Source organism: Agelaius tricolor, unplaced genomic scaffold (assembly GCF_023055355.1).
Source record: "Agelaius tricolor isolate 1412-34295 unplaced genomic scaffold, bAgeTri1.0.p SCAF_3, whole genome shotgun sequence".
In the NCBI taxonomy this organism is placed as follows: Eukaryota; Metazoa; Chordata; class Aves; order Passeriformes; family Icteridae; genus Agelaius; species Agelaius tricolor.
In genome coordinates, this window is record NW_027269263.1 from 22,676,916 (window position 1) to 22,948,209 (window position 271,294).

Genomic DNA, 271,294 nt, shown 5'->3' on the forward strand with positions numbered 1-271,294 from the left:
ACCAGTCCTAAATGGTGACCCACACTGGAAAAATAGGCTTTCTAATAGAAAAAAAAAAAAAAAAATCAACCTTGCAAAATGCAGACTTTAGCGCTCACTGTGCCATTTGCCTTAATTTCCCTGCTCCAGAACAACATACTGCACTCATGAAGTTGGTTCTCAAACCCTTCCAGCAGATTTTAGTGAGTGCAGATTGTGGTTTTAATAAATGGTTAGTTGATTCAACCAAGGGATGAACAAAGGGTGAAAATACCACTGACTCACTCCCAGCCCCACATATACTTCAATGGACCTGCTTCTAACTGAATTGGAGAAATATTTTTTCCAGCTTCTAACCTCACTGCGTAAAAGATGTGCAGCTCTTCAAAAGGCTGACTACAATAAAATGCAAATTATTCAAATATGCAGGAACTTTGGACTCCCATGGTGAACATGGAATAAGTGGATAACACATGAAGGAGTTTTCACAATCAAAGTACACAAAATTTTGAAGATTTCTGATCTCTTGCACAGATAGCTGGGTTATCTGGACAATTTTGAGTAATAAATGTCTGAAAATCTAGAGAGAAAATTTTAAAATTTTATCCACAGACATTTACTGTTGATTAGATCAGGTTATCTGCTCACAGACTGGTGCTGGCTATTGAGGCACGTGGAGAGCCCAGAGAACCAGCGTGAGTGACCTGATGACAGCATGGAGCACACCCATAGCTTTGGGTCCTGCAGTGCTGACTGCAAGAGCCACAGCCAGAGGAACAAATGGGATGGAAATAACCTTCCTGACTTGGAGAACTGGGCCACTTGCAACCATTTTTACTGCCTTCTCTTTTTTTCCAGGGTAGATGTCCTGCGTAGCATGATGAGGCATGAAGAGCATCTACCCCATCTCCTGGGTGCTCATCCAGCACCTCCAGCAGTGTCTAGGAATTCCAAGGGGCTCTGCAGTCCGTGCAAAGAAGCCTGTGCTGTGGTAGCTTATACAGCACACCCCAAATCACAGCTCTCACTTGAGAGAGCAGGAGTCTTCTCCCTCCAACTTGACCCGCCTTTTTCATTGATGTTTGTACATAAAATACACCCATTCGGCCACAAATTTCCAGTCGTGTCCCGGGAGCTCTGCCCAGCCCCAGCTGGCGGTGCCATCCTAGAGTCACGGCCGGGAGGCACTCTGAGGTCGCTGCGGCACCCCATGTCCCGCACAGCCATCCCAACCCAGCTGCAGCAGGCAGGCCCAGCCTGGATCCTGTAACACATCGCCTGAATTACCTTTCTGGGTCCTGCCTGGAGAAGGCAGCGGGGAGGCTCCGTCCAGGAGAGGCACTTTCCCAGCGCACCAGGAGCCGGACACCTCCGCTCCGCAGTCCCGGCCGAGCAGCAGCTCCGCGCCCGCCGCTGCGGGAGCTTTAACAGCTGGAGGGCTGGGGAGGTGGGGCTGAGCACGCCTATTCCAGTTCCACCGCCTCGCCTCTCCTCTCCCACAGGACACGGCGGGGAAAATTCGGTGCCAGGAAATGAAGGCCTCCTGACGTCAGCGGGGCACTCACCCCTGCGCCGGGTGGGGATGGAGCGCTGGGACAGCGCCGAGTGCCGCTCGGCCAGGCCCCTGATAAGGTGCTCCCCTGTCTGGCTCCTGGCACCCGTGGGTGGGGACCGCCACTATGAATAGCAGTGCGTCCCCTCCCTGCTCCCAGCCTTTCGTGTCTTTGCCTGCTTGCCCGCCCGATAAACTGCTGGCAAAGCAGGCCGTGAGGAGGCTTGGTGTGTGAGCAGTGCCCGGAGCCGGGTGGCAAGCGTGGATCCGGACACGGTTTGTTACTCCGGGCTCTCAACAGGTGCTGCAATGCGTGTGGGGACACGTCTGCTCTGCTTGTCCCTTCCACCCGTGCCGGAGAGAGCCACCGGCCCCTTCCCTGGAAGGGGCAGCTCGGCTTTCCCCGGCTCCTTCCCTGCAAGGGGCAGCTCGGCTTTCCCCGGCTCCTTCCCTGCAAGGGGCAGCTCGGCTTTCCCCGGCTCCTTCCCTGCAAGGGGCAGCTCGGCTTTCCTCGGCTCCTTCCCTGGAAGGGGCAGCTCGGCTCCCTTGTGTCTCGCTCAGAGCAGCCTTGCTCTCTGAAGGTTCGGTTCAGCTCACCAGCACTGAGTCACTTTGTCCAAATTGCTGGCCCAGGCAATGACAAATTCCCCCTTGCTCTACATTTTATGCCTCTAGCCTGACACACCTATCAGCACAACCCCATCTAAATCCTTGAGTATATCCAATGTGTTGGTGACTTCATTTGTTATTTTAAATGTTACTCACTGGGAGTATTTCATTATCCTGATTAAGGAATTGACATCAAGGCCTATCCGCATGAAGTGCTCAGTCCCTACGCACAGCCCCAAACCTAAAAATCGCTCTCACCTCACAAAGTTTGTGCTCCTTCCCAAAACAAGGGGTGGAGGTAGAGCAGCTGCACATGCGTGTGCTGAGGTCTAAATTCCCACAGGGGTCTCATCTGCTTGTTAATTTTGTTTGTTTTAGGGCATCTGGCTTATTTCTGGGCGCTGATCCTTTTTGAATCTCACATGTGGAGACTGCCAAAAAACTCATATGAGAGAGTCCTCTCTTCCACACCCCACAGAAATTCATGAGGACCTGCAGGGATGAGTGGCTCATCCAGTGAAAGGCAACACTCAGTGCAGTCACTGTGGGGTGGGCTATGCTGAGCCCTAAGACACTTCTTCATGTCCTTCCAATTTTTATTTCAGTGCAAAATCCCAAGGCTTCTTAGGAAAGGACATACCAGGTTTCTCTCCATGAAATTAATCTAAACTTTAAAGCAGGTCCTGGGCTTAGTGAGCCAGCCAAGAAGGAAGCAGTTATGAAAAATGAGAAGAGAAAATAAGTAGAGATGGAGAGGAGCTTAGCAGCATCTCAGTGGGATCCAACTTGTCTTAGGAAAGCATCCCAAGAAGATTTCAAAGGTCACTGGTCACTGCCAGCCTATTTGCATCTTGTCAGAGCACATTATGGACTGCCAGCTACTTCCCTACATTTGCACAGACACAAAAATCCTCATGGAATAGACCATGTCAAATTATATCAGGAGAAAAAAAAGGAGAAAAGATAAAAGTAACACAGACATTTTTTAGAATGCCTGAGAAATCCATGAGAGTCAGTCATCAAGCATGACCTGTACTTTCAGAAGGCTAATGGGGCTACATTTAAAAACAATCTCAAGGGATTTAGGAGCCTAAGGGCTGCTGACTCACTGCAGTGTGACACATGGTGTCCGTGGCTCTCATGCTGTGCCAAGGAGGGTGGAGAGGCACCACTGGTCTGCAGGTGTGAGTACAAATGGCACAGTGATCACACCAGAAAGGTGAGATGGCTGTCACCTCGCTTTAGGGACAGGATGTAAACTACAGATAGAGGCACCTAAATTTAGATGTCTGATGGTTGTTACCTAAATGTGAACTGAGTGTCTCAGCTCCCAAACAGCCATAAGGTCAGGAGGACTGTCCCAGCTGATTGGATGCAGGTGCCTATTTCTGTGTACATTGAAATGCTCCCAGGTGTGGTTGCCTGGATTGCCTGGGGCCTCACTTTAGCTGCTCGCACACCAGCATAGCATCATTTGAGATGCCCCAGTGTCTCCTGCTCAGCTTCCAGTGACCACTGCAGGAGCACATGAATTTCCCATACCTCCTCTATCAGATCTGGCAGCCCTGTGCAGATGTTTTGGATACCCTTAGGCATCTCAAGTCACCTTTGTATGAGCAAATGGGTTGAGTGCTCAATCTCCCTGGCTATTTCAGAGTTGAGATGGCCAGCTGATATGTAGGTACTTAGCCCACTGTAAGGACTTAATTCTGGTACACCAGCAGAGATAAATAGTTAATTGAAGGTGCTGTAGCTCTGTTACCTGTTACTCAGTGAACAGCATAGGGATGGCATATAAGATACAAGAGCTGTGGCAATCAATCCTTCTGGAGCATTAGCTCACTCTAATAACACAGAAAATCCCAAATGATGGCAGCAGAGCATGGACTATCAAATTGACTCCTAGGTGTCTACAGAGCAGACTTCTTCATTGGAGGCAGTCATGTGGATTCTCACTATAGTTGGTGGAGAGAAAGGGACACTTCCAGGATAGTTGCAGTTGATCTGCTTCAAGACAAACCAAATCACACCTGAGAACTACCCATTTCTTTCCAACAGAGATGGAGACAAGAGAACAATACAGATCTTTACACTTGACAGCTGAATTGCATAGCAAATCTCCAAAATAATTTAAACACAACCCAGTAGCAAAATGCTGGTAATGTTGGAAGTTCCTTTAGGTGGGAGGCTGTTGGTAGCCAAACTGCTTGCTTTGGCCATATTGCAGCCCTGGACAAGCAGGGTGGTTGCTGGTAGTGGGAAGGACAGTTGACAAGGAGAGTCAGGGACAGCAGCAGGCTCTGACCCCTTTGGGCAGCAGGCACCCACAACTCCCAGTTCTCAGGCAGCAGGATGAGAGCTGGGCTCTCCCTGAGTCAGCTCTGCTCCCTGCCCCTTCTTGCTGCTGGCATTGCTTGGCCCTGCTCCCTCCTGTGGGTGGGAGTGCCCAGTGGTGCCCAGTGCTGCCCTGGCTCCACTGGCTTCAGTGTCTCAGCAAATGGCAGAATGCTGCAGGCCCCTCAGCTCAGCCAGGCATGGGGGAGGAAGCGTGTCTGGAGGTGCAGGGACTGAGATAACATCTTTTATTAAGACAAGTAATAAGGCAAGCAGATGCCTGGGGAGAGATGGTGCATAGCGCTCTGGAATGTGTCTAAATAACATGTTTACGTTTGACCAGCGATACTGGCTGCACTGTGAATAGGTTTGTGCCATTCCTTCTGCTTAGCTACCTGTGCACAACAGATAGCTTAACAACAGAGGAACAGCCTTGCTCCCTGAAAAACATCCCCCTGCCAGTACTTAGCACAGTCATCCTGAGCTAACATTACAGCCAGCTCCATCTGTTTTCTTCATCTTTAAATCAGTTCAGGTACAAACACTATGACACCCTTGGAAAGAGCCTGGCACAGGGATGGTCTTCAGCCAGCCAGCTCAAGGCACCACTGCCTTAGACAGGAGAGAAGACAAGGGAGGGGGTGTCATTCCTGGAAAGGGACATGTGGGATCTTTGCATAATACTGGACTTTCTCCTGGGTGTCCTGTCCTTGAATCCCTCAAGTTCTGGCTTTGAAAGCATGTATCCAAGGATTACCAAAAACCCTAAGACTCTAAGAGTTTAATAGTTTTCCTTTGGAAATGAAGAGTGTTGCACCAAAAAGTAAATATTGTCTAAAATAATTGCAGAAGAAACACATTCTGGTGTCCTTTAGAGCCTTTACTTGTCTTTGCAGCTATCAGTTCTTCCCAACTGCATGCTGTGCTCTCTGCCATTTTCAGTCTCAGGAAAAATATAAACATTTCTGGTATGTAACAATGATTTGCTTTCTGTGCTGATTGCTGCCTCCTCTCAAAGACGTTCCCTTCTTTAAATAAGCAGGTTTTGGCCAGCTCCTTTCTCTTCCTGGCTCCTAAATGCCCTAACTCCTGGTACAGGACTTTCATTTACTGGGAAAGGGATAGATTTGATCAAGAAAAGGACAAGGAGATTTATTAAAATATTGAAATCAATGTTAGTGAGTATATCATATAAACAGAAACTTTCAAATCTGTGAATGAACTGTTATAGTGTTCCTAATTGGTGAGCAGACCTTGCTTACAGAAATGGACTGCCTGGTCCTTCACTAGGAACATGATGCTCTTGCAATGCTGCCAACAGGATCACTTCTGCACACAATGCCAGGTGTGAACAGCCTGGTACCTGGAAACCCAGGGGCAGGGGGTAGCTCCTGGAGTACCTGCTGAACCTGGGCTGAGCTCATGCCTTGAACATGCTCCTGTCCCATGGGGACAGGTATCACAGCCTTTCATACTCCAGAAGTGTAGAAGCTGGAGCAAGAATGGGCAGAAATAAGTTGACAACAGCTGAAAGTGACTGTGATCACTTTGGCCAGGAAGAGGTTTATCATACAACAAAACTGGTGCTTTTTAAGGCCATGAACAAGTTAAAAAAAATTAGATTTATCACCTCCTGTAGTACTTTCACCAGTATGCTGATAAATATTTCACTCATGACAACTGAGCCATTCCTCTAGATGTAGTTTCCTGGAGATTTCCTGTGCCCACTCTCTTACCAGTTCAGCAAAGAATGCTCCAGCCCTCCTTCATGACATTAACCTCATCTGCTTTTATGCTGATGCATTCCCAAAGCAGCAAGTTACCCTGGTATGCATGACTGGGTATTGTATATAAACAGACATTTTAGGAAAATAACTCTCAGTAAACAAGGGATCTGAAAACACACCCCTGGAAAGGAAGAGAGGCCAGGGAAGATCCAGGAGGACCTGCATTTGCTCTCTCCCAGAAAGACTGACTCCAAGCCTGGGGTAATGATTTAGGAGAAAGGAGATGTCTGGCTGCATCTTTAGCTAGTGGGACATGATGGAGAGACTGTCAGCAAAGCACTCCAGGAGGTGCCAGCCTCTGCTGCCCTTGTGTCCCAGTCCTGCTTTTGGTACCCTTGTCTGGCCATGAATGATGTTCCTTTTGGCATTCTTTGCCCACTGTGTCTGGAGTAGTTTCCCCTTTCCCCTCCTTGTCCTCTCCACATGGTGGGATGTGGGGTTGCAAAGACTGGCTGAGATTCTTGCTGGGAGAGGATCAGGCTCCCTCTTTCATGGGTGGCTGTTGGCAATAGAGATTCTGAGATAGCCAGCCTGACCTGGAATCTGATTTCTCCTGCCAGCAGTATCTTGGGTAAAAGGTTCTGTAGGAGAGTGCTTCCATGCAAGGAGCATTCCTGGGAATCAGGCTGCACACAAAAAAGACCCTGCTCAATGATAGGGAAAATTCTTCTTTACTGCTGCTGGATCAAACATCACCACCATAGCACAAAGAAAAGCTGAGATCCAACATAAATCACTCTTCCCTTTTAGACTTCATCAGAAAAGAAAAACAAAAACATTGATAGGTTTTGGATTATTTTTTATCAACAAGCCAGCATAAAACCTGGCATAAACTCAATATCTCTCCTGGATAAATTATCAAAAATACATGTTTAATCAGAAATATCTGGTTGGACTTGATTATCTTGAAGACTTTTTCCAACTTTATTGATTCTATAAAATGGCTACATACAAGTCTGCTACTGACTGCAGAACCACAGCTTGGTTAGTCTGTACACACTGACCACAGCAGTTTTGGTCAGTGTGTGCAGACTAACCTTTAATCAATGCTATGATTTTTCTTGACAGAAATGAGCATCAGGGGAGAAAAATATAAGGAACAATTATAAGATAAGGTCAAGTAATTGAATTCACAGCCTATTGATCCCAAATAGGTTCTTACAGTTTAGAGCAGGTCCCCAGGACAGGCAGTTCTTGTTCTCTGAGTGTCACAACTCCCAGTGTCACCTCCTGGAGCTGGAGAGTTGCTGAGGAGCCGTGCAGAGAACCACAGTGGGACTCTCAGTCAGGCTTCAGGAAAATGAAAGCAAAGAACATGATAACACACAGTGCTCCGGTGCCAGCCCTACTGAAGGATGTCTTGCTGCAGTCCTGAGAGAAAGAGCTTCTCTTCTGTGCAGTTTCTTCTGGGGTGCTGGGGGCTTGGCAGCAAAGCTCAGGCAGGTGGGGTTGGGGACTCTACCTGCCTGCTTTTCCTCTGTTGCACAGACACAGCCAACTCACAGGGGCCATGGGCATTACAATCTGTGGGTGCTTGTGATTTGAGGGGAGATGGTTTGTGTTCCTGTGGGTTAGAGCTGTCACTGTTAGAAGAGCCAGACCAGCGCTTATCTGGCAGAAATGCCAGTGAGTAATAGTTACCAGATTATATGTACATGACATAAAGCCAACGCCTCACTTCTGCTTGATGGTTCACTCAAGATAAAGTTTGTTGCTTGGCCCTGATTATAGATGACCATAAAACTTGTCATATATCTTGGAGGGCTGCTCAAGGACTCACTCAGATTCAGCATCCATTAGGGGAGTACTAGCTTGGTCCATGCTCAAGTCCTTCCCCAGCTTAATGTGCATGTGCCAAAAAGACCACTGTAGCCTTGCAAATGCTCAGAGATGAGACAGGAGAAAAGCAGGATGTGTGCTTTATCAGGCTAGGGCTAGGGCCATGTTTTCAGCATGCACAAAATGCCTTCTCACTCAAATCCTGAGGACTCCTCTCCCTCTAGCAATCCAGGAGCCTGGGGAAACACTTGGTTTCTGGCACAGATGGATAATATGTCCTGGAAGCCTGGACATCTCATGCACAGAGGGCACTGGGTCCCACCACTGCTGGGGGAGCCCAGATGATTGCTTAGGATGCTCATCCTGGGTGAAGGATGGAACTGGCTGGGCAACAGAGCTCAGTATGCCCCAATTAAAAGACCATTATATTGCTGGGCACCCTCTTTTCACTTGGCACAAGATTATGCATGCAGGTCTCCTTCCACTGCTTCCTCCATCATGGTGTGCATTGAGGTGAGTGGATTGCTCTTCCAGTTTCCAGGACAACACAGGCAGTATCCCTGGATTCTGCCTCACTGGAGGCCCAGGACTGCATTTCAGTTCTTTACTCCTCCCACGAAAACCCTTTTCTTAAATGATTCTCTTAATGCAGCATTTGCCAGAAGTGACCAGTAGTTGCATCAGTATTAAGGTCTCTCAAGTTTCTTTCCAGCCTGCTTGCTAATCACAACTGCTGCTTTCTGAAATCTCCAATCCCAAGTATCACCAGAGACACTGAGCTCCCAAAGGGACATACCAACCACATGGGTGTGTTTCAGAGGCCTGCTAGCATTCCTGCTGGCTTCTGTAAAATGAGGCCTCTTTCTGCAGTTTCTACCTAATTTTGGCAGGCACACACCCACACAAACACACACATACCTGTGTGCAAGCACACACACCCTGCTATCAGCCACACCCAGCCTCGCACTGCCGGCCACGCTCTCCCTCTGTGGCTGCAGTGTCTTCTACAACTAGATAAAAATGCAGGACCTGCAAGGTGGGAGGGTGCTGGTGGTGGAAATGGTAGCTGGGGAGGGAAGAGCAAGAGAAGGCAATGACAAGCCAGGAGTGGAAGTGGCAGTCAGGCAGGTTGAGAAAGAGAATGGGCAGTTGCAAGCCAGAAGCATCACTGAAAATGGTTTTCCATAGAAAATTCACTGCAGGATATGAAACATATCTACCTATTGTTCCTCTGCAATGGGTCTCCTTTGCTTTGGGACACAGATCCAAAAGATGTGCACTCTTTAAATGCTATCTTCTAGTTCAGTAGCTCCACTTTTTAAAGATGGAGCACTTGAGGCCATAGATTTGAATCCTAGCCAGAGAGATTAAGTACTTGAGAACTGAAGTGGGGGCCTAATGTAATCCATTTAATTATTCTCCCTTTAAATCTTTCACAATAAAGAGTGGAAATCTCAAAGGGAAAGTGAACTGAAAAATGCAGTCTGTGCATAAAATTCCTACTGTTATTAAGTTTTCTGATTCATGCAAAGGAATAAAAACCCCTCAAATATATAGTCTTAAACACTCACACATACACAGATACTCCTCCTCACTCATTTGACCGAAAGTCCATTATTCCATTGAAAGTTCAGGTGGAAATTTCCACTGACAATTCAGACCAGCTGTCAGAACTCAAAAGTGTCTCTTGATCTGCTGCTAGGATAGTTTCCTTGTCTCACCTCACAGCTTCATTTAACTCCTCTCCTGATTTCAGATAAGCCTGTGAAAATATTTGCTATCTCACATTTGCTATGGTCACTGAAGATATTGTAAACCTGACATGTTTACAATGACAAGCAGCAATATTGGATTAGAAAAGAGCATTAAACTGTTAAATGTGAACTTCCAGACTGGATGTTGTGCCCAGGGCTAGGAGAAGGCGAGGTCTGAACTAGACAAAAAATACAACTGATTGCCATGTCTCTGGCATTGATTCTTCTTCTTCCAAACTTCTTGACAACCCAGGAGCTCCCCTAAGCTAGAGGGAAAGAACATCAGTGTGCAGTCATCATTAATAACCAAATGGAGAGGACTTGGCTGAAATAGAGAAGGCTTACAAAGCTTCTGGCTCACAGTATGAAGAGAAAGAGGTCCTGTGCAACCATTTGGACCAGTAATTCCAACCTAAGGAGCCCCTTTCTGCTGGGTGTGATGGACAAGCCTCCTATGGGAGCCCCTGGACACCCCGTGTCTCTCCAGACTCAGCAGCCCTGGCTATTTTGTTTGGTAAACAAAAGCGACACTGTAAGTGACAGCCATATCCCGGGGAAGGGTTGAGTGCAGGTTTAATTGCCAATTAACCTCTTCAGAAATGCAAACACAGCTTCAGCTAATGGTATGAGCAATCCAGAAAAGCATCAGAGATGAGGGATGCCTCTTGGTGTGTGCATAATAAGACAAGGAGAAGCTTTGCCTCTCTGCAGCAGGTTCTTCTCCTCTTCCAAAGGTGTTGCATTGCCTGATAGTCCCTTTCTTGTTCATCATGAACAAGCTGCTATAACTTGTTTGCAGTCATGAAACACCAACTGGAACACAAGTAGCTCTCTCTAAAAGCTTATATATTGCTTTTTCCAGGAATCCCTGGCTGCAGACGAGACCTCACCCAGGATAAGATCCATCAGCTTTTGGGCACCAGGTAGTGCTGCTGCATTTCAACAAGCAAGCATTATTCCCTCTCTGGGACCAGTGGGGAGGTTTATTTGATCACACAAAAAATGCAGTGCCTTTGTACCTACATTTTAAAAAGCACAAAGAATCACTACAAATTTTAGCAAAGACTTTCTGCTTGGTACACAACACATCCCATTATGTGGCATGAACTGATTTGAAAAAAAAACCCAGCTTATGCTGTATGTGAATGAAGGGATCCCACCCACATATGCTATGGATTTGAGCGATATTATCGCTCCAAGGGCTTTATCGAATTACAGAGCTGTGATACACATGGGATTCAAGTTATCATGAGATTTTATAGTACATGGGGTTAGCTTTCCCTCAGTCAGAACTGAACACACATAGTAGATCTGAAGCTGCATTGAGCCAGAACTGAACCAAACCAACTTCAGTTCTTACTTAACAACCCAAATAAGAACTAAATCCAGCCTCTAATGATTCACCTGTCTGATCAGCAGTGTGCTGTCACTAGAGGTAAAGGCAAAGAAAAGTAGCAATCCACATGCATGATTCTTCCAAACAAAGCACACATTCTGGATGTATTACATGACAATCCGGTTTCTTTAGCAAATGCAGCATCTGTTAACAGTCCTGTTCCAATTTTTAAAAAAGTCTGCTATTGCGTAACAGTTGATAATCCCCAATCTCCGGAGTGGTTAATCTAGATGTGTGCATGGTTAAAACCTCTGCTGGCCAATTGAAATCTGACATTCTTAACTACTCATTTACAATCATTGAGCTGAACAATGACACTGTTGAAACTATTACTGGTTAGGATGTATCCTAACCTTGCAGGACAGCACAAAATTTTGATTATTTTGCCCTACATCTAACCATCCTTCTCATAATTTATCAAAAAGAATTGATTACTACCAGTAATGAGTTGAAACTAGTGGTTGAATATAAATAAACCATCTTTTCTTAACAAGCAGTGTTAATTAATTAACAAGATTATCATTAATTAACAAGAGACTTGCCCAGAGAGCTCAACAGGATCTGTTACTTTCTATCATACACCTACTTGTTTGGTATCTTCTAAAGCACCTGGAAACACAGATTCCAGCCAGTCCCTTAACAACTGAGGTGGGATATGCCTGCAGTGGAGGAACCTCTACCTGCACAGGGGTTGTAGTAGCTTCCTCTGGTGAGAGGCTTCAAGGCACACAAGTGTTTCCTAAACTACAGTGAAGATGGGGAGAGCCACGTGGGAACTACTGAGGCAGCTCACATCTTCCCTATACTCTGGAAAACAAAAGCAGAACAGAACGGGATGCAAACAGCTCGGGCAGACACCTGTTAGACAGACAGGAGAAGAGCCTGCAGGACCATATTGCAATGCAGTATGAACAGCAAAGCACAGAACCAGCCCTGAAGAGAGGGCCTGGCTGCAGGCTATTGGGGGGGCAAGGCTGGGGACAAGTAAGCAGGAGAGAGTGCAGAAGGTGCTTAGGAAAGGGGATGCATATATGAGACTTTCATGGTGAAGGAAGGGATTCAAACATGTAGGAGAGGCTAAAGGTGGTGTGAGAAGATTGGAGGTTCCAAAAAAACACCAAATAATGGAAGCTTACTAATGCAACACATTCTGGGACATGTTGAGCAAGAGGAAATCTTGCCTGGGAAGGATCTCAGAAGCAGAACTCAGCAGGTCTGTGCCAGCTGAAGAAACAAAGCACATCATTGTCAGTTAATTATGTGAAGGGAACCCTTGGCCAATGCTTCCAAAGAAACAAGTCAGTCCATGTGGAAAAGCCTGAAGGCAGGGAGGGTAGTGCACTCAGGCACTCGTGGGCAGAGGAGCTTCCCTACCCCAGCCTGTGCAGGGAGATTCCCTGTCCCTCAGTCACAGGAGAGGTGGTTCCCCAACTTCATGCACCTGCAAGCATCACTGTCCCGAGACAGCAGTCACGGAATGCTTCCACAGCTTAGTGCAATCCCTTGGGTAAGCCTTATCTGATCAAATGATGGGACTGGGTAATGATGCAGTTGGGAAAGACAATTCGGGAGAGCAGGAAGATGCCAAGTGTGCCTCTGGGATTCTGCCGACATGCAGAGCAGGCAGGCTCACCTGCTCTGCTGTACCAGCACCTGCTAGGTCAGGCAATTCTGGTTTCTGCCACAAGGCTCAGCCCATTGCCCACGGCAGTCACAGAGAAAAGCCTTCCAGCCAAAGCAGAGCCCAGGGCAGCACAGAAGCTCATAAGCTGTTTTCCTCTACAGAATTCATTTTAAGGCTCACAGCTTCTGGTTTTAAGGCTCATGGCTCAACTTTGGCAAAGCAAGCAGAAATTTCCTCATTTGTCCTGCCATCATGAAGGCAGAGGAAATGAGTATCCAGATCACAGAAGTCACTTCAAAGCAAGGTCACCCAACCATGGCTGGCTTCAGTTCTCTATTTGTCAAGTCTTTTCCCACCAAGAGAGATAACAGCTTCATGCAAATTCACTATCCTGCTGGAAAAGAGGGCCTCTCCACCCATCAGTCCTCCTCTTTATCCCTGTATTTTCATGTGTCAATAACTTACAGCACTGTCTTTTCCACAGACTTCGGCATCTATAGGAACAAGACAGAAAATGTGCAGGTGGGGATGCTTCTGTGCCTCAAATGGCTTGTGGGTTAAGCCATTTGAGGCACAGAAGCATCCCCACCTGCACATTTTCTGTCTTGTTCCTATAATACACAGCCCTGTAGATCTCAGGTGATCAGAGAAACAAAGGGCTAACAAAGCTGAACACTTCCAGCTGAGACTGCCCCGGCCCAAGTAGTGGAAACTAAAGAACATGACAAAGGAGGAGAGGTGTTTAATCTGCTTATTCTGACTGGCAGAGGACAGCCAGTTCAGGGGCTCCACCTTCCTTTTCAAGAAAGAACAGAATAATTAGCTTTCCAAAGGGCTGCTTGTGTTAAAAGGAAAATAGAAAAAAAGGAAGCCTCATTGGCTGTATGTGTAAGATACAGAGATAAAGACAATCACCAGAGATTTAATTGATACCATGCCCCCCAGCAAGCTCCCTTACCATTGCACAACAGGAAGCTAACAGGGCCCTTGCAGCAGTCAAGTCTTCCCCTACATTTGCTGCTTCTACTAAATCCGAGAGAGCCACAATTTTCTGCTCTAGGATTTTCCGAGGACACAGCAGTCACATATTCACAAGCAGTCCGTGCAAGTACAAGAGCAACACTAGTGACAGTGATTCCCCTTCATCAGCTTAATGCAACCCTGATGGAGAGGGAATTTCCACACTAATTCATCAGAGAGACCAGGTGGCAGCATTTGAAAGAGGAGGGAAGAGCCTGAGAATACAGCGAATAGATCTTCAAAAAGTCATCCTCTGAACTAGACAGAAGCAGTACAATTGGAGTATAGAAGTCATATCTGGGTGGCAGCTTTGGAAGAACCAAAGGGTCACAAAACACTGGCAGGTTTTTTGCAAGGAAGAGCTCTCTAACAAACTCACCCAAGATGAGAAGGCCTGGCTACAGCCAGCCAGATAACCTCACACCTGCCTGTGCTTATGTCTAAATTCCATCTTAGAGAGAACATAGTAAAAAATCTGTTTCTGACATTTCTTCCACAGATCATTTATAATCATTCCTCACTATGTTATCCATTTTGGAGAGAACAGCCTTTTTTATTTTTAAAAGTTTGCATTTTTATCTAAATTCTTTTTGAAATTGGGAAGCCAATTCCAAGATTCCTAGATAATACTGAAGAAATTCTCACCAATAGGTGGAGGAAGACTAGACTAAAATACATATACATCCCTTGAGTGTATCCAATGGAAAACAGCTCAAAGCTCTCAGGATTTCCAAGAAGCATCTTGAAACCTGCAACTGCAGGCATGGAAAGCTGCTTTGGAGTCAGGAGTCTGTTAGGCTGTCTGCTTCATGTTGTTGATTTTGTTTGGAGAAGACTAATCCTTAATGACCAAAGACAGCCTCTGGCAGGCACCAGGGTAAAGGCTTAACAAGCCTGTAAGCATGCACATGAGCAACAGTAATAGGAAATCACTCAGTTGTGGCAAATCTATCATTCTGAATACATATTGAAGGATAAGCAGTATTACTTCCCTGCTGATAATACACCAAGCACAGAAGCTGTCAAGGATAGATCAGGCTGGGAATTTCCTGTTATAAATTCCCTTAACTGAGTTAAGACAGAAGACCAAGTATATGCAATTACATGCATGACTCTGGGGTACCTTAATTTCTATTGCTTTAAATAAAACTGAATGATCCTCCACACTTTCTCTCCCAGGCTTGCTCCACGGATCCTTACATTGCTGCTGCAGGAAAGGATGTACTTTTGTGACTCCAACTCATATTGTGCAAAAGACTTTCTCCTACATCAAAACCAATAAATTTCATGCTTTAGCCTTATTCATGGGATGGAGCAAATGTTGAAAAGCACACAAAGGAGTCTTTTTTTTCTGGAAGCCTGCATAACCAAAGCAGTTCACCCTTATCAAGCAGTCCTCCATCTATATCACACAGATAACCTGCAGAGCAAGTTTTGCTATTTGCTTTCCTTTACACAGAGGCATGTTTGTGAGTGAAAAATTTGAGCAGGATTAAGGAGGGGGGACTTAAGTCCAAACGGGAATAAATGCCAAAATACCTACCTTCCTTGAAAAATATCAAAAAGGGAGGAGGAGGAAGTGATGGACAGAAGCAAAGGTCTCTGTGAGACACAAGAAAAAACTTTTCCCACTTTTTGCATAGGAAGCCCACATTACATTTCCCTTTCCTCAGGAGCATTTACAAGCATCAAGCCCAAAGGAAGGCAGAAGCCTCTTACAAGAGCTCTATCCCAACTTTATTGTAGAGAGAGGCAACAGACCAGCATGTACATTTCTGCAGTGATGAGTATCCTCCTGAAAAGCAGGCAAAGGTAAAGAGTTCTCTTCCCTTTGGGCATGTTAAATTACCCTGTGTTAACCTCTAGGAAACACAGCTTCAGGCTTGTAGGTGCTTCCCTGAAAAAGTGTTGAACAAGCTCCAAAAGCATCCACCCTTCCCTGAGGACCTACAATATCAACATCTAAAAACTGCACAGTGCCACTGTCTTCTACTGCACAACCAGGCACGACCTTGGCACAGTCCAACACATCCTACCAGGAGGCATGGCATGACAGATACTCGATTCCCATGCTCAGGAAGGCAAACACTGGTGCCCCAGGGGGGCTTTGGAAGCAGAGAGAAAGTGTTATTGTCATCACCCTAAGTTTCTGTATTTGAAAGGTCCTCAGGAAGAGATACAGCACTGCAGGCATGGCTGTATTCATCCTTGGGCCAGAGATCAAGTAACCATTTCCATTTCTTAGGTGCCAGAGGAACAAAACTTCCTTAGTTCTCCCTTTTAAATGTTGTTATTCAAAAGAAGCTTTCCTAGTCAGACCATGAGAAAAAGCCATCTGAAAACTAAGAAAGTGTCTTTCACACCTTTTTTTTAAAGTTCGGGAGTTAACTCCAAATCTTGGGATTCTGTCAGAAACTCACATTCCGATTCTCTGTGTTTACAATTGTTGGGGGTCCCTCTCCCCCCCACCCCCCAAAAAAAATCTACTAAGTACATAAGGACGAGGAGTAAGAATTCAGAATGACTACATGAACTACATCTGGCACCAAAGCTGGATTTTTACAGCATTTACTCTGCAACATTTACAGTAATTAATTGCTCACTTGAATGTTTATAGAAGCTCCTTAGATGTCATTGCAGGCAAACCACAACTTCACATTTATACATCATCAGAGTGGTTGGTACATGCCTGTGTCTTTCACAGGTCATGCAATGAATTCCATTCTTTCTTAGGTATGTTCAAGGGCTTTTAAGTATCTTTGTTATTTTCCTTCTTCTGTGCTTGGTTAAACTGTGAATTTTTACTAACTTCAGTCCTGATTTGTAAACTAAAGCCTTCCAGATTGCCAATTACTTCTGAGAATTCCTCCTAAACTGAAACTCTTCACAGCACAAGTTAGTGGTGTTGCTAGAAAAGTCATGGGCATTCAGGTCTCCCTCTTTAATTACCTCTACCTTTCTGGGGGCAGGGGGACAGGTGGGCTGTCAGGTCCTTGAATGAGTTCATGTGTGCCTCACTACTTTTAGAAGATTAGGCTCAGGCTGCTGCCACAGAAAAAGGCTCTGGATTGCCCACTTTGGTTGCCAGCTGTGCTTTCTGGCCCTTGCCTTCCCTTGCAGCCCCTGGGCATGAAGTGCATGGCACTGGGAACTGACATGGCCAAATCCTTTTCAGATGGGTCAGTTCAATGCAGCTCCTGTACTGGACCACTGGGTGGTTGCAGGGACTGCTACTATTTTGCAGCTATTGTCACTTATCTTGAAGTTAGTTATCCATGCTGATATCTATGTTTACTTTTATTTCTCCCCTCAAAAGGGTAGACCCACTTCTGTTAGCTCTACAACATTTAAATGAAAGACACTCTATCCCTATTTGTTGCTGCCCCAAGTACTCACCTACACGGTACTAAAAATCAAAACCATAAAACATAATTTAAAATATGTATTACAAATATATAAATAATTACCTTCTCATTATGTACCTTGGAAGTGCAGAACTGTTTCAAACTGCAAACATCCCCACTGAACATTTTTTGAGAACACAGCTTTCATTGAAACTTCACCTGAGTTTCAACCATAAAAATATGATAAATTGTGTTAGCCCAATCCTACCTTACGTCATGCTGAGGTTAATCCTCCACTCAGCTCCCTGCTGTGTGAAACTCCAGAGGGTGCAGGGGTGTGCTCCAGAACTGCCCCTCAAAAGCCCTCCTGACTGAACAAACACACTGGCAGCAGCTGTTGTATGAAAGTATGCAGCCATGCACATACCAATGCTGGTCTTTTCTGAACATTTATTCAGAGAGAGACAGGTCTCACTTCATTCTTTTCCCCTCATGCTTCATTAGATCATCTAGAGATTTTGTTTTAGGCTGGCTGCAATTTCTGTTTTGCCCAAATACATCTCCAGACACTCCCAATTCCACTTCAGTTATAAAAACACCCTCTGACCCAGCCCCCCTGGAGTAGCCACAATAAAGAAACCATTTCCTGCCCCTCCAACCTGTTGAGATATTTTTAGTTTAAATTGAATGCACATACCTGTGGCAGGCGAGGCACCAGTGAGAATGTGGGTGTGGTGAGACCTTTGCTTTTCTAATGTCAAGTGCTTCTACAGCTTGTCATTCCAAATCAAGGGAGGTGGCCAGCTGTCTAGTCACTCCCCTCAATGAGGCTCTGTACTCTTTCACAAGGAGCAGCTATATTTCTCTCCACCAATATTCTTGCTACTGCAAGAGGGATAACCTTTGACTCCACCAAGGGACAAGACATCCCCTCTGCTGTTGCAGGCTTCCACATAGGAAGAACACAGTGAGATGCTACAGACTCCATCAACCTGAAAGGAATTCTGAAAGGAATGACTCTGCCCTACCTCCTCCAGCAGTCGGAGTGCCCTGCCCTACCTCCTCCAGCAGTCAGAGTGCCCTTCACATCACTTTACAAGATTGCTTCAGGACTGACTCTGCATCTCATCCATTACATAACTGGCAATAACGCTCCAGAGGTTTTCCAGGGATCCAGGACCCTCAGAGAGATTGAAGCTTCCTTTGCTGATACTGGAACCAACCCTATCCTGCCTGCAAAGAATAAGACATTTTGTTCAAGCACCCAGCAGGACAGTTGGGAGTGTTCCCTTGCTCCATGGGGAACAAGCACTTGCATCTCCACCCATATTATCACTCGTTTTGTTCTCTCTCTGCTGCATTCTAGGGCTCTTAACTGTGTGGTTTGCTACCAAAGTGCCCTGTAAAATGTTCTCATTTATGGCCTTTCACCCCTGCCCCTCTGTGCTGGGACCCAGGGAAGATAAACACTCTTTCTCCTTTACACAAAGGCTCTTAGCAGTGAACATACCCAAGATTTATACACTTACAATCTGCCACTGACTCAAGAGCATTTTAGAGCTACCAGACTTGAAGATATTTGGGAGATTTAAGTAAACTGCTACATCATAAATAAAGAGTGAGAACACTGTCCCTCTTTTTGCTCCAAAGAGTAGCTCAGTACCTCATGAAAAAACAGACCTAGGTTTTCTGGCATTTCTTTGCAGAATGTGCTGCCCCTAACAAAAGTGTAAAAGCATTCTGAGTAGCATACATGTAGACACTAGATTTATGCCAACAGTGTGAAATAACCACTGTGCTTATCTTGACTACTGCAATAGTTTCTACTTTCCATTTAGATCTAAAAAGGACTATTTTGAACATTGTTTTTCATGTAGCACAAAATCCAGTTTATGAATCCTGGACATTATGTTTTCAGTAAATTTACATATGCAGGAGCTTCTCACTCTGCCTACCAGCAGTAACATCCTGTATGAAAATTTTTATTGTCAATGAGAACTAGCAGTAACCTTCTGGCTTTGTATCAAGTACATTTATCTCATTCTTGCAAAAGTCTACTTATCTGGCATGGAACTCTGCCTAAGAGTAACAAAATTCCCTGCCCAGGGAAACAAAGAGCTTTCCAGGATACCTGTTTTTCTGCACCTCCCAGCTTGTGAGTTGCTTTCCCATGTAAATTCCTCCCTCTTGTGTTCACTTGTAAGTACTACGAGAATCGGCCACAAAAACCCCACCCAAAACCCAGACCTATCCTTGATGGTGTCAATCATTAGCTGGTATTGGATCGAATTCCAAGCAGTGAATGTTTCATCCTGCTGAAGCTTGTTCTCTCTGTGCTGGACTGCTCTTCAGCTGACAAATCTAAGGTATTGATGTCACATCTGAATTGCTAGGATTGGCCCAAGAAGAAAACCTTCTGGCAGAGCTGATACACATAGTGAACAGAACGGGTCAGTGACAAGACAAGGAAAACCAGGTAGCTTTAAAATTTAGCAAAATATATTTTTGAACACATCCCTTCTCCAAAGCAAGGGCATCACAGCTATGCTGTGAAAACTCAGTCACTTCTTTTTAACTTTTTCCTCTTTCTTCTGACAGATCTGATTCCAGATGCATTCAGTGAGATTGGACAGTGGGACAGGCTGCAGCAGTGCAAAAGCTGCACTCACACTGCACTTCGTAGTGAATGAGCAGGGCCAGACCACAGCTGCTTCCACATCCAGAGGTGATGGTCTCTGACAGTGTCCCTGAAAGGAAAACTGGTGCCATGGTACCAACATGGGCCAAGCTGTCTGTAGCTGTTTTCTTTTTCCTCAGGGACTGCCAAATTTCATATGTAGTTCTGAAAAAAAATCCACTGGAGATGGCTTGGTAGACTGTTTTTGATAGCTAAGATGGCCATAAAGAGAAAAATAAAAAAAAGTCTGTTCAAATACCAAACTAGAAGGCTTTCCTTTTCTTCTTTTTCCCTCCTGCCACCTTATTCCTGACACCAATAGCCTCTTCTGTGTCATCATCATCGTTCCGAGATCGCTTCTTCTCTCCCTGCTCCCGCAGCTCCTGCAATGCAATCAACAGATTGACCCAGAGTTTGGTCTGAAGAAATTCAGAATACAACAGAGGAGACAGGGTCAAAAAGCCAGCACCCACCATTCGAGCAAACCTCTGGGCCTCAGCCACACGCTCAGTCAGCATCATAACTTCTTCCTCTTGCATGGGGAATGCTGGCAGCTTCTTGCCAATCAGGTGTTCAATGCGCTGGAACAGCTCTACATCATACCTGAGGGAAGACAGGGCACCAGCCTCAATCAGCCCTGCTGAGAGGGCCTCAGTTGTCACCACTCACAGCCTTCAGCTCTTGTCTCCAGCCCACAGATACTGTTAGTTTGTGCTGATGGTCTCACCAGCAGCTCAGCTGCATCCAAATGATGCTGTTTGGCATCCAGCTCATCTCATCTTTGTTCAGAAGTATTTGGTATAGATTTTCTTTTTAGACAAATAGTTCAGTGTTTATAAAACACCCTCAAAGTTACTTAACCTGCATTATATATTTAAAGAATATATATATTGTATAGTCCAGTTATAAACTGTTCTGCTCAATGAATGCCTGCTTCTAGAATTTTTCTAGACTTTCCTCCCTCCCCACCCTAGGCTTTGAATTCTCTCCCCTTTAAATAAAACCAATTGGCACTTCAAAATGAAAAGCAGTATTGTATTCTCACTCAGGATAAGGTCAGATATTTTCTGCTCTGAAACACAGCTGGAAAGAATAAGTCTGTTAAATTTTATCACTTACTGTGTGACAAAGGTGATAGATTTGCCAGATCTCCCAGCTCGAGCTGTTCTCCCAACACGATGAATGTAATCCTGGAAAGAATTTTCTTGATAAGCAATAATATATGTTCACCAAACACAGAACAGATCTTATGGCAGATCAGCCTATATATTTTCTCTTTAGGAAAGAACAAGAGAATGTCAAGAACATACTGCCAGCATTAAATGCTCAGGAGGGACTGCAGCATCAGATTTTGAGAATAGGCCTAAGTGGAGGCACAACTTCAGTTTTAGCACTTGAATTCATCTCTTTCTAAATGAGAAGACCAAATTCAATTATTCCAGACTGCAGGATAAAAGTTGCAATACATGACCTTTGCCAAGACTTCCCTCTCACTTCCTTGGAAAGCTAAAACTCACTATCACTTCCTTGGAAAGCTAATATTCACAGTGAACCCATGCCTGCATTTTCAATGTTGGAATCTAGTGCTCTCCATAGTGCATCTTCCAGAGAAACTCTCTGACAAGTAGACTTAAACTTGTTAGGCATGGTGAAAGAGAGGATGATTGAGAATAATTTAGAAGAGTCTATTGAGCATCTTTGGTCAATATGGTTCAAGGCTGTTTTCCAGGTTTTATACTACATTATGGAAATTAAAATACTCTGTTCTCCATAGAGGATTTGCAGAGAGAAGATTGTAAGAAAGGATCTGTTCTATGTGTTAGATGAGAGAGAAGAGCACAAAGACCATAATAACACTATTCAAGCTGCCACCCCCACAGGTTTCTTCTTACTTTTTTGCTTTTACAAAAGGAGTGTCTTCAAAAGACCTACCATGCTTTCTTCTGTCTGCAAGGCACAGTATCTTTAATCATTGTAAGCAATAACAGCAATTCCTGAAGTACAGGTTAATGGTATGCTTTCTGGAACTAAGCTGGGAAACAGTCACATCCCTGAGATAACCCCATACTTTCCATACAGAGAGCTGATAACTTACTTTCTTCTCCTTTTGCTGTACTTTAGCGATATGAAGGTGAGACATATTAAGGACACCTTTCTTAACCAATCCTAATCAGAGAACTTAATTTTTTTTCTTTTTTTTAAACACAGTTTAAAATATGAAGGCAGACCTCGATCACAGACACAGAGATGACTACATGAAACTAGTAATATGTTAAAATTGTTTTCAAAGCCCTTGAATGTAAAAAGACAAAACATACAGTCTGAGCAGAAATGCAAAGACACAAGAGCATTCCTTGCTTCCCCTCGTCACTTACAGGATCACCTCTACAACCCAGGCCATGAGATCATGCAAACACAGATACCAACTCAATAGCAGAGGCTGAACTACCCCTTTCAATGAATAGAATCATGAATTAAGCTTCCAGTCAACAGACCAGAGAAAATATGTCTCTCTTCCTTTGCCCACCTTCTTTGTCTATCTGTTCCCAGTGACCAGAAGCTCTCAGCTGGCACACAAACAGGCTTACCTTAGAGTGGGTAGGAATATCAAAGTTTATCACCACATCCACGTGTGGGATGTCCAGACCTCTGCTTGCAACATCTGTAGCCAGGAGGATAGAACGTGCCTTTGCCTTGAACTTGTTTAGAGAGCCCAAACGTTTATTCTGGAAAAAGGACAAAAAGGGAATGAGAGAATAACACTCATTCTAGTTTCTAGTTAATAAGCTCTTGATAAGATACTGGCACAAAAGAACTGGGGGGGAAACTACTCAAAAATTTCACTTCTCTAATTTCTTTTTTAAATATTACAGAACCAGTGTCAGCATTCACATTAGTTAAATTTCTATGGATCACTCCAGTCCTCTAGCTGTGAAATACTCCTCCTGCAAGGCAGGTGTCACTCAGTGTGGTGCAGCCATTTCCCAAGCCCCAGGCCCCCTGCCTACTCTGTTGTGAGGGTTCATGCCCATACCTGACTCATCTGCCCGTGGAGGGGAATGGCAGTGAAGCCCAGGTTGCGGAGCAGCAGAGCAGTCCTCTGAGTATTGTTACATGTACTGCAGAATATCATGAAAGAGTTACCAGCCAGTTCATTCAAGATATAAACCAGGTAGCTGTCCTGTAAAGAAACAGAGGGAATTCAAAAAACCCCAGAGATAATCACATGTGCAACATTTGCAACATTAAGTCTAGGACTCAGAAAATGAAAAGATATTGGACAGTTGTGGGAGCAAGAAAAGACAGTAAGAGAGAAGAAACAGAAGTGCCATTACCTTGAATTTGGAGGGGATGAAAATATAGTATTGCTGTAGTTTTTCAACTGTCTGATACTTGGAAGAAACAGCACATTTAACAGGATTCTTCAGAGCAGCACGCTGGAGTTTTTGAACCTGGTAAGATCAATAAAATTTACTTGGACAGAGATCTTGTCAGAAAATTGTATTAATAAAGTCTAGTCAAGAGGACAGCCTGATGGAAGGAGAATTAAAACAGATTAGTGTGCTCCCACCTTCTTGGTCATGGTGGCAGAAAATAGAAATGTCTTCCTGTCTCGAGGAATCACTTTTAATATCTTATCCACCTGTAAAAAAATAAGGAAATGGAAATACTAAATACTACAAGCAAGCAAGACACAAACTTTCCACAAATATAAAGATCATCCACATGAAGAGTAATGCATGCATAAACATACAGTAGGAACAATTTTTTTTTCTTCTAGAGGGAAGGTGTAGGCTGATATCTTGTGGACAGTTAGGCAGTGTGAACTCCAAAAGTCCAACAACAGTGCAAATATCAGGCAATGTTTCTGCAGGAATGTGTTTGTGATTGTTTTCTACCCTAACTACATTCTATGTCAGGCACTCCAGAGACACTAGTGGATTTCAGAGTGCCTCCTACTGTCTTGGCAGTGCTCTGCAGAACTCTGCTATGTTCTAATCCCACCACAGATTTGTGTGTAATTATTAGAATTTAGTTACAATTCACTACTAATTTCTACAGAACAGCTCAGTGTTTCCCATGTATGAAGCGATTTCAAAGGGACTCATCCAACGTTCCAAACTCATCTTTCAGCAGATCCCCACCTCGGTCTCGAAATCCATGTTAAGGATCCGGTCAGCCTCATCCATCACCAGGAACTTCAGAGCTCGTAAGTTGAAGCCCTTTGTGTTCTCCAGATGATCAACTAGACGGCCAGGGGTTGCTACCAACAGCACAACAAGAGCAAATTTAGAAGGAAAGCAGAGGAAAAGATCCAAACAGGCAAGACAGCTGTCCATTACAGAAATGGGATTCTTTGCCCAGGAAAAGTAAAGATTGCTTTGTGGGAAGAACTCTTTCATAGGGTATCTTCAGAGAGTGTTTTGAATTAAGACTAATGGAGTCAGACTCTCTGAAGAATGTGCTAAAAGAAGTGAGACAAAAAAAACAGTAGACAAGCTGTACTGCAAAAGATGAGAGCAGCATTTCAAATACTTGAGGAGAATGAAAAAACAAGCCAAAAGCACTCTAGGTCAAGCAGGGGTGCTTTGGAATGAGCTTGTAGCAACAAAGTTACTGGTGGATACTTTAGAAACATTAACAAGCCAGTACTCAGAGCTGGGACAAAACAAAAATGAAGGATGTACTCTCCTTCCTTTGGTTAGCTGCAGTTTTATAATACTCACACTCCACATCCCCAGCACATCAACTTACCAATTATAACATGTGGTTTCTTGGCTAAGGCCAGAGACTGAGACATCGTGTCAATTCCACCCACAATAACCGCTGCAGGACAAAGAGAGGGGAGTGAATCCCTCAGTGTAGCACCAGCCCTCCCCTGGCACCGCAGTGTTTGCTCTGACTGCCCACCACCCACAGCACTTCTGTACAAATGAAAAGCTACTTATTTTTATGAGAATTTACTTTATTTTAGCATATCTAACCTTCCTAGGTTTCTTAAGCCATGCAATTAATTCCTTATTGGCCACAAGTATTTTATTTTCACAGCTGCAGAGCTACAGGCAGAATCTATTCCTTTCAGTTTAACTCAACTGCAAAAATCTAGGAATTCTAAAAATATCCACAAAGCTTTTATTGAGAGATTATCAAAAGAATCAATACAGACAGTCTGAAAGGAAGATTAAACTACATCACACCATAGGAGGGAGCTCTATGCAATTTCACTGGACACAAACCCACTCTTGAGAAAACTCTCCTCTACTTCCACCTTTAACTATTTAGACACAGAATGCAGAAGAGCTGTAGACCACTCCATGAGGAAAGACTATACAGTCTTTTTTGATCAAACCTGATACCAGATCTTTGTCTTCCAGCAGCATAAGCTTTTCTCACATTTTGTTCAACCCCTCATACAAATCCTCTCTTTTTATCTTTGCAATCTCGAGCTGACAAACTTGCCTTCAGAAAAACTGGTGCAATACCATAAAAAAGCCACTTACTGCTTTGAACACCAATGGAGGACCCAAGAGCTTCAAACTGCTCTGAGATTTGGAAGGCCAGCTCCCTTGTTGGTGTGAGCACAAGAGCAAATAATCGCTGAGGTGTTTCCAGCAGTGCTTGGAGAATTGGCAAAGCAAAGGCTCCTGTTTTCCCAGAGCCAGTTTCTGCCAGTCCAATGACATCTCTGCCTGAGAGAAGAAGCAAGGGGGCAAAAAAACTGTTATACATCCACAACAGAGAAAGAAGACTTTAAAGCACTGTGCTACAAAACACAAGAATTCCTTAAGGACAGAAAAAAAGGCAGACACAGAGAAGGAAAAAAAAAAAAAAAACACCACAAAGGTCAAACCAAAGAATCTCAGAATCTCTCTGAAGCATTTTTAGGCTGTGATTTATCTGTACAACAATTACAGTCTCAATAGTCAATTTTCTAGTTAATTTCTGTTAATATACAGGGTTTCATACAAACCTTAGGTTCAAAATAAGTTGCACTTTATAATGTCTCAAATCTGACATCAGTTTACAGCTTAATGACTCCACCTCACTATTCTAGTCTAAATGTTGTCTGTTTAGTGGCTTACAAGGAAACAGACTGTGGTGTTTGAGACTTCAATCACACAAACTACAGGACAACAGCACTACCAGGCTCACATTTCACAAGGCACAATTGTGCCATTGATTAACAGGGTAATCTAAACCAGTTCCTTCAGTAGGAAGAGTAGGACAGAAAGTCTTTTACCCCAAAACAATGCAGGCAACAGGGTGGAATTCATCAACAGAATCCATTATGACCTCCAAAGCTCATGCAACTGAGAAGAACATGCTGTCAACACACCTTACACTGGAAACAATTTCTCAGGCATGCAGTCTTTCCTTTGTGTTGTTTTTTTTTTGTTTTGTTTTGGGTTTTTTTTTTTTTTTTTCCCAAGAGAATCTTATATGTGTAAAAGAGTCTGACAAAAGTTAAATGCTAGGACAGAGAAGACACTGAAAGTTTGTTCCCATTTTGTCACTATGTTATTCCTTTCCTCCTTGAGAGCATTTTGGGGGGTTTTGTTAAAAAAAAAATCTAGAGGCAGAGATGTCTGCTGAATTCAGTATTTTTTTTTTGTAATTCCAGAATGCTTACAGAAAGTCACTGTGGTTTGGTTATTATTCACTTCAGAAATCTAATTTCAAAGGGTTGCCTGCTCACAGCAAAGCAAATTATATGTATTAAGGAATCAGTCAAGGCATCTTCACTTTCAGTCACACACACACACTCTGTAGGTCTCTATCAGAAGCAGCAGAGTCCAAAACCGACTGGAAGCTTCCTGTGTATCTCTGAGTATTTCCGGAACAAAATGATCAATGTGGACTAGCAGTTCAAATTATTAATAAAAATTCTATTTAACATGGAGTGTCAGAACTACACAACAGGAGTGAACACTCAAGGAACAATGTTTGTACTCATTTGAAAGTTTGTGGCTGCAGGCAGGGTCATAGGATAAACTAGTATTCCAAGCTCCACCTGGGAAGGACATCAAATGAATATGAAAACTGCTTCTAGGCACAGATCTTCAGCAATGAAGAAGTTGGGACACACTCATTCCTGATCTTTCTCACTCAGCAAAATTCATTCACACAGAGCTCCTGGAGCAGTCCCCAGTTCAGGATCAAAGAAGTACACTGCTCACCTTGGAGAGCCACTGGAATAGCCTCAATTTGGATCTTTGTTGGCACCTTCCATCCCAACTGGTCACAAGCTTCACACAGGACATCTGTCACTCCCTGGATATCAGTGACAAGAGAAAAGGGAAACAAACATCACCAAAAAGACCTAAATTAAATCACAGAGTTAAATTAAATATATGCTGCAATGGAGCCAACTTGTCTCTAGCATAGACAAACCCCACCAAGCCCCCAAGTGCAACTCTCTGAAAGGGCAGGCTGCTCCCAGTGATGCCCACTTCCATCAGTAATTTAATCGGATTCGTACAAAATCTGTTAGAGATGATTGTCATAGGAAGAATATGGTCGGTTTTACCGTAGTTTACACAAGGAACTTCCCTCCCCACACATACCTATCTCTTCACCTCAGGGGTGACCCATGACCATAGAAAATAAAAAACACCATGTCAAGTTTAGACAACTTGATGGGAGCAGCAGTGCCCAGCCCAGCGGGGCAGCGGCCGAGTGCCCGCAGCCCCTGCCCGGCCCCGCTGCCCGCACGTGTCTGCGCCGCGGGCGGGCCGGCAGCTCCCCCGGCCTCCTCCGCGCGGGGGAACAGGACGCTGCTCCCCGGGACAGCGCAGCGAGCACCGGCGGCAGAAGTGGCTCCGGCTCAGCCTCACCAAGTCCTTGAAGCTCCGTGGCTCCTCCGCCGCCGGCTCCTGCTCCTGCTCCGGCTCCGCCGCCGACCCTTCCTCCTCTCCTGCCGCCATCTTGGCCCGTCCCCTCCGGCCGCAGCGCAGAGCACTCTGGGAGCTGTAGTTCTCCCCGGGGCACGACGGGATGTGTAGTTCCGCAGGAGGAGCGGAGCGGAGCGGAGCGGGAGGGCTCTCCCTCAGCTCCGAGAGGTGCCCAGGGAAAGGGGGGCTGCGGATCTCCAGCCGCCTCTCCCGGGACAGGGACACCCTGAAGGGGCTGTGGGAAAGCCTGCCCGCCTGCTCGCCCGGCGTATATCGCAATACTCATCCTAATCATCTCCACCCCCATCCTATTTCCACTTCTAACAACCTCAAGCACGCCCCCAACACAATCACAAACACAATCAAAGTCTCCTTCTTAACCAGCTTAATCCCCATAACATCTACACCTACTCCGGAACAGAAAGCCTCACCTCCTTCTGAGAATGAAAATTCATTATAAACTTCAAAATCCCCATCAGCCTAAAAATAGACTTCTACTCCCTTACCTTCTTCCCCATTGCACTGTTCGTATCATGATCTACCCTACAATTTGCAACATGATATATAGCTTCAGACTCCTATATCACAAAATTTTTCACCTACCTACTATTCTTCCTAATCGCAGTACCCATCCTAATCATCGCCAACAACTTATTTGGCCTATTCATTGGCTGAGAAGGAGTTGGAATCATGTCCTTCCTACTAATCAGCTGATGACATGGACGAGCAGAAGCCAACACCGCTGCCCTTCAAGCCATGCTTTACAACCAAATCGGAGACATCGGACTTATCCTCTGCATAGCATGACTGGCTTCTGCCATAGATACTTGAGAAATCCAACAACTTCCACCCCATCCCAAACTCCCACACTACCCCGAGCGGCCCAGCCTCAGGCCTGCACTCAGCACAGCACGGTTTAGGCAGTGCTTGATGCTGTTCCCAGCTCATGCCTTCTACAGCAGGCAAAACGAGCTGGCCAGGCACAAAAAGGCAAGAATATGTTAAACTTACATCCATAATGCATATAGAGAATGTGAAAAATGTGTATTTTAGGATTGGCTTTTTGCAAATATGAAAATGAATATTATATGTGTTATGTTAGAAAGTTATGCTGTGTTAATTTTCTTAAGTAGTGTGTTAAATATAGTTTTAGGTTATAACATAATGTTAAAATAGAAACTATGCTATGTAAGATACTTTTTTTAAGAGAGGACTTGCACCAAGGTAGCAGCCACAGGACACCTTAATCTTTCAGAGAAAAAGAATTTATTGCTCTCTTATTGAGTTCTTCCTGCCTCACTCTGCACTGAGACGCCATCAGGATTAAGAAGAAAAAGCTGACACTGACCAGACAGAATCCTTTGTTTGAACAGAATTTATGCATCATGTATGAGATGTATGAATATGCAACGAGCTATTGCTTTTAAGGGTTAATCCTCTGTTAACATGGGTCCTTTTTCGGGCTTATTTTGCCCAGAAAGAGGCACCCGAACTGTCTGTAACTCTTTGTTTTTATTGTCTCACATTGCCCTAAACCCAATTGTTCAAATTTTTATTACTTTAATTATATTACTATTTTTATAACCATTTTATTACTATTAAACTTTTAAAATTTTAAGAACAAGTGATTGGCATTTTTCACAGAGAACTAATTAAGTGCTTCAGATGTGTTGGTATGAAACATTTTGAAGCACTAGTGATGGAAAGAGAGAAAAGAGCTGTCATTGTCCCGCATTGTTTTCTGCTTATGATAATTGCTAGTGTGAATTTTTGAAGTATGAATTATGAAATTTTTTTCCCTCTGTCTCTGGGAAGTCTGTCTGGGTGTGCTCCCAGTGGAAATGCTGATACACTTCAGCATCTGTCCCTGGATTCCGAGCGTGGCATTTCCTCTGCGCCCAGAACAATGAGGAAAGTGAGAGGAAATACGAACGAACTCTCTGCGTGACAGGGAAAGAAGAGGAAACATGAAACAATTCATGGGCAGGAGTCAAAATGAAACTGCTGCATCCCACTGTGCTCAGGAGCAGTGATAAATTAAAACAAAAAAAAAAAAAAAAAAAAACCCAAACCCAGCCTGTGTAGATGCTCCTTGTTACCATATGTTTCAAAAATTACAGCAGCCTGACCAGCAGCTTGCTGCTTATCGTTGGTGCTAAAGGTTAAGCCTGGCCAGCACGTAGACATGGACCCCTGTAAGGGTCACTGGGATGCCTCAGGAAATGGAGTCAGGGATGTGACAGGATGTCACTGCTTGTGATTCTTTACTGAACTCCTTGCCCACATAATATGGTGCTGTTTTAGTGGGGAGCAGGGTGGAGCAATTCTGTTCTGGTGAAATTCCAGTCTGTGTAATTCCCTATTGTCAACAGATGTATTTGAATGAAAGTTTCCTCCTGTCCTAAACTGCTGTTGGGAGCATTCATGCATGATAAAATAAATATACAGCTTCTAAGTAGTAATTCTTTTTTTGTGCTTTTCAGCACAGGACACTTCAGATTATACTGGATTTAGAAATTGTCACTCCAGGGCTTTTAAACTTGGCTTTAAACAAATATGCTCCTAGCTCTACTGCATGTTACAGTCCTTAGCAGGAGCAGGGTGAGAGTATCCCCAGCAGATGGATTTTAGTGCAGATATAATGTCAGTTATTTCATAAGGGGTGCAAAATGAGATGAGATGGACAACGTGTACAAGCACATCACCTCCAGGGGAGCAGAGAGACACTGACACAAAAGTGCTTCATGTTCATTTATTCGAATCAGCAGGGTACTTGTTCATTTCTGGCAAACAGGCATGGGTATCAAAAGCATCTGAGTCCCACTCTGGGGAACCAGAACTTTTATTCTTCCTAAAACATATTAAAACAAATGTTGATATCATAAAAAGAGACAAGAAGGACAGGGATTCAAGTTTTGTGACCTGGAGTGCTGCCCTCCCTAAGGATTTGGTCAGTGTTACAGAATTACAGAGTAGGTTTTTCTGATCATTTGGATTTGTGTCTGTGCAGGGAAGTTTCCCTTATCCACTGGGGCATGCTTGTGGAGGGAGTTACCTCTGCATTAACTCTTTGAGTCGCCTCAAGCTAGTTTCAGGGTCTCTTCCTTGTAACTCTTTCAGGTACAGACATGATCCCCATCATCACCATACTTGGGCACTTCTCAGTGGGGCGATCCCAGACACATCCTAGTGAGGTAGGGAAGTGCTACTATCCCTGTTTTGAGACAGGGAACTGAGGTACTGATGGCTCAAAATCACAAAGGGCATATTTAGCAGAACAGTCACTTGAAACAGGGTCCCAGCCCCTGCTCCTGCTGTGCAGGGGCTCTGCCACTGAATCATCCTACTCCTCTCTACCCCTCCTGTATATTAGTACCTGCATGTATTTCACTGATATGAAGCCTTCCGTGGGAAGCATTGCTAGGAGCACATGTAGCTCTCCATGAGGGCTGCCTCCCCCATCACAGATGATCCACTGTGGGTCTCACAGGCTGCTCGACTGCATGGAGAGTGGCACTTCCACCTCTCAGGTGTGCTCCCATCACGTAGCACCAACCTTCTGTTTTTGTTCTACTCTGTCTTACTACCCTTCCCTTCCTGCTGCAGGAGATATAACTGTGTCCTTCCACCAATGCCCTGAGGCAGACTCTGGTCCCAGGGCCACTCGTCTCTCTGTTTTGGCTCCTAAAATCTATTGTCACTGTTTGAACTGTGTTTCACCTATTTTATTACTATCAGCATTCAGGTCATGCTTTCCTTTTCCTTCAGGGACTTGCCCTCCCTCACAGCAAAATAACAGGTAACTTGCTCTCACATGCTACAGACTTGCTTTTACTCTAAAAAACAACAGCTTTCCTTTGGAACAGAGGTCTCCTTAAAAAAAAAAAAAATATATATATATATATATACACACACTCTTAAATACAATATCATAAGCTTAAAATCATTCTATGCAAATAAATAGTTTACAAACATCACAGTTCTCAGTCTGGAGAGGTTTCTCCAAAACAGATATATTCTGGCCCTGCTATTTTGCCCTGGGATGGTGAACTATCCATACAGTATGACATATCTGGAGCTGCTTCTTTCTACAGCCTTTCCAGATGTACCTTGGTAATGGGATTGTACTCTACTGGAAATCGGCATCTGCTGGCTTTTTTAGGGTACTCCAGCCCTTGTACCACACACAGATTCATAAGTTGTTTACAAACCAGGTTCAGTCAGCATCAGGTATTTCATCTGCCTCCTGACCTACTTCTTTTTGCTGCCTTGGGGAAGCAGAGCAGTGGAGATGGCTGGGGAAAAAGGGGTTTGCAGAATGTCCACCTCACAGCACCAGCACTGTGAACTGTAAAACAACAGGTAGCAGTGAAAATGGTCACAGAAAATAATGTAATTCCTCCAAATTCAGTTTTTATATGAGCCAAACACTGCTTCAGCTGGAGGGTCTCAGGATCTCGACAGTGGTTTTAGCACCCAAGCTGAATCTCCTTGTGCGTGGGGAAAGCTCTGTTCTGGACTCCAGAAGATCACAGACTTCATCCATTGCCCTGGTGCACGTCTCGAGGTTGTCAGCCAGTTTCTGGATTTTGGCCTTCAGCACAGCCTGGCTTACTTTAGTGGCCTCCTTTGTGTACTCTGGCACGAGGAAGCTGTGGGAGCCGCAGAGGACCATGAAGCAGACGGAGTTGTAGAGCGACATGGACGCCCTCTTCTCTGACTGCCGCAGCGCAGGGTCGCCCGGGCCCTGCCCCCGGCGGAGGAACTCCAGGCAGCCCAGTATTTCCCTCATCTGTTTCCGACAAGTCACCGCAATTTCCTGCACCTTCCTCACCTCCCGGGAATTGCAGAGCACCAAGGAGAGGTCGGAAGTGATGCTGACGGCCCCGCCGGCCGTGGCCAGGCCCAGGCCCACGGCCGAGGCCAGCAGAGAGGCTCCGAGCGTGGCGGGGCTGAGGGACAGCCCCAGGATGGCTGTGAGGGCCCCGGCGGCCGTCAGGGTGCTCCCGCTGACGTTGGCGATCAGGGAGCTGCGGCGGAGCCGGCTGAGTTTCCGAGCTGCCCGGTGCAGGTGCGCGATTTGGCCGCGCAGCCTCCGCCTCTGCTCCAGCAGGGCCGCGTGGAAGTGCTGCGTGGGGTCTGCTGTCGGCACGGAGGCAGCACCGTCCCTCTCCATGGCTTCTGTCCAGGGAAAGAAAAGTCTGGGGTGGGATTTGTGTCAAAAAAGCCCCATGAGATATGCTCATCCTGGACCACCATTTCAGGGATGGCATCCAGCCAAATTTTTGTTGCTTCAGCTCAGCTACAAAAAAGGTTTTTCCATCTGCACACACGTGCACACTCACGTACACACACATACCCATATGCATTTAATTACTATTCCTTGTAACTTTCAGACAGCAAAACTTTAAAATGTTTTCCTTAATCCCTGCAAACACTGAAATATCCTAAGGACTGGGGTCAGAGGTGCTGTTACCATTATCTCTGTGAAGACACGAACCCAACGGTCTTTTGAAACCCTGGGGACAGAAATTCCCCTGAGATTAGGTGACTCAGTGCCCAGAGGAGTAATGCTGCTAGAACTAATCTGTTGCCCCTCTGATAGGATTCAGAGGATCTGCAATAGAGAAGGACATCTTTCACAAGAAAGGTCAGACTGCAAGGAGGTGAAAGCCACCATCCCAGGTTTTTGTTTAGGGGTGATTTCCTATTAAAGGAGGACAGAGAGAAGCTGCTGAGCGGAATCTATGCCTGGATTTTCCATATAGGAGGTGAGGAACTTATTAATGCCTTGGATGGGTATTGTGAACATCCTTCTTTTCTTTAAGCTTCAGCAACTCAAGGCCCTCTGCAGCATGTTTGGTTTTTTTTTCCTATTGTAACCTGGTGTCAGTGTATGAACAAAGATGGGAACTATTGTTCTGTGGTGCTTAGTCCAACCTGTGGCCATAAATACCCAGTTACAGTGGCAGGGAGGCCTCTGAACCTAGTTAATAAGTCATGAAGAGCACATCAGAAAAGCAGGCCCATTTTTACTGTGCACTCCCTGGCAGATGGGGAAACAGGGGAAATACAGAGTGAATAAAAAAAGCTTGAAAACTGCTGGGTCTGGAAAATCTCCCCTGGCAAGATAGCAGGAGAGGCTTCACTTCTAGGAGATGAATCTACAGTGTTTCTTTGCTAGACAATCTCTGTTTGCTGTCTCTGTTCATTGCCACAAGTGCAGAAAGAAATGTTCCAATAAACATTTTCAGGTTGCTCTAGGGCTGCAAAATGCTCTACAAAGGAAGCCAGCAGCTTCAATCCTGCTTAGAGGGAACCTGAAGCAACAGAGCCAACAGGAGTGGTACAGCTGATTGTCTGGTGGAAGCAGAGTTTCTGTGCTTCACCACACTGCATTGTGCACACAGCTGTGCTGCCTCTGCACCTAGCAAGGTCCAACCATAGAGCTGAGAAGCTTTTTGGAGCCCATAATGCCCTCACAGCCAAAAGGCGTCTCTGTAGCAGAAAAACCCTGTCACTAACCCAAATGAGCAAAACTACTCATTGCTGCAGGCACCTTTTTACTTCTAAATCTTCTGTACTGTGGGAACTGAAGGTGCCTGGTCCCTCATAAAGTCACACTATATAGCTAGGATCCTTGGGGCTTCATTCTGCAGAATCCTCATGTTTCAGAAGGAGAAAACTTTGTACCATAGTCTCTCCATCCGGAAGAGTATTCCTAAATAATTCTCACTGCAATCTTTCCTCCTTCTGCTGGCTTGTCCTAATCCATCTCACACAGATCCTTTAAGATGCCCCCCCATACTCTTTAGAAAATGCTCCCAGTCTCTCTTGGTGTCATTGGGTCATTTGAATCACTTAGTACATTGTGCTTCTCTCAACTGGAAGCTGTATCCTATTATTTTTACACTATAATTAGAAATAAAGCTGGAAACACAAGGACTAACACTAATCTAAATGGATACCAGCATTGAAATGAACAATAAGCATATCACCAATAACTTAACAACAGATCAATATGATGATCATTAAATATGTCAATTCCTGTAGCCTCTTTAACAATTTGTTCCGAAGATTTAGTTGCTGAGAACTGTCTCAGGTAATAACAGCTACTATGACACTGAATTATTAGAACAATCATTCCAAATACAGCATAGGCCATGTAGAGATGCAAATCTTTTGACATTGATTAATGCTAGCAGAAAGGAAAAAAAACCTCCTGCTCTTAGAGAAAAATCTCCCCAGCACTAAAGGTATACATTAGTCCAAAGCCTGCAAACACTTTCCTAATAGAGACACCCAAAAAAATTACTGGCCCAAACTTACCTTCAGTTTCCAGCCACCCTCCCAGAAGACAAATTTTGATCTGTTTCTGGAGGAGACCAATTTATAGCTCCTGCAGACCAATTGCTGCGATGGGAATGCTTTGCCTCATACTGGGAGTTTGCCATTTCCTGTTCTCCCTTGTGCAGAAGGATGTGACACACTGGAAAGTGACCTGTGGGACAGTGAGCACACACCATGCTCAGGAAACGATCCCTGCGAATGAACATTGTGTGTTCACTTTTCCTGAAGTGTAGGGTGGAAAAAAAGTTTAAAAATCGCAGCCTATTCCTGGCTCTGAGCTAGTGCAGACATTCCCTGCAGGGAACAGTTGCCTTTCCTTTCCCTGAAATAGCAACTGACTTTACTCTGTGCTGGAGCTGCCAATTGTTTGATGACTGAAGTTTCCCTCCACTACACATCTAGAGCCAGGGGAGCTATCAGCCAGCCAACTACTCCATTCAAGGCCAGTGTATTTTTAAAATCCCAGCTCTTTGGGAAAATCCATAAAAGGGAAGCAGCCCCACAGCAAGATCATTGCCCTGAATTCCTATCTCTTCTCTGTCCCAGTACATAAAAACATGCTGCAAAAGGAGTGATCACCCTGTGGTTTTACTCAGTTTATTAACCATAGGCACCACAATGGTTGAGAAGCAGCCCTCCTGTTTTCCTGAAGTGCCTGCCCAGCAATCAGTAATGAGAAAGAAAGGATCATTTGGAGCCCCTGTTCTGCTGCCTGCTGTTGCCTGGCAGTTGTGCCAGACAGATGTGGCCAGAGGGAAGAAGTGATGAAGGTGCTGGGGAGGAACAGCCTAAGTGCCACTCCTGGCACTGCCTTCCATGCTGAACCAGGGCCAGTTTCAATCAAAGATTCTTTTGATGGGGTCAGGAAAAATAACTTTTTTGACAGCACCCAGTGGTAGTCCAAAGTGATGTGTGTCTTAATTGACACAGGGCCTGTGGTCCTGGGGACACTTCTTTTGAGCAGCTGTCCTTGAAGATGGGGCATCTGCTTTCTTGTTTGGTGGATTCTTGCTCTTCAGAACTATTTGTTCACAGGGAAGCTCTGATTTTGCCCCTGACCTATCTAATCTGAAAGCTATCTAGCTGCCACTGAATGATGAGGCTTTCCTGTTGAATTTGTGGGATGTGTAGCCACACAATCACTGGAGCTAACCTTAAAAAGGGCTGAGACTGAGAAGCAGCAGGCAGGGAGAGGAGAAGGCTAGGACTATTCATTTCAACAGCAACTTAGTTTTCAATTATGTTAAAATGGGTGTGAAATAGTATGTCAAATGTAGGGTGGACCTGCAGGAGAGGAAACATGAATGAAAAAATAAATAGCATGGAAGAGTTATTTCAACCTGTCACAGACATGAAAAGAGAAAACACCATTTTAAAGATGCCTGAATGTGCAGTTCTGGTCTGTTACAGTCTGTACGTACTGCACGTTAACAGGAAGGTGAGCTTTGACACTGAAGGAAACTGTGCTGCAGCCCTTCCCTTTGTTTTAGCAAGCATGTGCTTGAATTGAAGCCCATCTGCCTTGGCAAGGGTTTGCAGTTGATGGAGAGTTCTTTTCTCACATTCCCAAATAGAATAGGGCACTTTTTTTTTTTTGTGTGACTGCATCTGTGTTAGAATTTGTGCCTGCAGATATGTCCTTGTTAGGACAGTGAGTTTTGGTAAAAGTGAAATAACAAAGAAAAGGAAAAAAAGGGGTCTAGAATGAGCCTAAGATGATGAAAAAAGTTTTGGATGCTCTCCTTCCTTTCCCAGTTCTCTTCTTTCACTATACTCAGCTGCAAAACATTGTCAGAAATTCCTGCAATGCTCTCTCTCTGATGAAGTTGCAGGAGAAGAAACAACTCGTTTTTCTTAGACTATTCCCTCCCAGACTTTCATGCCCACTGACAGATCTGCACTTCACCAAGATCAGATGTTGGTCTTGGCCAAGTATGGTTTCTCACAGGAATCATCCCTGGGCTCCTCCACCATTTAAAGAGAGTGTTTCCCCATAATCCACCCCTATAATAAGGTGCATACCCAGAAAGTATACACTTCACATGAGGAGCTACAGATGTCAATATGATTTTAGAGAAGAGACATATATTATAAAAAGAAACATTATTTCCTAGGAAGTGGCCATACCACGGCATTTTGCTATTTGCTATCTGCTGACACTCACAAACATCCCTCTGGTGAGACTGCTGGTCTTCTCTCCCACTGATAATTAGAAAGACCAGCTCCAGCAAAGGTGAGCAGCTGGGAATGAGAGCTGGATGGGAGAAAAGTGTCTTCTCTCAGCACCTGCCAAGGACTGAAAGGCTTCTAGTGCCATTAGTGCACTTGCCCAGATGTAAATACATCTGCTGGTCACTAAGTAGGTTCCAGGAGCCTGCTTGGAGTGAATCTTAGCTTATCAGGGGTCTCCAAATGTGTGGAGTAGGTCAGACCTTCACTGGGTGGTTCTGCAAGCTGGGGAGGCCTGGCCACGCTGCCTGCTGGGCACTGCTGCCTCTCTGCTGGTGACCTGCAAAGTGCTTGGGCTTGATGGTGGAAGGGGCACAGCAGGTGTTTCACAATGACCCTGGCCAAAAGTGGTACCTCTGCTCCACCCTTTCCCATCCAGCCACATCCTCTTGAAATGCCTGAGGGCACTCTGTGGGAGCAGGTGACCAGAAAAGGGAAGGAAGGATGTTTTATTGCCTCAGCTCTCTTCCTTTCAGGGGAGTTTGGCAGAAAGGACTGGTTTTTCACTCCTGGTCTCTCCAGCAGATGGGATATATGTCTGATCTGAAGCTGTTTGCAGCTACTGTGATGTAACATTTGAACACAAATGTGTAAAATTTGAAGCTGGAGTTTCAAATAAACACTGTCTTTACTAACATTGTTTTGATCAAATAACTGAGAAAACTTGAGTAAATTTACACTTATATACCATCTTTCTAACAGATTTCTGCCATGCTTGGTACTTCCAACCTTAACTAGTGGACCCTGGAGCTACAAGCTGTCTTTTTTTCTTTTATTTTCTTTTTCAATTGTATCAAAGACAAATCTTAACTTTTCACAGCCAGACATTAATTCAGAATCAGCGGAAACTAGAATAGGCCAAAACTAAAACAAAGAAAGCAAATTGGAACAAAAGGGCTGTGTCAGCTTTTAGTAACCTTACCAGTAGATCCAAATTGATTTTTTGAAAGCATTCCAGAATGTGACAGGCTGCTCTGGGCTCTGGTCACCAGTGTGTGTGGGTCCTCAGCTGGGTTTGAGGAAAGCTGCACAGAGCAGAGCAGGGTGGGGGGAGCCTGTGGGGTGAGAACACCTCTTGTTAGTTCCATTTAAGCAGAAAATTAGCCAAGCACACTGACTGTGCCTGCTTTGAGAGCAAGCATTCATGTAACAAAAACACCATCCTAAATTGCCTTGTCAAAACACTGTCAGCAGCGTTTGCAGAGATCGAGTATTTATTTGGACGTGGAGAATGAATTCCTGCAATGCATTTAAAGAGAACAGCTTATTGTCCATTTTCCAGCTTTAGTTCCATGTCCAGTGCAGGCTGTGTGGCACAAGGCTCTGGTGCACAGAGGAGCAGCTCCTCACCCTGCCCCTGAGCCTGGCACTGGCCATGGCACAGCTGGGGCTATAATTTAGTGCAGCATCAGCGCTGCTGGGGGCCTTCCTCTGTTCACCCTCCCAGCAGGGGCAGCAGCACTCCAGAGCAAGTGTGGCTACCCATCCTCTCCAGGAGTACAGAAAATAGAAAATTGTTAGCATATTTCCAGAGCTGCAAAGAAACCTATTATGTTGGTATAAGGTAGAAACCAGGTAACCTGGTTTCTTGTGTCTCTTTTCCGATGGACTTCTTGATGGCTGAGTTCACAAGGCAACATTTCTCTTGAAAGAAGGAAGTCTGGATTCTTCTCACCTACAAAATTTATTTATTTTTGTAAAACTTTGAAGAAGTCAGTGGCTTTGAAATCTTGACTGCTTTGTCAAATTCTGGCTGAGATTGCCTAGGAGCCTCAAAAGCTGCTGTGTTACATTGACTAACCTTCCCATCTGGCACTATAGAAACATGATGGAGACACAGAGGCCTAAGGAAGTCCAGGAAAAGTTAAAAACTTACCTTGAACTTCAGCTAGAGATGCATGTCACCTCATTTCAGCCCTCTTTAGAGGTTCACACACAGTTTATTCACACGCCGAAGCTCCCTCTAGAGCCAGGAGAAGGAAGAGTCATCCCCAAAAGTTCCTCCAGTCCATCTCTTCCAGGCACCTACTCTATAATATGTGACAAATTATAGACAGCAATTCTCTATCCCTTTATCCCTTTCCTGCCTCATTCGTTGTCCCACAGGTTGGCTAGGTTTATGTTCCAGTTTCAAATATCCTGTCCCACAGACACTGCTCTGGACCAGAGAGGGTCCCTTAACCAGCCCTTGCTGTCCTGCAGTGAGCAGGAGATGCTGTTGTGGAAGGAAGACTGTGTGTGGCAGTGGTGCATCTCCCTTATGGATTTTTCAGGTACCTTTCGACCCTGCTGACACCAGCAAGACTTGGGAACACTTCTGAACCACAGAACACTTGCACAAGAGGGATGGATCTCTCTAGATCCAAAGAGGAATGGGCATCTGGCTATGAGCATGCAGTGTGGCCTTCTGTACCTCCCAAATGTTTATCATACAGGTACCACTGCTTGCATCCATACTTAACTCAGTATTCAGCAGGAGATATATGGCTGCTGGGATGGCCTTCATGTCCATCATTAATCAAGTCTCTGTATTTGACAAACCTGCTTTGAAAAGTGTTTGTGGACTCTAAGGACAAATTCCATTCTTGATACCAAAATCAGATTTTGACAAATATCTCTTGTAGTATCCTAGGGCTCCCCTCTAGGCTGCGTATTATTTTATATTTGCAGCACATCAGACATCTAGTGATTGTTTTCAGAGCAGATGACATTTTGTAGTGAGCTGGTATAGCTCTAGAAAAAAATGTTTTCACACTTGAAGCAGCTCTGCAGACTTGTAGACCTGGAACTGGCCAGAAAGGGTGAATATGTTCTCTTCCTGTCAGCCCTGCCTTGAACCTGGTTCAGTCAGGGAGCTGTGTTGGATCTCTAAAAGCAAAAATGTTGCTGTACTTTGTGCCTCTTTATAGTGATATCTGAAGATGAGCATCATCTCCCTTTAGCTTCAGCACACAGCAATCATTGCACCTGGAACTCTTCCTTCTTCAGCCATTCTGTAGGCAGGTCTTCCCACAGCCAGTGGTCATGAGGGAGCCTAGGAAGCAGCAGCCTCCTTCCCTAAAATCTGCTCCTCAGGAGGGATCTTTTCCTCCATAGCATGGTGGATTGCAAGTAGGCATTGATAATCAGGCCGCCTACTTCTCACCACTTTTTATATTTGGGGAAGCATATGGTGGCTGACGCATTTCCTGATGTAAACTCAAAAATCACATCAGTTTGGAAGCTCTGATTATCAACATGGAGCTGAAGACAATTCATTTCCTTGCTGTTCTGCAGCATTTTCAGTGAACTTTGGAGGTTCCTGTTCTCACTTGATATGTAGGGAAACAGAGGCAGGGAGGAAGCCAATGGTTTGCTCATTACCACCAGAGCAGAACAAATGGTGAATGGAGGTGGCCTTAGTTTCAGATGAATGCTTGCTCCCTGAAGCTACCTTCTGACCTGGCACAGCTTTTATAATACTGATCAGGTCATGATTTCAAATTCCCTTGTTCTGGGCCTTTGATGGTTGAGACTTCCCATGTTTAAGGATATATTATACTGCATTCTTCTCTTTATATTTCTTGGAAAAGAAAAGGTTTCTGTAAAGCCAACAAGAATATTTCCCTTGTAAGGCTTCTGGAACAAAATGTCTTTTTTTTTTAGATTATTAATATGGAAGTGATTGGACAGCTGTCATAGGAGTCCTTGTTTGAATAGATGTAAGCAAGAAGGAAAGAATATTGCTTCATGCTGGTAATTTTAAAAAAAGTCTTAGACTCTGTCCATCAGTTCATCAAAACTGCCAGAAGAGTTAGTGGAAAAGGAACAAGAGACACAAGGATGTATTCAGGATCCCACAACTAAGCACTTTATATAACAGACCTTACATATGCTGAAAAATAAGGCGGCGAAACAGCCCACCAGAAGCATTCCTCCTCCTCTAGCTCTTCTCTGAATTTGCCTGCTTGCCCAAATTCATGCATTTCCCCTGTCTTCACAGGTGCAGTGATACCAGCAGCTATTTTTGCTCTTGGCTCAGGGCAGCATTTCAGCTGCTGGACATCTGTGCCAAACTGCTCCTTTCTTTTGCTGGCTCTGCATCCCAGTGTCCTCTAGAGAAGTGCTGGGAACATCATCTTCGATCCTCCAGCAACACAGAGGTAGGAGAGGGACAACCTCTTCTCCCTCTAGGGTTCTTGTCCACCTCTTCTGAGCCATTATGAGCTTGTTTTTAAGAGGTGGTAGCTCATCCTCACGGCTTCTCTGCAGGAAGTGGAGTTGAAGGTGGTTGTTCTCTACCTGACCAGGGCGGGCACCAAAGGGGAGCCAAGAGCTGCAGTCAGCCAGCAGTTTAAGACCAGCTCCCTCAGAGGAAATAAAAGTGCCTAAGTGATGTGAATGTCGTGGTTCAGAGTGGGATGGGAAAAGATGCAAGTCCCCACCAGGAGCTGGTGGGGAGAACGTGTGCATTGTCACCCAAACCAAAACCGTGGGTCAGGATTTTCTCCAGACAGCAGCTGAAAGGTGGAACAAGCTGCTCTCCCTGCTGTCCCCTTTGGGTTTTGTGACTGCTGCATGGGATGGAAATACTATTATTTTAGAAAGAAATTTTGGAAACTGAAGCTGGCTGCTCTTGAGACGTTTCCTTGTGAGGGTGCTGAAATAAAAGTGAAAGGCTGTTTCAGATGCAACTGGCTGCTCTGGGCCCTACAAAAGGTGAGCCAAGCCTTCCCACATTTTTATGTGCTTGATGGCAGAAGAGTTGGGAATTAACAAACTGAGGTGCAGGAACTGTTGTTCCTGGCCATCCTGAACCTAAACCTGGTGAGTACATCCAGTGTCAATAAGTGCAAGTGGCAGTAGAGTTTTGTTATAACTGAAATCTGCTTCTGTCTACACTAGGCTGAAATCAAACACCATTCAACTTGGCCAAAAGTGCTCCCTGTTGTCTGGATCTAGAGAGCTGCTGAACCAGTACCTTTGAGAGCCTTTTACAGTCCCTGCTGCCCCAAGGAGGGGACTGTCAGGGCACCACCAGCCCTGCCATCCCTGCCCAGCATTTCCTGAGGCTCCCCCAACCCTGTTCTGGTCCCAGGAGGCCATTCCAGCCCCGCTGAAGCCATCAGCCCCTATCCCAGCAACACAGAAATAGGGCTGGTCTCAAGTTCCCTGGAGCCCTGCCTGGCCATGGTCCCACTGCCCCAGGGAGCATGCAATGCACGGAGCTGGGGCTGAGCCCAGAGCCCCTCTCCAGGCCTCATCCTGATCCCACCTGCAGCTGACTTCTTGGCCTTGCCTCTGTGTGTGCATGGCAGCGAGCTCAGGTTTGTGGCAAATTAAAAGTTAAAATGAGCAGACAAATTCATTGCATTTTGAACAGGTTTTGATTTTTTGGTTTTGTTTTGGTTTTTTGTTTTGTTGGGTTTTTTTTCCTTTATGAAATTAGATTTATCATCTCTGAACCTTTTTTTTTTTTGCTGACAGGAAATGTTGAGAATTAACATCTATAGCTGGGCCTCAGCCAGAGAAGGGTAGAAAATGTGAATCAGACCAAAATGGGAGGATCTGAGCAACTGTATTTTTGAGAATTGTGAATGACTCTCAGTTCTTCTATCTCCAAAACAGAGATGGGCTTTACATGTTTGGGAAAGCCACAGCAATGTGAAATGCAGTGCAGTTAGGTGTTTGTGTGGAAAAGTCATAAGGAACGGGAGGAATAGGAGAAAGAGTTGAAGAAGAATTATCCTCAGAGTACAAACAGCTGAACACTGGACCTTTGTAAAGTCCTTTTCCTAGGAATTTTAATGTCATCTATGGTGGCCGCTTGGCTTTGTGTCCCAGAGCCAAATATCACAAAAGGGGCATGCAATGATTGATAAGAACATGCAGTAGTTGGAAAGCTACCCTGATTTTGCAATTTTTTTAGTTGGCTAGCAGGCACTAAGTTTGGTTTGGATTACTATATATTTTTGCAAGTTAATAGGCATTTGTTACTAGTTACAATAATCTATACTTTCCATGCTGTCTGGGAAGGGGTCTAAGGGGCTTTCAGATCTGATCTCTTGCAGTCCAAGCTGGCTCACATTGATAGCACCTACAAAAAAAAAAATCGTTCTGTAGGATTTTCTGGCAGATTCTTGCTGCTCTAGCAGAGATCTCTGTCCATACAGACAGTGCATGCAGAGACCGACAGCCTGGAATGCCACTGAGATCCTGCTGTTCTTGATTTCACCTCTTCTAGGGTGAGGTAGCAAGGCTGGCTGTAATTGTGATGCTAAATGCACAAGAGGGAGGGAGACTCTCTCCCAGTAAGGATCCTTCCTAGCTGTTATTCTTCATGTCTGCATTGCAGGGCAATATGTGCTGCTACACCTATCCTAATTAAGTTTGACCACGACTGGAGTAATGATCTCTGGTGCACAACTTCAGGTTTTTGTGCTGCTAATCACACAAGAAACAGCAGGTTTTGGGGGAGGAGGGTGAGCCATGAGCCACAGTCTTTGTGTATTTACTACTCTATGATGTGATGCTGTATTCCTATCTCCTTGTAGGGCTTGATTATTCTCTTGTACTTCTGCATCCTTCTCCTAATAAAAATGACTTGAGTGCTTGTATATAAAATGGTCATGAGATTATATAATCTTTGTACAAATAAGGAAAGGGAATATTGGAATAAAAACAGAAGAGGAAAATCAAATAAGTAGGAGCCCCTAAAATAATTACAAAATTTAGCCTCAAGTTGCTCAATTTAACATTTGATAGAGAATGGTGGAGACAAAAGTGGAGTCAGATGAGGACTACCACAATGTGTGGCAGTGTTGCAGTGGCACATACTGAGAAGCTTTTCCTCTGGAGATGGTTGGTGCTGTGGCTGGCACCACTATACAGGATTTAGGCATACAGCTGTGTGCCAGCTGTGTGTGTAAAGGAAAACAGTCTTGGGAATATTACATTACAGGCTGGAGGGAAGTGTGCTATTGTGATGCATTATTACTCTTGTAAAATAAGATTTGCAGAGAATGGGGGAGGTAGAAAGGCTTCTGTCCCAACACAGGTATTGGCATTGGTGATTGCAGGGTTGGTGAGTACACAAACCTGCTTAGACACTGTAACACATTTAGTTTTTAAAGGACATCAGGGATTCTACCAGACCTGGATGGGACAGAGCAGACACACAGTCCTCCACCTGATTGCAGGAAACTTTAGGGGATGCCAACAATTTCACTATTCAATTCCTTATGCCCCCTACTATGACATGGAGTAAATGCCATACATGAAGTTCTCTTGGCTTTGTAAAATTTCCAGTGAACCTTACTCTATAGGCCATCCCACTTCCAACATGGTTTAAAAACCCAGATCCAGATTTGCTGAATTTTCCATCTTACTGCACTCTCTGCCTCATCATAACATCATAATTCCTCACCTAGGGGACCTCGATGGCAAGGAGGAGTTAGAAAGAAAACATAAATGCAAAAAATGTGTTTATTTTCTTAAAGTCCTTTTTACCAAAATTATATAAGTAAATGTCAAAGTGCCTATTTTAGGGTTTTTTGAATCAGACTTTGTGAATTAATTGAAAATCAAGAGTCTTCCAAAGTCTTCAAGAGGTTCATTTTACTGTTCTTTAGTGGAATGAAATAGAGAAGTGAGGTGGTATTTTTCCACTCGCAGATTTTTCATCTTGTTCAAAAAGAAAAAGGGAAGTTGATCATAACTTGTCAGCATCATACCTAAACCATTCAAGTGCATTTTGTTTATGTGAGGTATAAATAAATGCAGCAATCTGGCCCTGCTAAATTATTGATGGCCATTAAATTTCAAGGTAAAGGAACTGGGAACTCCTGACAGAGACACAAAACTATACCCAAAGCTGTAGCTGGTAAGAATGTATGCATGCTAATGGGGGAGCCACCACAACCTGCATAAAGAGCTTTGCCTCACTTTGTGCTGCAGCCAAAGCTCTTATGCACAGAAACAGCTGTGACATGATCTGTAACACAGAAAAAGGGCAGTGAGCAAAAACTGTGGTTTTTCTTTCCAGCTTCAGATCAAAATATGAATAGAATGGTGCTCTGACATCTTTTGTAAACTCAAGATCTGTCCATTTCTTTTTCCATGTTAATGAATCACGGGAACAAATTTTACAGACTTAGCACTGTGTGCTCCATTTAGAGTGTGATCTGTTTCTGTGCACCAGAGACTTACATGAAGCTCTGTGGTCTAACACAAACTTTTTAATCTTTGGTGTTCAGTTCCCAAATTATTCCACTGTTATTGCAGAGCCTTTTGCTACGTTAAAAAGGAAAGTGTTTCAAAGAGGGGGATAAAGACGCTGTCTCATACTTCATCCATAGAAGTGTGGAACGTCTGGAAACTTTGGAAGTAAAGGAAAAAAAATTATACCTGAGTGTTTCACAATAGCCAGAGGTATAAACCTCAGTAGGAGAAGCGGCAGCACAGCTTTGTGCTACCTCACTCTCTTTGAAAACCTTTTATTTTGAAGAATGAGACTCTAACTGTTTGCTTTCTTATCTAAGGTAAAAAGGACACTCTGAAGATTAATACTGAGTTTTCTGACTCACGTTAACTTTAAAGAAGAATTTCTAATTTACAAAGAAAAACAAAACTTTCGCGTTCTCGAGATCCGTTTCCTGGACTCGGGATTTCTTGTCCCCTAGCTACTCAAATCCAACTCTTTTCGCGACAAGACATCAACAGGCAAAAACCAGCCGCTCCCACGGCCTCACAGATGTAGAAAAAGGACGATTTCGTGACAGATAAAATAGAAAAAAGCCATTCTATTTCACCCGAGGAAGCACTAGGCGGAGCGCGGAGCATCAGGCGGCGGCCGGACACCGGGCGGGGCCAACCAGCGCCCGCCGCGCTGCAATAACCGGGGGGGCCGGGACCGGCCCTGCCCGGTGCTCCCGGTTACACCGCAGTGTCCCCCGCCGCCAAGGCCGCCGCCAAGAAGCCGAAGAAGGCGGCGAGCGGCTCCAAAGCCCGCAAGCCCGCGGGGCCCAGCGTCACCGAGCTGATCACCAAGGCCGTGTCCGCCTCCAAGGAGCGCAAGGGGCTCTCGCTCGCCGCGCTCAAGAAGGCGCTGGCCGCCGGCGGCTACGATGTGGAGAAGAACAACAGCCGCATCAAGCTGGGGCTCAAGAGCCTCGTCAGCAAGGGCACCCTGGTGCAGACCAAGGGCACCGGCGCCTCCGGCTCCTTCCGCCCCAACAAGAAGCCGGGCGAAGTGAAGGAAAAAGCTCCTAAGAAAAAAAAAATACAGTAATCAAGCCCAAGAAGACGGTGGCTAAGAAGCCCGCCAGCGCCGCCAAGAAGGCGGTGACAGCAAAGAACAGCCCCAAGAAAGTTAAGCCTGCAGCCAAGAAAGCAGCCAAGAGTCCCAAAGCGACAAAGGCTGTCAGGCCCAAGAAGGCGGTGGCAGCAGAGAAGAGCCCGGCTAAGGCGAAAGTGGTGAAGCCCAAAGCGGCCAGGGCAAAAAAGCAACACACAAGAAGAAGTAAGCCCCACGTGGAAATACGCTTGCTTCGTATTTAAACCCACCAGCGCCAACAGTTGGGCTGGAATGCTGTGGCTGCCGCCGTTTTGGGGAGGGGTGTGGGGGAACAGCAATCTTCTGGTGAATGTGCTGAGCGCGGAACAGCTCGAGGGGCACTTGAATTGGTACGGGGAGGGTATGAGCGCCTTGGTAGCTTTCAAAATGCCCATAAGGCACAGGGATTGGCTGCGGAAGGGCTGAGCTGCTTCCTGGAACTGGTGTCAGCCCCGCCCCAGAGCGCGGCTGGTGCTGTGTGCGCGGAGCCGCGTCCAGCACCGATAGTTAAAATATCAGAGATAACTGGATAACCGCCCCCGCCCGCCCTGCGCGGATTATTCAAAACTCCCGCGGGCTTATACCACCCCAATGAAATTCAAGCTCTTTCTCTGAATTTGTGGGTGGCTCTTAAAAGAGCCTTTGGGTTTCTCTTAATTCAAGTCCACAGCCTTTCAGTTCACTTGGCTTTCGCCTTGTGGCTGTCAGTCTTCTTGGGCAGCAGCACGGCCTGGATGTTGGGCAGCACGCCGCCCTGCGCGATCGTCACCTTGCCCAGCAGCTTGTTGAGCTCCTCGTCGTTGCGGATGGCGAGCTGCAGGTGGCGGGGGATGATGCGCGTCTTCTTGTTGTCGCGGGCCGCGTTGCCCGCCAGCTCCAGGATCTCGGCCGTCAGGTACTCCAGCACGGCCGCCAGGTACACCGGCGCGCCGGCGCCCACGCGCTCCGCGTAGTTGCCCTTGCGCAGCAGCCGGTGCACGCGGCCCACGGGGAACTGCAGCCCGGCCCGCGACGAGCGCGACTTGGCCTTGGCCCGCGCCTTGCCGCCCTGCTTCCCGCGCCCGGACATGACTGCAGCTACACACAGGAACTCGGTGCCAGACTGCGATAATTACAAGTTCGGAGCTCGGCCTTATATACCTCTTTAGCGGACGGCGCGACTTCCAATTGGCTAAGACAGGGATGTGCCTAAAACAGCCAATAGGAACGCGGATCCAGATTTGACCAATGGCGATGAAGGGCGGAGCGCTGTCTCTGCAAAAACTTGCCTCAGCCAATAACAGTTTAGTCTACGGGAATCCCTAATTTGCATAACCGCTCTATAAAAGCGGCGCTCTCGGAGGTGCGCGTCGTTCTCTGTCCGAGAAATCGTCGGTGCTGCTGTACCGAGAGGAATCGCTACCATGCCCGAGCCGGCCAAGTCCGCCCCGGCGCCCAAGAAGGGCTCCAAGAAAGCCGTCACCAAGACGCAGAAAAAAGGTGACAAGAAACGGCGTAAGAGCCGCAAGGAGAGCTACTCCATCTACGTGTACAAGGTGCTGAAGCAGGTGCACCCCGACACGGGCATCTCGTCCAAGGCCATGGGCATCATGAACTCCTTCGTCAACGACATCTTCGAGCGCATCGCGGGCGAGGCCTCGCGCCTGGCGCACTACAACAAGCGCTCCACCATCACCTCGCGCGAGATCCAGACGGCCGTGCGCCTGCTGCTGCCCGGCGAGCTGGCCAAGCACGCCGTGTCCGAGGGCACCAAGGCTGTCACCAAGTACACCAGCTCCAAGTAGACGGCTTCTGCCTTCTTTCGTCGGTATTTTCAACCCAAAGGCTCTTTTAAGAGCCACCCACCTTCTCAGTAAAAGAGCTGATCCTGTGGCGAGTTCCTACCCATCCAGTTTTTTTTTTTGTTTTGTTTTTTGCGGCGGTGGGGTGGGGGGAATGTGCATTTACGGTGTAAAAGCATCTAATAAAGACGGCAGGATTTACAGAGTTTGTGGTAAACTTAGGGTATGTCCTACTTCTGATTCAACGGATCCAAAGACGTTCATAATTCTTATTAAAAGCCCTGGGATTCCGTTTTGGTGTATGTACACTGTAGGGGAGGCGAGTTAGAAAAAAGAACAAATACTGTCGGTGGTCTCTCAATTAAAACAGCCGAAGCATGTTCCTGACAGCTGGTACATGGTAATTTCTCGGCTGACCTACGTTAACGTAACATGGTGTGAACCGGGAGCATTGACTGCAGAGGTGCTTTCAGACCATCCGGTGCTCTTGTGCCTTGTTGTTTTGATTTAGAAAACGGACTCTGAGGTGGATGCCCCCTCCCCTGCTCCGCAATGTGTATTGTCACGGGTGACGAGGGGAAGCAAAGCTGAGCGCGTTCTCGCCCCGACCTACGCAGTCCCGGCGCAGGTAGCGCCGAGCACAAGCTCCCCAGTGCGGCTCTTTCCCGGCTTTCGTGCGCCCCCTTCTCTCTCCCCGCCGTGTCCCCGCGCCCCGCACTCTCCGCCGCCCAGCGCGGACGGGGCTGCAGCGCGCGGGCAGAGCCGGGGCCGCGCCGCTGCCGCGTTCCGTCCGACCTGAGTGAGGACTGCGCGGAGCCTCCCTGCGGGCGGGCCCGGCCGCCTCCTGCCCCTCCCGCCCGGCGCTGATTGGTGCCGCTCGCGGCCCGAGCGCGCGCTGCCCGCAAGGGACGCGGCGCTTCCAGCGGGCCGGGGCAGAGGCCCGGAGAGCTCGGCGGGGCCGGGCAAGGCGGCTGCCGCCTGCGCCTTCGGCCTTGCTGCCGCGGCCCTGAACCGAAGGCGGATACTGAGCGGCAAGATAGCGCGAGCTCTCGGGGAAGGAGGCGGCTGCCGGCGATAGCTTTAGCCAGCGGTCCCGAGGCCGGGAATGGACGCGAGCGAAGCGGCTTTAGGTAAAAACAGGGCGAGCCCGAGGCCCGGGCGGCGAGCCCGCCCTGGCCCGCTCTCCGGCGGGGCCGCCGCCGCTGTGCCCCGCAAGCCGTTGCTGGAAGGGGGCGGGGGCGGGGCGAGGCCAGGGCGCGTTTCCCGCCCCGAAGGCGGGGGCTTTTCCCGGCTCGCGACATGCGCCCAATGGCAGCCGGCCGCTGCCGCGCGGGCGGCCAATGGGCGCGGGCAGCGGGGTTATAAATAGCGGCGGCTGTGAGCCGGGGGCGCAGTGAGCGCGGAGCGCTGTGAGCGTTTAGGCCATGGCGCGCACGAAGCAGACGGCGCGGAAGTCGACGGGCGGCAAGGCGCCCCGCAAGCAGCTGGCCACCAAGGCTGCCCGCAAGAGCGCGCCGGCCACGGGCGGCGTCAAGAAGCCGCACCGCTACCGGCCCGGCACGGTGGCGCTGCGCGAGATCCGGCGCTACCAGAAGTCCACGGAGCTGCTGATCCGCAAGCTGCCCTTCCAGCGGCTGGTGCGCGAGATCGCGCAGGACTTCAAGACCGACCTGCGCTTCCAGAGCTCGGCCGTCATGGCGCTGCAGGAGGCCAGCGAGGCCTACCTGGTGGGGCTCTTCGAGGACACCAACCTGTGCGCCATCCACGCCAAGCGCGTCACCATCATGCCCAAGGACATCCAGCTGGCCCGCCGCATCCGCGGAGAGCGAGCCTGAGCTGCCGGCAGCAGCCCTTCCTGCCCGGGCAGTGAGGCAACCCACGCAGACCCAAAGGCTCTTTTAAGAGCCACTACATGCACAATAAAAGAGTTGTTGCACTAGTTGTTTGGTTCAGGGGGCGTGGGGCGCGTCCATAGCTTTATAATACTGAGCCTAATGCGTCAGTCAGTTACTAGAGCATTAGATGTACACTTAATATATAAACCTGGTCCTGGTCTTAACTTCGGTCAAATAAGGGAATTACGTTTCTAACCACCTTTACAGCCTACTTTAGTGCACATGTCGTGCCTTCCAGACAGCCATTCTGACTACTATTCTATTACCAGAAATGTGCTTCAATGAGGAACATTACCCATGCATCTGTATCTTTACAGTGTTTTCTATCTTAATAAACTGTTTACGCTCTGAAATAGTGTCACGGCTCTTTTATTGTGCATGTAGTGGCTCTTAAAAGAGCCTTTGGGTCTGCGTGGGTTGCCTCACTGCCCGGGCAGGAAGGGCTGCTGCCGGCAGCTCAGGCGCGCTCTCCGCGGATGCGGCGGGCCAGCTGGATGTCCTTGGGCATGATGGTGACGCGCTTGGCGTGGATGGCGCACAGGTTGGTGTCCTCGAAGAGCCCCACCAGGTAGGCCTCGCTGGCCTCCTGCAGCGCCATGACGGCCGAGCTCTGGAAGCGCAGGTCGGTCTTGAAGTCCTGCGCGATCTCGCGCACCAGCCGCTGGAAGGGCAGCTTGCGGATCAGCAGCTCCGTGGACTTCTGGTAGCGCCGGATCTCGCGCAGCGCCACCGTGCCGGGCCGGTAGCGGTGCGGCTTCTTGACGCCGCCCGTGGCCGGCGCGCTCTTGCGGGCAGCCTTGGTGGCCAGCTGCTTGCGGGGCGCCTTACCGCCCGTCGACTTCCGCGCCGTCTGCTTCGTGCGCGCCATAGCCCCGCCGCTCACAGCGCTCCGCGCTCACTGCGCCCCCGGCTCACAGCCGCCGCTATTTATAACCCCGCTGCCCGCGCCCATTGGCCGCCCGCGCGGCAGCGGCCGGCTGCCATTGGGCGCATGTCGCGAGCCGGGAAAAGCCCCCGCCTTCGGGGCGGGAAACGCGCCCTGGCCTCGCCCCGCCCCCGCCCCCTTCCAGCAACGGCTTGCGGGGCACAGCGGCGGCGGCACCGCCGGAGAGCGGGCCAGGGCGGGCTCGCCGCCCGGGCCTCGGGCTCGCCCTGTTTTTACCTAAAGCCGCTTCGCTCGCGTCCATTCCCGGCCTCGGGACCGCTGGCTAAAGCTATCGCCGGCAGCCGCCTCCTTCCCCGAGAGCTCGCGCTATCTTGCCGCTCAGTATCCGCCTTCGGTTCAGGGCCGCGGCAGCAAGGCCGAAGGCGCAGGCGGCAGCCGCCTTGCCCGGCCCCGCCGAGCTCTCCGGGCCTCTGCCCCGGCCCGCTGGAAGCGCCGCGTCCCTTGCGGGCAGCGCGCGCTCGGGCCGCGAGCGGCACCAATCAGCGCCGGGCGGGAGGGGCAGGAGGCGGCCGGGCCCGCCCGCAGGGAGGCTCCGCGCAGTCCTCACTCAGGTCGGACGGAACGCGGCAGCGGCGCGGCCCCGGCTCTGCCCGCGCGCTGCAGCCCCGTCCGCGCTGGGCGGCGGAGAGTGCGGGGCGCGGGGACACGGCGGGGAGAGAGAAGGGGGCGCACGAAAGCCGGGAAAGAGCCGCACTGGGGAACCTTTGCTCGGGGCTACTGCCTGTGCCGGACTGTGCAGTTCGGGGGCGAGAACGCTTACTGATGGGAGGGAAGGAGGGAGGGCATTCATCTCGGCGCCTTTTGCTCAAAAACAAACTAACTGAAAAACAACGGCACAGGGCCGTCATCTGCAACCGCCTGTGCTTTAAATGCTCCCCATTCACACCGTCAACCATCCGTGTAGCTCAAGAGGGAAGCACCTCGTACTAGCAGTCAGGAACAGATGTGTTTCGGCAGTTTGGGACCACAGACTGCACTTTTTTTTTCTAACCCGCCACCCCCTATCCGTGCATGTACCAAAAGCGAGATCACAGGGTTTTTCAAGCGAATTATGAACGTTCCCTTCTCCGAAGCAGATGCAGAGCCCATCCTTTTACCTCAAACAATACACGTCCCACTTTCCTTACAATTTACAATGATTCCACACCGTTACCTCTGTTTTCCAAAAAAAACCAAAAACCGAACGGGACAGCAAAGTGCAGATCGCCATAGCATCAGCTCTCTTATTAAAAAGATAGTCCAGGAGGTCTGGCACAGAAGCAGCTTACTTGAATCTGTTGTATTTGGTGAGAGCCTCCGTGTCCTTGGGGACGGCTGCTGTTTTCCCCTGCCAGCTGCACGCTCCCTTGGTGTGCGGGGCGGTTTCCGAGACGGGGTTGCCGAGCACTGTGACTTCTCGCGGACTGTAGAAAGATGTCGTCGCCGTCGCCCCAGATCCATGTACGTGGATATTCCCGTTCCCTGGCTATCAAAATGCAGCGTTATTCGCGCGGCACAGCGGGGCGGGGACACCGCGGGCGCAGTGAGGCGATGTGCGCGCTCTCCGCGGGCGCCGAGGGACGCGCGTGTGCCTGGGAAGAGCAAAGCGGAGTGTTCGCCGTTTGGAGCGCACAGCGATCCCTGTGCCACCGGCAGAGGAGGCATCCGCGCCCCGCCGGGCACTGAGGGGTGCGTCGGGGGGCGCGCAGCAATGGCTGTAGAGGGAAGCAGCAGAGGCCGTGTCCGCCCGTCGGGGATCAGAATGATTCTTCCGTCGGGGAGGATCGAAAGGATGCCCTAGCAGGCGCTGAACAATATTTGTCAGCTGGTGCAGAAGGATCTGTGTGTTTGCTGGGCTCAGGAGGTGCCGTATGTCGTAGGGAGCAGAGCGATGTGTGTGTCAGGGTGCGGAGGGCTCTGAGTGTCGGGATGTAAGGCTCACGTGGATTGAGGGCGCGGAGCGATGTGTTTTCGGCAGAGGGTGGGGAGTGTGCGGGAACGGCGGCGCAGGGCGACTCAGAGACACGGGGCTGCCGTGCGCTGCGTGCATCGTCGGGCGCAGTGATTTGTCTGCAAAACAGCACAGAGCGATGTGTTTTCCTTCAGGAACGAGGCGATAAGTGTGTAAATCGGCGGACAGCGTTGTGAGTGTGCGGGAGGAGCGGGACGATGCCCGTGTCATAGGGAGGAGAGCGGGGCGTGCCTCGGGAGGCGCAGAGCGATGGCAGCACCGTACGCGGGGCAATCAATGTGTGATTGAAAAAAAGCGTAAATCCAATTTGTGTGTGTCCGGAGGTGCACATTTGTGATGCTGGCGCCAGGGAACGTAAATCTAATTTGTTTTTAGGGGTGCGCTGTATTTTTCGGGATCATAGAGCTAGATACACACTGTGTGTATGTTTGCACATCGTTTGATGGTAAACTTATTATGGAACGTTTAGAAAGTGAAGGATGTGTACGCTGAACAAAGCAGAGTACTGAAATGGGCTGTGGAGAGAAGAGGTCATAATTTACCAGTTTAACTCCGCGTTTCTTCGGTCGAACTTGCACAAGCTGCGACAGCACAACGAGAGGTGAAAACTTTCCGCTTTTCCGTGTTCGCGTTTGCCGAGCACGGTGCTGCCCTCCTTGCCCGAAGCCCTGGTGGGACCCTCCCCGGCTCAGCCAAGGGAAGAGGAGCTGCTCACGGAGGTGCCCAGGATCAGGAGCTCTTTGGCAGCGCTGTGCCCAAAGCCGCGGCTCGTTCCGCTCCGCCCCGGCGCCGCGTCCCGGCTCCTCTCCGCGCCCGTCTTTGCCACTGACGTGTTAATTACACACACGTTCCCTTGACGAATTTGTGTGTGACTCATGTGGCTATTGCTTTCTAGAAACATTGGTTTTTAATTATTTTCTGTTTCTTGAATCTCTGCAGGCAGCCCTTGAACTGGCACATTTATTGACCCCAAATTAACACTCAAAGGGCTTCCGAGGTCTGTGTGGAAACAGAGGAGCTGTACACCGTCCCACAGCTGTACTCGCATCCCGGAGCAGCTCCTTTCCCCAGCCGCTGCCCCCCTGGTAGCCCGTCCTGTCCGGCTGGGACCGCCGCGGCGCTGACAGCAAACCTGACCTTGCTTTTCCTCTTGGTATGAAGTCTGTCTTATCTGGATGTTGAGTGAAAAGTGATTGTACGTGGAACTTTTCTAAGTGTGGGAAATGCTGAAATAGATGCCGTGTATGGAAGTATTGGACTCCTCCTCAGATCCTCCCTGTCTCTCCCTTTGTGGCTGCCGAAATCTGTGGAGTACAATATAAACGGGAAATAGCCACAAATACAGAAATCGTTTAGGGGAACCTGGACGGTCAGGCTCAGGGCTGAATCGCAGCAGGACCCTGGCTGTCAGTCTGCTTGCTCACCACCTGCCTTCCCCGTGTACATTTCCCCACGCTGGTCCGGCACACTCCATCTCCTCTCCGCCGCTCCGGGCCCCGAGCACCCGCACGGCCCTGGGAGGGAGGGAGGGAGGGAACCTCGGGCACTGCCCGGAGGGAAGGGACGGTGCGCAGTTGCTCGTGTCCCTCCTTGAGGCACGGAGGGGCCTGCGCAGGCATCCAGGCACTGTTCTTTCAGCATTCCAAAGCCTCCTGCCAGCCCTCACAAGGGGCAGAGTGTCGCCCAGGAGCACACTCCATCCCTTCTGTCAGCGCCGCACCTGCGCACGGACTTGGCCGTGAAGCCACACTTCGCCTCGTCAACACATCGCTATTTGATCTTCTGTGTCATCCCTGAGCTTTCCAAGCTTTCATACAGTTTCTTAAGGTGAAAATATCTTGGCACGGGCTGGGGAGGAAATTCCTCTTCTCAGTGATGGTACAAAGTGCTTTCTCTTCTCAAAACTATGGCAACCATCACCGACATAAACAAATATTTTACCAAACAATTTCACACTTTGCTTGCATATGATCTCAAAAAGTCTCATGGTCCCAGGATTTTTTTTGTTTTTGTTTTTATGAGATGAAGAGAATTCTTGAAGGATTTTTGCAGATGGGTCATCTTTCTGCCACTGATTGCCTGTTACAGTTTTCTCCCTAATAGGCACTGATGGATATGATATTTTGCATGGAGAATAAAGCTATGTGCCATTGAAAAAGATAGTTTTACAGCTGGGATCACCACCAGAAGGCACAGTTAAAAACAAAAGTAAAAAACAAAAAAACACCACTAACAAAGAAACCCTCAACATACAAATACCCACAAACAACAAAAAAACCCTACAAACAAACAACCCCCCCAAAAGAACCCCTACAAACAAAGAACCCCCCCCAAAAAACCAACAAACAAACAATCCCCCCCCCCAAAAAAAAAAAAACAGAAACAAACAAAACCTCACCACCACAACAATAAAAAAATCACACCCTAAAAAAACCAATTCAAAATTGACCCAGGCAGCATAAATCAATTTTTCTTTGGGAGTTGCTTATCAAACTGTGTCTGTAATGAACAAAACCATAAAAGTCCCCACAGTTAGTTTGATGTCTTTCTAGAAAAATTTCTATGAAGAGCTGTGAATGAGTAAGCTGAACTCATTGCTCAGGGTGGATGTGCCCACATGATATCAAGGAAATAAGAAACAAAGAGAAACATTTGCACACTTCAGACAGGGATTTTAACACCCTTTTGTTCTTGTAAAATACTTTTTTTCCTGCAGAAGCTGCCGACAGAGATATTTGACCAGTCTGTTCCTCTCCCAGCTTTTTCTGTGCTTTCAGATTTATGGAACTACTGATTCCTTGAACACAGAGTGACATTTGGAAGGAAAGTTGGTCCCCATTGTCAGTTCCACATGATGGAAAATCCGACCCTGGGCCAGAAGTGCAGAGCAAAAATGATTTATTCATCACAGTAACAGTGTATAGGCAGATTCCATTGCAGTTCTGCTTGTACTTCTGCATCCAAGAGGACTCTGTTCCCACAAGGAAAACATACTTCTTGTTGGCTGGACATTCTTTCTCCCTTTTCCTTTGCCAGACTTGAAGGTGATTTGTTTTTCAAGTCTTTTCAAACTTGAAACTCTGCACTCCACCTGCTGGTTTTAACCCTTTGACTTTGGGGCTGCATTCAGTCTCAGATTTTACCTTCCACGGGGTGCCTGTGGGTCTCTGACTCCACTGGCTCCACTTCCCTGGCTCCACCTCACACCAACCCCACCCCAGCAGACTTGCTCAGTGACTCAGGATGGTGTGGCTGTGCCCAGTCACTGTCACAGTCCCTGCTCCACTCACCATGTGCACTAAAACTGAAAAAGAATCACAGCAATTCAACTGATTGATTGATTGATCTGAACTGATTCTTGAAATTCTCCTTTAACTGAGCTCAGAAGTTATCAAAAACTTTGTGGTGTGGAATGATCAAGGAACTATTTTTCTCTTGCTTTGAACAAAAATAAAACCATTGAAAAAATCTGAGTATTTTTGCAAGAAGGTAATTATAAAAAAAAAAAAAAAAGGCAAGCTGTATCTGTGTAGTACCTAAATTTCCTGCCTAATGCCAACCAAAACTCTGCCCATGGATTTCTTATTTTAAGAGATTGGTGTTCTATCTGGGGCCTTTAAATCTCTATGAATACAAAAAACTTTTGTCATGGGCAGGAGTCCTTTGTTGTAAACTGAACAGTATGTAATGATAAGTTCTTTCCTATTGAGACATGAAGTTTTCTTACTCATGTAACAATGTATTATGATTTAGAATATCATGATAAATCAGTTTTTAAATAAAACCATCATGCATGGACAAAAGATGTCTTTCAAATCACACAAAGTCTGCAGTCACATCAAGGGCAGGTTTGAGTTGCCATGAGTAACTCTGTGATTTTAGTTATGGGGGGTATTCTTGTACCAGAAGCACCCAAAAGTCAGAATGAATTTATCTGCACAACATATGTGAAGTAGCACCAGCACCAGGAAGGGTTTGAGAAAACACTGAAGTTATGTGCAGACTTAGGCAGCCCCAGGTGGAAAACATGGCAATGTTGGGCTTTGCAGCCACAGGCTTTGTGCATGCCCTGGTCACCCTGTTTGAGGTATGCACAGATAGGCTGCACTCCTGCCTCCAGCTGCACCTGTGAGATGGATGCCTCCACATTTCCCCCTGGGCAAACACTGAGAGTCAGTCACAGCCACAGTCCACTCGGTGAGATCAATTGCAGGACTGAAGTGCTGAAATGGATGGCTACAAACTGTTCAGAGCGGTCAGGAAAGAAGGGCGGGGCAGGTTGTCTTCTATGTGGAAACAAAAAAGTGGATTAATTGCAAAGAACTGTGTTAGAAAACCAGGACAAACACCTGAGAGCTTCTGGGTACAAACTAGAGGCCAAGCCAAAAAAGGAAAGCTCACTGTCAGTATTTATCACCCAAACAAAGGAAGGAGGATGCTGATGAAGCTTCTTTCTTCAACTGCAGGTGCCATCATATCCACAGGCTCCTGTTGGGGCACATCAGCCAACCTGACATCTGCTGGAAACGTGGCACAGAAAGCCTGGGTAACTATCCAGGAGACTCCTAGAGCATATTGAAGATAAATTTTTATCAGGTGAAAGAAAGTCCAACCAGAGGAGAAGCAGTACTCGACCTGCTCTTGCCAGCAAACATTAACTAATTGAAGAGGTCAGGAACAGCTGCAGCCTGGGCTGCTGCCTGAGCCCAGACCTGTCACAAATTTGAGGGCTATGAGCCAGGCAGAGCACAGAGACAAGACATTTAATTTATCAAACTAAATTCAGTTTCTTAAGAAAATAGGATATGGAAACCCCTTGAAAACTGCCCTCAGGGATCAAGGAGAAGGTTAATCAAGCCTGAAAGTTATTTAAGGACATTTGTCCCATGGAGCAGGTGCATTGATTCCCACATGCAAGAAAGCAGGCTAGGAAGGTAAAAGACCAATATGGCTGAGTAAAAACCTTCTGGTCAAAGTGAAGTGCAAGAATAAATGCACAGGTGGTGGAAGCAGGGACATATCTTGGGAAGGATATAGAGTGCCTGGGGCCTGTCCAGATGTGTAGGAATGGAATCAGAAAAACTAAAGTACATCTGTAACTAAATGTGACAAGGGACATGAAGAATAATGAGGGCTTCTGTAGATACACTGGCCAGAAAAGGAGGACTAAATAAAATGGGCCCCCCAATAAAAAAGAAAGGAGATTTAGTGACTGCTGGCATAGAGAATACTGAGGTACCCCACAATTTTTTTGCCTCAGTTTTCACTGGCAGTCTCTCTTTCCAATCTCCGAAGTCTGTGAAACTCAAGGCATAGACCAGGGGAACAAAGTCCCTCCCCTACTGTAAGAAAATATCAGGTTCAAGACAGTCTGAGGAACGTGAATAAGCAGAAATCCATGGCCCCTAAGGAGATTCATCCCAGGGTCCTCAGGGAATTAGCAGATACAGTTGCAATTCAGATACTGTGTAATATTTTCATCAACAACAGAGTGGGATGGAGTGCACCCTCAGCAAGTTTGTGGGTGCCACCCTGCTCAGTGGGGCCACTGATTCACTGGAGGGAAAGGGACACCATGCACAGGGACCTTGGCAGGCTCGAGGAGTGCACCCACGTGAACCTCATGAAGCTCAACAATGTCAAATGCATGGCCCTGCACCCAGGCCAGGGCCATTCCAAACATCAGTACAGACTGCAGGGTGAACTGATCCCAAGCACCCTGCGCAGAAAGACTCAGAGATATGGCTGGGTGAAAATTTGGACATGAGGTGGCAATGTGCATTTGCTGCTCAGAAAGCCAGTGGTACCCTGGGCTGCATAAAAAAGAAAGCTCAACTAGGAGGTTGAGGGAGGTGATGCTCTTCATTCACTCCACTCTAATGAGACCTCACCTGGAGCACTGCATCTGCCTCTGGGGTCCCCAGAACAAGAAGGACTTGGAGGAGTTCCACAGGAGGACGATGATAATGATTAGGGAGCTAAAACACCTCTCCCATGAAGAAAGGCTGGGAGAGCAGTGGTTTTTAGGCCCGGAGAAGACAAGGCTCTGGGCAGATCTTTATCAGAAAACAGGGCAACCCTGACAATGAGGAGAAATGATGCATCTGACTCCATTGATATCAGAAGGCTAATTCATTCATTTATTATACTATATTATTCTATATTATATTACACTATATTACATTACATCTAAACTGAACCTGCACAAGCACTCAACTGCCCTCCACTGCCCAGAATCTTGTGACTGACTGCTGACCAACAGTCTGCACACATGTTTGGCCCTGACAGGCCAAGGAAACAAAACCCCATCACTTTGGGTAAACAATCTCCATATTGCATTCTACTTTGGTACAACACAGGTGCAGCAAATGAGGTAAGAATTGTTTCAATTGTTCTTTTCTCTGCTTCTCTCAGGCTCAGAGAATGTGAACCCCACAGACCTCAATGTGGCCTTTTGACATATGAAGAGCATTTATAAGAAAGACAGAGTAAGACTTTTCACCAGGGCCTGTAGTGGCAGGGCAAGGGGCAAGGATTTAAAAGTGAAAGGAGTTAGATTTAAGCAGGTTCCAAGGAAGAAATTTTTCATTATGAAGGTGGTGGGACAAGAGAAGTTGTTGATGCCTGCATTGGAATATTTCCAAGCCATGTAGGATAAATCTTTGAGCAACGTGGTCTAGTGAGAGATGTCCTTGCCTATGACAACGATGTTGGTCTAGAAAATCTTGGAAGGACCCTTCCAACACAAATCATGCTATGATTCTGTAGTGCACCAAATCACATGGGCTCATATGAAGGACCTTCCTGAAAGCACTTATCCATACCAGAATAGGAGAAAAGGGAGTTCTTGAATTTCTAACTGAACTTTGGAAAAAAATCATAGAATCATGGGATCACAAAACAAACTGAGTTGGATGGGATCCATCAGCACCATCGAGCCCAACTGCTGGCCATGTGCAGGACACCCCAAGAGTCACACCTTGTGCCTGAGAGTGTTGTCCAAAAGCTTCCTGAGCTCTGTCAGGCTGGTGCTGTGGCCACTTCCCTGGGGAGCCTGTTCCAGTGCCCAAACACCCTCTGGGTAAAAAACTTTTTCCTGACATCCAACCTAAACCTCCCCTGACTCAGCTCCATGCCATTTCCTTGAGTCCTTTCACTGGTCACAGGAGAGAAAAAATCAGTGCTTGCCCCTCCTCTTCCCCTCATGTGGAAGTTGCAGACTGCAGTGAGGTCGCCCCTCAGCCTCCCCCACAGGCTGAACAGGCCAAGTGGCCTCAGCTGCTCCTCATATGATTCCCCTCCAGACCCTTCACCATCCCTGTGGCCCTTCTGCAGATGCTCTCTAATCACTTCATGTCTTTTTTGTTGTAGTACCCAGACTGCACACAGCACTAGAGGTGAGTCTGCCCCAGTGCACAGCAGAGGGGACAATCCCCTCCCTTGCCCAGCTGGTGATGCTGTCCCTGATGCCCCCCAGGACAGAGTTGGCCCTCCTGGCTGCCAGGGCACTGCTGGTTCATGTTCAGCTTGCCATCAACCAGGAGCCTCAGGTCCATTTCCTTGGCACTGCTTTCCAGTGCCTTGTTCCCCAGTCTGTACACACAACCAGGATTTCCCTGTCTCAGGTGCAGGTTCCAGTACTTGCCCTTGTTAAACTCCATATTGCTCATGATTGCCCTTCTCTGATTTGTCAAGGTCTCTCTGCAGGGCCTCTCTGCACTGGAGGGAGTTGACAGCTCCTCCCAGTTTAGTGTCAATGCCAAACCTAGAATTCCTTGAGCCCTGCACCCAAGCTGCTAAGGAAGATGTTGAAGAGAACTGGATGAGGATGGAGCCCTGCAGAACCCCAGTAGTGACAGCCTGATGTTCCCCAGTCACTGTAACCCTTTGTGCCTGAGGTGTGAGTGCCAGCCTGGCCAACACATCAGGCCCTGACTCCCTGCAGAAGGGAGTGTCTAATTAAAATTACCTTTCCTTTCCTCAGAACAGGAGGAGGCCTTGATGTGGGGTACAGATGGTGCTGTTTTAGGGGCCCCTCTGCCCCAGAAGGGCTCACCTCATCATTTGTCCGACCCTCTACCTCCAGGGCCTCACACCTGGTGTAGAAGGTGCCAGTCCTACTTGTTTTGTGTTCAAAAGGAGGAGGAAGCTTCCCCCTGGTCCACCACTTCCAAATATCTTTATCCACTGTATTTAAAAAGTGTTCTGTAACCAGAAGGATCAAGGAAATCACTGCCTGTGCTCCTGATCTTTCAACCAACCAGCCCAAGGCCAACTGGCATTTAATAAATGGTCTGTTAGCTTAACAGTTTATTTTAAGGGGAAAACAGAAGACAGATGTCATTTTGTTTTTACTGAGTACATCATAATATTTGAAGAAATTAGTTTTTTAAAGTAAGTACACCCATTAATTAAAGGAATTAAACTTATTTCTCCTTCCCTCCTCCAGCTGAAAACCTTTGCAAGATCTCTTTCCATTTCCTTCTTTGCTTAGCCTAAAACTGTCTATTATTGTGAAAAACAAAATTTTAAAAGTCCACATAGGTGGTCAAAATTTTGTAGGGCCAGAAGAAGTAACATTCAGGAGAGCACATAGAATGTTCCAGGAATGTGCTGCTACATCAGGTGTTTGGAAGTAGGATAGAGGCCTAGCCTACACCCAGGAAAATGGATTTGCAAAGGATCAAAATAATTTAAAGGAGCTAGTCACTCTGAGTTATTAGAATGGATTAAGACACAGAATTTGAAGGAAATTTGTATGCTACAGAATTATCACCCAGAAACTTCCCCCCAGTGGTGTGGATCCTTCCCAAGAGATTCACTTCCGTGCCAATGTAGTTCACAAGCCAAAATTCACAGTGGGTTCAACAGGTGAAACTACCATGAAAAATACATCAGGACAAAACCAAACGCACGTAATCTTGTTTTTATCCTCTCTCACACGATGTTTTTCTGCTGGCTGTTGGCCCTAGAAAAAAGCCTCTCTGAAATGTTGCCACGTCTCCTGACAGTCCTTAAGTGCACCCCAGCTAAGATAACCAAGCACCACTGACAAATTCATAAAACTGACCCCACCATCACCAGAACTTTAGAAGACACAGTGTGATATTTTATTATCAAAAGATAAAGTAAAAGAAGCCAAATAACTGCATGTACAATCATTTGAATCAACCACCTGGATTTCCAGTTTGTTCCCATAGTGCATTACAAATGTTCAAACATGGTTATCCAGTTGCTATCCAACTAATCTCAAGAAAAAAAAATCATTTTTATGTATATTCAATTTATCCCACATCACAATAGTCATGCATTGGAAAAAGCCACACCATTGCTTCTCTCAGCAGTTGTGAGGAGAAAATTGTTTGCTTAAGCCTCTTGAATTACATTATTTTGTTACAGAAATGCCTGCAGCTTTACGTCTGTTTTTCATTATGAAAACATGTATGTTGTATTTTGATTTAATTTTGTTTTTCTTTTTGTAAAACTGGTGATTGTGGCTGACAAAATTCCTGAATTATAATGTAAAAGTAAGCAGAAAAATAAACACCACTTAAAGTAAGAACATACAAATGAATAGATTTACCTACTGTGCATAATGAAAATGAGCATTTTGGATAAAAAAAATGGGAATATAGTTCATTAAAATAATAATGCAAAGGTGCAGAAAACCCAGGGGACAGAGAAGCTACTATATGTATGTATATACATGTATGTATAAGTATTCTAGGATTTTAAAGATAGATTGTTATTTATGAGAGCTGCTTTTCAGATTAATGCTTCTGGTGAAAATTGTCTTTCTTGTACATTCTACCAAGTCCTACTAGAGCTAAATAGGGCACTGTGTCCAAAGGTTTCATTATTTTGAAGAGATGCAGTCGTGTTATGGAAAACAACTCATAACCCAGATACAGAGCCGTGACCACCTTGTGTTACTTGCATCGTTTCAAAGCTAATTTACGCTAAGATAAAGGACCGACATTACTCCCTTTTTGCAGCACCTCGATGAACAACCCTCTCAGAAACAAGTATCCGAGGTCACTGAGGCAGTGGTGCCAGAAACAAAGTTTTAATTCAAAAGGAGAAATAAAAATCTTATGCTCCAGCCCTGAGTGCAATCCCCAAACTCGGGGATTACTGAGCTGCCTAAAAGTCGCCTCAAGTCCCGGTTGAAAGAAACTTCGCAAGACAAAAATACTCTCTCTCCTCAGCAAGAACGCCAAGAAACGGGGTGCCGCGGTCCGGTTTTTTTTAGGAAAAAGCATTTTTTTGGGAAGCGAGAAACACAGCGCGGGCGGCGGGAGCGCCTGGGGGCGGGGCGGGAGCGGGGCCGGCTCGGCAATCCACCAATCAGCGCCCGCCGCGCCGCTATAAAAGGAGGCGCCGCTGGAACAGCAGCGTCCGCAGCGCCGCCATGGCCGAGAGCGCGCCCGCCCCCGCCGCAGAGACAGCGCCCGCCGCCCCGGCCAAGGCCCCCGCCGCCAAGGCCGCCGCCAAGAAGCCGAAGAAGGCGGCGAGCGGCTCCAAAGCCCGCAAGCCCGCGGGGCCCAGCGTCACCGAGCTGATCACCAAGGCCGTGTCCGCCTCCAAGGAGCGCAAGGGGCTCTCGCTCGCCGCGCTCAAGAAGGCGCTGGCCGCCGGCGGCTACGATGTGGAGAAGAACAACAGCCGCATCAAGCTGGGGCTCAAGAGCCTCGTCAGCAAGGGCACCCTGGTGCAGACCAAGGGCACCGGCGCCTCCGGCTCCTTCCGCCTCAACAAGAAACCCGGGGAAGTGAAGGAGAAAGCTCCGAAAAAGAAAACTTCGGCAGCCAAGCCCAAGAAGCCGGCGGCGAAAAAGCCCGCCAGTGCCGCCAAGAAGCCCAAGAAAGTGGTGACAGCTAAGAGCCCCAAAAAGGCCAAGAAGCCGGCAGCAAAAAAAGTAGCTAAGAGCCCCAAGAAGGCGACAAAGGCTGCCAAGCCTAAAAAAGCGGCGGCAGCAGCCAAGAGCCCAGCTAAGGCAAAGGCGGTGAAGCCCAAAGCAGCCAAGCCAAAAGCTGCAAAGGCAAAAGTGGCCAAGGCAAAGAAGGCAGCGCCGAAGAAGAAGTAAGCCCTTCACTGAAGAAGTCTTGCTCCACATTTAAACCCAACGGCTCTTTTAAGAGCCACCCATATTTTCTTAAAAAGAGCTGAAATTACAAAATTATGTGTGTTATTGTAAAAATTTTTATAGAGTAACTTGGTAGCTTTAGAGAGAAAGCCCTTGTGATAGTTATGTAATTTTTTCTTAATATTGAGACAGTGGAGTTGATGAACCTGGCAGCTTAAAAAAGCCTTGCTGATACTCAGCAAAATCCCGGGAGTTAGAGAGCAATTTCAATGCCAAGTGGGGGTAGAGTTTCTGTTTAAACCCGTATACAACAGAGGGCTCCTGAAGGAAGGGGCGCTAATAAACTCAGTTACACTTGGTCAGTTTTTCAATGCTTAAAAGCAATAAAGCCCTTTTATGAAAAAGTGGGTGGCTCTTAAAAGAGCCTTTAGGTTTCTCTTGGTTAAACGTGGCAGTCTTTGATCAGCGCTCACTTGGCTTTCGCCTTGTGGCTGTCGGTCTTCTTGGGCAGCAGCACGGCCTGGATGTTGGGCAGCACGCCGCCCTGCGCGATCGTCACCTTGCCCAGCAGCTTGTTGAGCTCCTCGTCGTTGCGGATGGCGAGCTGCAGGTGGCGGGGGATGATGCGCGTCTTCTTGTTGTCGCGGGCCGCGTTGCCCGCCAGCTCCAGGATCTCGGCCGTCAGGTACTCCAGCACGGCCGCCAGGTACACCGGCGCGCCGGCGCCCACGCGCTCCGCGTAGTTGCCCTTGCGCAGCAGCCGGTGCACGCGGCCCACGGGGAACTGCAGCCCGGCCCGCGACGAGCGCGACTTGGCCTTGGCCCGCGCCTTGCCGCCCTGCTTCCCGCGCCCGGACATCGCAGCGACTCCGCAGCAGCGGCAGCGACACAACCGGGAGAGCCGGAGCAACTCCGAGCCCGCCTCGGCTCCTGCCTTATATACAACCCGGGCGGATCGGCAGCGCCTGCTGGGATTGGCTGCGAGACAGGACTTGCTTCCGCAGCCAATGGCAAGGCGAATCCAGACCTGGCCAATGGCGGCTCCCGGCGCCGGGCTCCGAGCTGACAGAGAGCCAATGGCGCGGCGGCGGTCTCGGCGGAGCTGCTATAAAGTCGGCTGCCGAGGCGGTGCCGCCGCTGAGCGCTGTCGTTGTGTGAGTTGTTCGCGTGAGGAGCTGCTGCCGCTGCCAAAATGCCCGAGCCGGCCAAGTCTGCCCCCGCGCCCAAGAAGGGCTCCAAGAAGGCGGTGACCAAGACGCAGAAGAAGGGCGACAAGAAGCGCAAGAAGAGCCGCAAGGAGAGCTACTCCATCTACGTCTACAAGGTGCTGAAGCAGGTGCACCCCGACACGGGCATCTCGTCCAAGGCCATGGGCATCATGAACTCCTTCGTCAACGACATCTTCGAGCGCATCGCGGGCGAGGCCTCGCGCCTGGCGCACTACAACAAGCGCTCCACCATCACCTCGCGCGAGATCCAGACGGCCGTGCGCCTGCTGCTGCCCGGCGAGCTGGCCAAGCACGCCGTGTCCGAGGGCACCAAGGCTGTCACCAAGTACACCAGCTCCAAGTAGACGCCTTCTGCCTTCTTTCTTCAGTATTTTCAACCCAAAGGCTCTTTTAAGAGCCACCCACCTTCTCAGTAAAAGAGCTGAACAGTCAAGTAAGAGGCACGTTGTTTCTTTGTGTGGAATCTGTGTTTAAAGGTTTGGGATTTTTTTATTTTTTGGTTTGGTTTTTTTTTTACGGTTTTTGGGTTTTGCATACTAAAGGGCTCCTCTGATAATATGCTCTCCCGTTTGTTGTTAATGAATTTCAGTAACTAGGAAATGTCTGTAAAGATGGTTTTAAATCGCTGGGGGTGTTGGTTTTTGTTGGTTTTTTTTGTTGTTGTTTTTTTGGTTTTTTTTTTTTTTTTTGTTCTGGTTTGTTTTGGTTTTTTTTAGGTGTTGTTTTCACAAATTTAAACATCACCTTACTGTTGCAAGTTTCCATGTTATGTCTGTTGTAAACTGAAGGGTAGGGATCTAACTGGGTTTTTCTAGGCAGCAGGGAATCGAAATTATTCATGGATACTCATCCCTGTACAGCATTGCTATTGCCGGATCGGCCACTTGATGGTGCTCAGCCTCTGCAGTTTTTGCCGGTTGCGGTTATTTTTGCCACAGCAGTGAGAGATGAGTGCAGCGCACTGTGCTCCAAAGGAATTTGTGCGGCGGCGGTAAGTGGCATTTACCTTCAACTCTTGCAAATAGCCATATAGCCCAGTGATCAATAAACTCAGAAGCACTTTCTAAACTCCTTTATCTTCACCATTTCTCTTTATAATCTTTCTGTTCATGGGGTTTTTTTTCTTTCTACAGTAACTTGCCTGGTTTCTTCCCACGTCTGCTTTGGGTTCTCCTTTCGAGGAAGAAAACACGGGAAGACTTGTGTTCTAACCTATCTGTCCTTTTCTGCATGAATCTGTCACTGATTGTTTTAAAAGTACGAAATACTAAGAAACTCGACACTCTAGGCTTTGTCAGCTCCCAGGTCTCATCACACAGCCACTAATGAGGCTCAAAGTGCTTTCTCAGTCACCCCCCCCTCCCATTTCTGGACAATTACATGCCACCGTGGATGCAGATCAAAGCCATTATCACTTCCCAACTGGATCTGAATAATCCTAAATTTCAACTATATATTGTGAACTTCTGAACATAATTCATGCAGGCACCACAGAAGGACAAAATGAACTTTCTAGTACTGACTTGCATATCCTTTGGTAGGACAGGTAATGAGACAGGCACCAGGTCTCTCATAAATCTGTCACCTATTACCTAATAAATGTTAATTTCATTTTGAAGGGTTATGGGGACTTCTCCGACTGGATTTCAGATAGCCAGTGGGAAGAGGCATTCTCCAAACTCTTCTTTATCAGCTTGAAATGGGGTTTTGCAATCTCTCCATGTGCTTTAGTGCAAACTCTCAAACACAGGTCGCTTATTCTGAGTCCCTGTATATGTCTAATACCTGAAAAGATTAATAAACCATTGTATATCCCACTCTAGGCTTTTCCAAGCTTTCCTGGATCACCAGAAAAGCACAAAGAAGTGCTCCTGTTTTCACAGTTGAAGATGGCCACCAGAAGAATTTGTCAGTGGCCATTCTGCACCTAATCAGCCATGTGAAAAACCCCAGTTCAAACCTCAGCTGCCATGGGACAGCCCTGCTGCCTGGTTCAAAGCAGGAGCTCAGGGATGCCTTTGGCTGCCCAGCTCAGAAGTGTTCCTTTTCCTTTTGCTGGGTTTGTGTCCTCCACGTTGCACACTTCATTAGGAGCCATCACAGACATTCAGGGGATTTTTAGTAGATTGTTTCAGTGTGTGAAATTATTTCTAGGTCTAGTAAAATCCTTGCTAAACAGAAAGTAAAATGTTGCTAATTTTTTCTTTTAGTTTCATTAAGAATGACAAGGCAATATTAGGGGGCTATCATTTGAACATAGCATTTAACATCAGATCTGATTGTAACATAACTCTAATTATTCTAACAGTGCTGAGAACAAAGTCTCTGAGCTCCCTCCATGGAACATTTATTTAACTTGTTCTTGCCACCCAAGGTAAAAGTAGTAGGCTTTAAGCTCAGCAAAAATAACAAATCTTAAAAAAATTCCTGTCACAAGAGGATGAACACTCAAAGGCACTAATGCAAATAGTGTGAGTATAAAATCACATGGCAGCTTGTTTTCCATAATTCACATTCTTTGCTGTCCTTTCCTGTTTCTTTCAGAGCAGTTCCCTTTGTCCTCCCAGGGACCGTACCCAGGTGAGGGCACCCAGCAGAGCCAGAGGGCCGTGCTCAAATGCATCCCCCTGGTGGAGCAGGTGCCGCTGCTGCTGCCACCAAACCATGAAGGAACAAAGCAGAAGCCCCCTCAAACAATTCTCCTGCCCTGGGTTCCTCTTTGAAGAGGAGTTTCCAGTTCACTGAGTGAAAAGTTTCTTTATGCAGTGTGCAGAGCAGATGGAGCCGGGTGTCTCCAAAGAGGAGCCCCTACAGCAGATTGCAACCCAAATTGTATCGGTGCCACCCACCATCCAATCCCCAAATACAAGAATTTAATTCCTGGTGCTGCTCCCTGGATGTCTCCTTGATATTTTTGGTCACTGGGCTGAACTCCTTTGGAAGTTATCTCATTCCTGGGATTGGTCCCTTGGCCCATCTTCATTCTGCTCCTGTCTTGCCAGTCTCAGCTTGGTCAGTGTTTGTGACACCATTTTTATAAAAAGTTTACGCTCATCAGCTCATGTGCCCTAGGGCTGCAGCTTGCTGATCTTCCAGTGCAAAGCAAAGTCATTACTCCCAACAATTCTCAATATTGGAAGTGTTTGAATGTGTCATCTATAAACAGGCCCTGCATGTTGTCTTTTAATCTACCCTCCATGTTTACCTTCAAAATGTATCCTGATTCACAGAATCTGAAATATGGGGAATATTTCCACTTTGTAACACAAACATTTTTGTCAAAATATTTTTTTATACCAGCAATTTTTTATATCTCAGATGATCAGAGTGACATTACATCTTAGTAAATAAGCAGCAAAAAAGAGCACTGAAGAACAATACAAGCAGTTAGAAAAATTTCCCCAATTTTAGTTTTATTAGAATAATAAAATTATTATCACTCCTGGAAGAACATATATCTTCTCCAGATGACCATTCCTGCAGTAAAATTTATGGGTTTTAATCATTATGTTTCAAAAAGAAAACACTCTCTCTCTTAATTTCTGCAAATTGAAATAGAGCAGCTGGGCAAACAAATACCTGCATTCTCTAGTGAACTGACTGAGCAGTGAATCAGAAATGAGAAATAGATGCCATACATATGGACCAAAACCTGAACAAATCACTGACAGTCTGTAGGAACTTTTTGCTACTTCCTGGGGTTTTGGGGTGGTTTTGGAGGGTTTTTGGTTTTGGTGGGTTTTGGGGGTTTTTTTGTGTGTTTCTTTGGGGTTTTTTAATATTTGTTTCATTTTTATTAATGTAGTAAACCAATAGCTGCTCTCAAACCTGAATTTCTTTTTTTTCTTTAATGGACACAGAATAGAATTACCTGATACCCAAGACAAATTATCCCAATGTTACTTTCCCAGAGGCTTGTCTTTCCATTCTAAACAGAAAATATTACATTTTAAAATAATTACACTTGCAGGAGAAAGTATTCACTGCAGCTAGGGAAAAATACTTGGTTTTGGACCCACCTTGCTGTAATGTTTTCTGGCAGTGATGAAAATCTGCCCAGGTCAGATGGTAAATGAAAATAAAAAAGAGACTTGAGGTTGCAAATACCTGGTCTAAGGGCTGTGCCATTCAGAGAACAGCACAGCCAAGACATGGCAGAAATCTCCCAGGAGGAGAGGCTGAAAGTAGGTGGGAATGCAGCTGGGAACTTCTCCCTTCCCAACCCACACAGCTGTGAGGAAGGATGGAGCACTCAAGGAGCAGAGGCAGCTCTTTCCCCAAGGGCTGGGGTCACAGAACCAGGGGCCTGTGTAGGTGGAAAGGGGGTTTCCAGGTTAGATTTCTTTCATGCCTACAAAGAACCAAATTATCTGACTGCAGACCTATCAAAATGCTTTTTTCAAAAGCATTCCTTGTCAAAAATGATTGAAGGTATTAATCAAAAAAGTTCATCCTTTATTTTTAGCACTGAAAATCTCAGGAGGCAATTATGAGCATAATTCATTGTACAACTGGAAAACAAGTAGATTGAAAAGAGTTACAGAACAGATGGGAATTTTAATCCCACATAAAATCCACAACCTTTTTGTACTTGCACTCCTGCTTATATTGCACGTAGATATTTTTACTTGCAAAGGTCGTAGGAAAATGGAAGAAATAATTCCTGAAATAAGAAGTGTGCACAGAGTGCTACATCTGAAATCTGAACTTGTAACAGATGAAAGGATATTGACCTCCTTTTGTGCAGTATCAGAGCTGTGAAGAAATGCACACGTCTCAGGTATGCATCCTCTTTTCCTTTTGTAGCACAGAGCAGCCACCTCAACAAGAAACAATCTGGACACTCCACATGACCAAGTTTTGGGGTCCTTTTTCCCCTTAAGCTCTTGGGACACAGCCAGGTCATTGCCTTCAGCCATTCCACTTAGAAAAGAAGACCCAAATCACCACAGCAATGGCATAGGCCCAATCTTTCAACATGGGGGCTTTGAAATCGCTGCTCCCAGCCCCATGGGAGAAGGGAAATGGTCACATTCCACAGGCAGCTGGAGCTCCTGGGGCTTCAGCCTGAACTGACGCTTACATGTCCTGCAGAACCTCACAGGATGTGTGTGTTCTACTTCAGAGTCACCACAGAAGCTCACATTTCTCAGCAGGAAATTGTTAGGAAAATTAATCCACAAACACCAGAGGTTTATGTCCAAAAAGGAGACAGAGGAGTCCTGTAACTTTTTTCAAATAAAGGGAGAGAGCATGGGGCATTCCCCTAAGATCTCTCAAATTTTTGGAGGACACAGCCTCTCTTTTATTCTAATTTCCTGACTGCATTTCCCTTCTCTCTTTCCCCATTGGCTGAGGTACTTGAGAGGTACAGACTTCCTAATACACCTGATACCAAAGATTTCCCTCTAATGTATAACCCTCCCTTTTAATTTTTAATTCTAACGGAATTCAAGGGTTTTTCTTCCCCATTATTTCTTTCACCCCTCAAAGTCTCATTTTATTTATCAGCAAACCTAAACTTTATTTGCAAAAGCAAATATCTTTTTCCATTCATCAATCAGTGGAATCCTTCCCATTGTTTCTTTTCTCTCCCAGTGCTGGTTTTATCTACCAGCAGATCCACAGCTCGTTTGTAAAGACAAATCCTCTATTCCTCTCAAAATGACATGGTACAAAGAACAGGGGGAAACACCAGGAAACTGCAAAAGAACTGGGACTATTTTACAGCATTTACCTGAAACTGAATAATGTCTCCTTTTCTTCTTCACCCTACAGGTTTGTGTCTTGACAATGGTAAAGCAAAAAATCCTTTAACTGTGGGGGGCCTGGAGTGAAACTGAAGAGGGAATTCCTTGTTTTTGGATATTAAACTCCAGGGCCCCGCTCTGCCCTTCCAGGAGATATCCCAGCCTTTCCTTTGCCTTCTCCCTTCTGTTCCCAGGGCCTCTTGCAGCACGAGGTGCTGGTGGCAGCCACAGAGCAGCATGAGCTGATGAGCTGATGATCCCAAAACACCCCATTCCCACTGTGAAGGGCTGCTCCATCCTGTGTCACCCTGCATTTCCCCGCTCCCAGAGGCGGATTAGTTCTTAAATCCCCGTCCCTGGCCCCAGTGCAGGGAGCAGGAAAATGCCTGCTTGTCACGGCCTGACCAACCAACCCAAAGGATTTTGTTGCCGCGGGAGAAACGAGGGTTCCCGGTGGGAACCATCCCCGCTGTCACTCCCTCCCCGCTGTGTTTATGCCGGAACGGGATCGCGCAGCTTCAGCCCAGCTCTCCTCCCCATGCCCCCAAATTCAACTCCTGGGATTGAATCACAAAGGGCACAACAAAGGAGGAAGCAAAGCAAGCACCAATTCAAATATGGTTCCGTGTTTTACCGCAGGGCAGCCGGTCAGTCCGGGAGCCGCAGGGAATCCCCCATTCCCAGCTGCGCACGGATCCTTCCCTGGAGCACGGCCGGGGCATGGACAGGGAGGGGATGCGGCACCAGCGGGGCGGGGGGGCTGCTGCTGCCCTGCCCGGAGATCTGTCCCGGCAGGGCTGATAATGCTCCCATCGCCACCTTCCGCTCCCATTCTGCTGCTCCAAAAACAACTTATCGTCAAAGTCCATCTGCGCCCATCCGAGGAGGCTGCCGGCGTTCACTGTTGGGAAATACATTTATTTTCAAAGCGGTTCTGCTCGCTTATCCCGCTTTTGGTAAACCACGTCTAGGAAGCATTTTCACAAGAGTGTCTGGCTGGACAATATACATTCCAGGTCCTGCAACCCTTCATAGTTTAGACCTCGTGTAGCCCTATCTTTAATTTATGGCTTGATTTCCCATGGATGTAACTCGAAACTACAACTACAAAGTAACCGAGCACGTTCTTTAGCAGAAAAAAAAAAAAAGAGAGGTACAATAATAGTTATTAATTACATATCTTCTTGACCACTACCACTGTACTCTTAATATCAGAGCATTCTTTTGAAAGGGAAAGAAATCCATAAAATTGTTCTGTTGGAAGTTTCTACAGTCTACTAACTAGAATTCTACTCTAGTGTTCACACAACGCCCAGATGATGCACACAGGGTTTTCGGAGCAGTCTTTCCCGTTGTTCCCTACAATTCAATATGCAGGGCAGTCTCATCATGTGGAACAAGGTGGCACAGAGGGGAGTGGCAAATTCCTTCCCCTGTGGAAGAGTGGATTCATCACCCGCTCACTTTGAGGAAAGTGAAATTCGGCCAGCACACACACACACACACCAGGTCACAGGTGTTCAGTCACTGCTCTTTTTTCCTGTACTGGAGGGGAAAGACGTGACCATGTTACAAACTGCTCCCGTCGCTGCGGTGGCACCAGCTGCAGGACAGACAGAGGCTCTTGAGGCCCAGAAGCCGCTGCTGCTGCTGCAGCCGAGAGCCTGCAGGAGAGGCACAGGGAAAAACGAGCCACGAGGAGCCGCACCAAAGCCAGGAGGAAATCGGAATCCAGCAGGGCAGCACCAGAGAATTTAACTTTGAAGCAACACTGTGACCTGCTGTAAGAGCAGCAGCTTTTCCAAGAACGAGTCGCTTTCTCCCAAAACCGAGTGCTGGCTCGAAACTCCCCCTACCACAGGGAGAAGAGGGCGTGGATCCAGCGATCAGTGCCAGAAAAACGAAATTAAAAGCGATCGTGCTCTTTCCAGTGAGCACTACATCACATCAGAGCTCCTTGGGAGCACCGGCAACTCCTCCCTGCCTGAAACCTTTCCCTGGTGTTCCACAATTCCGCCAAGGAAAGCCAGCGGGACTCACGCAGCAGTGTGCTAAGAGGCAGCAAAAGTGGATCAGTCGGGGCCCGAGGCGAGGAACGCCCCTCCTGTTGAGAAACATTTGTTCCACTCGCTGTCACGACTGCGTAACACTATTTAGGGCTTTCTTTATTTTTTTTTTTTCTGCGTGTTTTGCTTTCCTTCCCACTCCCCTTTATCTGAAACACGAAAGTGCAACAGAAGCCAGCTCCTATTTAGTACTCGCAAAGGAAACAATCCAGACTGCTAAGACTTTATTGTTGCCCTCTAATAGGTACGGAACAGAGCACTTAGAGCAAACGCGGAGCTGCGATGCCAGGACATGGGATATTTACGCCATTATAAAACCCCCACTTGCCCCACTATTAACACACCGAAACAGTCAATACGGTTATAAATTAAGACATTGTAAAGAAGCAAAAACAACGAAAAATCACCTCAGTAATTAAAGGAGAGGTCCTTTGAGAAAAAAAGAAACCTGCCTTAAGACAGCCTCCATACAGGAACAGGGAAACGGAAACGAAGACAAGCATAAACATAAAGCCTTGAAGAAAAGGCAACTTACGCATTTCTGCCTTCCCTTACTGGAATACCAAAACTGCAGTGAATCAGCCCTTTAAGAGGAATGTGGGCGGCTCTAAAAAGAGCCTTTGTTTGGTGATAAGCCTCACCAAGCTTTACTTGGCTTTCGCCTTGTGACTGTCAGTCTTCTTGGGCAGCAGCACGGCCTGGATGTTGGGCAGCACGCCGCCCTGCGCGATCGTCACCTTGCCCAGCAGCTTGTTGAGCTCCTCGTCGTTGCGGATGGCGAGCTGCAGGTGGCGGGGGATGATGCGCGTCTTCTTGTTGTCGCGGGCCGCGTTGCCCGCCAGCTCCAGGATCTCGGCCGTCAGGTACTCCAGCACGGCCGCCAGGTACACCGGCGCGCCGGCGCCCACACGCTCCGCGTAGTTGCCCTTGCGCAGCAGCCGGTGCACGCGGCCCACGGGGAACTGCAGCCCGGCCCGCGACGAGCGCGACTTGGCCTTGGCCCGCGCCTTGCCGCCCTGCTTCCCGCGCCCGGACATCGCAGCGACTCCGCAGCAGCGGCAGCGACACAACCGGGAGAGCCGGAGCAACTCCGAGCCCGCCTCACCGCCTGCCTTATATACAACCCGGGCGGATCGGCAGCGCCTCCTGGGATTGGCTGCGAGACAGGACTTGCTTCCGCAGCCAATGGCAAGGCGAATCCAGACCTGGCCAATGGCGGCTCCCGGCGCCGGGCTCCGAGCTGACAGAGAGCCAATGGCGCGGCGGCGGTCTCGGCGGAGCTGCTATAAAGCCGGCTGCCGAGGCGGTGCCGCCATTGAGCGCTGTCGCTGTCGGAGTTGTTCGCGTGAGGAGCTGCGGCTGCTGCTGCCGAAATGCCCGAGCCGGCCAAGTCTGCCCCCGCGCCCAAGAAGGGCTCCAAGAAGGCGGTGACCAAGACGCAGAAGAAGGGTGACAAGAAGCGCAAGAAGAGCCGCAAGGAGAGCTACTCCATCTACGTCTACAAGGTGCTGAAGCAGGTGCACCCCGACACAGGCATCTCGTCTAAGGCCATGGGCATCATGAACTCCTTCGTCAACGACATCTTCGAGCGCATCGCGGGCGAGGCCTCGCGCCTGGCGCACTACAACAAGCGCTCCACCATCACCTCGCGCGAGATCCAGACGGCCGTGCGCCTGCTGCTGCCCGGCGAGCTGGCCAAGCACGCCGTGTCCGAGGGCACCAAGGCTGTCACCAAGTACACCAGCTCCAAGTAGACGCCTTCTGCCTTCTTTCTTCAGTATTTTCAACCCAAAGGCTCTTTTAAGAGCCACCCACCTTCTCAGTAAAAGAGCTGATGCTGTCACGAGTTCCTGCCCCGTATGCTTATTCTAGTAAAGGGGGGGGGGGGGGGGTAAAAAGCATTTACTGTATAATAAAAAATAGTATTTTTAAGTATGCTGGATTTATACTGTATTAAACTGGCTATATTCAGTATGTCTTAGGAGGCCGCTTCTCATGCATGTTTAGTTCCCGAGTGGCGGCTATGAACTTTACCGTTGTCGGTCTCAAGACGGCCAAAACAAATCCTCTGTTTGCTGGTAGTGTTACGGTCTAGCCACGGTAACGGGAAAAAAAAACGCAGGCGTGTTCTTTTAGTGCCGGAATTGGACGCATTAAAACACAGGTGGTTCCAGACGACCTTGTGCTCATGTTTTTTAGTTGATTCTGAGCAAAAGGATTCGATATAATTGCCCACTCTTCTTCACTACCCCCAAAATGGGTTTTCGCGGGTGACCGGGGAAAGAGAAGTGGGACGATGCTCTGCCTTTTCGCCCTCAAACTGCACAGTCTACATAGGCACTACCACCTATCCTAAGGTTCCCCAGTGCGGCTCTTTCCCGGCTTTCGTGCGCCCCCTTCTCTCTCCCCGCCGTGTCCCCGCGCCCCGCACTCTCCACCGCCCAGCGCGGACGGGGCTGCAGCGCGCGGGCAGAGCCGGGGCCGCGCCGCTGCCGGGTTCGGTCCGACCTGAGTGAGGACTGCGCGGAGCCTCCCCGCGGGCGGGCCCGGCCGCCTCCTGCCCCTCCCGCCCGGCGCTGATTGGTGCCGCTCGCGGCCCGAGCGCGCGCTGCCCGCAAGGGACGCGGCGCTTCCAGCGGGCCGGGGCAGCGGCCCGGAGAGCTCGGCGGAGCCGGGCAAGGCAGAGGCCGCCTGCGCCTTCGGCCTTGCTACCGCGGCCCTGAACCGAGGGTGGATAATGAGCGGCAAGATACCGCGAGCTCTCGGGGAAGGAGGCGGCTGCCGGCGATAGCTTTAGCCAGCGGTCCCGAGGCCGGGAATGAACGCGAGCGGAGTGGATTTGGATAAAGGAGGGCGAGCCCGAGGCTCGGGCGGCGAGCCCGCCCTGGCCCGCTCTCCGGCGGTGCCGCCGCCGCTGTGCCCCGCAAGCCGTTGCTGGAAGGGGGCGGGGGCGGGGCGAGGCCAGGGCGCGTTTCCCGCCCCGAAGGCGGGGGCTTTTCCCGGGCTCGCGACATGCGCCCAATGGCAGCCGGCCGCTGCCGCGCGGGCGGCCAATGGGCGCGGGCAGCGGGGTTATAAATAGCGGCGGCTGTGAGCCGGGGGCGCAGTGAGCGCGGAGCGCTGTGAGCGTTTAGGCCATGGCGCGCACGAAGCAGACGGCGCGGAAGTCGACGGGCGGCAAGGCGCCCCGCAAGCAGCTGGCCACCAAGGCTGCCCGCAAGAGCGCGCCGGCCACGGGCGGCGTCAAGAAGCCGCACCGCTACCGGCCCGGCACGGTGGCGCTGCGCGAGATCCGGCGCTACCAGAAGTCCACGGAGCTGCTGATCCGCAAGCTGCCCTTCCAGCGGCTGGTGCGCGAGATCGCGCAGGACTTCAAGACCGACCTGCGCTTCCAGAGCTCGGCCGTCATGGCGCTGCAGGAGGCCAGCGAGGCCTACCTGGTGGGGCTCTTCGAGGACACCAACCTGTGCGCCATCCACGCCAAGCGCGTCACCATCATGCCCAAGGACATCCAGCTGGCCCGCCGCATCCGCGGAGAGCGCGCCTGAGCTGCCGGCAGCAGCCCTTCCTGCCCGGGCAGTGAGGCAACCCACGCAGACCCAAAGGCTCTTTTAAGAGCCACTACATGCACAATAAAAGAGCTGTTGCACTATTTTCACAGAAAATGTTTTTAGGAGGGGGGGGGGAGGAGAGAACCTTCATGGTTCGGTGGGTGTCTTTATACAAAGAGATTTGAGCTTTTCAAATAGCTGCTTCACGATACACAGATCAGGCTGTTCAAGTTTGCTTATTGCTTTAGAGTCTAATAGTGAAACTTCTACTGAGCCCCGGGAAATTTTAACCTCTTCTGGAGCCAGGATTTCTAATAGCATGGTTTTTAGCCCGGGGCAACTGCAGTCACAATCGTTTATATATTTGCCCTTCCTCCCTTAAAGTGTTATCAGGCACAGTCGCAGGGATGTAAACTACTTTAGACTCTGCTCACCCCCTTTAAACTAGCGTATTTTCACATTTCCTCCCTCTGTTTTTGTTGCCCTTAGCCGCTGTTCATAAAACACGCGTTACGCTGCAAAGACTCGGGTATGAATTGCAAAAGAACTTTAGAACGGTATGGAGTTTTATAAAGGAATTTTTTTAATATGCAGGAGCTCAGTAAAATAAGACTCAAAAAAAAAAAAAAAAAGAGAAGCTGGGACTATTAAAATGTAACGTAAAAATCTTAAAAATATTCAAAATTAGAAACTGCTCGTTTCAAAGCACTGCTGCAGCCCTTTTATTATGCATGTAGTGACTCCTAAACAAAGCCTTTGGGTCTATGGTGGCTGCCTCCCTTCTCTGTCGGGCAGACTGTGACTTTCAAGAGCTACCAATTCTTTCATTTGAAGAATTTGCTCCCCTTCATTTTGTACACATTATTTAACTTTTCCGTCCAGTAAGATTTGTTTTTTCAAGTCCCACTTGAATATCGTCCCCCGGGACCCGTTTTTCATCAGTATCTGCAGTTTTTCATACAAATCTAAATCTGAGGTCTTAAACCCATGTAGTAAAACAAAAAATGACAGAAAATTCAGAAACACCCATAAGGGGGCAGCAGGGACTAAAAACCACTTTAAATGAATGGTGTAAATGAATGCTACTTAGTTCTGAAGCCTTTATAAGCTATTATTTGGAATCTTACAATAATAAACCTAATTAATGAGTAAGTGCTTAATAACTTAAAGCATTTCTCTTAAACAAATTTTATTTTTCAGATCGGGAAGGCCAATGAAGTGTAGAAGGAGAAAATAGTACTTCCCTATAAATAAATTCTTGAAGACACCTCTCAAATATATGGCACTTCTCTGTGACATGGATATTATGGGGCAGACCACAGCTGAAACTGTGGGGGCGGGGGGAGGAAATAATTTTAACCTTTAGGATTCCAAAATCTCAGAAAGGAGTTTATGTAGAAGCACACAGAAAATGGACGGCAAAGGGAAGCTGCCCTTAAACCACCTGGCAATTGAAGAAAAATGTACATACCAGCTAAAATGAAGGCTTTTCAGTAAATACCTGGGCTCAGTAGGGAAAAAAAAATGAAAACTCAAAAAACGCAAATAGGGTAAAATAGGATTTCTGTTTGTATTACTAAACTATAAAAAGTTGGTTTTGATATTTGGGGTTAAACACTGATGAAGGAAGGTAGAGAACACGCTATGAAAACAGTGCAGAAGAAATCAAAGCTCTTTTACTGAGAAAGTGGGTGGCTCTTAAAAGAGCCTTTGGGTTAAAAACACTGAAGAAAGAAGGCAGAAGGCGTCTACTTGGAGCTGGTGTACTTGGTGACAGCCTTGGTGCCCTCGGACACGGCGTGCTTGGCCAGCTCGCCGGGCAGCAGCAGGCGCACGGCCGTCTGGATCTCGCGCGAGGTGATGGTGGAGCGCTTGTTGTAGTGCGCCAGGCGCGAGGCCTCGCCCGCGATGCGCTCGAAGATGTCGTTGACGAAGGAGTTCATGATGCCCATGGCCTTAGACGAGATGCCCGTGTCGGGGTGCACCTGCTTCAGCACCTTGTACACGTAGATGGAGTAGCTCTCCTTGCGGCTCTTCTTGCGCTTCTTGTCACCCTTCTTCTGCGTCTTGGTCACCGCCTTCTTGGAGCCCTTCTTGGGCGCGGGGGCAGACTTGGCCGGCTCGGGCATTTTGGCAGCAGCAGCCGCAGCTCCTCACGCGAACAACTCCGACAGCGACAGCGCTCAATGGCGGCACCGCCTCGGCAGCCGGCTTTATAGCAGCTCCGCCGAGACCGCCGCCGCGCCATTGGCTCTCTGTCAGCTCGGAGCCCGGCGCCGGGAGCCGCCATTGGCCAGGTCTGGATTCGCCTTGCCATTGGCTGCGGAAGCAAGTCCTGTCTCGCAGCCAATCCCAGCAGGCGCTGCCGATCCGCCCGGGTTGTATATAAGGCAGGAGCCGAGGCGGGCTCGGAGTTGCTCCGGCTCTCCCGGTTGTGTCGCTGCCGCTGCTGCGGAGTCGCTGCGATGTCCGGGCGCGGGAAGCAGGGCGGCAAGGCGCGGGCCAAGGCCAAGTCGCGCTCGTCGCGGGCTGGGCTGCAGTTCCCCGTGGGCCGCGTGCACCGGCTGCTGCGCAAGGGCAACTACGCGGAGCGCGTGGGCGCCGGCGCGCCGGTGTACCTGGCGGCCGTGCTGGAGTACCTGACGGCCGAGATCCTGGAGCTGGCGGGCAACGCGGCCCGCGACAACAAGAAGACGCGCATCATCCCCCGCCACCTGCAGCTCGCCATCCGCAACGACGAGGAGCTCAACAAGCTGCTGGGCAAGGTGACGATCGCGCAGGGCGGCGTGCTGCCCAACATCCAGGCCGTGCTGCTGCCCAAGAAGACCGACAGCCACAAGGTGAAAGCCAAGTAAAGCTCGGTGAGGCTCATCACCAAACAAAGGCTCTTTTTAGAGCCGCCCACATTCCTCTTAAAGGGCTGATTCACTGCAGTTTTGGTATTCCAGTAAGGGAAGGCAGAAATGCGTAAGTTGCCTTTTCTTCAAGGCTTTATGTTATTTATGCTTGTCTTCGTTTCAGTTTCCCTGTTCCTGTACGGAGGCTGTCTTAAGGTAGGTTTCTTTTTTTCTCAAAGGACCTCTCCTTTAATTACTGAGGTGATTTTTCGTTGTTTTTGCTTCTTTACAATGTCTTAATTTATAACCGTATTGACTGTTTCGGTGTGTTAATAGTGGGGCAAGTGGGGGTTTTATAATGGCGTAAATATCCCATGTCCTGGCATCGCAGCTCCGCGTTTGCTCTAAGTGCTCTGTTCCGTACCTATTAGAGGTTAACAATAAAGTCTTAGCAGTCTGGATTGTTTCCTTTGCGAGACTAAATAGGAGCTGGCTTCTGTTGCACTTTCGTGTTTCAGATAAAGGGGAGTGGGAAGGAAAGCAAAACACGCAGAAAAAAAAAAAAAATAAAGAAAGCCCTAAATAGTGTTACGCAGTCGTGACAGCGAGTGGAACAAATGCTTTCTCAACAGGAGGGGCGTTCCTCGCCTCGGGCCCCGACTGATCCACTTTTGCTGCCTCTTAGCACACTGCTGCGTGAGTCCCGCTGGCTTTCCTTGGCGGAATTGTGGAACACCAGGGAAAGGTTTCAGGCAGGGAGGAGTTGCCGGTGCTCCCAAGGAGCTCTGATGTGATGTAGTGCTCACTGCGTTACATTGGAAAGAGCACGATCGCTTTTAATTTCGTTTTTCTGGCACTGATCGCTGGATCCACGCCCTCTTCTCCCTGTGGTAGGGGGAGTTTCGAGCCAGCACTCGGTTTTGGGAGAAAGCGACTCGTTCTTGGAAAAGCTGCTGCTCTTACAGCAGGTCACAGTGTTGCTTCAAAGTTAAATTCTCTGGTGCTGCCCTGCTGGATTCCGATTTCCTCCTGGCTTTGGTGCGGCTCCTCGTGGCTCGTTTTTCCCTGTGCCTCTCCTGCAGGCTCTCGGCTGCAGCAGCAGCAGCGGCTTCTGGGCCTCAGGAGCCTCTGTCTGTCCTGCAGCTGGTGCCACCGCAGCGACGGGAGCAGTTTGTAACATGGTCACGTCTTTGCCCTCCAGTACAGGAAAAAAGAGCAGTGACTGAACACCTGTGACCTGGTGTGTGTGTGTGCGCTGGCCGAATTTCACTTTCCTCAAAGTGAGCGGGTGATGAATCCACTCTTCCACAGGGGAAGGAATTTGCCACTCCCCTCTGTGCCACCTTGTTCCACATGATGAGACTGCCCTGCATATTGAATTGTAGGGAACAACGGGAAAGACTGCTCCGAAAAACCCTGTGTGCATCATCTGGGCGTTGTGTGAACACTAGAGTAGAATTCTAGTTAGTAGACTGTAGAAACTTCCAACAGAACAATTTTATGGATTTCTTTCCCTTTCAAAAGAATGCTCTGATATTAAGAGTACAGTGGTAGTGGTCGAGAAGATATGTAATTAATAACTATTATTGTACCTCTCTTTTTTCTGCTAAAGAACGTGCTCGGTTACTTTGTAGTTGTAGTTTCGAGTTACATCCATGGGAAATCAAGCCATAAATTAAAGATAGGGCTACACGAGGTCTAAACTATGAAGGGTTGCAGGACCTGGAATGTATATTGTCCAGCCAGACACTCTTGTGAAAATGCTTCCTAGACGTGGTTTACCAAAAGCGGGATAAGCGAGCAGAACCGCTTTGAAAATAAATGTATTTCCCAACAGTGAACGCCGGCAGCCTCCTCGGATGGGCGCAGATGGACTTTGACGATAAGTTGTTTTTGGAGCAGCAGAATGGGAGCGGAAGGTGGCGATGGGAGCATTATCAGCCCTGCCGGGACAGATCTCCGGGCAGGGCAGCAGCAGCCCCCCCGCCCCGCTGGTGCCGCATCCCCTCCCTGTCCATGCCCCGGCCGTGCTCCAGGGAAGGATCCGTGCGCAGCTGGGAATGGGGGATTCCCTGCGGCTCCCGGACTGACCGGCTGCCCTGCGGTAAAACACGGAACCATATTTGAATTGGTGCTTGCTTTGCTTCCTCCTTTGTTGTGCGCTTTGTGATTCAATCCCAGGAGTTGAATTTGGGGGCATTGGGGTGGAGAGCTGGGCTGAAGCTGCGCGATCCCGTTCCGGCATAAACACAGCGGGGAGGGAGTGACAGCGGGGATGGTTCCCACCGGGAACCCTCGTTTCTCCCGCGGCAACAAAATCCTTTGGGTTGGTGGGTCAGGCCGTGACAAGCAGGCATTTTCCTGCTCCCTGCACTGGGGCCCGGGACGGGGATTTAAGAACTAATCCGCCTCTGGGAGCGGGGAAATGCAGGGTGACACAGGATGGAGCAGCCCTTCACAGTGGGAATGGGGTGTTTTGGGATCATCAGCTCATCAGCTCATGCTGCTCTGTGGCTGCCACCAGCACCTCGTGCTGCAAGAGGCCCCTGGGAAGAGAAGGGAGGAGGCAAAGGAAAGACTGGGATATCTCCTGGAAGGGCAGAGCGGGGCCCTGGAGTTTAACATCCAGAAATAAGGAATTTCCTCTTCAGTTTCACCCCAGCCCCCCCCCAGTTAAAGGATTTTTTTGCTTTACCATTGTCAAGAAATAAACCTGTAGGGTGAAGAAGAAAAGGAGACATTGTTCAGTTTCAGGTAAATGCTGTAAAATAGTCCCAGTTCTTTTGCAGTTTCCTGGTGTTTCCCCCTGTTCTTTGTACCATGTCATTTTGAGAGGAATAGAGGATTTGTCTTTACAAACGAGCTGTGGGTCTGCTGGTAGATAAAACCAGCACTGGGAGAGAAAAGAAACAATGGGAAGGATTCCACTGATTGATGAATGGAAAAAGATATTTGCTTTTGCAAATAAAGTTTAGGTTTGCTGATAAATAAAATGAGACTTTGAGGGGTGAAAGAAATAATGGGGAAGAAAAACCCTTGAATTCCATTAGAATTAAAAATTAAAAGGGAGGGTTATACATTAGAGGGAAATCTTTGGTATCAGGTGTATTAGGAAGTCTGTACCTCTCAAGTACCTCAGCCAATGGGGAAAGAGAGAAGGGAAATGCAGCCGGGAAATTAGGATAAAAAGGAGGCTGTGTCCTCCAAAAATTTGAGAGATTCCAGGGGAATGCCCCATGGTCTCTCCCTTTATTCGAAAAACGTTACAGGACTCCTCTGTCTCCTTTTTGGACATAAACCTCTGGTGTTTGTGGATTAATTTTCCTAACAATTTCCTGCTGAGAAATGTGAGCTTCTGTGGTAACTCTGAAGTAGAACACACACATCCTGTGAGGTTCTGCAGGACATGTAAGCGTCAGTTCAGGCTGAAGCCCCAGGAGCTCCAGCTGCCTGTGGAATGTGACCATTTCCCTTCTCCCATGGGGCTGGGAGCAGCGATTTCAAAGCCCCCATGTTGAAAGATTGGGCCTATGCCATTGCTGTGGTGATTTGGGTCTTCTTTTCTAAGTGGAATGGCTGAAGGCAATGACCTGGCTGTGTCCCAAGAGCTTAAGGGGAAAAAGGACCCCAAAACTTGGTCATGTGGAGTGTCCAGATTGTTTCTTGTTGAGGTGGCTGCTCTGTGCTACAAAAGGAAAAGAGGATGCATACCTGAGACGTGTGCATTTCTTCACAGCTCTGATACTGCACAAAAGGAGGTCAATATCCTTTCATCTGTTACAAGTTCAGATTTCAGATGTAGCACTCTGTGCACTCTTATTTTTCAGGAATTATTTCTTCCATTTTCCTACGACCTTTGCAAGTAAAAATATCTACGTGCAATATAAGCAGGAGTGCAAGTACAAAAAGGTTGTGGATTTTATGTGGGATTAAAATTCCCATCTGTTCTGTAACTCTTTTCAATCTACTTGTTTTCCAGTTGTAAAATGAATTATGCTCATAATTGCCTCCTGAGGTTTTCAGTGCTAAAAATAAAGGATGAACTTTTTTGATTAATACCTTCAATCATTTTTGACAAGGAATGCTTTTGAAAAAAACATTTTGATAGGTCTGCAGTCAGATAATTTGGTTCTTTGTAGGCATGAAAGAAATCTAACCTGGAAACCCCCTTTCCACCTACACAGGCCCCTGGTTCTGTGACCCCAGCCCTTGGGGAAAGAGCTGCCTCTGCTCCTTGAGTGCTCCATCCTTCCTCACAGCTGTGTGGGTTGGGAAGGGAGAAGTTCCCAGCTGCATTCCCACCTACTTTCAGCCTCTCCTCCTGGGAGATTTCTGCCATGTCTTGGCTGTGCTGTTCTCTGAATGGCACAGCCCTTAGACCAGGTATTTGCAACCTCAAGTCTCTTTTTTATTTTCATTTACCATCTGACCTGGGCAGATTTTCATCACTGCCAGAAAACATTACAGCAAGGTGGGTCCAAAACCAAATATTTTTCCCTAGCTGCAGTGAATACTTTCTCCTGCAAGTGTAATTATTTTAAAATGTAATATTTTCTGTTTAGAATGGAAAGACAAGCCTCTGGGAAAGTAACATTGGGATAGTTTGTCTTGGGTATCAGGTAATTCTATTCTGTGTCCGTTAAAGAAAAAAAAGAAATTCAGGTTTGAGAGCAGCTATTGGTTTACTACATTAATAAAAATGAAACAAATATTAAAAAACCCCAAAGAAACACACAAAAAGAAACCAAAACCCACCAAAACAAAAAACCTCCAAAACCACCCCAAAACCCCAGGAACTAACAAAAAGTTCCTACAGACTGTCAGTGATTTGTTCAGGTTTTGGTCCATGTGTATGGCATCTATTTCTCATTTCTGATTCACTGCTCAGTCAGTTCACTAGAGAATGCAGGTATTTGTTTGCCCAGCTGCTCTATTTCAATTTGCAGAAATTAAGAGAGAGAGTGTTTTCTTTTTGAAACATAATGATTAAAACCCATAAATTTTACTGCAGGAATGGTCATCTGGAGAAGATATATGTTCTTCCAGGAGTGATAATAATTTTATTATTCTAATAAAAATAAAATTGGGGAAATTTTTCTAACTGCTTGTATTGTTCTTCAGTGCTCTTTTTTGCTGCTTATTTACTAAGATGTAATGTCACTCTGATCATCTGAGATATAAAAAATTGCTGGTATAAAAAAATATTTTGACAAAAATGTTTGTGTTACAAAGTGGAAATATTCCCCATATTTCAGATTCTGTGAATCAGGACAAATTTTGAAGGTAAACATGGAGGGTAGATTAAAAGACAACATGCAGGGCCTGTTTATAGATGACACATTCAAACACTTCCAATATTGAGAATTGTTGGGAGTAATGACTTTGCTTTGCACTGGAAGATCAGCAAGCTGCAGCCCTAGGGCACATGAGCTGATGAGCGTAAACTTTTTATAAAAATGGTGTCACAAACACTGACCAAGCTGAGACTGGCAAGACAGGAGCAGAATGAAGATGGGCCAAGGGACCAATCCCAGGAATGAGATAACTTCCAAAGGAGTTCAGCCCAGTGACCAAAAATATCAAGGAGACATCCAGGGAGCAGCACCAGGAATTAAATTCTTGTATTTGGGGATTGGATGGTGGGTGGCACCGATACAATTTGGGTTGCAATCTGCTGTAGGGGCTCCTCTTTGGAGACACCCGGCTCCATCTGCTCTGCACACTGCATAAAGAAACTTCTCACTCAGTGAACTGGAAACTCCTCTTCAAAGAGGAACCCAGGGCAGGAGAATTGTTTGAGGGGGCTTCTGCTTTGTTCCTTCATGGTTTGGTGGCAGCAGCAGCGGCACCTGCTCCACCAGGGGGATGCATTTGAGCACGGCCCTCTGGCTCTGCTGGGTGCCCTCACCTGGGTACGGTCCCTGGGAGGACAAAGGGAACTGCTCTGAAAGAAACAGGAAAGGACAGCAAAGAATGTGAATTATGGAAGAACAAGCTGCCACGTGATTTTATACTCACACTATTTGCATTAGTGCCTTTGAGTGTTCATCCTCTTGTGACATGAATTTTTTCAAGATTTGTTATTTTTGCTGAGCTTAAAGCTTAGCAAAGCTACTTTTACCTTGGGTGGCAAGAACAAGTTAAATAAATTTTCCATGGAAGGAGCTCAGAGACTTTGTTCTCAGCACTGTTAGAATAATTGGAGTTATGTTACAATCAGATCTGATGTTAAATGCTATGTTCACATCATAGGCCCCTAATATTTCCTTGTCATTCTCAATGAAATTGAAAGAAGAAATCAGGAACATTTACTTTCTGTTTAGCGAGGATTTTACTAGACCTAGAAATAATTTCACACACTGAAAAAATCTACTAAAAATCCCCTGAATGTCTGTGATGGCTCCTAATGAAGTGTGCAACGTGGAGGACACAAACCCAGCAAAAGGAAAAGGAACACTTCTGAGCTGGGCAGCCAAAGGCATCCCTGAGCTCCTGCTTTGAACCAGGCAGCAGGGCTGTCCCATGGCAGCTGAGGTTTGAACTGGGGTTTTTCACATGGCTGATTAGGTGCAGAATGGCCACTGACCAATTCTTCTGGTGGCCATCTTCAACTGTGAAAACAGGAGCACTTCTTTGTGCTTTTCTGGTGATCCAGGAAAGCTTGGAAAAGCCTAGAGGGGGAAATACAATGGTTTATTAATCTTTTCAGGTATTAGACATATACAGGGACTCAGAATAAGCAACCTGTGTTTGAGAGTTTGCACTAAAGCACATGGAGAGATTGCAAAACCCCATTTCAAGCTGATAAAGAAGAGTTTGGAGAATGCCTCTTCCCACTGGCTATCTGAAATCCAGTCGGAGAAGTCCCCATAACCCTTCAAAATGAAATTAACATTTATTAGGTAATAGGTGACAGATTTATGAGAGACCTGGTGCCTGTCTCATTACCTGTCCTACCAAAGGATATGCAAGTCAGTACTAGAAAGTTCATTTTGTCCTTCTGTGGTGCCTGCATGAATTATGTTCAGAAGTTCACAATATATAGTTGAAATTTAGGATTATTCAGATCCAGTTGGGAAGTGATAATGGCTTTGATCTGCATCCACGGTGGCATGTAATTGTCCAGAAATGGGAGGGGGGGGTGACTGAGAAAGCACTTTGAGCCTCATTAGTGGCTGTGTGATGAGACCTGGGAGCTGACAAAGCCTAGAGTGTCGAGTTTCTTAGTATTTCGTACTTTTAAAACAATCAGTGACAGATTCATGCAGAAAAGGACAGATAGGTTAGAACACAAGTCTTCCCGTGTTTTCTTCCTCGAAAGGAGAACCCAAAGCAGACGTGGGAAGAAACCAGGCAAGTTACTGTAGAAAGAAAAAAAAAAAAAAAACAAAACAAAACATGAACAGAAAGATTATAAAGGGAAATGGTGAAGATAAAGGAGTTTAGAAAGTGCTTCTGAGTTTATTGATCACTGAGCTATATGGCTATTTGCAAGAGTTGAAGGTAAATGCCACTTACCTCCGCCGCACAAATTCCTTTGGAGCACAGTGCGCTGCACTCATCTCTCACTGCTGTGGCAAAAATAACCGCGACCGGCAAAAACTGCAGAGGCTGAGCACCATCAAGTGGCCGATCCGGCAATAGCAATGCTGTACAGGGATGAGTACCCATGAATAATTTCGATTCCCTGCTGCCTAGAAAAACCCAGTTAGATCCCTACCCTTCAGTTTACAACAGACATAACATGGAAACTTGCAACAGTAAGGTGATGTTTAAATTTGTGAAAACAACACCTAAAAAAACCCAAAACAAACCAGAACAAAAAAAAAAAAAAAAAAAAAACAAAAAAAAACAAAAACAAAACAAAAAAAAAAAAAAAAAAAAAAAAAAAACAACAAAAACCAACACCCCCAGCGATTTAAAACCATATTTACAGACATTTCCTAGTTACTGAAATTCATTAACAACAAACGGGAGAGCATATTATCAGAGGAGCCCTTTAGTATGCAAAACCCAAAAACCGTAATAAATATACTAAAATACAAAAAAAAAAAAAACCAAAAACAAAACAAACCCAAACCTTTGGACACAAAGATTCCACACTAAGAAACAAAGTGTTTCTTACTTGACTGTTCAGCTCTTTTATTGAAAAAGTGGGTGGCTCTTAAAAGAGCCTTTGGGTGAAGCAATATTTCAGCTGAGTATTTACTTGGAGCTGGTGTACTTGGTGACAGCCTTGGTGCCCTCGGACACGGCGTGCTTGGCCAGCTCGCCGGGCAGCAGCAGGCGCACGGCCGTCTGGATCTCGCGCGAGGTGATGGTGGAGCGCTTGTTGTAGTGCGCCAGGCGCGAGGCCTCGCCCGCGATGCGCTCGAAGATGTCGTTGACGAAGGAGTTCATGATGCCCATGGCCTTGGACGAGATGCCCGTGTCGGGGTGCACCTGCTTCAGCACCTTGTAGACGTAGATGGAGTAGCTCTCCTTGCGGCTCTTCTTGCGCTTCTTGTCGCCCTTCTTCTGCGTCTTGGTCACCGCCTTCTTGGAGCCCTTCTTGGGCGCGGGGGCGGACTTGGCCGGCTCGGGCATGGCGACAGCGATGTCTCTTCCTGCACTCACGGAACGGCTGCGGAATCAACCCCGGAGGGAAGTGAGAAGCACGGCTGCGTGCGACACATTTATAGCGCGCCTATGCAAATAAGCGGCTCCTGCTCTGCACACGTTCATTGGCCAGACCACGAAATGATGTCAGTACTCCTCTGTATTCGCGTCTGATTGGTCAGAATTGGATCCTGCTTCTCATTGGCTGTCTGCACAAGACCTACTTCTCAGCCTATCAGCGCAGGTTTGAGGCAGTAAAGCGAGCGCGGAGCGAGGCAGTGCTGAGTGTTGCGGTTCCTGTGCCGGGGGAGCGACTGAGCGAGCGAGCGCGAGAAGATGTCCGGGCGCGGGAAGCAGGGCGGCAAGGCGCGGGCCAAGGCCAAGTCGCGCTCGTCGCGGGCCGGGCTGCAGTTCCCCGTGGGCCGCGTGCACCGGCTGCTGCGCAAGGGCAACTACGCGGAGCGCGTGGGCGCCGGCGCGCCGGTGTACCTGGCGGCCGTGCTGGAGTACCTGACGGCCGAGATCCTGGAGCTGGCGGGCAACGCGGCCCGCGACAACAAGAAGACGCGCATCATCCCCCGCCACCTGCAGCTCGCCATCCGCAACGACGAGGAGCTCAACAAGCTGCTGGGCAAGGTGACGATCGCGCAGGGCGGCGTGCTGCCCAACATCCAGGCCGTGCTGCTGCCCAAGAAGACCGACAGCCACAAGGCGAAAGCCAAGTAAATCTCATCTGACTAACAACCCAAAGGCTCTTTTCAGAGCCACCCACAAGATCCTAAGAGAGCTGAGTTACCGCAACAACAATGAATGCCGTTTTGCATTAACTACTCAATTCTTGTTTAAACTTATTTTTTATTTTTGGTTGGATAAAGTAGCAACGTTTTCCATGTTTGTGATAACAAAGTCTTGCCAAAACGTTCTCCTCTCCGTGCAAGTTCTTCCTGGTTCGGGCTATTTTCCGTTTAGTTGTTACGTCTCAGAACATACGGACACTATTCGTTTAGAGTTCCCGTCCCACCTCCCTTTTCCGCCTCTTAAAGCGGCTGACGCAGTTCCAGAGATAGGAGGCGTAATCGTCTTCGGGGAAGGGAGGGGGAAGGGCAGCCGGCCGGGATTTCCGCTGGCCAATCCTTGGGCAGGGCGGGCTTTTTCAATACTTAAAGCTTTCTTTCTCATCAGGAACAAAAGGATTGGGAGAGATCAGGGCTATTCTTGTGTCCGTAAAGAAACCCTCCCCTCTTACCCCCCAAACAGACAAAGGTATTTGCGGAAATAGTTAAGAAGAAATAATTCACTAGATTAGACATGGCTCAGTAGTAGCGTGCCTGGCAATTGCATTATTTTGTTACAAAACATATCTTTAAAAAAACGTACATCCGATCTTTTATCAAATCATTATAAAACATTGCTTCTTGGTAGTCAAAGTAATCACTTGGGGAAAAAACAAAAGTCTACACTTCCCTAAAGTCGCCGCGCTCTACCGCGTTCTTAACTATTTCTTTCGGTAATCCCTAGGAAACAAAAAACACAAGACACAATTGACCTCTTGACGACTTACGAATTGCTGGACCCCTGCTGCAGGTTACGGACGACCTCGGTGCATCAGCTCCTTTAGGGAAAGTGTGGGTGGCTCTTAAAAGAGCCGTTGGATAACAAAATATGTAGAACAAAACTCTCCTGGTACAATTTACTTCTTTTTGGGCGCCGCCTTCTTCGCCTTGGCCGCTTTGGGTTTGGCTGCCTTGGGCTTGGCCGCTTTGGGCTTCACGGCCTTTGCCTTAGCCGGGCTCTTGGCCGCCTTCTTGGGGCGCCCGGCCTTGGCGGCTTTCTTGGGGCTCTTCGCTGCTTTCTTGGCTGCGGCGGCCGCCGGCTTCTTCGCCTTCTTGGGGCTTTTCTTCACCGCCGCCGCCTTCTTGGGCTTCTTGGCGGCGCTGGCGGGCTTCTTGGCCGCCGGCTTCTTGGGCTTGGCCGCAGCTGCTCTCTTCTTCGGGGCTTTCTCCTTCACTTCCCCGGGTTTCTTGTTGAGGCGGAAGGAGCCGGAGGCGCCGGTGCCCTTGGTCTGCACCAGGGTGCCCTTGCTGACGAGGCTCTTGAGCCCCAGCTTGATGCGGCTGTTGTTCTTCTCCACATCGTAGCCGCCGGCGGCCAGCGCCTTCTTGAGCGCGGCGAGCGAGAGCCCCTTGCGCTCCTTGGAGGCGGACACGGCCTTGGTGATCAGCTCGGTGACGCTGGGCCCCGCGGGCTTGCGGGCTTTGGAGCCGCTCGCCGCCTTCTTCGGCTTCTTGGCGGCGGCCTTGGCGCCGGGAGCGGGCGCATCGGGGGCGGCGCTGGGAGCGGTCTCGGACATCGCGGCGGCTGCCTCGGCGGAGCGGGCGAACACAATTGGGCTGGCCCGGGTCAGATGCTCGTATTTTTAGAGCGGAGCCGCGCCGTGATTGGTGCGCTGCAGAGCCCGCCCCGCCGCACGGCCGGGGAGCCCTTCGGTGTGCTCGATTTGTGTTTCTTTGGACTAACAAAAGTGTGTTTTCCTCGGAATTTCTGCCACCAAATCGGCCGGTTTCCCCGGTGAGGGGGGAGAAGAGCAGGTACTTGCGTTCGGGAGAGTTTCCTGCGGCAAACACGCGATTTGAGTTAAAGGAGAGGCGATAAATCCCGTGTGCTGCTGCTGGAGAGACCTCTGAAGGGAGAAACTTTTGTTTTTCCTTGCAAATTAAAAATTTCCTTTTGATATAAATGTTACGGCAACGACTCAGTCTTATTCTTTAGAGGGTTTTCTTGGGGTTAAAGTTGAAAGCTTACGATTTGAAGCTATTTTGACAGTTTAAATTGATTTTGAAGAGGAGGAAGTAACACAAACTCCTTTTTCAGCTCTGAATATGGATTAAGAACCGGTTCCTTTGACCATGTGTTTTACCTACTAAAACGCTAAAGTCTAGTGAAATAGTGTCTCGTACAGCCACCTATTCCACTTTTTATAGAAACATAAGCAATTTCTTGTTATCTGGAGACTGATGAACAGAGAGTTGGTTTATTTTGTCTTACTGGGATTTCAGTACAAGGGAGGCAAAGTTACTCTGCTGCTCTACGTGGGGTGTTTTTGTTTGTTTTTGCTACAAATTTTTCTACCAAATATTAATTAAATCAATCTATTTGCCTGTCGTGTTCCATATTATTTTGAAGTATATAGTAATTTAAAACCTTATGTTACAAAACTGCAGTTTTGTAAAAGAAAGCAATGTCCTGCACTTCTGTTGTTTATGGAAATTATCTTTGTCTCTAGGAATTTCAGATTTGCAAGGAGTATCATTGCAGTTTAGTAAGCATGCTCTTCATTCCCAAAGAATATTATCTTGTTTTATATTTTCTCTAAAAGTAGTAGAATTGTAAATCTTATTGCTGTTTGGATTTTTAATGTGTCTCTCAGAATATGGCTACACAAAGGTTTAGCTAAAGCCTCTGAATGCTGAATCCCCTTCTCACTCTAAATAAAACCCACCTAATTATTACTTGTTCATTTTACAGCAATCACTGAAATAAGGAAATACTTTTATGACAGAAACTAGAGCAATTTGTGATAACCTGAGTTTTAACAAGGGGAGAGGTAGGCCATAGGTCATTCCTAAAGAACCAGGAAGGAGTCAACCAACACTGGTATCTGGTGGAAGATGGTGAAATATGCTGAGCAGAACAGAGCTCTGGCTTAATGTTTCATTAATCTGTTACTGACTGTGAAAAAAGTGTATTATCCATTGTCTTTTGCAGTTGTTTAAGAATCACAAGAACTGCACTACAGCCAGCCCTTTGGTATTACTTGATATAACATAGAATGTGAATACAGTATTTAAGTACATATTAGCAACCAGAAATTCAGAGTGTATGAGTAGATAGTTTTGGGAAAATGCAATTCTATTTCTGTGTCATGGTTTTATTTACAATGGCTGTTTTATAAATACTAAAATGTGTATAAGATGAGAGATTTAGCTTGCTGTAAAATAGTGTTTCAGGGAATGTGAAATTATTAATAAATGCAACGAAGGGGAAAAATGTGACCTCCACCCCATAATGATAAAATACCATAAAAAAGGTTGCAGTAAAAATGCACCTGAGCTCTGTAATGCTTTAAGAGGAAATTAACTGAGAGAAGAGCTAATCAAATTGTGATTTTCAAGGTCTTGTTTGGCAATACTATGTAACATGAAGAAACCTTCAGAAATTGCAAATGAAGGTAAAACGTTTTGAAGCCTTTATCCTGTATATGTAAAATTATGAATTAACCTTTCCATTGATTTGGCTGCATAATGTAATAAGGTAGCAATTGCTGGGAAGATATGAAATTTAGCAGTTGCCTAGAGACTTCATTGCATATAGACAGAGGAAAAGCATAGGCCATGAGTGACATGTCAGCAAAATGAAAAATTCCTTTTTGCTTATTCTCGGTGCTTTGAACACATTTGTTTCAGTAATCTTCACTGAAGGAATTGTAAATATTCCAGCTCTCATTTATGTCTTCACAGAGTCTTCATTCACATTTGTTGGTGGCAAAATTGAGGTGCCTATATTGGTCACTATTCCAGTTTTCTGCCTGGCTTTTCTCCCAGCAGTTGCTACCCTTTCCTCATATCCCAAAAAGCCTACTAAGTATATATGTGTCAGCTTCTGGTCTTCAGCTACTTTTTAGTCATTTAAACTGAAGTAACTTCAGAAATTTCATTTAAAAAAAAAAAAACAAACAAAAAAAAAAGAAGCTATTTTTTAAATGGTGTCAAAGCAAAGAGAGAAACCTACTTTAGTGATGCAGAAATGCTGCTTGGAGCACATGTTCTTCTTTATGTGAAAGAAATACATACAAGAACAATATTTTGGAAAGTTAAGCTGTATTTGGCAATTTTAAAAAGAGCTGCTCCGGAGTCAGACTAGATAGTTAAAAAAGAATAAACAGATGTACTCAGGAAAAGAAAAAATGTGGTGAAAGATTACCTAAAAGGCAGAAGTGGTAGTGGTTTATCTCTAGCTGAGTGGTTTATCTCTAGCTGAGCAAATGAAGAAGGGAAATAATCCTGTTTTAGATATAGGATATTGTGGAAAAATATCATTGGGAAGACATTACATAGACTGCTACATGCAGTTTGGTTTTCCCAGTGAGACTGGAGTGAGGCAGAATTCATCATTCAGTAAGAGAAGGAAAGTAATATCAGGATCTCCAGAGATACTTCTGGAGAAGACACCACTGTAAGGTCTATTTCATATGGATGACTTCAATCCTTCTCACCTTATGGGCACCCCAGCAGGCCACACTGCATCACAAACCTGCAACCTGAGCCCTCCCTGCAAATTGCTTCCCTTCAGACACCCAAATCTGTCCAACTTTTGCAGTTATCATTAAGACCTCTTGGCATGAGCAAGGAGACACAGGAAGCACAGCCAAGGGCTGGCAGCACACCTGAGAGCTATCAAACGTTCCCATCTGCAGTTTAGGACCTGCCAATACTTGTTCCTACGAAAATAAGCTGTGGGTTATATTTAGGTATGTCTGCATTAAGGAGAGGTAGCACAGTAGTTGTTCCCAAGCAATTTTGTGAGGAGGCATTAGCATGAGAGCCAGCCACACAAATGTGGCTGCTGGGCTGCTCTGCCTGCTGCAGCTGAGGGCTCTGCTCAGTCATCCCCAGCAGCTGAAGGAAGCACAGCTGCTCTTACACACCAGAGCCCCTCTCTGGTGGCCATTTCCAGAGAGATTTAGGTGAGGGCCTTTACATGATGTGCTGCATTCCCACATACGTGTTCCACAGGAAAGAGGTGTAAATGCTGCCTGCAACCATGATTACACTCCCATTACAGTGTTACACCCATGCCTGACTTGCCCTCAGTGACATCATCTTTCATCTGAGTTTCAAATGTAATAACACTTGTGTGATCCAACCAGCCAGCACAGTTTAGCAACTTTTAACACTTAGCTAAGGAATTTTAAAGCAAGACCTACCAAACTACAAACTTGTTGCAGCTCAGCAGAACAAGTCTCTGCCTACATAATACTAATGTGTCTGCTCCTACTGCTGTTAAAGCTCCTAAAGTGTACTGAGGTCACATAAGGCCTTTTAAACTCAGGGTATGAGTGAGCACCTGTAGGGAGCAGAATAAATAGGGTAGGGCAAGGGATGACTGTCCCCACAGATTCATCTTCCTGGAATGTTGTACACTCCTCCCTGTACCCTTGGTGGTTAAGGGTTGGGGCACCTGTGGTGTCCTCCCTTCTTCATTGCATGGCATGTAATTTGGCAAGTTAAAATATATAGTCTGAAACCTGGATATGTCCATAGTTAGGAGGCACTGGGAAGGAAAACCTTCCTGGGAAAGCAAAACAAAAAAAAAGTCAGCAAAAAATGCAGGGGGTCAAAATCTATCTGAGAACAGATAATGATGAAAAAAATGGACTTTGTTCTTTACTCTTTGTTTATTAGTTTAAGGCATATTTACTTTTATTCACACACAATGAAAAAAAAAGGTCCTCAGTCAGATATCTAATAATAGAATTATTTCTATCTAAATAATTTGGTCTTCTAAAACTAATCCAAGCCACTTGAAAAATTGTGTTCTGGACCACCTTGGCATGGTTTGAATGTCATCATCAATGGGAGACTGAGGACACCTCAGGCCCTTAGACAAACTGTTCCTGAGAGGTGAACAGCATTAACAGCAGGTGCATCAGCTATGGCTCCCCAAGGAAATTGTCTCCACCTGAATGGAGAGTGCTTCACTTTGACTGCATTTAGTGGTGAAGTCCCCCAAGGAAGGGGGACACCATGCTGCCTTTCCACAGCAGGCTCTCCATAGCACGGAATCCTGGCTGCTCAGACTAGTCAGCAGCTCACACTGAGGGATGCTGGGCTGCACACTCTTCCTCCCTGCAGAACTGCAGCACTTCTGTGGATTTTCTGCCCTCCACACTTTCCTGCTTGTGTGACAATGCTGTCTGTGACTTCTGGTGCACGGGAGGGAGGAATGTGATTAATCTAAATGTCACTTCCCACTCCAGCCAGAAATGTGTTTGGAACCTATGGAGGGACCAAGTGTCCTGGACACATCATGCATGCACAGCTGTTCTGCAATCTGCCATCTTCCTGGCTGCTGACACCCCCGACACTGATGTGACACGCTTCCAGGTAAATTTGGATTGGCAGGCAACTCATTTTTTGTCTCACAGGCACTGACAGTGGCACCCAGGCACAATGAAGGCTAAGAGCCAGAGCCCTCTGTAACTCACCATGCAAAGGTGCTCTCCTTAAATGGTGCTGCCTTCCTGTTACTCTCCAGAGGTATGAAGGTGAAGCAGGTACTGGCTCTAGACAAGGCTCTTTGTGCCATCTCTCTAGAACAGGAGTATTGCAAGTTAGCATCAGGGAGCTCGCTGTTTTTTAGGCTGTTTTCCCACAGAACAAAAAGGGAACAAAAAGGTTTTGCAGGGTTGTTCACTGTGTAAGTGTTGTGCTGTAGTGCGTGTTTTTGCAGTACATGCTTTGCAGCCTGTGGTCTGGTGCCAGAGTAGCACCATCTCAGGTCAGTGTGTTGTGCAGATTGCCAGGGGCACTGGAAGGGCTGGCTGGGGCCTGAATTTCCCCCTGATATATCAATGATGTCAGCAACTTGTCACCTCTGCTGTCATACAGTTAGGAAGTTGGGAATCTGGCTTCAGAGGCTTGTGAGACTATATATGTATGGTTTGGGCACATTCAGGAAGAATATATTTCATCTGTTTTGCCTGCAAATTACCTTAGTCCCAGAAAAGATTGGCTTCCATAATGACTGTATTAAAACTAAATCTTGTTCTTTCTGTCGGTTTTTGGTTTTTGGTTTTTTTTTTTGCTTTGGAACTGAAAATGCCATCAAGATTTTGTTGACTTTTTTTTTTTGACTTGGTTTTGAAATAGGGAATAGAGTAACAACTTTAACTTTTGTGTTCTGTTTGAGGTTAGTAGTTTGTAACATCTCTCATTTAATTGTGTGGTTAGCAAGACTTGCACAGAAGGCCAGCACAGAGCAGCCAGGAGCAGGGAGCAGCAGACATGCAGCTGTATGGAAGTGGTGAGTAGAGAGAAACCTGCTGGGGCTTGGTTTTGCTCAGACTGCAGTGAGACATGTACAAGGAAACTTAATAGCTGAAATTACTCAAAGCTGTTGAGGAAGGGGCCTGGTATCAGTAAGGTAAACTTCTGAGTAATTCCAATGTTAATTGCCAAATCTAAGGCATGGTCTTTTTATTAAAAAATTTGCTAGGAAAAAAAAAAAAAGGAAGAAAGAAAATAAATATAACCAAAAACAAAGTGGAGGAAAAATTGCAATCTGTTCTGGTTTTATCAATTCTTTAGGCCTTGGCGTGCTTGAGTACATAGAAAGGCTTTCAAGGGTTATCACTGTCAGCCTCACCAGTGGAGGAAGACAGGAATTTTTGTTTGCATTTGACACTAATGAAAGTAAAGATGGGTTCTTAATCTTCAAGTCTGTTTGGGTTTAGAGTTTTATTATTTTCATTTTACCACATATGCTTACTGTCCCTACATGGTGAATAGTCGTAGCTTTAGTTTGTGGTTTTGTTTGGGTCTTTTGGATTGTTTTGGTTTTTTTTTACCTTCCCCTTGGGTAGCAGGATTATCTGGTTATGGTCCCTTCAAACTTGAGGGACACACAAGCTCTGTTAGGCTAGTATTGGGAACACAAAAGCTGTAAGTCTGGGAGAGGTCAGAAGAATACACAGTGCAGTAGTAGAACTTGTTTCTTAAGTTAGTAATATCAGCAGGGATCCAAGAGTGGGGAGAAATTAATGGGTGTTGTGAGCAGGACAGCCTTGAGATTCTGCTCTCTTTGAATTGCATGCTGGAGACATAATTATTATGCTTGAAGAAATGAGAAATTAACAGGAAACTTCTTTCTGGACCAATATCCCAACTGTGACAGAGGCTAGTAAATAAAGAGGGTAAGAGCAATAGCTGATAATCTCATCAAAGTGGTCCTTTAGATTTTAGTGCTTTGTAGGCTGGAGACTCATTGAGTCAGAGGGGATGTCTTAAGACAGAGGTGAATTAGGGAAAAGCAAATGGAGTTTTCTTCTTAGGGTATAGCACTTGCTTTATCTAGACAAAACATTTTTCATGTTTTGGGATTTGCTTTAGCATTACAAATCAAAAGGTTGAGGAACAGGTGAGTGGGAGTGGTTGATGGACAGATGAGTGATGGGCATGTGTATTACATGAACTGTATCCCTGTCATTGTGGAGAATTCCATTAATACATGGTTAGCTGTCCTCAGTGTCTGCCTGTGTTATCAAAGGCTGCTGGAAAACATGCATGAAATGAACAAAATGCCTACCAGCAAAGAGAGTGAAATGCATACCCTTCCCTGTAGCCCCAAGATGAAGATAATACATGTGAAACAGAGAAAATGGCAAGTCATATAAAAGAAGAGATTAAAAGGAATCATAGGTCTTCAGGGCCAGACTGAGACATTCTTATATAAAATAACTGAGCTGAAAGATGCTGTGAAAGAATTACTTCACCATTATATTTTTAGGCCCCATAATTTTTTACCCTGCTGGATTCACTGTGATTAAGGCAGAAAAAAAAAAAAAAAGCCAGAGTCAATGAGAAAAAGGGTTGCCAGAGTTCAGAGATCTTTCCAAGCCCTTCACTTTCAAGGACTTTCCTCTGTCTCTGTGTGAGTAATAATGTGTGTATTTGGCCATGATGAGCTCAGACAAATTCTCCATATTGGAATGACGTTAACTGCATAGAGCCAGTGGGTCCTGAACTGCAAATGGAGGACTGCAGGCATAGCTAACAGAAATGAGGCATGGATTGAAAAGTCATAATGACTGATTTTCAGAGTCATGCAGTTATACCAAAATAACAAAGAAAAATGTTGTAATTTGCAACATTCCCTTCTGAAAGGAAAACATATTACATGAAGGAATGAGTACCCACTCAGAATTGTGCCAGGCCTTTGAAAACATGGGGGTACACAGGAACACAGCTGGCACAGCAATTTTTGTTGTGCATTTGACGTATGTTAATAATTTGAATCCAGTTAATTACCTAATGGACATATATTGCATTTTGTATATCACCAATATGTTTGGAATGTAATGTGAAGAAAACAATAAAGAGAGAAAATAAAGGGTGAATGGGAAGGAATCACTGGAGACACTAGGATAGGAAATAAAGGGGGTTCAGTTCATTCCTGAAAAAGTCCTGTGCAGATTCGCCACTGATACAATACCCTGAGAGTCAGACATAGGCAACTTTGAGAAAAAAAAACGTTTACTTCTGGTCTAACGTGAAAACTTAGGCATGATTTCCCTCATGCTTCATGGTTTAGAGGACAAATACTAAACTAAGCTCCTGAAACTGACCGAAGAGTTCTTACGTTTATCAGTATATCAGTATATCGAATGCCTGAATGGAACCCCAGCAGTGAGAAGATGAGGTCACAGCAGGGCCAGAAAAACCGTGTGCGGCGGCCGAAAGACCGCCACGTCCCTGAGCCGGGGAAAAAACCGAGCTTCTGCGTTCTCGGCATGCCTGGAGGGGGGAAACCAGGGAAAAGGGGCCCGGAGGAACCGAGGGGCTGGGCAGGGCGAGCGGGGCGGGGCAGGCGGGCAGAGCGGGAGGCGGGGAAAGCGGCCGGGCCCGGGGCGGAGCCGAAGGGGCGGAGGCTCAGCCCGGGCCCCGCCCGCCGGGCCCGCCCCTGCTCCCAACCAGGTCGGACCGAACCCCATAAAGGCGCGGAGCGGGCGGCGCTGGCTCACACTGGCAGTGTCGGTAGCGGCAGCAGCGAGTGTGTGACCATGTCTGGCCGGGGCAAGGGCGGCAAGGGGCTCGGCAAGGGCGGCGCCAAGCGCCACCGCAAGGTGCTGCGCGACAACATCCAGGGCATCACCAAGCCGGCCATCCGCCGCCTGGCTCGGCGCGGCGGCGTCAAGCGCATCTCGGGGCTGATCTACGAGGAGACGCGCGGCGTGCTCAAGGTCTTCCTGGAGAACGTGATCCGCGACGCCGTCACCTACACGGAGCACGCCAAGAGGAAGACGGTCACGGCCATGGACGTGGTCTACGCCCTCAAGCGCCAGGGTCGCACTCTCTACGGCTTCGGCGGCTAAAGCCTCGCTCACTTGCCGGACCACCACCACAAAAACCCCAAAGGCTCTTTTAAGAGCCACCCACGTACTCCTTGAAAAGAGCTGTATCGCTGTATTTTGACAGTCGTTTAGCGCTCTATTTGTCTCTGATTCCTTCCCTTTCACACGGTACTCGTCTTCTCTCTTTCCATCCCAAACCGGGTAAGTCGGGCTGCTGTTCAAGGGCCTTTGATAAAGGAAAAAACCACAAAACCCACCGAGGACAAAAGAATTAAGTACCCTGAGTTCTGCACAACAAAGTGTCGCAGCATTCTTTTCCTTATTCCCCCTCGCCCGTAACCCAAAGGCAGCAGGAAAACAAACTACGGCGCCCACAGTACTGAGCCTCTGGAGGAGCTTCTCCGCTCTCCCGCCCGCCGCTGCCGCCCGCGGGAGCCCCGGGCCGTGGCCAGGGCGGGATTGGCGCCCGCGCCATTTCCTAAAGCCCGCGCGGGACGCGATTGGCTCCGGGACATCCCGCGCTCCCTCCGCCCGCGATCGGCCCGGGACAGCGGCTCCCTGCGCGCCGGGAACAGAGATCCCACCGCTCCCATCCGTAGCAACCCCGCCAGAACCGGCCCGGGTTAAGTACAGCGAACACACGCCAAACCACACACACACACAAACTGAGACAAACACAGCCGGCCCTTTCTTTCCCTTCCCCGCGGCACCCGGGCCGCAGCATTTCAAGCTCTTTCTCGACACTGTGGGTGGCTCTGAAAAGAGCCTTTGGGGTTTGCTTCTGGGCTCCGGACGCTTCCGCCGCCCACTTTACTTGCTCTTGGCTTTGTGACTGTCAGTCTTCTTGGGCAGCAGCACGGCCTGGATGTTGGGCAGCACGCCGCCCTGCGCGATCGTCACCTTGCCCAGCAGCTTGTTGAGCTCCTCGTCGTTGCGGATGGCGAGCTGCAGGTGGCGGGGGATGATGCGCGTCTTCTTGTTGTCGCGGGCCGCGTTGCCCGCCAGCTCCAGGATCTCGGCCGTCAGGTACTCCAGCACGGCCGCCAGGTACACCGGCGCGCCGGCGCCCACGCGCTCCGCGTAGTTGCCCTTGCGCAGCAGCCGGTGCACGCGGCCCACGGGGAACTGCAGCCCGGCCCGCGACGAGCGCGACTTGGCCTTGGCCCGCGCCTTGCCGCCCTGCTTCCCACGCCCAGACATCTTCCCGCACTCCTCGCTCGCTCCGCACACAGAGTCCCGCCGACACCGACACGCAGCGACACCGACACCGCCGCCCTCAGCCCTCCGCCTTTATATCCCCTCCCTGCGCGCGACCGCCGCCTCCTGATAGGCCGAGCCCTCCTCTCGGGGCACGCGCTGCCCAATGGCGCAGCGAATCTCACGTTGACCAATCGCGACGGCCGCAGTGCCCAGAGGCTACGCCCGCGCCCTCCGCCTGACCAATGACGAGCCGCGGAGGGCGGGCCTCGGCTCGCGGCCCCTCCCACGGGAACCGCCGCTCCCGCCCGGACCGGCGGGGCCGCTCTGCCCCGTCCCGCGCCGTGATCGTTCTCTGCCCTGTGCTAGGGTTCTTCTAAAGCCGCCGGGCTGCACTGGGCCGGTTGGAGGTGCCGGGTCGAGGACAGAAAGAGGAAAAGAGAGACAGTGGGGCGGTGTCTCTCGTGAGGGGGAAAGGGGGGACGCAGGGGACACGCACGCTCTGTGAGGGCAGTGAATTTCCCCTTGTTCTACGGTGGGTTTTTTCCCCGCGGTTTCGGACGATTTTAACACCGTTTCGATCCTTATTTCGAGCTTATAAAACCTCATACACTTCTCCGCATCTGAAAATAACTCTCCTCTGTATCCCGAAATTGAAATATATAAAGTGCAACACAACACTACCTCTGCTCTCTCCAGAATAATCAAGTTTTATACATAATTGTATAAGGGGGGTTTTGGTAAGTACCCGTATGAGCGTAATGCAATACTTTGTGTAACAGCTCCTTTTACTGTGTTTGTGGTGGCTCTTAAAAGAGCCTTTGTGTTGATTTAGATACTTTAAGTACAGATAGTAAAGTTCTGACAAGGCTTACGCGCGCTCTCCGCGGATGCGGCGGGCCAGCTGGATGTCCTTGGGCATGATGGTGACGCGCTTGGCGTGGATGGCGCACAGGTTGGTGTCCTCGAAGAGCCCCACCAGGTAGGCCTCGCTGGCCTCCTGCAGCGCCATGACGGCCGAGCTCTGGAAGCGCAGGTCGGTCTTGAAGTCCTGCGCAATCTCGCGCACCAGCCGCTGGAAGGGCAGCTTGCGGATCAGCAGCTCCGTGGACTTCTGGTAGCGCCGGATCTCGCGCAGCGCCACCGTGCCGGGCCGGTAGCGGTGCGGCTTCTTGACGCCGCCCGTGGCCGGCGCGCTCTTGCGGGCAGCCTTGGTGGCCAGCTGCTTGCGGGGCGCCTTGCCGCCCGTCGACTTCCGCGCCGTCTGCTTCGTGCGCGCCATAACTCCCACTACCAGCGACGAAGTGCCGACTAACAGCTGCAATGAACAGCTGCCTGTATTTGGGGAGTATTTATAGCACTGGTGCCTTCTCTGATAGGCAGGCGGGTGAATGCTACATTTGATTGGTTGATTCAAATTTTAAAATTCCCGCCCTTAGCCGATACCGCCTACCCTTTACAGACTCTAATCCTACTGAATACTCAGTGTTCTTGTAAAAAGCTATACTGTGTCCTATTTCTGTTTGCGGAATTTTTAAGACTTGGTATTTTTATTAACTGACGAAATTTAACTTGAATATTAAACCACGGAAGCCTTAAAGCTTCTATTTATATTATAGAATTTTATAATTGCATCTTGCTTACTACTTCACTTCATCATCCTTTAAGTGTGAAAGTTTCCCTTCTATTTTCGTGGGTATATTTGTGCAGAGCTGACAAGGACAAAAATTCACTTGAAAGTACTTGTAGTGTTATTTACATACCTTAAGCTGCTACATGACTATGCAAAATTAAGTGGGTGAAAGTAGTAGATGAAAATGTCTACTTGAAAATAAAAATTTAAAAGGATATTAAAGCAAGTCTTTTCAGCCCCAGAATAAAAAACAGTCAGAGATTTCAGTTCTTACTGGTATTAGACTGATACGTAAAATTTAACAAGCAGTTATGAACAAAAAGGCATAGCTAGGTGTCAAGGCTTGTAAAGGAAGGTTTACATTCATTTTAAGTTTTAAGATTAGAGCCCCTTTTTTAAATCGGTCCCGCTAAAAATGTAGGAGGGCATTGCTCCCTTGTCAGTACGTGCGTGTCCCCTGCGTCCCCCCTTTCCCCCTTACGGACACCGCCCCACTATCTCTCTTTTCCTCTTTCTGTCCTCGACCCGGCACCTCCAACCGGCCCAGTGCAGCCCGGCGGCTTTAGAAGAACCCTAGCACAGGGCAGAGAACGATCACGGCGCGGGACGGGGCAGCGCGGCCCCGCCGGTCCGGGCGGGAGCGGCGGTTCCCGTGGGAGGGGCCGCGAGCCGAGGCCCGCCCTCCGCGGCTCGTCATTGGTCGGGCGGAGGGCGCGGGCGTAGCCTCTGGGCACTGCGGCCGTCGCGATTGGTCAACGTGAGATTCGCTGCGCCATTGGGCAGCGCGTGCCCCGAGAGGAGGGCTCGGCCTATCAGGAGGCGGCGGTCGCGCGCAGGGAGGGGATATAAAGGCGGAGGGCTGAGGGCGGCGGTGTCGGTGTCGCTGCGTGTCGGTGTCGGCGGGACTCTGTGTGCGGAGCGAGCGAGGAGTGCGGGAAGATGTCCGGGCGTGGGAAGCAGGGCGGCAAGGCGCGGGCCAAGGCCAAGTCGCGCTCGTCGCGGGCCGGGCTGCAGTTCCCCGTGGGCCGCGTGCACCGGCTGCTGCGCAAGGGCAACTACGCGGAACGCGTGGGCGCCGGCGCGCCGGTGTACCTGGCGGCCGTGCTGGAGTACCTGACGGCCGAGATCCTGGAGCTGGCGGGCAACGCGGCCCGCGACAACAAGAAGACGCGCATCATCCCCCGCCACCTGCAGCTCGCCATCCGCAACGACGAGGAGCTCAACAAGCTGCTGGGCAAGGTGACGATCGCGCAGGGCGGCGTGCTGCCCAACATCCAGGCCGTGCTGCTGCCCAAGAAGACGGAGAGTCACAAAGCCAAGAGCAAGTAAAGTGGGCGGCGGAAGCGTCCGGAGCCCAGAAGCAAACCCCAAAGGCTCTTTTCAGAGCCACCCACAGTGTCGAGAAAGAGCTTGAAATGCTGCGGCCCGGGTGCCGCGGGGAAGGGAAAGAAAGGGCCGGCTGTGTTTGTCTCAGTTTGTGTGTGTGTGTGGTTTGGCGTGTGTTCGCTGTACTTAACCCGGGCCGGTTCTGGCGGGGTTGCTACGGATGGGAGCGGTGGGATCTCTGTTCCCGGCGCGCAGGGAGCCGCTGTCCCGGGCCGATCGCGGGCGGAGGGAGCGCGGGATGTCCCGGAGCCAATCGCGTCCCGCGCGGGCTTTAGGAAATGGCGCGGGCGCCAATCCCGCCCTGGCCACGGCCCGGGGCTCCCGCGGGCGGCAGCGGCGGGCGGGAGAGCGGAGAAGCTCCTCCAGAGGCTCAGTACTGTGGGCGCCGTAGTTTGTTTTCCTGCTGCCTTTGGGTTACGGGCGAGGGGGAATAAGGAAAAGAATGCAGCGGGGCACTTTGTTGTGCAGAACTCAGGGTACTTAATTCTTTTGGCCTCGGTGGGTTTGTGGTTTTTTCCTTTATCAAAGGCCCTTGAACAGCAGCCCGACTTACCCGGTTTGGGATGGAAAGAGAGAAGACGAGTACCGTGTGAAAGGGAAGGAATCAGAGACAAATAGAGCGCTAAACGACTGTCAAAATACAGCGATACAGCTCTTTTCAAGGAGTACGTGGGTGGCTCTTAAAAGAGCCTTTGGGGTTTTTGTGGCGGCTGTCCGGCAAGTGAGCGAGGCTTTAGCCGCCGAAGCCGTAGAGAGTGCGACCCTGGCGCTTGAGGGCGTAGACCACGTCCATGGCCGTGACCGTCTTCCTCTTGGCGTGCTCCGTGTAGGTGACGGCGTCGCGGATCACGTTCTCCAGGAAGACCTTGAGCACGCCGCGCGTCTCCTCGTAGATCAGCCCCGAGATGCGCTTGACGCCGCCGCGCCGAGCCAGGCGGCGGATGGCCGGCTTGGTGATGCCCTGGATGTTGTCGCGCAGCACCTTGCGGTGGCGCTTGGCGCCGCCCTTGCCGAGCCCCTTGCCGCCCTTGCCCCGGCCAGACATGGTCACACACTCGCTGCTGCCGCTACCGACACTGCCAGTGTGAGCCAGCGCCGCCCGCTCCGCGCCTTTATGGGGTTCGGTCCGACCTGGTTGGGAGCAGGGGCGGGCCCGGCGGGCGGGGCCCGGGCTGAGCCTCCGCCCCTTCGGCTCCGCCCCGGGCCCGGCTGCTTTCCCCGCCTCCCGCTCTGCCCGCCTGCCCCGCCCCGCTCGCCCTCCCCAGCCCCTCGGCTCCCCCAGGCCTCCTTTCCCTGGTTTCCCCCCTCCGGGCAGTGCCGGCCCCAGAGCTGTGTCTGTATTTCCAGCAGGTCCTCGAGGTGCTGTCGGTCCGGCCCCGCTGTGTCACGGCTCAGGTTCCTGGGATGGCTGCAGGCTCTGCACTCTTGCTCCGGGGCTCGGCTGCCCCCGCCGTCTCCGCGAACCCTCAGCGTGTGCGTGCGTTCCGCTCTCCCGGTGCCGGGCTCCCGAAAAGCAAAAAGCATTGGGAGCCTTTTTCCCGAACTTCGCTCTCTTCTCTCCTGCTGCACAGCATGTAATTTTTTTCTAACTTTGCCACATCAGTTTTTCTACCTGATGACATAACAGAAACATATTTTTTTCTTCCTATTCTTGTTGCTCTTTCAGATTTACAACACATATTTTCTACCTTACTGTGTTGTTTTACCTACAGCACAACATATTTTTTTTTTTACCTGTCAAATTTGAGTATAAATAACCCACCTTTTGGGCGTACTAATTTTTTCCAAGACTGGGTGCAGAACTTCTAGTTTAATTTTCTTTTATTTCCTTTAGTGAGTAGCACTAAATCCTCTTAATCTCTTGTTGTTCTTATGCTGTGTACTGTGTACTAGGAACTTATGTGACAGTACTTTATAAGGAAACTTAACCAAGTACAGCTTGCAGTGAAAATAATTGCCAGAAAAGTGTATGTCCACTTCATTAGTCTTTCTCCTTTTTTAGAGATGTATTTTGGGCCTACATGCACTATGGAACCCTTTTAAGCACCACTTCATGTGAATATATATATATATATATATATATATAAATACTAGAAAATAATGAATAGCCTAATAATGTATAAAAGCACTGGCTAACCATGGCAAGTATTGTGTTAATTAATCATAAAAATTCTGAAAGAATTTCCAACAGTTTTTCTTAATTTATTTCTCCCATTTAAGTTTTCCTAGATGGGTTTTTTGGGGGGGGGAATTGTTATGTTTTTTGAGGGATGTGGTGGTGTTTGGTTTTCTGCTTGATTTGTTTTTGGCTTGGTTTGTTTTTTTCTTTCACAAAATCAGTAGGGAACTATCATTTTTTGTGGAAGATATTTTGATTTCTATGTTACAAACACACAATTTGACTTCTTTATATTTCACTAGTGAGGACCAGCACTGAATGTGAGTATGTCGGCTGTGAACTGAATCTCAAAATGACTTCCAGCCACAGGAAACAGCAGAAATCGCTGTGAAATGGCTGCCCTGGGCTTTATATGCCTCTAGATGTTTACAGATATGCAGAGCCTTGGAAACCAAGGTTTCTCAATTACTGTATTTTTATTTAGCACTTTTTTGAATAATATTTTCACTCACTTATGAGCCATCTGGTTATATTCTCCTCTTTTATCTACCACAATGCATGCTGAAGAATCCACCAGATACTCTCCTTTTATATGCAACAGACAAAACCTTCACAAAACTGCAAACACCAGGGACACACTTTTCCTTGAATTTTGGTTGTTTACTCGAAATTCCAAGCGCCAAAGACTAGATTAAAGTTCTCTTGGAAGCTTTGCTTCATTCATCTGCAATTTACACCATTATGTTAAAAATAAATCTCTCTCTTTTGTGAATGCTCAGTAAAGAGATTTTAATGCAGCAGTATTAAGATAAAAGAAACATTAAAAAAGAAGGAGGAATTAAGTTTATTTTTTTAGAAGAAACAATTTCTATTTTAAGTTAGTTTAATAGAAACTGAAAGGGGAAAAAAACCCATGTTTTAATGTTACAATAAAAGATGTATTTTGTTAAAACTACAACATTGACTTAATAAGCTTTGAAGCAGGCATGCAGACATTCCATTCAATGCAGAAAGACCTGGAGTGGTCTAAAGTAACCCCCAGAGTCTGGTCTGCTACACAGTAACAGGAATTCAGTTACCTGGTATCAATGGAGGTGGGGAACTCCATGAACTGATTTTGCCCTATGAGGGAAAAGAAAAAAAATCCACACAGTTCAGAAATTTTGCAAACATCCTTGACTTCACTCACTACACTGTATAAAACCTTTATCTGCTTGTGCCATACCTGGAGTTTCCAAAGTGCAATTCCTGTTCATTGGTTGTAGACAAGAAGGCCTCACTCACCTCCTGCTACTACAATTCTGGAAAACTCTAACATCCTTCCCAGAAAACCACTCTAGGTCACAGCATTCTGCACTCAGCTTTGGGAATCTGACCTGAAAGTGGCTCTTTGTATTCCATGCTTATTACCAGATCTGTACTGTTGACTAAACATAAAATGTCCCTTCTCACAATCCACTTTTTTTTTGCCAGCTCCAGCAGCAGATTTAGGTCTTATGCTGTGTCAGAAACTCCTTATGTTCCACTTAAGAAGGAAAAAAAATTACAGTCCATTTGTGTTTCTGCATGCTGAGCAAGAGGATTTCTCTCCTCTCAATGGTATTAGTGGACAAAGATTGAAAGACAGCGGTACAGTTTCCATCTGTGTTTGAATAGTGTGAATTTTCATTTCTGTGTTTTAAGAACTGTTTCATTTCCTGAAAATGAGGCATGCTCTATTACATAAGGAAAAAAAAAAAAGAAATAAAAAAAAGAAATAAAATTTATATGTCTTTCAAATGTGGAATACAGACTTTTTTAACATTCTGAAGTGCATATCTCACCTTAAGCCTTGGCCTATACCCAGAAATTATTAGATATATAAAATAAGATTACTGTACAACCAAGCCAGGAGCCTCACCATTGTGGAAGCCACAACACTTGATGAAGAATTTGGGTGCTGTTCATTGAGGAAAGGGGCCATGAAAATACTAAATCTACTTTTGTTACAGGACATTTTCACTTTACTAGTCATTCAGAAAAATAAATGTCAGTGGGTGCAGAGGAAAATAATGGCAGCCTTTCACTTATTTAAGCAGGAGTAGCAAAGATTCATTGTTTATTTTACATTAGAACACCCATGCTAGGCATCAGCTTTGAATCTGGCATTAAAGCACAGAAAAACAATAATTTCTTAGTACCTACCCTATTTGTCTTTGGAACAGGAGCAGGGGTAGATGTCCAATTTTTGTAAGCAATATGCATAAAGTGTAATTAATTTACAGCATGTGTAGGATTTTGATGCAGGTGAACACACTTGGCAATGGCTCTTTTTTTTTTTCCCCTTTTCCCCTCTATTAACCTTCTAAAAAAATTCTGGGCAGAATCTCTGTACAGGCCTGTGCTAATTCATAAACATGTTTATTCCCTGGAAAGAAAGCAACAATATTTTACTAAAATATTTTGATATCTCTATTGATATTTGCTGATTTTAAAAATATGGGGATGGTGAATGGAGTGATGATACCCAAACACAACTTCAATGTGAAGAAAAGATGGAGCCTCAAAGCCTTGGGAAGCCTCCTTGGTATACACATGCAAGTGCACCAACCTGCTGTGTTGAGCACATGTTCCCTTTTTTGGGTTTTTCTATAGGGGCTGAAAAAATAAATTTTAGTCTACAGTGGCTGAGAAATTAAAACCCACTTACTGGATTACAGTACAAATACTTGGATGATTCTAAGGCATTATGCTTGAATATCCAAAAGCAAAACACAGCTGAAGAAAAAAGTCAGGCAAGTGATCTCTGACTTGCATCAACACTCAGGTCTGCCCTTCCTGCCTTATGCTCACCTTTGTTTTGGTCTGCACCGAGTAGGAGTTCAAAATGGTTCATTTCCCACGGGCATCCACCCCACCAATCTGTCATTTCTTGGTCTCTCACAGTGGGTAGGGGTTATCTCCAAGGCTCAGTGATGTCTCACATGAAGGAAAGATGAGCTTGAGAGAGTAGAATCACAAAACATTTTGCAGTTTCTAAGTAAATCAATATACAATCATGACAATGAAAATAATGAAAAATACTAATCGTTCTGTTTATATTTCCGGGAATTTCAGAATTCCTTTCTGCCACAATGAAGTAGGAAGAAATAAAAGGATTACCGAGTCTTTCAGGGGTAGATCAACATTACAACAGCTCCTATACAAGCCCAGAAAGTGGACAGAAAGCTGCCAATAAATGTGACTATTTTGACACAAATAACCATTTATATACAAGTATCAAGGGACTAAAGAACTCCAGATCTTAGCACTAGTGCCTCTGGGAGGTTTTGAACTGTTCTTGGCTATGGGGTTACTATTACTAGTTTATAAAAAAAATATTTTCAGCATTCTGGTAGTGTTCAGTAGTGTCACAGAAGGCCTTAATCCTCCCCCACTATAGGAAATAGTATCAGATTAAGTGGACATTAAATTTATTTTCCCATTTCTGTGATTAATCAAGAAAGAGTGCAACATTCTGCAGGGTCACACCGCCGTTTGTTATGCTTGTTATTATCATCCAAAACGTGCATTTACCTTTGTTTTATAGGTTTACTAAGGGACACCTCAGTAAGCTGTATTTTTTCAACATTTACCTTCAAGCAGGGAAAAAACGGTATTTCAAATTACTCGAATAAATCCAGTGTTTGCTCTGATTGTAACAGTTTAGATTTTTCAATTAAACGTGGGTAATAAGAGAAGAACGTGACGTTTCTCAAATTACTGAAGTCGCTGTTTCTTTATTTTCACACTCTCGAACAGCAGGGACTCCAGGTTTTACCGACATTTCATTCATCCTTTCTCACCTCCTTTCAGCACTGAATTTAGCTGCTCGCAGGGCTTTAGGAGCTGATGATAGCCCCGGATATGGAGGGTACAGAAGACAATACTGCTGCCCGCAGACTGTTAACTGGTCGGTGTTTGAAAGAAAGCAACATTGCACTGAAAACGAAGGGGGGAAAAAAAAGAGAATCCATCCATTGTTTGTAATATGGAGCTGCCACTTCCCAGGGCAGGAATCCTCTTGCTAAGGTGTGAGTTCTTTTCTTCTGAAAGTAAAGAAGTCCCGAATCACCAGTTGGTGTTATCAAAGATACAAGTTTACACAATCAACATTCTTTCATTAAAACCGAGAAACCAGTTTTGCTTTAAGTCTCCTGGCTACTCAACATACCCTCAAAAAATGAGTTTTCAAGTTTAACTCCCCCGTACAATTCAAAATTCAGTATACTCCAGATTCTGTTTCCCAATCAATTTTAATTAATTATGAGGCAGAGAAGAATAATTACTCTTCAAATCTACTCTTATTACTCTGTCTGTATTAACACTAAAAGCAGGTAAACTGTAGTTGCAGTAATCCTGATTTCTGAATTTAATAAAGGAAAGCTGCTTCGTTAAGGTTATACGGAAAATGCAGCGACAGGAGCATCAGTGTACAGAGGGTGCACACAGTCGGTGCTTTGTTCCACTGAAATGCCCAAGCACAAGGAAAGGAACATGGACTTTCACACACGCTGCTAAAGCACGAACATCTCCCCAAAAGGCACTGGCTGTGAGACCGTGATCTCTGAAGAGGCTGAGCGCGGTGATTTCGGAGGGAAGCGGCTCAGCCGAGGGAGCCAGCTCTGCATCAGCGCCTGGGACCATGGGGCAAACTGTGTTACTTCCTCGGATTAAATATCCATTTACTCTGACACCAACCGCTCAAACCACTCTGTTTTTTCTCTGCTCTGTAGAGAACCTTCTAAAGAACAACATTTTGTGTCAGTTGTGCCCATTTAGCTCACGGTAAATTTTAAATTTAAAATATAAACCGAAGGTTTCTCTCTGCCGAGGTCTCTGCGGCTGCCCGCCGCTGAGTTTCAGGGGTCGCGTTTCCCTCATTTCTTCTCCTTCTGGGGGGAAACTCCACTAGCCTGTAGGACGGACTCCCCCCTTCCCTCCCGGCGAAAAACGGGGCGCGCAGGCGGCAAATTTCGTGCAGAAAAAGTCATTTTTGGGCCTTGAAGAAACACAGCGGGCGCGGCGGCGGGCGGCGGGGCGCGGGCCCGCGCACCAATCAGCGCGCGCGGCGCTGCTATAAAAGGGGCGGCGGCGGCGGCGCCTCCATTGTTCGCCCGGATCGCCCCGAGCCGACATGGCCGAGACCGCTCCCGTCGCCGCGCCCGACGTCGCCGCCGCCGCCCCGGCACCGGCCAAAGCCCCCGCCGCCAAGAAGCCGAAGAAGGCGGCGAGCGGCTCCAAAGCCCGCAAGCCCGCGGGGCCCAGCGTCACCGAGCTGATCACCAAGGCCGTGTCCGCCTCCAAGGAGCGCAAGGGGCTCTCGCTCGCCGCGCTCAAGAAGGCGCTGGCCGCCGGCGGCTACGATGTGGAGAAAAGTAACAGCCGCATTAAACTAGGTATCAAGAGCCTCGTCAGCAAGGGTGTCCTGGTGCAGACCAAGGGCACCGGCGCCTCCGGCTCCTTCCGCCTCAACAAGAAACCTGGAGAAGGAAAGGAGAAAGCCCCGAAGAAGAAAACTGCCGCAGCCAAGCCCAAGAAGCCGGCGGCGAAAAAGCCCGCCAGCGCCGCCAAGAAGCCTAAGAAGCCGGTGACGGCCAAAAAGAGCCCCAAGAAAGCCAAGAAGCCGGCGGCCGCCGCAGCCAAGAAAGCAGCGAAGAGCCCCAAGAAGGTGACAAAGGCTGCCAAGCCCAAAAAAGCGGCGGTAGCAGCCAAGAGCCCGGCTAAGGCAAAGGCCGTGAAGCCCAAAGCAGCCAAGCCCAAGGCGGCCAAGCCGAAAGCGGCCAAGGCGAAGAAGGCGGCACCTAAGAAAAAATAAATGGTGCTGTAAAAACCCCATCTGCCTTGCAGATAAACCCAACGGCTCTTTTAAGAGCCACCCAAGTTTTCACAAAAAGAGCTGGGACTCTTAAATAATTCTTTAAAATCTATTTTCGTGTTATCCGTGCGCAATTAAAAGCTTTTTTGTTGTTTTCCCCGTTGCTGTCGCTTTTGGGTGGACCCGGTAACTTCCTTGTGCTCTTGTTCTTTGCCGGTGCAGAGCGGCACCGGAGCGGAGCTCACCGCGGCACATCTCATTTAAATAAATAATCCTTGAGCAAACACCTTCCCGTTCGGTGCAGGAAATCGGGTTAAGCAGAGTTCCTCGGGGTAGTAGCGAGAGCACCGCTCGGTGCGCTCCGGGGATGGGGATCGGGATGGGGATGCTGCGGCTCCCCATGGTTTATCTCTCCTCAGGCGGCAGGCGCCGAGCTGGGCAGGGAAGCGCCGCTCGCACCGCCCCCCGAGCCCGGCACTTTTCGAAAAGCCCGCGCTACGCAAACATTGGCCATCGCTCTTGAGCTTTTCTAGTGCCCGGCAATTTTCGGGTTAAAAAGGCGCTCCACCTTTCTCCCTACATTCACTTGGCGGAAGAGGCTTACGAATTCCCTGCTAGGTTGGTACCGCCTCTCCCACCTCCCTCATCCCCTCGGCCTTTTTCTTTCCCGTCCAGTCCCGTGCCTGCTTTGGGAGCCGTAGGGTTCCGGGGAGCTCCAAGTTTCGAGCTGCCTCAGCGCAGTCCTCCGCTTCGGAGCTCGAAATCCACTCATGGGTGCTGCCGCGCTCAGTTCTTTCCCGGGTGTTCATTTTTGCACAAATCGAACCATACAAACTAGATATTTTCTGCACACATGCCAGCCTATGGCTGTGGTCACTCGGGATTCTCCCGTCTCGGTTTAAAGACGCAGTGCACGCCTCCTTTCACTGCGACTGCTCTGCGAGGAAGCGGCTTGCAGGGAGTACGAGGTGATCATAGCCAATGGGTGGGGATTTACTTTGTTAATGAGCACAAAGATCGAGCAAAGCTGATCCTTCACTTGAGAGATGAATCAAATATTGTGAGAAATCGTTCCACACAACAAGAAGGGGTGTATGTGTGCAGGAATACGGAATGCACTGTTTATATAAGCTCCAGTGGTTATACTGTCAATTACAGGAGCAAAACTACCATCAAACCAAAAATTCCTGTTAAATTTGTGAAGCTGAGTTGGGCAGCACAGCACAGACACCTACTGGGAAAAGGGAGTGCAGTGGCAAAGAGCAAGAGTGGCCTGGGAAAACTCATCCTGCAGGGATAAGTGCAATGTCATTTTTATGTCAGTTGCACCACTGGCGTATCAGTCAGTAACCCAAATTAATCATTTCTTATCCACTTTCCCCTCAGCTTGGGCACTACAGGCCCTGCAGATGCCGTCTGAGCTCAGTTGGAGAGAGCTGTGCACAGCTCCAGACTGATTCTCCCTCAGAAATAGCTTTTTTTAAATCACCAAGTCACTAACACAGTGTCTTATCACTGTCTCTCCCTCAGGACCCCACACCACCCTCAGCAGGTTCCTCTAGCTAATAAGCAGATTCCTATTCTGGACATAAGAAAAGCTGATATCCTAAGAAAAACTCAGGGGTTACTGTTTTGCTGTCATGGCTCAAATTTCTTGCTAACCTACTGGACTGAGGTTAAGTTGTGTGATTCATGATTGCAGTGAAGAGGGGGAACACATCTCACTCTTCTGACACATTTTTTTGACATTTGGTCATTATTTTTTTCATTAAACATGTTAAGATTACTTTATTATACTGCCAAAAGAAAGAAAATATATGAGCTCTGCTCAGTATTTTCTAAGGTGTGCTACATGCTGGTGTCTAGTGTCTGGTCATAACTTCAACAAAAACCAAAAGGATATACTTTATGATTAAATATTAAACTGCCCCAAAATTAGAATAAAGGTAAAAAAAAAAAAAAAAGTCAAAACCCAAGGGTTCAGAATTGCAGTTTATTACAAGGAAGACCTGGTTTGATTTGTTTTCTTGTGGCAGTACCAGCTGTTGGTTTCTCTGGGTCTGCATTGAAGGCACTTGAGACAGTAGTTCATGTTTGGACTCAAGTGTTTATTATTTCTTATCAGTAAAACAGGCTCACCACTTTTCACCACTGTTTGCTGAAAAGCTGAGTTCAGCAGCTTTTCATTGGAAGGCACAAAATGGCTAACAACCTCTTGTTACAAGGTCTATTAAAACTAAACTATCCAATTAAGAACTGACACCTAGATTATTTTCCCTTTTAACCCAATAACTGATCCCAAAGAGCTGCAATGGGGACTTTTCTGCCCAATTACAAAATGCCACCCAAACCCATCAAGAAGGAGGAAGAAGAAGCATGAAGGAGAAACCCAGGACAACACCCTGTGCCCTCCATCTTGCTTCCATCCACAACACACTAAAAATCCCAAAACCTAAATTTCTCACCAAGTGATACACCTACACTGCTCTCCATAATCTATTTCACACTTTTGTGGATTCTAGTCTGTCTTGAAGTCTAGGAAGCTTTCTCCATGAATGAGGGTCAAGGTCAGTGCTCCCCTGGGGGTCAGAGCACCCCAGAGCAGACAGAGAAATATTCCCAGTGCCCTGGGTTTCCACATTTTCTCTCCATAGGGTCAGCTGTTTATTTCACAGATGTACTTAATAAATGTAATATCAAAAGTCTGTGATGTTCCAAAAGTGCCAAATGAACCACTGAGTTAGATAAAGGCCTACATGTAGCAAAACAGACATAGGATCCTGTCAAGAATTCTGTTTAAGGTACGCCCCCGCCTCCCCCAAGAATAACAAATAATTTTCTACTGATGCCCTTTTTTGTGATGTGGCTACAGAGTTTTTCATCAGCATTAATCACCACAAAGCCAAATGGCCTGTCAGATTACCACAAAAACAGGTAATTTTCAAACATATGTTTCTCTATGTCTTCATTCTCTCTTAGTGGGTTATGTTATTCCTGTACTTCTTGTGTATGTCTATATATTTAATGGCAGCTGTTGTCAGGTGAAAGAGTTTATTCTGCCTGGCCTCATCATGTCTTTGAAAAACAATAAAAAAGTCTCCTTTAAGGGCTTTATTCTGAAAAACATCAAAAGTGCAGTTTTATTGCTAGCGAAACTATTCTACTAATTTATTAAGAAATGTTTGGTAGAGAAAATTAGAAGCTAGACTTCCATAAAAAGCAAACTGTGTTAGTTCAGGCACAAAGTTGTTTAAAATTTGTCCTGGGAATAGTGTTGATAAGGCAGGGATGTTTTAGTTATTGCTGAGCAGTGCTTACACAGATCCAAGGCCTTTTCTGCTTCTCACCTCACCCATGAGGAGTCTGGGGGTGCACAGGGAGGTGGGGGGGACACGGCCAGGACAGCTGATCCCAGCTGACCAAAGGGATGTTCCAAATCATACAGGCTCACACACAGCAGGTAAACTTGTGGGGAAGAAGAAGGGAGGGGAGTATTCCAGAGATGGCTTTCCTCTTCCCAAATCACCATCAGGCCTGACAGAGCCCTGCTCTCCTGGAGGTGGCTGAACACCTGCCTGCCCATGGGAAGTGATGAATTAATTCCTTGTTTTCCTTTGTTTGCATGCATGGCTTTTGCTTCACCAATTAAAATGTCTTTATCTCAAGCCACAAAGTTTTTTCACTTTTCTGATTTTCTCCCCCATCTCTGGGAATGAGTGAGGGAGCAGCTGCACGGTGCTGAGTTGCTGGCTGGGGTTAAACCATGACAGCTGAATAAAGAAGGGAAAAAGTCCTTCCTATTAACCTGGGCTAAATAAGTTGTAAAATGTAAGTTATGTACATTTCAAGACTAAGTTTACAGGTTCTCAAAAGGAAGGAGCTGTTTTCAGTTGTGAAACACCTACAATGTATGTAGGTGTTTGTTTGTATGCAGGAAGGTGGGGACAGCCAGATGTGGAGTCTGGAAGAGGGCAACATAAATAGCATTAATAGCAGACCTGGTCTCTGCTGCTTGCATGTCAGTACAGATTTGAACCAGCTTGAATTTGGGCACGGAACCACTTTTCAACTTAGACACTTTTGACATAGTAAGATTACACAACAGAGTTTTCCTTCCACAAGTTTATTTTTTACCATCTAGATAACAATGCACCCAGTGTTCTGCTGGACACAGGGTCATCAAGTACTTTTTTCTGTGGGAATTTGAGATCTCTCCTCTACATAACACGTTGTCAAAGCATAACGAAGTCACCAGTGTGACTCCTCCTGGGATCCCCATTCACTCCCCATACTGAATTTTGGACAATTATTTCCAGATTTGGAGTTATGTTGCATTCTGACTTTGATTTTGCACACAGTGTTTTGTCGATCTCTTTGCACTTCCATTCCCACATGAGTTTTGTTCATCAGTCCTGCATGAACTGCTGAGACATCATGAAAAACTCAAGTGACTGCAGGATCCTTTTTTCAATGATTTAAGAATTGGGCTGCAAGCAGCTATGGAAGAATTGAAATGTAAAAAAAAAAAATAATAATAATAGGATTATGGCTTACATCAAACATTGAAATTTGGTCTAGTAAAAGAAGTCCTTGCCTACAGCACAGAGGTGTGGGATGACAACCAAGGGCCAAGGCAAGGGCTGTAGCTCACTGCCCATGCCTGCACTGCACCTCCTGTTATCTGTGCACATTGGGAGATGCATCCTTGATCCCAAGGGAGAATGATTGGGCTGGAGGTGAAGATAGGATGGTCACACTTTGGCTCTGAGGAACAGAAAAAATGGAGCAAAGTCATGATCTGAACTTTGAAGGACACATGGCCAAAAAAGTAACTTTTGCCTGATAAAGTCACTTATATGTTAAATTGCATGCTACTGCATATGCTAATAACTTGTACAAAGTATGTGCTACCACATATTTGACTGTATTACTCAGTTCTCCACCTAGATCATGCCACACGTAAGAGGGAGAGTGGGATAAGATTATGTTTTAGATAAGGAGAAATTTAACCTGTTTGGGGGGAAGACAAAAAGACCTTGGAGCCAGTACACAGGCTACTCTCCTCTCTCTACTCCCAGCTGGGCAGGCCTTCCTGGTAAGCTTCATCACATAATAATAGCAATAATAATAGCAATAGCAATAGTAATAGTAATAATAATAATAATAATAATAGTAGTAGTAATGTCTGGGTTAACACAACATTATTGTTCTTGTTGAAGCTCTATCATAGTGCATTTAAGCCTGGCAATTCTGAGTTTTTAGTTCTGTTTCTTCAGGAAACTACTCTGTTCTCCAGTCTGTGATTACAGCAGTTCTTATTGAATGCAACCACATCTATAGAGCTGAACTGTGAAACTGCACTTTTTGTGAATCTGTGCTCATGCTTCTTATTTGACATTACCAGGCTTACCGGGCTGAATTTTCAGGAATCAGAAATTAAGGCCAGCTGCACCCAGCGCCTCTGATGTGTGAGGACCAGCTGGAATGCAAGTGTTCATTTTCTGCCAAGTTTCTGTACTCTTAATGCCACACAGAGGTCAGTTTTATGATCTTTGAATGTCTCTTCCATAGGAAATGATTCAATGGATCCTAAGTTACTGTTTAATTTTATCAAAGATACCTCACAGAACAGATGATATTTGATATATAATTTAGAATCAGCTGTGAATGAAGAAGAGCAGGAACTCAGCTCAAAACTTGCTCCCTTTTATTAGTTGTGAATTTCTGTCATGAGTTAAAAGACTAATGCTATGAACAAGCATGTATCTCTTTTTTTAAAAAAAAAAAGTCCTTTTCCAAATGGTGTCTGACCTTTTGCAAAGCAAACAGACAGCAAGAGACAGAGGAAAATGTAATAGGTAGTCACAGATCCTTGGGCAGAAGCAGCTCATTATGGAGCAGGATTTATGTTATGAGGCTGTACATTCATTTTATTCCATTGGAAAAAAAGAAAAAGAAAAAGAAAAAGAAAAAGAAAAAGAAAAAGAAAGTGCCAAGAATTCCTAGCAAGGACCTGTGATAGAGTCAGAGTCCCTGAAGTCTGCTTGAACAGCCTGAAGTCTGGATTTTCAGAGCAGATTAGTTCAGGGAGTTCTGCAGCGGGTAGTGCTAAACTGCCCTGTTGGTGACACCCTGGGGACTCAGACAGTGGAAAACCTGCTGCAAGCATGACACCAAGTGTATCCTTACCAGGGCAGGACACACCTACCTTACTCCCACAATCTCCTGGAAGTGACAGAAGAGCTGACTGCAGAGTGCCCAGTTTCTCCTGATGTCCTGATCCCCCTCAGCAGTCCAGGCATGGTCCAGGCATGGTCCAGGCTGAAATTTCCTTCCTGAAAGGAGCAAACTGGAAAGACAACACCATGACCTGAGCTGTGGCATTCCCCCTGCATTCCAGAAGTATCTCCACAGCCCAGATGAGAATACTGTCAAGTTCCTTGTGGAACAGAGCCTTTGTCAGATGTTTGAAATTTCAGCATGTCTCTTTCAAAGTTTTGATATTTGCCTTGCCCCATTTGGGTTTCCTCTGGGCCCGTGCTGAAAAGATGGTGCATGAACGTGTGACAGATCCCATTATTTTAATTTCTCAACGCAGGAGGGGCCACTGAACTGTGATTTCTCTGCTAACGGGTGCAACTTCTCTGTCTGTGGTCTGTGGGAAGATGGATTGATGATTGTTCAACCTTTCTTTGGATCCTCGTGAAAGGACACATTACATAAAGCTACCCGGCCAGTAAGAAAAAAAACACTATCAAGCAATCAAAAAACATCCATGAGAGGGCAGCAAACACCCAATACAGGAAACTTCTTTTATCCTTCCAGAAAATTTTCAGGTCGAAAATGATTTACTGAATAACTTTTGCTAAATACAGCTTGATTTCAGCAGCAAAATCTCAGAACATTTTCCTCCACTAAAGAGACCAAACCCAGAATTAATAAATACCTGAAAAATGCAAAACTACCTTTCTTTTGAGTATTTGATTTTCAATTGCTCTAAAGATAGACATGTTCCTGTTTATGACACCACCACACTGGAAAATACTGTAAAAATAGTCATCCAAAAGAATACTTTTACCTTAAAATATTAAACTGAAACCTGTAAAATCTCGGTTAGCATACCAGTACTGGTAAATTCACCTTGAGATAACATTCAGAGATGGTGGGAAATGAAGATATGAAAAAAAATGAGGATGGGTAGAATTTCTTAGGAACACGATTGGACAAAATTTGCTGCAAGATTATCCATTAATAAAAAAGTGAAGTAACTGTATAAACCGAGAAGCCGCTCAGGAGAATCCATACAAGCAGGTGAAACCGAAATACATAAAATATGAATCTTTGAAAATAACTAATTGGAGCATAATTAAAGTGAATCAATAAGTGGGGTAACTTTCTATGAATGAGCTTTTTCTTCTAAGCTATCACGCATATCAAAGCTTTAAAAAATACATGAATCATCATAAAAAACCAGAGACGCTGTCCTTGCTACCTGAAACACAAGAAACGCACCGAAAAGCGACAGAAACACCAAACCCATTGTGCCTCGGGGAAGGGAAATTTACACAAATCCCGAAATTTTCCGCTCGCGGGCCGCGCCGCAGAGAAAGCGGGGAGGTGGCGGGAGCCAGACGCAAGCCCCGCCCCCTTCTGTGCAGTCCTCAACCAGGTCGGACCAAACCCCATAAAAGCCGCGGCGCGGGCGGTGCTTGCCCACACCGGCAGTGTCGGCAGCAGCAGCGGGACTCTCGTCATGTCTGGCCGGGGCAAGGGCGGCAAGGGGCTCGGCAAGGGTGGCGCCAAGCGCCACCGCAAGGTGCTGCGCGACAACATCCAGGGCATCACCAAGCCGGCCATCCGCCGCCTGGCTCGGCGCGGCGGCGTCAAGCGCATCTCGGGGCTGATCTACGAGGAGACGCGCGGCGTGCTCAAGGTCTTCCTGGAGAACGTGATCCGCGACGCCGTCACCTACACGGAGCACGCCAAGAGGAAGACGGTCACGGCCATGGACGTGGTCTACGCCCTCAAGCGCCAGGGTCGCACTCTCTACGGCTTCGGCGGCTAAAGCCTCGCTTACTTGCCGGACCTCCGCCACAAAAACCCCAAAGGCTCTTTTAAGAGCCACCCACCTATTCCTTGAAAAGAGCTGTATTACGATGTTGCAAGATCTAAACATAAAAATGATGCTACTGTTAAATCTTTCCAAAGCTGTTAATGAAGTGCTACTAATGTTTATGAGAGCTCTCAAATGTGTCAGTTCGCTGTTAACAGGGAATTTGTTAAATGCGGTGGTTCTTTTGAGTTCCAAATCCTCTTATAAAAATTGCTTCGAATGCTCTTTGAATAAATTTGAATGTGTATTTTCGCAATGTCCACCGATTTAAACAATTATGTAAAATGTTATTCCATGTCTTGTTTTTAAATTTTGTATTAAGCAATTTGAATGAATGTTTCGACTTCGGAAGAATCGGAAAGATGCCCTGAGGTGAATGTTTTCTTTCTAGTATTTCTATTCCCCTCCCCCCCTCCATTATTTCTTGTCTATGATACATTTACTTTTAAAATAAAAGAGTAGATCCAATACTGTTTTCTCGTGATCATTTGGGGCATGATTGGGAGGAGAGAGGGAAGGGATGGGAGGGGACTGGACAGTAAATGCAAATGATGAACCTAGAAATATTTTCTTTTTAATGTATCATAAGAAACATGGTGTTGATATTTTGTCAACACAAACAACATTTAAAAAACACAAAAAAGAATCCCAAAATCATTTTTAAAAAAAACAAAAAAAAACCAAAATCATTTTAACTTTATATGAAACCTTTGAAAATTATTTGGCACCTGCAAACAATGATATCAACATGGATTTGTGGATTTGTGGTCTATTCTGGTTTTCTCACACCTTCATGATTAGCAGAAAATTAAATGGGAGATCAATGCCATCTTTCTTTTCAATTAATGTCAGCAAAAAAAAAGTCAATGGCCTAAGTATTATCATCATCACGATGTTGTCTGATGATATGTAAAGCTTTTCCTCAGAATTGCCTAGTGAAATTAAAACATGAAAAACATGAAAATAGTAGCTTATAAATCATCTCCATCACTGCAGGTTGTTACATGTCATAGCTACAAACGTGTGTTACTGGATTTTTTTAGTGCCTCTGTTTCCAGGTACCAGCCTATCTGTGCTTTGTGTCTTAGGGAATAACGTGCCTATTCACGTAAGGAGCTCTGTACCACACTGAAAGAACATTTTCCTTCTTTTGTAACCAGCCCATCATTAAAAATAGCAAACCAAAACAAAGACACAAAGAAAGAAAAGATAAAGTGCCAGTAACGTGCAGAGTTTTGGCCTCTCCGCTGTTTCCCATCTGTCGGGAGGATCGGCAGAGATGCAGAGCGGGAGTAGCAGCAGGGATACGAGCACAGTCTCTGATATTCATGGCCCGCCCCTGGCCCGCACCGAGCGCTTTGCGGAGGGAGCGGGACCGGGAAGCTCCGGCCGAGCTTCAGCACCGGGCTGGGATCGCACGGCACCCAATGGGAGCGAGCCTCTTGCGACCAATCACAGACGGGGCCGCGCTATAAATTGCGGCGTTGGAAGCGCTGCTGTATACATTTCTCTCTCTGCCTCAGAGGGTTTGTTCCTGGAGCCATGGCGCGTACGAAGCAGACGGCGCGGAAGTCGACGGGCGGCAAGGCGCCCCGCAAGCAGCTGGCCACCAAGGCTGCCCGCAAGAGCGCGCCGGCCACGGGCGGCGTCAAGAAGCCGCACCGCTACCGGCCCGGCACGGTGGCGCTGCGCGAGATCCGGCGCTACCAGAAGTCCACGGAGCTGCTGATCCGCAAGCTGCCCTTCCAGCGGCTGGTGCGCGAGATCGCGCAGGACTTCAAGACCGACCTGCGCTTCCAGAGCTCGGCCGTCATGGCGCTGCAGGAGGCCAGCGAGGCCTACCTGGTGGGGCTCTTCGAGGACACCAACCTGTGCGCCATCCACGCCAAGCGCGTCACCATCATGCCCAAGGACATCCAGCTGGCCCGCCGCATCCGCGGAGAGCGCGCATAATTCGCTGCCATAACCCACGCAGACCCAAAGGCTCTTTTAAGAGCCACTACATGCACATTAAAAGAGCTGTAGCGCTGTCTAAAAATTCCCTTGAAAGTCACCCGGGATACTATGTAAAACATCAAAGTAACGAGTGCTTAAAGAATACTAGTTAGGGGAAGTGTGAGAAATGTCAGTTCACGGAGGGTGATTCGGGAGCCTCAGGATGGAGGGGTTTGCATTCATGTGAGTGAGTGAGTGATTTGACACAGCTTTAAAGAGAAAAGGGGGGATGGAGGGGCCTGACGGGGGCACCCCTGTGTCTGGAGTCGACCCGTGCTAAGGAAATTGCACCCTGAACTCTGCCTGGCTGGTTCAAGGCAAGGGCAGAAACATCCTGTGTTACTGTCCTGTGTCGCTGTCAAACTTACCAGATTGCCTTAAGGGGGCTGCTACCTTGCTCCAGCAATTCTTAATACCGGGAACAAGAATATCCATCACAATTAGTCAGTTTTGATTGTGTCACATTTGATAAATATCATTTTACCGGTGTTAAATAATTAACCACCATACTGATGGCACAGGATTCATGAGGCTTCTTGCAGCACAGAAAAGTAACTGAAAAGGCCAAGAAACTGATAAAAAAGTACTATAGACAGGAATAACTTACCAAACATTTCCAGATTTGCTACCATAATAATACAGAACTGGGGGGGGGGGAGAGGAAGGTTGTGGGTTTTCGTTTGTTTTGGTTGGGGTTTTTGTTTTGTTTAGCTTTCTTTGTTTGTTTGTTTGTGGAGGGTGTTTTTTTAAAAAGTTTTATAAAAATCATGGTGTGAAAATTTATTTTTGCCCTTATGAGAGTTAATGTATTTGTCTTTTAACTTGTATTTCTCCAGTAGTGATCACCATATATGATGTGTGCTGAGTTGTCATTTCTTCATGAGTTTCTGGAAGGACAGATATATACACCTGCACTTTTCAGCCTTCTAAGGACCCATCTCTGTTCAAATTCTTACTATGAGGCAAAGTCAGTCTAAGAAGAGTCTGAGAATCAAAAGGAGGAGTTTAAAATTAAACCTCAGATTCATTAATAGCTGATGCTTCTCCAGTTATTTTTGGAATAATCTCCCTTTCTTCTCTCCATCTGCAAAAAAATCACATCTGGTACTTGGGATGCCACAGTCCTGAGGACTGGGGAGCACTTGAAGGCAGCTGTTAGAAGCCAGAGTGGCCGCCTGCTCTTTTTAGAGGCTTCTGGGCCCTGTTTGCCTGCTCAGAGATGCTGAGCTACAGACCCTGTCTGCCACAGGCAGCACTTGGGTGGCTGGGAAAAGAAAGCAGAAAGACTTGCTGAGTTTGTCAGTCAGATAGGATAAAGATTTGTTTGGGGGGCTCTGCCTCTTATCCCTTTTTTAATTTTCTCCCTTCTTTTTTCTTCCTCCCACATAAACCCCCCTGAATGAATTTATTGATCGTCATGGCCTGGTTTTGGAACAAGGTTGGAATGGAAGGAGAGTTGTATGGTGAAGCATGATGAAGATTTCTCCTTATATTGATTAAACAACATGAAGTGATGAGAAAATTGTAACTAAAAACCTGGAGAGAGAAGGAAATGTCTCAGTAGGCCATAAAAGTTCCATGTTCTTTTAAAAGTCAGAGAAAAGAATATACAAAAGGATAACCTCAGCCTTTCTTTCTTCCTTCTGCTTCAGTTGAAAGAGAGCATGTTAACACTAACTAGGAAAAATAAATAAATCAATGAACTCTATTATTTCCAACAAGCATCACCATGTTAATGCTCTAAGATCCTACCCAGTCCCTTTTAGCAATTTTACTGGGGGTCACTGAGAGCATATTAACAACATCCCAGTCATAATGAATAATTTCCTCATTCACTTCTGGGAGCAGTTTCCATAGACTGGAATCAGGGAAGGCTCTTTATAGAGCCTGGGTGTGCACTATAAGCAGGCACCAGTGACCCCTGCCTCTCTATTTACAGTTGTAACACTTCTAAGGTTTTAGCCTTTTTAACCTGTGCTACCCTCGAACTTGGGCCAGGTCATGAAGTTTGAGTCAGTCATGAATTGCAAGTGTGTAGCAACAACTAGTATCAGGATGGAGGCTACTGAAGTCATAGAGAGTAGGCAGATAAATTGTTAATTTTAATATTATAAAAATAGAGTTCCTTTTAAGCTACACTTAGGGACAGTCTCTGTACTTTTCCAGTAGGAGCATTGCCATATGTAAATTCTCACCCCACTCTGCAAGTGGTGACACACACACAAAAGAATAAAAGATAATAAAACCATTTCAACTAAAGGAGACTCAGAGTAATCATTTAGTACCAGTTGTGAAACAGTTACTATTATTTAATACACCATATAATATTGGAACTGCAGGGAAACATTCCAGATGGTGCTGAGGCAGAGGGGGATGAGAAAGAGATGGATGGATCTGAAATTTATGAATGGAAAAAGAAAATATGAAGGTGTTCATACAGTTATATAACATTTACATAGATGCATTTACATGTACTTTCATACCTACATCACTATGCTATGAGTATTTCTTGTATATACCTTGGTTACCTCGTGGGTATTGTTTCAGAAAAATACCATATGAATCTTCTTACAGGGTTCCCACATGCCATACTCAAATACTTGAATTTTAATTTCAGAACAATTTGGCTGGTAACATTTACAGAAGGGTTTTGGACAGGCTGGAGTCCATTGTCAAGGACAGAGGAAAAGATGTGACAGCAAAGAAGCAAAATCAATAGAAATCTCAGTGCTTTATTTGTGAATTTGTAGAAAAGTTGACCTCTCTAAAATACTAAAAGAGTGACAGTCTGTAAGACTTGGCACAACCAGAAATTGAACTAAGGCCAACTGTAATTTCCTGGCTACAAAGTTTTATTGAATCAACTGAATTCTGCTAAGTGTTGGCCTTTGATGTCCCTGTGCACGTTCCTCTTCTGACTCAGTTTTCTTGTCATCAAATACAAACCCCTTGTCTTTAACCAGGCTCAGAGCTGCATGAGCCTATTTCCCACAGGCCTCCCCTTGGCTGAATCTGCCAAGCCTGACAGCTGCTTTCTTTTCCTCAGCTGATGGGGCCCCAAGCAGAAGCCACAAAACGTTCTCTGCACCACTGGTCTCCATGTGTTGGGAAAATAGGGGAGGAGACATCAGAAACAACCAGCCACCAGATTCTCTTTGCCTTTCCAGGTACTCATTGGCATCTTCTCCAGCCTATCCTCAGTCTTAACACAAATAAACCCACCCACGCCCCCCACCCAAAAGAAAAAAAGCAATTAGACTAAATTATTGAATTTCTCAATTTTTAATCCTATCATTGAGTTTATAATCTTAGCACTCCTCTTTTAGTCGCATGATAGAGGGAGAGTTGAGATATCCAGTTAAAATTTCAAGAGTACATCACAGTAAAAGCATATCTGTATATAATACTTAATAAAACTATATATAAACGTTATAAAACCATACATATTTATATATAAACTATGTAAAACTATATATATATACTTAATAAATACCATAATACTTAATAAAAACCTGTTTGAAACTTGATAAGGTCTTTCTTCCAATGCTAACACAGGTTATACCTTCCAGTATGGTTTAAAGTAAAGCTAAACTATTCCAAATAGTTTTTACAGAAAGTATCAAGTTGGGAGTGGGGGGAGAGGGAAAAGGGGCAGGGAAAAATAGGTGCCAGCTGTCTGACCTAGTATATTTTCCATTTGCTGAATTTGAACAGTCATTTGCTTTGTGCAATTTACTTATTCTGTGCAGTTGAATGGGCTTAGGAAGCACCTCACTAGAACAGCATGCAACCCTGCAAAAACAGGAAAGCAGCTTAAGTACTTAAAATTACTGGGATGCTTACATTGGAATTGCAATAACTTTTGAAAACTTCCGAAACGCTGTCTTTTAAGTATAAGGAAGGCAGTGCTTCAACTCTCTTGTGCAATGTAGTGGCTCTTAAAAGAGCCTTTAGGGTGTGGGAGGAATAACTCAGGACCACAGCGAGTGCAGCCGGGGCAGGGAGCTCAGGCTCGCTCTCCGCGGATGCGGCGGGCCAGCTGGATGTCCTTGGGCATGATGGTGACGCGCTTGGCGTGGATGGCGCACAGGTTGGTGTCCTCGAAGAGCCCCACCAGGTAGGCCTCGCTGGCCTCCTGCAGCGCCATGACGGCCGAGCTCTGGAAGCGCAGGTCGGTCTTGAAGTCCTGCGCGATCTCGCGCACCAGCCGCTGGAAAGGCAGCTTGCGGATCAGCAGCTCCGTGGACTTCTGGTAGCGCCGGATCTCGCGCAGCGCCACCGTGCCGGGCCGGTAGCGGTGCGGCTTCTTGACGCCGCCCGTGGCCGGCGCGCTCTTGCGGGCAGCCTTGGTGGCCAGCTGCTTGCGGGGCGCCTTGCCGCCCGTCGACTTCCGCGCCGTCTGCTTCGTGCGCGCCATCGCTGCCGGGACACAACGGGAGCTGTAGGAGCTGAAAGGAAGAAAGTGAATAGACTCAGGGCGCTGCCGCAGCCGCTTTTATAGGCTGCACCGCTCCCTGATTGGCTGGCAGGAATGCGGCGCTCCCATTGGGTGATTTCAATTTCGAAAATCCCGCCGCGAGCGCGCCTGCACCAACGGCCGCCCGCGCTCAAACCCCCCCAACCCCCCCCCCGGGTCTCGGCCCCGCCGCTCCTGTTCCAAGGGTGGGCGGTTCGACTCCCTCAAAAATGAGCCCTTTTCCGATAAATGTTCAAACGGGAAAGGAGAAATCGCAAATTATGCTGATCTTAATGCATAAAAAAATTCATGGGTTTTTTTTTTTTTCTCTAATTCTTTTTTTTTTTTTTTTTTTTTTTTCTTAAATAGGAATCCTACCAGTATTTTTGGGGCTTGGATTTTCGTTACTATGGGGTGCGTGGAGTTGTGTATTGTGAGGGAGTTTTGGTGGGAGAGGTTGGGTTCCACTTTGTGTAACTTTCATCTGGCAGGGTAAATGTTTTGGAGATCAACATGAATTGCAAATGTAAGTTTTCTAATCCAAAGGAGAGTGGTTTCAAATGACCGGATCTTTCAGCATGCAAAGCATCCTTAGGTTGCTGCTGAATCACAATGTGGTGTAAGGTGATTTTCCTTTCTCCTCACTGTATATATGTGCAATATTTCCCTACTCGGGTGCGCTGTCGTTGGAGCCCGATCGCAGAAGAGCTGCTAGGTGAAAGGCAGATACTGACACACCTCTGGCACCCTGAATTAAAAGTGTATTCCTAACCCTAAACACAGCGAAAGCACAAAAAATGAATGGTAATTTCCTACACACGACATTGAGAACAAAGGGGCCCTTTTTTGAACATTGAGAAGGGACTTAGGGAGGTGACACCTCTAATGTTGCATTACAATCGACGTTATTTAAATATAAATAGGTATCCACTTCTACTGTTTACACAATGAGGGGGAAAATCCTCTCAGATGAGATGCCCCCTTAGGTACCCTACAGCCGTCAGCACGAAACAGGGGGCTACGCGTTTAGGTTGCCTTGCTAATTTTTCAGCTTTCTTATCAAGTACATTGCCCTAAATATAGAGCATTTAAATAACTAAGACGGCTTTCTGTCTATTATAGCAGCGAGAATACTCTCTTGACAAGGGGTTAAAAGTAATACGATCTTATAATATACCAATGAGTTAATCTTAAAAATTTGGAAGACTTAAACACACCACTTATAGCAACACAGCTCTTTTTCTGTTAAAGTGTGCGGCTCTTAAAAGAGCCTTTTTGATTTTTTTGGTAGCGGTCGGACAAGAAGGCGAGGCTTTAGCCGCCAAAGCCGTAGAGAGTGCGACCCTGGCGCTTGAGGGCGTAGACCACGTCCATGGCCGTGACCGTCTTCCTCTTGGCGTGCTCCGTATAGGTGACGGCGTCGCGGATCACGTTCTCCAGGAAGACCTTGAGCACGCCGCGCGTCTCCTCGTAGATCAGCCCCGAGATGCGCTTGACGCCGCCGCGCCGAGCCAGGCGGCGGATGGCCGGCTTGGTGATGCCCTGGATGTTGTCGCGCAGCACCTTGCGGTGGCGCTTGGCGCCGCCCTTGCCGAGCCCCTTGCCGCCCTTGCCCCGGCCAGACATGATGAGAGTCCCGCTGCTGCTGACCGACACTGCTGGTGTGGGCCGGCACCGCCCGCGCTGCGGCTTTTATGGGGTTCGGTCCGACCTGGTTGAGGACTGCAGAGGGAGGGGTGGGGTTCCCGCCCCTTTTCCCCGCTGCGTCACCGATGCTGGAGCATCGCTCGCTGTTACCCGTTTAGGGCGCTGTAAAGTCCGGCAAGCAAAGCAAGGAATAAACCTCCTCCAGGAAAAAAATTCCATCGATGTACGTGTTCATACAGTCGGAAAGCTTCCCCCCCTCAGATTTGTATAAACCATTTGCATATGTGCGCGTGTTATATTTTGTAGCACTGGCAGGGGTTGGTGTGAATTACTTCAAATTCTAGTTATTTTCATTATGTCTTTTATTAATACTCTTGGTTAATTTGTATTCAAAGTGCTATAAACTTTGTTTCACGATTTTTAATGACTTCAGATCTCTTACCAACTTTAAATAATTTTTCATAATAATATTAATTTTATTGGTTTCTTTATTTTGATCTTCACTTCCCATTCCTTAAATATTCCAGTTTTACATCAGCAACCTTTTGCCTGTAATCACATATTAACCAGAAGGTGGAATAGAATTTTTAAAATATTATTAATGTTATATTAGTATGTGACTTCTGTTAATTTTGCTCATTTTGAGCTACTGCAGTGGGGTAATTTTTGGGTTTTAACTTTTTGCAAAATGACCTTTACTATAACTATAGACTGAAATTTCTGCCCCTTGATTAGCAAAAAAAAATCACTCTGCTTTTTACTATAGATTAGGCTTTCTGCTTTCTTCCTTCTTTTGTGTGTGTGTGTGTGTGTGTATGTATATCAATATTGGAAACAAAAGATATTCTGTATCATCTTCTGTGAATGTCAGGAGTGGTCTTAGGACATTCCAAATGTCATCATGTAAAAACATCCTGAGCTGGCACAGCTGAAATATTGATCTCAAAATAATGTTGTTCTTCTCTTGTCCTTTTATGTATTAAAGGCAAACATAATTTCTGTGTACTCCTTTGAAGTGTTAAAGTTTAAAAAAATCATTCATTATATGCTACTTTGAATTTAGGTCTATATTAGTCAAAAAATATATTGCCAGACATCATATTTTAAGGATATACATTAATAAAATTCTGGAAGTATGTTTGTACTTTCAAACTAATAGTTTTGAATTTAAGTATTGTTTCGTTTTCCTTATTTTCCACCCACTGGCAGCTGGTGCTTCTTCCCCCCTTCAAAATGTTCTGTGTCACTCTCCAGGGCAGAATGGAAATTCCCCAAGCCCTCTGCGGATGAGGCAGGGTGAACAAATCCTGCTTTGCTCTGTATTCATGCCCTGGTCATCTGCCATGCTGAAAACACTGATCTCATCTGGAGGAAAGAAATAAAATCTTCCCTTGCACCGAAAACCTGAGCACCTTTGATGGAGCAGCATATTCCCAATATTCCCACAGGAGAGGAGAGCTTGGAGGAGAAGGGCAGAACCATCAGGAGCTGGAGGAATAAGGCACTGAAAAGAAAACTGTGCTTATTTCAACATCAGGGAGATGGAGGCGTTACCATGGCTTCAGACAAGAGAGCTGCACCAGTGGGTCATCAGATTTCCTCAGAGGATCAGCAAAAACTGACTTCTTCCTGAGCAAGCCAGATGAAAATGAGGGGTGGGGAGGATGGGCCATGTACACGTGAACCAGCTCAATATAACTTGTGAAAACTGGAGAATAAATGGAAAAGTTTGGAGATAGTAACAGGCTAGAGATTATTTCAAGCAACCTATTCCCTCCCAGGGACTGGGCAGGGGCAGCAGCATTGATATTGAGCACATAAACACCAGTAATGAGAATTTTGTTTCTATAGTGATTCAACTGTCTGTTGCAAATGCTTTATTATGCTTGGCTGAAATTTCAGTACAGTATCCTTCTGCTAATTAAAACCACAATCTAACATCAAATATGCTCATTAGGAAAATTTGAAATTAAACATTAAACCCTCCTCATGTAATATCTGAAAGAACCTGGATGGAGAGTACTCAACTCCCACAGCACGGAAATGGGATCAGCTGGGACCTGCCTCCAGCTAGGACTGTAAACTGCACAAGATCTGATTTCTTTGGCAGGCCTTGAGCTGCTAAATCCATCCCAGTGGTCTTTGTTCCCTGTCCCCCCATGCCCACACACCACACCTTCAGTTCAGCACCTAGGCCATGCTAGGAAGCTGTGCTTACTGAAATAGAGCAGCACACCATTTTGGTAAGAAATGTTTTAAGCACAGAAAGCTCTGGTTTTGGAACTGAGGCACAAAAATCAATATTTGCATGTGTGGATTTACCATTTGGACGGAATCTTCTGGCAGTAGCATAAGTGCAGAAATGCTTTATGCTCTCCAAGGAAAATTAGTAAATACCACAAATTTTGTTTAATGACTGGTGCACTGATAACTAATTTAGTATTTTCCCTGCCTTTCCCTGCTAATTCAGAGAGTTAGAGGTGGAGAGACCCATTCTCATCTTTTGATTTAACCACTGCAGCTGGTCAGAGATAAGAGTTTGGGCTGTTGCCCTGGCTTGGGCTGTTTCCAGCTTCCTTCTTGCTGCCAAGTTTGGAAAATACACAGGGACTGATAAATCAAGAAAAGACCTCTGTCATGGTCCATCATCTTAGGCTGCCCTTTGAGGATGCAGTTTGCCACTCACACAGAGTGGCTTACACATCAGATGATCCATGGAGAGGCAAAATTTTCCAAAAATTGTCTTGTGGGCATGTTGTCCAAGTCACTGCTGGGAGGAAGGCTCGCCTGGCCTCATCCCCATCACTCCATGCACAAGCTGAAGTCTTGCAGGCTTGCTGCACAGCTGGGACAGCTGGTATAGCTGAATAGATCCAGGAAAAAAAGGCTGGAGGAACTCCTAGATCAGGTTTGGGGTGTTGGGAAGTTAATGAAATAACCAAGTTCTTCGCATGAAGCTTTTATAGGATATGGGAGAAAAGGGACAGGGTTAATAACCTGTAAGGGGGGCAAGGGCAACCATGTTGAGCAAATTCTGGCCATGGCTGCAGCATTTCTGGCTTCTCTGAGGAAAACACAAAAGAGTGCTCTAACAAACAAGTGTTCCAGGGTGGCCTGTGGAGCTCTGAGCTCAGCAGCACTCCATGCAAATCTGCTCCTGCATTCTGGTAGAGACACAGTAAACAGCAAACCAGCTACTCAGCACCCCCAGCCTGCATGGATGCTCAGGAGCTTTGCTTCTCTCAAATCCTTTCTCCTCTTTCTAAACTGGCATTTGATTGAAGCAGCACAGATCTCATGACACACTGTCCCTTGTTTAAGCTAGAAAGAGGAATCCAGGAAGAATTGTGAGCCCCACATTTTTTGCACAGCTGAGGCTGAGGAGCTCCTCTGGTTGCCTGGGCTCGTGCAGGGCTGGGCTGGGCACCAGGTTTTCAGCTGAACTCTGCCAACCCTTACAGGGCTGCAAGTACTTAAAAGCAGCCGAAGCGCTGCCTTGTCCAAATGGTCTCTCTGGGGCATAATTTTCCAAGTGCAAACCTAGTGTGAGCATCCTTGTAGGAATTTATTGAATATTGTCTTGGGCTATGTGTTTCTGGAGGAAGCCAGCTCTGAAAAATGGCTATCTGCCTTTTGTTAGGGACTCCAGACACTGCTGCTGTGCTCTGTCCTTGTTACAGCAATACTTGGTTGGAAAACAGAAAAATTCCAGTTGGAAACCCCACGCACTTACAGGGATTTATTCATGGTCATGCTCTGGACCATGGCAGTACCAGTTGTTGGTTTCTCTGGGGCTGGACTGAAGGCACTTGAGACAGCAGTTCATGTTTGGACTCGGGTTTTTATTATTTTTTTATCAGTAAAACAGTCTCACTACTGTGAGTTTGGCAGCTTTTCATTAAAAGGCACAAAATGGCTAACAATCTCTTGTTACAAGGTCTATTAAAACTAAACTATCCAACTGAGAACTGACACCTAGATTATTTTCCCTTTTAACCCAATAACTGATCCCAAAGAGCCCCCAGTGGGGGCTTTTCTGCCCAATCACAAAATGCCACCCAAACCCATCAAGAAGAAGGAAGAAGAAGCATGAAGGAGAAACCCAGGACAACACCCTGTGCCCTCCATCTTGCTTCCATCCACAACATACTAAAAATCCCAAAACCTAAATTTCTCACCAAGTGATACACCTACACTGCTCTCTATAATCTCTTTCACACTTCTGTGGATTCTAGGCTATCTTGAACTCTAGGAAACTTTCTCCATGAATGAGGGTCAAGGTCAGTGCTCCTCTGGGGGTCAGGGCACCCCAGAGGAGAAAGAGAAAAATTCCCAGTGCCCTGGGTTTCCACACAGGACAAAGCAGCTTGTCCTGGAGGATACAGCAGTTAAAGAATCCACCACATTGTCCAGGTCCTGCCCAGGTCAGACCAGCCATCACCTGGATATGCTGAGGCAATGGCCTCCAAGTGCCTTCATGTGCTCAACTTGGCCCTTCTCTTCAACAAACCGCACAAGATTTCTGTCAGCCCATACCTCAGGTTTATTAACATCTCTTTTGTCTGAAAATATTGCTTTTGGCCCTGTCTAGCCTTCTTCACTTTGTGCTATCCACACTAGCCCAGTGTACTTTCTGCTCAGCACCCAGGTTGCTCCAGAAAACACTAAATAATACCAACCCTGGAGCATTGTTTTCATTACCAGTTGTCTGCAGACACTAAGTTATTGACTACAGCCCCTTGGCCCTGTGCTACAGACAATTTTCAAATATCTAAGAGCCTGCTGATCCTGCCTGTAGTCCCTCTGAACCCAAACAAGAACACCTGGGAGATGGTTCCAAACATATCATGAAATGTCAAGTATATTGCATACAACATTCCTCCTTTGTCCACACAGATGCTCTTTAATCAACAGTTCTGTGATAATTACCCATACCTAGACACGAGCAGTTTTTGTTGCACTCTATCTACTATCAAGTCAACAGAACCCGTTTTATTTCTGAGACTTTGTCACTCTGCTTCTTGGAGACTGCTGGCATTCCCTGCTACATTCTCTACTCCATATTAGAAACCATACTGCTAACTTGTTGCAAAGAACATCAGTTCCTTTACTTTCAACAATGTATATTAAAGAAAAATCACTTCCTTTCTCATCATGTTTTAAGAAGAAACTTTAGTTTTTCGGCATTTTCCTTCAGTCAGGGTACGTCAATAACACTTGTCTTTTCATCAGGGGAGAATTTTTGGACATCTGACATTTGCTATTTCTCCCTTCTGTGTACTGACCTATTGTTCACTTCTCGTTGCCTGAAATTTGGAACTAAAAACTAGGCCTAAAACTCCAAATAGGAGTATACCATTCCTGTCTACAGATGAAGATCTTCTTCACCTGTCCCAGGGAAGCAGTCAATGTGATCCTTTTCTACCAACATACTGCTCTTGATTCATTATCAGCACAGAACTACAATCTGAAGATCCAGATTTACTGAGGTGTCTGTCAGCTCCTGCTGACAGGAGCAGTTCTGCAATATTTCCTGGTATTTGTAAAGCTGATACAGTTTATTCCAGATGAAGAATCTAACATATCTTTGAAGGCAGTGTCTCTTATCCAGCATTTTTCAATACATAAAATGTCCTCAACCATTTTAATTATTTTTCCTAGTTGATACTCACAGTATTTATATACAAGCTCTGCAGACTTTAATTCAAATCATAAATAAAATTATACTAGAACAAGGACTGATCCCTGCAGTCCTAGGCTGTTTGAGACTACAGTTTAATTTCATAGTTGACAAACATAAACATTTAAATATAAATTTCTGCCCTGGAACTGTTGCTGTTTCCTGGTTATTAATTTCATTTCTCATACTTTTCTAAAATGAAACAAAATGAAACAGAGAAAAAAATCTGTAGTGCATCAGCAAGTTCTAGAGAAACATTGCACCTTGTACTGATACTCTTCCTAAAGTAAATTTTGGAAAAAGCCTACTAAACATGGTTTTCATTTCTTCCTTTATATCTGTTTTGAGTACTGTAAATTCTAATTTTTATTCATATAAAATGAATAAAAATTAGAAACTGCTTGACCTTGTAATTGCTACAACTCAACACCAATGAGTTATCCCTTCCTTGGTGTGTGCGGAGTCTGTAACCTGAGAAATGCATTAATCTGTAACCCAAAATGACTGATTTGTGCTTAGGTTTTGGCCATACTCTTCAGATTCCTAAAGAGTAAGAGAGGCTGCACAGTCTGGGTGCATAGCTGGGCCAGCAGCATATTGTCCCAGGAAAACTTTCAGCATCCTCTTTCCCTCCCCTCAGAAATAATGGCTGGAATTACCTTTGATATTTTAGAAAATGGCATCTGACAACGAGCACGTCCTGGGCCTCACTGAAGGGCTAGGACAGAGCTATTCTATATGGATGGTGCACTTTCAATTTGCACTTCTGACTGAATCAGGATTCACAATATCCATCACAAAAAAGTTTAAAATTTACTCTGTTGTGGACCCCTGGGAGGATAGACAGCATGTCACACAGTTTCAAATACCACATTCCAGTTCTTTCCAGGCACTCTGTAAAAGTTACAGGTGGGGTTGCATTTCCATATTTTTGCATGTAGACCCCAATATTTCTTCATCTTTCTGCACTTACCTTCTTCTTCTTTTTCTTCAGCTGAAATCCATACAATATTAGTTGGTCTGTGGAGCAGGGTAACACAGAATCCTGCTCGTTACTGAGGTTCCTAAGCTTAACAACAATGTTACCACTAAGAGCAATAATTCTCAGTCCCATGGATGGATGAAGTAAAATTTGGTTAGAAGAGGATCTCTAAACCAAAGGCTTTCAGAAGCTTTCAGGAGGAATATTTTGCTGCTTTAAGCTCTCATTATATGGGGGAAAAGAGAAGATTCAGGAGGTCATTCATTAAAATGCACAGCCCTTTTTTGCTGACTGGCAAACATTTAGCAGAAGAGTCACTTCTTTGATCAGTCAGTCACCTTTTGATCACTCCAGACTGAAGGAATTTAAGTTTTGCTGGGACTCTAACTGGCCTTAACAAATCCTTCAGTCACATACAGTGTGAGCACCAAGTCAAATCAGAGTTGCCCAAACTCATCTTGACAAACCTTGAAACTAAGGACTGTGTGAGAGGTTGAAGTGGTTTTTGGAAAAAGCCTATTAAACATGGTTTTCATTTCTTCCTTTGTATCTGTTTTGAGTACTGTAAATTCTAATTTTTGAATTGAACTACCAAAATTTAAAATGCTGTGGGAGTGTCATTCAGGGTTAATCTATACTTGGCCTTCACAAATCAACATGGAGAAGGACAATGTGGAAAATGGTACTGAGGGAAATAATTGTTTCCCTCTGCTCAGCTGTGTCCAGCTCTGGCCTTCCCAGCTCAATAGAAACAAGAACAGAACTGGAGTGGGACCAGTGAAGGGCCACAAAGGGATCAAGGCACTGGAGCATCTCTCAGGTGAGGAGTGCCTTACCAATGTGTTCAGATATCCTGTGGGGGGAACAGAGGACAAAAGTCCAGTCTTCTTAGTGCTGCCCAGGAAAGGAGGCAATGGCCACAAACTGAAACACAGGAAATTCTATTTAAATGCAAGAAATAATTTTTTGGAGCATGCTCCCCATAGAGGATTTAGTGTCCCCCTGTTCTAGCTGATCCTTCTTTGAGTGTGGCCAGGCCCTACTGCATCAGGTGTTAGATTAAAAGATGAGATACTTTTTTTAGGAGATGTGATTGTCCTAACACTGAAATAGCCATCCATATATTTTTGTTAGTTTGGGTGAAATATAACTAAAAGGATGTAGGCTTCTTTACTATGGAAAACCTCTGACAACTTGAATCTTAATCTTCCCTACATATAAACTTGGCAGTTGCTGAATCAGTATTGTCAATATATTTTCAGCATGGCAGAAACCTGACTAATGTCTTTTGATCTTGTTATGGTGTTTTTATTAATAATATTGGGAGTGATTACTTGAGCAACTGCAAAATTACTATTTATAAAGAAGACATCATGCTTCAGTTAAAAGTTGTCAATTTCTCTGTATCTTCACTGTCCTAACTATAGTAATTGTAATTAAGTGAGTGTAGGCTTTCAGCTAAATTTGTCTAATCAGCTTATCTGGATTGCTCTCCTCCTGCAGTCTGAATGTCTTATTTGCCTTTATTTGTCTAATGTTTTTCTTCCCTGAGAAGCTTCTCTCTTGAAAAGAAGTTTTTTGTCTACTATACAGTCTCGGGAATTCTTACAATATATATGAATTATTTTTGTTTTGAAGATCCCTGCATTAGAAAATACTTTGTCATTTTGTAGGTTCCTCTGTAACCTGCACTAGCACCTACACAGCTGAGCAAGAAAATCCAGGTATGAGTGTGATGGTGCAAGGGAGTGAGGTCATGTTTTGGGTGCACGTTTAAAGAGGGAAAAAAATCTGTTTGATTTCCTCGGTAAGAGACAAACAGAGACAACAATTGTACAGGGTGCTTGGAAAGGAAACCAGGGAGAATACTGAAAAATGTTTGCTGTTTAATTAATTAAAATGTTGCTGTGACTTATTAATTATTAAATGAGTCACATTTAAATATCATGTCTTCACATGGAAGCTGCAAACAATTTTTATTACCAGCTCACTCTCAAAACTTTTTTTTATTTTCAAGTATTTTGTTCGACACAAAGAAAATTTCTCTGTCTGGTTAAAAAACTGTTCCCTAATCTACCACTGATTTGATAAATTATGTGCTGAGATGCTTGCTTTGCTTTGTGTTTTTTCTCTTATCAGAAAAACACCCCAGGCAATGTCAATGCTATTTGTAAAGATCAGTCTCAAAAATATGAGAATTTTCATTGTGGTTCAGTGTTGCATTTAACAGCTATTTCCAGCAGTGCAAACCTGAAAATTGCTCAAATCAATTGACAAGTTTTTTTAATCCAATTAAGTAGAAAATGTCGTTGCTTGGCCAGAGTGCAGGAATAACCCCTAAAAAAAAAGCTTCCCCTTCTCACACCACCTCTCATTTCTAAATCCCCTCTCTAAATCCCCTCTCTTTATTAACACACACACACACAAAAAAAAAAAAAAAAAAGAGAGAGAGAGAGAGAAAAAAGAGAAAACGAAATCGCCTTCCCCAGCAATGGATGGTGAGACCAGGAACATTTTGTCTTCTCAGAAGTAGGCCAGGGATAATTCTCTGCAGATAAGAGCCAGTGTGATGGTTAAGGAGAAGATACAATAAAGGATGCTGACACACAATGCCGGAGGCCAGCTGCCAAGACTTCCAATGTCTCAGGCTACTAGGAAAAAGCAAAGGACTTCAGAAGTGCAACTCCAAATAGGGAGCAGGGAACACGAGGGATTTACAGGGATGCACCCAGAACCAAAAGTGAGAGAAGTCCTACATTCTACCCTTGAAATACCTTACATGACAACCTTTACAATCCTTTTCATATGCTTTCCTTACAAAAACAAAACAGAAGGAACTGAACAAAGAAACCCCTAAACCACCCAGAAACGTTCCTGTGCCTTTAAAATTCATCACCGAGTAGATAAATTTTAAAGAGTAGATAAATTTATCAGAGCAATCCTTACCTGGTGCAGATGGAATTCTAATGCCTGCGCTGCTCAGCGAGGAAGATCTAAGATCTCCCACCACTTTCTATCTTGTCTTTATCTCTAACCTCCGGTCTGTTTATGGAGCAAGGGAAGGAAACTTCTCCTCTCCTGGTGGGCTGGGAACAGGTTTACCAAAAGCAAGCCTGAATCTCAAAGGTGAGAATGTGAGGGAGGTGCAAGGAGGATGCACCCCTGGGGCTGCAGCTGCATTCTTGTAGGAGCAGCTATTGTCAACTCCCTGTCCCTCCCAGGTTCCTGAGCAGTTTCAAGTGTAATAAAGCAGTCAGGGAGCTCTAACACCCAGCTGTCAAAGCTGCAGGGATTAAAGCACATTAATCGTCCTGCAGCCTTTATTCTCTGAAGAATGTACATCACGTTCAACAGGCCCGGAGAGATGACAACACTCCCCGCTCCCTTTGTATCACTTACAGTCAGATTCTGCTCTATCTTTGCTCATCTAGACTGGAAAATATGCACAATGCCCTCATCCTACCTAACCAAACGCTTTTTTACCTCTCAAACATGTTCATACTGCTCACACGACTTGCCACACTGGACTTTCAAAATCTATGGCTCCTGTGGACTCAGTCTGGTTGTTGATGTGGGACCAATGTCACGTTCACGAGAGGCATAGCAGATCTCAGAGCCCACCTCAAAATCCCTTTCAGTCTCTGCAAACTTGTACTGACAAGCTTAATTTTTGACAATGTCCACTTAGCATTCCCCTCCTTCAGAGTATTTATTACCTCACCTGCATGCAAGCACAACAAAATAAAAATAGAAATAAAAGAGAATATGGAAGTGCCACAGTTTATTGTTTTGACTTGTAATTTTTATGTATCTACTGTATCATTATCCTTTTAATCTGTCTCATTAAAACTTCTTGCTATCAAGTATTACTTTGTGTCTTCAGCATTCAATGTATCAAAATGCATGTCAGGCCCCTTTGTAACATACCTCATTTCATCTTTAATCTCAATTTATCCAGGCTAGAAAAGATGTTCCTTTATTGAAATAGCCCACTGACATTTTGCATGACAATTTTTTAGTAAGTACAATGTGGTAAAATATTAAGTTTGATCTTAACTTGTTCATTTAAACCAAGGGAAAAAAATCTGGCTGCTTTTTAATTAGAAACCAATTGAGGTTTTTGTCTTCTTACTTAATAAAAAAATTAGCCTAAACAATTCATTGCTATCCTTAAAAGTTTTAATTAATTTCTATGGTCATTCTATGAAACTCGATAATTAAGAAGGATTATGATAATTAAAACTGATTCTGATTTATTAGGAATGTCTGAAGGTTATTTCAGTATTCTTAGGCTTGGGATGGAAACCTCAATAGTGAGTTTTTTCCTTTTCCTTTAAAGAAAAGAATTGTAGGAATATGAAACCTATGGAGGAAAAAAAACAACAAAACAAACAAAAAAACCCTCACAAAACCACAACAGGCAGTGTCCAAATATTTGTAAGTTATACTGAAACTGAAGCATTTGATTCATGAAGGCCAGATTTCCACAGTATTTAATTTATTGGGTGATAACTGATGCTTCAGCTGGCTCCACAATAGTTTAAGTAGCATATAATACATATTAGTGTATCTATACCTGTTAGACATTTTTCCTCTGCAAGTCTGCCTCTGATGTTTGTAAGTCATAAAGAATAGCATCCACTATTGTAACAGAGAAAATGTTAAACTAGCCGTTTTTCTGGGATTTCTAGCCACCAACTAGGTATTAACAGCTTCATTTTACTAACAGACTATTTGTAAAAATATCAAAATCTTTCTATCCACTTATAAAGCACCAGACAAAAAACAAAACAAAACAACACAAAAAAACCCCCAACAACAAAAAGCATAGCCCTGGCAAGTTCCAAATACTTTTCAACAGTAAATATATTCCTCTGAAGGTCTCTTCCTTTCCCCAAACAAGAAAATATGTTGAAATACCGTATCCTTAATAGTTAAAGATATGGTTAAGAGAGCCGAATCTTTATCCATATTCAAAGCTTAGCCATGAAATTGTGTTACTTCCTTGTCTTTGAAATCAATTTACGACGAAAATACTCAAGCTGCTCGCTCGGTTTCTGCCCTAATCTGAAGAAAACCCCCCAAAGAGTAAGCCTGCATTACGGGGGAGACTTTTTATCTACGTGTTTTATTTTAATTTAGAAGGAAAAACAAAAGTTTGCCGTTCCCGGGGTCTTTCTGGCTTCACAACGCGGGGTTTAAAACAGCTTTTCTCTCCCATCTGCGGTCCAAACGGCAAGAAACTTGCCCGAATGAAAGTCCACCGTCTTCTCTTCACTCTCCGAAGAAACTGGGGTGATTTGGCAGCACTCGTTTTACGAAAAATATGAATTTATAACTCCGAAGAAACACAGACTCGGAGGAGGAAAAGCTCTTCCTGGCTAACAGTTAGGCGGGCTCTGCAAAGCACCAATCACAGATCACCGCTTCGCTATAAATTCAGGCATCGGGGTTACTGTAGCCCAATTACTTTCTTTTGATTAGGAAGAAGTCTCTGCTGCGATGTCGGAGACCGCTCCCGCCGCCGCTCCCGCCGTCGCGGCCCCCGCCGCCAAGGCCGCCGCCAAGAAGCCGAAGAAGGCGGCGAGCGGCTCCAAAGCCCGCAAGCCCGCGGGGCCCAGCGTCACCGAGCTGATCACCAAGGCCGTGTCCGCCTCCAAGGAGCGCAAGGGGCTCTCGCTCGCCGCGCTCAAGAAGGCGCTGGCCGCCGGCGGCTACGATGTGGAGAAGAACAACAGCCGCATCAAGCTGGGGCTCAAGAGCCTCGTCAGCAAGGGCACCCTGGTGCAGACCAAGGGCACCGGCGCCTCCGGCTCCTTCCGCCTCAGCAAGAAACCCGGGGAAGTGAAGGAGAAAGCCCCGAAGAAGAGAGCAGCTGCGGCCAAGCCCAAGAAGCCGGCGGCGAAAAAGCCCGCCAGCGCCGCCAAGAAGCCCAAGAAAGCGGCGGCGGTGAAAAAGAGCCCCAAGAAAGCCAAGAAGCCGGCGGCCGCCGCAGCCAAGAAAGCAGCGAAGAGCCCCAAGAAGGCGACAAAGGCTGCCAAGCCTAAAAAAGCGGCGGCAGCAGCCAAGAGCCCGGCTAAAGCGAAAGCGGTGAAGCCCAAAGCAGCCAAGCCCAAGGCGGCCAAGCCGAAAGCAGCCAAGGCGAAGAAGGCAGCGCCGAAGAAATGAAGTGTTGAAGTGGAAATACTTTTAAACCCAACGGCTCTTTTAAGAGCCACCCACTATTGTCCCCAAAAGGGCTGATACACTCCGTCACTGAGCTCCGTGCCTGCAGCAGAGCCAACTATTCGCCACTATCCGTGTGGGACGTTCATCTGTGGAGTGGATGGGACGCCAAACTTCCGGCCCTGGTTTTACACTAAGACTTGGAAAAATAAAAGTTTACATTCCCGGCGAAAACGCTTTCTAAAGGTTGCTTTTTCTTTTTTTTTTTTTCTTTTTTTTTTTTCTTTTTTTTTTTTTTTTGGAGCACCGCAAGTGGGTGTTTATGTTAAAGGGACTGCTAAGGGCGGGTACCTTTCTGGGGCGTGGAGGTTCCTTTCGTTGCTCTAAATCAGCGCGATTCCTAACAGCACGGATGCGACCGCCACACCTCTTAGTGACCGCAGCAGGGAACTGCTGTCAGCACGGTTCCTCCGCTTCCGTGGCAGTGACCTTTCCGCTTGCCAGCGCCGGCCTGGGGCAGGTCTCGATTTCTGCGTGATTTCACCGACCTACTTTCCCGAGGAGGCGCCTGTCGGGGCGGGAGGCGGGTTGGAGCCGGCAGCGTTCCTGTCCCGCTCCCTGCCGGGCCGGCGGCGGGACTCGGCTCCGCTCGGCTCGGCTGGGCCGGGCCGGGCAGCAGCGCCGCGGGCGGGGGCGGAGCGGCTGCGCGCGGCTCGGCGCAACACCGGGGCCGCCTGTGATTGGCTGCTGGGAGGAGCCGCAGCCGCTCATTGGCCCGCGGGGAAATTTGGAAAAGCCCGCGCTGCAGGAGAAGGGGGAGGGGATGGGGGGAAAAGGGAGAAAGCGCGGGCAGCGCTCCGTGCCCCCCTCCCTATCTAGAGCCCACCCGTCCTCCCGGGGCCCGCGTTCAAGGAGATCTCAGCCCTCTAAAGCGTATGCCCCGTTTCAGGGGTGCTCTCCCTTCCCCCAGTCCTGTAGTCCTTGTCGTCTCATACACAAGGCAAAATGTTTCAACGTAAGAAAATTATGAAACATCAATACTAAAGGTAAAGAGGACCGAGTATTTGTCCCTCCGCCTTTTCATAGAAGTTATTAAACATTGTTTCTATCTTCGTGAAGCATGTTTGCTAATTTAACTGTGAAACTTTAATTTGGATACAACAAATTATAAAGTATTGTCTCTTATTTTTATTGTAAAAAAAGTTTCCATTTATTGAAAAGCTGCTTAAAGGTTTACATTTAAGAAGAGTACATTTAAATTACTTCCAATTTGAAAAAATAATCAAGAACTTCGTAATTACTATTGCAAGATTAAGTAACTGACCAAACTTTTCCTTAAAATTGTATCTACTTTTTTTAGTTAGATTTCTATACCCACTAAGATCGAGGCATTAGTGTATTAAAGCTCTTTTATGGAGTATGTGGGTGGCTCTTAAAAGAGCCTTTGGGTTAAAATTGACGGTCCGAGGCGCCCTACTTGGAGCTGGTGTACTTGGTGACAGCCTTGGTGCCCTCGGACACGGCGTGCTTGGCCAGCTCGCCGGGCAGCAGCAGGCGCACGGCCGTCTGGATCTCGCGCGAGGTGATAGTGGAGCGCTTGTTGTAGTGCGCCAGGCGCGAGGCCTCGCCCGCGATGCGCTCGAAGATGTCGTTGACGAAGGAGTTCATGATGCCCATGGCCTTGGACGAGATGCCCGTGTCGGGGTGCACCTGCTTCAGCACCTTGTAGACGTAGATGGAGTAGCTCTCCTTGCGGCTCTTCTTGCGCTTCTTGTCGCCCTTCTTCTGCGTCTTGGTCACCGCCTTCTTGGAGCCCTTCTTGGGCGCGGGGGCGGACTTGGCCGGCTCGGGCATTTTGGCAGCGCTGCTCTACTCAGAGGAAGCTCAGCATACAAAATGGCCGCAGCGCCCGCTATTTATACAGACGTGTATGCAAATGTCCGGTATCAGCACTGCGCAATGCGATTGGCCCTTACCGTGCCGAGCGTGTCCCTGCCGGCGATTGGTCCCAACAGGATCCGTCTGCTGATTGGTTCTTTCGGCAGAGCCCGGTTCCAGCCAATGTCCGCGATCGCGTCCCGCCCAGGGAGAGGATAAAAGGGCCGCGCCGGTTGCGTCAGGAGGATTGTTCCGTTTTACTGCTTGCCCAGCCTCGCTTCGTCAGCGCTTCCAGCCACCATGTCCGGCCGCGGAAAACAGGGGGGCAAGGTCCGAGCCAAGGCCAAGTCGCGCTCGTCGCGGGCCGGGCTGCAGTTCCCCGTCGGCCGTGTCCATCGGCTTCTCCGGAAAGGTAACTACGCGGAGCGGGTGGGCGCTGGAGCTCCCGTCTACATGGCGGCCGTGCTGGAGTACCTGACGGCCGAGATCCTGGAGCTGGCGGGCAACGCGGCCCGCGACAACAAGAAGACGCGCATCATCCCCCGCCACCTGCAGCTCGCCATCCGCAACGACGAGGAGCTCAACAAGCTGCTGGGCAAGGTGACGATCGCGCAGGGCGGCGTGCTGCCCAACATCCAGGCCGTGCTGCTGCCCAAGAAGACGGAGAGTCACAAAGCCAAGAGCAAGTAAATTTGGCGAGCAAAGCCACTCAGACTTTGCACGACATAACATTTTAAACAAAAGGCTCTTTTCAGAGCCACCCACATAGTCAGAAAAGAGTTGTTTTGCTTTCTTTAAAAAGGTGCTCTGGCGCTGAGTCTTTAATAGTACTCAATTAACTCAAACTTGTGTTTCAGTCTTTTAAAACTTTGTTTCTACTGAAGAGGGCTGATACATTTGCTTTCTAACCCATGTTTCTAAATCAATGTTAAAATTTTGTAATTGTTTCATTTGTTCATTGTTACATTCAGTAAAGAACTTCAGGATTCTGCTCGCCTTTCACGGTTCCACAGCTTACTTAGGGTGTAGAACGCAGCATGGTGACTACAGCACGGGTGGGAGTGGCAAATGCTGTGCAGCATGAAGAGAAATAGGAGACTGTCGTAAAGCCCAGATGTAGCTACATCTAACCATGAAAAAAGGCTTTCTTCATTCCCTTTGAAGGCCTTTGTTCTTTAAAAGATGCTAAGTTCCCTATGTGTTAAATGTAATTCCTATATATAAATATATTACATATATGTTAAATATATGTATTATATTGTAACATATATGTTAAATATATATAATATAAAATGAGGAATGCCTTAGCAAAAATGGCATTTGATCTACACCTCTACCTAGTCAGACCTGCCCTCTAAAGAAACAGTGTAACACTTCCATTCAGGAGAACCTTATAGTGGTAGCATGCTTCCGTTTTAAGGGGCATTTTCAAACTTTCCACTCATAAATTCTTTCACTGTTTATTGCTGCTACTCTTGTTGCATCAATTAACAGTGGGCAATATTGAGTTTTCTATATTGTTGGCACAAATATCACCCCAGAGCGCAACCTTAAATCTCTTCATATTCATTATTATAAATTATGAGGAAAACTGTATGGCTGATTCTTCTTGCCAGGACCTTCCCAGAAGCCTCATCTGATGGTCTGTAGCACACTGCACTGAGGTGATTGCTCTCATCTTTGCTGCACCTCTGCTACTTCCATCCCCTGGAGAGGAGGAGGAGGGCACTGGGCTTGGGGGAAGGCGACTCTCCCACTGTGCCTCCTCGTTGTCCCCAAGCTGCAGCTGAGAGGTTTTTTAGGCAGCATTGTGCCATGGCCAAAGCAGGGCATCAGGGATCATTTGTGGAGAGAAACATAAAGAAGAGAGCTGCTGGAGCACCAGACTAATCTGGTATCCCCAGATGGTATCTGTGTCTAAAGATTTTGTTTTTAAGTGGACACGTTTAGGGTTGAAGTGGTTTTAGTATGCTGTTTTATTGATCATTTGCTACAGCTAAATATCTCCTGGCCCTTACATTTCTCTTCTTTAAAAACTGCAATGGTAATTAAAATTTCATTTTAACACGCATGAACCTTCTACACTTAGTTTCCAGAGGAGACTTCTGCACACATGTTTGTCAGAAAATTTCAATCCCAGAATGGTTTGGGTTGGAAGGGACCATTAAAGGTTATCTCATCCAAACCCCTGCTTGTGGGCAGGGTCACCTTTCATCGGCCCAGGCTATTCAAAGCCCCATCCTGCCTGACTCTGGGGATGGCATCCTCTAGAGACAGGGCATCCCCATTTTCCCTGGACAGCCTTGTTCAGCGTCCCACAAGCCTCCTTGCAAAAAAATCCTTACTTATGTGCACTCTAAATGTGGCCTCTTTCAGTTTAAAATCATTGTCATTCTTCCTGTCCCTACAGGCCTGAAAAGAAGCCTTTCTGTATTGAAAGACTGGTGTAGGGTTTCCTCAGAACCTGATTTTCCCCTGGCCAGACAACCACAGCTCTCAGCTTTTCTTCATGGGAGACATGACTTAGCCCTCTGATAATTTCTGTGGCCCTCTCTGGACATGCTCTGACAAATTCCTGTCTTTTCTTCTGCCAGAGGAACACATAGCTACGTGCAGCGCTCCAGGTGGGGGCTCAGGAGAGCTGAGTTGAACAGGAGAATCACCTGCCTCCACCTTCAGTTCGGGCTGCTTTTGTTGCAGCCCTCGTTAGGATGGGCTTTTAGGCCTCAAGTGTGTATCTCTAAGTCAAAGCACTGGGATTACAGGGAAAAAAAAGGCTGTAGGGTAGAGATATGAATTGGCTTTCTCTGTGGACAAACTCCTGTATGTGGAGGTCAGAGCTGGCAGCACAAGAGAGGGCCCCATCCTCTGAGTGTGGAGCTAAGCCCAGTGTATCCCTCCAAATTCTGCCTGTTGTCTGACCAGGAGTTTGTTATTTGCTTCAGAATTTCATTCCAAACACTTACTTACACTCATTTGTCTTCTCAGCTCAGTACCTGGAGTTTTATCCTCTGTGATGCTCAGATCCACCCCTGAACACTCCCTGGGTTTGTCTTTGCCAGCAGTGGCTCTACCAGTGATGAGGTCTCCAGTGTAAAAATCCAGTAAATCAGATGGGTTAAATGGTAGGAGAGCTGGAAAATCTCCTGGTGTTATAGACAGCTTTCAGGCAAATTCCAGTGGATGAAGGAATGCAACTAAGCAAGTTTAAATAAATGAATTTATCTCATTTGCACATGCAATAAGCAGTAGGAAAGAGGACATCCGTATCACATGGTACCTTAGCTGCATCATTGGGTTGCAAGGCACCTTCACATTCTAAAGAGTCTGGTAAAAAAATAAAAATCTGAAGCACAACCAAGGTTACTTAAATGCTATGGATCACAGTTATGTTTGGGGATAACTCAGTGATGTCAGTCTGGATCAAAAGACTTAAAACTGCATGGTGAAATATTCAAAGAGCTTTTCTAGCCCTTTTCATCTATATTGCTTGCAATGCTAGGAAAAATGTACCTATTAAGCAGCTCTTACATTATTTTAGTGTGCATATTATTGCACCTATTATGGCAGTTGCAGCAGATACAGATATGGATTTAAATTGCCACTAAAGCTCTCAAGAAAATTATTAGCAGCTTTGAAGTTGGTTATAATCCACTGATGCAATGACTTTTTTTAATAATTATGTACCCTCTTGTGCAGTCATGGTGAAATGTTGCCTTATTGTAATAAACAAATGCAATTTCCTCACTATATTTTAATGAGGAGCTACGGCAACTGTCCTAATTAATGCACACTTGAAAAGCTAAAGATTTTTAATTTTTTTTACCAAGCTGAGTTTTGCAAAGGTTTCCTTTCTCATTTAACCCCTGGTGCCATGTGCCCAAATTCACGAGGAAAATATTGATCTATAACATGCAGATTGGACACTAAATTTTGATTAAAAAAATTATCTCCAATAAACAGTAGAAATAACTTTATTAGGAATTTTATCGAGCAGCAAAAATGTCTTTTTTCTCTTTTAAAATTATTTTTGCCTAAGAAAATGCTCTGATCCATAAAAGAACTGAATATCTCCCTAACAGACACACCTGTGAAACGAGTCTGTGCACACTTGCAGCAACACATAGGCAAGGCAGCCTTCCAGAAGGCATGGTGTTAAATTGTATCTAATGTGCTACACTTACTGAGGAAAGGGGTTTGCAGCTGTTTTATTTACTTTAGACTGCTGGTCTCAGCCTCTCCACCACCCATCTCTGGCAGAAATGAAAGGGGATTTTCCAAGTCTTGCAAGGGTTATACTGCTGGAAGGAAAAGTTATGCTGGGATCCTCACTCTGCATTTAGGAAGCCTTAGGAATAAATTATTATTTTGACATACCAAAAGATTTTGCATAATTTCTTTCAGGTTTCTTAAGTAATCAGAAAGCTGTTTCTAATTGCCTCGGGAAACATAGCTAGGCACAGATTTTCAGATATAAAGAACAAAGCAGACTTTGTGGAGCCAAACAGGAATGTTGGGCACCAGCCTGGCAGGGCCACTACTGACAAATCTCCCAGTTAGTCTATAAATGGTCTAACTTCATTCTGTTGAGCCAAAAAAGCAAACCTAATCCCAATTAAAGATATATTTTCCTCCTTATACTGTATATATCAGTAGCAATTCTTTAAATTTGAAAGAAAAAGGAACTCATGGTGATGCTTATAAAAAGATTTGTACCTTTTTGTCACCTGTAACGGAATGCATGACTATCTCAATTGCATTTCCCCCTGAATTTAGGGAATATTTGATTCCCAGAAATATTTTGGAGACGTTGCTGAGGTTCTCTACATTATGTTAAGGAATAAACTTAAATAAATAACTGCACCATTTTTAAGGATATGAAAATTTTTATAGCAGTAGGCATGTTTAAAGGACATAAAATACTAAAGATGTAAGAATTGGCAAGCACCTTGGGCATATCAGTTCTGTGCGAGTAATATTTAAAATCTTTACAGACTTAATTTAGAAATACAGTCTCATGTCTGTAATATTTTAAGTCTTAAGATTTAATTTAGAATACAGTCTCATAACTCTCTCGGTATTTATTCATTCACTTCACAAACACAGTCCAACATACAGTAAGCAGCATGTATGACCTGTTTTCTGCAAAAGCCTGAGACACATGGGAAAAAAAATCCGGATTCCACATTGAAATTAAAATTGTTTGGCTAGTGTTCATCCTTCAGATGTCATACAGACAGTTGTTTGTGATGTCCGTAATGCTTTCTTTCGCTCGCGGGGTCTCGGTGTACGGCAGAGAATGCTCCTTCCCGAGCCGGCGGCTGCCGGGGCGAGCGCGGAGCCTGCGGCCAGCGCTGCGGGGGCTGGGCCGGGCAGAAAGGACGGTCCCTCCCTCAAGCAGCCCCTCCGAGCTGCCGCCGGGCAATCCCTGCTCTAAACGCTCCCGCTGCAGCCCCTCGCTGACCCTTCCTCCCGAGGCCGGCCAGGGGCTCGCTCCCGGCTCCCCTCGCACCTCCGCGCCCAGCCCCGCACGGAGCAGGGGGCGGCTGTGGGAGTGTCCGGAGAGACAAAACAACCGGGAAGCCGCCATGGCCGAGCCGAACAAAGACAGCGCGGCCCGGGAAGGCGGCTCCGTGGGGCTCCCCGCGAGCGGGAGGCGGAGGAGCGGCGGGGGGAGGCGGGAGCGCCGGGCGAGGCCCCGCATTGGTCGGATTTTGCCGCAGACCCGCGGGGAGGGACGGGGAAGGGGCGCCGCAGCCCGAAACGCGGGCCGGGGAGGGCAGGCCCCGCTCCTGCTGCTGAGGGAGAGGCAGAGCTGCCGTAGAACTGCCAGCAGCGCAGGGGGCAGCGCGGCGGGACGGGAGAGCAGCAGAGGGACGCGGGGGCTGCCGGCGGGCAGAGACAATGAAGTGCGGCCCGACATTGACTCGGCTCGTTAGAGCTCCGTGCTAAAAAGGGGAATATTGTACGTTCAATCCCTTCATGAGCCAGCCACTTAAGAGTCGGGCAGGATGATCTTTGTGGGTCCCTTCCCCTCTCAGAGTATTCCGTGATTCCCGGGCTGCCGAAAGCACGGGACGAGGCCAGGCCCGCTCAGGAGAGGCGGAGCCGCCCGCGGCCGAGGGACGCGGCCCCCAAAGCGCCGCGGCCGCGTCTCGCGGCGGGCACGAGCGGCACCGCGCGGGGACGGGGGGAGAAGAGGGGCGCGGGGCGGGGACTGGGCAGCAGACCACGCCTCCCTCTGCAGTCCTCAACCAGGTCGGACCGCCGCCCATATAGAGCCGCGCGGGGCCTTCCCCAGCTCATTGCTCTCGCTGCTGTGAGCGTGTGACTATGTCTGGCCGGGGCAAGGGCGGTAAGGGGCTCGGCAAGGGCGGCGCCAAGCGCCACCGCAAGGTGCTGCGCGACAACATCCAGGGCATCACCAAGCCGGCCATCCGCCGCCTGGCTCGGCGCGGCGGCGTCAAGCGTATCTCGGGGCTCATCTACGAGGAGACGCGCGGCGTGCTCAAGGTCTTCCTGGAGAACGTGATCCGCGACGCCGTCACCTACACGGAGCACGCCAAGAGGAAGACGGTCACGGCCATGGATGTGGTCTACGCCCTCAAGCGCCAGGGTCGCACTCTCTACGGCTTCGGCGGCTAAACTCGCTTCCTGCAATAGCCTAGCGCTTCTACAACACAAAGGCTCTTTTCAGAGCCACCCACAAATCTCAGAAAAAGAGCTTTAAATCGCTTCTTTAATAGTGTTGCGTTAGTGTTGGGTTGGAGGGAACGGGGGAATGGGGGTTTGTTGTTCTCGGCTTCTCCAATTCCCATAATTGCTTAGCCTACTTCTCTGCTGCCTTGGGGGCAAAGTCTACTATTCGAGTAGGCGGGAATATTCTGATCTTTGCTCGGGGAATGAAACGAGCGCCCAATGGGTCTAGTGCTTGACTGAGGGCGCTCACTGCTGTAGGAAACTACCTTCTGCAACTTACATCCCTTTATTTCCCCCATTCTCTTACACGCCGACCACCACCCGCTCAACACGCTCCCTCTTTCCAAAGGACAAGGGAAGCGACACACAGCCAAGAAAAAACGAAGTCGGGGCAAGGTCGGGGCCAGCCGCTGTTCCCATAGCCGCTGGCACGGCACCGTTTTTACCGCCACAGCCTGCAAGGGTAAGGCAGGGAGCTCCTGAAATGGCGGCGCTCGTCTCTCTGCCATTCGGTGGGCGGGACGGAGCGGGAAGAAGAAACAGCCAAGAGCACCCCTTAGCGCCCTCCGGACTGCGCACCAAAGACGGGGCTGCGAGCCCCGTGCTCTAAAGCCCCCCCGCCCCGCTCCTGAGGCTGCCCCTTCTCTGGGCACCGCTCTCGCCTACACCCAGCACAGCCCCTCACAACCCTCTCAGCCCCGCCGCCTTTAGACGGTCAACCTCACCATGACCGAAACACACGGGGCACAAGGGCAGGGCACGACACTACGGAATGCTCCCACTCCCCCATTTACCCCTGAATTGCCACTACACCCTGAGCAATAAAAAGCGCTTGGCACGGGCTGCCCCTGCCTGCACCGTTAACACAGCACAGAGACAACAGCTCTCTCCAGTGGCCTTGTGGTGGCTCTTAAAAGAGCCTTTCGGTTGGAGGGAGAAGGGCAGGGAGCTCAGGCTCGCTCTCCGCGGATGCGGCGGGCCAGCTGGATGTCCTTGGGCATGATGGTGACGCGCTTGGCGTGGATGGCGCACAGGTTGGTGTCCTCGAAGAGCCCCACCAGGTAGGCCTCGCTGGCCTCCTGCAGCGCCATGACGGCCGAGCTCTGGAAGCGCAGGTCGGTCTTGAAGTCCTGCGCGATCTCGCGCACCAGCCGCTGGAAGGGCAGCTTGCGGATCAGCAGCTCCGTGGACTTCTGGTAGCGCCGGATCTCGCGCAGCGCCACCGTGCCGGGCCGGTAGCGGTGCGGCTTCTTGACGCCGCCCGTGGCCGGCGCGCTCTTGCGGGCAGCCTTGGTGGCCAGCTGCTTGCGGGGCGCCTTGCCGCCCGTCGACTTCCGCGCCGTCTGCTTCGTACGCGCCATCACTGCAACGCTTAGAGATCAGTCTGTAACGATTACTAATCGCTTTCCTGCCTTTTTTATAGAGCACGGCGGCCCCGCCTCCCTGCCTTGATTGGTCAAACAGCGGGGAATTTAATTGGGTTACAACTGAAGCCGCTCCGAGCCTCAGAAGTTCCTAACAAATCTTGTATTGTTTCCTTTTTGCTGGAAAAGCATTGACATCTATCGCTGTTATACTTGCCTTATGTCTTTTTCTAATATTTTTTCCTGACTTTTTTTTCCCGAATAGTATTTACGGCTTTGCATTTTAAAAAATGTAGGGATTTTTAAAGCTTTACCTGAAGAGAACTACAATCCCCCCAAACCACACACCAAGCAAAACAAACTTATAAGCAAGTAAACGAAACAGAAAATCCTCCCCAAACAAAAATTAAAAAACCCAAGCAAACAAACATAAAAAATAATCAGAACGAAAAAAAATCCACCAGGAGAGTATTAGATTCAGAATGCGTGCAAAGCCCCTGATTCCTTTGTTACTACTTGCAAAGGAAGATGGGATGACAAAATGTAAGCAATCAGTTTAAATAGAGAATAAAATATGAGTAAGGAAACCTGATCACAAACAAGGTTTTGGCAATTGTTGGGAAAGAGGTATTTTATCTTTACCCACTTGTAGTGGCAGAATAATTTAATTAATTAAAGCAAGTGGTTAAAAAGCACCATGCCGGCTCGGAAGAAAGGGAAGACTATGGAAAAAGGCAGTTTTGGGTTTGGTATTTGAGAGCAAGGCTCAGCACAGGAAGGGGTTAACGCGGGATTTTCAAACCTTCCCCCTGAGCGCGGCTGTTTCCATCGCCCAATCAACAGGCAGCGCTCGGATATAAATACGAGCTGGGAGCGCTCCTCTCATGCATTGTCGGATTCTCTGCCGCTTCTGCTGCGCAGTGTCGAATCGGCAGTGATGGCGCGCACAAAGCAGACGGCGCGGAAGTCGACGGGCGGCAAGGCGCCCCGCAAGCAGCTGGCCACCAAGGCTGCCCGCAAGAGCGCGCCGGCCACGGGCGGCGTCAAGAAGCCGCACCGCTACCGGCCCGGCACGGTGGCGCTGCGCGAGATCCGGCGCTACCAGAAGTCCACGGAGCTGCTGATCCGCAAGCTGCCCTTCCAGCGGCTGGTGCGCGAGATCGCGCAGGACTTCAAGACCGACCTGCGCTTCCAGAGCTCGGCCGTCATGGCGCTGCAGGAGGCCAGCGAGGCCTACCTGGTGGGGCTCTTCGAGGACACCAACCTGTGCGCCATCCACGCCAAGCGCGTCACCATCATGCCCAAGGACATCCAGCTGGCCCGCCGCATCCGCGGAGAGCGCGCCTGAGCTCCCTGCCCTTCTCCCTCCAACCGAAAGGCTCTTTTAAGAGCCACCACAAGGCCACTGGAGAGAGCTGTTGTCTCTGTGTTACGGTGCAGGCAGGGGCAGTCCGTGCCAAGCGCTTTTTATTGCTCAGGGTGTAGTGGCAGTTCAGGGGTAAATGGGGGAGTGGGAGCATTCCGTAGTGTCGTGCCCTGCCCTGCCCTTGTGCCCCGTGTGTTTCGGTCATGGTGAGGTTGACCGTCTAAAGCCGGCGGGGCTGAGAGGGTTGTGAGGGGCTGTGCTGGGTGTAGGCGAGAGCGGTGCCCAGAGAAGGGGCAGGCTCAGGAGCGGGGCGGGGGGGCTTTAGAGCACGGGGCTCGCAGCCCCGTCTTTGGTGCGCAGTCCGGAGGGCGCTAAGGGGTGCTCTTGGCTGTTTCTTCTTCCCGCTCCGTCCCGCCCACCGAATGGCAGAGAGACGAGCGCCGCCATTTCAGGAGCTCCCTGCCTTGCCCTTGCAGGCTGTGGCGGTAAAAACGGCGCCGCGCCAGCGGCTATGGGAACAGCGGCTGGCCCCGACCTTGCCCCGACTTAGTTTTTTCTCGGCTGTGTGTCGCTTCCCTTGTCCTTTGGAAAAGGGGAGCGTGTTGAGCGGGTGGTGGTCGGCGTGTAAGAGAATGGGGAAAATAAAAGGATGTAAGTTGCAGAAGGTAGTTTCCTACCGCAGTGAGAGCCCTCAGTCAAGCACTAGACCCATTGGGCGCTCGTTTCGTTCCCTGAGTAACGATCAGGATATTCCCGCCTACTCGAAGAGGTGAGTTTGCTCCCAAGACAGCAGAGAAGTAGGCTAAGCAATTGTGGGAATTGGAGAAGCCGAGAAAAACAAAACCGCATTTCCCCGTTCCCTCTTACCCCAACACTAACCTAACACTATTGAACAAGTGATTTAAAGCTCTTTTTCTGAGATTTGTGGGTGGCTCTGAAAAGAGCCTTTGTGTTGTAGAAGCGCTAGGCTATTACAGAAAGCGAGTTTAGCCGCCGAAGCCGTAGAGAGTGCGACCCTGGCGCTTGAGGGCGTAGACCACGTCCATGGCTGTGACCGTCTTCCTCTTGGCGTGCTCCGTGTAGGTGACGGCGTCGCGGATCACGTTCTCCAGGAAGACCTTGAGCACGCCGCGCGTCTCCTCGTAGATGAGCCCCGAGATGCGCTTGACGCCGCCGCGCCGAGCCAGGCGGCGGATGGCCGGCTTGGTAATGCCCTGGATGTTGTCGCGCAGCACCTTGCGGTGGCGCTTGGCGCCACCCTTGCCGAGCCCCTTGCCGCCCTTGCCCCGGCCAGACATGATCACGCGCTCACAGCAGCGAAAGCAATGTGCTGTGGAAGGCCCCGCGCGGCTCTATATGGGCGGCGGTCCGACCTGGTTGAGGACCGCAGAGGGGCCGGGCCGGGCTCTGTGCGCGCCCCTCCCCCCGCGGGCCGGGCCTTTGCCGCCATCGCTCCCGGCTCGGGCCCGGCCCCGCCCCCGGAGCCCGAACCCGGCGGGGCCCGGAGCGGATCCCGGCCGGGCTCTCCCCGTGCCCGCCGCGCTCCGCCCGAGGGCTCTCGGTGCCGGTACGGAGCGGGGCCCCGCCGGCCGCGGGGCTGCAGCACAGCCCGGCCAATGGCGGCAGAGCCGCGTCCCGCCCGCGCTGCGCCGCCGCCAGCGAGCTGTGCCCGAAAAAGGGCCCGGCTGGGCAGGGGAGAGAGTGGGCGCTGCGGTACCGCTTCTACGGTAAATGAACCCTTTTCTGCCGAAGACTGGGTAATGTGCTGCAATTTTTCTTTTTTTTCCCCTTTGAGTGAGACTTTTTTTTTTTTGGTGCCCTGTAAGGAAGCCTTGCGTGTCCCACATCTCTGACTTAATAATCACGTGGCTTTGTTGTGTTTATGGGACCGACGAGCTAATGAAGGAACTGATTTGCCTCTTACTGAGGTACCCATGAAAAAAATCTGCTTCATGTCTGTGCTTTTAAAAATGTTTTAAGTGTTGGATAATTGTCATGGTCCTATTCTTTATTGAAACATAATAAAGCATTACTTTTTAAATTTCCTTCTTCACAATTTATTACTTTTTGAACACAAAAAGTGGTCTGGAGGTGTTATTTTTTGCTGGGTTGTCTGTTGGCTGCATGAGTCCATTCTGCTAAAATGACTCCTAAAAGGCTTCAAGCTTTGCATGTACACACCTACTTTTACTTTTTCTGAGTTATTATTTAAATTTACTATGAATATATATTTGAGGTATTTTTACTTTGTTCTGGGAGGATTGTCAAATAAATGCTATCCTATACAGTGGCTATATACCATCTTTCTTGGCAGGGGTTATCCTGTGGGAATTATACCTGTGTGCAGTGCACAGGTTTGTGGGTTTTTCACTGGTCAGCTATTTCTCAACTTGTTTGAGCGTCCCCCTCTTTTCCCTATTTCCAATGGGTGCCTATTACTAAACAATGCTTCTTGAATGTGAAAAGGTTTTGCTTGGTAATTTTGCACATTTTTGCATTTGAGCCATTACTATTTTGTTGGTTTTGTTTGTCCTTTTTCACCACCTTTTCTCAAAAGTTCTCTTTCTCAGGAGAGATGACAATTGGGACTTTTCTCTCTCTGTAGACCTTTTGTATGTATGTTATTTAATACAGGTTATGCTTGGCCACCACCCTGATATGTATTTTCATTTACAGATAGCCAGACAGTGTTTACATCTCTTTATACCGATTAATATAAAATTATTTGTTCTACAGATATAGGAAATACATATTTATCCTTGAATATCAACATTGATGATGCTTGTAGGACAGATGAAACTCTTCCAGTTGTCGTGGAAGCAAGCAAGAGCCATGCAGGCACTCGCTCATTCCTCCACCAGTGGGACTGGGGAGAGAATCAAAAGAGTAAAAGCAAGAAAACTCATAGGTTGACAGTTTTATAGGGAAAGCAAAAGCTGCACTCACACACAAGAGAACCAAACCAAACCAAAGAATTAATTGACACTTCCCATGGGCAGGCAGGTGTTCAGCCATCTCTGGGAGAGCACTGATCACTGAAATGCTTATTTGAGAAGATAAATGCCATCACTTCAAATGCCTCGCCCTTCCTTCTTCCTCCCCTCAGCTTTACATTCTGAGCATCAAATGATAAGGTCTGGAACATCCCTTTGGGCAGCTGGCATTGCCTGTCCTGGCTGTGTCTTGTTACAATCTCCCAGGCATCCCCAACTCCCTCACCCGTTGTGGCAGCACCAAAAGCACAAAAGGCCTTGGCTCTGTGTGAGCCCTGCTCAGCAACAACAGAATCATCACTGTATTATCAACCTGGTGCTCAGCACAAATGCTAAACATAGCCCCAAACAAACCACTGTGAAGAAAATTAACTCCAACCCAGCCAAAACCAACACATTTAGAATCATTGTCTTTGCACAGTATTTATCATAACTTACTCAAGGAAAAAAAACCCAAGTATTTATCCGCACTTTCCCCTGCTGTCACTGCATTTATGGGTTACAACATAGATAGAACTCAGTAAAACTTCTCCATAACTATAAAACATACTCTTCCCTGGCTATTCCTGCTCTCAGTATTTGATATCACATACCTTTTCCTTGGCAGTGGTGAGTGTGCCTTTCTCTCTATTTATCTATATTCAGATGACCTATTTTGGTCTCTTCAGGACTCCTGTAAGAATTACTTTTCCCTTTTCATGTGGCACATTTGGTTTTTAATCAGTTTTTTTTAGTACATCTTCTCTGTAGCTTTTCTTTAATTTCATTTCAAATGTATAGGTGCTGATATTCTTGCAAATTATTCAAATAAAAATTTAATTTTATTTATGTGGTTTAATGAGCATAGTTATTCTGCCTTGCAAAATGCCCAGTTCACCTCCCTTGCCCAGTGTTAATTGGCATTTTGTTTAAAGTTGCAATCTCTTTTAGAATCCATTTCTTGATGCTTTTTAGTTCACTACATCTCTTTATGTGGTGCTTATTGTGCAGTTAATATTTATATTAATAAGCCTTTGCTTACTTTGAAGTCATATTTTCTTGATCTTCTCTGTACTAGACCACCTTAAATAATCAACTTTTTATCATTTTCCAGGGACCATTACTTTCTAAGCATTCTTAAGAAAAACTCTGAAGAGCTACAACAGCTATCAGTGTAATTTGTTCCTAAGCAATACCTTAGTTTCAAATGAATAAACTCCACAGATTATTGAGTAATTTTTTATTATTGCAAATTTTACATAGAATCCTTGTGGATATGACAGCAATATAAAAGTACATAGAATAGATTCATGCATTACAGTGTGCTTGGGTTATTTGAGGAAATATTCTATATTTCAAGGTTGTCCATGCAATGCTTACCCAAATTTATCTTTTCCACACCATGTAGCTTAATTTTCTTGTTTTTATTTTAACATACTTTATTTGTGTGTTACTTTTCTAAACTTCTTGCCAGCATCTGTGGGTATAAAGTAAGTCTGTGAAGTATTGAAGTATTGAAGTATTAGGACACTTCTGAAGATAGACAAAATTAAACCAAAAGGAGGAGCAAATAACCTGCTTACAGGAACTCAAACATTTTAATGTTATGAAAAAGAAAAACGGAGTTCTAAGCAATGTGAATTCACTGAATTCTGAAATATCACTTCATTTCCTATATGACATCTTTTACTTTATGGCCAGTCTCATGTTTAATGGCCAGTGTTCATCCTTCACTCCTGGTGGTCCATCAACATGGATTATTTTTTTAGTCAAAACCAACAGGTGAGTATATGCACTACGAATTTCTATCTATCTATCTATCTATCTATCTATCTATCTATCATCTATCTATCTATCTATCTATCTATCTTTTCTTGTTAATCAGGACAATAGGAGACGAGCACAGGCAAAATCTTTTCCTGATCAGGCAGCGCGAGTTGGAGGAGCCTGAGTTGTGTCCCGTGCTGTGGGCAGGCAGGCAGGGCACGCTGCAGTGCAGGGCAGGTTGGGGATGGCAGAAATTGCTGAGAGAGTGACTCCACTCCTTTGCTCACTCTAGGAGTGTCAGCAATTCAGCACTTCTCTTCCCCTCTGCATCTGCTTTCAAACTCTCATCCTGACATTCCTCCCAACACTCCTGTCCATCCCAAAAGACAACCATCCCCTTGAGGAGGCTGTTGAAACAATGTGATTTTCAAATTTGTTTTCTCTTTAATGATCTGCTTTTCTTTTCAGGAAAGCTGTTAGCTGAGCTGAAGGAGTTACTGATCTCTCAGTGGATCAGCCAGCACATGTAGTTTCACCTCCTTAGGAGAATTAATATTAACTTAGAAAGTCTCTGTGGTATGTTTTTTAAATCAGCTAAAAGTATCCTGATGGAAATACTGAAAATCAGAGATACAGATTTGGTTCATCCCCTAAAGCAAAAGCTTATGATAGTGCTACTTTATTTAGATGAAACATTTCTGAGGGAAAGGAATAATCTTTTTTTGCATCATCTTCCTAGGGAGATGAGCATCCCAGAGCACTATCATATGAAATGTACAAGCCCAGCTAAAAATAGAGATGGATTTTTGCTGAGAGTGATGATCAACACGACTAGATATTACAGAACTTGTCTAATTCCACTGAGAAGAAAAGAAAATATTTTTGAAAGCTGCAGCACAAGCAAAATTAAGGCTTTGTGCACCCTACTGCCATGGAGACTCCAAGCTGGCAATCCCTGCACGGCCCCTGTGGTTAACCCCACACAATAAAGGAGAATCACACCTTTTACACCTCAGTGTGCCTGAATTACTGCCAGACTCTCTGAAGCTTGGTCAGCTCCATCCTAATTTTCCTTCTCATTCACCTGGGCTAATGTGATGAGCCTGGGTCAGGGACTGTGGGAGCTCAGCACATCCCTCCGGATGTCCAGAGTTGCCGAGAACCCTCTTGGGGGGCTCGGAAGTCCTGGAATGTTGCCAGGAGTACCTGATGGCTTGACTTTGATCTTTCTAGAGATTTGCCACCTGTGTATGAGGACATGAGAGCCACACGGGTTTGAATGGTGCAGGAATGATGTATTTACAGGGTGAAAATATAGATTTTGGGGTTTTTGGTATAGGGGCTATGGAGACAAGATGGAGGAATCAGGGCATGTCTTGTCCTTCTTTCTTCTTCTTGTCATCCATTTTCTGCTGTGATGTTGGCACTTGGGGATTGGTTTAGAGTAAAAGTGCAACTGTCTAACACAGGTGATGGGAATTGGGAATTAAAAGTAAATATGATATAGGTAGTTTGTAGTATATAAAGATGACACCACCTCAGGGGCAGTCACAGTGCCTTTGGCTGCCTTGCTGTTCAGATCTCAGCGGGGCAGAAAGAAAATTTTGTAGATAAGAAATAATAAACAACCTGAAGACTGAAAAGTGAAGAGCCCAGACTCATTCTTCGGAGCACGGGCTGCCTCAGAACCATCCCACGCATCTCGGGGCAGAGACAGAGAGCCGAGCCGAGAAGGGACTGAGTGCCCCGTGGGTCTGTCTGTCTGTCTGTCTGCCCGGGGCACAGAGGATTTCCTCCTGGCTGTGCCTCAGGCTACCCCGGTTACCTGCAGGTGTGTGCCCAAGGCCAGAGCTGATACACCCAGAGCTGCACTCCTCCAGCTGGAAGCTGGACACCAGCATGGATCATGGCAGCTCCTGTCCACCCACAGTGGAGTCCATCTCTGACAGAGCATTAAAATTTACATTTAAATAATACATGTGGGTTTTACCTATGGTGCTTACATATTACAAGGCAATAACATTTTTCACTCTTGTTCATTTTTCTATGTAGGTATAGTAATTAAATATTGATCTTATTAACACTATCCACTGCTTATTCTATTCTGTATGAACTCCTTGTGGCTACAAGGTCCTTTGGCAATCAGCAGTCTACACACACACTGGGGATTAGAAACTAATGGGAACTTCACTGCCTATAGACAGGGACTGGACTTCTGGATCATAATGGTTTGGGTGATCAAATGGCAAATCCAACCATCCTTTTGGTGAAGAACAAAATAAACCTTTGTTTTCCTGATGTGCAGCAGGGAACTTGCCATGACCTGTATAGCATTAATATCTTGGGCTCTCCAGGTGTTTTGGGTGTCATTAAATAACAATAGACTTCAGAATTTTCATTTATTTACTTTTTTCCAACTATAGTTTCCAATTTCACGGCCTGTCCTCCCCTTGTGCCTGATTCCTAACTTACTCTTCAGAGCTGTCTCACTACCATTTTCCACCTTTACTGCACCTTCCAGTTTGATCCTAATAAAAAAAATCCTCCCATATTTGAGAACCACAAATAAATTAAACAAATGTGTTCAATGCTCAAAAGCACTACAATGAAAGTTACTTGAATGTCTAGAATCAGCAGAAAAGGAAAAGAGAATAAAACAGAATTTTTTATCTTTGTACCATTGTAGCATTGTGTGAAATAGTTTCACCCAGCACAGTGTGCACATTTCTGGCCTCTAAATAAATAAACTATTGTAAGAGGTAAAGAAATTTCTGAGAAAAGTGATAAAGCTGATTCAATGCTTAAAATGGCTTTTCTACTAAGCATACTAGGACACCTTCAGAACAATCACCACTGACTGAAGATGTTCTTGCTTATGTTTACTACCTAGGAGGTCAATGGTTAAATCTATCAAACTTAGTGAAGTCTAATCTAATCATAAACTTAGTTACAACCAAAGGGTTACTGATATCAGAAATGCTGTCTAAATTTCATAGGAGGGTTTTTTTTAAAAAAAAAGTAAATAGATCCTTACTCTATAGGCTTTTTTCAAATCAGAGAGAAGTGAGAAAGACGATGTGTGGAAAGAAGAAATTGGTGCCATCTCTCTCCTCACAGAAGTCAATTCTGCATTACACAGCTGCTTGCACAAGCCTTAACACTGGTGGTAAATAGCCCATAAACTGATCCATTTAATTACATGCATGTTCTTAGGATCAAGTTTTATTTTTCCATAAGGTAAAAAACCAAAACCAAAACCAAATCTCCTCCTCAAAAAATACCAGTCCCAAACAAAAAACTGATTCTACCCTTTCCTGCCCCCCCCCCCTCCCCCCCCAGTCCTGGCCAAAACACAAAACCAAACCAACAAACAAAAAACTCACCCTCCAAAAAGCTCCTATTTGAGTGCTTAACTACTGCTTTTCCTTGGGCTTCCAGGCTGCTAGCACCCTGGTTTGTGCTGGTATTCCCATGATTCCCTCAGAAAATACTTGTGAAGGCAGTAGAGGAATCCCATGACAGGAAAAACCTGTAGCTTCTACAGGAAGAGGACTTGCTTTCTATTTGAAAAGAGAAAAGAGGGATCATTTGCATGCAGAGTGCAGAGGCCCGAAACAATCAACCTCTCCAAGATGTGATACACAGAGGTGCCTCCTGGAGAGGAAAAAAGGTTTGTTTGCATCAGCCCTGTTACCATGGCAGGGTTGTTTCTGTACCTGCAGCCATGCATTGAGTGTTCTAGGACAGAATGAGCAAGGGGAAGGATGCCATGATCAGGAGCTCCTGATAGAAGTATTTTATCATGTAGGATGGTCCATTGCTCTCTCAGCTTTGAAGCCTGCAGAACCAAAATAATATTTTCTAACAGAGCAAGCTGGAACATCCCAGCTGCTCCTTGGGTTGTTTTGGTTTTGTGGTGAGTTGTTTAGGGTTTTATTTGTTTGTTTCTGTTTGGTTGTTGGGTTTTTTTCCCCCTTAGGCCGGGCAGCAGCCACGGTATAAATAAACGGCAGCCAAAAACCGCAGAGTCCAGGTTGACAAAAGGAGCCCTAGAAGCATTCAAAACACGGGCTGGTTTTACCAGCTGGCAGGGCGAGATGCTCGTCACTCATCGCGGTGTCCTCTGGCGGATCCATCGTCACTGGCTGCGGATTAAGGAAAGGAAAAGGACTCGGGGGCGCGGCGGGGGCAGGGAAGGCAGCACAGGGAATGGAGGGGAGGGAGGGCGGAGGGAGGGGAGGAGGAGCGAGGGAGGGAGGGAGGGAAGCTTCTTCCCGGGCAGGATTGGCTGGAAATTGCTGCAGCCCAGGCGGGTGGTGCCTGCGGCCCCCGCTCCTGCCAGGCTGCCGAGCCGGGCCGAGCTCAGCTCAGCCCAGCCGGGCCGGGCCGGGCCGGGACACGGCCCCGGGGGAGCGCCCCAGAGCCATGGAGCCTCCCCTTCCCTGAGCCGTGCCACGGGAACGACGGGGATGCCACTGAGGCAAAGGGAAAGGCACACAAGGGTCAGCCTCACGGCAATCCGCTTTCCTGTTGGTATCAGATATATTGTATCTGATATCTATATTTTATATATATATAGATATATAATATATATACATATATAAAATGTACACTATATATATATTTATATATACACACAGACACACATATAGACTCAAAGCATTTCTGTGACCTGCAGACGCAGTTTGCTGCCACTGCGTGTCTACAGCAGTAGAAGCTGCAGTTGGATTCCACTTCCACACAAACGTCCTGAGAGTCAGCATCAATGACTTCCAAAATGTGTGGATGGAGAAAAGCGAATTTCTTACATGTTTTCCAAAGTCTAGCCTGATCTTGTACTATGCATTTTAGAGAAATAAACAGTAACTTATTCTTTAAAAAATACTTTTGGTGTCTAAGCAGGTCTGAGTTTAAGAAAAGTAAATTACTAATGGTATTATTCAAATTATTTATACAGAATACCACCAGATTTGTAAGATGTTCCAACTGTATTTTAATTTGGTTTGCTATATAAGATTGCAGAAAGATACTAAAGAAACTAAAAATTTGAGTGAAGGAATTTGAGAGCAATTTAATAAAAGAATTATAAAAGCTTAACCATTGCATAGACTATGTGATGCAAATGTTCATTTAAGTTTCACAAGGAAGAGCCTGGAGCATCGTGGGGATAGCCTTGGTATCAGGTAATTAATTCCAGTCCATTCACGTTTGGTCTAGGTAAACACTCTAGCTTGCCTACATTATCGATAAAATTTCTCACCTAAAGCAAATGCTCATGAAACAAACAAACAAAAACAAATTAAAATCAGATCATCCACTAAGACTTTGGAAGACTGCTTACTACCAAGGGAGTTGGAACACTATTCCTATCCTGTCCTCAATCAGGTCTCTAGACAAAAATCAAGCATTGACAGCCTTTTTATAAAACAAACTAAAAAACCCAAACAAAAACCCTCAAAACCAAACCAAAAAACAAGACCAAAACAATGTGAATAAGATTTTTGGAAGGAAATTAATATCCAAGGACTTTTTCTGGCACTCTATGGTTACTAAGACAAAGCCAAAAAGTAAATGTTCTTTTATAACATCACGTTTTTAAAATATGATTTTGAATGTTTCTGCAACTGAGCATAGTTTCATTTTGGGTTTGTTTTTTTTTTTTTTTTTTTAATATTGTCCTGCACATTATCTCTCAGTGCTTTATGGAAAAACAAGAAACTATTGGATAACTACAAGAATTAACATTTACTTGGGAGCAAGCAATCAGAGAGATTGCCCTACCTATGTTATGGCTAGTACTTTACAGCATAAGGATATATTTGGTGTGGTCCTAAAGTTCAAAAGTAAATTAGGGTCATATGATATTAAATGTTTATTTCATGATCAAAAGCATCTGTGATGCACTGTTCTTAAATCCAAAGCCTTCCTCCTTTTTGAGAATTTAGGTCGGCTGGATAGATGAAACTATATTTGGGAAGGGAAATTCCACATCTGCAATGAAATACAATATTGTGCTTTTAAAAAAACCACTACTTTTAACTCCCATTTGTCCCATACTCAAAGAGGTCATATAATACATTTCTCTCCTCTACTTCAATATATAAAAACCTTTTATATATTGAAATAGCCTTTCATTTAACTGTGGTATGCAGACAGAAACTGTGTGCATTTATAACAAGCAGTTACCCGAGGCAGAAGAACATATTGCCCTTCTACATTAGTTGTGAATGATTGATCAGGAGAAACTCAGATATGCAGCAATTGTATGAAAACATTCCAGGCATAATTTAGCTGAATAAAAAGATGAGTTAGCATACAGAACTCATCAAATCTCCTCTACTAACAAAAATATACTTAAACCCATCATGAAAATCCTGTTGGTGGCATAGAGAATGCCATGATATTTTAAAATCTCTGTACAAGGAAAGCCAGCTCATTACATGAGCTGTCTCAAGGAGGAAACATGGCTAGAAAATTGTGAACTTAATGGATTACAATACTGAGCTTAACGATTGTCTAGTGAGGAACATGATAGAAAAAACAAAACAAACACTTCACACTAGAATACAATCTACCCATATCTTATTTGAAAACTATTAAAATATATTTTTCTAATTATTTTTAAAATATCAGCAGGGGGGGAGGGAGAGAGGAAATAAGAAATAAACCCAACAAAAGCAAAACATGCAATTTCCAGGAGAAGCAGAACATAAATACTGAAGTGCCTGAGAAGGAAATATGAATATTGCTCTTGAAAAGAAATGCTCCCTCCTCACAGCCTGTGTTCAAGGGCAAAAATGAAACCCGGGAGGCCTCTGTTTCAGGGTTTTCAAATGGCCCAATCAGAACCTTGTACAAATCAATTCCCTTCTCTAGGCCCACGTAATCTCTTCCTTCTCTACTAAATATACACCAATGGAAGCTTATTTTGCCAAATATGCAAAACAGAGCAGAATTGCAATTATGAAACAAACAAAAAAAAAATCCTGAAGTGTTTTAAACTAAATTCTAGCCTAATTCTAGCCTCAAATTTCAGAATGGTTACCAATAAAGTCCTGCAATTCCTGCTGTGTCAAAGTCCAGCTCTGAATGGTAGATGATTAATATCTAATGCAATTTCTTCCAGCAGAACGGAGATGATTAAAAAATGAGGAGGGAAAAAAAAAGTCTTCTGTCTATTTTGGGAAAGAAAAAAATCCAAAATAACAAACATGGAAAAAACCACCAAAAAAATAATAAAAAAAAAAATAACAACAACAAAAAAACCCCACCAAACAAAGGAAAAGAACTCAACCTTTGAAAATTGTTTAAGAATCATATACCGCTTAGAAACAGACCCACGATTCTTATCTTGTTCCTAAGCAAGATTTCAGCCGGGCATTCCCACGTTATCTCCCTCTGCCTGAAAAACATTTTCCATTAACACAACGCCCCAGTGACTCACTCCTCCGCCTCCTGAGGCACAACACAGAGGGAAAAAAAAAAAAAAAAAAAAGCAGAGTTTTCCTCGCCTTACTTCTCAAGGGACGATTTAAAGAACAAAGAAAACCCCCTCCCCAGCCCCCGAGCAGCCTCATTCGGAGGCTCCCGGCGCGGCATTCCTGCCCTCCCTTCGGGCAGTTGGCCGCATAAAACATAACAAAAAACAAACTAAAACGTCATTTATCCACACCTTTTCTAAAAAAGGAGGGAACACCTTGTTCTTTACAGTGGGGACAAAGTTAAAAATAATTATAAAAAACCAAACAAAGGTAAAACCCCCGAAATTACCCTGCTCAGAGGAGAGAGGAGCTGCTGCCGACCCCAGCAGCGCGGCCACCCGGAGGCACCAATGGCGCGGAAGCTCCTCCCTGCGAATCCCGATCCCTCGCCCCTTCCCGGGATTTAGCAGCCCCTGGCAGCCCGAGAAGAGCGATGCAGAGGCTGGCAGCTCCAAAGAACACAGCTTCCACATCGCCAAGGCCGTGCCCTCTTCTCGGGCTGCCAGGGGCTCCCACAGCCAAGCAGGCCCAGGCAGCCGCAGCAGCCAAGGGCCCCAAAAAAGACAACGAAGGCCACTAAATCCCCAAAAGTGGTATTTAAGAGCTCAGAGAAGCCAAAGGCAGCAGGAGCCAGGAGAACATAATTTAGAAGTAAAGGAAACTTTTGCAGAAAAATGCCAAGGGCACTTTTAAACACCACTCATGCTGTCAGGATGAAGGAGAAAGAATTAAACCAGCAGTTAAGGGCCAGACTAGTGCATCGTGACTCCCTCCCTGGGCATATGTCGCTTTCCTACACGAAATGACACTCGAGCCTAATTTACAGCTGTCACCATCAATCATCAGAATAATGAATTCTTAATTCTAAATACCTGATACCACCTTTTGGAAACCCTCCTGGACTGCGCCCCAGGTAAGTACTTACGGTTATCTGAAAGCCTGAAAGGTTTAAGCTGCAAATAAGAGAAAAGAGAAGCACAGAAAGCAGCAAGGGGCAGGAACACCTACGTAGGAGGCGCTGGAGCCCCCCTTCCAGCCCGGCCCAGGGCAGGGGAGGGCCCCGCTCCCCGCGGTTTGAAAGCCCCGCGCTCCGCCCGCATTGGCCGCGGCAGCCCCGGACCCGCCCCGCCCTTCCTGCCCCGAGGGAGCGGCGCTGCACCCCCACGGAACCCACCGGCTGGGAGGCAGCGAGCGCAGCCTTGCAGAGTCCGTATCTCTCCTCAAACCGTACAGCGGTGACCGATTTCTTCCGTGGCAACCGCTACCTTTTATTGATTTTTTCAAAAAAGTTAACTGACTCACGCTTACATAAGTAACTTCTAGAAGGGAGGAAGCTACAAAACACGAAGGCAGAGCCCAGATATAAAACATTTAGACGCCACCCCTTAGAATTCCAAGTTTTCAGGTATATTAACACAGCACGTATTCCAGGGGTCAAGCGTTCCTGCTCTTTCTAGGAAGATGTGGGTGGCTCTGAAAAGAGCCTTTGGGTTGTTAGTCAGATGAGATTTACTTGGCTTTCGCCTTGTGGCTGTCGGTCTTCTTGGGCAGCAGCACGGCCTGGATGTTGGGCAGCACGCCGCCCTGCGCGATCGTCACCTTGCCCAGCAGCTTGTTGAGCTCCTCGTCGTTGCGGATGGCGAGCTGCAGGTGGCGGGGGATGATGCGCGTCTTCTTGTTGTCGCGGGCCGCGTTGCCCGCCAGCTCCAGGATCTCGGCCGTCAGGTACTCCAGCACGGCCGCCAGGTACACCGGCGCGCCGGCGCCCACGCGCTCCGCGTAGTTGCCCTTGCGCAGCAGCCGGTGCACGCGGCCCACGGGGAACTGCAGCCCGGCCCGCGACGAGCGCGACTTGGCCTTGGCCCGCGCCTTGCCGCCCTGCTTCCCGCGCCCGGACATGGCTCACGGAGCTGGATAAAAAAAAAAGAGCTGAGTACGCGGAAAAGCTGCGTGACAGAGAAAAAAAACGCGGCGAAAATGAGTAAATGCACAGAGAGCTTAAACGCTGCCTTTTTATACCTTCCTTCTGAGGGTCGCTTGGACTTCTGATTGGAGGAGACAGGGATTGTGAATTTAGCCAATGGGAATGCAGATGAGAAAGTCGACCAATGGAAGATGCAATGTATTTGACGTCACGGAGCTGAGCTGTCCAATAGCGAAGGACAGTGTTGAGTCATCTCATTTGCATACCGTCTCTATAAATACGGGGGGGGCTCCGCTTTTGTACCTACGTCGTTCCTGCGGTAGCCAGGTGTAGACAGACCAGTAAAATGCCGGAACCAGCTAAATCCGCTCCCGCTCCCAAGAAAGGCTCTAAGAAAGCTGTCACCAAGACTCAAAAGAAAGGTGACAAGAAGCGTAGAAAGACTAGGAAAGAGAGCTACTCCATCTATGTGTACAAGGTGCTGAAGCAGGTGCACCCCGACACGGGCATCTCGTCCAAGGCCATGGGCATCATGAACTCCTTCGTCAACGACATCTTCGAGCGCATCGCGGGCGAGGCCTCGCGCCTGGCGCACTACAACAAGCGCTCCACCATCACCTCGCGCGAGATCCAGACGGCCGTGCGCCTGCTGCTGCCCGGCGAGCTGGCCAAGCACGCCGTGTCCGAGGGCACCAAGGCTGTCACCAAGTACACCAGCTCCAAGTAGGGCGCCTCGGACCGTCACTCTCAACCCAAAGGCTCTTTTCAGAGCCACCCATATAATCAGTAAAAGAGTCGGTCACAGTTTTTTATCGGTGAGTGGTGCTTGTACTGTTTTAGTCACTGGGTTAGAACATGCTGTCGGAAGATGAGGGAAAAATGTTTATCCTGTTTAGGTATCTAAAAAGATTTGGGTCGTCTTGTCTGTTCTGTTCTGTCAGTTGGTCCCGCAGGTCTATAAAAAGCATGTTAAGCCCCTAAAGAGTTTTAAAGCCATTAAAGATTTCTTTCTTAATTTCAGAGTATTTATTCATACTTGTTATTCACAAAGACAGTTTGTTGTCCCCTTTAAATATGTCATTTTGGAGTGACTTGGCCATAAGCCAAAGTGGCTTGTTTACCGGGAAACTAGGGATTAGCCTGTAATGATTTAAAGACGATGTTTACTGAAAGCAATAGCGACAGGCACAGCAGGTGCATAATGGTATAGAGAACAGCATAATTTTACTAGTCCTAGAGATTTCACAAGGAAGTGGTGTACTTTATTAAAGTCTGAGACATTAGTAAAATACGCCACCGTGCAGTGGAAACGCGGCAGAATTAAGAAATCCGTAAGTGACAAGACAGTAGGAAATAAGAAGGAAATATAAGGGACTTGAGGGAAAGAAAAAAAAAACAAAAAGGAAAAAATTAGAAAAGCGAGGATGAGCGCTTTAACGAACCTTAGGTAGCCTGGGATGCGCAAGGAAGGCTGCATTTGGGTAAACGCCTTTTAGAAGGGGCTTAAATCTAGGAGGTCCCGGGCAGAGGCTGCGAGAAACCCACCGCAGAGACAGAGTAAAAACTCCACGTCTGCTGCGGGCTGCAGCTGCGCGAGCGCTCCGGGCCGCCGCCAGTCCCGCTCGGCAGGGCGGAGCTGAGGGATAAGAGAGAAGGGAGCGCGGCTGCTCCCGGGCAGGGAGGGGGGGACGGGGAGCGGCGGCGATGGCGGCTCCCGCCTGCCCCCCCCCCCCCCCCACCGCCCGCCCCGCGCGGGATTTTCAAACTCGGCCTTTGCCCAATGGCAGCCCGGCTCTGCGCGCTGGCCAATCACAGCGCGCTGCTGTCCATAAATACTGGCCCCAGTGGCCGCTGCCTCTTCAGTGTCCGCTCCCTGTGCGGTTCGGCATCCTCGGTGTGCAGCGATGGCGCGCACGAAGCAGACGGCGCGGAAGTCGACGGGCGGCAAGGCGCCCCGCAAGCAGCTGGCCACCAAGGCTGCCCGCAAGAGCGCGCCGGCCACGGGCGGCGTCAAGAAGCCGCACCGCTACCGGCCCGGCACGGTGGCGCTGCGCGAGATCCGGCGCTACCAGAAGTCCACGGAGCTGCTGATCCGCAAGCTGCCCTTCCAGCGGCTGGTGCGCGAGATCGCGCAGGACTTCAAGACCGACCTGCGCTTCCAGAGCTCGGCCGTCATGGCGCTGCAGGAGGCCAGCGAGGCCTACCTGGTGGGGCTCTTCGAGGACACCAACCTGTGCGCCATCCACGCCAAGCGCGTCACCATCATGCCCAAGGACATCCAGCTGGCCCGCCGCATCCGCGGAGAGCGAGCCTGAGCTGCCGGCAGACGAGATTCAGACCATCGAAAACCCAAAGGCTCTTTTAAGAGCCACCACAACGTCATTAAGGAGCTGTAAAATCCTAATTTTGTGTAACGAGTGATGTTTTTTGGGTGGGTTATAGTCGAGAGGATCTTGCAAGAGGATCTTGCTTGTCAAGTAAGTACAAAACAATGCATAAATCGTGTCTGGTAGGAGTCAGATCCTGAGTTCTGCAAAACTGTTATGCAGTTAGTTCGTCTAAAGAGATTCTGCTAAGCCAAATTTTTCCTTTGGGGTTAAAAACTGCTCTCTATGTGGTTTTTTGTACGCCATTTCAGCACGTAGAAAGCAGTCTTTATTGTTGGTAATGGGAAGATACCCGCATAGAAGATAAGTGGATTTTATCTTTTAGTATGTCTTGAAATCATTTCGAATTTGCAAAGAGGGGAACTTCTACAGAATCCTGCTTTCCCGACTGGAGAGGTTAAATGCACTCTATACGTGTCCTGTATATTGTAAATGTTCTGCCTTTATGTCCCCCATTTACCCTCACCGTCTTTCAACAGCAATATTGTATCTCGCCCCCCTCCCCACCCCCGCGCTTATTTTTGTTTTGTTGTTGGGAGGGCCTGTGGGACTCGCTTTGTTTCTGAAAGAGCAAAAACTCATTTCCCGCCTTCCTTAGAAAGACTCTCCATCAGTGCTTTCCTCAGTGCTCAATCACTCCTGGTCGTGAGCGACGTCCCGCGGGCATTTTCAGCCCAGTTCAAGCGCTACAGTTTATTCCCGAGATACAATATTTCCAAAAGTGGGGTGGCGAGTGGGATAGAGGGTGGAGGAAAGGATGTTTTCGGAGTCCTTTTCCCAAGTCGTGTGCGTGCTCCTTGCTAATGTCTTGTCTAGGACCACACGTGTAAGATCTTTAATGGTTGGAGATTTTTGGCTGCATCCATCTTTTCTGTCCTTATTGCGGCTCCCAAAAAGATTTCTTGAAGTTACCCCAGACCAAGTGTTTTCCAAGAAGCATCTGTGCTTGAAAACTTAGCAAGTCTAGAATAATTTCTAAATGGAGGCTCTTCCCTATTTGTCGTGTTCAGTGATATTTGTGAACCTACCTAGAACACGGATTTCTCCCTGACTGTAAATTCAGTCACACACACACCCCTGCTCTCCCAGTCAATAGATGTGTAGTTGCCTGAAAAATGTACATTTCTGAAATTATTTCAGACTTATGGCACCTTTATCTATATTAATGCTACAGGTAGATTTAGGTAATCTGGGGAGCCTGCTGTTCCATTGAATTATTGGAAATTATGTCCCTTCAGTGTTTCGATGTTACAAATGAGTTCCGGTGGCTTTACGAAGCTGCTGGATTGAGTTAGACACAGCCTTCATTTAAACCAGGAAATAAGGAGCCACTGAGAAATGCTTAGAGGAAACATTTCTCCCAGAAAGCCTAAGATTGCAAGGCTCAGTTTAGTTTTAACTGCTGAGAAAAACTTCATTTTAGGAATATTTCCTTCTCTGTGTGAGAAACTTGGACTCTGCAGCAAAATCTGACCAATCAAGAGCCTCGACACCATTTTCTTTCCTCTGTTTTTCTCACTTTCAGCCATTTTCTGTTTCTGAACCTCGGAGGGTTAAAAGGGAGGGGGGAAGGCATCGGGAGCAGTGCTTTGGGAATTCAGACGTCTCTGCTGTGATTTATTCATCCATCCCCCCAGATTTGTTCATTGATATATGACTTGTGTTTTTCCAAATAGATTTTTTTTATTCCAGTAGATTACCGCTGGGACTGCGGAAATGAGATGTAGTGTAAGTTAACTCATTTCATTTTCTGCTATGGCCAATGATATGTTTACCTGGACCTGTTTGCATATGCTTATAAGAAAAAAAAAAAATCAAGTAAAATTGCTTTTTCTAACAGTTTATTTAGAAGATATTTGATATCTTACACAAGCCATTGGTCAGAGCAATTGCATTTCAGCAAAATGTAGCATCAGAAATGATGGGGGTTTGGGGTTTTTGGTTTTGTTTTTTTTTTTTTCATGTTCAAGAAACAAATTATTTTTGAGCAGTGAGAACAGGTTTTATTTGCCTTCATCTCTTCTCTCTTTTCTCTTGTCTTTTGAAGACCTCAAACTGTTTTACTAAATTAAGTATTATTTGGATTCATTCAGAGAGAGTTGCATGCTCGAATGGTAAAAAAACCACTAAACACTTCATCAGCTGAGACAGAAAGATGTGCCGTGCTCTTTATTTTCTCAGGGCTCATATAAACTCTAAATTATAATGCCTGAGCCTGAAGTAGTTTTGGGGTGTAATACACAACAAATGGGTGGCATCTAGACAGGTGACGTAGTGCAAGATTCCCTAAGTCCAAGTGGGAATAAAAGTGGAAGTTCTTCTGGTGCCAGCAAGGTTCAGCTGCATTTCTTTGCTTTTTGCAGGGGAGCCTGAGATAAAAGAATGCTGCCCAGGCAAAGCTGGATGTGAGCAAGACAGGTCCTAAACATGCAATGCTTTCAAGCTGCAAGTCCCTCTTGTGGGCTTCTTCACAATCTGAATCACCTGTTGATTCCACCAAAGCCAAGTTTGAACTTGGCCAAACACAGCTCTACAGGCCTGGCCAGCACTGCCCTGCTGCATCACTGCCTCTCTCTCCTCTCCCACTTCCAGGTCACATTCTACCTTCAGCCTGGGCACCAGCACATGTCAGATTGTGGACGTGCAAGCAACATGGTCACAACACTATGGACATTTATAAAAAATTCATATTATATATTAGAAAGTACTTTGTCAGCTACTCCTATTATGGAATTAATTTCACTGGGGCTGACCCCAGGATCCTGCTGACTAATGCACTTGTTAGGGAAGGTTTCCAATTTGTCTTTCATTAGTTCTCAGGTTACAGCTTGAATTGGGTGGCTCTGAAGAGTGACCACTACACCAAAAATTTACCTTTAATCCCACACAGGGCACCCAGCACTCAATTCCCAAGCCCATCAGTTGCTTCTGGTCAGTTGTCTGTTCTCTTTCTTTGGTTTTTTGGGGTGTTTTTTTGGTTTGGTTTGGTTTTGGGTTTGGTTTTTTGTTGTTGTTGTTGTTGTTTGGTGGGGGTTTTTTTGTTTTGTTTTGTTTTTGGGGTGTTTTGTTTTTTTTTTTCTTCTGACATTACCTCAGTTCTTGGAGTTGTTTCCTTGGTCCTTCCTTACCTTTTTCATTCTGCTTTGGGTACTGTTGCAGCATGAGCTTTTAACAAAACCTTTTCTTTTGGTCAGCTCTTGTGGCCTAATGCTACAACCACTCCAGCCACTATTGCTGAACTACTTAATACATCATGAGAGGATGCAGAATGCAGTTAATGGAAGTTTCCTGTAAAAGACTATGAAGCAACACAAGATGAAAAGCTCTGTTCTCAGTGAAGCTGCTATGGCAATACCAAGGTTTAGTAATAAAAAGAAAACAAACTAAATGAACATTAATGTATCAAACCAATGCAAACTGAGTTTGAATTAAACCTGTTTGTACATAAGACAGGGTAAGCCCATCTGGCTGGGGGCCTCAGCCCCAGTCTGTAATGACTGATAGGGATCAGAGAAACAAATTCTGCAGCTCCAGGGATACTGGGGTGGCAAAGGACATGCCCCAACCTTGCTCACTCCATACTGCTGTCATCTGTGCCACCCATGGTGCCCTGCAGCTCAGTCTAAAGGTGCTTCTTGGTTTGGCTCCAGGTTCAAAGAGCCCCTAAGTCCAGAGCCCCAGGGGCACTGGTGCCACACAAACCATGCCAGGGTGAGCCTGGCACTGCCCCAGCCCTGCTTTCCCCACCCCTTTCTCTTCCAGGCCATCCATGGTGCTGGGCACTTCAGCCTCAGCCCGAGCCTGCTCTGAGGGTGACGTGTCAGTCACAAAACCCTCACCTGCAGGCACACTGGGGTGGCAAAGGACATGACAAGGGCAGCATGGCCCTGCTCCAACACTGCTCCCTTCTCACCTCTCTCATCTGGGTCACCTCTGGTGGGTGCTTTATCCAGTTTACATGTATGGACAATGTTCAATTCCCCCATCCTTAATGTTCTTTTACCCTTAAGCACTGCGAGGTTTTAGTCCATTAACATAAAGATGTTTTTTTAATGGGCTTCATCACTTTTGTCTTTACACATCAGCCAGGTCTGTGCCCTGCTGTGCTGTCATCTGTTCTCATGTGGAGGTTAATTGTAGTTAAGGTGTTAAAAAAAACTGATTATATATCCTCTGTGTCCTTATTGCTTCTCTCTCAACACTTTATTCTTGCTCATCACTCTCTATTTCTGAAGATCTAGTGCCAGGAGTATTTGATGTATTTATGGGTATCCCCTTTCTCTCTGCATATGGATTTCCATTTATTATGCTATTCCAAGCACAGCACTGATCCATCAGGATGGGTCTGTGAAGCTATACAAAATTCCGGCCTGTAAGAGCTTCCACTGGTGATGCCATCAATAGGAAAGTAATTGATCCAGAGGGCACATGATACACTTTTCTGTAAGTGTTCCATATGGTCCCATGGATTTTAGGACAGTGTGCCAATGCTGTAATGAACATAAGGCTCTAGAGCTGAAGGCATGATGTGAGAGGCATGACCAAAAAAAGCACGCACAAAAAACACATGAACAAAACAAAAAAGTGTTTCTGAGACACAGCTTTTCAGGAACAACCAAAAGTCAAATATAAATCTCTGTGTATTTTAGATGCCAATTCAGCGTGCTGAGGTCTGAACATTTCCTGAATTAATTCCAGCTACTGATAATATATGGAAAACAGTTAAGATCTCCACTGCACCAATGCAATGATAAGTAGCACTTCAGAATTTCTGAATGCTTTGCTGCAGTCAGCTATCTCTGTCAAAATCTTTGTCACACTGAGATTGAAATACTTCTAAGCAACAGACAGGGCCAGCTGCAATTCAAGTTAGTTATGTTGTGAAACAGAACATTAAGGAAGGTTATCTTCCCCTCCTTTTTTCTAAATGAATTACTCTGTTGGATGCTGAAATTGAACGTTATTCTCTTTATTTCAGCCAGTTTTGAACTTCCCATCAGTTCTCCCAGGCAGACTCATCTGACAGGTTGTTGTGGTTTTGTTTTTAGGGAAAAAGAACATGTTTGGAAAAAATTAAGATCACTACATGGATATGGACTAGTTCACTTCCAGAAGGAATGCATTTAAGAGTCTAAGAGTAGTAAATATACAGACACCAAAGGAAAATGGAGAGGTTGCCAACATCTGTCACTCTCAGGCTCCTTTGGTATTCTCAGTGTAGGCCAATATAACACAGAAATATTTCCAGAACAGAAGTATCACCTCAGCTCTGCATCCAGTGCTCGAAAGCTGTAACAGAGTCTGCAGCAATTCCAGGCCAGTCCTTGCTGTTTTTTGTGGTTGTTTAGGCAGGTGCATGCAGAGTTTGAGTTCACCTCACAGCAGCAGCAGCTGTGCACTCTACACAGAAATAAAATGAAAAGTGAATTCAATACTGATTCCATGATGTGAGGACTGAATTACAATTGTTATGTGTGTGTATGCGTGCGTGCATGCAGTCATTATATGTTTTCAAAGGTCTGTAACTGGGATTTTTAAATGGGAAGAATAGGAGTTTCTTACCATCCTTATAAAATTCATCTGGTTTAAAGGCCCTGAAATGCATGGCTGCAAGACTTTATCAGAGAGGTATTTCATAATACACAGTATTTTGCAAGCAGCTGTGTATGTTGTATTTTAAGAACAATTTCAAGTAATAAAACTTTATCCTCAGGAGTTTAGAGGGTGAGGTTTGTTGGTCTTTTAGTTTTGGTTTTGGGGGGTTTGTTGTTGTTTTGAGGGGTTTTTTTGGGCTTTTCGTGGGGTTTTTTTTAAGTGTAACAGGCTGATGTGACAAGGGGGTGTCACACAGGTGCTAATGGATGGATCACTGTCCAGTGGAAGACTCCAGCTGAAATGTAGGAATCAAATAGAAGGTTGGCTGGTGGTGCTTATCAGAAGGTGACCAAGCTTATCAGAAGGTGACCAAGGAAAGCCAAGAGGGCCTCATGTTAGGGAAGAATAAAAATCAAATGCACTACGATACATCCCTAAATGCTGGAGTCACAATTCCAAACCGGGCAGTTGCCTGAGTTATAGAATAGATTCTATCAGTAAGTTTATGGTTTCATAAAAGAAGGCTGAAGAGTTTTGAACAAAGTTGTCTGCTGCAGAGGGAAATAGAAAAGGCTAAAAGATAACCACAGATATTAAAACAAGCAAGCAAACAAATGAACTCCAGCAAAACCAACCAAACCCAGAATTGCTTCATCATGTTCCTGTGTTTGGAAAAAGTAGTTTGGATAAATCTATCATATAAAAAGACAGCAGATTCCTTTTTGAATGTGTGTCTACTACACTTTTGAGGGGATGAGAGCAGGTAAAGAAAGAAATTTCTTACCCTAAAATGTGTGAGTAATTAATTAGAAGGAATGATGCTAGGGAATGAGAATTATTGTTACAGCAGCACATTTTTTTCCTTCTCTATTTCAAAGTTACACAAAATCGTGCCAGTGAAAATGTTTTATAATGATAAGAATTCTCAGAATATGAAGACTAAATGCAAATTAAAACAGAAATCACACCATAACAAAATCCCTAAAAGGTTCTTTTGTAAATTCTTATTTTCATACTTTTTAAAGATTTATTTTTTTCTATGTCAATACTCCTCTAGTACCTGTAAAGATTATGTATTATTACCCAAAATCAATAGAAATTTCTGAAAATTTTTTGCTGTTAAAATTAGAAAAGGAAAATGCCAAGTAGCCCCAAATGTTTTTTAATTGTGAAAATGAGTTTAATCTCAATATAAATTAGTTTAATAGTATCTATGTCAGGAAGGAAAAATTTATTTGTTTATGCAATCCTGCCTTAATCCAGGAAACTTAGTAGTACTGGAACATTCATCTGTATTTTAGTGTTGACTGTAAAAATATGAGTAGCATTCCTATTTTAAATAGTGCATGTTTAGCAAGGGGATAACCCAAACATTAGTGAGAGAAACTTGAAATTGTCTTTCATTTCCATTATTGTGTGGTACAAGAACAGGTCTCCTACTTCCCTAGTAAGAAGCATTCCCAGGAAATGTTGTTGCAAGAAATGGCTTCTTCTTTATGGTCTCTTATTTTATAATTCTCTATGCTCTCAGCTTTCCTAGAAATGGTGAAAAATACACTGGATAGGTAAAGGTATGGCATACAAGATGTATGTGTTAGCGCATGTGTGCACTTGTTTTTCCAGGGAAACAAACAAACAAAGCCCGGTAAAACAAACACAGGCCACAGAACTGTTCACTCTTTTATCCTCGCTGAGGAAATTCGACATTACATTAAAAAAAAAAAAAAAAAGGAAAAAAGGAAAAATCTTCTAGCCATGACACGGCTTGAGCATTTCCTTCCCCTGCTGTTTTAAACAAAAAGAACGTAGAAAGAAGCTATAGGTCGCAGACGACAAGGTTGGCAGAGATTATATAAATTCTCCCGAGCAAGGTGTCTATGAGGCAAATGCTAACAACCAAAAAATCAAAAAGGAACACTTGAAGCAGAAGCCGGGATGAGCGGGCCGAGAGCAGCGGAGAGGCGGGGCGGGAGCGCAGGGCGAGGGCCCGCATTGGCAGGATTTTGCCGCAGACCCGCGGGCAGCGGGGAAGGGAGGCGAAGGGGGCGCCGGAAGAGGGTGCGGCAATCCCGGCTCCTGCTCCGGCGGAGACTCGGAGCTCTGGGGAGCTGCGACCGCGCAAGGGAGCACGGCCGGGCGGGACGGGAGAGCAGCCAAGGGAGGCGAGCGCAGGGAGCGGGAGCGGGAAAGCGCCGCGGTAGCGCCGCGCGGGGGAGGCGGGGCCACGGGAAAGACCCCGCCTCTTTCTGCAGTCCTCAACCAGGTCGGCTCTCGCGTAATAAAGGGACGCTAAGGGAGGATGGTAGAGTGTGGTGAGCTGCTACGCGGAGTGTGTGACCATGTCTGGCCGGGGTAAGGGCGGCAAGGGGCTCGGCAAGGGCGGCGCCAAGCGCCACCGCAAGGTGCTGCGCGACAACATCCAGGGCATCACCAAGCCGGCCATCCGCCGCCTGGCTCGGCGCGGCGGCGTCAAGCGCATCTCGGGGCTGATCTACGAGGAGACGCGCGGCGTGCTCAAGGTCTTCCTGGAGAACGTGATCCGCGACGCCGTCACCTACACGGAGCACGCCAAGAGGAAGACGGTCACGGCCATGGACGTGGTCTACGCCCTCAAACGCCAGGGTCGTACTCTCTACGGCTTCGGCGGCTAAACTTAACGTAGTTTTAACTCACTGTTCTAAAACACCTAAGGCTCTTTTCAGAGCCACACACACATTCACAAATAGAGCTTGTAATTACTTAAGTTACTAATATAGAAGAAAGGAGTCCTGCAAAGTTGCGTAATGTTTCGTATCTGTAGTGTTTGTTCTTAAATTCGTAGTACATAATCCACGTTAAAAAAAATGCATTTGCAATGCCAGCTCTTATTAGGAACGTGTGGTGGCTCTTAAAAGAGCCGTTTGGTTTATAATTTACTATCCTTTTACTTGGAGCTGGTGTACTTGGTGACAGCCTTGGTGCCCTCGGACACGGCGTGCTTGGCCAGCTCGCCGGGCAGCAGCAGGCGCACGGCCGTCTGGATCTCGCGCGAGGTGATGGTGGAGCGCTTGTTGTAGTGCGCCAGGCGCGAGGCCTCGCCCGCGATGCGCTCGAAGATGTCGTTGACGAAAGAATTCATGATACTCATGGCCTTGGACGAGATGCCCGTGTCGGGGTGCACCTGCTTCAGCACCTTGTACACGTAGATGGAGTAGCTCTCTTTCCTTGCCCTCTTGCGCTTCTTGTCGCCCTTCTTCTGCGTCTTGGTCACCGCCTTCTTGGAGCCCTTCTTCGGTGCTGGAGCAGATTTCGCCGGCTCAGGCATCCTTAATGTTTTCTTTCACGATCTTCCACGTAGCACAACAACATCGAAAATGGCGCCTACCCCCCCTATTTATAACGGCGTTATGCAAATTAGAGGATCGTAATTGTTCCATTCCTATTGGAGTAGAAAGCACCAACGTAATGTCAGGCACTTCCGTCCTGTAACCGCCAGAGCTCAGGCGCTGCGTTTATACAATCCTTCCGCAGTTAAGGTCCTGGGTCTAAAAACAAAAACTCAGCGCGTAATGCAACTGCACTGGGTGGACATTTACTAGCGTGCTCACCACCAATGACTTGAGCCCTGTGAGAATTGATCATCTTTTAGGCTCTTACCCTTTTTAGCCTTTTTAAACCCTGGAAAAATCTAATCAACACGAGTATACGAATTAGTAATCAACAGCTCTTATCGTGAATTTGTGTGTGGCTCTGAAAAGAGCCTTAGGTGTTTAAAACAGCGTGAGTTAGGACAACGTTAAGTTTAACCGCCGAAGCCGTAGAGAGTGCGACCCTGGCGCTTGAGGGCGTAGACCACGTCCATGGCCGTGACCGTCTTCCTCTTGGCGTGCTCCGTGTAGGTGACGGCGTCGCGGATCACGTTCTCCAGGAAGACCTTGAGCACGCCGCGCGTCTCCTCGTAGATCAGCCCCGAGATGCGCTTGACGCCGCCGCGCCGAGCCAGGCGGCGGATGGCCGGCTTGGTGATGCCCTGGATGTTGTCGCGCAGCACCTTGCGGTGGCGCTTGGCGCCGCCCTTGCCGAGCCCCTTGCCGCCCTTGCCCCGGCCAGACATGATCACGCGCTCACAGCAGCGAGAGCAATGAGTTGCGGAAGGCCCCGCGCGGCTCTATATGGGCGGCGGTCCGACCTGGTTGAGGACTGCAGAGGGGCCGAGCCGGGCTCTGTGCGCGCCCCTCCCCCCGCGGGCCGGGCCTTTGCCGCCATCGCTCCCGGCTCGGGCCCGGCCCCGCCCCCGGAGCCCGAACCCGGCGGGGCCCGGAGCGGATCCCGGCCGGGCTCTCCCCGTGCCCTCCGCGCTCCGCCCGAGGGCTCTCGGTGCCGGTACGGAGCGGGGCCCCGCCGGCCGCGGGGCTGCAGCACAGCCCGGCCAATGGCGGCAGAGCCGCGTCCCGCCCGCGCTGCGCCGCCGCCAGCGAGCCGTGCCCGAAAAAGGGCCCGGCCGGGCAGGGGAGAGAGTGGGCGCTGCGGTACCGCTTCTACGGTAAATGAACCCTTTTCTGCCGAGAGGTCAGAAACGGGAGTAATGTGCTACGCATTTGTTTGCTTGCTTTATTCCCTGTCAGGGCAACCCTTTAAAATTTCACCGTGGTTGGAATTATTTTTTGTGTCCCATATCCTAGACTTAATGATCACAAAGCTTTGTTTTGTTTGTGGGTCTGATGTGTTGATGAAGGAGCTGATTTATGCCTCTTTCTGCTATACCTATGACAAAAACCTATACCACTTAATGTGCTTTTAAAAAGTGGCATGTGGTGGTAATTTTCATGCTCTCACTCTTTACCGAAGCTATTGAACTATTCCTTTCACTGTATTTTTTTTTTTCTTCATTTAATATTACTTTTTGATCATAAACCGGTACTTTTTCCTTACTGCTTTCCTACAGCTGCATTCCTTTTAATGAATTCCACCATCTTAGTTACCTTTAGTAGTTTTAAGTGTTCATATATTTGGGTGTTCTTTTTTGAAAATGCATGGTTTACTTCCTTCCCCTCTTTGTTCTTTTTTTTTTTTTTTCACCTTGGTCTTTTTTAGTACACTTAAATATTGCTGTTGAAATGACATATATATTTAATGTTTCTCCAGGGAGTTACAGGGTCTTCAGATGATAACTGCACTCAACAATTTACAAAACTAGAATAAAAAACTTGCAGCTACAGGCGACAAAGTATGGAGCAAATAATACAATTATGCCTAAAATTTCAGTCTCAACAACTGAAAGATCTATAATAGCTGCCCACAGCCTTGCAACCCAGCTTCTCAAATGTGATTCTAAGGTTCCTCATGCACTTTAAAAATTTTCCCAAATAATCCCAACCACAAGACAGATGTGTCTCATCATCAGTAAATTTTCAATTTTCCTTATTGCTATGTGCTGTCTCCTCTTGATGGCCAAGTTGTTCTTTACCTTTTCCTGGGACTGCTTGGTTCCTTTCTCTGTGTTCCCCATAGAAAATTACACCACACTAAAATAAAGTTATGTTCAGAAATTAATCTAAATCTCCAACAAATATCCCTGTTGTGGATGAGAGGCAGCAGGGCTGTGGAGAGAGGGCAGGTGTTAAAGCAGAGCAGCAGGATAACCAAGGTAGCATTGAGCTGCACTTTTCAATACTGCTTTGCCTCCACAGTTTAGGAGAAATGTGCAGCAGAAGCACTTTCAAGCAAGCCTTTCTCATGGGAAGGAAAAATATCCCACCCTTTCTTTGTCTGCTTCCCTTCAGACTCCACTACTTTGCAAACAGACCAGAGATCTTTGTGGATCTATGCTTCTGCTCAGCACAGTAAAAAGGAAAAAAGAGCAGAACCAAGACCAGCTTGCTAAGATCTCTTTTTTCACTTGTTCCACATAGGTTGCATGAGCCTACAGAAGAAACCTTTCTCCTCTGATACCAGGTAAGTCCAGTCAGAACAGTCCTTAAAGTTTCCAAAAGGAAATAAAATCATGTTTTCCTTTTGCACAATGAATTCATATTAACAGAAACACAGCTTGATTTTCTGGTTCGTGATAATTTCAAACTGCAGAATAAAATCCACATCTAATTTTTAGGATTATCGTGGTTTTGGCTTAAACATATACTTCCAATATTTATTCCATCTGAGAAGAAATCCAATCACTTAATGTTACAAATTAAATCACAGGTTCCATCTCATTTAAATTGAAGAAAAAGAAACCACCCTCTATGGGCCAAAAGGATTAGTTCTAAATACGATTAACAGCGTTCGTATTCCAGACTCCATATCTTTCCTGGTTGCATCTTTTTCTCATTTACATTTATCTCATGGCTGTTACAAATGCAGATTGTTCTATGAAGGTATGCTCCTTCTTGTAGGAAAAAAAAAGAAAAAAAGAAAAAAAAAACAGTAGCAGAACCCCTCACAAATTGTTTGTTTCTGGGTTTGCTTTTTTCCTTCCTTACAAATGGCCTTAAGGAGGTTTTGCTGCTCCGAACCCGCTGGCTGCAGGGGGGGGCCCGGGCCGGGGAGAGCCCGCGCTGCAGCAGAGCTTCGGCACCAGGACTGGGATTTAAAGAGTTCATCCTGATTGGCTGATAGCATTCGAAACATCGACCAGTCCTAGCGTGGTGTTTAAAAAGGACCAATGGCAGAGCACTTCGTTCTGCGACTGACGTCACTATTCACTTGTCCAATGGAAGCGCTGCTTTCTGATACCAGCGATTTGCATAAGGGCCCTATAAATACGGCAGTAATCGCATTAACCAGCACTCCGCTGTGACCGCGCAGCCTGGGAGAGCAGCCATGCCCGAGCCGGCCAAGTCCGCCCCCGCGCCCAAGAAGGGCTCCAAGAAGGCGGTGACCAAGACGCAGAAGAAGGGCGACAAGAAGCGCAAGAAGAGCCGCAAGGAGAGCTACTCCATCTACGTGTACAAGGTGCTGAAGCAGGTGCACCCCGACACGGGCATCTCGTCCAAGGCCATGGGCATCATGAACTCCTTCGTCAACGACATCTTCGAGCGCATCGCGGGCGAGGCCTCGCGCCTGGCGCACTACAACAAGCGCTCCACCATCACCTCGCGCGAGATCCAGACGGCCGTGCGCCTGCTGCTGCCCGGCGAGCTGGCCAAGCACGCCGTGTCCGAGGGCACCAAGGCTGTCACCAAGTACACCAGCTCCAAGTAGGGCGCCTCGGACCGTCACTCTCAACCCAAAGGCTCTTTTAAGAGCCACCAATATTTTCAATAAAAGGGCTGAATCAGTGCTTTTAGTGGGGAGGTATGTAAATAGCTTAACATTTGCACGTTAATTTGTAGATCATGTGGTTCTCTAGCAAGTTTTAATATACCTACTAAATTTTTAAGAAGCTTACCTTGTCTCTGCGCGGTATTATAAACTCCCTTTTTCAAAACTCCTAATCCGGTTCCTTCTAAAAAGGGACTTCAAAGCAGCAACAACTTGTCCAATTCCAAGTCCCGTGGGGAAGGTGAAATTGTTTAAATTTTCTAAGCGTTAAATGCCTTTTACTCAAAACATGTAGCACATACTTTAAATGCACTAAAGCAGTAAAACAAAAAAAAAAAAAAAAAAAGGGTTTTTCTGTCTTGCCGGCTTAATTTAGAGGCGGGTCTGTCTACGTAGTAGGATTAGATTTTCTCAACCGCGGCGTTTCGGGCTTAAAACACCCATGTCCCAGAGTCACGCAGGAGATAACTACCGAGGAAAGGGCTCTCAGTGATTTACTGCAGGATTTAAAGAGAGCCGGGAGAACCAGAGCGTGGGGCGCAGCCCTTCCTGCCCCGCCGCGCCGCTGCGGCACCGGAGCTCCGCTGCAGCTGCCGCCGGACGGGGCCGTGGCACGGCCGGCACATTCCCCGTCCTTGCTCCGATCCCCTGCCCGCCTTTCCCAGCCCCCCCGGCTGGGAGGGAAGGAGGGAGGGAGCGAGGGCCGATGCGGCTCCGTGCGTCACCGTCCGGCCGGGCTGGGGCTCGGCCGCGGGGGGGTCAGGGCCCCGGAGGGCGGAGCGGCGGGAAGGCGGCGCGGGCCCAATCGCGGCCCAACGCGGCACTTTCAAACTGCCCCGGGCACCGGAGCAAAGGGCGCTCGCCGCTCCGCCGACACCGCCTCCCTTCGCTCCGGGCGGCGCTGGTCAGTGAGCAGGGGCGGGGCGGGCACAGCTGTTATCGCAGCGCTCCCAAACTGCACCCAGGGACACGCTTCCTTTTAAAGGGAGCCCTAATCGCCCACGCAGGCGCTACCGAGCGCCCTCGCACCCAAAATCTGAACTTTATTAACGCCCTGTAAACTCCCACCAAAATCTTTAAGTGATTTGGGGTTGCTGGTGTAAGACCGTAGTGTTTCAGTTCTTTTTAAGAGTAAGTGGGTGGCTCTTAAAAGAGCCTTTGGGTTTATTTAGATGAGTAGACTCTCAAATTTCTCTCAGGCACCTTACTTCTTTTTGGGCGCCGCCTTCTTCGCCTTGGCCGCTTTGGGTTTGGCTGCCTTGGGCTTGGCCGCTTTGGGCTTCACGGCCTTTGCCTTAGCCGGGCTCTTGGCCGCCTTCTTGGGGCGCCCGGCCTTGGCGGCTTTCTTGGGGCTCTTGGCCGCTTTCTTGGCCGCTGCAGCTGCCGGCTTCTTCGCCTTCTTGGGGCTTTTCTTCACCGCCGCCGCTTTCTTGGGCTTCTTGGCAGCGCTGGCGGGCTTCTTGGCCGCCGGCTTCTTGGGCTTGGCTGCGGGCTTCTTCTTAGTCGCCTTTTCTTTTGTCTCCCCTGGCTTCTTGTTCAGCTTGAAGGAGCCGGAGGCGCCGGTGCCCTTGGTCTGCACCAAGGTGCCCTTGCTGACGAGGCTCTTAAGCCCCAGCTTGATGCGGCTGTTGTTCTTCTCCACATCGTAGCCGCCGGCGGCCAGCGCCTTCTTGAGCGCGGCGAGCGAGAGCCCCTTGCGCTCCTTGGAGGCGGACACGGCCTTGGTGATCAGCTCGGTGACGCTGGGCCCCGCGGGCTTGCGGGCTTTGGAGCCGCTCGCCGCCTTCTTCGGCTTCTTGGCGGCGGCCTTGGCGCCGGGAGCGGAGACGGCGGGAGCGGCGACGGGCGCGGTCTCGGACATGGTGCCGGCCGGGTCCGGAGCCGGGCAGAGCACTGGGCCTGCAGCGAGTCGGCGGCCTGGCTTTTATAGAGCGAGCCGCGCGCTGATTGGCGCGCTGCAGGGCCCGCCCCGCCGCCCGGCTGGAAGGTGCCTTCGCCCCGCTCGGTTTGTGTTTCTTAGGAGCCAAAAAGGGCCCTTTTTAGCGGAATTTCCGCCACCGACCCCCCCCCAGTTCGCAGCGGCGTGGAGAAGAAAGACTCTTGTTCCCCTCGGCCGAGTTTCCTTTCGAAGAGGCAACGGGTGAGCTAAAAAAGAGGCGATAAACACTGAGTCCTGGACCTGAACAGACCTCCGGAGACAGAAACTTTTGTTTTTCCTTCTAAATAAAATCCGCGATGTGGGGAACTAGATTTCCAAAGTAATTAATTAATGTTCTTTAAAGGGTCTTCTCTTAATCTGAACTGAAAAGGAGGGATTTAGATCGATATTTTAGTCGCAATTTGATTTCAAAGAGGAGTAAGTAACACAGGCTCATCCTGAGCACTGAATATGGATTAGAAATTAGCTCCTTTGTCCAAAATCATTTACCTCTTTCAAAATAATTAAGAGAAATTAAATTAGTGCGTTATGCAGCAGGACCAGGAGCAGGTTAAAGTCCCGTGAAGGGCTCTTTGTCCCACCGAAGGAGGTGACTTTTTTCAGCACAGCAGTTTGTGCTGTGTTGCTCAGTGTACACAATGCAGACATGGTTCCCTCGTCCTCTGCTACAGAAATACTCACTTTCTTAATAAATTAGGTGACATAAAAACTTAACACGGCCAATTTTTGTTAATAATAACAACCAGTGCCCTATCATTTCATAGTATATCAGTTTTTTTTATTTTGATACAGCTGGATTGGCAAAAATCTGAGTCATCATTGTTTAAGGAGACACTGCTGCAGCTGATTTTCCCATTACTTGAACAAATTAAAACTTGTTCAAGTGATCAGTTAGGATTCCTCTTTCACAGCAATTTCCTAAATATTCCATTTTCTTACTGTTCAATGTCTGATCCCTACATTGGAATTAATACTAAAAATGCCATGTCTTGATGTATCTGCTACACTGGAACAGCTGGCTGCTAAGCAAGAAGGGGGACAGTCTTCAGAAGCACTTTTCCAAGACCAAGCTTCAATTAAAAATAAATACACATTGTTTTTCAGAGTACAAAGCATTAAAAGAAGTATTCTCTGACATGTTTATTAGTGCTTATAACCCATTGTTTTGACAAAGGCCTGTAAACTCCTTTTTCCCTCCTGATATTGTAACTGTTGGTGATACTAAAATTCTGGACAGTGTTACGATTTCAAGTAATTTATGCTTTCAAATGGATAATTATTAAAATATGTTTTTTGATTAATAATAGCAGATTTTTGGTTTCTATTTCAACATATTTATGGTTTATATTTAGCACTATGTAGAAGATAGACTCAAAACTGGCAACAGTCCTTTTCACCTCAGATTGCCTGGGTCTTGTGATGAACAATTATTCTCAAACTCCTTCAGATTTGAAGCAGAAAATGGGGTCAGCAGCTCAAAGATTTTTAATAAGAAGTAAGGATTAGTAACTCAGAATGCCTTTTAATACAAAACAACAACAGCAAAACCAAATTAAAAAAAAAAAAAAAAAACGAAACAAAAAAAACCAACTTCCAACAACAGATGTTGGAAGGTCTAAAAGTTGTTTGGAGGGGACAGGGCTGTTTTTAAAGACATCATTGAATTATCTGAACTTCACAGAGGGCCAAGCTGCAAAAGGAGAGACACGATGTGGGTGGGGGTTCTTTCCTACAGTCTTAACAAACTTTCTAACCCCCATCAGCAAAAAATTCTTTATTTTACTACACAGTAGATTTTTCAAAGTTTTGATATTAATTTAAGAGTTCAGATACAAAGTATTCGGGGCGGTTTGGTTGGGGACTTTTTTCCAAGAGCTGGAATTAAAAGGATTTGGAGCGTTTAAGGGGGCGGGGGGGGGGAGGGGGAATTGCTTTTTTCAGTTATATTTTAGGGTTTTTGAGATGGGGGGGAGGGGAAGTGTTTAGTTGGGGTTTTTTTTGCTAGGATATACAGCTCCTTTTATGAGGAAGTGGGTGGCTCTGAAAAGAGCCTTTGGGTTACTTTTGAGGTTGGGATCGCTCCTCGGACTTGTTTCACTTGCTTTTCGCCTTGTGGCTGTCGGTCTTCTTGGGCAGCAGCACGGCCTGGATGTTGGGCAGCACGCCGCCCTGCGCGATCGTCACCTTGCCCAGCAGCTTGTTGAGCTCCTCGTCGTTGCGGATGGCGAGCTGCAGGTGGCGGGGGATGATGCGCGTCTTCTTGTTGTCGCGGGCCGCGTTGCCCGCCAGCTCCAGGATCTCGGCCGTCAGGTACTCCAGCACGGCCGCCAGGTACACCGGCGCGCCGGCGCCCACGCGCTCCGCGTAGTTGCCCTTGCGCAGCAGCCGGTGCACGCGGCCCACGGGGAACTGCAGCCCGGCCCGCGACGAGCGCGACTTGGCCTTGGCCCGCGCCTTGCCGCCCTGCTTCCCGCGCCCGGACATGGCTCCCGCTGCCGCCGCTCCGACACCGCCACCGCCCGAGCCGAGTGACGCGGTCACGTGCCTCCGCGCCCCGTGCGCGGCCGCTTTTATAGCTCCTGCGCGCGCCCCGCCGGCTCGCTGATTGGCTGCGGCGCGCTCCGGCTCGCTCCGACCAATGGCGCCGCGGATCCAAATTCGGCCAATGGGAGCCGCCGGCGGCCGCGCCCGCGGAGCCGCCCCCGCTGCCGGCCCCGGCCCCGCTCCGGGAGCGAGGGCAGCGCCGGGGAAACGCCTCCCGGCCGCCCGGCCCAGGAGAGCACGGGAGCACAGCCGCCTCCCCGGAACCCCGCTCCGTGCCAGGGCTGTCGGTTCAGAAATAATCCTGTATTTTAAAGGGCTACTTTAAAAATGTGTTACTGTTATGATAAAAGAGAAGCTTTACTTTCAGTGGGAGCATTTACACCCCAGCACTACTGATAGGTGTATAAACTAGGCAGGAAGACATAACACAAGACGTTTCTCTGATTCTACAGATCAATTACTTCAGTCTTGCTGCAATCACTCACATTGGTGTTTTTAAGCTGAATTATCTGCCTCCAGGCTGAATCTTCTCAACTTTGGTAAACATAACTGATGTTGTCAGCTAACTTCCACAACAGAAGTTGTTTAATAAAGAAAGAATTTCGTGATTCAAGAACTGTGTAAAGTTACATCACACAATATGCATTAGGTGGGCGGGTTCATGTAAATTTTACATGTTCTCAGTACAGAGACCGCCGTGCAAACATTTTTGATTGTCTCCAGAGTTTGTGAAAACAGATTCAAAGTTTTCAAGTGTAAGTTTGATCAGCTAATAACTTTGTCTCCTTAAATCAGATTTCACCTCAAAACATGGTGCATTCAGCTAAGCCTGAAACTTACAGCCAGCTAAATGTATTGTTTGAGGTATCTGTTAGTCTGCTATCCTAATATCAACCACTACTAAAATTACATCAGTCAATCTTCTAACATTAAAATTGTTTACTAATTTTTACTTAAGGTAGCCTGTCCATGATGCACCCAGTAGTTATCTGAGGCTTGATATGAAGCAAGCCTCCCAGTCAAGAGTATATAAAATAATTTGTTTTGTAATTATTAGTAGTATATCAGGACTTAAGTTTATACTACCAATAAAGATTACAAGGGATGTTTAGGAACTTAAAAACAAGAAAATAGCAGAAGCTTAGTGGGGAAAAAGTAAGTATATGTTATTTATAATGTGATTATTACTTTTTGTTTTCTGAGGTTCTGAATGCCTCTATCATCTTCCAAGGCAAGCGAAGAACCCTCGCCCCTCTCCACCTGCCTGTTAGTTTCTCACAAATCACAGGGAAAGTGGTATTTTGATACACTGAACATTTATTGTCTTTCACAAGAAAAAATGAAGTTTCCCCAGCCAACAAAATCCCATCAAGATGACCATAAAGGGGATAGGATGCAAAACTCCAGTGTACAGTATACACAACAAATTACCTCCCTGACTACCCTGGAAGAAAGATGATTGATCAACCTCACTGCAACTAAAAACATGATTATAAAATATTTACAGAAAAAAAAAAAAAAAACCAGTACAGAAAATAAAAACTGGACAACCATTTGTGTATGAAACGCTGCTAACACTTTTCTGGCTCGTTAAAAACCTGTTCCACTACCCTCACCAGAGCACTCAGGGTGTGTAAGGATTTGGGGGATTTTGGCAGGGAATAGTCACCCCCGTCCCCAGAGTACCATTATCTCCCTCTAAGGAAGGGGGAGCACTTGAGGGGAGCAGCATCGCCTCCTTTACTGCAATCTCCTTTCCCCAGGTGGACGTGGTGGCTCAGAAAGGAGGTGCCCAGGCACACCTCAGCTGCAGCGGTCTCTGCTCACAGCACACTGGCAAGTTAACCTGTGGGTAGGGAACTATTTCCAGTCATGCCCTTTCGTTGCTTGCAGGAGGACTTTCCCTTCTTCTCCCTCCACAGTGTTCAGAGGGGCAGGTAAGCTGACCAGGACTACAACAGGTCACAGGAGACCTTCCATTTCTTTCATGAAGGCTTCATACACATCATCCTTTGTCTGTACAGAGATAGGGGCAGATGAGCCAGCCTTAGGGGCAGCTTTGGTTAAGGGCAGAGCAGGCTCATCCTCCTGCTTCCTCTGGGAGGCGGCGGCGGCCCCCTTGTTCTCGCGGCGCACGCGCAGCGCGGTGGGCACGAAGCGCGTGATCTCCGCCTTGGGGTTGGTGATCTGCGGCTTGGCGCTGATGGTGGCCGTGGCCTTCTTCTCGATGGTGGCCGCGCTGGTGTCATCCGCCTTGGGCCGCTGGATCAGGCTGGGCGGGGCGCTCAGCACCCCAGGATTTGGAATGGGAGCTGGTGGGAAGAGCCCAGGCGGGGCAGGTCCTAAGGGAGGCACCAGAGGCGGCCGTAACATGCCTGGGCGAGGAGGAGGGATACCTGGAAGAAGAAAAAAGAAAGCGTGAGCTGTCTCCACATCTGGAAATTTCAAAATATTTGAGGAAAAATGTGCACAGGCTCAGAATGCCAAGAACAAAAAGCAAAACGAAGCAACCCCCAACAAGATGCAGCAGCACCGGCTTTAAAAAAAAAAGAAAGGTTTTCAAATCTGCATTAAATGCTGGGTTGAAAATGCTGTTCTTCGGGCCCTGAAAGCCACAGGAGCTTTTTATCATTCCCTTTTAAATTTAAATTTTAAATTTAAAAAATTATTCTTTTTATCACTCCCTTTTAAATTTAAAGTTATAATCTGAGAATAAAGTTTCTTGACAATCCATCCCACTGGAATTTCAGAGTCATCAGAAATGTCTGACCCAGGCACAAAAAATAAATACTCAGATCTCCAACTCATTTAGTGGAGCACCATTACAGCACCCAAAGAATGCTTCAGAAAGAGTCCAGCAGAGTAAAAATTTAAACTCTGAAATTCCCTTTTTTTCAGGGCAGATTTCTTGCTACCAAACTATGCACAGAATTTCCTTGTTACTGCACAGAATAATGTAATAGCACACAGCACAATGCAGCCACCGCCAGGAACAAAGGCAAACTGGCAGCCAATTATGCCTCACTGGCTTTATCACCACAGCCAAGACTGCGAAAAGAAAAGCAAGAAGGGACTTGGCACTGAGACAAACAGAACCCCTTACCTGGGGGGGCAGGAGGGGGCAGACGAGGAGGAGGACCACGTGGAGGAGGACCCGGGGGCAGGCCTGGTGGGGGGCCTGGGGGAGGACCAGGCGGTCTCCCCGGGGGAGGACCAGGGGGCAGCAGTCGAGGCAAAGGCCCACGCAATCCTGGTAACCCTGGAGGTCTCAGGAACGGAGGAGCTCCTGAAAGCGTTCATGTAACAAACAAGAAATTTAATTCACAGGTAAAAACATGTCCCAGCAACTTTCTCATCAGCTAAGGATAAAGATCTTCAACATACCAATGAAAGCTGTATTACCCAGGTGCCAGATTAAATAGAATTTCTAAAAATCTCAAGCAGAGGCAGCAGTTAAACTGTTAAAGCATCTTTCTGAAGGTAAAGTGTATAATGGAAAAAGGGTTCCTCCCCATATAATTAAGTTGTAACTGGTAACAGCTTCTGAGCTCAGTTTGTCAGAATTTAAACAGCTAAAAACCTTTTTCTGTGGCATTTGATTTTTCTTTTGGACTAAAAATAAGAACTTTTGCTCTTTTACTCCACTTCATACACTGGCTCTGCTGCTGTCTGCCAGTGTTGGCTCTAACAAAGACAACCATCAGGAAGGCTACAGCTACAGGAAGCTGATGCCTCAAAAGCAAGGTACAGCAACAATGATGCAGACTGATGACAGCCAGGTCTCAGTAAGTGGGTACATATACTCCATCTACACACTGTGCAGCTTCCAGAGTCCCACACTGACACCGCTGCCTGAGAGCCTGCATCCCTCAGAGCAGGGTAAACCAAGCACTCACCGGGTGGAGGGCCAGGAGGAAGGCCAGTGGGTGGGCCTGGGGGCCTCAGTGGAGGGGCTGGAGGTGGTCCCAGAGGAGGAGGCCCAGGCATGGGAGGTGCCTGTATCTGAGCTGGAGGCACAGCCTGGGCACTCTGCTGCTGCTGCTGCGCCTGGGAAGTTGCAGTAGATGACCCGGTCTCTGCAAGCGCCTCCTCACTGAGTTGTTGCTGCTGCTGTTGCTGTGATGTCTCTTCAGATTCTGAGTCCTCTTCCTCCTCCTCCTCTTCTTCTGAATATTCCTCCACTTCTCTCCCTTCTTCTGGAATTTCCTGGCCTGGATATGGAGATGATACCCTTATAAAATCTGTCTATGCCTAACATCTTTGTGAACATCAGAGAAAACTGAGTACACAGAACTAAATAAAAAGAAGCAAGAGAAAGATAAACCTTACTTCAAAGGGAAGAAATCTGACCACTTTCTACTGGCAAACATAAAATGAAAACAAATAAAAATAATAACAGAAAAATCACTGCTGTTCGAGAGAGAGCTCTGACAACAAGAGTTATGTGTTCCTCTGGGATCTGAAACTTGTACTATCAGCCCAAACTTCTGCTTTTTAATCTCTGCCTTAAAGGAGTTTGTGGGGAGGCGAGGCAACAAGGGGTTGGGGACACAATAAACAAAATCCCCATGTCCAAGAAACTCCTGCACCTTTGAAAGATACTGGAGTTTCTTTCTAAAACAAAGTTTGTTTTATTGGTTAACTTATCTCAGCAGAAGGGTATTTTTAGGGGGTACAAATCTTTACAGGTTACATGCTGAGCCCACAGACAATGTTACCCTTTCTCTTTCACCAAGAGATTTGGACTTCATTTGAACAACTGTTTAAAAGTTAAGCAAGAAAAGGTTTAGAAGAAAAAAAAAGTAAATTGCTACTCTTAACTTCAACTCTGCTATGCAAAACACACACATTACTTAAAAATAAATGTAAAAAAAACATACAAAACAAAAAAAAACAAACAAACAAAAGAAAAAAAGAGCAAAAACCAAACTATAACTCAAATACTTAACGAGAGCTGCTACTCTCAGCAGAGCCTACATTATGACAGTAAAATATTTACTCTGTAAAATAAAACTTGTGCAAAGTAAGCTGCCCACAGAAAAACTGTGAAACCTTAACTGGAAGCCTAAAGGCATCTCACCACATTTCCACCTTACTCACCTGCCATTCGTAGCATCATGGCCTGGAGTGGAGTCAGTTCTTTCATGTTCTTTTTCTTCTTTCGTGACTTCCCAGGCATGTCTGCAAACCGGACACTGTGACCTGGGGAAAAGCAGGGTAAGGGTGACAGGAGGTGGGGAGAAAACAACAAAAATCAGATAGCTATGTTGATACCTGGTATGGATAGCCTATCAGTCTAACATAATGATGCTTCTTAGATAAGAGTTTGCACTGGTGTTTCTGATTGTTTCAAGTTTTGCTAACCTAGTATTCTCTACCAATTGGTCTCCCCCAAGCAAGTGAGCATATTTTACATTGAGGCTTAATTTTGCAATGATTCAGGTGAAAAATGGCTTGTGAGCTGTAAGCTAACTCAACTTTTAAAAAAACAGGTTTATCTGAAAGTTGCTTCACTTCTAGATAGCCTCCTTCTGACCCATTTATTAATAAAAATCCTTTAGCTGGAATTTAGGTGAGTTAGAACATTGTTAGTTGACTAAATAAATTGCACACACACCCTCAGCTCTATCAAGTAGCATTTTTCTTTTGAAATATCAACCCCCAGTCTCTCATTTCCCCTTCACACCTGATTTCTTTTCTTCACCACCTTCCCTCTCCTTGTCATTATCACGATGCAGGAAGTCCTCTCCTTCACTGTCTGCATCTGACCTATCGCTGTCACTGTCATCGCTGCTCTCATCATGCTTGTCTTGATCCATATCCTCAGGATAACCTTCATCTTCACTGGTGCTGGACATGTCATCATCATGGCCTCGCTGTCCTGCAGAAAGCAAAGTATTGGGAAATGCATCAACTCCAAATATAAAATATTCTTTCACACCAGTGTATGTTTACAGTCACAACATTCCCCTTAGCAAAAGCACTGACAAACTGTCATTCCATTACTTTTTAGCACATATTTTTAAAGGATATTTTGGAAAATCTGTAAGATTTCATATTAACCTGCTTATTAATTTACACAGCAAAAAAGTGAAGGCAACTGCTACTGCAACTGATTCATCAACTTCTATTCAGCAATTGCCTACCACTGACATATTTTGATGTCTTCTGGCATGAAATAAAGCTAATTCATCTAGCTACAAAAGTTTCTAAGGATGATACAGCAACTGTATGAAAAATAGGAGCTATGTTCTCCTAGCAAATGCACATCCAGGGCTCATTGTGGGTTTTGTTGTAGTTTTGGTTTGGGGGTGTTTATTTGATGGGTTTTTCAAAGAGACAATTTCTCTGAGAGTGATTAGGTTTTTTTAAGGGATAATATGAACAATGTTTCGGCACTGTTAAGGGTTCATCCAAAAAAATCCAATCTGTGAAACCGAACAACAAAAAGTATCTGAGACATGTAATTAAAAGTCTCAACATTTAAAAATACAGCTGGTAGCAAAATTGCAGATATTATGAATATATCTAAATTACATCAGAGAGCAATCACTTAGCACAAGTCCTTCAAATAGTGCTAACATTCATATTGCCAGAGAACATTTTGTCCGGGGCACACTGCATTCACAGCAGGACCATCCATAGTGGAACAGAGGTCAAGGAAAACCGCAGAGAGGAACAGGGAAGGCCTTACCTGCTTCAGAACTGTAAGAAATCTCCTCCTCTCGCCTTCGAGGAGCCACGTCCAAGTTGAAGCCCACCTTCCGGCCATACATCTGCAGGACCTGAGGAGGGGGTGGCCCTGGTGGAGGGCCTGGGGGCTTCCTGCCCGGAGGTAAACGCGGAACACCGAGCCCCGGAGGAGGGAGCACAGAAATGGATCGAACTGGTGGCCTGGAAATATGAAAGGAAATGAGAAATGTAGGAACACAATTAAAGCAAACATGCCTTTAGTAGAATTATTTAGCCTTCTCTCACCACTGCTTATGCAGACTTCTAAAAAGAAACATGAACATTTAAAAAGTACATATTTGACACAAGGAGTTTACAACATCAAACAAAGACGTGACTGAAGAAGATCAGACAAAAGCTGCTCAGAAACCAACTGAAGACAATACTGAAAAAAATCAGCTACTGAATCCTACCACAGAAGAAGAATGAAATAATCACAGAGTTGGTAAAAACAGAAGGCTATTCAGAAAGAAATAGAAAAAAATTAGCACTAGAATGAAAAAAAAAAAAAACAAACTACCAAAACAAAACCAAGAAAACTAGGAGTTTATATGAACTATCCATATACACTGAATATGGCAGCAGGACAACAGAACACACATAGGGCAATTTAAGGGGCATTTATGTTCATAACAGTAGGGCTCTAATATGAACTGATACTACTACTACTGATCTACATTCCTGATATGAAAAAGACAAAAACTAGAAGGAATAATGTATTACTCAAATAAATTTAAACAAAAAGCTCTAACTGTGGGGAAAGATTAAGAAGGGCTCTGGTTAAAAGAAAGAACAATTCACTTGCACAGAATTCCCAACTTCTACAAGTCAATATTTCCTCTACTTCTACCCCTAGCTCCTCCTCCATAATATGAATGCTTCCTTTTTACTTCACCTGTAAGTTTATTTTTCCACTTACCCATAGGCTGATGTCTTCTTGAGGATAGAAGGTGGTTGAGCCCCTGGAAGGGGAATGTCCTGTATGAGGATGTTGGAGGGAGCATGAGGCATATCTGGTAAGGGGATACTCTCCACTTCAACATGCTGAGCATTCTGGAAGGGAGGGAAAAAAAAAGAAAAAGAGAGTGAGTTACTTCCACAGAAGCTACTGCACAATCTCATTACTTTTTAAAGTACAGAACATATGGAACCTGGCGCCACTTGTCAAACGTGCCTGTTCCTAGGGTGTGTTATCTTGCAGCAGTCCATGAAAGAAATTTGGGAAAGCGTTAACAGCAAAAGCTTTCAATGCAAAGCACTTGCAACGCACCCATGAAAAGCTTTAGTATTTCAGTCAAAACTCAGTCAGGTTTTCACCTTCTTTTAGACCTTCAGTCTACAAAATGAAGAGACTGCAGACTGTGCTTTTGTGTTTTTTAAGTATTCAAGTCACAGACTGCTGCATGTTTCAAAGGAAAGGAAAAAAAAGAAATCTTACAGATCCTTGCACTTACAAAACACGATGTTTCCCAGCACAGCAGGGAGGAGTATTAGAGAAAGATCTTTAAAGGAATGCCAAAGGATTCTCATTATTTCCAGCAAGAGATTTAGCAGAAATTCACAGAAATACCAATTGCACACTCACAGGCTCGCTCTCTCTTTAATACAGAAAACAAAAGGCTGATATTGTTGATTTGCAACACAAATTTCCCTTTCCTCCTTTCATTTTGAATGAGATCAGCATATCAGAGACAAACAGTGACCTGACAACCACCACACTGTCCTCACTAAAATGCTCTAATTTGACCATGCAAATTAATATTTCATATGGGCCGCATGATGCTGAACTCATACAAATCTCCCTTCCTCTGTAACAGTCACCCCTAATGAGCAAACAGAATACACTACCACAGTTACAAGACTGAGATACAGAAAGCATTACCTTGACAGCATCAAAGTACTGGCTGAGTTGTGCTCTCTTCTGCTCATACTCCACTTCCAGCTTGCGCAGCTCTTTGTAGATGTCAGGATTCTCCTTCTCGTAGAGCCGCAAGATACGCTCAAAAGTCTCACGGAGCTTTTTGCGTTTGTCCTTCAGCACTTTTTCATTAAGTTGTGGCTGCTGTACCGGGTTAAACTCTGATCCCAGACAGCAAAAAAAAAATGACCAAAAAAAATTTGCAAATTACTCTACTGCACAGCTGTGATGAATGAAACTATTTCAAAGCAAGTTCCAATCCCTGTTTTCAGGAAGTTTGCAGCCCTATGACAATCACCTCCTTGAATTCTACATTAGCAGCACTCACACACACTACTTGATTTTCTTATCAATCATCTTCTGGGAAAAAAGTCCTCTTTGATGGCACCACAACATCTCAAATAATAATCAATCCCCAGATATTCACAGAATCCCCCCTTCTTACAGGAAAGGAAAAAAAACTACTCTATTTCAGTCTCCCCCACTGGCAGTCAAAACTACACTGTGCATCTACATAAAGCATGGCCTAAGTCCAGCACCTGGTACCTCTCACTCACCCATCTCATCCAACTTTTCCATGTCCCGGATAATCTGCTTTGGATCTTTCATCTTCAGTACAGCTGCTCGGACCATCATCCGTTGCTTTTTGTTCTAAGACAGAAAAGTTTCATAATAGAAAGACACAAAACATCTGTTACCCCTTTCTCAGTATTTCCACTCTGAAGAAAAAAAAATATCACACCTCAGAATGCCCTGAAAACATTCACCATGGCACAAATCAGCAGCAAATGTAGTTAAAACTTCCAGTAATTTTAATTCCACTGTCTTGGTAATTGCAAATGCTACTATCATTCCTTCACTCCAACTAAGACTCATGCAATCAACACAATAACCAACTGACAAAATACATTAGACACACTAAGAAGTGTGTGACTCTTGGATGCTTGGATTTTTTTTTTATTTGGTTTGTTGCTTGCTTCTTTGCTTTGCCATTTTGGGGGGTTTTAATTACTAAGTACTTCCAGCAACATTTCAAAAATAAATACAAGTTAAAGAATGTCTGGGGATGTTTACTCCAAACAAGACTTCTATGTTTTTTTGAACTACATGTTTGGATAGTATTTCCAAAGTCAGTCTTAGGATATCAATTAAAATATCCACAGTCCATTCATGGCCCTTTACAATCACATACACGATACATAGTATAGGAAATGACAACTACATATTCCCTAATCTCTTTATTTACCTTCTTTAGTTCCCTTTTCCGAGCTTCCTTCCCTACAGGGGAAAAGAAAAAGAAAGTAACAACTTGAAAGACAAAATCAAATTAATGAATAATCTTCCCTTCATCAAGACTAGGGCTGTTTCTCAACAGCTCACTCATTTTACAAGGACTTACTGCAACTCAGCTTCCCAGAGAAAGAGAAATATAGCATGAGATTGATTTATATTTCCTGTCTTTTATTAAAAAAAAAAAAAAAAAAAAGATGCTGCAGTCTTCATGTCTCCAGAAGCAAGGCTTTTTCCATACAAAAAAGAACAATAGGCAACCGAAGTCATAGTGATAGGTGCAGTCATGGAAAAGATTGCTGCACAGAAGCTGAAATAGAGTCATCAGACAACACACTTTAAAAATATGTAGGCTTTGAGAATGCCTCTGAAATAAAGCATATCCACTGTGGGAGTCCAGATTTTCTTTATTCAGGGAGCATTGATAGCACCTGGCATGTTACCAAAAATAGAAAAAAACAGTAAGACAACTCCCCCATCTAACCAGAGCATCTGCAAAATTTGACATGCTCCTCAGATTCCTGCCTGGGACAGATTAACTCTGTCCCAGGAAGCAGCCTGCAGTTTATCCAACAGCTAAGTACAAAGGCCTTCCAACACTGATAACCAGTGGAAAACCAAGAGGTAAATACTTAAGAGAAGCAAGAGCATGAAAGCAAGCAGCCTTCCCAGACAAAACCGAGATAATACTTTTCAAATTAGAGAAACTCACTTCTATCCTGAGGATTCTATTCTCAGAGAAAGCTTTTTACCTTCTCCTCTGGGCACTCCCCATTCCCCCCTGCTCAGCTTTCATGGATACTTACGGGCCTGATCTGTGGGATTCATAAACTTCCCACTCTTGGTGGACGATGTAGATCTCCGCCCCATTTTGATCTTTTTTCCTCTGCCTCAAAAAATGAAACTTAAAAAGGAGGGAGAGACCTGGAAAAGATTACATGGTTTCAGGTCCTACACACTGGTAGCTTGAGGATGCTTGTTTCTCTTCTGTCTATCAGCAAGTTACTCCCTCAAAGAGGCCAAATACCTTTAAGGTTCTCAAACCTGTATCAAAACTCCCTTACTCCAACAAAGTACTACTACTTAACTAAGTACCTACTTATTGCTACTTTAGTAGGTTATAATTTTAAGCTAATTGATGAGTTTGTTATTATTCACATTACAACTCAAACCAATAAGCTTTGTGCTTACAGTACTGAGGGCTGCAGGGTAGGGAAAAACAAATATTTTATTTTTCCAAGAGCGTATCAGAGTTTATCTTCTCTTTCACTCTCGTAAGTGCTCTCCAGTTTTCACCTTCCTCCGTTTCAAATGTTTCCCCAAAAATCTTCTCCTTTCCTCAGACTTCTAACTGCCCCTGGTATCTCTCCCCAGCCCCCACTATATCAGCAAATGTAGGATTATTCTGCAAAAAATTATTTCCTGTCTTTAGATATTTCTCCAGCTTACAGATGACTACATAAGTGTCCAAACTACAGTCAGGGATGTTTCTTCTCTCCCTCCTCCTCCAGAACTACTTCCCTGCCAAAGCACTGGGGTGGGTTTGTTTTACTCTTTTGCAAGATACTATCGCTTCCTTAGGTGGGAAGCTCACCAAACACAGGTAGGAGTTACATTTACACCCTCTATTTCCCATCTTTCTAATATTTAAAGGCTTCAGGGAAGGAGAACAAACTTCTGAAACCTCGACTTCACATCTTCTAAGGACCCAGACTAAAGAGTTCCAACGCGACAAGTTAACGGCTGAAGATGAAAAAAAAACTATATATAATCAAGCACTAAATTCATTATTCTTTTGGCCACAGGGGAACGGGGCAGAAAGCCCCCCCTCCTACTCCCGCCCGATGGCAGGAGGAAGAAAATGAGAGAGCGCGAACTGCCGCCTCCTTCTCCTCGCCTCTCCTCTCCCCGCAGCCCAGCCCCGCCGCGCCCCTCTCACCCCCGGGCCGGCCGGGCCCGGCTCCGGCTCCCTCGGGCCGCCGCGGCCTCGCTCAGCCCCGTGACCGCCGCCGCCGCGGCCCCGCCGCCATCTTGCACCGGCACCGAGTGGCGGCGCGGAGCCGCGCTCCGGAAGCGGCGGCCGCGGCTCGATGGTTCCGCTGCCGCTCGCTCCCCCTCGGAGGCCTCAACTCTATGGTTGGGCCTCCGAGGGGCGGGAAGGCGGGGCGGGAGCGGGGACGGGAGCAGGTCGGGACAGAGACAGGGATAGAGATAGAGACAGGGACCGGGACAGAGGTAGCGATAGAGACCAGCGCCCAGGCGGCCCCGGCGGGCTCTGGGAGCGGGTGGACACACGCGGTGCGGGAGAGATGCTCCCGTACGGCCAGCGCTGGAAACAGGGCAGCGAACGCGGCCAGCGCGGCCTCTGCCCCCTCACGCTCTGCAGGAGTATCCCCCAAAGTGCCCCCCGTGCCCTGAAACAAGGCAGAGCCGAAGGACCTGTGGGGAGCTGCTGTCCGTGTGTGCGGAGCGCTGTCCATAAGTGCAGAGCGCTGCGGGGGCAGGGGCTGCTCACAGCCTCAGGCCCTTCCATGGTTTATTGAGGGCTTGGCCTCGCGGCCCAGCAGCGCTGCTCCCCTGCGAGCGGGGCTGGGACCCCTCTGTACAAAGAGAACGGCAGAGATAATCTGATGCCGTTGGGCACCACACAAGCTACTCTGTTATTTGTCTCTTCCTACAGCCCCCGCTGTGGTGAACTGGTGAACAGCTGGTGGGAGCTGTTTTGTGTCATGGCCCGAAGCACAGTTTCCAGCAAAAGTCCACAGCACGTGAAGGACCAGGATGAAGATGCACGAAACATCAATGTGCAAGCAATACAGTACGGGTGCAGACTTAAAGAACTAGCATGTTAGGGAGGAGATGTAGGGAGGAAATTCTTCTCTGCAGAGGTGGCATCTGGGAGCAGAGGTGGTCAGATCCCTGAGCAAGATTTCTAGGCTCCCTGCTCCTGCAACATAATGTTGCTATAATTTTTCAAGTAATGGAGACTCAGTTGACTAATTTGTAAGGATCATTGCCGGATGGGTAAAGGACTATAAGCTATACATCCCATTAATGCCAGCATTTAGTCACAAGGTGCACAAAGTCAAAATCAAGGAGTGTCCTCAGAGCCAAGGCTTCAGGAGCTCTCAGTGCCTACAGAGTCATGCTAACCACACGCCCAGCATGGTCACCCCCACCTTGTACCTCTTTGGCATGTTCTCTTTGTATTATTCTTGTCACCAGAAAAAATGTTCAGCAGGCAGATTTTGGTTGCAACTGTACTGTTTTTCCACGTAGGTTTGGAAGCAGCTTACACTGGTTTGGGCTGGTTTACAGTTTTTTTGAGGCTGTTCTTATTTGGAACACATATCACAGTTTTAATTCTTAATCCTTTTTCCAGAACAACAGCTTGAGTGAAAGCAGAACACTCAAGAGGAGATGATGGAAAGCTGTGGCCATCCTGACATCCCTGTCAGGTGCCATGCCACTGTAGAGGGGGATGGCTGAGTCTTCAAAGGTTAACTGCACCTCACAAGGCTTGGGGTCTTCTGTCCTGGCAGTCCTGGGCTCAGTGGGGACAGTGGCGCTGCCTCAGCCCTGACTGCTTTCTCTCAGCAGTGTTGCTGATTTGGAGGACAATAGTCCTCTCATGTTTTTCACTTGATACTTCTGTCACACTGAGAGGCAGCTTGAAGTAGTCTGGAGGGGAAACATCAGCGGACTGGTCATGACATCTCTGGAGCACCAAACATAAGACTAGCCAGAGCATTAGAGACAACAGGAACTAAATCTGTTTAGGGGAAACCCGCTTTCCTTTAAGTCCACCAGGAACAAGGATATGCCTAGAGGCGAGGAGCAGTTTTATTCCTCTGTGTTCCTCATTGTGTACCTCACTTCCCCTGACACTGCTTTGCATTTGCATTTAAGAACATGTGGGCAAATTGCTTGAAAAATACAACAGATTTGTTTTTCTTTGACTCCACTATTCTCATGCAGCAGTGACTGGCAATCTCTCAAAGAGCTGATTTTAATTCCTAGTTTAGAGTGTGCATTTGCACATAGAAAACAGGAGCCAGGAACTGCCTCTCCAACACACAGATATTGCTGTTCTACTGACTGACAGGCTCTTGCCTCTGCAGAAGTACCTCTAAACTGAGCGCCATCTGTGTCAGGAGACAAGAGATGTTTCATCTTGGAGAAGTGATGCCTCAGGTCAGCATGTCATCCACCACAATACCTCGTGCAGGCAAGGCAGTGCTTTTTGCCACCACTGAAGTGCCTTTCCGGACTCACATAGCCCAGTCTGCAACTGGTCCCAGTTTCTCAGGCCCTGGCACCCATCTATGCTCCTGAACCCTGGGCTTTCTCCCTGATGACTCAGCAGAGCTGTTGGGAACCAGCAGTTTCATTGCCATCTAGTGGCTTTTGTGCATAAAAGGGAAGAGGAGTCAGAAAATATAGTAGAGAGTAAAAACCCAACTAAACAAACAAATAAACCCCCCAACCCCAGAATGGAAGGGTTGTGAATCTCACCTATTCCTTTATTTCATAGGCACTATCTAGTTATTAATAAATTAAGATTGCTAATATTGAATATTAGCAAACATGTATGAATTGGGACATGATTTTAGTATGGGGGAAGTGGGTACTAAAAAGAGGAACCTATGCACAACCCTACTAGATTTGTCTATCACGGATTTAAAAAAAATTAATTGCTTGTATAATTAGGCTTTTAATACTTCTTTATTAGTTGGTTTAAGATTGGTTTTCAGACAAAAAAAAAAAAAAAGAAACCAAAAACAAGTACAGAAAGAGAAGTCTTCCAATACTCATGTACATTTTTATTAATTCTTAAATTACCTTTTTTTCTAAGATCAAGAAAAAACAATTCACAGCAAATCAGATCAAGACACTACAAATAATGTTCTTTCTTCCAGCTTTGGTTTTAAAATCTGAAAAATAAGGACAGTTGGTGGCATATTGTGAAATGCAGAATCTGAGCATGTTCTTGGCAGTCCCACATTGGTGAGATCAGGTAAAGCGCTTGAAAATAACTTTCGTTTAATAGGGCTGCAATCCTACAGCACTTGTACATGTGTAATATCCCACCCCAATCAACAAAAGAGCAACTTTGCACAGAAACTTTTACATGTGGGTTGGCAGGAGCAGAGCATTACAAGCACAAGAGGTTATTCATGGCCAGGCATACCCAGAATGCTGCAGCTGGTTTCTCTCAGTGGTGCAGCAAGGTTGTGTCTGTTTGCATGTAGGCCCAGGCTTCTCTTACTTGCCAATCTACTGGGCTTAGAGTTTATTTAAAGAAGATCTCTTGCTGGCTCCTTAGGAGGGCAGAAAATAGCAGTTAAATATGCTTCAGCTAGTCCTTGTAATTGAATTCAGTCTATCAGATTAAGCACTAAACCACAGTAAGGGTTTAGCAACCACAGATGTCTTCATAAAGCTTCCAGATGCTTTGCCTTGTTGAAAATGTTTTCTCCCATTGTGTTGTCATCTTTGATACAGAAACACACCTTCTCACCACTACCAGTTCAGCAGTCTGTATCATTGTCTCCAGTATGAATTACAGTTCAAGGTTACCTACTGTGCTTCCTAGAAAATAAGCTTAAGGAAAGGTGCAAAGTATTTGAAACACTGCCCCCCAAAACACCTGTAAACCAGTTCTCTATTAATGTATTTCAGTGCCAGTTCCCTGAACTGTCACTTTTCTTCTTCTGCTGCCACAAATAAGAAAATAAAAAGCCATTAGTAGTTTGTTTGTCATAATGAATCAAAAAGGTTTCTGCAGGCATAAGCTGCTGCAGCTGCTGTGACAGCAGAAGAGAGAACTCCACCTTCATTTACTGAACTTGCTGTCTCACCAAAGAAGTCACTTCATGTATGGCACGCTGGTACTTTTCTGAGGCTGCTTTAAACTCAGCCAGGTGCTTCTCATAGCTCCTCACAGCTGTCAGAAGCTGGCTTCTCTCCACAGCTCCCAGGATGGCATGGAGAATCATCTCCAGGCCCAGCCCAATGATGGTAATGCTAACTCCCCCAAGAACAGAGGCCCCAATCTGCGCAAGGACACCGATGAGCTTGCTCACAGTGAGAGTTAAATGATCGGAGCCAAGAAGTTTGATGGCTACCATTGCAGCTGTTGAAGTTGCTTCTCCAAAAATAATGGAAAAAACTCTCTGGGCTATTGCAATTTTCTCTAGCTCGGGCTCTTTGATATCATATAGCTTCTGGTACAGCACTGGCTCGAGCTTGTCCTTCATGTCACTGTCAATCTTCTGCACCTGGTGCTGAATCTCACTCATCACTTGAATGATAATCTCACAGTTTTCCTTGACTGTACTGCTCTCTCTCATCTCAATGGGGGTAATAGTGCAGCCCAGGTGCTCATTCAGCACTCCAGCCAGCTCATTTGTTGCATGGAAATTTGTGGACATACAGTCAAGCAATTCCTGGTGCAGATGGATCAGTTCTTGCTTTCTCTTGGGATTATCTGGGTAAAGGAGGTCACTCAATGCCATTCTTCAGAAATAAGCTACTTCAAGAGAGAAAAGAAATGTCTTACTCTGTTTAACACCCATAACCATAGCCCCTGAAGAGCAGTGAAATCTGCTTTGTCTCTGCCCCACTGGTTCTTTTCATACTGACCAGGTCCATTCGCAAGGCATAGCTTGTAAATGTAGAAATCTTAATTCTTGTTCTGGATCTTTGCCAAGTGATTGGAAAAGGACCTTCTAAGACACTGGGTATGCTCAGAGCAACAAAAATAGCTAACAAATATGTAACAAGCAGATTGGAAAATAGATGTGTGCCATTGGCAATTGAAGATTGAGATTGAAACTCAGCCTTGGAAACTGAAGATGGTAGAAGCTGAACTAGTTCACTAAAAAATGGAACAATCTCATCTAATCAGCAAAATTAAAGATGTGGCTTAAAGGATTGTTCCAGGCACTCTTTTGTATCAGCCTATTTTATCCATTTAGTGGCATTCAATTTTTCAGCAACCATGATGATTGGTGGATATGGTTTGTGCCACAATAAAGGTATTTTATGCCAGTATAGCCTTTTTCTTCTAACATTCAAGAGAAAATGATACTATATAAGCCTTCTGTGCTTATACTAAGAAGCTTACCCTCTGAATTCATAATGAATAGTAAAATTGTCTACAATAACCCCGTCCTAACCTATATCACCTTACATACATCTCTCACTGTATTTCCTTCCCTGATATTTATTTCTTCATAAACTGCATGCCAGCATGCCAACATAGAGTCCAAAGAGACTGAGTCAACAGTGATTATGGAGTAATTCCTCATCGCTAAGATTCTGTAATCAGCACTGTCACTTCCTTTAACCTTTCACCAGCTGCAAAGTGAAAATGCTTTAACATTATTTCATCTTAAATGCAAGCATCTTTGCTACAGGGGAAAACTATGAATGAGTAGGATGACTCATTTCTTTGTTGGTACTTTTCATGGTCTCAGCCCTCTTATTGCAAATCTGGGCCACTTTTGTGCAGTGCTTTGCATTTTTCTAAGATGTTTCTCTTCTTGCTGTTAGTGCCTCCATATCACAGTTACAGCTACAAATAGTTATGTGTAGGGGACTACCCAGATTTTTCTTCTGAAAAAGATACCTTTGTGCCATTTTGGTCCTTTGTAGTTCTTGCACTATCTGTTAGCTGCAAATCATCTGACACTGACCCAGCTGTATTTTACTAAACACATCCTCCCCCACAAGGTCATCGTTGAAAACCAGAATGATTTCCACAATCCCCTGCCAACTTTTAATCTCAGTGCTGAAACACAAGCCAGTCTGAAAAGAGGTTTTCTCTCCCAATATTTTGCACAGTACTGTATATTTCTTTCCGCCACTTACCTTGAATCTCTGCCAAGAGAATAAACTGCTTAACACATCTTCTTGTACAAGCTGCAGGGAGCCAAATACATATACAGTAAAGGTTTGTGATTTTCTGGAAACATAAAGCCATGATAATGCAGGCTATGGTTTCATATCAATCCTGCCTCAGGGATGTTGCTGGCTTGCTTTCTGACTCAATGTGATACTAAAACCTTTCCACTCCAGTGCTGTTTTATTATAAGGTCATTTGTTTTCCCTTATTGGTAGAAACTGAGAAGACAAGTTGTTTTAGATGGAATAGCACTTCAACAAACATTTTACATACTCGGCAGGTGTGGAAAAGACTTTTAGAATCTGTTCATTACATATGATTACTTCAGCTTCTTACAGTTGCTCTAGATTTTATATCTCCTAATGCTAAAATTACTTCTTACTTTTCACATTAGCACTTTCATTAGCTTTTATATTTTCCTTTTAGAATTAGGCAAGCCACATATATTTCTGTATTTCTATTTCTTAGCACTTCCATTAGGTTTTGTATTTTCCTTTTAGAATTATACAGGCCTTATATATTTCTGTATTTCTATTTCTCCAGAGATTTCTCTGTGGAGATTTACCACAAAAACTTTTCTAATTAAACATTTACACTGCCTACCTGATTTGGTCTGAATGCTCCTGTTGAAATGTGTATGGGATAGTAACTTCAGCCTCTTTCCCCTCTGCTCGCCTGGTGTTTTCCAGCAGCATGTGATGAATTAGGGATCTGGAGGCTGGGCTTCTGCTGCATCCTAATGTGCCTGTCATTAATTCTATTGTGTGATGTTTACCAGATCCATCTCATTTTCTTCCTCCTCTCCCCTTCCCTCCAATTGTAAGAGAATTCCGTTTAATTAATTATTAACTCAATGCTAGTTCCCAATTACTAGATCATCCAAAGGCCTTCTGTTCCTGGAGAGAATGGGTACAGCACAAATCCCTCCTGCCTGCAGCAGAGGTGCCATCACAGGCAGCTACAGCCATGGCTGAAAGGGGATGGTGTTACTTGCTGTCCTCAAAACATAAAAGGTGTAGGACAGCACAAGATTATGTTTTTTACTGGTTTCCATTGTTTATAAATATAAACACTAATGCTTGCACCTATGCCTTGAAATAATGAATTTTTGCAATGACTGTTTTTGTACACCTGCAAATTACATAAGAAAAATTTAGTAGTCCCACATAAACAGAAGAATAGACACCGCAGAGAGTGGAAACAGGCTTTGTCTGTTCCACTAAGACAAGCTTGTACATATGCCTTCAATCAAGCTAGACATCTTTCATGCTCTTGCTCTTAGAAAGGTGGACCTGCAGGCCACAGGGTTCTCACTAGGAACACTGCTTCCACTCTAGAGGAAGGCTGAGCTCTCAGATGAAAATACAAGATGAAGCATAAAATGTGCACTTTGCAATTGTTAATGTGTTTTCATCTGAAAGCTGAGCTGCTGTGTTCAACTCTAATGAACACGGAGTGCCAAACTCTCTTGTTGTCAGAGCTGTGGGCATGAGAACATAAGCTGCAAGAGAACACTAAATGATTTAACTGCTATAGTTCTGGAAATATCAATTAGTTGTGACTGCTGAGTATTTTCCACTGAGAATGCCATGTAGTCCTGAAATACTTGGTGCAATATTGAACTGAATTGAATTAATCAGGCTGGCAACTGCCTGTGTGTCACATTCTGGAAACTGATTTCAGGTCTTCTGTGCTTGCAGTGGATACAAATTCTTTTCTTTTAGAGCCCTCATCATTTGGAACAAGACAGAAAATAATTTGAACAATATGAGGACAGTTTTGTTCCTGCTTTACTCTGGATCTTTTGGGAGGATTAATAGCTATTATTGCAGGCCTATTAAGTTGGAGGAAAATACTCAATTTGGGGTGTCAGTCATCCTTCCTTGCTGAAGTTTGCCAGGTCTCTGATGCCATGAGAGTAGAGGTGCTGTGGAGGCCCAGACTCAGCTCTGAACAGCAGTGAAGGCTAAAATCAATTTTGCCATTTCATGCAATTTCAGACCCCTTTTGACATGGGAAAGAAATGGAGGAAAAGGCAGATGGTTGAACTGAGTTCTGAAAATAAGGTTTTGAAAGTATACAGTGGGACAGGAAGTTGCAATTGCTTGTACACTTCTGACTACACATCTAACCACAGCAATAGCTGATGAAATGTCTGCTGCAACCAGCCCAGCTTTACAGGGCTCTGGCACAAGCAAAGGCAACATCAGGAGCAGTCTCTGAGCTGCACACTATCCCAGGACTGTATCTCTAGTTGGCCTTGGAAGAATTCAGAGGTGCAAGCAGAAGGACATAACTTTCTTAGCAGTCAAAATGGTATCATGATGAGCACCCAAACAAGGAGAATCTTTGTGCTTCCACCTACCAAGGGATGCTTGCACCATCTAGTCAGTGTATTAACTGACAAATAGAAATCACTTTTAAGGGAACTGTAGCCTGACAAAATGTGGCATTACTCAGTCTTCAATTGCTTTGTTCCTTAAATGTAGATGTCATGAGTTTGACTTTGCTGTGTCTATCCCCCCCCCCCCCCCCCCAAAAAAAATGACTGTTCAGTTCTGTATAGACCCACCAGTACTTACAAACTGAAGGATTATAGTTCTGAGGATGATGCAAAGTAGTTGATATCTATGACTTATACAAATCTACCAAAAACCACCAAAATGTAAGAATAATTAATTTACAGCACTTCCCTTACTTTGGAGAATGCAAGTCAAAGTCATACTTCCTGCAGCCATCAGAGTAACAATACTTGCAGCTGTTTACACCATATTTTGCTGGCTGCTTGGTAAGGTCCCAGAAAAGGCTGTCAAGAACTTTTCCTATGTTTTCTTCCAACTAATATCTTGGGGAAGAATGGATCAGCTGGGTTAGCAGTTTGGATAATTGATTTCAGAAATGTAACAATCTAGCCAAAAATATATCCACCTTTATTCCTCTGTAATTCCCCTCGTAATAACACCTTCTGGATTTCCTCTGTTTGCTTTTCAGAGTCAGACACCACTCCAGAAATGTTAGCTCATCTTTTTTTTTAAGAGTGGCAAAGAAAAGCTGTTCAGGGTCTGCCAGAATCTGCACAACTTAATGCACTTCTCTGTCTCTTCAGCCAACACAATAATCCAACTCCTCAAGCACATCTTGGCACCGCCTTTCCCTGCTCTCAAAGGAGATGTGCACAGCTGCCCAGTTACCCACTTGAATTTACTGCCATGGTGCCTTCCACATTCCACAGACTGACTCTTTCTCACTAAAAATAAAGCTATTAAGAGATCTGTAAGGAGTCCAAAGTCCCTGTGTGTCTTTCCCGTATACCTCAAGAAAAAGCTGTCTCCAGTGAAGGTTGTCCCTGATTTAGTCTTCAGAAAGGCCATAGATAACCTTTCTCCTACCTGAATGGTCCAGGGAATGTCTGTTTTGATGAACCAGGCTGAATGTTCCAGTCTCAACTGCAAAGTTGCAGCAGAAAGCAAAGGGAAGATTGAATCTTATGTAGCAGCAGGAACTCCAGGGGCTTCTTGTACATATCTGGATGTAGCCAGAGAATCAGAGACTGTGGGCCAAGCACAGGGAAACTCCAAGCACACTAGGGAGAATGGCAGAGGCAAGTGCAGTATAACCACTGTTCTTGCTTCTTGAAGCTGAAAGAAAATAAAGAGAGCTGTCATTTAGACCTCTATTCACTGCCTAAAGCTTTTTGGTTTTGCTAACACAACCTTTGCCCACAAAGGCCATTTTCTCAACTCCATTATTTTGGCTTTGGAAGCACAAACCCTCATTCCTAAATGATTGTTTTGAGCTCAAAGATCACATTGACACACTGCTGAACAAAGAGACAAAAGCAAGAGTCCTGGACTGGTGGTAGACTCACAGAAAGGCAGAGATGTGAAACAGGCCCCATGAGCTATTCCAGCATAGAGCTCTCTCTATAACCAGGAAACTCAGTGTGTTCTTTGTCAAAGGATACCTTTTCTCCCTGCTAGGAGACAGGTGACTGCTAAAATGACAGTAGCTTTGTTTACACTTCTCTCAGCTTGCCAGAGATAAGTGTGGAAGTATTAGCTTGCCAGAGTAGTAGTGGACCAAAGCCTAGAATAGTCCTGAAATGTGAAGTGTAGCAGCATTGCAAGACACCAGCATAGATTACTTGGTTCAAGCAAATCTCACCCACTCTTGCAATAACAATGCTGGGGACCCAAAGCCATGAGTCCTACAGCATCCTTGCAGTGACACTTGGGATAAATGAGGGCTGCAAAGAACCTTGAGACCTGCTGTTGATTCATCTTTAGTGAGCTGTGGGATTGTCCCAGGTTTCACAGCAAACTGTGAAACAGGGTAAAAGCTGGGTCTTGTGGCTCTCGTAAGCAAACACAGAGGTGAGCTACAGGTTTGGCCTTGAGTGTGGCCCCATGTGGGTGCAGCTGGTGAGGGCTGCCTGGGGCAGTGGAGAGCAGCCTGTCCTGTGCCCCCTTGCATGAGAACCTGTGTACAATACCTTCCACCAGCTGGCACTGGTACTTGCTGTAGTTCCCCACAGAATGCAGATGCAGCCGGTTACCCTGCTGGGTTTGAAGGAAGCTTTTGACAAGAAATATCTCATAAGGGGGAATGAGGACTTCCTTCTCAGATGTGTGGTAAGAAAAGCCTTGCATAGCTGCTCCCAGGCAAGTGGTCACTGTGAGCAAAGTTTCATTCCCAAACTTCTGAGCTTCACTCCTGAGGTGGGAGGTAGAAGTGAAACGGCCAAATCGCACCCTGCTGCCTTCTTTGGCCTCGATATATAAATCCTTTACACCCCTGTGCACCTGATAGCACTTAGGTTTCCCCATGCTGCTCTGCCATTCCTTCAATATCTGGATAGCAGTTGTTAGGTAGAAGTGAAAATATTTAAAGCTGAAGTTGTGTCTGTAGTGCTCTGGTGAGATTCCTGCTGTGGATGTGGCCCAGTTCAGCTGGGAGTGCAGGGAGGAGTTCATGGTGTAAGCCATGAGAGCTGTGGCATGGCTGTCACGCATTTCCCTCAGCAGACCGACAGGGCTCTTCAGCAAAGCCTCCTGAGCCTTCTTCCAGAGACGCAGGTAGTCCTTGTTAGCAGCTATTTCCTTTTGGAAATAGTCTCCTTGCTCCAGTTCTTCCATCATCTCCTCTCTGCACCCCAGATACTGGTCATCAAAGGATTGCGGAGCCATATCCATCAGGATGGGGGACACAGCCTGCAACACAAAAGCAAATGAAGATAAGCATCAGAAGTGTGAATTTCTTGTTTATCTTCGTGGATGCAAGCCAAGTTTTTTCCTACCCTTTCCTTGCCTCTTTGTCATTATTGGCAGAGCAAGCAAGGCAGGTAACAAATCTTTAGCAAAACCCTCCTGAGCAACCTCAGGTTGTCGTCTATACACCACCACAGGTCAGGATGACAGAGTTCTTATTTGATGTGGATGTGCTATGTTAGAATCTCCCAGGAGCATCGGTCAATTTAGACAGGCTGGAAAAGGAAAGATTCCATGAGATTTACTCACAAACACTCAATGAAATCATCTGGCTGCAAACAAGAGGAAAATTCCAACCAAGTAACTAAAACAAATTAAGACAGGTAAGAAATGGAACAGAGGAACTGAAAGCAGAAAAGTTAAAGTTGAACCCAAAACTCCTCAAAGAACATATTTCAAATGGAAAAAATATTTCTGTGGTATAAGCGATTTCATTATTTCAAATAAAGAGCAATATTTACCTCTTTTACCAGTATTTGTGAGAAGATCAGCAACAGGAGGCTGCCCAGTGTCACCACTTTCCCAGAGTCCACCCAAGACACTGTGAAGAACATTTTTTTTTTAAGGAAATGTAATTTGCACCTGTTTCTTTCTGTTTTTTCTTTGAACTGAAAAATTCTGCAGTTTGTGATTTGCACTCAGGTTTTGGTGGCTATTCTTCAACCAGAGACAGATCATTTGCCAGATTCTCACTGCAATTCAGAAGTCATTAATCAATCCAAGCAGACAATTTACTGGTAGAAATGTGCCCAAAATCCATAGGGAAGTGTCTGATTGCACCAACTTCAGCTGGCATGAGTGTCCATCACCTTGACAGTTCTTTTGATTCCAAGGTATTTGGTGTTGTTCTTGCAAAAAGGAAGAAAACCATAGCTTGGAGAAGTCTAAGGCACTTCTCCTGAGGAGTGGTGTGTCAGGGTGACTGCTCCCTGGTTAAGAGTTTAAAAGCCCTTTTAAAGAAGTTGACTCTGATAAAGCCAACACAGAAATGCAGGGTAGGTTGGGGTCCCATCTGGAAGCAGTGATAACCTAACTCTCCTCCTCCTCCTCCTTATCACCCCCTGCTTTCTACTCCTGGGTTGCCAATCCTCCTCCTACAGCACTGCAGAGTGGCACTTTGCTGACTGTTTGCACTGGCACAGGCAAAATGAGTGTGTAAATGAAGATCCCATGCTGAGACAAACCTTTCTCTAGCAGCTGCTTTCTTTCACCTTCCAAATACTGGCAGTGAGTTATTCACCCACAGAGCCCCATGGCCTCTTACAACTCTTCTGTATGGAAAAAGGGCCAAGAAAAGTGTCAAGGCTTCACAGAAAAATGAAGCCCATTTTCCATGGCCTGATAATGATAGCTTGGGTGAGGGGAGCACCTCCAGACATGGAGTGATTCCCTGAGATAAGGGAGGTTTGTGAAGCTGCTTGGATTCTGTGGACAGAGCATCTGCAAAATATTGCTGAGATAGGGTGGGGGGTGACATAAAGGTCTCATACTGGGCTCCTTTCAAAGCAGTTGCTGCTGGTGACATGAGGTGATGCCATGAAGTGCCATGAAGTGATGGATGCAGACTCCCTAGTTCTCCATCCTGGAATGTCTCTGTTGTCTTGGGCTGTATTTCAGAAAGTGGTTGTTTGACTGCTAAAAGTGAGTCCACAGGAGGGCTCACGAATTTATTCAGAGGCAACTCCACCTCTGTTTGTGTAGAGATAAAACAGACCTAAACTGGGACAGGCTCCCTTGGGAGCTTGGCAGTCATGATAAACACTCCCGCTAAAATGTCAGTTCAGCTGCATATAATCCATTTGTAAATTATGTCCCTGGTTTTCCCCTCTGACCTGTAAGTGAATGTTTCATATGAAGGGAATCAGGAGGACAGGAATTAGCATTTCCAAACGCTTCAGAAGCAATGCAAGTTATTATTAACGACAACAAATACAAAGGCCGAAAGATGGCAGCAGAGGATTTGTGGCGGTGCTTAGCGCTGCATTGACCGAGCGACAATCGAATTCCTCCATTTCAGCAGTAAATTTGTAACGTGATCTGAGTGCTCAGATCCCCAAAGGTCATAATGACTTCAGCCCATGAAGGGATCTGATGACACAGAGCAGATGACATAATGGAGGCCTCCGGGTGTAACTCTTTTTGCCTGAAAAAAATATTTACTGAAAGGGAGAGAAAAAATATAAAACTAACAGAAAGATGCAAATAGAGACAGCAACTTTTTGTGCTAACAAAACCATACAACAACCAAAACACCCCTATTTCATTAGTGCACTCGATATTAGGATTCTGCTAATCTCTCTGGTATTTTTCCAAGCAAAAATTTCACTGTTTTCAATGAAGCACTCTGTTAATTTTTACTAGATGGCGTTCAGAGGAGAATTTTACTGTGAGCAGGAAAGCCCCATTAGTTTATGTCAATAGAGGAACCAGTCACAGGCCTTGGACCAAGACATGTGGAGAAGACATTTAGGAGACATTTATTATTTATTATTTAGGAGACATTTATTGTCTTCTCCCTGGCCAAGATCAGTGTCAGCAGTGCAAGCCACAGCAGCTTGCCAAGCAAGGCTCACACTGGCAGCCACCTCTGCAGACTTCTCCTGTGTCCTTACTGCAGGACAAGGCTTCTCAGAGAAATGCTGATCTGGGTACACGGTGAGTCAGGCAAAGCCTGGCCCTCCTCTCCCTCAGTGTCACAGAGTGCTGAACCTATGACCTAAATTTCAATGTCATCATTTCTAATTCGCTCTGGGGCATGGGAGGGGAGAAGGAAGCCTCATACACTGGCTTCCTGCTCCTCGGGTTCACAAAAACAGGCTGTGTCTTCCAGGCATCTCTTTTACCTCAGGTAGAGGTTGTCCAGGGGAACAGAAAGAAGCAGCACACCAACCTGCTTTACATAGCAGTATTTATTGCAGTGAGCAGCTGAGGATGGTGGCACCAGCTCGCATGTAACCAGAGATTTGGTCTCTGCCAGTTTCCTGAGCATCCGCAGTCCCTGTCCTTGGAGGTGTGATCTGCTGTCCACCCCTCAGGGGAGGAAAGCTGACAGAGTATATTAGGAAGGTTATGCAGAAAGTTGCTAAGGTATAATATTAATGCCAGAGGACAGAATGAAGTAGTACAGATGGAAGACAATATGTGGATAAAAATACATGTACATTATATATATATATATATATTTAGCTACCAATTGTCTTGAATAAACAAAATACTGCCCCAATTTCAATCCATCCTTGAAAAAATTTTCTTTTTTTTAAATTTCATAATGTTTATAGCCTTCTTTTCTTTTTTTTTTTTTAATTTTTTTTAGCTGTCTAGGTACTTCAAGCATAAATGCAAGAGCAACAGAGGAGAAGAGCATTTGGTTTTTTGGGGTTTTGTTTTGTTCTGCTGGGTATTTTTAGTTTCAATAGGAGCTGGTTGGGAAAAAAAGAAACAAAACCAAAACAAAAAAAACAGAAAAACCGAGAGAATTCGAGGTCTTTTTTTACAGTCATGAAAAGCAATACACAAATGCTGGGATCATCTAAAAGGACTCCTTAAACACACCTTTTGGGATTTATTTATTGTTGCTATACAGCAAATTTTATGACAGAGTAATCAGAAGAGTGTACCAGAAGCTGATTGCTATCTATGCAAGAGTATTTGCACACTTCTATCTTTACAAATGATCCTACTGTGATGCATATTTAATGTGATTATACTACATGAAAATACTGAACTTTCCCACTAATTGGAACAGGAGGCAGGTGTTCTTCCTTCTTCACAGCGAGCATCCCAGGATCAGATCCATCACATTTACACACACTGTGACATTCTTCTTCCATAATCCTCCTGTATTTTGCAGAAAAGGATAAGAGATCTAGTGATGTTTCTAAGGCATGCAGTGGTTTTCTTGAAATTAATCCCTATTTTCCACATACTGTGTGCTGGGGATTCAGGTGGAAGGAAATAAGACCGAGTCTTCTGGTGAAGCTCAAAATACCACAAAAGATGTCTGAAGAGAGACTTTATTGATGAAAGGAAGAAAGCTAATGGAAGCTCAACAATTGGGATAATCCCTGCCTTGGTATTCCAGCTGGTTGGGACACAACAGAAGAAGATGCCAGTCCAGATGCTTTCCTTCCCTCCTTCCCAAGCACAGCTTCTTTCTCCTGCGGGGTTTGGAGTGTTCCAAGGCAAATGAGCAGAGGGACCTTCCCATGGTCAGTACCTGCCAAAGAAACGGTTGTAGGCCAGGGCAAACCCCACTTGGTCAGAGAGATAGTCACAGGGGGGGTAGTTCTCACAGCGCTCGTGCATCTGCTCCATCGGGCTTTTGTAGTACTCCAAGTACCTGCCGGAGACACAGACACCACTCTGCAGGTTCAGCCCAGGCACTGGGGACCGTTCATACACCTGACACTGACAGGAAAGAAGTGATCCTCTGGAGCAATGCTCCTTGCAGTCCTCCAGGGAGACCCAGCAGAGGACTGGTCATGCTGAGTTAAACATCTGCTTACACAGGGTTAGGCTGCTTGATCAATGCTGGGAAATGTGGGATTGAACCCAACTTAAATCAGTTGCTCTTGAGGTTTTATCAGCAAAGGATACCACAGAAGCTGTAAGGATTTGGCTTTTTCTTCTCTTCAATCTCATTCCCCACCTACACAGGATTTTTTTTCTTTTGTTATTTAATTATATATTTATTATTTCCTGCTTACCATTTTTGCCCACTAGCCATTATTTTCTTTTAGCTTAAACATTTCTCTCTAACAATCCTCACTTCTGTTTAGACAGGAGCATTATCTCCATGTAGTTTTTTTCTTTTCTTTTTTGCCAGGTTAAGAAAGTCCAAATTTTTTTTACTGTACATCCATAGTGTACAGTCTCAGCTGTACACTTTGGATGTCATTCTCAATTCCTCTTCTATGTTTGGTTAATCTTTCCTGAGGACTGTATACACCACCACAGAAATCCCACCAGTACCTCATGAATTTTTACTTTATTCCTGTATTGAAAGAGTAGCTTAACAACCTCTTCCAGGAAATGTATGAAGAACTTCCTTGCATTACCTGAAATTTCTCAAATAGCTGGGATTCTCCAAATCTTTGTGCCTACTTTTTGGCACAAGTAAATATATGTTCTACAGCTTCAGAAAGAACAGCCAATCTGATCTAGCCTTATTCCTGCAACAAAGCTGTTGTGGGAAAAGCTGTTCCTTTGTGGGAAACCAGAGGCAAGGACCAAGGCTCTATGATTCTCATTATCCTAAAAATTGGTTCTGATGACCCTGTAGGTTGGAGCAGCTTCTAACTTGTATCCCACTGTCTCCATGGCTAGCACAGTAGTGCTGTCTTTCTCCCTGGGAGGAATACTAGAGTCCAGCTATGAACCTTCAAATGCGTTTTAATGAAAAAAGAACAATTTTTCCATTACTGAATGTCTCCTACAGTCTTTTTCCTTCAACACATGAAGGTAATAATATAGATGTACAACAAAATAATGCCTTGTCACACCCTATGGCCTTCCCACCCCCTCTTCAGAGCAGGTCCAGAGTCCAGCTCTCAGCCCAGCTCCTGAGCTGTTACCATTCATAAGGGCTGGCTCTCTTCTTCCTCTTCACAAAGGCATTGGCAACTTCTTTTTTAATCTTGATGCCTGCCAAGAGAGAGCACAGCAGGTTAGAGATGCAGCACTGAAACACAGACCAGTCCAACCTCTGAAAAGCAGAATCTACTTTCTACACAACAAATGACTGCCACAAACCATCCTAGTGGTCCCCATCCCCATTCATCTCTCCCCATCCCACTGTCCACTCAAAGCTCCCTCCTCACTGCAGCCTTCACATCTCCATGAAGCAAGGGCTTTTTCTGTCATAAACTCCACTTCCTTATCACACAGCATAATCTGAGTCTGCAGCAAATGTGCAGAAGGCATAAAATATGAATAAGAAGAAAATTAGGAGAATGGCACCCTCTCTCCCTGGCCTAGTTAATTTTAGAGTCTTGGCTTCCTTTCTGTGTCTGGACTCGGACTGAGAATGATGTGGGATACCAACAAGAAGACCTTAAAGCACCTTCAATGAGCAGCAGGCAGCACACAGAAATACCAGTGCTCACATGTACAGAGTTCCATGAAAGGTGAAGAGTATAAAATAGTGACAGTAAACATCACCCAGCGAGAAATTCACCCAAGATGTGCAAAGATCCCAGCATTCAGGACTTGGAGAACATGAGAGGTGTTTCAGCCATGAGAGCATTTGTCCCTGCTCTCCACCAGCATGCCACGTCTGCAAATTTTTTCTTTGCTGCCTTGATTTGCCATTGTGCCAACACCATGGAAGGATCCCACAAACACCAGGCACAGCCACTTGCCAGCCCCAGCCAGGACTCAGCACAGCCCAGCCTCGTTCCATGGGATGGTCCCACAACAGCAGAGGTGGGCACAGGTGCTGGCACAGCAGCAACACAGGCAGCAGCACACCAATACACATTTCAGCGTGGAAACTGCCAAATTGTTGCTGTCTCTGGGGGAAAAAAGATTCTAAGACCTTTGCCTGTAGGGAGATGGTGGGGTTTGTCCCTTCCCTCATCATCATGAAGTGTTTGGCTGTGTTTCTCTTTGGAGGTGAGAGGTATCCCATCTCTAGCAAACTGAGGTTTAGTCTGGATCAAAATACTGACTACACAGAAACTGCCAGTTAATGAATTGTCAGAAACTACCACCTTTCCCTGAATAGTCTTTACATCTTTTTTTCTCTTTCCCAATCTGTGTTTGTATTGGCTCACTGGAAAAATACCAGCTTTCATGCTTCTCAGCAGCAATGTTATCCTTTAAAGTGTGAGAAAGGAGAGACATGAGAGAACAAAAAGGATTTTCCATACAGATTTCTGCCAGGATCAGCTTGCTGCAAAAGTTGTGAGCAACCCAAGGCGTGCAATTCCCAGCATCCCAGGTGACCTGACAGGAGGGACTCAGGAGCAGCCAAGCAAGCCCCCCTCTTTCAGGGTTTCCTTGTTGCAGGATTTGGCAGGGATGTCAGAACCCATTGATGTGGGCAGCTTCTGCTCTCAGAGCAGCCTGGGGATGAGCAGTCACTCTGGGCAGGTCTCTGAAGGCAGGTCAGAGCAGGGAGGCTCTGCCAACCACCTCCACACCACGAGCAGTGCTGGCCTTGCTGCTGCAGGGACACTGGCTGCCCTCCTGTCACCTGCCCACACGGGAGGGGCTCTGTTTGCTGCACATGCTCCTGCCCCTCAGGGACTGCTGAGTTAGGGAGCAAAAAGGGAGGAGTTAGAGAGGGACTCGGCATGGTTCTTGTCCTGCCCTTGAACCTGTCAAAGGGAAGAAAGAAGGCAGATGCAGGAGAATGGAGCTGAGCATCAGGCAGAATGATATACTCACTGTCAGCACTGAGAGATCCTGAGGGTTCTTTGGGATCTGGAAGACAGACAGACAGACAGAAAGGAGACTGCTTGTGAATCCTTCTATGCTTGTGAGTCATCCTCGTCTGTAACTGAATCCCACCACTCCTGCTCCAGCTCCCCCCCCCTTACACAGAAGCTCTGTTTCTCCTAAAATGGTTTTATTAACACCCATCATTTAGACAGAGACTAAATGATAAACCCGTTGAAATCTTAAAATGTTCAAATTCTCTGCTGCAATTCAATATGCACCTGAGGTGGGAGTGAGTGGGTGTTGACCAGTGGAAGAAAAAGCCCAGCAAAAGATGGGGGTCTCTGTTCCCAAGCCCTCTGTCATCCGTGACTCTCCAGCAGAGACTGAAGCTGTGCAATGAGTGGTGGTGATCTCCTCCCCCCCAGAGCTCTGTGTCTCTCCCAGACTGAAGGGAGGCTGACAGCAAGCTGCAGGGTTCAGCAGCTCTGAGAGCCTTCCTGGGAAGATGTCCCCTTACCTTTCTCACAACAGCAGAGTGCTGCCAGGGCCAGAGTCAGGATCAGCAATGCCAGCAGACTCCTCATGTCTTCTTTGGCTGTGCTAGTCTCCCTAACCTCAGAGCTTTCCTGGAGGTTATTGAAGTTCTCCGGGGCTTGCTTTTGGGCAGCAGTTTATATGCTGTGATTTCTTGGAGAGATCAGGGATCTGGCTTTTGTTCCTGTGTGTGCTCCAAAACAAAGCCTGTCCTTTGGGCTGGGAGATACTGGGTCCTGGCAGTCATTTTGGCATCCATCTCATGACTCGGGGCATTTCCAGAAGATTTTATCTGAGGTTTTGAATGGGGCTGTTGAAGAAAAACAACTGGATTTTAAAAAATCATTTTTCTTACAAACTTGAAAGTCATTCTGTCATGCTGGAAAGCCAAGGGAGAGACCAGCATACACTGAAGTAAAGCAATTCTTTTCACGTGATGGGGCTCTCTCATGTGGAGTTTCTCAAATGAGTCTGAACACAATGGTGACTTTTTTCTCCACCCTACCTTGACTCATTACCCTGAGGGTAAAGAAACCTGTAAATCAGTTTGCATAGGGCTAACACAGTAGTTTTTCAGACAGTTTCAGGATTTCACCAAATCACTTCAGAGAGATGAGATTTTTTTACTTTTAGGAAATTCAGAAGTTAGTTTGAGGGAAGGTCTTTCTATTTTTCTCCTGGAAATCTTCATAATTTAGAAGCTTTATCCTGGCTTCTCTTGTCTAATAGTCAAATAGACATTTCGACTCCAAAAGTGTTTTATTCTTCAGAACCCGAGTGCTAAAGTTACTTGGTGCAACACGAGCCTTGCATGGGCTATGTGTCAATAACCCCACACTCCCCAAACTCACCACCGAAGTTACCAAAGCCATATCCCACAAACAGCATGGGAACCACAGAATCACAGAATAAGCTGAGCTGGAAGAGACTCACAAGGATCATCAAGTCCAGCTCCTGGCCCTGCACAGGACACCCAAGAGTCACACCCTATGCCTGAGGGCATTGTTCAAACTCTTCTTGAGCTCTCTCAGGCTGGTGCTGTGACCACTTCCCTGGAGAGCCTGTTCCAGTGCCCAAACACCCTCTGGGTGAAGAACCTTTTCTTGATATCCAAACTAAACCTCTCCTGACACAGTTCCAGCTGTTCCCTTGGGTTCTATCACTGATCACCAGAGAGCAGAGATCCGTGCTGCCCCTCCGCTGCCCCTTAGGAGGATGTTGAACACTGCAATGAGGTCTCCTCCTGGCCAAACAGACCAGGTGACCAAGTTTGGGTTGTTGGCTTGTGGTTTTTTTAAAATCAAGTGTGCTCATTCTTTCTGGTAGCAGAGATATAATCTTCCTCCACTTCATATCCAGTTCTCTTCAGATCCATGTGCAGGGTTATAGAAGTAAAGTTTAGGAGGCTCCCAAGGAAAATCAGAGCCATTAGGGATTTTTCCAATTCTTAGAAATACTGTCTTTTAGCTTAGAGAATTTTCAGGATTAAAATAAACCCTAACTTTTGTCCCTGTTAACTTTTCTACAGTCCAGGATAGCTGAATATATATACTAATGACATCCAGCAAAAGGTCTTGTATATATATTATTCCAGCAAAAGAGCAACAGTTAAAAAGTAAATAAACATCTAAAAATAATAGGTATTCTAGGAAAGTTATGCTTCCAGATGAATACTTGAAATAATATAAATATATAAATGTACAATTCTAGTAATCCAAACAGCTTTATTTATCCTCCCATCTTTTCCCAAGCTTTCTAACCAGCATGTAGTCTCTGAAATCTGTTCGGTTGTTGCCTATGCTAATGAAATCCCACAGAAATCTCTGGTGTTATTCATTATTTATACTGGTTAACTGGGGATTGGAATCACTGGATATTTCTGGACACAGACCCAGACAGCACTAGACCTTGTGCCTTCTGTTGTGGTGGTGTCACTGCAGTGTCAAGTCAAACCCAGACACTGCAGACTTGTTGATTTTAGCATATGTGAGATTGCTCCAGTTGGTGATGGCAAGATTCACCTACTTGAGCACATAGAGAGCAAGTGTGTGTGAATATACCTAATCTGTACAGGGGTTTTTTTCCTTAAAATTATTTCTCTCTCACTTTTTCCTCTGGACAAAACTCTAGCAACTGTTGGAGTGGAGTTTCCTATCAGAAGTGTTTTCAATAAATAAATCACATTTCTTTCCCAAATTCAGTTTTAAAGCTGGCAAACCTTGAAGCATGTTTTGGAAGGAGATGCATGTTTCTAATGAGCCAGGTAGATTTGGCTCCAGACTTAATTTCACAGATTAGTCAACAATGGGATACTTTATGCATCACAGACTTTGATTGCATGCCATGAATCTTTCCAGCTTCTATAATTTGCAGGTGCCTGTGTAAGCCTGGAGATGTGAATGCTGAAACCATCTGTGTTGAGCTGAGATGGAGGTTATGTTTCCTACACAAATCTCACCAAGGCATGTCCCAGCTGCTGTGGCTGCTGTCAAGCCCAGAGCAGCATGGAATTCTTGGACATGCCAGCACTGGTGCCTTTTGGCCTGGGGACAGGCCCTGGTGATGGTGAGCAGAATGCAGCCATACTCACTCCTCAGAGGTGCAGGAGGGGCTCAGTAACTTGTGCACAGGGTCAAGCCACATCTTGATTTCAAATCATTTGTGAACAATCAAATGAAATTGTTCTATGTGAACAAAGTTGGGCCTGACCCCAAACAATGGATTTTTTTTTCTTTTTATTTACCACCAGGAGACCTTCTCCAGCTTTGATTGCTGCAGCTTTCAAGTGCTACCAGAGTAGTTTCAAATGGAAAGGTTTTGAAAGGGGATTGCTAAAGGAAATACAAGTTAAGTCTGGACAACACACTCCTTTCTGAAGGAGCACCTAACATCAGGACCTGATGGTAGCTGGATAAACAAGAGGCAATTTACAGGATTTTTCTGTCACCAACTCTCACCCTCACTTAGTTTTAAGATTAAATAGGTGCCTTCTGGATTTTGTTTCCCCAACTCAAGAAAGATTTGATTTTCAAAAAGTGCATCTGCATACTGAACACCCTACTGTTTTTAGACTAAGACTGGGAGCTGAAACTGTCTAGTGACCTCTGAAAGAAGTTATTTGTAGAACTGGGAACCAGAACATTATAGGTTCTTCCAAAGCCATATGCTTGCAAGGTAATGATGTTTTTCCCCATAATCTGCAACAGTATGTATGATACACAAATTCAGTTCCTTCATGGAAAATTGCATACCCCCCCCCCTTCCAAAATACTGTGAGTCATAAGAAGATAGTATCAAACCAGCAGTTTATTTTGTAGTAAACACCCACATCCTGAACTCTCTGTGATCTCTGCTACACCAGCTCAGCGCTAATTAACACAGTGTAGGAATCCATGGCTACATGGGAGAGAAGCAGCAGGCAGGATAACATACAGGGATACAAGCAACTGAGTATGTTTCAGAGCCATTGCAATTTTGGGGAGGATACCCTGGACTCCAGGCCCCAGGGTGGGGACAGGTCATCCTTTACTTAGTCCTCCTCCTGCCCCCAAAGTAGTGCTTGTAGGCAGCAGGGTAGCCGTGGCGGAAAGCGTACATTTCACACGGGTAGTAGTCCTCGCAGAGCTCCCTCTGGTGCTCGTAGTGTGCCTTACTACGCTCCCTCATCCTGGAAAGGTAGGAGAGAAGAGGGGTAAGTGCTGTCATTTTAAATATCTCTTTACAGCCCTTTCCTGTCCTGAAACTCCCCACTTGGATTAAGGATCTGTCACAGACACATTTTATGAAAAATCATTTTGTTAGGATCTTTTCTCCTGAGAAGCTGAGAGGCCTCAGAAACGAAATGTAAGCAATGATTATCTGCTGCTGTGGAATGCAACAGGTGCATCTTTGATTGGTCTAATGCAGTTGTTTTTAATTAATGGCCAATCACAGTCCAGCTGTCTCAGACTCTCTGGTCAGTCACAAGATTTTATTATCATTCCGTTTCTTTTCTATTCCTTGCTAGCCTTCTGATGAAATCCTTTCTTCTATTCTTTTAGTATAGTTTTAATAGAATATATATCATAAAATAATAAATCAGCCTTCTGAAACGTGGAGTCAAGATTCTCATCTCTTCCCTCATCCTGGGATCCCTGTGAACACCACCACAACTGGTGACCCCGAGTGACAAAAAATTCCACAAGGATCCACCATCAGAGTCCATCATCCAGCCACAGAGCTCTTAGCACACCAGCTTCTGTGTTCACCACACCCAGGGACTATAGCAGGAATGTTCTGCCTCCTCAGGCAACCTTTTATTTAGGGGCAAAGTGAGATGGTGGGGAGAGGGGAATGGCTGCTGCCTCAAGTTGAGGAAAGGTCCTCCCTTTGCAGCCTTCCCCAGCCTGATCTCTTCAGCTCTTCTGCTCTTTCCCAAACATATACATAGAAAAAAGACCTGAAATATTCTGCAAAGGGATCACCTGGTACTGAGGAGGTTTGCCTTATGCCTTGCTAAGAGATGATTTCTGTGCTTCAATCTTTATTTTCACAAGCCTTCAATAAGGCATGTAATTGGTTATACCTGTATTTTATAAATGAGGCAAGGAGGCCCTCAGATGGCCCTTTGATTTAGAAAAGGTCATGCAAGTTCTGCATGAGATCTGAGGACTAGAAAAAGATCTCAATCTGAGCTTTATTTCGGACCATCACACATTCATTCTCTCTCCTTCTGTTGGTGCTTCCTTCAAAAAAATTCATCAGTCTTCTCAGCACACTGTGACATGTCTCCAAATCAAAGGACCTGCTCTCTGTTATCTGAATTCTTGCTTTTCCTGGGCTTGGGGACTTAAACAGTACTTCACATTAAAAGAGGGACTGAGGCCTCTCACCAGTCACCACGGCTGCCACCCCTGCCAACCGCCTGTCTTGGCTAGGAGGAATCTCTTCCCACTCCCAAGCACAGCCTCCTGAGGCCATGACATACCTCTCCTGAGTGATGCCTCTGAGTCTGGAGTCAGACTGTATGAAGTCACTGGCCCTTCTCCTGTTGAGGAAGGGATCTGAAAAAGCAAGGGGTTATTCAGACTGGCACTTTGTCAATGCCGGATTTCAACAAAAGCTGGCTTCCTCCTTTAGAACAGCCTCCTTGTCTGCCCTCCTGTATACAATTAAATCCAGGACCTTTTAATATTCCCTCCTGTCCCCTGGCTGGTTCATCTATAGGCTCTGTCAGCAGCCAGTGCAGCCTGTACAGAAGTGCCCATGCTGCTCTTATTCAGAGACTCCCTCTGATTGAGTGGAGCTTGGCCCAGAAGAGTTAGGCACCACGCTACACAGACCATGGGACATCTGAGCACCCTCAGAAGAACCACAAGAACTGTGAAATTGTGCACAGGAAGGGACTGAGTAAATCTCTCTGCCTCCAAGTTAGTCAGTCATTGAGAAGTTTGTGTGGCAGTTTTGGATTGGGGGGCCTGAAAATTCCTTCTGACATTTTTGAGAAACATCACAGTCCTGTTGCAGAGTTCAGGAGTCTGTGGATGTCATTTGGCTTCCACATGTGCCTTTGTGTTGCTGACTATCTGCTTTGTGAAGTCCTTCTTCCAGATGCCCTACAGTCCTAATTTCTTTTTAGTTTCTGTTCTCTAACGTCTCCAGGATATTGCTTGTTCCAAAGTGAGACTCTTCACCCTTTTCATGCTTTTACTGTGACACTCTCCTCTCCCTCTTCCAGCCAGAGGATCCCCCCCCTATTCACACACCCTGCCTGCTTCCAAGGTGCTTAGAGTAAGGTTCTCCTTGTCCTTGGGGGAGAATAAATTCTGTGTGTGGCTTCTAGAGTGGCTCTTTCCATGCTCATCCCAGAGCTTTTTGAGCAATGCCCTTTTTTAGTGTCAGTTAACCTGGTTTTGGTACATGTAACAGAGACCTGAGCTCTGTTCTCAAAATTTTTTTTCCAATTCTCATTATATTCTATGGAAAATAGTGGTATTGGCGTGTGCCAAAACATGTGAAGTCTTCTTTTAACTCTCTTCCTTTTCATTCTGAAACTCCATCACTCAGTAAATTCAATTTCCCTGGGCTCAGTTGTTCTATCTATTTTATCCCTAGGAGGAGTACGAGTAAATTATCTTGGACATGTCTGTAGCACTTTTCAAATTCAATAAAATAGTAAAGCAGTCTCTTACTGAGATACTCATGGGACTCCATGCTCTCATGGGACTCTGTGGAAAGAAAGAATGAAACATGTATTATGACACTGTATTGATGGGATTCAGTATTCCATATACCACAAATCAATACAACACACACAGAAATCAGAGAAGCCAGGCTTTAAGGCATGTGTTTAAAAGCAAGAGAAAGGGATCAGTGGTGGGACCTAGAATTTATATGAGGAGTTTAAAGTGCTCAGGAGTTTAATACAGAGCTACCTGGTGATTTAATCAGTGCTTCCAGACTCACATTCAGTCATCCAGCCTGATTGTCCAGCATAGTTCCTCACCTTCTGCTCCTGACACTACAGTGATAGGATACCAATTTGCCTTCAAAGCTTGCATGTGTTCTTAGAGGATGGATTAGCACAGTGCATGTGTTCTTAGAGGATGGATTAGCACAGTGAAATGCACTTGATTCTTGCATGAAGCAGCATCTTAATTCCACCAATATGGAACTGTGTGCCTCACCAGGAAAAGGGGATGATATTACAAAAGAAAAAAGGAAAATCTTCCAATTAGCAAGGAATAATTAAGAATTAGCACTCTTATCATAGTTCAGACAACAAAGGGACAAAAAAAAGAGGAGCAGTCTGTGAGGTGAGCTGGAACAGAGAGGAAGAGGTTGAAGCATCCTGGACTGTGAATTCCAGTGGCTGGAGGTAACAGCTCTGGATCAGGGCTAGGAGGATCTGACACAAGGGCAGGAAAGCAGGCAAGAGATCAAGTTAAGGGCAAACAAGGCACAAAGTTAAATAACAAACATCTGAACAGACCCATAAACGTCTGCAGGTTTGGAGTTTTCATTCTACCCAGTAATGAAGGTCACCTACCATAGGAAGTGGCAGCCAGCACCAGGACAGCCAGGAGCGCAAGGACAACGAGAGCGCGCATTGTGCCAGGGCAGGGACCAATCTCTCACTCTGTCCTTCTCACTGGGCTCTGCTCTCTTCTCACTGAGGGTAGCTGGAGATCCTGGGCTGACTGCAAAATTAGCAGTGGAATGTTTATTATGAAAACAGAGTGAGGAGGGAGCCCATGAAAGATCCTGGGCAAGGTGACAGCTAGCTGGTACACACTCTTCTTGGAGCTCTTACAAAACATCCTCTATTAACAGACTGGATTAGGTTTTGGGAAGGAAGGGGCATGCCCCCTTCCTCTCATAGCTCAGGGCTGGGGGACATGATCCAGAGGCAAACATGTCACTGGCACTCCACACTCAGAAAAGCTGGCCTAGGCAAGTGGAAGGAATTTCACAGGCTGCCAGGGCCCCAAAGGCAGAGGTGTGTGTTGATCCCAAATATAAATGTTTGTTTTTCTGATTTTTCCTCTGATCTGCTCTCTTCACCCTCACCATACTCTGTCTGGATACAACCAGCCCAACTCTTCTGTCAGCTTTGCTGATGGAGACATGGAGCATGAGGCTTCAAATTCCTGGCCCACTCAGTCCCCTCTCTCCAGCTGCCCTCTGCTGCAATGTCAGCCTGCCAGCTATCAGAGGAGGAATACAACCCTGCTGCCCCTTTTCATCTCCTACTTTATTGCTTCAGGAGTGACAAGAAGCAACCTGAAAGAATCCCTCTGCTGGTGTTATCATGAGTTTTGCATTGAGATGACAGCAGCACCCAGAACTCTATCTTTGAAGGCTCTCACTGTGGGGCTGACCCCAGACTCCTCTGGCAGCCCAAAGGACAACATCTTTGTGGAGTCAGAGGCAAACATTTCCCTCTCTGGTCTAGCACTAGCAGTCCTTGCCTCATGGGTACTGAAGTCACAAGCCAACATAAGGCTTTTCATGTGGGATGAATCTTCAAGGCCAGCACTCTCGGGGAGAATTACCTTGCCTTTAACACCTAAAAGAGTTTGACCAGATCGATATCATGGGCAGCAGAGATGGACAAAACATGGGATGTTCCACTCTCCAACTCTTGGAACAGCAGAAAGCAGTGGAAGGGAAAAGGAGTTACAGAGATGGCTATCCCTGCTGGGTGAGAAGGAAGGAGTTTGCTATAGGCAAGGCAGGGAGAGGGGTGGGCACCCACTGCCTGCCAGCCCTCCCAGTGGCACTGATGGGGCTGGGACCCCAGACACTGCCTGGGGATGAACCTAAGCCACAGGAACCATTCTTATGTCTCACCCAAGCTGCGACTACTGCCTGTTTTGTCTTTGTGTATATGCAGGTATCAGGATTCCTCACTGACAGGATGCAAAGTGAAGGCACCCTGGCTGCAGACCATTTTTCCCAAACCACTGTGCTGTTGTCACTGCTGTCACCTTCAGAGGCCAGTCCATGAAGCCACACTGAAGGTAACACAGGCAAGAACTACAGGGGCATTTAGCCAGAGCCTAACACTTAATCAGTGAGGAGTGAAATCCATTGGAAAAAGATTTCTCCGGGCTTTGCAATTTACTCTTTCAATGTCTAACTCATGACCCTTAACTGAAGCCTCCTGTCTCAGGAAAAAAAACTGACCAGGGAATTCAACTTCAGCCCAAGGAGAAAGAATTGCTCTTTATGCATGTTATCCCACCCCATGTGGAGAGCAGCTCAGTCCTACACCATCAAGGCCCCCCCATACACATGCACTTCTTGCCTGTTCAGAGCTTAGCCTGAAATGAGGAGGAAAACTTGGGAAAAAGCCATAAGTTTGCTATAGACACAAGGTGAAACAGGAACTGAGACTTTGCTGCTGCTGCTCTGTGCCCTGCCACTCCAGTCTCTTTAAGGAAATTCTCTGCTCTGGGATCCTTTTCATTTCTTAGAACTTAGAAATTTTGGACAAATTATTGTTGAATGAGAATTTTATAGGTTTCCCAAATGCCTTGTACAGTAGCTGCTAAGAAAGGAAACCACAAAGGAGAGGCTGGAGGACAGACTCCAGTGGGAAAGCAGTGGGGCACAGAGAGGAAGATGCTGGGTGTACTTTGGAAAGAAAGTGAAGCTGCCCAGTGAGAAACTCCAACACGCTTTTGAGCCAAACCCTCTTTATTTGTCTTCACTCAGGGCAGAGCTTTCTGCTCCCTAGGAGACTCTGCTCCCATTTCAGAGGACTCTGATCCCAGAATGCCTGGAGCATACCCTGCCATCAACCACAGGAGAACAGCCACAAACACCACTTTAACCCCAATGTTTCATTTGTTACCACAGAAGCAATGCATTTTTCAAGGGATGAATGAACATGCCAGCTACACAGCCCTATTCCAACAAATCTCCTTCGGGGAATTCTTCCTCTTGCAAAAGAACTCCTTTCTGCTCTCCCTGCACTCCATACTTTCCCAGCACACATCTCCCCCTACTCAGCAGCAGTGGGCTGCCCTGGGGGTAACATACCATGCAGCACAGTGAGCCCAATCCCTCTGCTTTCTTTCAGCTTCCACTGGTTAGAAATACAGAAAGGAGCTAAGACAAATCTGCACATGCCAGGGAAATCTCTGTAGACTCACCAATAAAGGAGGGATCAGAAAAGCAGCCCTGATGTGTCTGCTGCTGGAGTGTAAAATCACAACACCACACACGCTGTAGCAATCACTCCTAGCACTTTACAGCGGTGAAGCACCAGCAAGGCAATGATAATAAGCAGCTGTCCAGGAAAAGCAAGGCAGTCCCTGAATACTCACTAAGCTGTTGCTTCCCTGCTAGTCTGCGGCTCTTGTCTCAGGGGGCAGCTCTCCTGGCGTCTTGCACCCTGGACCGAAGAAGAGGGACCTTTTATTCATTAGCATCGATCAGTGACTCCTCCCCTCTCCCACTCTTGATCCACCCCCAGGCTACCATCAGAACCACCTTCTGCCCACAGCCGGGAAGGCAGCAACATCCAAGAGCTGAGCCGGAAGGGACGGAGCCAGAGTGCACACAGCAGCTAGAGGGGACACAGCCACAGCCAGGTTGCTTTTCTGTGCCTGGGAGCAGTGAGTGCACAGAGATATGAGAACAAGCTCCAGTCTCCTTCTTTGTTGCAAGAAACCCCCTGCCTTTCACCCCCTCCTTTTCTGGCTGTGCTCTGTCTCAAGCTACAGTGCCAGCCAGGGCACCTGTTCTTCCACAGGGAACAGTAGGCCAGGACCCTTCTCCCATCTCATTTCATGCTGCTTTTAAAACTGATCCCCCTCTTAATGGTAGGCTAATATCAGACTGAAAACTCACATGGCAAAGGTGTAAGCTCCAAAACCCCCAAAAGTGACAGAGCTCCACACAAACCCAAACCCCTGAGGTGCATCCTCTGCTCACATGGGACTCACAGCAGTGCTGGGCAGCCCAGTCCTGTGACTGCTGGGCTGGCTTTGGGCTTCTGGCCAAAAGGAGAATGATAGCACATCCATGGAGATAAAGAACCACCACTGTTTGGACAGAGAACAGTGAGCAGCTCCTGTCCAAGGGATTTATCTTTAGCTCCTACAGTCCTCTATCAGTTTGGGGAAGGTGCAGACTTCACTGTGGCAGTGAGATACCACGTTATTTGTGTCCTTGTACAGGCAGCTGTTGGTCCTCAGAGCCTGAGAACAGCAATCTTGAACTGTCCTCAAGGCAAAGGGCACATGATCAGGAACCACCTTTGGAAAGTAGTGCAAACAGGAGGGCATTTCTTGCCCTTGTCTACCACCCTTTGGGGTCATCTAAGTTTCAACCCTATAACATGCTGAACCCTGAAAGAAGTCAGGACTCAGAAGATCTGGTCACCCTCATCTGCCTAGACACTGGTAAATCATTGGCCCCAGTGCCATCTGGCAAACTCTTAGTTAAGTGGAAGAAAATGGGCATTAAATCCAAAATGGCAAGATAGTAGGGAACTAGACAAATGGGGCAAAAACTTAGGCAGTGAAAAGGAGAAATTGCAAATTTAATTTCTCTTAGGACTAGATTTACATTACTTCTCTTAATGGCGGGCTTTAAAAATGAATGCTTGTTGAGGAATTTTGTCAATAACACAAAGCAAGAGGGCAACAGCAATGAAAAGGAAGTCTGAGACCTCCTACAGGATGAAAAAGATGACCTTTAAATCTTCATTAACAGGAACAGAATAATTTGCAATAGGGCAAGGCCAATATCTGCCGTTGGCATTAGCAGTAAGAATCCTGCTGTAAATTAAAAGCTCATGAACTAGAAGTAATTGGGGAACAAAAATCACACAGACTCACAGAATAATGAGATTGGAAGAGACCTCTAAGGTCATCAAGTCCAACCTATGCCCTAACACCTCAACTGCACTATAGCACCAAGTGCCATGTCCAGTCTTTTTTTAAACACATCCAGAGATGGTGATTCTACCACCTCCCCGGGAAGAGCATTCCAGTACTTTATTATTCTTTTGGTGAAAAATTTTTTCCTAATACCCAAGAAGAGCTATGAACCAACAACCATAAAGGCAAGGACAGAACACTGATTCTGAGATGTCTACTGAGAATGTGCCAGCAGATATGGGCATCTGTCAGTGCTGCTGGATAAGTTACCAGGGAGATCTCAGCAGGATTCCTCTGCATGGCCCAGGTCACCCCCTTCATGGAGTAATTGTGGTGGGAAGTGCTATAGATGAGGACTAAAATGTGATTTGCACTCACACCCAAAATGACAGACCTTTTCACCATGGCCTGTGGGAGTTGCTAAGCCTCTCCATCCCTGCATTGACCTCAAGACTTTTCCAGCAGGACAATGGATGAGCAGTCAGGTCTTGTTTCCAGTACCCCCCAGGGGCTGTGTCACAGCCCACAGCTCTCGTGATTAAAAGAAGTCCCATCTCCAGCCTCTGTCTTTAGCCATGATCCATATCAATGTCTCCCTCACTGAGTGCCCAGCTGATGCTAGGAAGGCTTCAGCAGAGTTGCTGAGCACTCCAGTAAGGGAATAAACCCTATCAGCTCTGCAGCTGAGCAAGGTTTCCAAACCCAGGTTACCCTGAGTGTCCAGTAACTGGACTTACCAATCTGGACAGTCCTTTCCAAATTTGCTTCTGTGTTCCAGGATGTAAGTTAGTCAGCCACCACATGGTCTATGGCTTACTGAGAGATTTCTCAACCTGATAAACAAGTGCTTCTTAGAACAACTAGTTCTACAGCACATGAGAAAACAAGACTTTATTTTTACTTTTCCATTTAGTCCTAAGTAATACCTAGGAACTGGTCCAAGAGGCAAGAATAATTGAGCCACTAAGTAAGAGTGTTTGACTATCCACAATATAATTAAAGTCAACAACCTCATGGAATAAATCGTGCTGAAAACTAGCATACTGACACTAAGCTTTAGAAAGGGAGATGTTTTTTAAACACAGAAGCTAGTAAAAAAACTATGAAATAAAAATAAATAGAACACATTTCAGATATTTAAAGAACTTGATATACATATCTGAATGTGTGTTAGCTCTCGCAGCAAACTCACTCAGCTACTCAACATTAAAAACTACTTCAAATGCTAGTTAAACCTGGGAAAAAAAATTTAAAAAATAAATTTAAAAAATTGAAAAGATTAAAAGAGTGGGGGAGGACATAAACAGGAAAATCTAGTTTCATATCAATCAAACATTTTTTTTCAAAAAAACTGCAATGACTAATTTCCACTTCCATGATGGAATGGGGAAAAAAGAGTAATTTCATAACAAGTAAGTGATGGGGTTTTTTTCTTCAAAAATATTTAAACACATATCTTTGACCTGTCTTGAGTTTTTCCCTGTGGAAATTTTTTCCCCCAGCATTACAACTTTCTGCAAAAATAAAAGTTTCCAGTGTGAAAATACATATTGGTTCTAACAATGTGGATCTATGTGTAGTCTTAGGACTGTTCTAAAAACCACTGTCTGAAGCTCACAGACAGTGTCAGTCTTCTGTGAGTGGGAAGGTTCCCACATCATCTTACAGCTCTTTTCTTTCATGCTTCCTCCAACATTTTGGGCAGTTTAGAAGCTTCTCTTTCCATCTTACATAATAACTGCCAGTAACTTTCTCCTGCCCATGGATGTGGAGCACACCTGCAAGTCCAACCTGCAGGATGTCACTCTGGGCTCTGGGACAAATGATTGCTCAGTATCCCAGGGCTGAGGACCAGGACTGAAAATAAACACCATTTAAAGGCCCAGATCCCTGAACAAATTCAGAGGGTGAGAGGATAACACTTCTTCCACTTTCTCTGACTTAGAGAATTCAGGCTTGTCTCCACATTAATCATGACCACAAGGAGAAGTTTAAAGTTGGTGAGCTGTGGAGGTTGGCTGGTTGGTTGGTTGGCTGGCTGGTTGGTTGGCTGGCTGGTTGGTTAGCTGGTTGGTTGGTTGGTTGGTTGGTTGGTTGGTTGGTTGGTAAACTGGGGAGGCTTATAGCACTGCAATATGTTAGTGGTGGCAAATTAGTTAGTGGAAAATTAAATGTCATGTACTCTACTGAAATTCAGAGATTAGTGTCCAGTCACAACCTCTATGCAGCTGTGATCCTCAAAGTTACTCCCTGTAATCCATCAAGCTTCAAAACAAAGCCCAGTGTCCTAGAAAAATCTCAGTCTGGCTATGAATACAGGAGCATTTGGAGTCAGCAGTACAGCCTGTTGGGAACTCACTGCTCTCCAGTTCTGCTTGTTGGAAAAAAGTGAGCCTGGCTCAAGTCTTCAAGTTCAAAGCTCAGTACCCTCCATGGGATATCACTGAGTTACCTCAAAGACTGACTATCTCTGTTTGGCCAGGACTTGCCAGAACAGCTGTGTTTGGCTGGTAATAGGAAGTTCATGAGCAGAGAAGACTAAAATTTCACAGAAGTCAGACCAAGGTTATTCAGTTCACTGAATAAAGCAACCAAAACATTTCAGGGCCAAGAGCTAACTCTGTTGCTTCCTTTGGCTTCACCCCCACCCACCCACACATGTCCACATCCACTGATCAGCATATTTCTCCTTCAATCCGGGAAAGAAGGAAGAGACAGGATAATATTAATATTACTTGGATGTTGAAAAAGTTGGCAGAGGTTCTTGCACAGAGATTAAATAACCCATATAAGAAAATTGCATTTCTTGTACTTGAAGAATCCTATGAAAAACAGGGCAAGCAAAATGTTCAAACTTTGTCTATATAAACAAGGCATGCTTCTGGGTTGCACTTATGGGAAAAGGGAACAGAAATCTCTCTTCTTTTTCCACACCCATCCCCCTTGCTTCACCACATGAACACAAAAATGTCCTGACCTGCTTAATTCTTTGGGATCAGATGAGATTTAGCCGCCTTATTTCCTGTACAGACATGGGAAGAGATAAGAGCAGCTGTGGTTTCACTCTTCTCATCCATCTGGTAAATAAAAAGAATAACAATAATGCTTCTTCTTTTTTTTTTTAACAACATACTTAGGATAGCATCTTAGATCCCAAATCTGCCAGCCCTTGTGAAGCCAAGATTGGATTGAAACATTTATGTTCTGTCTGTCTTGAATTCAGGAGGCCACTGAAGTATTTACAAGCATCCCTGTAGTATTATATCCATTTCTTTTTTCTATCTCAGTTCAGTATCTAAAGGATCATAAATGTTGTCTTGAGCAACAACTTGCAAATAAGCAAATAACTTTTTCTATGGCACATCATGCCCCTGGTCTTGGCCTCTGTTGTTAATATCAGATAGAGTACAAAGGAATGCTAGGGAGTGGAGGGAAATACACAATACACAGCTAATTGTGAAATGCTGTTTGTGAAAAGAAGAAAGGCATTCTTATTTATTGAAGCATGGAATCTGATTACTCTTATCTTCTTGTGCATAACTACAAATTATATTAATGTTCCTAACATCACATGGTAGTCAAATCATTTGACTTGATGACCTTCCTTAATATTAATTTCGTACTGTTTATATGCTTCTTTGATACATATTTATTTTATTTGCATTCAACTTGGCAGCTGGGTATTTTTATTAAGAAATGTTGTGTTCACATAAAGCAGGAAAGAATTTTAAAAGGAGAAGGAAAGATAAAAGGAATGCAAGAAACATTTGGACAATGTTCTCAGGCCTAGGGTGTGATTCCCGGAGTTTTCTGCTCAGGGCCATGAGTTGGACTCAATGATCCTGATGGGTCCCTTCTGACTCAGTATATTCATTGATTCTGTGATAAATCAGATCTTTTAGATTAGTTTTTCCTTCTTCCTAAAATGGCACTGGACTCCAAAAACCCACGACTCTGTGAGAGGTGTCTTTGTCATTAGTGGTCCAAATTTTCTTCAAATTAAAAAAGAAACAATAAAATAATAGAAATGGAGAACAAAGAAGAGGTCTGGGTGCAGAAGCACTGGGAAGAAAGGCATAAGAAGGGCTACAAGAACAGCCCATATTGATGGAAGCTGGATTACCAGATCATTAAAATCCCAGCATATTAACACAGATCCTCTGGATATCCAGATTGGGGGAAAAAATAAATCACAGTTTAAAACCAGGTAAGTCCTAAAACAAAAGGCAGAGTACACCTAAGATTTTAAAAGAAAAAAATTAGATGCCTGGAGATGATGGTGCTTGGATGAAGAACAAGATTGAGCTCTAAGGTATCTATAGATGAAGAGACAAAGGAGGATGAGTTCTAATGATACTCAGAGGTGGGAAAGGATGGAAACAAAATAGACAACAGTTACTGCCAACTCCTGCAGGATGCAAAAGATGCATCTAAAATGAGCATATGGTGGCCAAGCTAAGAGAAACACCAGAGACCTAACAAGAACTCCACGGCCCATGAATTAAACCTTCTATGTGATTGCAAGAAAATGGAATAGCATGAACAAATTCCTTCTGTTACCTATGAATATGTGGTTATTAGGGTGTTACTCTGAGTGATTGAAATCAGTGTGGGTTGAAACAAAATAACCTTTGCTTTCTATAGTGTCTTGCATTGCCCTCTATTACTTCAATATTGGAACAATAATCACTACAAAACGAAGTATCAGAAGGCAGTATAAAGACCTCTTATGATGTCCTCAGTATGGAAAATTCTTTATCCAAACCCATCTCAAGTGGTTCTGCAGCTTTGGATGTCATATGCTCAGTAATAAGTTTCTTATAGAGCTCTTTCCATTTTGTCTCATAATCCTTTTAGCCAGGCACTGTGAGGAAAACCAGGACAGGTGTACCAGAAAAAGAGCAAGACTCCAGTGCTGCAGGCATGAGGTGACAGTTCTGGATTCAACATTCTTCCTCATTTCCCCAGAAAAAGCTGACTAGGGTCTCTTCTGCTGAAATTGTCTGTCCTTTTTTTGTCTATCTACCTGATGAAGGATGTAATTTTAAGATTCAATACAGATGTCAAAAATCACATAAAAACACACATATGACTTACAACATGTGTCATTCATAGAAGTTGCATTCTGCTATTTTCCACAGCAGAATCTTCCTTTAAAGACTTTTGCCAACAAAGACACTTTTGTCCTTCTTGGTCTTTAACCAATGTTTTCTTCCCTTCTGTTCCAGTAATAGAATCTGCTTACAATACTTCCTGGCACCAACTGGATTGTATTATTTGGGATTTCTTTCCACTGTCTCCCACCTACAGCCACTGGAAAATATTACTGTACATTTATCAGGAAAATACACTTGATGAGTCACATATTGGGTACACAAGCAGTTACAACCCTGCTGGCTAGGAAAGCCTAAGACTAGTGACAATGTTGTTTGCTACTATACATTTTCATACAGCAGACACTGAATGAGAATCTCTGCTGTGCATATATTATATACCAAACATCTGTACACATCTGTAGAACACACCTTCCCCCGTGTTACTTGGCCAAGCATCTGTCTGTCACTTCATCTCTCTGAGGCAGGTGATTGTCTTCCTTGATGGTCATTTCACTCGTGAACTGGAGGAGGAACCAACAAACCTACTGGAGGAGCCATTCAATAGAATGGCAACACTACACAATAAATAAGATATACTCACTGTCTCCTAAGAAGATCCTTGTCTATTTTGAGACCTGAGTGTGGAACTGAAATAGGCAGTAAGGACTGCAGTCAGGACAGGCATTTCATTAGAGCTGCCCAGGGATCTCATTAGGATTAAGGTCCTGTTTGTGCCAAGTGCTGCACAAGCTGCAGGAGGGAGAGACCTGTGTGTATGTGCCTGTCCTCAGCCCTCCACAGGAGCAGAGGTCTGGCAGGAGCACCTCCCTCAGCCAAGGGCCCTTTTATCACTGCCCGGCCTTCCCAAGCATGGGGCTCGGTGGTGACAAATGACACACAGGCGTCCCAAGTTCACTCTCTTCTTCAGCCCCTGGAGCTCTTCTGCATTGTCTGATCTCTCTGGGCTCTCTGTGCTATCACTCTAAGAATGATCTGTTACTGCCCCAATCCTCTATTGCAGGCACTGGATTGATTGCTAAATAGAAATCTCTGTCATTACATGATCTGGGAAGATCTTGAGTAAGTAGGACATAAGAAAATAATTTATCACACTGAGTTTGCACTTCCTGAAGGGGACACCATCAGTGAAACAGCAGCAGGAGTGCTATGAGGAGCTCTGTGCTGCCACTGAAGAGAGATCTGCAAGGCTGGCATGACAGCTAAGAGCTTGGCTTAGCTCCTGCTCTCCTGCCTGTCAGCAAGCACCTGAAATCTCAGATCAGGTTTCTGCCTCCTCCATGCAAAACTTAGCACCGAGGCACAAAGTTTACCTTAAGCTGCTCTAGAGAAAAAGATTCCTGATGTCTTTCTGCTGAAGCTTTTTCCCACCTATCCCTGCCTGCCTGGTGGCTTCATTCTGCCAAATTGTGTGAGCTCCCTGAAAAGCTCCTGGGCCCCAGGAACATCCATTGTCCTTGCTCTTAGTGGGAGCTTGTGCTGCTTTTGTCAGTGATCTGGGGAATGGGCTCCCTGGGATTTCTCTAAGTGGGTGGTGGAGTTTGGTGAGAAGCAGAGAAGGATGGTGCTTGTCCAGAAACAGAGTCCCCTCCCACATATGTTGCCCATCTGTGACATCTCTGTCTGTCACAGAGAAATTCACAGACAGATTTAATATAACAAACAGAAGTAAAGCAGTGCCAAGTCTTTGGCTGATTGTCATGGCTAGAAATAGAAGCCAACTACTTCAGGAGCTTTGGGTTTGCATGTTTGATGGATTCCCAGCATAAGGACAGACATTCAGATAAACCCAGCCCAAACTGAAGTAAACAATCCTGCATGAATGTTCAGGAAGGTGGCACTGAGTGAGTTGGAGAACATTGGTACCATTGAAGGCAATGGGCAAGGAGCAGCTCCCAGGCAGCTCATCCTGGGGGACTTCAGGATCCCAGCAAGGATGTGAGGGCATGTTATGAGCAAGACTACAGTGCCCCTGACAAGAAAAAGCTAATCATGCAGTTCTGAGACTTTCCACTTCTGCCCGACACATAGTCTCACAAAACCAGTAGCACTGTAATACCTTAGGGACCACTGCCCTACTCTCAGGTGTGTCTGATCATTTGAAAGTGGGGACAGGACAAGCAGACACACAGATCACGTCATTTCCATAGGAATAGCCAAAGAAAGAATCCCATCCTATTTGTAAAATGCTGGTAAAGCAGTTTCTTGAGTTTGAAATGTTCTGGGTGCAGTTATCTTTATTGTTAAAAGAAGAAGGGTTTTATTGTCCTAAATCACAAAGCCAGACTTGCCAAGAAGGAGTCCACTGAAATACCACTCTCAGAAACCTTTGAACAGGGCCCCAGGCAAAGTGCTAATCCATTAGCTTGTGTTGCTTAAGTCTTTCTTCATCAGCACTCTGACAGGGGGTGCCTGGTGGGTTCTCAGTGTTCTCCTTTTGCATAGGATATTTGTTCTTTTTTAAAGGGAGTGCCTGGGGCACAAGCGATAAGACAGGCACTTTTCCCTGGGAGCAGCAGTGTTATGCTTGAGGCAGAGCTGCCTCAAGGGCATGGGTATGGGCAAAAAGGGAAATAAAATCGTACCAGGGTCAGAGGACCTGTCACTCACACAGAGAAGGGAGCCAGCAGGGAGGAGGAGGGTGCAGCGAGAGCCAGCCCTGTCCTGGAGACTGAGAGGGAACCTGTGGAGTGCCTTGTATGCTCAAGTCTCCATGCTGCTTGCAGATAACAAGGCAGAAAGAAGAGAAAGAGACCCTGGTTTGGGATCCTGAGAACAACCTTACCAAGGTGATTCTCAGGACACCCTGCCTCTGCCTGCTGCTCTGTGGGAGCAGTGCATCTCTCCAGAGTGGTTTGTGTCTCTGTGAGCAACCTGGTCACAGCAGAGACACCAAAGATGTGCTGTTCCCATGCTAGAGACCTGCAAGATGGAAGCACCTGAAAGCCCCATTAAGCATGGCAGTATCCAGACTCCTGGATGACAGAACAGGTCTGTGGAAAGAAGATTGATGAACATTTAAAGACTGTTGATCATTTGATATAAGCATTACTACCTCAGTAATAGCATGAGAAACTGCCTTTCACTTTATCAATACCTTCCTTTCTGCTGCTGTATTGCCATGACTAAAATGTAGCAAGCCAGGACTCATTCACATTTTCTTCTCACCGGCCACCTGTACTTCTTGATTATGCAAATATATCTTCTTAATATCCTTGTAATAAAATATTTTAAACACAATAATATTCAAATATTTGCTAATTATACAAAATAACATTAAAACATTGATGACACAAATATCTTCTCAATATCTGCTTAACATAATATTTTCTCTACTGCTAGTATCTCAACAGAGCAAAAAATCTGAAAACATTGCCACGAGATGAGGTCTGAAACCCAGGATGCCCAGGGACCCAAGAAAGCATGGCAACTGCTTGGAGAAAGCAATGTAGCAAGGAAGCCCATTCACCATCAGACCCCAAAAAAATAAAGAAGTCCTTCCAGGAGGAAAGGTCTCACTGGCAAGGAGTGAGAGATGGAGGGAAAACAATGATCCAGATCTGTTCGGCTTCAGCTGTGCCAAACAAGCAACCAAACAAGACAGCCTTTTACTCATGGTGAAATACTGCCATTTCAACTTCAGCAAATAGCCATTGGGAGTCACAGGGAGAGGGAAGGTGAAGAGAAAGTGTGGCCATATGACTTACATTCAGATCTGCATGCAGAAGATCTGGGCTCTGTCTCCAGCTCTGCCTACAGGCTTCATCAACAGCCTGGGGTAAGTTACTGTCTGTCTTTTCTGTTTCTCAGCCAAAGAACAGAAAAAATTGGCCAAGGAAAATAAAGTCTTGATTGCAATGGGAAGTCATGATATATCCAGGATCAACACCCACATTGAATTCCAAGATGCCAAAGAATACTCTGAGCACAACAGATTTATGTTGAAAACATCACCTCTGTATTTTAAAACACAATCTTTCAGGCATACAGCCCTCTCCTCTTCCTCTATCTCCCTCTCCTTTAGTGGAGAAGAAAACAGCTCAACATTTTTTCTTGAGGTGATTATTCTATTCCTTCCAACAACTAACAGAGCAAGAAAACAGGAAAACTGCAAATTCCCATTCTGCTCTTCTGACACCTGATTAGAATACCCGAAGACTTGACATTTGTCTGCAGTTGCCCACACAAATAAAGGAACTAGAATTGGACTGCACCCATGCCATGTCTTCTGGGGCCTGTGGAAGTAATGATGTGCTGTACTAAGCTGGACTGAGAAAGCTACAGGTAGCAATGCCTCATCTACGAGGTAAAAGGCAAGAAGTAATGCTGGTGATGTAGACAGACAGAACACATGACATGGCTGGCATAGAATTATACTAGTCCCTAACAAGATGATGAGATGTGGGCTCTGGCCTAGGAGGAGAGGAAGGTGGAAGACACAAAGAATATCTGATACTCATAACACAGGGATAGGGAGAAACCTGGAGTGCTCACACAGTCCATGTGCTCAGGCTGGAGACTGGTTGGGGCTGGCATTTCAGCCTGTATGTGGACACCCTGTGGGGCTCTCCAGGGGCTGTTGTGATCCATGGATATCCAATGAGCCCTGGTGAGCTCAAGGGGAGGAGGACACACCACTGTTTGCAGCTGGGATGCAGAGGGCCGCTCTGCGTAGCTGCCATACATGGAGGCCTGGTGCAGGCAGGGATGCAGCTATCCATGGGCCTTTCCTCTAACCCAGACAGAATTGCTGCTTTACAGATCATGCAACTAGCCTGCCTGCCTGTATGGATTTGCAGGCACTTCAGCAGAGAAAGGAGAAATTCAAATGAGAGAACAAGTACGCTCTTATTCAATGTGCATCTTGTGGTTTTGCAGGTTTTTCCACTGAAAATATTCCTCTGAAGTTTCCTTAGTGAGTAAGCCAAAATGGGTCAAAGAGGTATTTGATTCACAGCCTTAGAAAAAACACTTGTGTGTTCTCTTCTCCACCATTATCAGCTCTCTGTGGTATCCACCCAGCACCTTCCCTCACTGACCCTTACCCACTGCTGGCCGCATCACTCCTTGGGCAAGTTCTCTCCTCTCAAAACAGCCTTTGGTTCTTCTTTGCCCTCCTCTTTCATGGTCCTGCAGCCACTGTCCCAGCTGTATCCTTCAGACAATATTTCCCCTCCTGTGTCAACTGTCCCCACGTCTGTGCCGTCCTGTGGGCTGCCACTTGTGGTACTGAGAGGAAGCCATCCTCTGTGGAGGTGATTAAGAGTGACTGAGTCCTGTGAAGCTGTCCACCAGCAAGAGAGGGTTTGCTTCTAATATTTCTGCCCAGATGTATTGGTTTATCCTTCTTCCAGATGAACTCCCCTTGGCCCCTCAGCACAAGAGGGACATGGAGTTCCTGGAGTGAGTCCAGCAGAGGACAACAAATATGATGAAGGGACTGGAGTATCTCTCTTATGAGGAAAGGCTGAGGGAGCAGGGCCTGTTCAGGCTCCAGCAGAGATGACTGAAAGAGGACCTCATCAATGTTTGTAATCTGAAAGGGGTGTGTCAGGAGGAGGGGTTCTTCTCAGTGGTGCCAAGCAACAGGACAAGAGGCAATGGGCAGAAACTCACGCACAGGAAGTTTTATCTGAATATAAGGAAGAAGTTCTTTATGGTGTGGGTGACTGAGCACTGGAGCAGATTGCCCAGAGAGGCTGTGGAGTCTCCCTCACTGGAGATATTCAAGAACCATCTGGACACAGTCCTGTGCCATGTGCTCTGGGATGACCCTGCTAGAACAGGGAGCTTGGACCAGATGACCCCACAGCAGTCCCTTCCACCAGACCCATTCTGTGATTCTGTCAACAGAGGTGTCAGACAGCCATGCCCTTCGTTTGTTTATGATAAGGAGGACAATTGTTCCTGCCATATGTTGTTCTAAATCATCACTGTCTGCTCCTTGTGCTGGGAACTCAGGCCCAGCTCAGTGCTGGACTTCTGTGCATGAGATGGGATCTGACTTAGGCACCATAAAGTTCATCCCGTGAAACCTATTCTGGGAAATAGCTGAGAGATTTAAAAAAAAAAAATTATTCAAAGCCTGCAGGATCCCTAGAAGGAAGAAGTTCAGTCCTGCCTTGCTGTGCTGGTGGTTGACCTCTCCATGCATAAGGCACCAGGGCTGCATGGCCTGGGAGATGCCTCTTCCTTTTGTGCTGGCTGTCAGAGTCCTCTCAGCACCTCCCAGGCACTGCCAAGAGCAGGAGCAATGGAGACAAGGCAGATTCACATGCAGTGCCTGCTCCTCTTCTTCAGGGTAGGTGCAAAAGTTGTTCAGTCCTTCTGCAGGCAGATTCTCTGCAGCTCAGCAGACCCCCACAGCCAGACCCATAACTCTGTGTGCAGTGGGACTGAAGTGACAAAGCTGAGGCACAGATTTTCATATACAAAATCTTGGTTCAACCTGCAGCAGATGGGGGCTAGTTCATCTCTAAACAACACTTCATCGTTAAATGTCACACACAACAGTTGAGGGGAATAAAATAAAAAAAATGTTAGTCCCCTTGCTGAACCTCCTGTAATATTGTGCTTCTGGAGATGTTCAAATCCTTTCCCACCAAAGATGGATATGAAATTGCATCTTACACAACACAACCCAATTCCCTCTTCCCTGGGGTAAAGACAGCAGCTCTGACATGCCTCTGCAGCCCCACTTTCCTGTTAGGCAAATTGAGCTTTCATCTAAGATGTTTTGAATGTCCTTTGAGTTCAGATGCTGCTGCAGAGCAGGGGTTCTCATACCACAGTATGTCTGCAGTGCTGAGGTGAAAGGGAGCCCCTTCATCCTGCCCTCTGTCAATTTGCATCTAGCATTTCCTCCATTTGCAAACCAAACCAGCCTCCCCAGACAGCTCAAAACATCTGGGCCACATCCCTCACAAGTTCAGGTCAGAGGTCACACAACAAGGCACAAGACCCATGCACATGATTCTGCCCCTGGTTTCTGCCTCCAAAGCCCTATGGCAGTGGCTAAGCCCACCAAAGCTGCACTGCAGAAGCCTTTGAGTTCAGGGATTAAGGCAGACCCCCTTATACCACTGCCACCACATCTGTGCACAGGGCATCCTGTGTACAGCACCCCAGGGCTGTCTGTGCTGTGTAAGTCCTGAAAAGTACTGCAGAGCTGCTGGAGGAGGAGAAGGAGGAGGAGGAGGCTTTTCCTGTGCCTTGCTTGCGGCTCCCAACTTTGTTGGTTAGAGGCAGAGCCCTGTAAGGTGCAGAGGGAATTAAACTCCCCAGTGTACATAAGCTCCTGAAAAGTTATCCCTATAATTAGCTGTGTACACAGTGAGCACAGTCACTGGGGACACTGCTTCTACTCTCAGGCTTGTTTGCAGAACCAGAACTTCATTCATGTCCTATTTTGTTTCCCTGCAGCACTGAGAAAGAGTCACGTCGCTGTGCCCAGTTTCTGCAGCTGGCCAAGACAGACTTCAGGTGCTCATGCAGCAGGTCAGGGCCCCCACACTCTTTGATCTGGACCACAGACAGATGTGCCTGGTGCTGGAAACACCTACAATGCTAAGACTGCTCACAGATGTCTCCCCAGAAGACCTCTCCCTCTCTGTCAGACTGCAGAAGGAATAAACCCTTCCTAGGGAGGAGCAAGCTATTGCTGTAAAAAGGAGCAGTTTTCCAACTGAGGGAAAGTGAGCAGGCTCTTGGCAGGAGATACAGCTCTGCCCATTCCCAGGGCAAAAGCAGCAAGGTATTCTGACACCTTAGACCCTTCCCCTCTCTCTGGGGCACAGCCTTCAACTCTTAAAATCTGTACTGTACTTGTATAGTCTTTTTTCAATGCACAAAAGCCACAAGGGCATCCAGCAGAATTCAGACATATTTTTTTTATATTTTACCCCTGTACACACACTCATTCAAAAGGTCACCTGGTGCAGACAGTTTTCTTCCCTGGCCATACAGATGGTGAGAGCGTGCCTTGCTCTGATCCACAACAGCCTCTCCTGGGTAAGATTACTGACTGCAATGTCTTAGGCTCATTCATTTTTGCTGAACCATCTCAGACCTGCTTACCTAGTGCTGTTCTGGTCCCAAAACTTCAGATATCTCCTGTCCTGGTAGAAATATCTATTGACAATGGGTCCATTTTCATAGGGAATTACTCTTAGCAACCAACCTGACTGGTAGGCATCGCATTGGTTAAACTCAGACAAAGGAAGTTTTTTATCCACTCATAAATATCCACTCATAAATAGAGACTTTGTCCTTAAGTGAAAGACGAGGGGAGTGGGAAATAACATTTGCATAAAAATTCAGGCCATTCACTTATTGCTTTATTTAGTAAAATAAATGGAAAATTTCATGTGATATCAAGCAACAAACCTGTTTGTAGTATCAGGCAAGGCTGACAGTGGATCCCAGCATGGCACCAAAACCCAAAAGAATGAGGGAAACAGATCCCTGGAAATATTAGTTTTACTTCTGATATTGTCATTTCACTGTGCCACCCTCTGCTTCAACAGTGACACAGAAAGACATGTTGTAGGACAATACCAGAGGTCCTGAAGTACTGAAAAAAAGAGCTCTGGAGCCAACAAATGAGAAGAGATAAGAGAGAAGAGATTCCTGGAGAGGACAGACAGCGTGTATGTATATGGAATGATGATGGGAATCCATGACTGACTTGGCTGAGGAATTGCTGAGCTGTAGGGCTGAGTGAACTCTTCACAGACCAGAAGCAGACTCTGGCTACAGTCATCCTCTTGGCTGAGAAACAATCAGAGTTCTTCATTGAGGGGCTTCTCCTCAGATTTGTCTTCTTTCTAAAACACATTAGAGGGATGAAATCAGATTTGACATTACTTGGTTTCTCAGCATAGGGATAAAGAAAACAAAATAACTCAAATGCCTCCCTCTGCTGTCTATGCCACTGCCCTATCTCATTTCTGTCACACAACACAAAGACCCTGTGCTACAGGAGGATGAATTTTGACAGAGAGAGAACTTATAACACTGCATGAACATGAAGATTTAATTGTGCCTCTCCCAGCAGAGACCACTGGTAGAGTCCTAAAGCCCTATCTGTACACTCTGTTCTGTAGTCTTCCTGGTAGATTTAATTGCTATCCATGCCACTGGTGGCTCTGACCTGCTTTCATACGCTGCCATCCACCACCTCCCCTCTCAGCATCCAAAAGCACCCTTCACTTTGTCTCCCTAACTGTTCCCAAAAGATGGATGATAGATGCTTCACAGAGACCTTCATACAGCTGCAGAGATCAGTGAATTCTTCTTGCTGTAGACTGGAAGGCAGAGGTCAATGAAGAAAGAGACTCTGCAAAGACATCCACCTCTGCTGTGCCCTAAATCTAATGTTTCTCTGATATTCAGGTGGAAATGAGAAAGTGATGAAAGAGAAAGTGACAGGGACAGGGAGGAGTTCAAGGAACTGAAGTAATCTTCACCAAGAGCCTGGTAAACAAAAGCATCAGGACCCCCTTTACCTTTGGCATTCTTTGTAGGAAACGGTTACAGAAGTCCTGAACACGCTCAATGGAGATGTCATCCACAGCCACCACTTCGTGCTCATCATCTGGGGTGTGGAATATAGCCAGAGCTGGCAGCTGGGACTTCTTCAGCTGGAAGTACGACAGTACTCGTTCATTGCTCTCCAAATTGCTGTCCAACAGGATAAAGAGGATCTGTGATGGAAATAGGAAAGAAAACGCGAGAAAAACAGAAGCTGAGACAGAGAACAGATCCGCAAACAGTGATCATATGAAGATTAACAGTGATATTTTTAGAAAGATTTTGAGAAAACCATCCATATTCTGTTAAGACAACACTTTCCTTGTCCACTATCTACCAGCTCCATGCAGTACATTTGTCTGTATTTTATCAAGTCCAGACTTACACTACCAAACAAAATGTCTTCTTTCACCTTCTTTAAAAATATATCTACAGAACAACAGGAAGGCAGTCTCCACTTCTATTCTCTTAATAGATAAGGAAACAAAATGTGTTTTATCTTAACAGCAAATGTCAAAGAAGCTGAATCCTTTACTTGTTATTTGGATAAGATGCTCACATCCTTGCCAGACCCAGTGTAAAAAGGGGTTTTGGTGTGGGAAGAATCAAATTCAATTGCAAGAATGTGAGAATGAAGTACAGGGCATCAGGAACCTGCAAGGATAAGAACATGAGAGAAGCAAAGGACATATTGAAGTGAGCAGAAATGAGGATACAAGGATTTGGGAAACAGAAGTTTTTGTCAAGACACTGATGTCCATGCAGCACAGCTCAGCAGAGCATTCAGACCTGAGGAGAGAAGCTCAACATGAATAAACCAGGATGAGAATGACCTACAGTAATTATCATAAAATTTATAAAAGAAAATAAACATAGCAGTTAAAGAATTTAATCAGTGACCTGATTAAATAGAATCCCTAAGCAGATGAGATCCACCTCAATGAAAAAAACATCCAGCTAGCATGTGTAATTTTATCTTCCTTTTACCCTGTGCAATCTACCAGGCCTAGCATACTTAGTGTACCTATGGACAAGGCTGTGGCTTCACTTACACAAGAAAATAAGAGCTTAAAAAAAAAAAGAAGCAATGTAATGTGAAGATTATGTGCCCAGTTCCCAGGCTGTGACTCATGTTTTTCTTTCTTTTCAATGAAGAACACCCAAGTTAGTTCCAAACTTGTTTTCTTCTCTAAAAATAAACTTCATAAATACTAAATTCTTTACTTATCAAATTTATGTTCTATAAAAAACAAATATATCTGAAAACTTTCCTAGGCAACAGCCTATTGGGAAGGAGGGATATTCAGGCTGCTGTAAGGTTTAACTTTGGTTTTTTAGTGAAATACAGAAACAGGAACAGCACTTTCACTGGATATGTGATATTCACCATTTGTAATTTTTCTTCCAAAAGTCAACTGTGCCCCAAGAGCAAAAAGCTGGTGAGCAGACAGGTGGTGGGGTATTTCTTCACTTAATTCATCTTTTTGCAGGATAAAACACCAAGCTAGAAAAGGCTCAAATATTTAAGGTCCACAGGTCTAGGGATATGATCTAAGGGGCTTTCAGATGGAACAGCAGAATGCAATGTTTTAGGGCTCTCTTTTCAACTAGAAAGATGGAAACAGAGGCCAGTGTTGGAGGCAAGCACTTTCAGAGTGTCAGTACAGTAAATGGTACTGCGTTTTCATGGTGCATTCAACAGCTTTCTCTATAAGAGATTGACTAGACAACAATATTTTTTTAATCAAATGTTAAAGAAGTCATTAAAATTTAAAAAAAATATTGCTACCTCATTTTCTAGACAAAATCTCCACCACCTTTAAACAGATGAATAGTATTTTAAAATAATAACATGAATAAATGTTAGTCAATATTCTTCACTTCATCAAGCTTCCAGAATTTTCAAGCTTCCAGAATTTGCTAAAACACCCAAAACTAAAAATATGTACATACTTTATCCATGAATACCAAGAATAGAGTAAGAATAAAAGAGCAAAAAGGTTGAGGTTTAGAACTCTGAATGCCTTCTTCCTCACAGGAGCAAAGAGAAACACACAAACTGGCCCCTCAGCTAGAGAGGCTGAGATATCATTGTCATTCAGAGTCACTGACTTGGGTCTCTCTAATGACTCCCATTTGGCTCACAGAGCTACAGTGTGCCAAAGTGCAGCAAAGTTTCCTTCTCGGCCTACATTCAAAAATACAGGAAAGAGAGCAATTGCATTTGGCCACTGTAGCTCGGAAGAAGACGCCTTAATACCTAAGAGAATGGTGCATTCCTGGGAGGTCTGTGATGTGGGATGGGTTCTCCTTCAGGAGAAGGGCCCACCTCTGCTGGTTGTGCTCCAGGAGTCCTGCTAGACTGGTCCCAGGGTCACACCTGTGGGGCAGAAGGGAGGATGTGCTGGCCCAGAGGCCACAAGCACTGGAAGCCTGATCTCCACAGCAGCTGAAAACCAAGAAAATTTCTCAGTTGTCACATTTCCATGACAAGATGCCATCTCATGGAACTGGCATTTTCTCATGAGGAATTTTGTCCTGAGATTTCCAGTCAGCTCTAATCATAAAGAATGAACACAGTAACCATGTAAAATTACATTGACCATGAGGCAGGATTCACATTGCCTGACCTCTGCCATCCAGATCCTAGTCTTGTCTCAGCCAGTCATCTGCATAACCTCTACAATAAACAGTGACAGGCACTTTATTCCACCCCTTTTAGAGGGGAAGGAAGTATATGCCTGTCCTTCTCTCTCAGTGCTGAAAAGAGCCTAAAACATTTACTCAAATGAGTAAAGCTAGAATTACCAAAGCTAGAATTCACCAAAAACAAATCCCTCTTATAATGACAACTCTAATGTCACTGCTAGAGATCAGTTAGTTCCATCCCAAACAGAAATTTCACTTTCCATTTCATGCCATCCTGTACAACAGCTGGTTGTACAGGATTAAAATCTGAGATTATTTCCATGATTTTTTTCATTTTGTAGCAATCTTCCTGCCCATGTTCAGAGATCTGCTGCTTCAGGCAGTGAAGGATATCCTGCATTAATCAGAAACCCCTGACCCAAAATGTCCCCTTCACACATGGTATTTTCTGCACATTGTCACTTGCAATAAACCACCTTTCATAAATTTTGTACACTGGTGCTGTCTTGGTGTCTTAACAGCTTGATTCCTAGCCCAGTGTTTTTAGAACATCAAGTTGGTGGTAGATACTAAGATATGGAATGATGTTATTGCCTAGGGAATTAAAGATAATAGAAAATAGCACGGCAATGATAGAAACCAATTTGCCATTGCTTGGTTTTCCTCCAACAAAGACAAACAGAAAAGATGATCAAGTCTAATATCCAGTCTTTGACTTTGAACTTCAGAGAGAGAGCTGAAGTTCACTGTTTTGTATAAGCAAAAAGATCAAATTCTGATGTCCGAGTAATTTCTTACATCACAGTGCATCAATGCAAAACAAAAACATCAGTCATGAATTTAAAAAAAAAGACAGCTGTAAAAACATCTTTACTGCAGATATCTATTAAGTGAGATTAAAAGTCTGTATTTACAGACTTCTCTGTTTATGGCTAAAAAAGGCATCTCTAAATATTATCTCTCTCAGTTCTGGATCCATCAGTGTCTGACAAGAAGAATAAAAGTTGTACGAATAACTGTCTGCAAGAGAAAGGGCATCATCTTTTCATTTCCATGGAAGAACTCCTGAAGGACACCAGAAGTTTCTCAAAATGCATTTCTAAATGGACCTACATCTAAATTAAAAGGGAGTTTGCAAACATCCCTACCCAAATCATTCTGACATTGGAAACCAATTATGTCAGCTACAACAAAAGCTGCTTTTGTTATTCCCAACATCACCTTGTTGAGGCTTCTGCAAACGCCCATGAGTTACACCAGCTGTAATTACCATGTTATACTCTGATACTGTGGAAAGAAAACTGAATATAAGTATTCTAATTTGGCTCAGCAATGCGAACCCTGACATCTCCTTTCCAGTGCATTTCCTTTCCTTGCCTGGACTCTTGGCAGTACTTTCTCAAATAAGCACATATTTGACTGAAGATACAGAAGGCTGGTGGATTTATTCCCGCAGCTGCAGTGCTCTGAACTCTGTTAGCTGTTATCCACCCACAATTGTTTCTTCAGAAGTGCTAGAAAATTACCATATTTCTTCTTATTGTGGTCAGCTTCTGCTGGTTTAACATCACCTATCATTTGCATTTTCGTCTCCAACATTTTACAGGGCTCAGGTTCCACAAAAAAATCTAGAAAATTTAGACTGCCTCCAGGCCCTCACTGTTGCTCTAGGTGCAGTTCAGACTGTTTTCAAATGAAAGTCCTCACCATCCTGTCTCATGGATCCTCCAGCTGAAAATTTCAGCTGTCCCTCAGGCAGAAGTGAAAATATCATAAACCAGAGGTGAAAGGACCATAATCCAGAAATTGGCAGGTGAATGACCTCCTCATGATCCATTAACAGTTGGACTCAATCATCTTAGAGATGTTTTCCAACCTCAGTTATTTCACAATGGCTTTTCTTCACTCTTTGGGGTCAGTCCCTCAGCAGCAGCTCCTCTTCATCTCTCTGTCCATGCGACAAGTTTCTCTATTCCCTCCCCCTGGTGATGACAGTGACAAGGACTGCTCTTCCATCAGTGTGCAGCAGAGATGTGTGACAGGATCAGTACCCCTTCTCCTGCTTGGGATCCCTTTTGAGGCTCTGTTTGTGTTCTGCTCTCCTTGTAGAAATGCTGCAACACACACCAAGTACCCCCGGTCTGTTCTGGCGCTCTGCAGCCACTTAGAGCAGTGCTGGATGCAGTGGAACGTGCTCACAGGAGCCTGAACATCTCTCCACTGCACAGCAATGATTCCTTGCTCAAACCACTGGTACCACTGACCCCTCAGCACGAACAAACCTTTCACCACTATCCCACAGGACAGGAATTATTCACTGGAAATCCTGAGCAAAATTCAAGTCAAGAATCTTGCATTTGTTCTCAGCCAATCTGCAAGCCACTGAAAGGCAAAATCTAATCAATACTTTTTTTGAAGCAAACCTCAATTAACTTGGTAGCTCCAACAACACGTGACTTCACCAAGGAAAATTAGCCAGCAGGGATCTTCATGGCATTGTGCAGTGGCTGCCACTGACACCCAAACTAGGTGTCAGGTCTTTCTATGTGACAGAGCAATGGGGACAAACCTAAGTAGGCATTTCACTCTGCTTACTATCCAGACCTAAAACCCAAGCAGAGGGATCTTAGCTCTCTCTCACTCCTTTCTAGGAGGGCACTCCAAAACACAATTTGCTCCTCAGAGTGCCACTCCTTTGGGAAAAATAACTTATTAGACTCTAGGTCACTTCATCTCTGTGTCCTCAAGTACCACAGCAATAAAGTGGAAATAATTGGTCAAATCCCCACATCTTTAATGTTTGTACTTTACTCTGGCAAACTTATTGACTGATTCAGTTGGAAATGTGCCTGAACAAATAAAAAAACCCCTAGATTTGGCTTGCTGAGAATTCATAAATTGTCTGAACTTCAGTTCAACATTTTATCCAATGTTTTGTGAAATATTTCTAGGAAAATTATAGCTATTTACTCAGATCTAGGCAAGACACATGAAAACTAGATGCAGCTGCATCAGCAAAGGATAGCAAAGGATGCTAAACAGCATTGTGTTGGAAGAAATAGCTGCTAGGTGGAGACCTGTATCAGACTCTGCTTCTCATGGTGAACAGTGTTAATTGTGTCACTTTAACACACATCTCACAATGGAACTTTACAGATAAATTAGTTTTCTTTTATAGCTACATATTCATCAAAGTAAAACATTTTTGAAGAGACTTTTTGATTTTAATGTATAGTTTCTGCCTAGTCTCTTGCAATGGCTAGGAAAGATGTAAAGGTTCCAAAGCAGTCCTGCCATAAGCCAGTCTCAAGACTTCTGAGGTTGCATGGATCTGAGGTGGTCCCTGAATTCAAAGGTGAGGGTATGCTTGATTTATAATCTGTTCCTTCAATACCAAAACCAGATGCACACAGACATTCTAGTTCTCAGATCCCAAATCTTTCCAGCTTCACATTTCCCAGAGGAAGACCTCTTGGTGCCTCTCAGCTCATCCTTCCCGACTTCTCTGACATTCTGCCCCCTCCCATCTGCTGTTCTCCCTTGCCACAAATGCCTCCTGTTGCTCCCAAACCTCCTTTGCTTGCAAGTTCATTCCTCTGTTCCTTGTACACAAATTCCACTGTAATCCAGCTGCTGGCTGAGATGCAGACATCGGATGATTTACTGTTTGGGGAGCTCTGTTCCCAGAGGGATGAGATTCAGGCAAAATTTCTCTGAAACACCTCATCTATCTCATCACCTTAGTGTGGAAATCAAAGCAATACATTTGCAGCTCCTTTAAAATAGCCATTTCCAGAAGTGAAAGGGTTAAGAAGCACTGACATTATTTGCTATCTGGTTACTTATATAAGCTGCCTTGGCATCCTGCAGGCTGTAGATAGAAATTCACCTCTCACATCAGTAGAGCACAACTGTTGCCAGACTGAAGAGCAGCAGCTGTGTGTCCTCTCCCAGTACAAGGGAACAAAACTGGGCTAAAAGCCACAAAGTCCCTGAGTTTCACCAGGAGAGCAGAGAGCAGGATACAGAGGGGATTTACCCCATGAGGTGGCAAATTTGGAAAAGGTGAACAGAACCAGCCCGTCCATTTAATTATCCAGATAATCCTCTTCTCCTGCTACTTGACCTTTGCTCTCATAATTCACAGAGGAGATTATGCCCTCCCCATTCATGGCAGAAATCACTGGGTTTTTTTCCTCCCAACAGCTCCTGTTTCTCTCTGTTTGGACTCACCTTGCCCTTGTAGAGCTCTGCTGCCGCTCGGAACTTGCGCATTCGCTCGGGGTGCTTTGGAGACATCTTGTCCGTGATCAGGAGGAGGTTAAACTGCAGAGAGCTCTGCATCACACCTATTGCTGTCTGCCCAGCACAGAGAGAAACACAGGCAAGGACACTGAGAACACTCAGTTGGCATTGGATGCAGTGTCTGTGGGACATGGCTCAGCTGTGGCTTCTTTGCAAATCAGCATCAAAAGCAGGACAGATTTCTGTAAAGCAGGGGGGGATCCAATTTGGGTTCTTTGCAGAAGCTCTTAACCCCCTGGCTTTGCTTATTCTCCAGACAAGAGTCTGAAGACCCCAAAGGTCCATCACTAGTTAGTGACTAGGCAAGAGGAGTAGGAGTAGGGCAGAATACAGGAAGCTGAAGACTAAAGATGTGAAGAGCAAGGCCAGCAAACACTGAATATAAGGGTGTCCTAAATCACTGAGGTCCAGCACTTGTCTGAAATATGAGCAAGTGGGAAGGATTTGTTGTGTCAAGGTTGATGTTTGTCCTTATTTTCTTTCTTTGGTGTTACACTGTATGCAGGATGGGGATGAGTTCACAGTTTCAGCAGCCTGAGGGCCTGGACATTCCTGAGTGCTGAGGGTTAAAATTGTCTCTGCTGTCCCACAGTGAGAGAAGCCCTGGGCAAGGGCCAGGTGGGCACTGCACATTGGCCCTCTGTGAGGAACCAGGGCTGGCACTGCCCAAGAAGCCACGGCACCATCTCCGTGAACTCTCTCACTCCTCATCTCACTTCTGTCTGCTTCCTGCTGGCCTGCAGCCTCTCCCTCAAATTAAACAGGAGTGGGGCCAGACCTGCTGCCTCCCTAGTGCCACCGAAACCACAGAGGCACAGCCTGTGCAGCTCCCCGCCAGTGGCAGCAGAAAGTTTCCACACGCTCCAGGAGTAACAAGGAAGGGGTCAGGGAGTGCATGCTGGCAAGGGCCATGAATAACAGAGCTTCTAGACTTTGTCAGACGGGACTCTGCTGTTTGCTTAATATTTATCAGATATTTTGTATCCCTTCACTCTTCTGATAGCGTGCAGCTGAGGTGGGGAACAGTGGAGGGGTTGCAAGCTAAGCTGGGAAGCGTTAGAGGCCCTCATGGGAGAGGATGAGGCTGAAGGTGAGGATGAAGCCAGCCAGCAGCAAGCCCCTTGACAAGGCTGGGGTGAGAGCAGACAAGGAGGGAGCAGCAGCTCCTCCAGCAGCTCCACACAAAGGTGTGCTTGTCCACACAACCTTGTGCGAGAGCAATCAGCAGAGCTCATCAGCAGGGCTGCATCACATCTGACTCTCCTGAAAAGCCCACAGGGTAAACATTGCCTAAAAATTCCTAAAGTGTGTAGGAGAAACAGTAAGGGCCCCAGGATGGGGAGAGGAACTCTTGGCAGCACTTGGTGTGAGCCATATGACCCCATTATCTGCTGACCTGCAGCATTTTTGGATGCAAACAGCATATGCACTGGGAATAAATATTTATGAAAATCCAAGCTACCTTAGGGAAGCTGGGAGGGCTTTGGGCCAGGGACTGCCAGAGGCACTGTTAATTGCAACACCTTGATAGAGCTCCAGAGCATCTGGGAAAGAAACTGCAACAACATCTGTATTGACATCAGGGTGGAGGGGACCAGCTGAACAGCTGATGAATTCTCAGTCAGGGAGACAGCCTGGTGCCAAACAGGACACCATGCAGTGAGAGCCCAAAGCATCAACAGAAATGCATCAAGAAAGAGACATTGTCCCATGAATTGCAAAAGGATCTAATAGGGGCTTCAAGGTTTCAGAAGGTCTGGGAAATTACAAAGATGAGAACATCATCCCTGTTGATATAACTTGGGTATTCTTAAAGGGCTGTTAGGCCAGTGGAGCAGGATATAGCAGTCCCCAGAAATATTTTGTGATTTCAAAATGTAATTTTCCCTTTTGAAGATGAAAAAACAGGTTTTTTTATTACAGAAAAAAACCAAACTCCTACCATATTTCACTGGGGGAAAAATGTAAAAAATGTTACATTTCAAAACAAAATACTCTCCTACTGGTGGGTTGCAACTGAACTGACTGAATGCATTGGGTTCTCTGAGATGATCCTTGAGTTTATCTTGAAAAGGTATAGCTCTGCAACAGGTTGGAGCATTCTTCTCTAACACAAGCTGAGCCTGGTCAGCACTGTTATAGCTATCCAGAAGGCCACAAAACACCCCATCAGCAATGATAAAATCTCAGGCTTGCAGCAACTGGGGCTTCTAATACCTATTGACTCCACAGCAATGAGACAAGGAACTGCTAAGATTTCAGGAGAACCTAAATCCTTGGTCAACCTCTGCAGCAGGGACCCTGCCACTGCCAGTCAGATGGGTGAGTCAGTGAAGATGGCCAACATGGAAGCATTCTAAGCCTGATTTTGTGTCTGGTTTGTTTGTTTGTTTGTTTGTTTGTTTGTTTGTTTGTTTTGGTGGTGGTAGTGGTTGTTGAACTGATGAATTCTGGAGGAACAATGGAAAGGATGGGAAAGATTTTGCTTGGGAAGTTCCCAACCCATTCTTGAATATGCATTCAAATATCTGGGCTTACATTAAGCCCTATGTGCTGAGTGATGCATAAATCCTGCCTTCTGTCTCAGAAGCAGGTCATTTGAGCTTCCATGTTTCTCAAGGCTTGTCAAAGAGAGGGCATTCTGGCTGAGCTGGCTCTGCAGGCATGGCACAACATGACAAATGTCCATGGGAGAAAGCAGCACTGCCTGCAGAGTAGTAAGAAATGGAGTTCTCTGCCCCTCAACATCCCAAATTTACTGGGAAGCCAAAGGAACTGTGATGAGTCCCTTCCTCTCCCACCACACTCATGCCCCAGCAAATCTGCTTCCAGTCCACATGTGGAGCAGCAGTGAAGAGCTGTGTGGTGTCCCCAATCCCATCTACACCATCACTCCAACCCTCACATCCATCTGGATATGCAAACTGGGGCCAGAGGGTACCATGAGAGGAAGGCCAAGCAGAGGGTGAGGATGCGGGGAGCTGGTGTTTACCACAGGGTTGTACTCTGTCACCAGGCGGAGCTCGTTCATGCGAACGAAGCGGGTCAGCTTCTTGGCATCCACCTCTCCGCTGCTCATGTCCAGATCCCGCCGGTCATTGTCTACCTGCAGTCAGGCAAAGACACCTACAGTCACAGCTGTCCTGTCCTCTCCTCCCAGCACCTCCTCCAGAGGCACTGATTGCACTCACTCACAGAGACACCCACCCCTGGGACACCACCATCCTCTCTCCCCCACTGCACAATCCCCACCTCTTCCCATCACCATTCTGGAGGCCTAGAACCTACAGGAACGAGCCTGCTCTTTGAGATAAGGGTCTCCCAGCCTTCTCCAGCCTCCTAAGGACAAGCTCATGGTATAATAGAAATCTCTGAGGGCTCCAGACAGACCTACACCACCAGCTCTCGATGCGCTGGAGACAGGGAGAATTAGCTACAAACTATTCTAGGCATTGTGGAGAGAGGTCATTAAATAGTCTAACTCCTCACATCAATACTGGCTTTATGTCCCTTTTAAACATCTTCATCTGCTTATTCTGTTTCTTCTACAAGTAATAAACATTGGCATCGCCCGGTATGGAATTCCTGGAAACATTGTGCAAGCAGGAAATCTCTCCAATAAAAAGAGGATTTTTCTTCCAGTACAGCAGGAAAGAAAAAAAAAAATTAAGCCAAACATATTTCAGCTTTAGAGGAAAATTCATCCTGCCACACATCTCCCCACACTTCATCCCCTCAAAATGATGTGATTTTATTGAGATTTTCATGAGCTGATAAACAGAAAAAAGCAGGCAACCACTGACTGATAGCAATACACTAGAGTTTAAGGGCAGGGTTCCTGTGTAGTACCACCACAGGATGTGATGGAGCTAAGCCATGGGAGCAGTGGTCTCTGACATGAAGTAGAGTCATCCCAAAGTTTGGGATTTGAAAGCCATTGATACATGCTGAATGAGGTTCTTGGGGCTGAGAAGCAGTCCACATGCACACCTCAGATTTTATTCTCTGCATGTGGACAACCTCTGAAAGTTGTTGTGTTAGTTTTTCCAGTGGTGTGCAGACATCTAAAGTAATTTTTGCTGTTCTGTGGTCATTGGCAAGGTCTTTGATACCAGTCACCCGCCCTGTCTGACAACACAAGCTGGTGATTTTCAGACAGTGTGGTCTGATTCCTCTCACAGGTTTTCCTCCTGCATAACATGAAAGGGCAGCTCTGCTCAAGTAAATAAGATCAGGACAGTGCAACACCTGGGCGGGTGAGATCAGACAGGCCTTGAGAACCAATCTAAAGTAGCTTGGACTCTACAGAAAGTCTTCTCTTGGCTTCCATGGGCTTCTGGAAACCTCTGACTTCCATTTGGGGATAATAACATCTTGAATCAGCACTCAACATTTATGTTTTTAAGAAAATAAGGCTGGAAAATAGCCTGCATTTAATAGTTGAAGCTCTAGTCAAAATGTCTTTATCACTCCATATAATTAGGTGGTTAGCATCTGTTAACTATGTTCTTTTTAGGTCTATCAGGATTTCTTACTAGAATAAATCTGTTTCTTTCCCCTATTTACAAAGAAGTCTCACCAGTTGACACAGTCCCTCCTACTACTGTAATTATGGTTTAAACTTCTAAGCATTGTAAGTGTTTCATACACTGCAAAGGCAAAGAAAAAAATTAATTTATGCCTCTGATTCACTTCTATCCTGGTGACGCATCCTTGTATCCTTCAAATGAGTATTTGATTCCAAATTCCTGTATCCGTTCTTTTAAAATTCCTTTTTATCTCTGACCTCTTACTCCTACACATTATTCATCACAGGATAAAAGAAAAAATAATGTGTCTGATAATTTAAGAAAAACTGACAATCAGACAAGTGAATTGTCAACCATCTTTGAACCTGACTAGTGCATTATTTTCTTGGCTGGTTTTTTTCCATATTAAAGAAGAGTTCAGTTGCAAAAACTTGACTCTGAACAAAGAATATTCAATATAATAGAAATTCCAACAATCCAAACAATTTATTTTATCAAACTGTCTCCCAGGGCAGCCATCATCACTATCTGCACAGTGCAAAAACAAAGGATCTTTTCAACATTTTTGGAAGAAAACCACAATGACTAAGAACCAAAATTGAAATGGGTGTTGTTGAAAATTGCAACATCTAGCAAATAAAAGGTTAAATAAAAGGATCTGCCTAACTATTGCTCACTCTTAGATCATTCTTTTTTAATTATTTGGATAATATCAGTGGTAAACATGGTGCAGGAAATGATGAGGGGGAAAAAGAGAACAAACTGTCCAGTCTTTGTACAAGCTGCATCTAGAACTTGGCCAAGCTGCCATATTTAGTTTCCCTAGAACATGTGGTGTGTACCCATTTCTCCCCACCTCAAGCACTTAGAGGTCTGGTGTCTCACAACACTTCACTGGCTTTTAGGACATCTTGTGCTGCCTGGGGCCCCATTTCTCTTCAGACACACCCACCTCTGCAGTTTTCAATTGCCATGCTTGTGCAAGAAGGAGCAATGTGGGGAAATTGATGTAACCAGTAGAATACTTGCTCTTAGCTCTTCTTGGTACTTTTGCAGTAAGTACATGGCTCTTTCCAGTAGCATCTCCTTAAATTTCAGCAAATATAGCTATATTGAGGCTACACTGAGCTACCTGCACTTAGAGCTGGAGTCAACAGAGATATGATCTAGCACAGCATCCATCCCTAAGAAACTCCAAAACAGGATTTCTAATGCCTAAATTTATTTAGGAAATGAGTCTGCAAACCACAGTGTAGGGTGGCACAGCATCTCTTAACTGCAGAGACCTCGTCTGGATGTGTTTTCTGTCTCATTGGAAAAGTTTTGTACCCTAGGAGACAGCTTTGCCTGCCTGAAGTGACACTTGCCAAGTTTTGGTATCAAGCCTGCTGTGTTGATCCATTGTGACATGACTCTAGACGCTTTTCATGTGTCTCAGGACCCCTTCCAAAACCACAGAAACCCCATCCAAGTTAATGCCAAGCTGTGGGCAGGTCGTGTAGAAACACAGGCATTGCTCTTTGCAGAGCTCTGGGTGCTGACCCAGATCCGTAGGGAAACACCTAAACAGGAGAGTCTTACCAGGTGTAATTAACTCTCCATGTCTCAGTGACAGGCACTCTGCAGTTGAAAAGCAAAAGCCCTCTTTTGGGCAAGAAGAGGGATGTACTTTGAGGTGGGCAGGCAGCCTGACTGCCAATGACAACCCTATTTTTGGCTTGCCCTAAGGAGAGATGAGTTTTGTGCTTTTTACCGCTGTATGCACTCGTCCCACCAGCGCGCTGAGCCAGACCCTTGTGCTGGAGATGCAGGTTTTTGCCTGGCAGAGTGTTCAGGGAGGGAGCGGCCCGTGATGCCCCCCGGCCCCGCCGCGGTCCCACGCACCGTGCGGAACAGCACCACCGTGTTCTCCGCGGCGCCGTAGTGCGACAGCACGGCCGCGCTGCTGCTGAGCCCGAACGGCACCTCCGCGATCTGTCCGGCCGCCCGGCGAAACTGCTCCGCTCCGGGGCTCTGCGGGTCCTGCGGGCACAGCAGGGACGGTGAGGGGCCGAGACAGAACCGGCACCGGCACCGGCACCGGCACCGGCACCGGCACCGGCACCGGCACCGGCACCGGCACGGGCCGCGGGCGGACCGAGCGCGACACCTGCCGGCCGCTCGGTCCCCGCGGGAGCGGCCGCCGCCGCCACCTCCTGCGCGGGCGGGATGCTCCGGGATGCAGGAGCCCGCCAGGATGGTGCCGAGTCCTTGGGAACTCGTCAGAACATAGGTGTAGCTCGTTAAAAAAAAAAAAATAAAACCAAAAAATATACATGTGCATGTGTATATAAGTGTGCGTTTCCAAAATATATACATATATGAAAACATCGCCATTTTTATGCTAACCTTGATTCCAGAGTCAATTTTGAACACCTTGCCTTATCAGTGTCATGGTTTCTTTTAAAAGGACATCTTAGATACATCCTGTAAAAGTAGCTAATTCAGGTACATCAAAGGATAGAAATGTGCGATTTCTCAGTATTTTGAGGTCCCTTCTCTTTCTTGCAGACACCATTAACTATAGCTATCCTTTGCCTGTATTAAAGCCTTCCTTGCTGTTCCCATTCCCAACTTTTTAATGATGTATTTTTGATACTTCTATTTATTGGATATAAATTCTCAAGACATGGTCTCTGCTTGGAAATTGGTTTGTTTTTCTTTTTAGTTTGAACTGTCAGCTCAGCTGTTTGTGAGCCCAGAGAAAATGGAAAACAAAATTCTTTGTTCGTTCCAAAGAAAAACATCTGTCATGACCTGTTTTGGAAATGCCAATGCATCAACTGCTCTGTTGAGAGTGCTAAAGCCGAGGGTGGGTATAATCTCGCTGAGTTTTCAGCATTCCTGGGAAACCTTGGGTTTAATCAGGCTGAGCACGGCCCTTTCTCAGAGACACGCGGGGTTTCTGGAGCAGTGTGCTGTGTTTCCATCACGGCATGCTGTTCCCAGTCAGGGAGGCCGTGCTCATTATACGGGAAGCTTGCCGAGCCACACACTGCAGTGAACTGAAAGGCTGCAGCAGAGAAGTAATTCATGGTGAGCGGAGAACATGGGCTTTATTTGGATGAATATACTTTCAGGCCGAGAGCCAAGCCTTCATGGCACACATACATCTTTATCTGCTGCTCAAATGCAGCCCGGCCATGCTTCAGGCACCGAATGCCCGACATGTGGCTGCCCCGTGCTCCTGGCACTGGGGCTGCGCGGCAGCAGCTCCCGTCTGCCTCTGAAGAATGCAGTCCTGCAGAAGGAGGCCACTGTGGCACAGGACAGAAGGAGCCGTGTCCCTGCTGTAGCTCAGGAGGAGGCTCTGGGTACGGTTCTGCCGCAAGCCCGGCAGCTGCCCTCGGGGAAGGACGGGCTCGGCACTTTCGTTCTGCGTGTGCAGATTGCCTGCCTGCTTTGCACTGCAGCTTTAGAGCTGCAAGAGCAACCCCCAAGGAGCTCCAATCGCCTGCAGGCACCGAAGTGGAGGCGGCTGGTGCTCTGTGATCAGTGCTTACAAGGCCCTGGGGCATAAGCCTCCTGCACTCACAGCTCACGGACTTGCGGCTGCCGCACTGCACAGGCAGCGCCATCGCTCCTCCACATCGGCCCTCACTCACTCTCTGCTGGGCTGGCAGATGCCACTGCCCTGTAGCAAGAGCACGATGCCCTCCCTAGACTGCCCTCCAGCCCCAGGCACAGGGCAGGAGGAGGAAGGTGCTTGCAAAAGGATCTGGTTTTGAAAGTCTGAAGCCTTCTCTGACATGAGGCAGTGTGTGGACAGCAGAAGAGCAGAACAGAGCTCAAAGAAAACCTGGAAAAAGGTGCAACTTGGGGACTTAAAAGTGATAAGGATCCGATTAAAGAGGCCTCTGTTTTACAGTGCTGTAGCTCAATAAATGCTTTCCTTTTATTTTCTGAGGAAAAATACTCATGCCATTTGAGGGGGCAAGGGGCTCATAGCTGTCACTCACCTTTGAATTCAGTGGAATTTAGATAAAAAGAGACAGGTCTCAAGGGTATCTACTCCTACTCTGGGGAACAAAGAAGTGAAACAGAGACCATGCCTACATCCTCCCCACGAGGAGGCTTCAGCCTGAGCCCAAACTCTCTCAGACTTCAGTGGGCCTGCACTATCACTTCTCCCTGAGATTTGGCTTCCTCATCCCCATCACACAGGCAGTGTGTGCCTCTGCCTTTGCTGACTACAGCAAATAACTGACATTCCCATGCACCCCTCACCAACACTGTTTCTCTACCATGTACATTTCTTTGTTCCTTCCCCTGCAGCATTTACCTCTCTCCTGCTCCAGGACTCCTACAACCTCCTTCATCTTCCTCCCTTGCTCCATCTCCTTTTCCATGCACAGACCAAATTCCCTGTGCTCTCTCTGTCACCCATCACCTAATCCCTCCACATGCCTGTCACAGCCCCAGCACTGTGGGCACTTTTTGGGACAACAGCTGCTTTGGCAGGTGTTTACACCACATCCACCTTCACGCTCTCATCAGGGTGGGATAGAGCTCACAACTGGCAGAGGGGAGGTGCTGTGAACACACCTGGAAGAATCCAATGACTGCCACCTCTGCACCACTGATGAAGGCTTCAGCATCTGGGACGTTGTCTAACAGGATGGGTTTGTCTGTGGTGCTGGCTGTGCCTGCAGAGCAAAGGTCAGGGTTGGGCAGAGTGTACACAAGGAGCAGCTCAAAGAGGATCCCCCCAACACACACACAAGCATCCCAACCTTACAAGCCCGCCCACACACCTCTCTTGCAAGCTCAACATGTTTGTGCAGCATACCTTGGACAAGGAGGACTCCCTGAAGCAGACCCAGACTTTCCCCAAGGCAGGAAGAAAGCTCACTTACTGTGGGACGCAGAGTCACTCCCCCCAGCACACCCTGCTGGGAAGCACCTGGTAAGCAGGATGCCAAAGAGGCACGGGAAGATGGATGTGCCCATGGCACCAGCTCGCCTTCTCCTCACCATGCCACCCTGCTCTGGTGCTCTCCTCAGTGAGAGACACGTCAGCTGCTCTGGGGACCCACAACCCCCCTGGGGCGGTGGGAAAGGAGCAGCTGGCCCAGGGCAAAGCCTCCAGCTTCTGAGATAAGTGCCTGGCTGGAGAAAGCCCCTCCCTGCAGTGCAGGAATCAGCCTTGGAGAGCGGCACCAACACTGCAGTGTCACCTCACCCATGGAACTGGACTTGGCAGCTGCCCTGCACCCTTGTGAGCAGACACCCCAGCTGGGTCAAGAACAGCCCTCTCCAAGTGCTGGATCCCAGAGGCTGATGTTCCCTTGTGCTTGGCCAGCAGGCTGGCCACGAGGACGTGCAACTCTTGCATTAGCTCCAGGGAACAGCTGCTATGGTAAGTGTTAAACATGAGAAGGGTATGTTACAGCTCCCTGGCTCATTCAGCAGCCATCTGGGATGAGAGGTGGGGGCTGTCCACCCCTAGAGTCTGCCCCCATCACAGCCCAGACTTTGGCTTCAAAGAATTAATGAAATCCCTGAAGGAAACTGTTCTGAAATAATTTGCTTATAGAGTAAGGCTGCTGCTTTGAAGGAGGAGGGCTATTTCCCTGCTGAAATATGCTCTTAAGCCTTCCTATACTGCATTCTCCACACACACATCACTGAGAAACATGCTCTAGAAAAGAATGTGACACTCATGCAGAAAAGAAGAAAGAAACTGGTTTTATTCTCAGACACTGAAGTCTTGTTACGGCAGCTAGCTGCATTCCCCCTGACTGGCTTTGCCTGCACAAGGATGGATTTTAACAGGGTAGGGCACCAGATACAGACCAGGAGACCATCACGGGAGGTAAGTGACCAAGTGACCCTTTACAATGAGTCAGAGCACATGGCAAGTGTAACTCAAGATAGGGATTTTCCAGGGACCAGTCCACCCCTGCCAGGTGATCTTGTTTCCTCGAAAAGGCACTTCCAGGACTGGAGTTGGTATGGGAGAGATGGGGACAACAGGAGGAAGTACTGAGGGAGAGGGAGGGAGGTGCTTCCCAATTTAACCCATTATGGTCATGATGGGGTGGTGGCTGGGTTGTTCTCAGTGTATCAGAAGAAGCAGCAAAGGCCTGGAGACTGGTGCAGGAGGCAAGGGGATGGGAAGGGGGAAGGCAAACTGGGTGAACTCATTCTGTCCATTCCTTCTTGATGGACAGGTTCCACTCCCAGGTGAGATGGTCGTGCTTGTCATCATCCGTGAAGAAGGATTTGTTGTGGTAGGTGCCTCGAGCCAGCATACCCTTAGGAGCCTCCTCAACGGGCGTCAGGAACTCGTACTCCTCTGGCCGTGGCCCGTAGCTGCCAACCATGAACGTGGCTTTGTCCACTAGGAGAAAACAATCCACAGGGAATAAGCCCCTCGCATGGGGAATGATGAGGGAGAGAGGAAGCCATGAGCAAAAGAGCAGGAAGGAGATGGGGGAGAAAGGAACAGCCCATGGCAGAAAAGGAGAGCAAAATCAGTGGGAAAAGTGGGTTAGTGAAGCATAAGGACAGCTGGAAGGAGAACACGGATGGATGGGCAGGTGAACAGGCAACTCAGTTTGTGCACTCTCACATGGATGTACTTGTCCTCATTTGAGACTAATTTGGGAGAAAGCTGAACATTCTGGCTGTGAGTACACCCAGCATATGGCTCAAGATCTACCTTGATTTCCCACTACTTCTCTCTACTGGTGAGAAGACACCAGTTATGTGTGCTGAACAGGATGCTGAGGCCTTAGAGGTGGTTGCACAAAAATGCATGTGGGGTGTGTGTGTACAAAATGGGGCTTTCCTCTGCCTTGTCCAAGCAGAGCAGCACTGAGGAGAACCCACGGGCAAATACAGGGCCCTGCACACAATGGGAAGTTTCACAGAGCAGGTCTGAATTTTACCAAGGGCTTCTGAAGAGCTTTCAGAGGGTGGGAAGCTCTACACAGGCTGAACCACTGCACAGGGGGCGGAGGGGACGAGAAGAGCTCTGTATGGAAAGGCAACAGTGTGGCAAGCACTGTCCAAGCAGAGTGTCTGTGGACTTTGCTGCTGCAGCCAGGGTGTAGCATACAGACCCCAGAGCTGGCTCACACTGAGTGTGCACAAAACAAGGAACTGCTGTCCTGGGTGAAGCAGGCCTATGCACTCTGCTGAGAAGTCACGTCCTGAGTGTTAGCACAGGGTGGGACCAAGGGGGCCTCTGTCCCAGCCCAGAGCTGCAGAACCTTGTTCCAGAAGAGGGAACACAGAGGCAGGAGCAGTGCTGTGCAGGGCATGCAGGGCTCTTACTCACCCTTCACCCCTGTCCGGTAGGTGTGCTGCACATATTTCAGTCCCGACACAATGTCCCTGTTTACCTGCAGGAAGTAACCAGAAGTGTCAGGAGAGGAGTTTTGGTTCTGTACCTGATGATTTTTCCCCTCCTGAAGGACATACCCATCTTGGCTCCCTACACAAGGGAGCCTCAGCACAGGGCACATTGTACAGGTCCCTAAAACAACTTCTCCATAGGTACCTGGAGACTTTTAGCATCCTCTGTGCAACTCTGTACTTCCCTATCATTTGCTCAACTTTGAAGCTGACTGGAGCACATCAGTAAAGTTCTCAAGACATGCTGATGAGGACAAAGAAAAGTGAAGCAGGGAGTTCCTGTTTAATAATTTTCATACTGGAAGCCATCCATGGGTAACTAGAGTCATCCCTTCAGCCCCAATGGGTGGGCAGCTCCAGGGGCCCTCTAAGCTCCATGGGGAGCTGGGAAGTTTCTTCTCAAAAGAGAGAGGGACAGTTTTCATAAATCTTTTCTCAAATCTCCCATGGATAGCTTGGGTGTATCCAGTGCTGCTCCTCCCCTCCAGCATATACTGCCTTCCCACAGCATACACTACTCAATCTGAAAACGAGATGGACAGATCCTTTTACATTCCAGGGTAGAATTCCCACAGTACCAGCCCTTACCAGCCATGGAACTGAGGGAGGGAATTAGAATAACCTGTCTGGCTTCAGGTGTCTCCAGTCAACAAGGCACAGATACAGATGGAAATATTTCACAGCACAAAAGAGAGCTGGAGGTGTCTCAGAGGAGAGCATTGAGGGACATTCATCTCTGAGATAGCAAGCCTCAGAGAAAAAGGGAAATCTGCCCTACAGAAGCCACAGTATTAACACCTTCCCTCATCTGTCTCAGGAGAATTATCTTTCTTCCCTTTTTGCATTCTCTTCCAGGCCCATCTTTGAATCAAGCACTTGCAGAGATGATCAGTTCAGTGCTGGATGCCACACTGCAGCGTGGCCAAGTTTAATTTTCAGCTGTAAACAGAAGAAATGGCTGACACACTGATTAATGGGAGTGAGGGTGAAATAAGACCATTTAGGTATATCACAACCTGAAGAATTCAGGTATCTTCAGGTAGCCAAATGCTACAATATTACATCTTCTAAATGTGTACATGAAGTCCAGTATTACTGACTGAATCAGTACTTCATGAACAGCCATTCTCTCTTCTCTTCTCTTCTCTTCTCTTCTCTTCTCTTCTCTTCTCTTCTCTTCTCTTCTCTTCTCTTCTCTTCTTCTCTTCTCTTCTCTCTCCTCCCTGTTCATTTCCACTTAGTGTGGAGTAAAGATTTTCTAGTGGCTAAAAAGCAAAACCAAACTCAGCCAAAACTACCCATCTGGCTTTTAACCCACTCATTTATCAGTGTGAGCAAACAGAAACCAACTTCCTCCAAGGGGTGAGCAAGCAGAAGTGATTTCCTGGAAATACCTCATCCCTTGTTGGGTAGAACAGCACCTGAAGCTAGGGGAGCTTTTGGGCAGGCATTCTGCCTGGCTCTAGTTATCTGATAGACTGCCACTGACTGGCCTTAGCAACTGATAAGAAGCAACTGGAAGGAAAATAACTCACTCTGAAGTGGATCTTAACTCTGTATTCCACCCCTTCCTTTAATACGAAGGTCTCTTTCTTGAGTGCTTCGAGGTCACCTGCAAGAAGAGAATCAAGCTGTCAGCTAGAGATGTCACAGCAAGGAGAGACCAGGCACAGGGGGGAAGATGGGCATGGGGTTGCTGTCAGAGGTGAGCATCCCTTCAAAGGATGACACCTGTAAAAAGAGCATGCAGACATCCTTGTGAGATTGTGTTGTGTGACCAAATACACAGAAATTCCTGGGTGCTCGTATGTATCTGTGCCCACAGAAGATAATGCCTGAACACACACAGGTCTGAGCACATGTACACAAGGATGTTTATGCACAGGCTTGTTGCAGAGCAGATGCAGCAGGGTGTGTATGCTCCATCCATGCCCAGCCTGGCTTGGTGAGAGGAGCGTGTTCCACAGCTCCTGCCCAGCTTGGAAGGCTGCCTGGGCCCCACAGGGGTTTTGGGTGGTTTTGGGTGAACAGGAAGCCTCTCTGCCTCTCCAGGCCCAGCTTCCTCTCTCTGCAGAAAAGCCCATATAAGGCTCTCTCCCCATGCCCCCAGGAGCCGGAACTGCAGTATTGCTTGATTCTAAAGTTTCAATACAGCCTGCAACCCAAATGCATGCACATCCCTTGTGCTCATGAAGTGTCAATGAAAGGAAGCAAGCAGAGATGGCAAGAGAAACCCAGGAGCTCCTACAGCAGTCTAGATGAAGGAAAATATCTCAATATTTTCCTCTGTTACATCAGCTTCTTTTTTATTTATATGTGTATACCTTAAAATAAGAAACAAGGCTAAGATGACTTCAGAGCTCCTCTAAAACCCACTGTGGCATCCCAAGGACAAACTCTCTTTTAACTTGCAGCATGCCAGGGCCTTTGGTTGTTCCCCTCTGTGACCAAGGGCAGAGCCTGTGCCTACCTGTAAGGTCCATGGTGATGGGTCCTGGAGCAGAGTCACAAACCAGAGTGAGTCGGGTGACCACCACATTGGGAGCTGTTGGGTCTGCAGGTAGGAAAAGTCAGGGGGAAGCTGTCAGCTTGCAAAATTAGATGCAATCAGAGGGGAGGGGAATGACACTGAAGAAACAGGGATGCCTTGCCACACAGAAACTGCATTTCATGAAACACCCAGTAATGCCAGGCTTCCTTAGCACAATAGGACCACATGTCTACCCAGTCCTTCCACATGGATCCCTCTGGCCTCCATCACAATACCTAGAGGTGGTCTTTCCACCATAGAAAATTTCCTTCTTAGGATCATTCTGAGCAACAAGACCACATTTCAGCATAGGCTGACCCCTTCAAAACCCCCAAAAGTCCTCTGAGACCCACACATCTCCCACCACAAGTCCTTTTCTGATGCCAGCACTCCCCAGTAATCCTCCTAACTCCTAACACTCTGAGCATCTTCCGTGCTTCCTTTATGTGCAGCTTTCCACCTGCCCATCCCCAGTCCTCCAGCACAAGCAGTGCATGTGCCTGGGCAAACAAGATCCCTCTTCTTTGAAGCAACAGCACACTGCTGCAGTACATCTCCCCATTCCCTCCCTGTCAGTGTGCCCCAGCCTACCTACTACCACAGGTCCATCTCCCAGCAGGGACTTCTTGTACTTAGCGAGGCTTTCATCATCCTTGTCCAACTCCTGCAGCTCCTGCAGTGTTTTCTGGGGAGGAGGTTTGTAATTGAGTTTCCCATCCAGCTCATCATCATCATCCTCCACATGAGGCTCTTGTGTCTTCTCAGTCATGGTGACTTGGTCTGGGTGACAGAGGAGGGGGCAGTCAGTGAGATTGCTGTGGCTTGGGAGTATGGGGGCACTCACTGTGGGCACAGTGTGGCTCAGTCCCTGACAGGCAGGCACCCACCCAGTGCTGAAGGCAGCGGGATTCCTACAGGCAAATGGCGACGGCGATCGGCTGCAATCCAGACACTGCTGTGCTGATATTCTGGCTCAAACACAATCCCCCCCTACCCCCGCTCCTCTCCCTGCAGGCACCACGCGCACACGCAGACCTACACCATTATTCGCTCCCAGGGAGGAGGTGCGGGAGCAGAGGCTGAAACCAGAGTGATTTACAGCCACTCTGCAGCACAGTTGTGGCCGGCAACCCTGCAATTACAAGCCCTCGTACAGGGCTCGCACAAAGAGCCACTGCCACACACTGGAACACAGAGAAACACGAATAAAGCCAAGGACAGATGTTTCATTCACCCTCCCATAACGGGTAAACCCCACATTTCACAGAAAGGTCGGATATCTGACAGCCACTTTTTAGATTAGCAAGTCAGCTGAAGCTCTCAAGGAAGCGGGCAGCGAAGTCTGTGCTGGCATTGCCTGTGCTCCCACTAACAGCTGGCTCCAGGCACCCACCAGGAGTCCTTCCCACTGAGCAGGGAAGCACGGTGGGGAGCCCAGAGGAGCCAGGCACAGCCGTGCTGCTCCAGCCGTGCCCTCGCAGTGAGAGGCAGGAGAGCTGAGCCGCAGTCAGTGGGGCTGGGTGCTGAATGGCACACGGGCAGTGAAACTGCTGGGCTGGCATCCCAAATGGAGCCAGAGCAGGGAAATAGCAACCAATGGGCAGAGCATGGGACGGGGAACAGGAGGCAGGCAGGAGAGGTAAGCAATGCTGTGCCAGGTGCCCTCAGTCAGCTGCCTGCCTCCAGGAGGCAGCCATATGGTCCCAGCCACCTTCCCACTCTTGGGAGAAAGGCTGAAAAACAAAGCAGTGCCCTGGTACAGTTGTCACACATGGCCAAGCCATTCCTTGTTCTCTGGCAGCAAGAGGGTTTGGTCAAGCTACACAGATCATTCAGTTCACTTCCACTTAGGCTTCTTTGAGACTGTCCCTACTAAAAAGTCCCCTTTTGCTTCCTTATTTGCAATTTTCCAAACAAATCAGTTGTCCTTCTCTGCAGCTGCAGCCTTAATTTTTGCCCCTGCTCCCAAAAGTTAAACTGGGAGCTAATGCGATAGTTTTTTCATTTATTAAAATAGAAAAGAAACACACACAAAAAAGAACAAAAAAAAAAGGAAAAAACAACTGTTTAAGGTGAATCATCAAGTGGTGCCAGGCAACTCTGAGTAGTATGCAGACCTCTCAGAGCAATTCCAGTGCAGGGAAGAAAAATAATCAAGGAGTGGTACATTGGCATGTTGCAAAGGGACAGAAAAGAACTGACCAGCACACAAACAAGAAGATTCAGTCAGGTATTTTAATTGGAAATGGCCATTGCAAGACAACTTTGCAATTTTGAGATGAATGAGGAACTAGTACAGAATGGGCACATGGGAAATAAAAGGGAATCTCAACCCAAACAAACAGGAAAAAAAAACAGGTCCCAGCAGCTGAATAATCCTGGTTCAGTTCATGCCCAGACCTAGGAGTGTGAAATACCCAAATACCATGGGAAAGGCCCCTGAGCTTGTCCTCATGAGAAAGGAAACCAAAAGCTCCCTCCCTAAAGCAGCAATTACACATGCCCCAGCACTCTGTGGCCCCAGCAGAGTCACCTTAGAAAGCCTCACAATGCCCTCAGTGCCATTCCACGTTCAGCACAGGAGGAGGCTGGGGTTAGCCATGACAGCCAGTGCCAAGCCTTGCCTTCCACTTGGGCTCCAGCTGCAGGTCTGAGCAGTGACCCCAGCTCTCCACAATACCAGGCTGCATCTGCCACCAACACAAGCACAGAGCACAGGTGCCTACCCGCCCCATCCTCCCATGTCCACTTCCTGTAGTGTATCACAGGGGATGGAAAGAGGCATCTCTGCCCTCATGCAGAGAAAAGGCAGAGTCAGGACTGCACCAGAGTCAGACTGGACTGGCTGCTCCTCATCGCTCAGACCTTCCCTTTGCACCACACATGCCACAGAGACTGTCCCTGCTAGCCCCCAGGGGTGGCTCACTTGAGGGGGAATGCTTTTAGGTTCTGAACCTCCCAGAAAGGGGCACAGACAATCTGCCATGCCAAGAGCAAGATCCTGCAGGGAACAGGACCAGCCAGACTGTCTGGGATGAACAACCTCTGGCTCACAGGCGCCTCAGGATGGCACCGATCAGACCAAGTTCTGGCATTTTTCCCCAAGCCATGGACCTGATGCTGCCTTCCTGCCAAACTCCAAGGCAGGCGGTGACCAAGAGGAAAGCTCCCATCCCAGCAGCTCATGCCCCTACTTGCTGGTGCCCTCTGCAAGCTGAGACACATTCCTGAGCTCAGGCACCAGAGACATCATGTTGCTGTCGGGGTTCCTGAGTTTCTGTGCCACTGCCCAGCCTAATACGGAGCCCCCATTCAGACCAAGAGCCTCACTAAATTGAGAAAATTAACCCTACACTGTTATATGCAAGGAGAAATCTGTGTGCTTGGTGTCTTGCCCTGCCACATTTTTCTTGCCTTTCTGCAGCTCCATCCCACAGTCCTGTGTCACCTGCACCCCTGGCAGCACCCGTGAAACAGCAGGGAGGGGGCAAGGGCAGGTTAGGGATCCCTGTTAGAGAGAGATGGCTGCAGGAGGCAAAGACGGAATCACGCCTTGGCGAGAGGCGCGAGAGTCTCGCAGCTGGGCTCTGCCTGTGCCGTGGACAGACAGCTGCCCTCGCACCTGCAGCAGGAGGGGCAGTCACAAGGTGGAGGGTGGGCACCTCCTCGGCCCCCCCATGCCTCCACGGGGCACAAAAAGGGCTGTCAGAGGGACAGCATTTCACTTGCCCTCCGTCTGCTCATCACTTCTCCAAACCACCCCCTGGCCGAGGGCTAATCTCCAGGAAGCGGGTTTAGCAGGGAGGAAGTAATTTTCCGCGATGGGGGAGAAGCGCACCGGACTCAGCAGCGCCCCCAGCCCCGGCCTCCCCATCCCCAGCCCCGGGGTGCAGAAGGGAGCCCATTGCCCGGGGAGCGCCGGGCCAGCCCGGGACCGCGGGGGCCCCTTCCCTTCCTTGCCCTGCCCCATGGCAGCGCGCAGCCTGGCTTCCCCCTCGGGTCGGGCAGGGCTCTGCCTGCCTCCCCGGGCAGGAGCGGGCACCGGCGCCAGCCCCGGGGCGAGGGCGCGGAGCTGCGCGGGGAGCGAGCCGGGGCCGCGCCGTCCGTGCCCGCTGCCCCCGCCCGCCCCTCGCACTCACCGGCGGAGCGGCGCCTGCGGCCGGGGTCCTCCTCTGCTGTCAGCGCTCAGCCTCGAGCTTTGGCAGTTGGAGCAGGAAGGAAGTTGGTGAAGAGAGGAAAAAAAAAAAAAAATAACACTCACACGCAGCGAAAAAAAAAAAACCCCAAGAGCGGCGGCAGCGGCAGCAGCAGCAGCAGCAGCCCACCCGCAGCAGAGGAAGCCCTGGCGGCCCCGCATGCTGCGGCGCTCCGCCGCCTGCCCCGCTTTGTCTGCGCCCGCTCCTTTTGCGCAGAGGTGCGCAGGGCTTTGTCTGCGGAGCTGAGCCCGGCCGGGGACGCGGGAGTGCTCGCCGTGCGCCGCTTCGGGCTGCTGTGCCCGGGAGAGAGGGGGTGATGGCTTTGTTTTCCTCCCCAGGCTTTTATTTTGTTTATTTTCCTGCTGTAATTATGGTCTGTTTCAAAAAGTGGCGCTGATTTATACCGATTAAAATATGCGGAGAATCGGGTTGTGTATTCCCGCGTACGTGGGAAGATAAGCAGTATTGCAAATGAAAAAAAAATGAACCTCATTTTTCCTGCTACCTGCTGCACTTAATCAGCTTATTGTTCCCAACTCCCAGCCCTTCTCACAGAAGCAGTTTCCAAGATCAGCTACCTCAGAAAGAAAAAGCTCTCATTTCCCAGGGCTGATTAAACGATCAAAAAGATTTCACATCCCTTACTTTGTGAAATATCAGCAGATTTCCTCTTTCTTTGCCCCTCATGGAGTGCCCACTTAGTTCATCAGTGACATAAATCCTTCATGTACATAGTCCTCAGTGCACAACAAATTAGATCATTGGTTTGCAAACAACAAATCTGGGCCTGCAATGACTGATAGACTGCTCTTAATGCATTTACAGCAGCAAAATAAGCAAAGCATATCTATTGCCAATGGGCTTACATTCACTGCCCCAGATCCACATATCCATTAAAAGTGTTTATTGTACACAAATTTTTAAAGGTTGCAAACAACTGAGGGAAAGGGATCTTCTTTGGGGATTAACAGATTTCAGAAGAGGGGGGGATTGATTTTTCCAGCCAGATATTGGTTTCATTTAGGTTATGGGTGGCACAATGATCCTTGCCTCATGAATTTCAAGGGAAAAACAGAGCATGTATCTGTCTGACAATGGATTCCCATTTATCAGGGGCTATAGCCTCAGAAACATTTCAAGCTTCCATTAATTAGTTTCACCATCAAGAAAAATTATTTCATTCTCTGCCACTGCTTTTCACTGCTACACTAACCCTTCCCTTGGGCCAACACAAGGGACCTGACTTGAATACAGTAGTTAGATGAGTTCAAATGGTACCAGGGAAAAAACATGTAAGCAAATGTGTGAGCATACATTGGTGAATTTTCAACCCATATAGGTTTCCCCACACTTGTTTATAATGGACAAATGGGACTAAACCTTTATGCCAGGACCAGTGGCTGAGTGGGATGGGGATGAGGATGAGGAAAGAACAGAGCAAATTCTTTCAACTACAATGACACTTTATGGCAGCTCATATTGTTCATGTAAGCAGTCCTGGCCTGGGAAAGCTGTGAAGAGTAGGATGTGTTAACTATGGAAAGATTTGAGGAAGCCCCTGTGTCTTGTACAACAGCTTCTTGTCTTGGTTTCTCTGCTGTCTAAGTCTCTGATTTCAGTTTAGAAACTGAACACAGTGTAGCTGGGAGGAGGTGTGGGTTGAGGTTCCTGTTCACTCATGGCTTGGTTTGAAATTCACTTGGTTTTAGCCACTGTGTACAGTGCAACTGTAAGTAGTGTTATTGCAATCATTCTTGCTGAAGAACAGTTGAGATTAGCTTGGTCTCTTTTGTGGGCTTCTTTTTAGTTAAACACCAGACCACACATGCCTTTGTGTAGCTATTTACATGCTATTTGTGTAGCTATTTTACATGGGAGCATAAATTAAGATCAGTTTTATTCACAAATATGCATAAAGGTATAGGTATTTACATGCTATTTCTTAACACATGTGAGCATAAATTAAGATCAGTTTATTCACAAATATGCATAAAGGTATAGGGATGTGTAGCTGTGTGCCACCATATGTATGTGCACTCAACCTACATGGCTTCATCTGCCTAGCATGCAGGGGAAACAGATTTTACTCCTAAATTAGAAATTAGTCAGCATGTAATCATGGGGACATCATGTAATTGCTCTGTGCCTCCTCTTCCTGTTCATAAGCAGTGTGAGAAGGAGCTGTAGACATTGGAATCACACCATGCCAAGCAGATGGGAACCTAGAAGCCAGGCATGATCCTTTGGGTCAGCATATCCAGCATCCTGCTGGGGAACCACGTCACTGCTCTGCTGGAAGAAGGAAAGGTTTGAAGCACAACGGAGCAGGACATCATTGACAGCAAATCTCTGCCACTGAGTATTTCACCTGTGACAAACTGATGCCATGCCATGAAGATCATCTCTTGGCAGACATTGCCCAACCCCAGCCAGTTCTTTTGTCTGTGACAGAAGGAGGCAGGGACAACAGCTAAAGTGTGCCTGCTTTACTGCAAAAAACATGGTAGAATTTCAAATGTGTTCTTAGCTGGAAAATAATATTTTTTTACTTAAAATATTATGATTAGGTCTTATTTCGTTTTACCGCATTGACAACAGCTGATTGTACAATTAGTAGACCACAATAATAGGTGTGATCAACCTCATGTGTCTTAAGTTTATTTCAAAAAGTTTATGCAAAATTTTAAATGCATATCCTTCAACTATACAGCCTGTACTCCCAACAGTCATATGTGTCTGTAGCACCCTATTGGAAACAATAAACCTTGACTTTTTTAAAAACAGTAAGATTTTAAAAATTAGGCATTTTTTTT

General features: G+C 46.4%; 51 protein-coding genes and 1 long non-coding RNA gene across 63 annotated transcripts in view; 22 read left to right on the top strand and 30 right to left on the bottom strand.

Annotated features, from left to right (window-relative positions):
* The window catches only part of LOC139588110 (retinoic acid-induced protein 3-like), a 6,492-nt gene extending 5,099 nt beyond the window's left edge, over positions 1–1,393 (bottom strand). For both annotated transcript variants that reach the window (XR_011678562.1, XM_071423106.1), the window contains exon 1: positions 1,267–1,393. The gene's annotated coding sequence lies outside the window, so the exon portion shown is untranslated. The remainder of the gene's footprint in view (positions 1–1,266) is intronic.
* An 18,262-nt stretch (positions 1,394–19,655) lies between these two features.
* On the bottom strand, positions 19,656–27,832 carry DDX47 (DEAD-box helicase 47). The gene is made up of 12 exons (XM_071423107.1): positions 27,691–27,832; positions 27,034–27,127; positions 25,357–25,545; positions 24,611–24,682; positions 24,001–24,119; positions 23,427–23,498; positions 23,191–23,307; positions 22,890–23,036; positions 22,444–22,581; positions 20,975–21,045; positions 20,329–20,458; positions 19,656–20,238 (listed from the first exon to the last, which is right to left on the bottom strand). The coding sequence occupies exons 1-12, from the start codon at positions 27,778–27,780 to the stop codon at positions 20,119–20,121; spliced, it is 1,359 nt and encodes a 452-aa protein (XP_071279208.1). The 5' UTR covers positions 27,781–27,832; the 3' UTR covers positions 19,656–20,118.
* A 2,652-nt stretch (positions 27,833–30,484) lies between these two features.
* APOLD1 (apolipoprotein L domain containing 1) lies at positions 30,485–35,229 on the bottom strand. Its single transcript, XM_071423108.1, has 2 exons — positions 35,077–35,229; positions 30,485–32,928 (listed from the first exon to the last, which is right to left on the bottom strand). The coding sequence occupies exon 2, from the start codon at positions 32,921–32,923 to the stop codon at positions 32,183–32,185; it is 741 nt and encodes a 246-aa protein (XP_071279209.1). The 5' UTR covers positions 32,924–32,928; positions 35,077–35,229; the 3' UTR covers positions 30,485–32,182.
* Positions 35,230–46,237: 11,008 nt separating this feature from the next.
* Positions 46,238–47,001, top strand: LOC139587637 (histone H1.10-like; the record flags this gene model as incomplete). Its single annotated transcript, XM_071422032.1, is given in 2 exon segments — positions 46,238–46,576; positions 46,579–47,001. Coding segments are annotated over 2 exon segments (624 nt in total), but the record flags the coding sequence as incomplete, so codon positions are not given.
* Positions 47,002–47,303: 302 nt separating this feature from the next.
* LOC139588114 (histone H2A-IV) lies at positions 47,304–47,729 on the bottom strand. The gene has a single exon (XM_071423110.1). The coding sequence runs from the start codon at positions 47,706–47,708 to the stop codon at positions 47,319–47,321; it is 390 nt and encodes a 129-aa protein (XP_071279211.1). The 5' UTR covers positions 47,709–47,729; the 3' UTR covers positions 47,304–47,318.
* A 275-nt stretch (positions 47,730–48,004) lies between these two features.
* On the top strand, positions 48,005–48,621 carry LOC139588115 (histone H2B 5). Its single transcript, XM_071423111.1, has one exon. It carries the CDS (start codon positions 48,043–48,045, stop codon positions 48,421–48,423), a length of 381 nt encoding a protein of 126 aa, XP_071279212.1. The 5' UTR covers positions 48,005–48,042; the 3' UTR covers positions 48,424–48,621.
* A 1,214-nt stretch (positions 48,622–49,835) lies between these two features.
* Positions 49,836–50,389, top strand: LOC139588113 (histone H3). The gene has a single exon (XM_071423109.1). It carries the CDS (start codon positions 49,845–49,847, stop codon positions 50,253–50,255), a length of 411 nt encoding a protein of 136 aa, XP_071279210.1. The 5' UTR covers positions 49,836–49,844; the 3' UTR covers positions 50,256–50,389.
* A 338-nt stretch (positions 50,390–50,727) lies between these two features.
* LOC139588678 (histone H3) lies at positions 50,728–51,199 on the bottom strand. The gene has a single exon (XM_071424290.1). The coding sequence runs from the start codon at positions 51,181–51,183 to the stop codon at positions 50,773–50,775; it is 411 nt and encodes a 136-aa protein (XP_071280391.1). The 5' UTR covers positions 51,184–51,199; the 3' UTR covers positions 50,728–50,772.
* Positions 51,200–63,623: 12,424 nt separating this feature from the next.
* Positions 63,624–64,393, top strand: LOC139588116 (histone H1.11L-like). The gene has a single exon (XM_071423112.1). The coding sequence runs from the start codon at positions 63,624–63,626 to the stop codon at positions 64,296–64,298; it is 675 nt and encodes a 224-aa protein (XP_071279213.1). The 3' UTR covers positions 64,299–64,393.
* A 359-nt stretch (positions 64,394–64,752) lies between these two features.
* LOC139588117 (histone H2A-IV) lies at positions 64,753–65,172 on the bottom strand. Its single transcript, XM_071423114.1, has one exon. The coding sequence runs from the start codon at positions 65,155–65,157 to the stop codon at positions 64,768–64,770; it is 390 nt and encodes a 129-aa protein (XP_071279215.1). The 5' UTR covers positions 65,158–65,172; the 3' UTR covers positions 64,753–64,767.
* A 272-nt stretch (positions 65,173–65,444) lies between these two features.
* Positions 65,445–67,344, top strand: LOC139588118 (histone H2B 1/2/3/4/6). The gene is made up of 2 exons (XM_071423115.1): positions 65,445–66,518; positions 66,661–67,344. Exon 1 carries the CDS (start codon positions 65,491–65,493, stop codon positions 65,869–65,871), a length of 381 nt encoding a protein of 126 aa, XP_071279216.1. The 5' UTR covers positions 65,445–65,490; the 3' UTR covers positions 65,872–66,518; positions 66,661–67,344.
* Positions 67,345–73,437: 6,093 nt separating this feature from the next.
* On the bottom strand, positions 73,438–74,395 carry LOC139588119 (histone H2A-IV). The gene has a single exon (XM_071423116.1). It carries the CDS (start codon positions 74,378–74,380, stop codon positions 73,991–73,993), a length of 390 nt encoding a protein of 129 aa, XP_071279217.1. The 5' UTR covers positions 74,381–74,395; the 3' UTR covers positions 73,438–73,990.
* A 273-nt stretch (positions 74,396–74,668) lies between these two features.
* Positions 74,669–75,232, top strand: LOC139588120 (histone H2B 1/2/3/4/6). Its single transcript, XM_071423117.1, has one exon. The coding sequence runs from the start codon at positions 74,717–74,719 to the stop codon at positions 75,095–75,097; it is 381 nt and encodes a 126-aa protein (XP_071279218.1). The 5' UTR covers positions 74,669–74,716; the 3' UTR covers positions 75,098–75,232.
* A 1,236-nt stretch (positions 75,233–76,468) lies between these two features.
* On the top strand, positions 76,469–76,964 carry LOC139588122 (histone H3). The gene has a single exon (XM_071423119.1). It carries the CDS (start codon positions 76,481–76,483, stop codon positions 76,889–76,891), a length of 411 nt encoding a protein of 136 aa, XP_071279220.1. The 5' UTR covers positions 76,469–76,480; the 3' UTR covers positions 76,892–76,964.
* A 1,617-nt stretch (positions 76,965–78,581) lies between these two features.
* LOC139588126 (histone H2B 1/2/3/4/6) lies at positions 78,582–79,075 on the bottom strand. Its single transcript, XM_071423124.1, has one exon. The coding sequence runs from the start codon at positions 79,021–79,023 to the stop codon at positions 78,643–78,645; it is 381 nt and encodes a 126-aa protein (XP_071279225.1). The 5' UTR covers positions 79,024–79,075; the 3' UTR covers positions 78,582–78,642.
* A 269-nt stretch (positions 79,076–79,344) lies between these two features.
* LOC139588123 (histone H2A-IV-like) lies at positions 79,345–83,787 on the top strand. The gene has a single exon (XM_071423121.1). It carries the CDS (start codon positions 79,360–79,362, stop codon positions 79,747–79,749), a length of 390 nt encoding a protein of 129 aa, XP_071279222.1. The 5' UTR covers positions 79,345–79,359; the 3' UTR covers positions 79,750–83,787.
* A 3,738-nt stretch (positions 83,788–87,525) lies between these two features.
* On the bottom strand, positions 87,526–88,478 carry LOC139588125 (histone H2B 1/2/3/4/6). Its single transcript, XM_071423123.1, has one exon. It carries the CDS (start codon positions 88,315–88,317, stop codon positions 87,937–87,939), a length of 381 nt encoding a protein of 126 aa, XP_071279224.1. The 5' UTR covers positions 88,318–88,478; the 3' UTR covers positions 87,526–87,936.
* Positions 88,479–88,596: 118 nt separating this feature from the next.
* On the top strand, positions 88,597–89,250 carry LOC139588124 (histone H2A-IV). The gene has a single exon (XM_071423122.1). The coding sequence runs from the start codon at positions 88,666–88,668 to the stop codon at positions 89,053–89,055; it is 390 nt and encodes a 129-aa protein (XP_071279223.1). The 5' UTR covers positions 88,597–88,665; the 3' UTR covers positions 89,056–89,250.
* LOC139588121 (histone H1.01) lies at positions 89,165–90,723 on the bottom strand. The gene has a single exon (XM_071423118.1). It carries the CDS (start codon positions 90,677–90,679, stop codon positions 90,020–90,022), a length of 660 nt encoding a protein of 219 aa, XP_071279219.1. The 5' UTR covers positions 90,680–90,723; the 3' UTR covers positions 89,165–90,019.
* Positions 90,724–99,137: 8,414 nt separating this feature from the next.
* Positions 99,138–99,584, top strand: LOC139588128 (histone H4). The gene has a single exon (XM_071423126.1). The coding sequence runs from the start codon at positions 99,167–99,169 to the stop codon at positions 99,476–99,478; it is 312 nt and encodes a 103-aa protein (XP_071279227.1). The 5' UTR covers positions 99,138–99,166; the 3' UTR covers positions 99,479–99,584.
* Positions 99,585–100,061: 477 nt separating this feature from the next.
* On the bottom strand, positions 100,062–100,681 carry LOC139588127 (histone H2A). The gene has a single exon (XM_071423125.1). It carries the CDS (start codon positions 100,655–100,657, stop codon positions 100,268–100,270), a length of 390 nt encoding a protein of 129 aa, XP_071279226.1. The 5' UTR covers positions 100,658–100,681; the 3' UTR covers positions 100,062–100,267.
* Positions 100,682–101,477: 796 nt separating this feature from the next.
* LOC139588679 (histone H3) lies at positions 101,478–101,968 on the bottom strand. The gene has a single exon (XM_071424291.1). The coding sequence runs from the start codon at positions 101,934–101,936 to the stop codon at positions 101,526–101,528; it is 411 nt and encodes a 136-aa protein (XP_071280392.1). The 5' UTR covers positions 101,937–101,968; the 3' UTR covers positions 101,478–101,525.
* Positions 101,969–103,211: 1,243 nt separating this feature from the next.
* LOC139588129 (histone H2A type 2-C) lies at positions 103,212–105,627 on the top strand. Its single transcript, XM_071423127.1, has one exon. It carries the CDS (start codon positions 103,227–103,229, stop codon positions 103,614–103,616), a length of 390 nt encoding a protein of 129 aa, XP_071279228.1. The 5' UTR covers positions 103,212–103,226; the 3' UTR covers positions 103,617–105,627.
* Positions 104,407–104,718, bottom strand: LOC139588130 (histone H4). The gene has a single exon (XM_071423129.1). It carries the CDS (start codon positions 104,716–104,718, stop codon positions 104,407–104,409), a length of 312 nt encoding a protein of 103 aa, XP_071279230.1.
* A 5,312-nt stretch (positions 105,628–110,939) lies between the features above and the next one.
* LOC139588131 (histone H1.03) lies at positions 110,940–111,900 on the top strand. The gene has a single exon (XM_071423130.1). It carries the CDS (start codon positions 110,948–110,950, stop codon positions 111,626–111,628), a length of 681 nt encoding a protein of 226 aa, XP_071279231.1. The 5' UTR covers positions 110,940–110,947; the 3' UTR covers positions 111,629–111,900.
* Positions 111,901–115,817: 3,917 nt separating this feature from the next.
* Positions 115,818–119,245, bottom strand: LOC139588133 (uncharacterized). Its single transcript, XR_011678563.1, has 3 exons — positions 119,141–119,245; positions 117,837–117,977; positions 115,818–116,392 (listed from the first exon to the last, which is right to left on the bottom strand). It is a non-coding gene; the product is annotated as an uncharacterized lncRNA (long non-coding RNA).
* Positions 119,246–119,320: 75 nt separating this feature from the next.
* LOC139588132 (histone H4) lies at positions 119,321–120,209 on the top strand. The gene has a single exon (XM_071423131.1). It carries the CDS (start codon positions 119,382–119,384, stop codon positions 119,691–119,693), a length of 312 nt encoding a protein of 103 aa, XP_071279232.1. The 5' UTR covers positions 119,321–119,381; the 3' UTR covers positions 119,694–120,209.
* A 1,074-nt stretch (positions 120,210–121,283) lies between these two features.
* On the top strand, positions 121,284–121,712 carry LOC139588680 (histone H3). The gene has a single exon (XM_071424292.1). It carries the CDS (start codon positions 121,284–121,286, stop codon positions 121,692–121,694), a length of 411 nt encoding a protein of 136 aa, XP_071280393.1. The 3' UTR covers positions 121,695–121,712.
* A 3,287-nt stretch (positions 121,713–124,999) lies between these two features.
* Positions 125,000–126,153, bottom strand: LOC139588681 (histone H3). The gene has a single exon (XM_071424293.1). It carries the CDS (start codon positions 126,151–126,153, stop codon positions 125,743–125,745), a length of 411 nt encoding a protein of 136 aa, XP_071280394.1. The 3' UTR covers positions 125,000–125,742.
* A 1,318-nt stretch (positions 126,154–127,471) lies between these two features.
* On the bottom strand, positions 127,472–127,843 carry LOC139588682 (histone H4). The gene has a single exon (XM_071424294.1). It carries the CDS (start codon positions 127,816–127,818, stop codon positions 127,507–127,509), a length of 312 nt encoding a protein of 103 aa, XP_071280395.1. The 5' UTR covers positions 127,819–127,843; the 3' UTR covers positions 127,472–127,506.
* An 11,767-nt stretch (positions 127,844–139,610) lies between these two features.
* Positions 139,611–142,661, bottom strand: LOC139588137 (histone H2B 1/2/3/4/6). The gene has a single exon (XM_071423134.1). The coding sequence runs from the start codon at positions 142,518–142,520 to the stop codon at positions 142,140–142,142; it is 381 nt and encodes a 126-aa protein (XP_071279235.1). The 5' UTR covers positions 142,521–142,661; the 3' UTR covers positions 139,611–142,139.
* LOC139588135 (histone H1.10) lies at positions 139,955–140,900 on the top strand. Its single transcript, XM_071423132.1, has one exon. The coding sequence runs from the start codon at positions 140,004–140,006 to the stop codon at positions 140,667–140,669; it is 666 nt and encodes a 221-aa protein (XP_071279233.1). The 5' UTR covers positions 139,955–140,003; the 3' UTR covers positions 140,670–140,900.
* A 42-nt stretch (positions 142,662–142,703) lies between the features above and the next one.
* Positions 142,704–143,538, top strand: LOC139588136 (histone H2A.J). The gene has a single exon (XM_071423133.1). The coding sequence runs from the start codon at positions 142,845–142,847 to the stop codon at positions 143,232–143,234; it is 390 nt and encodes a 129-aa protein (XP_071279234.1). The 5' UTR covers positions 142,704–142,844; the 3' UTR covers positions 143,235–143,538.
* Positions 143,539–148,802: 5,264 nt separating this feature from the next.
* Positions 148,803–149,261, top strand: LOC139588138 (histone H4). The gene has a single exon (XM_071423136.1). The coding sequence runs from the start codon at positions 148,878–148,880 to the stop codon at positions 149,187–149,189; it is 312 nt and encodes a 103-aa protein (XP_071279237.1). The 5' UTR covers positions 148,803–148,877; the 3' UTR covers positions 149,190–149,261.
* Positions 149,262–150,188: 927 nt separating this feature from the next.
* On the bottom strand, positions 150,189–150,604 carry LOC139588684 (histone H3). Its single transcript, XM_071424295.1, has one exon. The coding sequence runs from the start codon at positions 150,602–150,604 to the stop codon at positions 150,194–150,196; it is 411 nt and encodes a 136-aa protein (XP_071280396.1). The 3' UTR covers positions 150,189–150,193.
* A 940-nt stretch (positions 150,605–151,544) lies between these two features.
* On the top strand, positions 151,545–151,986 carry LOC139588685 (histone H3). The gene has a single exon (XM_071424296.1). It carries the CDS (start codon positions 151,545–151,547, stop codon positions 151,953–151,955), a length of 411 nt encoding a protein of 136 aa, XP_071280397.1. The 3' UTR covers positions 151,956–151,986.
* Positions 151,987–152,730: 744 nt separating this feature from the next.
* Positions 152,731–153,342, bottom strand: LOC139588149 (histone H4). Its single transcript, XM_071423148.1, has one exon. The coding sequence runs from the start codon at positions 153,269–153,271 to the stop codon at positions 152,960–152,962; it is 312 nt and encodes a 103-aa protein (XP_071279249.1). The 5' UTR covers positions 153,272–153,342; the 3' UTR covers positions 152,731–152,959.
* Positions 153,343–156,170: 2,828 nt separating this feature from the next.
* On the bottom strand, positions 156,171–166,302 carry LOC139588143 (histone H2A-IV). The gene is made up of 2 exons (XM_071423141.1): positions 166,213–166,302; positions 156,171–166,103 (listed from the first exon to the last, which is right to left on the bottom strand). The coding sequence occupies exon 2, from the start codon at positions 166,090–166,092 to the stop codon at positions 165,703–165,705; it is 390 nt and encodes a 129-aa protein (XP_071279242.1). The 5' UTR covers positions 166,093–166,103; positions 166,213–166,302; the 3' UTR covers positions 156,171–165,702.
* A 110-nt stretch (positions 166,303–166,412) lies between these two features.
* On the top strand, positions 166,413–166,929 carry LOC139588144 (histone H2B 8). Its single transcript, XM_071423142.1, has one exon. It carries the CDS (start codon positions 166,464–166,466, stop codon positions 166,842–166,844), a length of 381 nt encoding a protein of 126 aa, XP_071279243.1. The 5' UTR covers positions 166,413–166,463; the 3' UTR covers positions 166,845–166,929.
* A 132-nt stretch (positions 166,930–167,061) lies between these two features.
* LOC139588141 (histone H3) lies at positions 167,062–171,896 on the top strand. Its single transcript, XM_071423139.1, has 2 exons — positions 167,062–170,232; positions 170,868–171,896. Exon 1 carries the CDS (start codon positions 168,022–168,024, stop codon positions 168,430–168,432), a length of 411 nt encoding a protein of 136 aa, XP_071279240.1. The 5' UTR covers positions 167,062–168,021; the 3' UTR covers positions 168,433–170,232; positions 170,868–171,896.
* A 4,042-nt stretch (positions 171,897–175,938) lies between these two features.
* On the top strand, positions 175,939–176,874 carry LOC139588147 (histone H4). The gene has a single exon (XM_071423146.1). The coding sequence runs from the start codon at positions 176,439–176,441 to the stop codon at positions 176,748–176,750; it is 312 nt and encodes a 103-aa protein (XP_071279247.1). The 5' UTR covers positions 175,939–176,438; the 3' UTR covers positions 176,751–176,874.
* Positions 176,875–176,921: 47 nt separating this feature from the next.
* On the bottom strand, positions 176,922–177,526 carry LOC139588146 (histone H2B 7). The gene has a single exon (XM_071423145.1). It carries the CDS (start codon positions 177,401–177,403, stop codon positions 177,023–177,025), a length of 381 nt encoding a protein of 126 aa, XP_071279246.1. The 5' UTR covers positions 177,404–177,526; the 3' UTR covers positions 176,922–177,022.
* Positions 177,527–177,853: 327 nt separating this feature from the next.
* On the bottom strand, positions 177,854–178,209 carry LOC139588148 (histone H4). Its single transcript, XM_071423147.1, has one exon. The coding sequence runs from the start codon at positions 178,190–178,192 to the stop codon at positions 177,881–177,883; it is 312 nt and encodes a 103-aa protein (XP_071279248.1). The 5' UTR covers positions 178,193–178,209; the 3' UTR covers positions 177,854–177,880.
* Positions 178,210–178,880: 671 nt separating this feature from the next.
* LOC139588140 (histone H1) lies at positions 178,881–183,824 on the bottom strand. Its single transcript, XM_071423138.1, has one exon. The coding sequence runs from the start codon at positions 183,197–183,199 to the stop codon at positions 182,543–182,545; it is 657 nt and encodes a 218-aa protein (XP_071279239.1). The 5' UTR covers positions 183,200–183,824; the 3' UTR covers positions 178,881–182,542.
* LOC139588145 (histone H2B 1/2/3/4/6) lies at positions 180,898–181,356 on the top strand. The gene has a single exon (XM_071423144.1). It carries the CDS (start codon positions 180,898–180,900, stop codon positions 181,276–181,278), a length of 381 nt encoding a protein of 126 aa, XP_071279245.1. The 3' UTR covers positions 181,279–181,356.
* Positions 183,825–185,033: 1,209 nt separating the features above from the next.
* LOC139588142 (histone H2A) lies at positions 185,034–185,790 on the bottom strand. The gene has a single exon (XM_071423140.1). It carries the CDS (start codon positions 185,759–185,761, stop codon positions 185,372–185,374), a length of 390 nt encoding a protein of 129 aa, XP_071279241.1. The 5' UTR covers positions 185,762–185,790; the 3' UTR covers positions 185,034–185,371.
* Positions 185,791–187,120: 1,330 nt separating this feature from the next.
* On the bottom strand, positions 187,121–197,856 carry WBP11 (WW domain binding protein 11). The gene is made up of 12 exons (XM_071423137.1): positions 197,701–197,856; positions 196,568–196,685; positions 195,718–195,749; positions 195,029–195,122; positions 194,436–194,632; positions 193,473–193,606; positions 192,516–192,715; positions 191,508–191,702; positions 190,922–191,023; positions 189,718–190,032; positions 188,925–189,107; positions 187,121–188,217 (listed from the first exon to the last, which is right to left on the bottom strand). Exons 2-12 carry the CDS (start codon positions 196,629–196,631, stop codon positions 187,784–187,786), a joined length of 1,950 nt encoding a protein of 649 aa, XP_071279238.1. The 5' UTR covers positions 196,632–196,685; positions 197,701–197,856; the 3' UTR covers positions 187,121–187,783.
* Positions 197,857–200,563: 2,707 nt separating this feature from the next.
* On the bottom strand, positions 200,564–209,899 carry SMCO3 (single-pass membrane protein with coiled-coil domains 3). 10 transcript variants are annotated; one of them, XM_071423150.1, is made up of 4 exons: positions 209,399–209,899; positions 208,163–208,880; positions 207,060–207,308; positions 202,286–203,687 (listed from the first exon to the last, which is right to left on the bottom strand). In XM_071423150.1, exons 1-3 carry the CDS (start codon positions 209,489–209,491, stop codon positions 207,214–207,216), a joined length of 906 nt encoding a protein of 301 aa, XP_071279251.1. In that variant the 5' UTR covers positions 209,492–209,899; the 3' UTR covers positions 202,286–203,687; positions 207,060–207,213. The 10 variants fall into 10 exon arrangements, with proteins under 10 accessions (XP_071279258.1, XP_071279256.1, XP_071279255.1 ...); XM_071423149.1 differs by having other exon boundaries at positions 204,274–207,308; XM_071423157.1 differs by lacking the exons at positions 208,163–208,880; positions 209,399–209,899 and having other exon boundaries at positions 200,564–202,293; positions 203,637–203,687; positions 207,060–207,213.
* A 2,327-nt stretch (positions 209,900–212,226) lies between these two features.
* Positions 212,227–216,439, bottom strand: LOC139588686 (osteocalcin-like). Its single transcript, XM_071424297.1, has 3 exons — positions 216,327–216,439; positions 214,511–214,580; positions 212,227–213,276 (listed from the first exon to the last, which is right to left on the bottom strand). Exons 1-3 carry the CDS (start codon positions 216,424–216,426, stop codon positions 213,147–213,149), a joined length of 300 nt encoding a protein of 99 aa, XP_071280398.1. The 5' UTR covers positions 216,427–216,439; the 3' UTR covers positions 212,227–213,146.
* Positions 216,440–220,142: 3,703 nt separating this feature from the next.
* Positions 220,143–226,805, bottom strand: MGP (matrix Gla protein). Its single transcript, XM_071423160.1, has 5 exons — positions 226,667–226,805; positions 223,882–224,032; positions 223,025–223,060; positions 221,821–221,896; positions 220,143–220,521 (listed from the first exon to the last, which is right to left on the bottom strand). Exons 2-5 carry the CDS (start codon positions 223,940–223,942, stop codon positions 220,380–220,382), a joined length of 315 nt encoding a protein of 104 aa, XP_071279261.1. The 5' UTR covers positions 223,943–224,032; positions 226,667–226,805; the 3' UTR covers positions 220,143–220,379.
* A 14,923-nt stretch (positions 226,806–241,728) lies between these two features.
* On the bottom strand, positions 241,729–259,343 carry ERP27 (endoplasmic reticulum protein 27). The gene is made up of 7 exons (XM_071422033.1): positions 259,250–259,343; positions 258,939–259,039; positions 256,239–256,376; positions 252,818–252,931; positions 249,754–249,879; positions 242,847–243,044; positions 241,729–242,165 (listed from the first exon to the last, which is right to left on the bottom strand). Exons 1-7 carry the CDS (start codon positions 259,341–259,343, stop codon positions 242,121–242,123), a joined length of 816 nt encoding a protein of 271 aa, XP_071278134.1. The 3' UTR covers positions 241,729–242,120.
* A 722-nt stretch (positions 259,344–260,065) lies between these two features.
* ARHGDIB (Rho GDP dissociation inhibitor beta) lies at positions 260,066–268,804 on the bottom strand. Of its 2 annotated transcripts, none has more exons than XM_071423162.1 (6): positions 268,425–268,804; positions 264,877–265,065; positions 264,226–264,309; positions 263,291–263,367; positions 261,679–261,742; positions 260,066–260,736 (listed from the first exon to the last, which is right to left on the bottom strand). In XM_071423162.1, exons 2-6 carry the CDS (start codon positions 265,052–265,054, stop codon positions 260,537–260,539), a joined length of 603 nt encoding a protein of 200 aa, XP_071279263.1. In that variant the 5' UTR covers positions 265,055–265,065; positions 268,425–268,804; the 3' UTR covers positions 260,066–260,536. The 2 variants fall into 2 exon arrangements, with proteins under 2 accessions (XP_071279263.1, XP_071279264.1); XM_071423163.1 differs by lacking the exon at positions 268,425–268,804 and adding an exon at positions 265,173–265,312.
* Between the last annotated feature and the right edge of the window lie 2,490 nt (positions 268,805–271,294).

Excerpts from the sequence above, each read along its gene's own strand:
- DDX47 (XM_071423107.1), bottom strand. The coding sequence starts at position 27,780 with ATGGCGGCAGGAGAGGAGGAAGGGTCGGCGGCGGAGCCGGAGCAGGAG. Across the intron at positions 21,046-22,443 it reads ATATTCCTACCCACTCTAAG|GATTACATTCATCGTGTTGG; the intron begins GTAAGCCTGTTT and ends AATTCTTTCCAG. Across the intron at positions 20,239-20,328 it reads CCCAGAGGTTTGCTCGAATG|GAGCTGCGGGAGCAGGGAGA; the intron begins GTGGGTGCTGGC and ends ATTGCATTGCAG.
- APOLD1 (XM_071423108.1), bottom strand. The coding sequence starts at position 32,923 with ATGGAGAGGGACGGTGCTGCCTCCGTGCCGACAGCAGACCCCACGCAG.
- LOC139588114 (XM_071423110.1), bottom strand. The coding sequence starts at position 47,708 with ATGTCCGGGCGCGGGAAGCAGGGCGGCAAGGCGCGGGCCAAGGCCAAG.
- LOC139588115 (XM_071423111.1), top strand. The coding sequence starts at position 48,043 with ATGCCCGAGCCGGCCAAGTCCGCCCCGGCGCCCAAGAAGGGCTCCAAG.
- LOC139588113 (XM_071423109.1), top strand. The coding sequence starts at position 49,845 with ATGGCGCGCACGAAGCAGACGGCGCGGAAGTCGACGGGCGGCAAGGCG.
- LOC139588678 (XM_071424290.1), bottom strand. The coding sequence starts at position 51,183 with ATGGCGCGCACGAAGCAGACGGCGCGGAAGTCGACGGGCGGTAAGGCG.
- LOC139588116 (XM_071423112.1), top strand. The coding sequence starts at position 63,624 with ATGGCCGAGAGCGCGCCCGCCCCCGCCGCAGAGACAGCGCCCGCCGCC.
- LOC139588117 (XM_071423114.1), bottom strand. The coding sequence starts at position 65,157 with ATGTCCGGGCGCGGGAAGCAGGGCGGCAAGGCGCGGGCCAAGGCCAAG.
- LOC139588118 (XM_071423115.1), top strand. The coding sequence starts at position 65,491 with ATGCCCGAGCCGGCCAAGTCTGCCCCCGCGCCCAAGAAGGGCTCCAAG.
- LOC139588119 (XM_071423116.1), bottom strand. The coding sequence starts at position 74,380 with ATGTCCGGGCGCGGGAAGCAGGGCGGCAAGGCGCGGGCCAAGGCCAAG.
- LOC139588120 (XM_071423117.1), top strand. The coding sequence starts at position 74,717 with ATGCCCGAGCCGGCCAAGTCTGCCCCCGCGCCCAAGAAGGGCTCCAAG.
- LOC139588122 (XM_071423119.1), top strand. The coding sequence starts at position 76,481 with ATGGCGCGCACGAAGCAGACGGCGCGGAAGTCGACGGGCGGCAAGGCG.
- LOC139588126 (XM_071423124.1), bottom strand. The coding sequence starts at position 79,023 with ATGCCCGAGCCGGCCAAGTCTGCCCCCGCGCCCAAGAAGGGCTCCAAG.
- LOC139588123 (XM_071423121.1), top strand. The coding sequence starts at position 79,360 with ATGTCCGGGCGCGGGAAGCAGGGCGGCAAGGCGCGGGCCAAGGCCAAG.
- LOC139588125 (XM_071423123.1), bottom strand. The coding sequence starts at position 88,317 with ATGCCCGAGCCGGCCAAGTCCGCCCCCGCGCCCAAGAAGGGCTCCAAG.
- LOC139588124 (XM_071423122.1), top strand. The coding sequence starts at position 88,666 with ATGTCCGGGCGCGGGAAGCAGGGCGGCAAGGCGCGGGCCAAGGCCAAG.
- LOC139588121 (XM_071423118.1), bottom strand. The coding sequence starts at position 90,679 with ATGTCCGAGACCGCTCCCAGCGCCGCCCCCGATGCGCCCGCTCCCGGC.
- LOC139588128 (XM_071423126.1), top strand. The coding sequence starts at position 99,167 with ATGTCTGGCCGGGGCAAGGGCGGCAAGGGGCTCGGCAAGGGCGGCGCC.
- LOC139588127 (XM_071423125.1), bottom strand. The coding sequence starts at position 100,657 with ATGTCTGGGCGTGGGAAGCAGGGCGGCAAGGCGCGGGCCAAGGCCAAG.
- LOC139588679 (XM_071424291.1), bottom strand. The coding sequence starts at position 101,936 with ATGGCGCGCACGAAGCAGACGGCGCGGAAGTCGACGGGCGGCAAGGCG.
- LOC139588129 (XM_071423127.1), top strand. The coding sequence starts at position 103,227 with ATGTCCGGGCGTGGGAAGCAGGGCGGCAAGGCGCGGGCCAAGGCCAAG.
- LOC139588130 (XM_071423129.1), bottom strand. The coding sequence starts at position 104,718 with ATGTCTGGCCGGGGCAAGGGCGGCAAGGGGCTCGGCAAGGGCGGCGCC.
- LOC139588131 (XM_071423130.1), top strand. The coding sequence starts at position 110,948 with ATGGCCGAGACCGCTCCCGTCGCCGCGCCCGACGTCGCCGCCGCCGCC.
- LOC139588132 (XM_071423131.1), top strand. The coding sequence starts at position 119,382 with ATGTCTGGCCGGGGCAAGGGCGGCAAGGGGCTCGGCAAGGGTGGCGCC.
- LOC139588680 (XM_071424292.1), top strand. The coding sequence starts at position 121,284 with ATGGCGCGTACGAAGCAGACGGCGCGGAAGTCGACGGGCGGCAAGGCG.
- LOC139588681 (XM_071424293.1), bottom strand. The coding sequence starts at position 126,153 with ATGGCGCGCACGAAGCAGACGGCGCGGAAGTCGACGGGCGGCAAGGCG.
- LOC139588682 (XM_071424294.1), bottom strand. The coding sequence starts at position 127,818 with ATGTCTGGCCGGGGCAAGGGCGGCAAGGGGCTCGGCAAGGGCGGCGCC.
- LOC139588135 (XM_071423132.1), top strand. The coding sequence starts at position 140,004 with ATGTCGGAGACCGCTCCCGCCGCCGCTCCCGCCGTCGCGGCCCCCGCC.
- LOC139588137 (XM_071423134.1), bottom strand. The coding sequence starts at position 142,520 with ATGCCCGAGCCGGCCAAGTCCGCCCCCGCGCCCAAGAAGGGCTCCAAG.
- LOC139588136 (XM_071423133.1), top strand. The coding sequence starts at position 142,845 with ATGTCCGGCCGCGGAAAACAGGGGGGCAAGGTCCGAGCCAAGGCCAAG.
- LOC139588138 (XM_071423136.1), top strand. The coding sequence starts at position 148,878 with ATGTCTGGCCGGGGCAAGGGCGGTAAGGGGCTCGGCAAGGGCGGCGCC.
- LOC139588684 (XM_071424295.1), bottom strand. The coding sequence starts at position 150,604 with ATGGCGCGTACGAAGCAGACGGCGCGGAAGTCGACGGGCGGCAAGGCG.
- LOC139588685 (XM_071424296.1), top strand. The coding sequence starts at position 151,545 with ATGGCGCGCACAAAGCAGACGGCGCGGAAGTCGACGGGCGGCAAGGCG.
- LOC139588149 (XM_071423148.1), bottom strand. The coding sequence starts at position 153,271 with ATGTCTGGCCGGGGCAAGGGCGGCAAGGGGCTCGGCAAGGGTGGCGCC.
- LOC139588143 (XM_071423141.1), bottom strand. The coding sequence starts at position 166,092 with ATGTCCGGGCGCGGGAAGCAGGGCGGCAAGGCGCGGGCCAAGGCCAAG.
- LOC139588144 (XM_071423142.1), top strand. The coding sequence starts at position 166,464 with ATGCCGGAACCAGCTAAATCCGCTCCCGCTCCCAAGAAAGGCTCTAAG.
- LOC139588141 (XM_071423139.1), top strand. The coding sequence starts at position 168,022 with ATGGCGCGCACGAAGCAGACGGCGCGGAAGTCGACGGGCGGCAAGGCG.
- LOC139588147 (XM_071423146.1), top strand. The coding sequence starts at position 176,439 with ATGTCTGGCCGGGGTAAGGGCGGCAAGGGGCTCGGCAAGGGCGGCGCC.
- LOC139588146 (XM_071423145.1), bottom strand. The coding sequence starts at position 177,403 with ATGCCTGAGCCGGCGAAATCTGCTCCAGCACCGAAGAAGGGCTCCAAG.
- LOC139588148 (XM_071423147.1), bottom strand. The coding sequence starts at position 178,192 with ATGTCTGGCCGGGGCAAGGGCGGCAAGGGGCTCGGCAAGGGCGGCGCC.
- LOC139588145 (XM_071423144.1), top strand. The coding sequence starts at position 180,898 with ATGCCCGAGCCGGCCAAGTCCGCCCCCGCGCCCAAGAAGGGCTCCAAG.
- LOC139588140 (XM_071423138.1), bottom strand. The coding sequence starts at position 183,199 with ATGTCCGAGACCGCGCCCGTCGCCGCTCCCGCCGTCTCCGCTCCCGGC.
- LOC139588142 (XM_071423140.1), bottom strand. The coding sequence starts at position 185,761 with ATGTCCGGGCGCGGGAAGCAGGGCGGCAAGGCGCGGGCCAAGGCCAAG.
- WBP11 (XM_071423137.1), bottom strand. The coding sequence starts at position 196,631 with ATGGGGCGGAGATCTACATCGTCCACCAAGAGTGGGAAGTTTATGAAT. Across the intron at positions 191,024-191,507 it reads TGGTGAAGAAAAGAAATCAG|GTCACAGTGTCCGGTTTGCA; the intron begins GTGTGAAGGGGA and ends GCTTTTCCCCAG. Across the intron at positions 190,033-190,921 it reads CATGATGCTACGAATGGCAG|GCCAGGAAATTCCAGAAGAA; the intron begins GTGAGTAAGGTG and ends CTCCATATCCAG.
- SMCO3 (XM_071423150.1), bottom strand. The coding sequence starts at position 209,491 with ATGTTCTTCACAGTGTCTTGGGTGGACTCTGGGAAAGTGGTGACACTG. Across the intron at positions 208,881-209,398 it reads CACAAATACTGGTAAAAGAG|GCTGTGTCCCCCATCCTGAT; the intron begins GTAAATATTGCT and ends TTTGTGTTGCAG. Across the intron at positions 207,309-208,162 it reads CCAGTGCCAGCTGGTGGAAG|CTTCAAGAAGCAAGAACAGT; the intron begins GTATTGTACACA and ends ATTTTCTTTCAG.
- LOC139588686 (XM_071424297.1), bottom strand. The coding sequence starts at position 216,426 with ATGACTCACAAGCATAGAAGGATTCACAAGCAGTCTCCTTTCTGTCTG. Across the intron at positions 214,581-216,326 it reads AGGATCTCTCAGTGCTGACA|GCATCAAGATTAAAAAAGAA; the intron begins GTGAGTATATCA and ends CTCTCTTGGCAG. Across the intron at positions 213,277-214,510 it reads AGAGCCAGCCCTTATGAATG|GTACTTGGAGTACTACAAAA; the intron begins GTAACAGCTCAG and ends TGTCTCCGGCAG.
- MGP (XM_071423160.1), bottom strand. The coding sequence starts at position 223,942 with ATGCGCGCTCTCGTTGTCCTTGCGCTCCTGGCTGTCCTGGTGCTGGCT. Across the intron at positions 221,897-223,024 it reads GGAGTCCCATGAGTATCTCA|ATCCCTTCCTCAACAGGAGA; the intron begins GTAAGAGACTGC and ends TTGCTTTTTCAG. Across the intron at positions 220,522-221,820 it reads AGAGGCATCACTCAGGAGAG|GATGAGGGAGCGTAGTAAGG; the intron begins GTATGTCATGGC and ends CTACCTTTCCAG.
- ERP27 (XM_071422033.1), bottom strand. The coding sequence starts at position 259,343 with ATGGGCACATCCATCTTCCCGTGCCTCTTTGGCATCCTGCTTACCAGG. Across the intron at positions 249,880-252,817 it reads TGACAGAGTACAACCCTGTG|ACAGCAATAGGTGTGATGCA; the intron begins GTAAACACCAGC and ends TGTGCTGGGCAG. Across the intron at positions 242,166-242,846 it reads TCCTACAAAGAATGCCAAAG|AAAGAAGACAAATCTGAGGA; the intron begins GTAAAGGGGGTC and ends AATGTGTTTTAG.
- ARHGDIB (XM_071423162.1), bottom strand. The coding sequence starts at position 265,054 with ATGACTGAGAAGACACAAGAGCCTCATGTGGAGGATGATGATGATGAG. Across the intron at positions 263,368-264,225 it reads CATCACCATGGACCTTACAG|GTGACCTCGAAGCACTCAAG; the intron begins GTAGGCACAGGC and ends CTCTTCTTGCAG. Across the intron at positions 260,737-261,678 it reads CTACCGGACAGGGGTGAAGG|TGGACAAAGCCACGTTCATG; the intron begins GTGAGTAAGAGC and ends GTTTTCTCCTAG.